This window comes from Parus major, chromosome 4 (genome assembly GCF_001522545.3).
Source record: "Parus major isolate Abel chromosome 4, Parus_major1.1, whole genome shotgun sequence".
Classification (NCBI taxonomy): Eukaryota; Metazoa; Chordata; class Aves; order Passeriformes; family Paridae; genus Parus; species Parus major.
In genome coordinates this window covers 35,701,548-35,989,905 of record NC_031771.1, presented here as the reverse complement: position 1 = coordinate 35,989,905, position 288,358 = coordinate 35,701,548, and the positions used below count along the sequence as shown (strand labels likewise).

Sequence of the window (288,358 nt, the reverse complement as noted above, 5' to 3'; positions counted from 1 at the left end):
CATTCCATAGACTGTTCAGGAACAGCAGGCACCTACAGTTCTGCTGTCCTGTGTGACCTTAGGAACTCCTAACTCACCGGAGTGGAGAATCTCAGTTCACATTTCTAAGGACACTACTGTCAAGTGAGCATCTTATTTCCATGAAAGGAGCCTTGGTTGCCTGAGCCTTCACTGCAAAATGGTTATGCTTTCTGCATATGAAATAAAAAGGGAAAAGAAAAAAGTACCTGAAAAATAATTTCAGTGTTTTCCCCATAATTATTCCTGAATACTGTGGTATTGTCAGCATAACACTGGACTCAAGTGTTTCATTCCAATTTTTTTATACATGGCTGTTATATCAATGAATTTCTCTGGTCTAGCTTTTTCATTTTTCCTTATCATGGGAATTTTTATTTTTTTTAATCTGTGGTATATATTTCTGTTTCTCCTTGAGATAAATAGCATATATAATAAAATATTTTTTTAAAAAATCAACAGAATATAAAAATTTGAGTACAAGAATGGCATTCACTTGTTTCCAAAATCATAATTTTACATGCTTGGCAGTCCTGGTAACTGCAAAACTGTTTCCTCAAATTTAGGCGAAACAGTTTCACCTTTGGCAAACAGAAGAACCTTAAAAATTCTTTATTGTAGAAGTTTGACAGTATGAACTAATTTGAAGGGGGTGATAATAAGTCCCAGTCCAAAAGTTTAAAAATTTAAACTACCTCACTTTTTACAGATCACAGTTTCGTGTAACTAAATAAAATGAATCTATCTAGGAAAATGTCCTTTTGGCTTTGATAATATCACCTCGGATAACTTTAGAAATTTAGGGAAACAGAAGTAGTGAAAGATTTTGCTTATTACTGACCTATGCTGCAGGTTAGGTTGGAATACAGTCTTCTTGTTAGCATGAGAACAACATGACCTCCAAAGTCGTGTCCCAACGTAAGAAGCTTTACTGTTCTAACAGACTCAGTAATAGGTAGGATTTTTTTTATGAAAACAGTGATCTTACTACAGCCCCTGGTTGGACTGGTGTTATCACAGTATAAATACTATTTATACTGATTTAAGTACAAACACAAGAGTGAAATCCAATAAACTTAGCTGGAACTTCCTTACAACATCCCAAATGGAATTCAGTATAAATACTGTTATGTCTACAACTTTATACTGTACATGAGCTTGATGAATATATTGAAGAACAGGAGGCTCAGTGGTGATTCTTTTTCTAGCCTCTGCTGAAATACTACATATCAACAGAAAAGGGACAACTGCCAGAGAAGATTTAATAAAACATGAGCACATTAGTGCACATATCACACACACAAACACACACACAACATATAATTGTACGTATCTGTGTATGTATGTTTATCTATATGAAAAGAAAAAGAGAGATAAACAAGCAATAGAAAGAATGTAAACATCAGTTCATATTAGGATGTTTACCCAAAAAATGAATGAGTTCACCAACCTTTTAAGTTCAACTTAAGTGCCTATAATGGTACCACTGTGATGGGTAAGATCCTTTTATGGCTATTTATCTACCTTACAGCACCTAATATCCATGTAACAGTGATGTATCAGATACAGTACAGGGACACTATATTACTATACACAATAAATAGACATTGAATCAATATAAAATTAAAACAGGACATAAAAGTATGATATAGCTAAACTTTGAGTCATTCTAACTCATATCAGTACACTTCTCCAAAGCTATCTCTAAAGCTTACAACTTTTAAGAATATTTTTGTTTCTTTTTAGTGGAAGAGGGAGTGCACTTACTGACCTGATAAAGCAGTTTAAGTCTACATATTTATAACAAATTTTGCTCTTCATTTGACCTTACAGACAATGTTTTGGATGCGATAACAAAGCCAGGGAAGAAGTGTTTTGTAATACCTCTCAACAGGGTATAGAAATGACAAATGGAATTGTTTTCCAAGCAAAATAAGCTTATATTCCTTTCCTAAGAATGTACTGAAGTTGAAACAAAATGATTAAAAACTTTACTGCCAAGGGACAATTAAATTGGTCAAGTAAATTAGGCTTAAATTATATTTGATCAAGCGTTGGAAGCATGACTTCATGTGAATCAATGATTTTGCAGATTAGTTTTTACTTTATAATCACCCAAAAACAAAGATAAAAAATTACTAAAATAATGTTATGAATTTTGAGCTATACTTTATAGTACACTCTTAAAAGAAGAATGAAATTTTCAACAGTATATTTTTTAACATTTGAGATCACAAAGTACCTCAGTTTAATAAGAATATATTTTGTATGAGGTTAATGGAGATTTAAGAGTATTTTTGATAGACTGTTACAATAACAAGCTCTATTATCTGATATCTTCAGTATTTTGGTAGTCAGAGGTTGAAGACAGGTGACATTACAAAACTTATAGTTCACAGGAAATTTAAAAAAAAACACAGTAAATTTTTTTTAGCAGAACTGTGAAACTGAAAAGTTTGGGACTATTACCTAGATGAAGAGTCAAAACAAACAGATAATAAAGCAATATATTGTTCCTTATCAACAACTAAATCTTCAAACTCTGTATAGTATGACTGCAAATGTATCCTAAACAATCATGGATGAACATCTACCACCTCTATTTACTAAGAAAATTAAGTACATATTCGCTTCCTCAGGCAGTAATTCTTACCAGAATGTGCAAATAAGAAAAAAATGTCATGAAATCTTAAACTTACCACTTATAAACACTTGTAAATCTCTGAGCTATGCTGCACCATAGAGTACGGAAAAAACCCAAAAACCTATGATTGAAATTAGTTTTTGGCATATGAAGTAGAACTGTGCCTTCAATCTACAGTAAGTGAATTTACAGCTTAGTTGAGTGAATGTAGCATTTTAACATCATTTTGCATGTTTAAGAATTGCAAGACTGGCAACCTTTTGGGTATTTTGATCACTGGCACACAAGCATGTAACATACTTTGTGTTCAAGGCGAACCTTCATCCAGGATGCAAAGCTGGTGCTGAATTATAATCACCTTCAAAAAGATTGCAAGCCTGTGGGTATTAAGCTTTGCACTCACCAAGCTGAACCAGAAAGATTTATGCAATCTGCTCTGGGACCTGACACTTATTCATACAGTAGATCTGATAAGTGCATTCTGAGACCTTGAAGTTTATTCTCATCACAAGTTTTGCATTTAAGGACTCAACCAATAGACCTTTTTTAGTGCTGATCAAAAGCACATCATTATGAGCTCAAGAAAAATCACTGTACAACCACATAAAAAAGGAAAAAAAAAGAAAGGAAAAGGGAAAAAGGAAAAGGAAAGGGAAAACCTATAAAGTTTTTGTTGTCTTTGCTCTTGTTTGTCTGGAAATACTTTGTCAGATATGTTTGCTTTCCAATCTTGGTTTATATAAATGAGAGAAGACATCTGAATCAAAAGACAATAAACCATATTTTTCTTAGCTTTATGTCATCCATTTTCATCAGAAAGCTAAATAAGCACAAACCAGAATTTGTCCAAACATAATGAAGATTTTAAAAGTAATGAATGAAAATATTTTACTGTTTATTTGCAGTTAACCAATCATCCATGCTGAACTGAATTTGAGTCAGTATTGACCCATGGGATACATCTGGGGCTCCTGGACTCCATCTAGACTTCAGTCACTGGTCACAACCCTCTGGTCTTGACCCATCACCCATTTTTAAGCTCACCTGTCTGCTCATCCAGCCCACACTTCCACAGATTCTTTATGAAAGTATTATGGGATTCAGTGTCAAAAGACTTATTGAAATCTAAATTGACAAAATCTACTCCTCCCTCTTCATCCACCAAGCCAGACACTCCATCACAGAAGGTTATCAGGCTGCTAATGTCAAACTTCTGCTTGTGAATTACTGCTGACTTGCAATGACATCAGCTGCCTCCATCAGCTTTAATGGATGCAGCCCATCACTGCTCATGGACTTATGCACATCCAGATTATTTAAGTATTCCCTGAGCTGATCCTCTTCCACTGAGGGTACATGTTTCTTGCTCCAGTTTTATCCTCTGGTTCCCAGCAGGTATTTCTGAAGGCTTTTTTAACAAGTAAAGACTGGGGCAAAGAAGGTATTCAGTACTTCAGCTTTCTCCACACTATCACCTGTGCACTGTCCCATTCATCATCAGTCTCCTGATTTCTCTTGTCTTCCTTTCGTTGCTTATGTAGCTGTAGAAGTCCTTCTTATGGTATTTGACATCTTTCACCAGATTCAACTCTAGCATAAACAATAGCTGTGATGTTTCAGGTTTCATAAATCTAAATATCATAGGAATATCTATCTAGTCTAGAATTATAGATTTCTTTTCCCCCTTGTGGTCACATCAAACAAGATGAATTCTTGTTTCCTAGATTCTAAAATTCTAGAATTGTGGACTGTTCTGACTCATCTAGCTTACACAGATGATCATACGTGCAAGTTCCCTTCTGTGCATTTTTAGACAGATCTGAAAAATATGTTCAAAAAGCAAAATAAATCTTTTGCTAAGGTATGAAATGTATCATGGGAAATTTTCACTGCTCTCAGCCATAAATTCAGAATGCTGATTTAACTGAAATCTTGAGCTTTTCCACTACCTCTTAAACTGCAATTTTTCCCAAAGCAGAAGTCATTTCTCACCGCTATCTACCGTTGCTTTTCATAAGAGAAGAAAATCTGTGAGCAATATCAGCTAATTTTTAGAGATAGAGAATAATATTTTTATGGTAACTTCCAGCAGAGTCTGCCAAGAGTGCAGGAATTCAAAACAACTACAAAATCTCTATCTTATATAACAATGCAAGTCAGTAGCCATTAAGTAAGCTCAATACTCTAATTCACTCTTCAAATATTCATTATTTTTGTCAAGTGCTTATTTTGAAAGACATGTTTTCCCCTATTTGATTTAGAGTGCTTGTATTCTGTGCTTTATTTCTTTGATGTTCACCGAAGACTGATAACTGTCATTGAAGTATGGAAGATGGTCATTTGAAGGAAGCGTGTTTTGATGAATAACCTCTTGAATTACTTCTATGTAGTAATAACTACAGATTCATACTACATATTTACATTTCTTCTAAAAAAGTCTTCATCCTTAGAAGAGTTTGGCATAGCTAAAGAAAGCAACAAAGCACCTGGTGTGTAATACCTCATTTTGCATAGAAAACTGGCAAACTGGTTTGTATGGTACTTTATTTGGAGTTATTTTGGGCACCAAAGCAAATACATGTGTTTTAGTGGAAGCCCAAATGACTGTTTTGTCACCGTGGTCTTGTATACCAGTATTAATAACAAATACCACTTAAATATATTTTTTTTCTGCTGGAAGTTGAATGATTACATGATAAACTATCTCCTTTACCATTATTCTTGATATGTGTCAGATGTATGATATGACAATTCCTTATTATTAGCAATTCCTTGAGAGTGAGATCACAGAACAGAAATTGAGTCATTTGTCACTAAATCAAAAAAAGATGCCTCCATTATAAAAATGGATGTCAAATTTTACATGCATCAGCTGCTTAACTTAAGAAAAACTATAAACTGCAGAAATCCCTAGAAGACATCAGTAGCAACCCAAAATTTAGATTAACGTAATAAAAAAGTAATCAGAACAAATGCGAAGCCAAGCAAGAACTGCCATCCCATCAAGAACTAAAAGCACACATAAAAATGCAGAAATAAACAAAAAATCCCAAAGACCTGAAGAACAGAGGAAATAGGAGGAAAATTAAGCTAAACCATCAAGGTAAAAAAAGAAAAGAAAAAAGCTCCACCAAACACGAAAGACATGAAAAACCAAACCCAGCTGCCAACAACCACTACGTAAAAAAAATAGTCTTAATTAATGTTAATTTTGGTCATATCTTTCCATTAAATGCAAATTTGAGCTGTGTGTGTTTTGGGATTGCACGTTGCATGTTTGTGCAAATAAATTCAAGGACTGCATCTCCTTCAATTTCCAGAGACTGTGTTGCATAAAAAGAACTAACATAATTTTCTAGTTCTAAGTCATTATTTGTAGCTGATGATTTCTTCTATTTGATTATTTGATTACATTACCTTGTTTGTGACAACAAGTAAGTACATCTTGATTAGTATATATTAGGGATAAATGATTTACAGGTTAGACAAAAGCTGCCTTTTGCCAGTCATCATCTTGAAGACATGATCAATTATGGAGATAAGGGAAACAAGACTTGCAGGGACAAGCAGTATTTTTATTCAGCTTAGTGAGAGCTTAGCTGCCAAAAGAAGCTGCTGAACCAATAGAACAACTCCTGGTCTTGTATTCCACCTCTTCAGTGCTGTGTTAGCATTGAGCCCCTCTGAACACAAGTAGTACTTACTAAAATGGCAGCAAAATCAACCTGGGTAATTTTCTGCCTTTTAAAATTGTTCAGTGGCTCAGAGAAGAACATAGAAATACTGTAGCTGATGAAAGGGCAGACAAGTGCAGTGCAGAAGCTGGGAAAGAAAAAGTAAATGAGGGAGCAAAGGAAGAGGAAAGGTAAATGATGTCCCCTCTTTTTGCTGAAAGAGAGAACTCATAGCTGGGAAAAAACAGAGGCACCTGCATCACATGCACCATTCTAAAGTTCTGTCACATTATTTAACTCATGTAATGAGAACAATTATATTTAAACAACATTGCATTTTCAAATAAATCCGATATTGGAACAGCCACATTTTTATAAGTAGCAGGCTACTAAGCAAGTCTCCAGAGAAAAATCTGCTGAATTTGAAGAGATACGTGCAAGATCCATTCCATATTAAAATATGTCATATTTTAAATCCAGAACTTCATGTTGATGGGGCCAAAGTAACTGTCCAAAATCAGTCACACCTTAGTGTGGCTGAATACAGCCTGAGGAACTTTAACAGTTGTTGGTATATGAGTTGAACATAAGCCCCCTAGTCCACTTTTCTAAAAACAATTTTATTTTCCTAGCTTCATTGGTTTATGCCAATCTACAGGAGCTTGAATTTGGGAGATGAGAATAATCATTTTAAACTGAGAACAGAGCACAGCCAGAAATGTAACAAATTGTCTTCGAATACAACTTTAGATCCTCAAAAACAAAACAATGATATAATTGTTTAGGAAGTTAATTTACAGTAATATCCAGTGCTATATCTTTAAAGAATCCAAGATGAGTCATTCTCTTTCCTGATGAAAATGATGAAACTCTTTAATCGAGATATTTGTCAGGAGATGAAATTCATGAAGAGGGGGAAGGTGAAGAAGTATCTTAAAGCTTCTCATTCATCTCCACTGTGTGTAAAAAGTCTTGAAAGATACTTTGATAAAATAAAATCACTGTGGCATCGAAAAGGCATACTTATGCATTCCTATGATTACCATTTCTATATAATCATAGTGATCTGTGGGGTTTTTGTCTTTGCATATTCCATATTTAATTCCTTTTGTAATTAATTTGACACAATAAAGCATTATATTCTTATAAAATGTACAAAAATTAGTAAATGTATTTTTAAGAGTAAACTAGTAAACCTACAAAAAGCCTCAAAAAGAGCTGAAATGAAAAGAAAATCAAGTTATGAAAAGAAAATGAAGTTGAAATAGATGCTTTATATTGTCTTAAGAAATCTGACAAATGGCAACACTATCATTTTTTCTGCCTCTTTTTAAAGTGCCTTCTGTATGACAAAGATCTAATAAACAATAATAGTGTATATATATATATATAGTATATACATATAAAGATAAACATATAAATTTAAAACTCTCAATGAAACTTTGAAAGTCTGAAAAATGGTTCACAAATTCAGAAATTATTCACAAATATTACAGAACACAGCTTCCCGAAATCTGTAAATTACAAACATGGCAGTGGCTCAAATAGTATGATTACACTTTTGCAGAAGTACTATGATTAAATATGATTAAATATTAAGCTGTTCATGATTAAGGTTATTTATATGTCTCAGAGCAGAGGCAATGAGATCAAGCAGCTGATCAAATCCTTTGATTGAGGACACAGCACTTAGGCAAGAATGACCAACTGCATGACAGGGATTATTTTGTTGATAATTATGTAGAAAGGAATATGGGGTTATAGAAGATCACACATTCACATAAGTCAACATACATTTTACTGCTATGAAAAAAGTAATTGGATTTGAAACTGCAATAAAAGGTAGCTTGCAATACATAGGAAATCAGTTTTCCATTCTCTCTGTCACTGGAAACACACCAGGTGCTTCTTGGGTCCAATTTTAGGAATGTAGCTTTGTGGAAGATACAACTCAGAAAATTATAGGAAGCATGGATTTAGGGGAAAAAAAAAGAGACTGCTGAAGGATACATGAATGAGGGGAAAAGAAATATTCTTTACAGTCTTGTTTAACAGGGCAAGATTTATTGAATTTAAACTGTAATAAGAAAAACTCAAATTATGCACTATCAAAAAACCTTCAAACTATGATTACAGAAAGGCATCATAAAAATTTGTCAGAGATGTCAGAGGTCTTTAGAAGCAAGTGAAAAAAATGTTTGACAGGAATGACTTAAGCAGAGCAGATTTTGCCTTTGGCAGAAGATTAAATGACCTCTTGAGATACCTTCAAGCCCTGCTTTTCTAAGATTTAAATAACACCTAGAAAGTGAATACAATTTTTTTAAGATCACCTTAGGAAAGTAAATTAAAGGAAACTAAAGACATGGAATCTTTGATAATAAGTAAAAAACAAACACCTCTCCCCCACCAAAACACTCCACAGTTAAAAAATCCAATAGAGGTATGAGAGTTACCTCGGCAGTTGTATCATTGTGCTTTCTGTGATGATGAAGTGAGTTATACTATATTACTAGAACAGACTTGAGCAGAAGAAATACAACATTAGCATGTGGAATGCAAAATTAATTAATCAGTCACAACAAATGTGGCATCTTGGAAGCAGAGTTTACTAGAATTGCTAACTCCAGCTATGGTTCTAAAACCTTATTAAAAAGTTAGACTACTTTTATAAATCAAAAATACTCTAGCATGATTGAAGCAGACATTGAACTCTGTCTTGTCAAGTAGGGGGGTGTGAGAGAGACAGAGAGAGAGAAAGAAAGTGACACAGTTTAAGTAATCTGGTTTAAGGGACGACAGAGCAAAGACAATGGAAAAAAGAAATGTGCATACTTTGGCACAGCTACTGTATAGAAAACATGGTTTTCTATTTTGCATTGCAACACTGAATTGTTTTACAATTTTCTCTTGAGATAAAAGTTCCATGGGGAGTAGTGGAGAATGTAGTCTAATTTATTTTAATGATCAGAGCAGTCAATTAAGTGCCTGCACTTACAAGAGAAGGACTTTTTATGTCTGGTCATTTTCTTCATAAAGATTTCTCTAAACATTGGATGACTGCATTTGGGAAATGTGAGTAGCCATTATTCTCTTAATGACTATGAAATTCTATACAAGTATTTCTATTATGCATCCTTCAAAATAAGATTCCTTTTTGAATCCTATGATTTTTACAAAATCCCCATGCTTTATTCCAGATTTTGCAATCTAGATAACATAAACATGTTCTTAAGTAACTACTAGCTATAGTCTGTTGAAACAGGAAAACCTATTTCTGAAGATTAAAACAAAATAACAACAACAAAAAACCCAATAAAATAAAAAAAAACCCCAAACCCAAAAAAAGCCTGAAGAAAACCTTATTTTTCATCCCCAATGCCTGGAATGGATCCCTTTTGAAAGATTTGTTCACATTTTTCCCCAATTTTTAATGGAAAGATATAATTGAGAATGGCAATGTCCTTTAAATGGCGTTCAATATAACATCAAAAAACATATAAAAATAATACCAGCTTTGGTGAAAAGAATGAGAAATGGCGCTGTTGAGAATTATGATAATGAATTTTAGAAAGAGCTATATGTAAAGCTCAATTTCAATCAATAAGATGCTGGCACTGACAGGCAGTTACCTATCACCTACTATGGCATCTGAGCAGATTAACCAAACAAACCCTTACCCTTGGAGTCCTTACAGTACCTCTTGCAGGCATGGGAGCTGCAGGATTTAAAGTAGGCAATCAAGAGAAACTGTGAGCCTTCAACTGCAACAGACTTCAGTAGAGTAGAGCAAATCCTTCTGCCTCATCAATTTTAGAAAACAGATGCTGCAAGATAAGGAATACATAGGTGTTACAGAGATGTCTCCCTCTTATTTTCTTTCTCATGCCACTTGCCTTCACACTGTTTTTTTGGTGATGCTTTGTTGTATCATGTCATATTCTGCTTCTCCCTATAGCTCTCACTATGAGGTTTGCCTCAAGGTTTTCCCTGCTTTTTTTTTTCATGCTCCTATAAATGTACCTCAGCCTTTGAAACTATTTCATCTGTTTCTTCAACATGTAAGTAAAATTAGTGGCTGGATATATAAGTAGATATGTTAGACTGGAATTAGTTATGTTAGACTAGAATTATCAAGATATATTTCAGTTCTCTTATTACCTGATTTTGTCTTTCTTCATAAAGCTACTCTGCTTTTTATCTTGCTATATATTTTCTTTTCAATCCCATAGTGTCCTATGATGCTTGTATACTATATGTTATGTCAAAAAAATAGAAACCAAATGCAAGACTCATCTAACTTCATCACAGTAATGTCAAAGCACTCACAACTACCAGTGTAAGAAAATTAAGATGAATATGTAAATTCTTATTAATGCATTTAAACTAAAATCAAATACCTTTTATATCATTTGCAATTTGGATACCTACATCATTCAGAGAATAGACTGTAGAATAGTCTATTCTACATATAGAATATGGAGTACAGTATCTTTCTCAAGTATTTATTATCTGTCTCTTGATTTAAATAGGTTGCACTAGAAAACTTGTGGCTAAAAAATTTAAAATTATCATAAATTACAAGGAAATGAAACGGAAGTAATTAAAGACACTTAACCTCAATGCTATCTGGTCTACCAATAATTAAAAACTTAACAGTAACACAGATGTGAATCTGAAACAAAGTCTCACCGTGTTTCTCTCCCTTATGACTCTTAAAAGTAGCACCCCTTACAATGAAACCACAAATATCTGGGAAATTAATGGACTTTGGCTGCAGATTTAAATATTCCTATTTTCAGATGGTGTGAAAAGCTTTGCTTTGCACAACTCCTTGATCTCAATTGCAGAATGCCTTGCTTCAATGACAGCTCTATCAAAATAAAGAAACATCTCTATTTTATAGATAGACATATATTATATATTCATATATATATGTATATATATTTATATACATAAGTCCTGTGTGTGTGTGTGTATATATATATATATATATACATTTTTTTTTTTTTTTTTTTTTGTGGGGAAAAGAATGTTTGATAACTCATGTTAAGAATAAATCTCAAAACACATATGCAAGTGCCTTGAGTCAGTATGGCAAAAAATGTGACTTCTAAATTTTTTTAGCATTGTGTCAAGTCCAAATAACTTGGTAATTTTCAGCTGACATAAATATATATAAATGTGGAATATATAATTAAAATATATTATATGGGGAAGTTATTTCCTGCTGAAGGGAAGCAGTCCAAAAGTTTTAAAGATACTTCAAATATATAGCATTATTAATATATTAATAATAAAGAAAAATTCCTTAAATTTCATTAAATTATTCTTCTAATGCACACTAAATAGTAAGTGATGTAGGAGCAATAATAATTTTAAACCTAAACATGCCTATTACAATGGCACTTAGTCTCCATAAGAGAAAAATTATACTTTAGAAAATGGATTTTAATCATCAGTGAAATTTCACTCATTAACAATTACTCTGCAAAGCAATAATAAATCAGGATGTTTGTTTTTCTTAAGGAGACATTTAAAGGAACTAAAATATTGCAAAGCAACACTTACATATTGCACCATGAAGGAGGAGGGAATTTAACTTTTTTAAACAATACAATGTTTCAGTTTTTTTTTTTTTAATTTCAGCATTCCTTATGTGAAACATTATTCAACTATATTAACAGTAATCTAATTAATTTTTAATTGGTCAGATTCTGGGTTGCCATACAATTTTAACTGGCTGAAGTCAATGGGATTCTTAGGGTATTACAATGCAGAAGTGAATTTGTTGCATATTTGGTCATAATTATTGCAGTTGTTTACAGGCAAATGTACTACTAATAAATAAAATTATAGAAAGATGACTGTTTCCATTGCCATTTAAATATGCTCATGAAAATTTAATATTTTTATGAAAAAAATTAACAGAACAGAAATTCATGGTAGTAATTTTGTCAGGTCTCTTGGACGTTGCTGAAAAATGTGCTTTATTTCATATGCACAAAGGAAACACAAAGAACAACTAGTTATGGTAGCATTGATGATGAACTTCTAGTCATAAATCATGTGCAATCTCGCTGTAAGAACTTTATAATGTGGTCTGTGTGCTGGCAGACCAATTTGAAATGGCAAAGAAATTAAAGTTAGAAAAGAAACACAGATAACCAAGGAGTATTTACATAGACCACATCCTTTAACAAAAGCCAGCTACTGTATCAAATAAGGTACAAAAGGGTGTACTCCAAAAGAAGTGCAGGGGGACTGTGCTCCATTTGGGCTGACAAAGAGCAAGAGGAGCACACTGAAAGCTAAGATGAGATAGGGAAAGTAACTCACTAAATGGAAGAAGGATTTCTGAAAAAGAGCTTTTGTTTCAGTCTCGACTGGAAATCATAATGGAAAATAGAGTCTATTAATTGTATAAAAGGAGTAATGAGACAGCTTTGGAAATGACAGTACATTAAAGACCTTTACTATTAAAAAATATTAAAAGTAGCAGAACCAATAAATTCAACCTATTGTACTAAAAAGCTTTAGCAGTATCCTAATGTTTAGCAGTTAAATGAAGTATCAGAAGAGTAAATGGTACATGAAGGGAAAAAAATGTATGTACTTCTGGGAAAAAAAAGCAAAAACTATTTAGGAATAGTGGATCTGCTTTCAATGCTTAGGAAATTTCTGGAATAATGAAATCTTTTTTATACTAACCTAGACACAAGCAAAAATATTAAATTATATGGATTTATATAAAACAGATTATACAAAACTAAAAAATATTTTTCTCAAGAAAATTTTTGGAAAAATAAATTTAAGGAGACTTAAAACTTGATGTTGATGATGCATGTAAAACAATCTTCTCTATGGTATTACATAAGACCAAAACCAGAATCATACAGCATAAGGATGTCGTGTTGCAGATCTGTCACAGAAATATGAATGTAATAAGGGATGATCTGAAAACATGGCAGGCTAAAATACAAACAGATTACAGATTAAACATTTGGTTTCTAGCTAAAAAATATGAAGTTCATGAAGCTCCCGTTGAACAGCTCTGTGTAGCCTTTGCTAGGAGATTGGTTCTTTCCAAGTGAAAGGCACACACACTACAATAACTGAATTCCTATTAAATAACTATTTCAAGCTGAAAGTGATTACAGCTTCCTAGAAGAAAATAAAGCCCAGTGCTAAGGAAAGGGCTGAAAAGCAACAAAAAAACCTTCTATAAGTAAGCATACTCCTGTTGCAATCATATCTAAAAATATGTGGTTCAGCATGTGCATTTTTTATCACTAACACATATCCAAAAGAATTGGAGTCAAAAAGTTTGTTTGATTCCACAAACTTGAATCAGATCTGACTCTTTTTATTAAATGTACAGTATAGGTGCTATGTTTTTACTGTATATCAAATAGTAAAAATTCTTTGGAGCATTTTCTTTAACCTCTACAGTGACAATATATTAAGCTTTGGCAAACTGAAGAAGTCTAGGCACCTCAAGTGGGCTGAAAATTGAAGTGTTCTTGTTCTAGAACGAGATTTTTAGTTCTAGAATGCCTGCTAAAATATCCTGAGGTGCCATGAATACACAAAAATGCCAAAATGCTACTGAATGCAAGTATTTGGTGTGCATTTTTTTCATACAGACCTAGAACGTACCCTGTCCTGAAAACGTCAGTAATTAATTTGTGACCCATCTTGATGAACTGCAGAATTTAGGTGACTCTTTAAAGACTTAAAACTAATGAATTGGTCAAAACAGAAAATATGAAAAATCTTGTGGTGTGCCACAGAGTGCTTCCATCTGTCCAACCCCACACCCCTTCCTCACATAATTTACAAAAAGCCTAGTGTAATAATCAATATATGATTATCTGGATGTTTAATTTAGAGACTAAAAATCTCAAATCTGTTTTTCCCTAGTCCTGTCACAGCCATCAAAGCTATCCACAAAGATATCTATGCTGAAGAATGGAATGGATGGGGCCAGATAGTAAAGGCAGATTCAGGAAAAAACATGATGATGTATATTAGGAGTTTGCATTGCTGCAGAAGAGAGGCTAGAGAACTTAAAATTCAGGTCTGCCTTGTAGGTTCCTAAGTACTTGATTGTATCCAGCACCTTTCATTATAATCCTGAGTCCAGTTAATGATAAAAATACATTAAATTTACAGCATCCATCAGTAAAAAACTATTGCAAGTGTTTGATTTGCTAGTACCATCAGATAAGATAGTAAATTATTTTTCACTTATTTCTTTCAACTTTCACTGTCTTTTCTTTGACAACAGCCTTGTTCCATATTTTAAATCACAAGAGTTCAATTATAATCAAAAGACAGGCCATGAAAACTCAGTATGTGGACTAAGCCATGCACAGCACAAGGCTAAGTCTGTATCATAAAGAAAGCAGCATTGCATTTTGGAGAAATATGTGCTTTGGAAAAGTAACCTAAGCACATAAGAAGGCATGACATCACAAATGCACAGTGAGCAAGGTGTGCTCTCCACAAGACTAGAGGAGTCCTCTCTGGATGAAGTAGTTTTTCTCACTCATAAATTAAACAGGAATATTTCTACATACACATGAGGCAACCTCAGAAAAGAACAAAAACCAGAACAGTAAAACAAAAGCAAGGAGATTTTGTGCACTTTACAGTAGTCTCTTAGGAGTATCTTCAGTCCTTAGTTGCAGTTTATTTCTGTATCTGAAACAGAAACCTAAATTTTCCTAGCAGTAAGTAGTACTATCTAGAGAAAATATCCATATCCTTCTACTCTTTTCATGTTTTCTCCTAAAAATACTCATATATCTCTAAATATAATATTAAACTTTATAACCTATTGTGTATATCAAAAGTAATCAAATAACATCCCTGATAACACAAAGTCCAGGAAAATAGCCAAATGCAATTTGAACAATGAAACTAAATTTTTTTGGAAAAAAGGTTTTATGCTGAAATTTGTTGTAATGACATATTCTTAGAGGGAATTTTATTCTTTAAAATACTATTTTCCCAGGATGTGACATTAGGTAAAACTGGATCTCTGGACTGAAATCTTTGTTTTAATGTACTAATGAGCAAATTCTGGCCCATCTTCTTTCCAATTCACTAGTTGCATTTTCAAAGCTGGGATGACATAGGCTGTTCAACTGCAGTTGCTATCTCTTGCTTTCTGCCTAGATATTAATTTTTGTTATCAACTACTATGGTTTCTAGGGTAAATCTAACTTAGGATCTTCTCAATGGCTGAAGCAAAAGCAGCTCTCAGTCAGGAAATTAAAAAAAAAACAAAACAGAGTGGAATACTGGCAAAAAGTTTATATGGCGGAGCTTTTTGGTAGCAAAGCCAGACCTCAGGCAAAAGTGAGTTGTCAGATTCTTGATGTTATCAAGTTCTCAGGTTCTGTTTAGTAGGAGAAATGGGAAAAAACAAAACAAACAAACAAAAAAAAACAAAACAAAAAAAAACTAAAACAAAAAAACTCCCCAAAAAACAAAAGCAAAAAAAAAGCTCATTACAAATGACTATAGCTTACTGACTATAGGTAGATTATTTTTAAATGCAATTTATTCTTTCAGTTTCAATCATAAATTTACACCAACAGCTATTTTTGTGTCTTTGTAAGGGAAACACTGTGAGACTTATTGCATAAAAACACCTAACTCCAAATGCATCTAAATATAAAGAAACCAATATCAATGAAATGAAGAAAGGAGGTATAGTAATTTGAAAAGGAAATTAGAATGCATTTGTTTACAGAAAAGCTCAAATGGCTTCATTTTACATAATCATGCTTTATAATCCTTTCCTATTTGCTAAGTCTCCAGTTGTGGCAATACACAGGGTAACAAAATCCTCCAATTGGTTCTTCTATTGTGAATTTCAATTTAAGTGCGTATTAAGTATTCCTCTCTAAAAATTAATGCAATATGAGCATACTTAAGAATTTTTCATTTCCCTTCTGAGGCTGTTTTTGCTCTTTCTGTGATTTTCTTGGTTGTAAATTTGGGGACATGAAATCTTGAACTTGAAATGAAGACCTGCAGTAAGTATCTTTCTTCACCTCTCTCCTCAGTCCCTTCTTTCTTCCATGCATTTTTACCTCATAATGGCTAATTCAAATTCAACTCCCCTTTCAGTCAGTCTCAGTGACAAAGAATTCCACCACTCTAAGGACTTGTTTTTACTTCAAGGAAATGTAAATGTGGTCATTAGTTTCGTATATAATATAAACAGAGGCAGACAGCAGAAGGAGGAAACATCACTGTCCTGCTGTTTGCCAGAGTGCATAATAAAGCCATGATTCCTCTTCCTGTGCTTCCATGTAATGAGAGAAGACAAAAGATTGGAATTCTTGGAGGGCTGCTTGTTGTGGGTATCTTTTTCCTCCTAGGCAGAGAAAGATATTGTCTGTTTCGTGCCCAAAGCCCAAAAAAGTGAACTTTACAACATGACTAGTGTAAAACCTAAATGCAGGCCACATGGCAAGCCTCTGATTATCTTCCTTGCAGCTGGGAGATGTTTAATGTTCTTAAATTGTATATGAACTCTTCCTAATAGATTTGCTCCTTCTATTACAATTTTATCTTTAGAAACAACAACTATTTAGAACAACACAGTGAAAATAAGCTTTTGATTACTCTTTTGGAACAACTCTCACACATGGCTTATCAAACTAAAATAAAACTCCTAGTATAAACAACTTTTTAAAATGTCATTGAAATGTCTTAGATAAATACAGTGATAGTGTAGACTTCAGTAATTTCAAAAAGATCCAGTCATTCCAAGGCCATCTTCTCACTATGACATGATGCATGATATTTCTGAAGCAGCAGAAAAAAAGGAAAGTATTGCCTGAGGAAGTAAAACTGAGTCACTTTTCACACAGGTATGCTATTTCATGACTGTCAGGTGGAAACTCTTCAGGATTAATGCTTTATAATTCCCTTATGGTTAATGCTTTAGAACTTCAAAGTGTAGTAGAACATTTCAAATTTTCTTCAGCCCACGAGGAAAAGCCTTTTCATTGAAAGTTGCTGTCAAGTGAAATCTTGAATTTAATACTATACAACTGTTACACATTTTACGAAGATTAAAATTATGCACATGTACAGTTATCTTGGTAAAGTGAGTTTGTTTCAGTCTAATAAACTCTCTTGTCTTAGACCTGAAAATTACAATATGTTATTCTGCACATATTTTATTATATTTCATGAGAAATCTTTACTAAGCTATTCTTAGTTTAAAACCAGTATTTACTTATGTACAAATATGTCTTCTTTTACCAATAAACAGAAATATATAATTGCTTAAAAAGATTAGTAATCTGAGAGTATTATGAAGAAAATTACATTAAAATCAATACATGGTTCCTGAGGAAGAGACTTAAGCAGTTTAAATTTGAATTCTTATAGTGGCAAGTCATGAATATAGAATTTGCCTGTCTAAAAAATAATGTGTTTGCTACAAACCCATCCCTAGTTATCTAATACTTCAAGATACAGTGCATTAGCACCCTCTCTGAATCTGTGTGAAGCTGGCTCCCTTTGGCAACTAAAAGAGCTCTTTGAACCATAGAACAGATGTAATGAAAATTGGTTCCATTAAATGCATCTGGCAAATTACAAACTGAAAAATTAATGCACCATACCAAGACTCTGGGGGCTATAATGCACCAAGGTGTGGTTGCCGGATGCTAGCAGTTTTTCTTGCCCCCCTTTTGATTCAAAATAGAAAGTACAGTATCTTATAAATATGCACTAAACCAGGAACTGAAACTGTAACTACAACACAAATACTAAAAGCAGGCCAATAAAAACAATGAGATTGGAAGCAACCTCCATGGCTACCCCTCCATAGGTGCATGGCCCAGCACAGAAAATACTAAGGACATATAATCTTACATAGGCAATGAAACAGAAGAAAAATTGATGAAGGACTAGTAAATTCAAACATACAACTTCTAGCTCTAAATTTTCCGTAATCTGTAGATTTCTGGAAGCTGGGGAAAGAAGTTCTGTTCTTTTCCTATTTTTCTAAACATCTGTGGCTGAGTGCAATAAGAACAACAGGTTAGTTTAATAGATTCCCTGAACAGACAATCCTGCCTTTGTTCAAAACCTGAATGAGCATAAAGGAAAGGGTGGGTGCTCTCAGTTGTTGCTGTTTTTGCAAAATACTGGAAAGAAATGCTGCCTCAAGAATAGAAAAACATTCATGCATCCAATCATTTTTCCTTTGTGTGTGAATATGTTCAAATAGACTTATGACACATGCTAAGAAGCCAGTGGTACAGAGATTGCAACAGAGGATTCTACTGTAAGGAAAAATGCCATTACGTACATACACGTCATACACACATGGCAGTAAAAAATCTATGAACTTGATTCTGTTGTAGTCTGAAGCATTTGTCAGTCTACCAGCACTGATATTTCCTGACGATTCCAGCCCTGCTTCAGGATTATTGCTGTATTTCAAGACTTTATAAAATGCAATGAAATTTAAATATTTTTAAATAGTACCTTACTGCAGCTGGCACATCTGCATGTCTGTGTTTGTCAGATACTGCATTACTGTATGAGCATGATAGGGTGCAAAAATGCCTCCAAAATCAAAGGTTAGTAAAAATGAAGTCCAAGGGAACCAAATTTCTAGGTGACTTTCAAAAACTAGTACATGAAAGCCAGTGGGTAGAATGATGAATTTAGGTGTAATCAGACTGAAACACCCCTTACCCAGAAGCGCACAAAGAATGCTCACAGTTTGTGGACTTTTGCAGTCCACTTGATTTCCTGATTTCTTGGTGAATTTTGTTCTTCAGTGTGCATGTGAACACAGGTACTTATTTGCTAGTGCTCATAAAGTGGTACCTCTATTTCAATGTATTTTCCATGTGCCATTGGTTTGCTTAATGATTTTTGTCTTTTCTAATAAAGCATGCATTTCAAACCATTCAGATATTACATCTGCCATGCCTAGGTACTACCTAGCCTCAGAGTGTGGCAAAATAAGTATTTTTGTAAATCATCCAACTGTTTTGTTTTTTGGTTTGTTTTTTTTTTTCATTTCCTTTCTTGATTCTTAGTGCAATTGTTTATGGTTTAATAACTCTGACTTTATTACTTGGAATTAATATTTTTTTAGGCTGTCTCATGTTTTTTATTTCCAGAGGTCACAAAGCCTTTTAAACACCAATATGTATCTTCTGTTGATAATGGCTATCTGGTCAAACAATCTGAATTCACTGCCTTGCCAAATGGTGAAGCTAATTCCTTTAAATGATGAATTTCTGGAATACAATTCCTTATAATATGCTAATCATTTCTCCCTGGAGGCCATCATATCCAGTTTCAGTCATAATGAATTACAGGTATTAATCAAAATTAGAAACATTATCAGGCATACTTGGTGAAGTGTAGATAAGTAAGAAATATATGGGTCAGTAGATGGAGACATTTAAAAGTGACAAGCATTCAGTTTAGCATGAAGTTTAACCTGTTGTTAAGTCAAATTGATATACAAAGTACAAAAGGTGAAATAAGTTTGGCAAACTAATTTTTGTATCCTCAAAAGCAGACTACAAGGCTATTTTCTGAATGAATTAGAAGTCAACATGCCCTTTAACAAGAAAAGAGGGAAATGAGCAAAGTGGATTCAAGCTGAAGGATTCCTTAAGTGACAATATTCCAAGCAAGAGAGCCCTTACTCTCAGTCTGAGATAAAAATGTGCACAAAGACTAAATTCCTGGCAACTGAATCAGGAAGGCATATCCAGCAAGTGTCTTCACAGACATGAGGACAGAAGACTCTTCAATTTACTGATCGGACAACTAGATTAATTTCAGTTTTATCTATTTTTCTATCTATCTTCTATCTATCTTCTATCTATCTATCTATCTATCTATCATCTATCTAGCATCTATTTATTATCTATCTATATATCTATCATCTATTTTGCAAAAACATTTTAATTGCAACATTCATTTGGATCACTGTAAATTAATGCACCATACACTTTGAATTTTGATTTGAAAGTAATGGCACTTATCCAAGGTTATCATAAACTTAAACCCCAAAGTTACAGCTCTCATTTGCAACAGCCTGGATCTCGAATATTCATCTCAAACTTTTCAGATGACATGGAAGCAGCATAAAGCTGTTTGCAATATGTGTGCAAGGAAGGATGTACCTGCAATCTAACTCAACAATATTAAGAGTACTGAGCAAAGAGTATTCATTCATATAAATGAAGTAAATGTCTGTAAATGTGGGAATTCCAACAGAAGGTTCCAGCTTCTCCATTACTGCCTTGTGCTGACCATCACAGAATGGCTGTGGCTGAGGGAACATCTGAAGGTCACCTTGTCTTAGTCCCTGTCTCAAGACAAGGAATGACAGAGATCAAAGACATCATTCAAATAAACTCGTAATAAACTGTGATTTGAGAAGAAAGATTCATGAAAGAAAATGTGCTTCATAAATAGTACTGAAATAGTGTTTTAGCAGTTTGCTAAAAGAACAGCTTCCACTGAATGACAATTGAGGTTATATAAATTAATGAAATCCAAACTCTCTGTGCCTTTTATTCACTCTGAATGGGTTTGATAACAGAGACTATGTAGTAAATGGAACTTCTTGAAAATGTTTCCTGGGGTTTCTTATTTGAAAAGGTAAGAAAATTACAACTTACTTAATTAATTAAAGAGAAAGAATGTTCAAAAATGCCTGAGACAAACCTGCAGCATTTGTTGGAAAGCATAAACTCACTCTAGACCTGCAGTGTAGCTGTTTTTTTTCTGCTAACTTTTCAGACTTCTAGAGAAAATTCAGCAAAAAACAACTCTTGTTCATACTGTCAAATATTAATAATATTAATAATATTAATAATATTAACAACATTAATAACAATAATGTTAATATTGTTAATAATAAGTATAAAAAGCTATGAACCTAAACAAAAAATAAATCTATGTTTCTAGAGGAAGCTATTGCTCTAATATGTAATTGTATGTCTGATTTTTGGTACACTTTTAGTCAATACTTGCATTCTTTCGTAAGTTTCAAATTGGATAGAAAGAAATCATTCATTTGCATTTTCTTAGCCTCTCTCTCTAATTTACTGCAAAAAAAATAAATTTTCCACATAGTTTTTAGAGACTGTTCTCATTCTTTCTTCTAATACACTCAAAATCAGCTTCACTGGTAACAGTAAAAGGTTTAAGCAAATTCTTCTAAAAAAATTCATGCATACTTGAGTATTTAACGAAGAATCTAAAATGATGTGACTCCCTCAACTTTCCTATTTTAAAAACATTAACTTGACAATTAACTAACTTCTTCATAAATTGCTGAAAGTATGAAATCATTCAGTATGTTTGCAAAAATCCAGTCCATAGCATTTCCTGATTCTTAAGTGAAAAAGAATGTTGTAGAAAATGGATTCAACAATTCTTCCACAAAAATAATTTAGACAATTAAGACGTTTTCTGCTAAAAAGTAAATTTAAAATAACCAGTAAGTTCATTTATGTTTGGAGTGGATGAAAATTAAAGCCATATACAAGCAGACACAAGAATATAGGACAATACTTTAGAAACAATGCACAACTGTTCCAGAAAACTGTTGAGAGCAGGGACATAAAACCAAACTAAAATAAAACAAAGTAAGAAAAAAGCCACTACTTTTAGCAGGAGAAAACTTATCCTTTGGCTCAGAAGTGCACTGAAGCCCTTTTCAATTGTTTAAGCCGCTAATTAGTTTGAAAAAATAATAATGCATTAGTACTTATAAAGTTTTCTAAAATGTAATACCAAAAGGGAACAAAGTACATGTTTTCTGGTGGTTCTATAAATGGTCTATAAATCAGCTGCTCCTTCTCAAAAAACAAGTCAATAGGAAGTACTGGATTCTAAAATACATCCACTGTCACTAAATCTGCACACTGTTTTTTGAGTAAATGACATTGACATTCTCTTTACAGAATCGATAGTCCTACTGATAACTGTTTGATGGGGAATTAATGATCTTGTAAAAAAAATTTCTAGAACCAAGGTTTAGTTACAGGTAATATGTATAAGTATAACAAGATAGTAAGTATACTGAATTTTTAGGCATCAGTTCCTATATTTATTTATTTAGTTCCTATATTCATATTCTTTAATGCCATTTATATATATTTATGCATGCAAAATTTGAAGGGATAATGAAATAAAATCGATGGAGTACGTCTACTGCTACAACCACACCAAATACAGGTTATAAAAGAAGTCCAATTTCATTGTCTTTATTCCTATCAAACCTAATGAACAGAACAATCCATTCTTCATTTTCATGTAACCCCCTGAACATGAATGCTGGGGGTTAAGGTACAGGGGAAGAAAGATAAAATAGTGATAATAGAAATTGTTTAAAAAGTAGCAACTGGGCATTGCATGAGGGAGCAAATACTTCCTTCAAGGCCGTTCATTACATTTCTTACAGGTTTTGTCTTAACAAAATGAATCCTAGAACTCTCAAAAATGAAAATAAAAAATCTCATAAGCTACAATTGCTGTGATTTGTACGGCATCATCTTTCACCATTACTTTTTATACTGGGTCATCTTTCTGCCATTATTTTGAGAACTAGGAATTAATGTGGAACCTATGCAGAAGATAGAAACCACTCTGCCTGGGTGTTGAGAATTTCAGTGCAGGTGCAGTGCAAGACTATTTTTGAGAAACAAAATCAAAAGATAGATCATTTCCTCTCAAGCTATGGATCACATGTAGAGCTGCCTTACATCTGTCTCAGCAGACAAAAAGCAGTTCTCTTAAGGGGACAGTAGGAAGATATGCAAAGCAGTGGATAATGTGTTTTCTTTTAAGCCAATCTCTTGACTTTACCACTGTTGAAATTCCAAATAAAAGTGCTCATATATCTGTAGGAGAATGGAGAGATTTACATTTAGCAGTTTCATTTTACATTGCTCCATTTCCTTTCTTTCAGTCCATAAACCAATTTAAGGACCAGAACTCTTTTAGTAAGGTTAAAGAACTCTTAAGATACAAATAAAAAATAACTGGTTAATGGATTAATGTGATCTTTCTTCACTTCAGATAACACTTTTTTGCTAAATCAGAGCACATTAGTGAAAATTATGACGGCCCATCAATTCCAGTTGTCACCTGCTTCAGGCAGTGACCTTTAACTGGTATCTCCTATGAGAAAAAGCCTAACATGTACCTACACTGCTGTACCATGATAATGGAACAGTCTCCAGAGGCAATTATTTCATATCCTGAAGCAAAATGATCAATATATCTCCCATAACTTTCACACAAACAATCTTACACAAATCAAAATATTTATATTTAATTCTTGCTGAACTACTTCTGCTTTTACCTCATGGATGGGGGCAGAAGTCTATTACTAGCAGTAAAAAGCCTATTACTTAGCAGTAAAAATTTCCTCAGATATTTTATTTATCAATGTTTTCTTCTTTTATGTACTACAGGTAAGCTAGAAAAATTGTTGAATATATTCAAATTCTAATGATGTGGCCATTAATTTACTTTCTCAGTAATGGACCAATGGATATTGGTCAAAAGCATTTTTGGGTAAAAAAGCCACAAAGTGACTAGAAAAGACAGTCAGAATTTTAATTAAAAACAATAAGACCGAATACAAGGATTTTTTTTTTTAAAGTTTTCAATGGTAGCATCTCTATTTTTGAAAAGTTCTATTGAAAAGTTATAGCTTTCTTTAAATAACTAATCCACTACTGTTTGACAGGAATTCTCTGCACAAGAACAGACAGTACTATTTAAAATTTTCCCTTCTTTTCCTTGTTTATTTTTTTCTCATAATATTATTTTGCATTCATATGTAAAATAAGAAGTATAATGTTTACTTTTTAAAATAAGATCTATGCTTTTATGACTGTTCTGTGATTTTTTGAAAGCTACCATTATAAACAGGATTGCATTGCAATGTAGAGTGATTACGTTTTAACCATTGGTGGCCTTGTGAAATATACAAACAGTAGGGTATCAATAAAGAAGCTTTCACTTCACGAACAATAATGTAATTATTAATGAGTTGAACTGATTTGCAGAAATGCGATACATTAACAAACACACATGAGAATTACTGAGGAAAAGGCAAGCTTTTAAAAAGGAATATTGAATGACAGAAGACAAGTCGGACAGATAATGACCAGAAGAAATCACCTTGAATCAAATGACAGAAAATAAAGAGTGAGTGATTTCTATTTCAGGGAGAAGATTTATGACAGTGTTGGGGTATAGTATCTGAATAGAGAACAAGAAAATCAAGAGCTCAGGGCAAATAAAGCTCTCATTAGATGTAGTATTTCTACCTTCCCATTTATAAATATTATTTTATCTTTAAATGATGCTTTATGATAAAATTTGTTATGAATCTAGTAAAAAGACTAGATTCAGCAGCCTCCAGATGACAAGCAGCCTGACAATAAGGAGAAAGGAGAGGAAATTCAAATGAAATATTGATTACCAGATATTAAGAAGAATGGTAGAAGAGAGTAAAATAATTTCAGTCACCTCCACAAAACTGGTCCCAGGTATGAAAAAATGGACAATGAGAAAACACTTTTTCCTTAGGGGAATAAAAAAACCTGGTGCACTACAGCAGCCAAAGAAGCACTTTAGTAATTTTTACCATTATATTTCCATCAGAAGAGTGGGGTGGTAAACAAGTAGATGCAGTAAAGTAGGAGGAAGAAATATCTCAGGCAAAGCATGCAAGCTTAAGTTAATAAGACATTTGAGGTTAATTAAGGTTAAAGAACAATGGCACATTGCCAGGAGTAATTTTAATCTTTTTGTGTCTGTCACCTAGAAGACTGCAGAACAGTAATAGACTTAGCAAATGTCTGAATCTAAGATACACTTCTGTGAAATTCAGAAGTAACCAAAACAGCCTCATGCGCCTCTACAGAGTTAAGATCACAAGGATGTGGACCAGCATAAGGGTTTTACAGCAACCCAGGAACCCTTGGCAGGTGGGAAATTTGCTTCTTAGGAAATACATACCTAAATTCCTAAGGTTCACAGAAAATTAATGGCATACCTACAGTTAGTAAGAAAATGTAGTATTCATATAAAGAAAAAGATATTCAAAGTTTTCAGCATCTTTACTTGAACATGAAAATGCAACAAATTAAGTAATAAGCTAAAAACACTAGGAAAAAAATCTAGTTTTTGTAACTATGATTGTAATTAAAATAGAATATTAAAGCAAGCTGTAAAACCGTTGCTTTATAACACCTTATTTCAGACACAGTATGTTTTCCTTTATCAAACAAAAGAAACATTAGGAAGTAAAACAGAAAAAAATAACCCCAAAAAGTGACAGGGAGCAACTGCAGACCACTGCCAGTGTCATATTTCTGCTCCCAGAAGGCAAGCAATGTTTACTTGGTTGGTCTAATAGACAGAATCACTAACTATGCACACGTGCACAAAGGGAGAAGAGGAAGTCAGTCACACAGAACATAACAATCCATTGGGACACAAGGTCACACCAAGTAGTGTTACAAAAAAAAATCCTTCCAATCAGGTTGTTTTGGAATAGCTTGTGCCCTAGTGGAGACTAGTGAGTTTAACAACAGTGGCCAAGTCACTAATTCAATAAAAAGAAATGAAAAATTACATTTCCAAATGTCTTTTTCTTCCTCACTGCTGCTACTCAGTGTTTATTTTCTGCAGTTGAACAAACATGACAATGGACCAAAATAAATGGGAGTACCACTTACTGCTGTCCTCATATATATCAAACATTTGTATACATTAACATGGAATTGGAAGGATGTATTACATTATGATATTTCTTGATTTTCATGTATCGTAAATATTCTTCTCTCATTTATTCCTGCATTGCTTTAAAATTTATGTAATGCTATTGTATTGATACACATACATTTTCCAGGTAGTCATATAAAGACAAAATGCAAGGCAAAATGTCAAATTTGATACAAAATTTGATACAAAATATAACTGCAGTCTTGTAAGAGAGAGGAATAACTAGAGGAATTTAATTTTTTATATTCTGTATATATTTGTGTAGATTGCTAAAAAATTAAAGAAATTAACATTTTTTCAAAAGCTCCTTTATTTTTTTTTCTACTTATCATTTGTAAACATTCCTTGATCCCAGGAATTCTCTTGAATGTATTTTATACACATATCTATATGTATATGAATGAATATGGGTATATGATTTGTCATAACCTGTGGAACAACAAGGGAGTTGCAGCTGTTGAAAGTGCTGGATTTGACAGGAAAAGCAGGAATTGTGCTGACTAGCCTATGGTCCTTTAAGACACAGAATGTAACAGATACGTGACAGTTGGTAATTTAGTTCAGTTAAGTGGAAGCCAGAACAACAACAAGACATTATCACCAACAGAATATCACCACAATCTTAAAAAAAACAAACAAAAAAACCCCAAAAAACCAATCATGCCAAAAAGAAAGTACAAGAAAACTAAGAGATGCAAATTCTTGTGATTGTAAGTCATGGAATACTTAAATCCAATACAAATAGGAGATAGGAAAGACACAATGCTGTAAACTGCCTTTAAGTAAGAAGAGCAATTAAAACTTTTTGGTCAATGAGAAATCAGTGACAGTCATTAGCACATTTCACTCATACTGCAAGTTAGTGTGGCCCAGGAAATGATAATCCTTGTAGGGTTATATCCCCTTGTAGGAGGGCTGGGGGTTTTCTTTATGGATTGGACACTGCTGCTCTGTGCACTTGGGCTGTCAGTTCTTTCATCTGTTACTAGTAGTGGGGTCTGGATTTCTCTTTTTTCTGATGCCTGTGTAATAAACAGGTAATAGAAAAATGTTCATACTATTATGAAACTGGATTGTTCTTTGCATCTGAAAGAAGTCTTAGAAATCTTTAATCACCTGATTGATTTAGCAACTTATTCTCACTTCTTGCTGTCTATATTTCCCTGTAAATCAGGGAGATTGTTTCTAGGTGCCTGTGCACAACCTACATGAGATTTGTTATGATAAAACAGTGCTTTAGGATTTAATAGAATATTATAGAAAAGCAGGCTCAGTAACTAGAACAACAATATAAAATTAACGATCCATAAATTTGTGAAAGTGCATCTGTTTTGTTGATACTATTTTAAGAGGTGTATCATTTAAGAGAAATTGCAGAACCATTATTTTGGACACAGAGTTGAAGGTCTAAATGCTGAAAGGAACAGGCAATTTCACTCCTGTACAAAAGGACTCTCTACCATCACTTGAGCTGAAATTCTCTATACAAACACACTTTCTTGAATCACACATTTTTCCCCTGGATTTTTAAAATTCTTCCTGTTTTCCTATCTATCAATATACTTTGCAAGAAAAGAGTGTTACTACCCACCTTGATGAGCAGCTATGAATATCTCTGATGAAGACCAGATAAACCTTGACAGAAGGATCTCTCTGTAGAAAAGAACATTCCTACCATTCTCTTTTGTGGGAAGAATGTGCCCAACCACTAGGTTGGGACACCCAAATTTTCTTGCATATCAGAACAACTCCGACCTCTGTGATCATATGCATGAAGTTTAAAACTAGACCACACAAAGCCTGGTAGCAAAACTGTTTTAAATTTAAATTTCTAACTGGTTACAAAAACTGTGTTGTCGTACCAGTGGAAAAATTTAGAAAGTTACTTAAGAATGGATAAACTGTGTGGTACAGCTTGTATGGTAACCAACAATGTACGGATTTAATGAGATGAAAGATTTGAAAGGGTTATTTGCAAACTGCCTAATAATAAGTAATTTTAGATGTCTCAAGGCCAGTCATAGGGAGAATGCAGTTTATAGTTTTATAATCTTTGTGACATGGTGCCCTCCAGCAAGCACAGAATGGGTCCTATTTCAGTTGTTTTAAAAGACCTGCATGTTTCAGAATAAAGTTGGTCTCAGCATGTTAAAACAGCATGAAATACATTCCCTTGCAAATTGTTTACAGAAAAAATGTGTTTATGGAAATGTATCACTGATTAAAATTACCAAAGGTAAAAGACTCTCTCTGAGTCTTTTAATTGTATTTTTTCCTAGAGAGTGGCTAGTAAGGATGCTATTCTAAACTCCCATGATGAAAAAAAAGTGTTCCTTTTCTTTGAACTACTGTTTTCCCTAACTACTCTGAAAATCTAATTTTTTAAAAAGCTAACACTCCCTTGAACAAAATCAAACTCTACTCCTGGAATTTTGGTCTTGTTAACAGGCACAGATCTTTTGTAGCTTGAAAACAGAGCTTATCAGAATTTTTTCTTTAAAAACATCTTTTTAAAACAGCTAATTTTATTCTGAATATAATTGTTTGTGCTTGTTCTCTATGGAGTCTGAACACAGAAACCCAAGTAGTGAAATCAACAGACCAGAATGAAAGGAAAAGTCATAAAGAAAGTGAATTGAGACCTCAAATATAGTTCTATTTCAGTTAGTCAAAAAATTGTCAATAATATAAAAAAAGTGTCTTTGAAACAAGAACTTTTTACAGAAAGTTAAATACTTTACTTGTAAATTTCTTTTCTTAATTTCAGCAGCCATAGATAACAAGTAGATAATGTAACACAATTACTCAGAAGTTCAAAGATTCATATTAGAATAGTGTAACTGGTCCTGTTACTTTTCTGAATTTCATCTGGGAACTGAAACACAGCGTTATTCACTGTATGTTACACACTCCATGTGTTTTTTATATTTTAATCTGTATTATCAAAGCAGTAGCAGAAGTCAGCTTTGCAACAGGTTCTCTTTAGAGTTTAGTTGAAAACAAGGCAAGGTGTGAAAAGGGGATTTGTGCCCTGTGTCACAATGCAATAACATTGCAAAGATCTTTTTGTTTGTTTGCATCCATTCAACAGTTCAGTCACATCATGGAAGAGCCATGGGGAACACCTTTCTGCAAAAACCTTCTGAGTAAAAACAGCATAAAAAAATCATTAACAAAAGTGCTCACATTGAACTGACTGAACTATTACCTTTTGTCATTATAAATATTTGACTTTCATATTTTTTAAATGAAAGCCCTATTTTCTTCAAAATAAACATTCTTTACTCCATTGGATTCCACCCAGATATAAAAACTTTGGAAAGATCTGTTTCAAATTACTTTCACTTAGTTTTCAGTTGGGAAAAAAATAGCCACAAAAGTTATTTTCACAACTGTATTCACAGATTGTCTTCTAAAGCTGTTTGTATTCTTCACACTTAGCTTTTCTTAACTGTCTGAATCTTCTGCGGAGAACATAAGGGTATGGGTATGGGGAGGTTATACAATATGGTTGTTAAAAGGAATAAAGGCTCTGCTCTGATGTAAAAAAAAAAAAAAATAATGCTGCCAGTCAGAATGCCTTAGTGTCTTCTGACAAAAACATAATCTCTCATCTGAATTTGGAGGAGCAGCATTATTGCAAACTGAAGCTAATTGATGCATCTTACATTCTCAGTACTAAGACACTTTCAAGTAAACTACTAAATATACAAGATTACAAGTTCGCTGAATCAGAAGAACCTCAGCTTTTGGTATGATTAAGTTTTAATTGTATTTTTCCTTTGGGATCACTAGTAGCTAATAAGCTCATGAAAATAGGACTTTAAATAGCAGGAGTACTAAAAGTCACTCCATGCACCATATTTTGATATGCTTGGCTGCCTAAGGCATCCTATTGCCTGCAGTTTCGAGAACTCAGTTTTCAACAAAAAATCTATTAAAAAAACCTTAAGAATTTTTTTATTTTTAAAGGACAGTTGGCTCAGTTCATCATGTACCTTTTGTGAGTCTCAGAGATGGTGGTACCATGTCTTCTTACTTTTACTGTGGTTTATTTGTTAGAAACACTTTGTGACTTACAAATTCTGAATCACACACTTCTTGAATTTAATTATATGCATCTCACTCTGGTAACAGTGATGGCAGTGATAGCAGTGAATAGGAATTGCAGCCATAAGCATTAAAAATAATATTTAACCTTATAAATACTCTTTTGCTTCATTTTTTGAGACTATTTGGTCTTTCTGCTAATGAGTACAAATTTGTTCCCACCCTTTTCTTAGCCGTATCAGGCAAGTGAACTGCAGAATGTGTTTCTCCCAGAATAATGAGCAAGGGGAGCTCCAACAGGTATCTGTTATATACCCATCTACAAAGTGTGTCAGATCAAAGATGGAGGCATCATTCTGCAAGCAAAAAAAGTGGAACACAGACAATCCCCACATCTGTGACATAAATCAGCATGACTCAAACAAAGTTAACTCCTTTCTCACAAGAATTTACTATTTTTTTTTTGCTGTCTCTAGGTGCTTCTAAATGGAGGTAGCTAAAAACCTGACAACTAAAACAGGCAGATTCTATACTGTACTGCTTGACAATTAATTACATTATTAACTGCCATTAAAACTGATTTGAGGATATTAATTTATTCCTTGTACATATCCTAACTAATGTCTCCTCTGCAAATTCAAACAGAACTTCTATAATTTATAATGTTTACTTTGTATGGTGAGAAAAAAGATGTTAGTGAATAACTTAAAATATTATAACTACATTCCTGTAACTACATTTTTGCATTGAAAGTAATCAGAAATCTTGTGCACAAAATCAAATAAAAAGAATAAATATCTTTTTCAGTATCTATGAAAAAAACCTATCAGATTGAGGAACATGGCATTAATAAATGAAGGACATCTGCAAATTCATCAAAGAGTTGAATAACAAGATTACAATACGACTCTAATTAATTCATTGACAATAGACTTTACCTTTTCAAAAATTCATCATTTTCTAAAGTTCTATCAGAAAGTTGATACTGCCTATGACAACTGAGATGCAGAGGAATGACTTACAGAACACTGATGCTAAGGATTTTTTAAGGAGAGAAAAGAATAAAGTACTAATATATTGAGCTTCAGAATGAACGGTGAAAATTCCATGGGCTTGCAGGCCCCATGACACCTTAACAGGTGCAACAATTATGTATGGCACAACTTGAGGGACATACTAGCCACTCATCTGTGAGCTCAGCAGTTTTGATGAGAGAATGAACTGTTAATTAACAAATATTAAGATCCCAACTTGTCAAGCAAAATTAAACTCCAGGGAAGAAGCATGACTGCCCATGAGACGCTAAGCTGTCAAAACTAAACCAGGTCCGAATGAGTGAATGACTCTTGGAAACCGTGAAAGGAGTATTTCTACAGTTTAATTTGGTTATTTGGTTAAATGTGGTTCAAAATACACCATGAACACTCAGTTAATTTTTTCTCTGAAGTCTCTGAGATACAGCTCATGGATATGATATTTTGCAAAAGGCCATGGATCCACATTAAGTCTGGACTTCTGTATGAGGTGTTCTTCTTTCTCTTCTCTCAAGACTCCACTGCATTTGACATCCTATTGATTTCATTGTAATAGTGATTTGAAGGACAATTCCACAGCTTGAGAAAATTACCCTTTCTGAAGAACCTCTATATGACAACTGCTGCCCTGTGCAAACACCAAGAAAGCACTTCCTTAGTCTGAAGACAAGAAAATGTGGTTTCACAGAATTTGCCTAGACCGAATGCATTTCCCTCACTCTGAAGGTCTGTGTGCCGCAGTGTGTGGAGATGCACACAATGTACACACACACACAGCAGCACAAAGATCCATCCTCCTGTATGAAGTTGCTGCACCATGTAGCACTGAAGGGAAAACTTGTAAATGAGAAAGCCAAGTTAGTCAGCTGGCTTCCACATATAGAAAGAACACTAGAGGTTCTTTTCAGCTTTCACTTCTAAAATCAGGGATTTGACAGTTTAATTTTCTGAAATAAACTCCTAGAACCTGAAAAGTCTAGGAGCCTCAGTGTCTCAGTGAGGCATTTCTTTTAATCTTTTTCTTTGGAATGAATACTGAAATGAAAATAAAGTCCAACAGACATTTTTCTCTATTTGATCTAGCCTGGATTTTCTTTTAGTTTGTAGTTAGATGGTTTTGGTTTTCCTATCTTTCAAGCTCAATATCAGAGCAAACTACTTTGATTTTTTAAGAAGCATATGCATGAAACAGGCCAGGAAAAAAACCCCAAAACAACTTCTATTAGAACACATGATGAGAAGCTATGTCCATTGGCTCATAATGAAGAAAAACCTCAGCCCTGGCATAAGCAATCAGCTGAAAAAAAAAAATGATGATTTTTATGTGCTTCCACAATGAATTGAATTGCATCTGGTCTGCATCTCTGGCCTAAGTGTTCCTTCTCAAGATAATTCAGAAGACAGAAAATGTACAAAACTGGGGTGGGGGAATAAAATGGAACATACTGGTTTTTTCTGCTTTTATTTTCTTTAATCAGTAAACTGGCAAATTCCTTTTAATATTTTTTTAAAAAGTCATAAATTTGAATCATTGTTTCTGCTGCATTAATTGTGGATGTTGATTATTTTAAGTGTTAGTTCACAGACAAAATAAGAAATTGGATTCTTTTGTGGGTTCTTCTCAATACTTGTAGAATTGTATACAACTAAAGTAGGATGTGATAAAATTAAAAATGTGTTTTTACTAAATACCTGGCTCACTGATATTTGGGAATTAAATAACACATAGTCACGCTTCCAATTTAAAATAAGCACTGAAATTTGGAGAAAATAATAATTAAAAAAAATCTACATTCGAATGTCACTCAGTCTTGTCTCTAAAATATTTCACATTGAATTACCACAGCCAAAAAGAAAATATCTTTAAAAAAATGAAGGAATGTTTAATAGATTTTAGTACAAAAATAAGTGAAAAAAACCACACCTATTGAAGACCTGTGTTTGTTCCCACATGAAGGCAATTCAGAAAACTTATGGGAATACAGAGATCACATCTAGCAGGCAGAAAACCAGGCACACATACACACATTAAATGCCAAATGCTGATGTATAACAATTTTTCATGTTTTTCAAATTACATAAACTATGTAAAGACTGGAAAACCAATATTCCATTAATTGGCAAGTTAGGTCTTATATAAAAAGCTACAAAGTAACTTCCTCATAATGCAGTGCAAATTTTGTTGCTAATACTCATCTGGAGGCAAAGCTTCTCTCTAATTTGGAGAACCAGTTCAAACCCTTCACCAGCTCAGATCTAGGTCTCTCCACAGCAGGAAGGGACAATTCTGCCAAACTGTGTTAAATGAAATATGATTATTTGGCTGCAACTCTTGCTACTAAGGCAGAAATTCATGTTGAATAATCTCTGTTTTCCTCTCTTTTTATATCCTGTGTACCATACCACCTGCAGGATCATAAAATTCCAAAATTCTTAAATTCAGTTTTCACCTTTGTGATTGGGGAGGAGGGGAATTGAGGTGAAAGGGAAGAAGTATTACCAAATGATTTACTGAACTACAGAATCCTTCTCATTCAAATGACAAGTAAATTTTTAGTCTCACATTCTTTTCAAGAAAAGCCATAAACTCTCCTTTATCTAAAATGCTTCAGACCAGGGCTTTTGGCTTTAGTCAGACATAAGGATTGCCAACTTGTTAAAAATTCTCTCTGATTTCAACTTGACTGCCTCAAAATGATCCCATGTTGCCTTTTATCTGAATGTTTATGTCTGAAAACAGCAACAGCAGAAACTCTATGTTATTTGAAGGAAATAGCTTTAAGTAAAATAGTAAGAAAAAACCACATATGACTACATTTTAATTTTCTACTCTTTTAGACATTTTCTGTACAACTCAGTCTTTGGAACAGGTTTCTGCTGTATGGATATAAATGTGCTTTATTTCAGGACAGCAAACTTCAACCTCCTTAGTTCTGAAATTTGTCAAAATTGTTCTTAAAGCATGCAGGTAAAAATACCACCTATTTCTGCTTCTATGACTCTTCCCAGAAAAAGATCTAGAGATAAACAAAATGAAAAAAAAAAAGGTGGCACAGAAGAAGGACAGTGAATGAGACAGAAAACAGGACAAAATTCTGGGGCCTCAATAAGTTACCAGATGCTACTGAAGAAAGATATTATTCCAATACCTCCTCCCCTCCCAAAACTAAACAATGATAGAACCAAATAGAATATTTGGAATGAATTAATAGATCATTGTAGAACAGAGAAAATTTAAGATGAAAGAATTATCTGTTTATGTTTTCCTGAGCAGTGGGTATGTGGCATGGAAAAGACGAACTCTTCTTTGTTCTGTTTCCTTTGTGCCCCAAACAAGATTGAGAGTGAAACATGAGACAGGCTGGTCCTATGGAAAGGAAAACTGCACATGCAATCTGTCTATCCATTGAAAACTTAGGGATAGAGATTTCCTGCTGCTGAGGAAGATGTCATCAATTCATAGGGGAAAAAATTATACAGCAGCTTTTTCATTTGCGCTAGATGAACACTGTCAGAAACTGAGCACATGAACACAGAACAGATGAGCTTCTAGGTAGCACTGAAGTGAGCAAGCTACAATATATAAAATGTATCAGCAGCAATTCCTCTAGCTCAAAATATATTATATATATACACAAATATATATAGTATATATATACATACATATAGTGTGTGTGTGTGTGTAAAATAAATAAAAAAATAGAGAGCTATAGATATATAAAATAAAAAACCAGTCAGACTGCTTAAAATACACATTAATGTCCTGGACTTAAAGTTTTACTTAGAAGTAGGTGTTGTGCATTTATATGAGCAAACTTCATTTGCTTATGGCTTTGTTCCTTCCTTTGCTGCATGTTTTGCTCTCTGGTACTTCACAAAGTACTCATCTGACCTAGGCCACCCTCCTTTCATTTTAAAGCTTAGTTTTCCTTAGCAGGGTAGCCACTTTCACAGCCTGTTATTTTACCAGGCAGCTTAGAGTAGAAAAATGTAATCTAGACTCCAGCATGTCAATAATGGAGTCAGGGAGTGCCACAGCTTTAAACACAAGAATGAAGTTTCAGCTGGTACAGGAGTAATTATGAGCCTATACAGGGAAAGGGCATTGTTTAGGTTTGTCATTCTGTTGTCTGAAAATAGGAATGGAAAATATTACGTAAATTATTTTCTATTCCCGTGAAAATAACCATGTAAGGATTTGGAGCATTTTCCCTATACATTTTTTAAAATGTTTACATTTTCATTTTAATTGGGAAGCAATGTTTGATATAGACAACACTGTCAAACTTTTGAAGGCCACCTTACAAGTCAAGAACACTTTTACTTTCTACTGAAAACCTTTCAGTGTTGCATAGCATACATATTCATTTTTGGAGACAGTTCAAAAGAAAAAAGAGTATTCTTATAGATTATTTTAGATGAAGGCTTTACATTTTTTTAAAAAATAAATTTCGGAAGCTATGGGCAATAACAGAAGTGTGCACAGTTTTGTATTTGTAAGTCATGTAGTCCAGGCTTAGGCTTTCTTAAATTGCATTTTTGAATGGATGTCATAAAAATACAGTATTAGTTTTGAAAATACATAAATCTATAGAAAGTTCAAAATATTTATACAGAAATATTCCAAAATGCAAGTCTGTTTGGAGAGCTTTTGTATTACATCTTATCTAAAACGAACTTCAGAGCTAGACTAATAAATACTCTTTAAATTGTCTAGGGGAAATGGACTTCTGTTAACAGAGGAATAATTCCCAAAGAACAACTACTGTGCTGTTAGAACTTTTCTAGGCTTGCCAGTGTGGGCATCTGTCACATGAGTTTCCCCTTGCTACCCAACAAATGGCCTGAACTTAATTCAGGAGGGAACATCCAAGCTGTCAAGTCATACAGAAGCTATTTATGATCACCAAGAAAATAAACAGATATATGCAAAAGGCTTTATATATTTTCCCAGTGAAAGCACAGTAATGTCAAAAGCTTAAGTATTAAAGGAATTTTTGCTCTTTGCATGTAAACCATGAGAGAAAAATGTTTCACTATCTTTGAATGAAAACAGTAACATGGTGAGGAAAAATAATTTAGCACTTCCTCATATTTTTGATAATCCATGCATAACTTCTGACACCAGCAGAGGTGTTATTCTTGACCAGATTTGAGTCAGAAGCAAACAAGAATTTGTAGGGGTATTTAGCAATGAACATATTAAAGCAAGGTCATCACTTTTGGCAATTCAGAGAGAAGTTTGTCATTCAGTTTTAGTATATGTGAGAAGAATAGCATCATAAACAATACCACCATTTTCCAGACTTATCATGTAGCTTCTAAAACACATAGTGTGGAGAAATTACATAAAAATATGTATGGTCATAAAGAAACATATAAAATAACCCGCACACCCACAAAACTGCAAACCAAAAATACACAATCATTACAATTAAATACAAGTTTCAAGACTTCCATTTAGTATTTGGGAATTCACACCTATGAAACCTACACAAACAAGTATAGAAGCCTGTTTAAGGCCTGTTAAGTCCTTAGACTTGTAAAATTTGACCCCATACTAATGTGCATCTTTAAAATCAAATTGTTCTGTGTCAGTAATATGTAACCACAGGTTATTTCAGGTATGGAAGACATCTGTAGAAACTGTTTTGAAGTACTGATTTAGCTATCTTTTTAATTCCTGCAAATAATTAATAGTAATTTCTATTATTAACATTTTCTCCTCCAATTTCAATGAATTCACCATTTGACACACTTTCATGAAGAATGTGGTAGTAACCACTAACTTAAAAATCAGCACATTTCTAGGTTTCAATACCCTACTTATACCTCCTTAGAAGAAAGACAACCTGGCACCAAGTAATTCTGTGTGCTTCACCCTGTTTTCATAAGAGTTGTTTTCACAACTCAATTGAAATCTAATGAATTTGTATTTTAACATAAAAAATCTTGGGAACTGAGAAGCACCATTTCTCTAAAGCTTAAAAATATTATGACAAGCAAATGCTAAATATACCAACCAGGTTATGGGTATCCTCCTGAATACAGCAGAAATCCTAATTATGTTGATAGAATGAAATTAAGCCCAGTGAAAAGCCATCTTTGTGATGTACAAACAATAATGATATATTAATCTTTACAATTAGAAGCATAACATTGGTCAAGACAGACTAATGTTTTGAAGTAGTATGGTAAATCTTATTTCTTATGATGTGTTTCTCAGTTCTTTAAACTGTTAGACTTGGGCATAGCAAAAACCTTGATTATACACAGAGTACTAACTGCTTAATTGTAGTATTTACAGCCATCAAGCTTTCTGACATGCATTATTATTAACCTGTGATATTCATGGCCATGGAAGCTTTTAGAAGAGCTACAAGAAAAGGAGATGAAAGTTAAGAATAATTTCTACGGTATATTATGTCCTCATCTGTTCATCCTATCCTACCTAGGCAACACAAAATAGAGGAGTCTCAGGCAGAAAATTTCCTTTCTTTAGGGACATTCTCACAGACTTGATGCTAATGGAGGAATTAGACCTGACTTCTATATCAGTAAACAACTGATCACTTCTGCACTAATCAGTGAAGTGCAATAGAGACTGCACTGGATCAGGCAGTGACAAGGCTCTCACATTGTGACTGGTCCCTCTGACCAGTGGCTCTAAGTTCAAGTATCTGTTTCTTTAGAAAAGAAAAATATCTTTGCCGTGCTTTACAAAGAAAATAAAATAAAATCCAAGAAACAACAAAAAATCCCCACAGAACTACTACTGCTACCAACTACTACGAACTGGAATTTGACAGAAATTTGTATCTGAGTTTAACTGGCAATCTTGGGAGACTTCCACGTTACTTTGAATGTGTATTACAAAATAGCTTGAATTAACTGGTGCTGGAAATAGAGTGAAAAGTAGACTCTTGGATTATGAGCCGTGGAGCTAACTCAGTACTTGATGTTTAAATCTGATCTGTAAGTTGGTATAAACATTAAAAAACAGTATGTGAAATATATTTACTTGTTTTGAGAACTGTTGTCAGGGGAAAAAACTTTACTCTGAAACTTTGGAGACTGCAAACTGATCTATGCATGTAAAGATGCAGGTCTAACCAAATTCTTCTACTGTAAGGGAAACTTCTATGCTTGGTCTGGCTATAAAAGAGGTGACAGGACTTTATCAATACCTTTATTAGAAGTGGATTAGGAATATATTATCTTCTTTTGTTAAAGAAGGCACATAATCTTATCATCAACTGTATAGCACTGGCACACAGGAATAATCAACAGGATAAGAAGAAAGATCATGCTGCAATCTTTAGTTAATATACATTAGTTCACACTACAATTACTAGTTGGGTACCAAAACAGCTACTTGCATTGGTAACTGCTTTAAATTTAACAGTTTACACTAAGACACTTGACCATGCCCTCTTCTATCCACATAGCAATAAATGAGGCAGACTATATTCCCAATTCTCAGTTTCTCTAAAAGGATGTACCTGAGAAGTTATAAAAGATTTTGAAATGGACAATGATGTGAAAGAGTTTTGAGTATATAGACAAGCATCTTAAAGAATAACAGTTCAGGAGACAAATAATTTTAAACTTACACAATAACAATTCCAACAATTCCTTGCAATGAGCTAGAAGAGTTCTTTACAGACTCAGTTAAGTAAAGATTCAGATACAGACTTCTCAAAGACTGTAAAATTTCTAGACACTTCACGTAGTGCATAATACCTAGTAAGTGTGAAGAAAACTCCAGGTGGCTGTATGACAAATGTTAAATATAAGAAAGTCCAGGGGAAAGCCTCTGCTTCTGTTTGAATTGCAGCCAAGTGGATCTTTCATAAGAAAAAGAGAGTTAGTGATGAAGTTCCCTTACATGCCAGACATCTTTGAGAGGAGACTGGCAGTTTCTTGAATCTTTCAGCTTCTGATGAAAAAGGACTGTTCTTGTAAGGTCATGTCCTCATTACAACATTAATTTTTGGAGATTTGTTCCAGAGACCAAGTGTGAAGTTTAAGAAAGAATAGAAGTAACTTAACTTCCTTCAGTACATGAAAGTCAGAATTCTCTTTAGGTTGAAGCTTCAGATAGATCCTACCACTTGTCCTTACGGAAAACAGTGCAAAGGAATTAACTATAAGAGTTTGAATCTCAGCTGTCCTTGTTGCAGAGGAGAGATCATAAAGGCTGTTTTCAGAGATAAATGCAGAAGACTTCATTCAAAAGATTCAAAAGGCTGTCACATAAGAAGATAAAGGACATGAATTGTTCGTCTTTGACAATAGGCCAACTATTAGTAGCCTAGCATGATTTGCAGGGATTTCTGATGTGAAAACTGAGTGATGGAACGTCCTGCAGAGTGCGAGCTGCAAAGCAATCTCCCTTGTGGAAGCAAGCAGGTTACTGAACTTCAGTTTAACTATTTAGGTTCTTATATTTTAAATAAGGACTCAGCATGAATCACTTTTTTTTTTTTTTTTCTCGTATATATAACATTGTTGTCATAAAACTCCTATTGTCTCTTAAGGGACTTGTCTCTACAGTCTCTAAATATAAGATTATATCTGGTCTGAAGTGCATATTGTGAAAGCAGTCTCTGAGAAGATGGCATGGCCAGAGGTTGGACTGTGTAGCTCTGGCCATACATGACTCTATACAAAGACTGTTTGACAGATATACTAGGCTTCCACAGACACTGGAATTTTGACTGGCAAACTAAAAACCTGCAAAACTCTATAAAGAAAACATAATGCTGGTTCCTATAAGAGGGTAGAACATAGACTTCTCTAGTGTATTTATACATTTATACATTATACATTTTTTAAATTGAAGACAGATTTTGTAGTGCTGATAGCATAGGTGCCAGGGGACTTGACACTAACCTCAGTTATTGAACATTGGGATTCTGATTGCTTTGTCTAGGCAGAATTTATATCATAAGAGCTATAGCCCATATAGATGTAATCTAAGAGAAATGATTGTTCGTGGTGAAAACGTAACAGAAAATCTTGGGGTAGAGAACGCGGCTGAACACAGACCTATTGGGTATTACATGACTTTACACAGAGTAACATGTTCTGAGGAAGTGTCTTCTCAGGGCAAGTGCTGCGACTATAGGTCACACAGTGGTGTCAAAGGCATTGACTGGTGTTGTAGAGACAAATTTACTTTAGAGTAGTACAAATTCAAGGTATCTCCTAAAAACTGTTAGGACAAGATATGAAAATAACCCATTTCAAGCAGTAACTTTTATTTTTGTATTTAGCAGACCCATTGACAACATGTAATTGAAACAAATGAAAAAGAAAAGAAAAGGAAAATTACATTAGAAAAACATCAAATTTTTTAACATCCCCTGGAGGAAACAGGTTATCTTACTTCCTATAGCAGAAGCTTACTCTAGAGAACAAAGAAAGAAAATCTCTGCATGTTCTCCTGGCTTAATCTATATTCTTGTTTAGTTATAGTGTCATAAGAAGCCAGCCTTTACAAAATGGTCAAAGCAGGATCCAGGAGAGAATTAATATCTCTCTTTGCAGACTAATGGTTTTATTTTTAAAAGAAAAAAAAGAAGTGGTAAGAAGTATCCATTATCAATTGACATGATTCTAAGAAAAGCTTAAGGAAGAATGAACTCCTCTGTTCATGTAAGCTTGTACTTTTCTTGTGTTTAGGACCTGAGTTCCAAGGGTTCTCAGTACTGACAGTGTTTCTTCATGATGTAGAAATAGAGGAAGAAAAGCTCAAGGAATGAGTCCCTCAGCTTCATTTCTACATCAGTTTATGGACAGACAATTTAGCAGCTGATGAACAAATAGCATCTTCATCAGCACTGCTAAATTTTTAGGACATGTGCACTGACAAAAATGTCTAATGTGTGCATGCATGCAGGGGCAAAAGAACTTAAATGCATTGGGATGTTCTTAGATTTCCTTTGGAGGACTTCTGTGATCTCAGAAAAATTACAACAGTTTACTGATAATAAAAGAAGGGGAATTTAACACATGATACTATAATTTTTCTTTCCACATGCCCATAACTTAACTGAGGTGCTTCATGTGGCTTTGAAGTGGCTCAGATACCAACATCTCTTCGTGTCCTGTTCTAAAGATGGCATGACAGAGTTAAGAGAATGGATCACGAGACACCACTATTTTCCCTGATTTCTTCAAAGAAACTGGAGCAGGTTTTTGGGGAGGAGGGCTTCAAAGGCTCACACAGTTTCAAAGACACATGCATGAAGCTAGGAATTTAGTTTGGTTTGAAAGCCAAGATAAGAAAAGAAATGATGGAAAAGAAGATAGATAATGCAGAATTATCAAGATGCTACAAAGAAACAGTCGACTAGAGCAGACTTCAAGAATCAGAAGAGGAAAAGCTCTGATCTGGCCATGCACTGAGGAATTAAGTTGAAAGAGAGCCTTTGTTCATTATGTGGACAGTATGCAAAAGCACATGGCTTTGAAATGTTCCCTCATGGATAGAGCTTACAAAAAAGCTCCATGACATGACTAGGACAGTGCTACCCAGAGTCCAGTATCAGCAAACATAATGTAAAATTTAGGCTATTTGTCATCACGGTTGTTTACCTCAAGAGAGGAATTCCCATGTTTTGTCTTGACTGATCATGTGTATAAAAACATCCTTCCAAATGTCTGACTTTGTTCAAGAGTCCCTTCCTTCCTTTCCTACATGTACCACATTGACAATTTGTCATAACAACACTAAGCAAGACACAATTGCAAGTTAAATTATAAAAGTACTTTCTTCATAAAATTATGCATATCTGTGTGATTCTGAAAGCATCAGGCTTTAGGAGCACATTCCAAAACAAATAAATTCTGCTGAGAAATTAGCTAACCTCTTCAATGGAAGCAAAACCAATGCTTTAATTGAGCTACCTGTAAAAAAAAAAACCAAACCAAACAACAACAACAACAAAAACTGGAAAGTAAAGGCAATACACAGAATTTAAACTACAGATGTCAAAATGCCATTATCACTTTATGGTGATTTTACAAACAGATTGTAAGAAGGCAAGTGTTTACAATTGTTTGCATGTCCTTAATTATATTTTAAAAAAATAATTGTTTAAAGTTCTATAAAAGCAATGTCTATACTACATTCAGAAATAGTAATGCAGTTCATTGAGAGAAGTCAATGAGAACTCATTTAAAATACAAAACACACAGGTGATTGGGCTGAAACAGATCTGTGCTGTAATGCACATCTGGAATTTTGGAGAGCAAGCTGATGGGTTGGCTTGTGAAAAGTATGATGGAGTTGACACAAAACCCAAGACCAGTGACAATGGTGTGACAAGGAATTAATTACATCCTTTCTTTTGCCTCAGGCTGAATTCTGAAAGCACTGGTAACAACATGGAACATCAATCAATGCATATGATAGTAAGAAAAGGGAATACATGTAATTTTTTAAAATATTGTTTTCATTAATAATATGGGATGTTCTAATAAAAATTATCGTTGTTACTACATAATAAAAAGACAATGAAACAAAGAGATTTCTTTAAGGTTGCAAGCAACTAGTAAGAAGGAAAAACAAAACTAAGAAAGAATGACTTCTAAGGAAAGTTGTAAACTACATGATACACATCACTGCAGAGCCCATTTTTAGTGGCAAGGAATTTTAAATTATTACCACTGAATTATGAAACATAAAATATTCATATATATAATATAAATATATATATGCTATATTCATATAAATAGATAATATGATATATATTATTATATATTATATACTATATATTCATATATATAGTATATAAACCATAAAATATTAATATAGGTAAGTAGCTTCTTTTTTGAAACTGTATGAAGAGTATGTATGCATGTAGGAACATGTTTAAAGAGATTTAAATAATTTAAAAGATATAAATTCAGAGCTGCTGTTTCTTTCTGAGAAGAATTATGCAGACAGTATAAGGGAAAATTGGAAAACAAAAGAGAGATATGTAACAATTGGTACTAAAAATTATGGAATGTCTTTGTTAGGCATGAAACACAGGAAAGCATATGCTATATGCAAATTTCGCTTACAGCCGTGTGAAAGCCAAGTATTTTTTTTCTGATGAATGTTAAAATGTTATGAGCATGTCTTACAATATTTGGATTTAACACTTGTTCAGACATTATTATTAAGAAGTGCAAAGTTTTTAGCAAGGTAGTTCAATTTTCTTCATTATGAAACATTTCAGGTTCTGGATTTTTTATTGACTATTTTAATTGCTGTACTGGGAAAATCACTCAATTTCTGATGCTCTTACTAGTTTACACCTCTTGTATTGCAGGGTAAAAATACAGCAATTTGGTATGTGTATTCACTGGCCTTTATTTAACAAAGTTCATTTTAGTGCATATATATATATATATATATATATAAATTTTTACAGCACTTGAAATTACCAAAGCAAACACTGTTTGTTTGGTTCTCAATATAATGTTTGTTCTAATTCTGTAGCAGCTTCATTAAAGGAGTAGTTTAAAACTTTTACTAAATTACAGTTAATATTTTTGTTGTATCCACAGAAACACCTTTTTTGTTTGTTTTGTTTTGGTTTGTTTTGGGTTTCTTTTGTTTTCTTTTATTTCCAAGGGAAGACAGACTGAACTGTAACCATGGTAAAAGAAAACACATAATCTTGAGAAACAGTTTTAAATGAAACTCTCAATGTTAACATAGTTTTCGTTTTCTTGCAGCAAAGACTCAGAAGGATTATTTCCTCTCTATAATGCTACAGAAACACTTAGGTGAAAAATTACATTCTTTTCTCTCTTTTTAATCATTGAAATAACATGAAGCTTGGTCCTTCCACATGGAGGATAAAAAAGAAACATTGCCTTTTTCTGCTCACTTTTGCAGGTGGATTGGGTAAATGAAAGAATTTAAATAATTCAAAAACATGCAACTGTGGACAGTAACTGAAACAACCAATCTCCTCTGGTAGATTTTAATTTTATTTGTTATTTCCTTTAAAACTCAAATACTCAGGATGGCACTACTAAAACGATCTTTTTGTTTCTAATAAGGTGGTTGTATTGTCTTTAGCACAAGGCCCAGTGGGTGAATTTCATTTTCACTGAGTGCTTTTTCAAGGGCTAAAAGAACCCTGTCCATAACACACATATTATCAGTACTTTTGTTGGTATTTAAAGGTATTACACGCCCACAATTTAAAAAAAAAAATATTGTAAATGTTCATAAATTAGACACAATAGTGGTATGGTGAGAAGAGACTGATTTGACACAGTCTATCTTTGATAGCTCTGGTGAATCAAGAAGAGTCCACTGTTACCTCAAGAAAAGGAGGTACCTTCTTGTATTCCATCCCTTTTTGGGATGTATGCATTGAAAGAATCAATGCATCCCAAGTGAAACTAGACAAAATAATTATCTTTGTTCCACTACATGAAGACACTGTATTTTTCTGTGGATATTCTGATGCTCAAACCTTGGAGAAGCCTCAAGTAGCTTTTCTTTTCACATTTCTGCTTTCCAAGCAACAAAAACAATAAAAAGTGGTATAAAACAATTTAGGTACTTATATTTAGCTACCATGGCTTATAGCATTGTATTCTTGAAAACACTCTTAAATCTTAAATCTCTTATATCTCTGTAATCTTAAACACATCATAAAGGAAAGTGAGTCTTGTAAAGATTATATCATTTGCAAAGTGACAGGGAAAGCTGGAACTACTTCATTCGTAAGAGCAGAGCACAACCTGCTCTTTCCTTTCCGATTTGAAGGTTAATTCAATTTTGATTAGTTTGAAATCATACTTTATCTATAAATTATGTAGGTTTCATACTCCAGAATCTTTAACATTACTCAGTGTTATTAAGATGTACTTAAGTGGCTTTTCTTCTCAATTATAAACAAAAATGGTAATTGTGTCCACAAGATTATGGTCAAGTTGTGAATGTGACAATAATGTAGTTACTGTGTGCCTCATCTCTCCCTCCCTGCTCTTTATCCAGTAATACAGTACAAAATCAAAGGAAATCATTCTGTATCTGAACGCAGCAGCAATATCCAGCTGAGTCAAAAGAAAGCTCCATTGGGCTGGTAGGCGGGTGGAGAAAGGCTGTGTGTAGGTTGTCTCCACACTGAGTCAAATTTTATTCTGACAGAGAAGAGTTGAAAAACCAAGAGACATTTTATCTTTCTTTTGTTCACCCTGAGAGCCTACAGTTCTCTGCTAAATACATTGCACTCTGTTCTTTGCTATAAATAATAAGAATGCTTTAAAAAAATTAAATTAGGCTAGAAGACCACAAGAGGATAGAAGAAAAAGAATAAATTACTTTTATTTAGAAAATTGTGAAAATAACTTGCAAAGTTAAATGTATCTGTGCTTACATGCCTCTTGCCAAGGAAGTAATTTATAGATGTAAATATGGAAAGATGTATAATTTTGTTTTCAGTCAGGAAGGAAGTTATTTTAATGAAAAGTAGGAGACATTACCTGATAACTAGGTAATAGTAGGACAAGTGACCAAACACATATTAAAAAATAACATTATTAGACTGTCTTGATAGAGATCTCAAATTATATTTCTTTCTATTGAAAGTAAATTAATGCTTGTGGTCACATGAAAAGCACTGATTATTTTACTGTTACTTTGAATGTGCATATATCTCCTGAAAGGTAATTTCTTATATCTGTATTATGAACTGGGACAGATCACTGTTTCAGAAAATCTGGCCATTAGAAGCATAGAATTGACTTTTTCCTATTATTGTAGTAGTCAGCAACTGTCAATGTTTTTAAAATAAAGTAATTTAAGACAAAGGAAAAACAGAAGTGAAGAAAGAAGAAGCAGGGAAGATAGAGAAAACAAAAAGTATTCTTCTACACAGCATGACAAGGTACTTTCTGAATTATAAGATGCAATGCATTAGATTTTCTTAATCAAGATATTTAGGTACATATACTCTGAATTTTTTACCCTTTTTATTCTCATCTCCTCTCAGCCTAAGCTGTACTAGTATCAGACCCAGAACTGTTGCAGTTTGATTAATTTGCTGCATATAGTCACAACTGCACATTTAAAAATCAGAGAGAAACATTATTAATTTTCAGTGTATGGTTTAGTTTTAACCTGTTTTAAACTCAATCAGAGGCTTCAACATCTGCAGTGAGCTCTGAAAATTTAAAAATTATCATTATTTTATGAAACAGAGAAGTCACATTTTCAAATTAAATTACTGTAATAATAATGAATAGGAATTTTCCAGCTGTGTTTTAGACAACTTTGCATATTTTACAGTATTGTTAAGAACACTAAGAAACTGTAATTTTGACATCAAGGAAAGTTCACACATTTTAAAAAGTGATTGTTGTATAAACTGTGTGTCACAAGCATCAGTAAAGGACTGCTGTGAATTTTGTGATTGATCATGGCTCTGCTATTCCAAAGGGTCTGTGTAAAACATCTAAATCCTCACACACAGTGACTACCATTAAAACATCAGTTGTGTTTGCCAAGTGTAAGTGATGTGCCAGAGTGTTCTGAGATCAGAGGGAACAGAGTATCTTCAAGTCCAGCTACCAGTACATGATGCTTCCTTCTGGCCTTAAGCCCCACTCTTCTGGACTGACATATCCTGAGCAGCTGCAGCAGCATGAGACACATTAAGCAATACTCAAACTCATGTTAGATAATCAGCAGAGATCTGTAGCACACACTGAAGAAGGATGCACCACAAAGCCTACCGCACTACCTTGAAAATGATGAATGGTAAAGACAGTTGTGACTTACTGTAAGGCAGTGAAGTACAGTTTAAGTAGAAGTAGCTGAGTGTGGTCTCTAATAGTGAATGAACATTTCCAAGCAAATTTCTCCAGATAATTCAAAAATGCCACTTCCCTTTCCTGGGAAATGGCAACTCAACAGACAAAAAGCCTGCTGCAACACTGGGAAATAAATACATCAGGAGACAAGGAAGAACTTTCAAAATATGAGAGTAGTAATATTATAATTACTATTATTATAAAAACACCTATGAAATGTAATAGAGGTTAAGATTAATAAACTGTTCAAAATCAAAGATCAGTCATATAAAAACACTGCTATTGATGTTGCTATATAAGGGTAAATATGAAGCAGTGAATTTTCACTGGGGAATTAAGCCAATGCCTCCTCCACTGCTTGCGAAGCCGTCAGTGTGTTCCCATTCAAGGAAAAGAAAATGGTGAAATTTCAGAGGTATTATGGCCAGTTTTATAATTTCATAAAGATTATGAGATATTTATAGATAGCAAACAAGGGAATCAAAACTGATGTTTTTCATTCAGTTGAAGCAACAAAACTACCCAAGACAGTTGAAAATACCCTTTTCTAACTTCTGGAAATGTAAGTTCCAAAGTTTCTGAAAGAATACCTTAGTTTAAAATTTCACAGCTGAAGAGAAGAGCATGACACAAATATAATTGGGTAATCAATGTTCCAATATAAGGTGTTCAAATTTTCAATTTATATTTTTTTTAAAAATACTATGTTCATAATTTAAAAATGGTCTTCTCCAGATTATATAACGGAAAATTTAAATAAAACAGATAATTAAGATTTTTTCCAAATAAAAAATCAGGTTTTGTAATTTCATTACATAAAATATTTGGGGTTTTTTTCAACACTAATCATGTCAGTTATGTAAAGAGCTTGAAATGCTCTTAAGCTATTTCTCCAATATATATTTTTAATGAATATACATACTTTTTGTTACAGTTTAGATTAATTTCTATTATTAGTTTTTAATCCATAATGGTAAGTAAGTGACAATATTGATTTGGTAACTGGCTATACACATTCCCAAAGATGCCATTAAAATTATGAGAAAACACTGTAAAATATTGAGGGGAACTTTGCAATAGCTATAGCTAAGCTACAACAGCTTTAGTTGTGACATGCTAAAATACAAAATCATTTAATTGGGTTGCGACAAAGATAGAGGAAAATCATTCAAGTACAATCACACGTGAGAGAGGACACTTTGAATAGAAGCCATGGACTAGCCCTGTCCTTTTTGTTGAAACTAAACTGCAGAGAACTATACTCCTAATGGTTGCCTTTTACTTGTTTCCTTTTGCAGTCACAAATTAGTAAGCAGAAGCAAATAACAGAACAAACAAGAACTGAAAATAAGGGATTGATTTACAGCAAAATAAAATGCAATAGCTAAGCAAGAGAAGAGTAGCTGCCTTCAAGCTGTAGGGTATGCCAGTGAGAAAGGGCAGCAGCTCTAGTTGTAGCTCAGAGAGACTTTCAGAAATGACACTGGCCCACCTGCTGTATGTCATTTTACAGCAATTCCACAAACATTTGAATACAATGGAATACTCATCATCCTCATGTAAAATGGATGACAAATCTCCTTCTACTTAAATTGCATAACAACATGAGCGGAAATAAGGTAGGTGGGTTTTTTTTCTACAGTTTGTATAAAAGATAAAACAGCTAGAAATCCTACACCTAAGTTACTTAACATGGTATATTTGGTAGGATTTTTGATTATTGGAGGATACAATGGAAATACAGGGAAATTTTATTTCAAAAGAAAATAAAATTACAAAAATAAAGTCAAAAAATACCTTTTAAGTGCATAACAAAAATATCCCTCTTGTGTTTATCAAGGGCATATCCTATGAGGAATATAGGCCCCCTATCAGAGGGCCTGTAAGACAAAAGCATTGAAGCTGGGAAAGGAGCATTTCTAAAAGATGAACATAAAAATGAGCTATTATGGTCATATATTACAGAATACAATCTATTACTGAATCTTAAAATGTAGATCAGATGAAAGAAAAGTCGGAACTGTGATTACAGTTAGACTTTTGGAAATCATCAAAGGCAGAATCTTAAGTCTACATGGCAAATCGTGGAAGCTATAATAAAGAAGTTTCTTGTATTCCCACAGATATACACTAGGTACAGATAGGAATTTATCATTCAGGAAAGAGGGGTCAAAGAAGATACCTTCCCACTGGGATCATGAAGGGAGGGTAAATAAACCTTTACTCAAAAAGTGTCACTACCTTATAAAAACGATTTGAGAGTAAAGCTTCCAACTCTTTGAGGAAGGATTCTGTATTCTGTGAAGAGATATAAGAAGCTTTCAATGCTCATTTTCTGTCTCTCTAAAGCCAAGTCCAGGAACTTCTAGAACACAGATCACAAAACATTCTGAGTTGTAAGGGACACATGAGAGCCATGAAATCCAACTCTTAAGTGAACGGCTCATAAAGGGATGGAACCCACTCCTGTGGTGGTACGAGGACCATGCTATGAGCAGCTGTAATATCCAAGCACAAAACAAAAGGAGAGAAACAGGTGAGTACGTACAACCGTGTGCCCCACAGAGGTACTATGTCACAAACTATCTGAAAAAAAAGTGACTGCCCTATCTTTCACCATTTAAGAAATTAAAATAATTAGGTTAAGAGAAAAAAAATTTAAAAAAAAGCTTAACAAAATTAAAATTAATAGTTCCTCCTTTCTGTATGCCTACTACACTATATCTTTAAAGCACAAAATTATTGCCATACATGTGGAATTATTATCATATGATTACAGACATGAGGAGGGAAGATCACTTCAGTTTTGATGTAGAAAGGTATCAATGCCGAATTTTCTGTTACCTTCTATATTTTATTTTTCCTATATATTCAAATAATAGTAATGCAAAAATCCACATCTCAGCTCTCTATGAGAAACAGACAAAAATCTTTCTTTAAGACAGCTTTAGATTCATTTGTTCACTTCTGTGTAACATAAAATTTTTGAATTTTTCATATTAGATTTTACTTTACAGTAAAGACTTAACCATTTTGGTATTTAAAAACAACAGAACGTAATCGGATTACTGAGAATTTAGAAGTGTTTTCATATCCCATATTTTACATGCATTTTTAATAACCATTTATTATTACTGCTCCGTAATATGGAAATCCATATTATTGTTAATATTGCACAAATTCACAGCTAATCACATTATAGCACCAAAGGAACAATTATAGTATGTGAATGTGTATAAAGATTAATATACATATCCTAATAAATCTCAGCTGACCCATTAATGCATAATGGGCCCAAAGGAGGCCTCATATCCTAGGTATATAAATGGCACATTTCATTCCCCCTCCCCTCCTTTCCTCATTTTGTTTTATATGTACAAACTGCCATAAAAAGGAAAATTAAGCCATACAAAACCACTCTGAAACATCAAGAGGCTAATCAAAAGCACAAACCACTTTCTTTTCTTATTATACTACAAGAATCACACTAATATTTGACATGCATGTACAATGAAGTGGGTTTTTTTCTCTTTCTTTGGAGAATAAGGCTTCTGAGATAGTGGACAGGCATCTATCCCACATGCACTCTGCAATGAATAGCTATTACAAGTGGGTTAAGGGAGGAACTTTCTGTTTTAATTGTAAATTATACTGGCTTGTTCTTGGTTTAGGGGTGATACCTCCAACTGTTTCAATTAAATCTCTTGTAGTTTAAAGTGAAAGGAAAAAAGAGACAAATGATCCTTTTTGTTATGTAAGATATGCCTTACAATATCACTACATAGTGACAACTCCTTGTCCTCCTGTCACATCCTGTCCCTTAGACCATGCTGCAGAAAAGCAATTTTCTGCCTCAAAAGCACTCTATTTTTTAAGTTTGTCTCTGGGCAATTTTCAGGTCTACTAGAGCTGCACAACTGTATACAGATGAGAAAGACCCAAAATAGGGCAATTTATTTGATTCCTCCTCTTCAAAACATTTAGCTGAGATTGCATATCCAACAGAGAAACCCCAACAAGAATATTCAGAGATGACCTGCAGTGACACACATCTTTTTTCCACAAAAAATTTGCATTAAACATCTTTTCCAGACTTCTCAGATAGTCTAGATTTGACTTTTGTTTAATATGACCTTTAACACAAATATTTCCCAGGATATTAGCAGCTAATTTCTTTTTTAAAGGATACAGTAAGAACTCGACAGTTAAATAAAACATTTATGGAGCTTTTCAGAGAAATATTTTTTTTGGTTGGCCTTTCTAGTATGTATATATATATATATATATATATATATATATTTAAATTGGAAAAAAAAAGTGTGCATTTATTTGAATCCAGTTTCTCTCTTGTTAGAAAGTAAAGAAACATTTGGATGGGAAAATACATCTTGCAAGTGTTGAGCTGCTGGGAACTTCACGTTTATCAATGCCTGAAGCTAGTTTGACCTCAGTATTCCCCTGGTATAGCTCTGCCCTAAAACAGTAAGGGCGCTTCTCAGTAGAGCAAAGGCGTTGCCTTTATAACCACCCTCAAATTGAAAATTATTTTGCCTGCATGGAAGTTTTTAAGGAATTAGGATGGCTTCAAGACTGGGACCTCAGTTTGCTATGAATGTAATCACTAATGTATCATCTGAGGCCAAAACTCAACAATGGTTTTGATACTTTTCATGCACTAAATGAATTTTCAAATCTGAAAACAAATAAACCATAGATTCCTCATTGTTCAAAATCATGCTCAAATTTGGTAGCTAGTTTTTAAAACTTTAAACCAGAGTTATAGCACATTTAGCCCTGAAAACATAAAATTACCTACTTAATTTCTCTATTATTGTCTTTTTAATTGGTATATATGTACACTTAAGTTCAGAATTTCATGCTGACATAGAAATCAATTAGGTATTTAAAAATTACTATTAATATTGGCATCAGAAAATAATACAGCATAAAGTATGTCTATAACCTTAGACTCCATCAACCAAAACCATGAGTTTTCTTTGCTAATATGATGAAGATCTTTAGTGTAAATGCATTTTGAATTTTTATTTACCTGGCATGTCAGTATATTTAAAAATCAATTGAGATGGAAACAGCCACTTTCTTTCTTCTTCTAAGGTATAGAAATAGGTTTGGATTGGAAGGGTCTTTAAAGATCAAACCCCGCTGCCATGAACAGGACACTTCCCACTAGACCAGGTCCCTCAGAGCCTGGCCTTGAACACCTCCAGGGATGAGGGCTCCATAACCTCTCAGGGCAACCTGTTCCAGTGCTTCACCACCCTCACAGTAAAGAGTTTCTTCCTCATATCTAATCTAAACCTAACCTCTTTAAGTTTAAAGCCATTAGCCCTTGTCCTATCACTTGGCCGTGAGGACAGAATCTGGCTCTTGTTGTGTCTGTCTGATTTTGCCTTTTATACTGGCCCACAGAGTCCGTGCGAGCACACACAAACTGAATTGCATTGGAAATAAGAGAAATCTAGCATTAGCAGAATGGAGAATTTGATTGAGGACAAATCAAATTTCCAGATATGCCTAAATTCATGCTTTAAATTACAGGGGGGGAAATTTGTTAGCACATATTGCCGTGGAAACGTAAGAGAGGAAGACCTTTATGATTTAGTCCTTTATGTCTGTAAGCGCTAATGTCGCCTTAGATTCAATTCCTCAGCTAGGACAGTAAAATGTGGTAACACAATTGTGTATAGTCTAACAGAGATTAATAAAACTGTTAACCATGTAAACCTTGCAAGTGGCTGAAGTGAGACACTAAAAGAAGAATATAATTCTTTTAAGTATCTTCATCTCTGTTGTCTGCTTTAGACTGCTTGAATATTCAGCTGTGCAAGAAACTCATTAATGTAGATGTAGGTGGCTGGCAAACCTTCCATTTGGCTGCTGGTAGCTGTCAGCTGGTCACAGCTCGCTGATGATTCAAAAGTCTAAGTGCAAACTGATGCTCCATTCATTTTTTTTAAACAGAAATGCAATGGTTATGTCAATCAGAAGTTACCAGGAATAAAAGCAACAACTTGTCCTGAAAAAAACCCAAAACTCTTTGGCCTTAAATTTTTCATTTTTGCCTAATAATTGCATTCCATTTGTTTACATATTTTTTGCTGTTTCTGTATAGATAACTACCATGTATTCAAAAAGAGAAATATCATTTACACCAAAGAGTCACAGGAATTACTTCATATCAAATCTGATTATTGCCAGACCACTTTATTAATGTACATGTAAAGTTTCTTTAACTAAGTCTTACAAAGTCAAGGGTCCAGAATATCTTTAAATCATAATTTTGTGAAGCAAACAGAAAAGCATGAATAGAAAGACTGTAAATCTGACAGAAAGAGATTGAGTATAGAAGGAAAGAAGCCCTAATTGAATGATTCATGTCCCTGACATGAATCCCTGGATTCATGTAAAGCAAAGTGCACTGTAGGATAGAAGGTATCTTTTTTCCTTACCAGTAAAGTTAAAAAAAGAAACAAACAAACAAACAAAAAAAAAACCCACAAAAAAACAAAGTTGAAAAAAGTGCATTTGCTTCCAAAGGCTTGTATCTATAACATACATAACCAAATAAAATCTTAATTCTATTTTATGTGAATTTTAGGTAACCTTTGTTAAGTCAACATTTTCTCCGTTACAAAAAGTCAATCTCTTAAATTGAAAGGTCTTTTTCTGATGACTGTTAGGTAAAAAATGCATGAGCAGTCCTTAAAACTGAGACTAGAACCTCTCCTTTCTGCTCTATGGAGACTGTACTAACCACAAGGCTGCAGTTGTGTTCCCTCTGATCCTTCTATTCCCTTTCATTTTCTAAAGTTTCTCAACATTAGTGATGAACAGAGGAGACTTCTTTAAGAATGGTGTCTAGTCTGTGTGTCTTAATGGAACTTGTTCAGAAGCTTGTTTCCCTATGATCCCCATGGTGGGACAGCCAATGCCTGCCACCAGAGATACACAGACTGACATAGCAAGGACATTCTAAGGCTACGAATGGCAGCTAAGCTAAAACTTTAGTTATTAATATGGGCACCCTTAACCTTGTGAATGTTCTCACATTTACTCTACTTCTAGTCAGCTGCAACTTCTGCTCTGAAAAAGATGCCTCTTGGTAGACCAAAATGATGAGATTTATGGCACATCTCACTTAGGGCATGAGTCCTTTTTAGCATTTTATGTTGAAACTTGTCACTTAGTTCACATCACATAATACAGAGTTGGGTGACAGTCCAAGTAGCAGATACTTGAAACTTAAGTGATGTCATCATTCTCTATGGTACTCATACACAAGTCTCTTATTAAAGTCGCCCTAAAATCATAAAATTCACAGTTTCATAAGTACAAATCTTTAGTTAAAAATGCATCTAGTCTGGACTAAAATTAAGAGTCAATTTATTTTCACATAAAATAGAAAGAAAAAGAGAAACAAACAAGAGAAATTCATGAAATATTTTCTTCCCACCTCTTGCAAAAAGATATCTGAATAACAATGACTTTATTTTGATTTTTCTGTGTAATTGTAACCAAGTAACAGGAATTTATGCATAATAACTTTGACCTGGATGTTTGAATAGCAGATCAGACAGCTACCGAATTACCTGAAAAGTATTACCACATGAATAACTTGTGCTTCTTAAATGCTGTCACTCAAAAGGCTTTTGGCATCTCTTCAGAGCCCTCTCATTTACTTCCTTTACACAGGAGTAAACTTAGATTGCATCATACTTAGAGAAAATAACAACACCATTCAGATTTTAAAGTTTTCCTTGTACTCAAACAAATCATGTAATCAAAATTATACCTACCTTAGAAAAGGAATAACTTATGTTCATGATTTTCATGTGTGCATATTTCTTCTATTTTGTCAGCAATGTGCTAAAAATATTTTTTATGACACATCTGAGGAATTGCAGATGTTATTCAAGTATTTACCAGCATTTTTGTGATTTCCTATTTATATGACTTGGAATTATTTCTTAATATCATCTCTGTTCATCTCTGAACATTTCATGCAAACAGTCACTAACAAGTCTTCTCAATTCTTATTGGTTAGTTAGACTTTCACATGAGCATTTGGAACAACCTAGATAACTAATCACTGTAAAATCTCAAGTAAACCTTACTAAATCAATTAAACATATTTTTTTTTAATTTAAAAACCTTGGAAAGGGGGAATCAATTTGGTTTAGCTGCTATTTGAACAAAGTAAATATCTAAAAAGGAATTAAGAATCATAGTATCATTCACAAAAACTTACTGTTTAATTAAAAAACCCCAAACACTTGTAGAAACATTTTTTTTAATTGATCTGTTTCTCAATCTCAATCTCAGCATGGGGACTCCAGCTATTTCTTGTATCTTTTTAAATGCCTGTATATTTTAGCCTTACCTAAGGCTAAACCTGCAGTCTGTATGCATGTCCTATGTCCCTTCACTTTGTAAATTTTTAGCTGGTTGATTGTCAAGTGTTAAGCATATTGGAGAAAAAAACCCCAAGTCTTAAAGACAATTAAGACTTTTAAAAGTTTCAAGGAGATCAAAATTAATATCCCCAGGGACAGGAGTGTGGATAGGAGCTGGCTGGTCTACTCAGCATTCAGGGAGCTGCATACTAAGCATAGCTCTTTTGTTTCTCAGGCAAAGAGGGTAATAAGGGGAATAGGAAAATCAGGGTTGCAGTTGAAATTGGTGACCTTAGAGTACAAAGAAAACAAGATTTCAAGAGGAGAGTTGGCTTTATTAGTTCTACCTCCTTAAGCACCATGTATCTGCTAGTTGGCAGACTACACAACTTTTCTGTGATCCCAGTTTTGTCAGATTCCTAAGAATTTAGATATAAGAAAAAAACAAAACAAAACACAACTAACAAAACAAAGAAAAATCATATAAATTGAAAGGAAAATGTGCATTATTTTACAGAAAAGTCATTTACTTGCAGGAGAGAAACACTATTTAAGAGTAATGCCAGTTTATATTTCTGGAAGTTAATGCACTGTGTACATTCAATGGATATTTGAACCAGGCTGCATGGAAGTGTCTTCATAAAGGTTCAGAGCTATAGGCTTCCAAGACATAAACTTGCCTCTAAAAGTTCTGTGCTAGAATTTACACTGGATTTTTTTCCAAACTCCTGATAAATGTCTGTGGTTTTAAGAAAAACCTTTAAAATACTCAGAGGTGGATTAACCTCACTCTGACACAATAGGTTAAAACCAAAATGTGTTTAATCCCACTTTCTTCACATAGAGGGAATACTTATATTTATACAATATTTAATATATTTATCACTGTATGACTCTCATTTTTTTTAATCAAGCCCCTTTACCCTTTGCAAAATGTCAAATTTGAACAAAATATCAAATATGTGCAAAATGCAATAGAGACAGCGAATTACTGAATCTAGAACCATCTGGTAGATCACACTGAAGCACATGGTCATATAAAAAAGAAATTAAAACAGGAAAATATAATATTAAAAATTATTGGCATCCTTGGTCACCTCTTTCTAACATGGACATAGTCAAAACTAAAAAAGCCACTTTTTTGGATCTAACAGATATGTTATGTACTGATAAGTGGTAATGATTATATCCTTTCTGGTAACATCCTAACTTCTAACAAGCACCTTCACTCTCTTATTGAGGATAAAGCAGTTGCTGTGCTACCAACAGAACTTATGATCACCCAATTACCTGTTATTAGTATGCCAGCTGCTCTTGTAAAATTTCAAAAAATGTCATAATAACTAAAAATAATGAGTTGTGAACTGTCTATATGAAATGCCTATACTTGGAATCTGGCATGGAAAGAAAATCAGGGTCCTTAATTGTTGGGCTGTGTATAGTTCTGTCCTGTCCATTTTAAAAGAAAACAGTTACATATGCAAAATATCATAGTATCATCAAACAGCAAGTTATTCCATAAAGCTACTGTAAATTGATAAAACATTCTCTAAATAAATGAAAAATGAGTCGACAGAGAAGTTTTAAATGGAAACAGAGTTAAAGAAGGTCTTTCTTTAAAGATGAGTGCTCTCCCACTGCTTCATGTTTTCAATGGTAAGCAACCTTACCATCATATATGACTGAACTAAATATTACAGCATGTGGGTTTGAGTACTACAATGTTACTAGATGAAAAGCTGTAGAAAGTGTATTCAAATTTTGCTTTTTCTGGAAACTTATTACAATGATTCCATCCACGACTGAAGACCTACTTCAGTTCTAAGAGATTCACACAGATCCTCAAAACAAATCCTGACACTGATACCTTTGCAACTGTACCCAAATGCAAATCTCCAAATTACTAAGTACCCACAACTCCATCACATAGTTGATACATAAAAAAAGAGAGAACACTGATAGAGCATAGACATTTATGCAATTCTACTAATTTCTTTTCTTCTTCTTTCTCTTTGTTTTGGCCTGATTATGAGTAGGCACAGAAATTAGTGACAATTCTAACACATACTTGAGGAACTTATAAATAGCCCCACTGTCTACTCTTTAAGCAGAGAGATAGATATAGTAGTTACACCAGCCTCTCCTTTTCCTGAAAATATTCCATTAATCAAAAGGCTTTATTTTATTAGGCTGATGACATAAGCTCCTATAAATATTTCTTTTGAAGATGTTCTGGTCGTTTCAATTGACATACTTCAAGTACCCATATGGTTAAGAAAAAAAAAAACAACATTACTTCTCATATGGTCATAAATGATACATCAGTGTTGTCTGAATATGAGATAATTGCAATACATAGTTAATACTGAATGACAGCTAAGTGACTTTTCTTCTCCATGTCTTAAGTTTTAATATGTGTAACCAACACTTAAATAATTTGCAGTCTTAGATCCTGCACTTATTTACAGCTTCCAAACTATTTTAAGCAAGGTTAAATATTTTTTGTATTTGTTGCTGCACTTTATATTGTTATGTTTTATGATACTGTAAATATTCCTGAGCCATGGGTGACTATTTCAATATCTACACATACAGTCTTGAGACTGAAAAAATCTCTTCATCTCAAGCAGGTTAAATCTGCTGTGATTGCCTCAAATGACCTGAAAAGTTTTTTCAGTACTGAACCATGTAACTTATCCTTATGGAACTATTACAGTTATGACATCATCCCTGGACTGCCCTGAAGGTATGAGAATTTCTGCAGTGCTGTGATTTCACTCTAGGCATACTTCCCAAACCAGAAAGATCCCAGAACAACCCCTCTAATTATCTTCTTTAATTCCTACACTTGGGAAACTTTCATCTTGACATGTATTATGATAAATTTATAGCATTCCAGACCTCTTAGCCATGAGAAAGTAACAGGAAGAGAGGAAAAAATCTTGTGTGTTCTCAGGAAATATTTCTCTCTGCAAAATAGTATTTTGAAAGGCTGGTTTCTTATAGTTTGAATAGTTAGCACATGATAGCTTTCTAAAAATGCTTATAAGTCTAGAGAAGTAAGTGATGTTAAATAACTCAAGTCATTATTTTGAGAAAGGAAAAAAAAAAAAACCACAAGCACACCTGCATATGTGGGGGGTTTTTTTTAAATTTTGAGAAAACAGAAACCCCTCAGGTCAGCACAGCTTTTTGAAACAAGTTTCTTTGCACGAAGGAACTGCTTTCCCCATGTGGTCACTCACCAATATTTATGAGGGAAGGTCACTTGGAATGCCACCAGCAGATGAAAAAACAGGAGGAAAGGAGGGGTTTTCTGTCTTCACTGAGCTGGGTGATTCTGCCAAAGTGATAGCCGACATTGACATTACACAAGGGAAAGGTTGGTGTAGTCTCACAGTCCCAGCTCTGCTGCAGAAACAAAACAAAACAAAATCAGAAATAAAAACACATGTGTATACTTTTCAAATAAGTGTAATTTCAAAACATTAAATGTCTGATCTCTGGAATATAAATGACACTTTAATATTGGCTTTGAAATAGCTATCTCAAACCTACTTTAAAAATAAAAAGACCCTTATGAAATCGAATGTTCCTCCATAAAATTAATCAATCACTTTAAGGGTTTAGTGGAAAGAAATGGCCATAAACATCTTATGTGCTCAGCTGGTGGTAGAAGGCAGACAAAAATTATCATTCTAATAAAATATGAGGAAAAGCTGAGATTTGAAGTGAAGATTGCATGCAGAATATATGGCAGGGAATGACAGGAAATTTTATAGGTGAACGTAGCCTATGGAAAACTTAAGGATAAAATGTAGGATTAATGAGAGGTCCCCATTTATTTTTTTAATTTATTTCATTTTCTTAGCATCTGTGTGAATTTTTTACCTATACGTCTTATACGTCCTAAAAGAAAAAACTGTGATGAATAAATAAACAGCTCTAGAAATCTTCAATAGGGTCCTTTACCTTGCAGGGAATATTATCACTGGCTTTTGATACAATTTCTGCTGCAGGGAAAGACTTTCAAAGCTCCGAATGCTGAAGTATTGCCAGGCGCTCAAAGACCCCCTGCTGTGCGCGTCAAACTAAGAAATCTCTCTGAACTTGTCGAATTAAAAGTCATCTCTCTCTCTCTGCAACCCCTGCATGAGCTGGGAAGCTCTGTCCTCATTTTTTTAGGCCTTCCACGATAAACAAATGGAGCCTGAAGCATCTTTATTCTTTTCAGGCACATAATTAAAATTCTTTTAAAAATGTAATTGAAGGCAATGAATTTCAAAAGGAGGTTCTAGTTAACAATAAGGCTAGAACAGTTTCAGTAGGCCATATATTTTACCATTCAATTTTCCTTCAAAGGTAAAAGCAAAACAGCTTGCTATGATTCTGGGTTTATTATATATATATATATGTATGTATGTATGTTGGGGATTTTTTTGTTAGTACATCAATAGTTTGCACCAAACCTAAACATCTCAGCAGGATTTATGCTTTTATGCTTTCTGGAATGTCACAAAACTTAATTACTGAAAAAGCACAGAAAAGTATACTATCAAAATATGAACAAAGCAGAAAGCATTCTTGGTTTCTCAAAATCATTATTTATATACCCCCTAAAAATTAAAGAATATACTTATTGAAGTGTTTGTATTTTCTTGGCAAGCCTCTTTGATTAACTGTAAATATTCACAACCTTGCAAATTTTTAAAAATCTGATAATGCATAGAATGGTAATTTTCTGTGATGACTATTACTGTAAAACATTGTAATGACTGGTTACAATATGTATGTTTGATGTTGCCAAGGAAAGAGCAAGTGCAGATATAATTAATGATTTCAAATGAATATAAAAGAAATGAAAAAACTATCTCCCTGGATTTGAATCCCAGGGATTATCATACAAAATTAACTTAAAGAAGGCAGGAGACAAGACAGTAATTCAGAAAGTCATCTCTAAGGTGACTTCCTAGGGAGCTTAAAATCTAAACCAATTTTATTTTTAATATCTCTTTCAGAGTGACTTTCAGTACCCCTCTTCGTTGAAAGCAAAAAGATTCCATTTTCACCTGTTTCCTCCATGCTGTGTTTTAAAAACTGGTACTTCTGGCTATAATGACCATATGAAATGTATTTTTTTAGAGCTTTTCCCTAGAGAAACTTGAGATGGAAATGTTTTAAGGAACATTATTTACAATTCTTGTAGCAATAAAAAAAAGCCAAAAACAGTGTAGCAAGGATGCACTGCTCGCACAACTTCTGGGTAGTACTCTGCCTCTGATAGTTATGATGCCTCTGGGAGACCTGAGACAACACAGATAACAAAGCTGCTTTTCATCCTCGGAGGGGGAAGCACAGTATGTGTTCTGCATTGGTCAACAACAGTTCTGCCTAGTAGACAGGTAGAAAAAGGACCCAGTCAGCTCAACTGGAAACGGCAATGACAAAGCAGATCTAGCAGCAGCAAACTAGGGCTTTGACTACATCTTCAAGTAACACTCTTCACGTCAGATGTTATTTCTTTCCCAGGTTTTTTGGTCTTGTCTTATGTTAAACCTGGGTGCAGCATAGGGCACAGCCCATTCCAGAGGTCATGCTAAACAGGCAATACAGAGAACAGTGGACCAAGGTTGACCCTCTCTATTTTCTGCAGTTATCTCACGTTATATCAACAGGTTTGAAACACTCACAGTCCCACATGACTTCATTTCACACCCAGAATGTGTAACATACAACTTTCACAGATTGCACAGATCCCACCCATTATGCTTCAATTGGGACAAAATTCATAATAAATAATGGTGACATCTTAGATCCAGTAAAACACCATCCTGGCACAAGAGCAGCATGACCAAAGGCTATTCATATATTTCTACCTCTGTATTGCTTACATGGGTGCAGTCTTATCATTAAAAACAATCAAAAGAATAAGGCAGCCCCTACTATGCCTTGAATCCTTATTACAGAAAAGTGAACTCTTCTTAGCCTTCTCTTCAGTAAACTAGGGAGATTTATGACAGTGTATTTATCATGTTTAATTATATGCAACATCTTAATTGCCATGCAATCAGCAGAAAGCAAAGGAGTAATCATCAAGAAAGATAAATGAACAAAAAACATTAAATAAATAAAAAAAAAGTAGCCAAATATATTTTCAAACTTCATTACTGCTGTAAAACAGAATTAATGAAAGCACCATGATTATAAAGAAGAATGCATCTTTCACCACAATTTTTTTCTGTAGAATGTGAAGGACATTGGACAAAACAACATAAGAAACAAAAACTGCAACAAAGAGACAGTATCTGATATTTAAGAAAAAAACAGTGTGATCCAGCATGAGTATTTAATGTCTGTTTGCAGAATGAGTAAAGACTCCTTTTAGTTCACTGAGCACTCACTGTAAAGTTTAGGGAAGATCAGTAGCTTAGAAAAAAGTGGCTACTGAAATATCAGTCACATTTATGAACAAAAGTGATCAAAGTCTACTTGGCTGCTAGAGTGTTTTCAGTTTATTCCACTGCAGTACACATAATACTTGATTGAAAGGTGTGTGAATATAAGGCACACAGGTCTATCTACTGTCACTGGGTCTGAAAGTCTCATTTGTTATGTCTGACTTCCTTTATTGATTTCTTTTTTTCTAAACAGAAGCTGAAATAATTTTTATAGCATTTGGGAACACAAATGTTTACACTATTTACAATACAGGAAATTTAAAATACAATAAATTCACATTAATTCCTTTCTTTCCTCCAAGTAAAAATTATTTTAAAAGCTGCGATAAGCTAAAAATTATTCAAACTTTGTTCCCACTCATATACTGCTACTATGACAGTGATGTTATACAGACATATCTTACATTCTTACATGTCTTGAAGATTTCAGACACCTTTTTCAGTGAAGAAAAAAAACCTGCTTTTCACATCATTGCCAAGTAAGAGGTTAATGCATGTAATTTATTTCTTCAAATGACACTTGTTGCTTATGAATGCCTACCTCTCATATGCTACAAAACTAATGTCTAACTTGGGCAGAAAATTAGGATACCTATAGTAAAGCTCTCCAAGATACAGTTTTGATTCAGTAGCTCAGTGTTTTGTAGACAGAACAGTTGACAGATGTTGCCTTGATACTTTGGTTTGAGGTAGTGCTATTTCAGAAGAGGGAGTAAGTGAATGTAAACCCAATTATGATATCAACAGGAAGAGCAAGCCAGACTATTTCAGCTGTTCTCTCTCTTCTCCAAAATAGCCTGATTTCCATATCCTAAGACAACTTTTAAAACACTGTAAAAAGTTATTGTGCATCAGAATTTAAAGTTTTTGGAGACTGGAATGCCCCTCTGTTTTATTCCTGTGTCTTGATTCTTTATATTAATACAGACATTTGGCTTCTTGACTGTACTGTTCAATCATACAACAGTGTGATTACAACAAAACAAGTTTATATGATAGACATAAAACAAAGATTAAAACAGAGCAGCAAGGAATTCTTTAGTAAAATTTGCTATCAAATGACAAGCTGTATAGATTTAAACAAAAAACCAAAAATACAAGCAGAACCTTATAAACAAATTAAATCTCCCACATCAATACTGATTTTAGTGTTCTATATCAGGTATTAATCACAAAAAAAAAAATAAAATCAACAAGTATTTTACTTTGCTTTTTTCTATCCCTCTTGGATGTGGGCAATATGATGGCCTCCACAAAAATCTTAAACATTAGAAATTGTCCTCAAAATTACTTGAAAATTGAAATTAGCATTTATTTGCATGATATAATAGTATATGCTAATGAGGAGAACAGATTATCAATAAAATAGACCCTAAATTAATTACTGTGCACCTAATCCAGCTACTAGGATCAAGATCTTATAAATAAGTTTAGAGTAGAAAATAGAAAAGTTACTTCTTTTCTGACAATTCTGTTTGTATATAAAATTGCAGTATTTAAAGCAACTGCTAATGATATGAAGGAAATCTCTCAGCAAAATCTTTCTGATGATTTTATAGAGGACCTATTAAGCAAGAATTTCTTCAGAAGGAGGTGCAAATACAGAGTACAGAAAATCTGGTGGTCTTGTCACAAGGGCATAGACAAAACCAATAACACTTTGCAGAAAAACCTAAGTCTGTGTCAATGTAACTCATTCCTATTCTACCTTGATGTATTTAATCTTTTCTTTTGGTTGGCATTCTCTTAAGAGTAATCCTCCCCTATCAGTTGTGTAGAAGCCCTGTGACCCTTAATTCCTGCTGCCGTACTCTACCTGGGAGCTTGAGAATGGGGTAAGAATGGACCCACTTCATTTTAACTGCAGAATTTTCAAGTCTTTGAAAAAGGCCAAATTAACACTGCTATAAGTCTGAGTCATGCATAGCTGAAATCTACTTTTGTTCTTTAAATGGTAAAAATCAATTGTAAAAGATTCCTGCACATTTAATCTCTACACTGCTATTCATTCTCATAGTCACAATACAGCAAAATGGGAAAACAACTTACAGAAGAACATACAAATACAAAAAATAATTTTTTGTATTTTTTTCCTTAGAATATATTAACAAACACTGTCGTTCTTAAAGTATATCCACAATTGCAGTATATTTTCTTCTGGATATATTCTATTGCTGCAGTTAAATTTGGAAGTTCTTTGAAACAAATTACTGTGGCAGCTTCACCTATATGCAGTTCAGAGCAAGCCACTGATGGCACAGAGTGTATCTGTCAAACTCAGTGCTTAAGAACAGAAAACTGACAGTTATGACAGGCAAACTCTTTATATCAGCAAGAACTTTATGTTGATTATTTAATACTCTTAGAATTCTTGTTACATGCTCATGTAAATAGGACCACAATAAAAATGGTGAATTCTGAAATACCTTTGCAGAAAGAATTAAGACTGGAGAAAATAATGGAGAAAATGGAACACCTTCTAAAATTATCACATTTTCTACTACAATGCTAACATTTTTATTGAAAATATGTTAGCATAAAAAAATACTGTATGTGCTAAATTAAAGCATGTAATATTTCACATTAGAACTCAGAAAGAAGTGAATTTCTTGAGTTGAAATTAATAAATTAAATATATGGTATACCTACAGTGCATTCAGCGATTATTTTTAAAGCAGTTTGTTGTAAATTCTAATTTTACAGAAGTTAGAACTCAGTTCCTAAATCCCAGCATTTTCACATATTACTGAACTATTCTAATTTCTTGAAATCCAGCCATCTTAATTTAGCAAATGACAGATGTTTGGAAACTTCTTCATGAAATCATGTAAGTTCCAGAGAATCAACAAAGAATAAAATTCAGAGGTTCAAATCTTGAACTTGCTGTATCATGCATTTATAGATATGCTTTGCTTTAAGGGCTGGATGTTTAATAGTTTTGATCTTATAAACTCACCAACTAGATGCATTGGATATATAATGTTATATCCTGTAAAATTAGACTTCTTAACAGTTATTTCTCGTATCTCTTAGGATATTTCTTTTATTTTAAATGCAAAATGTTCATATTTGAGTAAAAGATAATTTTGTGGTTTTAAATCTATTTTAAATTGTACCCAGGGAATAAACATAAAGCAGAACCACGTATCTGCTCTTAAAAATCCTGCAAGTTCATGATGTTGTTTAGGGGCTTAGGTGGTAGAACAGATTTTAATGTAAAAAAAATGCTTAGTCACTAAGTACATAAGACTGGCTGCAGTATGAGTGGACTAGTTACAAGCACAAATTGAAATCAATCACAGATCATGGTAAACATATTTTCTTTTGAGAGTATCTCCACAAAATAATTTGCTCAGATTTACATATGGTAGAGAGGCTCACTGGCATTATTTTGGCATTTATTTTGTTTTCATTTCAGTTTGCTGCTTTGTTTTAGGCATGCATATGCTTGATTATATGGCAGCATATAATTTATTGACACACTATAATGGTAATGCGCTTGTCATAACTTCATGTTATGTTACATGTGATAATTGGAAACAAACATCATATACAGTGAGGTTTTAGTCAAAACTTTCTTTGTAGGGGTTGGAGAGTTCTGTGATCCATGATGAATGGATGCATATAGAGTGGATGTTCTATAGGATTCAGTGTGCATTGCACATGGGATTAGCCTTGAGCCTCAGCTCACCCATTTGCCACACATCAAGTGGTTGGCATCCGGTTCTTATTCAAAATCCACTCCTTCAAATAATCTTTCATTAAGAAAGTGTATAAAACCTGAAATAATTTTCTAAATAAAGCATATTAAATCTAAGTACTATGTTATTATAGAGTATATATTTTTGTTTATTTTTATCTAGTGTCAACAGATGTAGTAGGGATCATGAAACACAACCATTTATAAGCTCCTTGTTTAAAGAGTAATTCAGCAGCATGGAGCTCCATAACTGTAATATATAAAGAAAACTACTATAATTTTATTTACAGTTTTGGGATGAAAGTAGAAAGAAACAAGACTTCAGCAAATATTGAAGTAAAAGACATTTAAGGACAAATGTAAAAGGAAAACAAAAAAAAGAAGCATACCAAAAGGAGATTTTTCATATTTGCCATTTGCTGTTTTCTGTGATGGCAGTATGACAGATTCTAAGTGAGCTAAATAGTTTTATTTTTAAACCAGAAACATGATAGATTTCATATTGGCTTCAGAGAAAGTTAAGGTGAAGATGGAAGTGCAGAGAATAATGATATAGAGAAGAATCTGGCTAGAGTTTGAAGGAATATTTCTAGTGGAGCTCTTTAAATGAGGTGGAACTTCTGTAAAAACCTAATGAGTCAGGTAAAATGGAATGTATCAGTGTAGGCAACTTAGAAAACTTTATTTTCAACATATATAAACCATGAAAGTTCTTACAGGAAGTGCTTTATGAGTGAGTCAACTACATTAACAGAACATAACTAAATGAAATCAAATGTAAAAATGCAAAATTCTGAGTCATGCACATATGAACTAACAAGCAGAATGTATGCATTAAGCATTGTGTTTATGAACTGAAAAGGATGAAAATAATTATTCTGTTTAGCCTTCACAAATGTAATCTGAGAAAGAATATAATCACTATCCCTAGTGTTAAACAAAAACTGGGGAAGAAACTAAATTCAAGGTGTGAGAATAAATGTATATAACTGGCAATAAATAGCACAGGTGAAAACTCAGAGGGAATGTTCTAACCACCCAAACTGACTTGTTCTGGATTATTAATGCATTCTTTAATACTGGAAATTAATCCTGACCAGTGAGATTCATTTACAGAATGTCATTTCCTAAGACAGGAGAAACTTTCTTAAGGAAGAAGATGACACCAGAAAAAAATATATATATATATTAAAGACACCCTAAAAAGACTAATTTTCAAAGGCACCAGGCATATATATTGTGAGGCATGATTTCTATTTACACTATTAGGCACCATAGATGCTTCTATATCAGGTTGCAATCCCCTAAAGAGCTTGATTTAGACTGAGATATCAACTATTATTTTTCTGAGTATTAGACTGCTCTTTATAGCTAACAGCATGTTTCTTTTAGCATTTGATTTCTTCACTCAATTCCCTTATTTTCCTTACAACTTCCTGAAGTTTATCTACATCCTGATTTTTTTCTTATTTTCATGAAGCTGATTATGTAAGAGGTAGTGTGGTACATTCTACGCCAAGAGCAGAAAAAAGTGTAATTTTAGTTTCTTCTTTGTTCTAGGGAGCAAATACTTAGCACTAGCAGGATGGTTAACTTTTTTCAGATTTATAAATCATGGCAGGGCTATTAGAATAAAATGGAATCAAAGAGGAGAGACTGGCACCCTAAGAAACCTCCTATAGATTGTCCATATTTTCTAATTTTAATTTACTTAAGCAACTAAGATTTTGTACATTAAAAGGTAAACAAACTTTGCTAGTAGTTTGTCTCTATGAACCAGAAAAAAAATGGAATATTTTACTTATTCCAAAATGACAGTATTAAACGATTGTCAAACTACTGTTTGCTCATTTTCCCTCTTCAGCTCATCATACTAAACCTTTAAATCCATATAAAGTTAGAAAAATTCTTCCTTATTCTGAACTGGAATCCGAGTTTATGATTATAGATCTGTATTATTCCTCAGTCCAGTTCTTTTTATAGGATCTGGAATTGAAATTCCAAGTTTCTTTAGGAGTAGTAATTTAAAAACAAATTTATAATCTCAATAGATTGTTGGATCATTTTCAGCAGGGATGAGTTCTCTCTCCAGATTACATTCTAGCTGAGTGCAGTAGTTGGGAAAGTTGCACTCTCCCACAATTCATTATCCCACTTCACAAAATTATTCAAGACTCAGGACCTGACCTTTGTGTATTCCAGGACACAGCAATGTATCTGTGATTTAATGTCCATTGCCCTGTGTTTCACTTTACAATATTACTTTGCTACTTGTCAAAAAGAATATGTGCTTAACTGTATTTTACCAAACCAATAGAAAATAAGGACTATAAAAACAAGTCCAGGTATACCTGAAAATCTTAAGAAAAGAGAAGTCCATAGTGTGTCCAACTGCCAAAGTCACCTCATCACCTGCATTCTCAGCATTAGAAGCGTAGAACCCTTAAGGCTGGAAAAGACCTTTATGATCATCAAGTCCAACCATCAGCCTAGAAACATTCCCACCTCCTTCACCATCAAACCATGTACCAAGCTGCAGCCACCATTTTTTGGAACACTGCCAGGGTTGACGACTCCACCACTTCCCATGGAAGTCTGAACCAATGCTTTACAACCCTACCTGTGGAAAAAAATTACCTTTAATACCCAATCCATCTTCTCTGGTGAAACTCAAGGACATTTTTCCTCATCCTGTCACTTGTTTCCTGGGAGAAGACACAGACCCTCCCAACCCCACCTCTACCTCATTTCAGTTACTTGTAGATAGTGATAAGGTCTTCCCTGAGCCTCCTTTTCTCTAGGTTAAACACAATTTAGGGCACCTAGCCCTGCTGGATCTCATACAATTGACCTTGGCCCATTGATCCAGGCTGTCCAGATCCTTTTGTAGAGCGCTTCTACCATCCAGCCGATCAACAATCCCAACCAACTGAGTGTCCGTGAAGGGGAATAACTGCTCCCTCTTAGTTAAATGTTCTCATTCAGCACAGCAATATCCATGGAAGAGGTCAATTCATGTGATACAGAGTACTGTAAAATTACAAGTTTTGAACACAATCCCAAGTTACTAATTTTCAATATCTGCATTTCTTTTAACTAGCACATGTTTGAAAACTAACATCACATTATTAAACTAAGTATAAAGAGTATTTTGAAGTAGTCTGTGCTGGTTGAAATTGTCTTTCATGAATTAGAGACAGCCAAAAGATGGCATCAGGATGGAACACTGGTGATTATTATAAGAATTTGATTTTGACACAGAATGTTATATTTTTGAAGCACCTTGGGTGCTGCTTACACATGGAAGTCTGAGAACAGTGGCAGTTTTGCATTAGCTCTATCAAGATTTTATGCATTTATTTATTTAACCAATAGAAGTATCAGAAAACCTAGTTTAAGTATTACATCCCTTGAATGTCTCAATACAGGAAATAAAAAAGTACATAGACCATTTTATGCTAGAATTCTAACATTCTAGGGGTGTTTTTTTCATTTCTTGCATTCTAGCTACTAAATATCTGATAGTCCTGTCTCCTTTTTCACAGCTGATGAAATGTCTTTCTGTGCAGTGCTGCAGAAAGAAAGTTCTCTATAAAGCAGTAAAAACTGTTTGGGTTTTGTGGAGAAAGAAAGAAAATTGGTGAACAAGTTAACAGAAAGAGACTACCAGATAGTCACATATGTCACTAAACTGCAATATGTATCTAACCATTACAATTCTAATTTTGAAAGTAGAAAAGTTTCATGTACAAACTCAGACATCCATCTATGTTAGCAGTGTTTCCTTTTGCTAAAGTTTTAGAATATGACAAGTACTTGCAAGAAAAAAAAAATTATGATGTGTGTGCATATCGTTAAAATATTTCAGGTCAGAAAAGGCAGAGATTAATCCAACTTTAATAAAGACTACAATTTTTAAGACTGTTTTACAGAATCATATACTGTATCTTTACTTAGACAGTTAAGGCCCGAAACATTGCAGTTTTTCAATTGGTCTCATTTTTATTTTATTTTTTGCTTTTCCTCACAGCTTGACTATACATCACAGCCCTCAACTGAAGAAGAAATTGGCACAGTGTACTATTTCAACCTAATGGCTAGGTTATACACGAGCAAGGTAGTGTTAAGAACAAATTACGGAAAAAAATGCTGAAAATACAAAAAGGTCCCTATGATTTATATGATTTATTACACAGAGATTGTTAAATTAAATTCCATACCATACATGAAGCTGAATTTCTCTGTGGCTAATTCACATGTACTTCTCTATACTCAGAAAAACACTGCAAGATTTATATTAACATTCTTAAACAGTTTCTTGAACTACTTTTTCTTTTAATATTTTACATAATAGCCATGAAAACGGAATCCTCATTTTAATAAAATAATACATGCATAGAAGCTTGATAATACTATCTCTTTCTTAATTCAATGGAAGGCTAGACGTGCTTGCATATGTTGAATCAGGGCAATTGAAATCCAACACACAATGAAAACTCTGTATTTTAATGACAATATAAATGGGATACAAACAAAAATTATTCGCACAAATACTTTAAATAATTAATTTGAAAAATTAGTGCATACATGATAATTCAGATCCTTTATAACATGCTGTAGATATTGCTGATGAACTTAAGAAAGATCACTAAATTCTTCAGCCAGCTACACATGCAGATTGATCACTATTTCTTGCAGGGAAAAGAACCCCAAACTGTATTTTCTAGCATATTCATAAGATAAGAACTTTCAAGCTATTTCTTGGGTTGTAATTTGTAAATATGATGGTGGATTTAATGCACACCTTTAAAGCACAGAAACACTTTTCATGACTTCATAGGGTGTTAAAAGAATAGAACTCACAGTTTATTCACTAAGAGCAGCTGTGAGTTCTTCTAGCCAAGTAAGAAACCATTTGTAACCATTGTTAGCAGACAGGGTATCAGAGTCTTTCCCCCTTGCTGATGAACTCAGATTGAAAAAAGCCATTTTTTTCCTAAAAATGGGAACTTATTTAAGATCTAGACAAACTTTCCCCTAATAATTTCCTATTAAATTATTATCAAAATTATCAAACTATTATTAAAAAATACTCTGTATCTAGCATGTGGTACATACCTCCTAAGAACAACACACACACCAACATATATTTCAAATGCATGACATTCTCCTTCATACAAAATCTTTTGACTGGTGTAATTCCATATAACACATCATATCTGCCAGTTTTCTCTTGATTTCTAACTTCTCCAGCTTACTCTTTTTACTATAGCCTGTGAGGTTTACAAGTACTCACAGCTAGAGACACAGCTGTGAGATTAGCATCACAACCCATGAACAGCAACTCAGAAGCAGTTTCTTCTGAATTGTACAGCTGCACTGAAATGGAACCAAAACACATGTACTCTTAAACTAACTTGCTTATTAACATAAATACAGACAGAAATTAAATAGCTCTAATAACTTCTACCTCGATTTTTATATATATATATATATATATATATATTAATGACTAGTAGTACTCTCATTTGCTCTGACTGCAATTTATTATATGCACTCCTAAATATTACAGAATCACAGAATGAACTAGGCTGGAAAAGACCTTTGAGATCATCAAGTCTAATCTATTAATATTTCAAATTGGAAGTACAAATATATTTCTAACAGCAAATTACATTTATCACTAAATAAATGATTACATTTAAAACTATTATCATTTAGAGGTAATGTGAAACATTGTTCTGAAAAGCATTCCAAGATCCGGGGTTGAAGTTAACTTCAACAACTCATAAAGCATGGTATTAGATGTGTTCTTCTGAGGTGGTATCAAGTTTCAAAGGCAGCACTATTAAAAAATTTACAAGGATGGCTTTTTTTACAAGTAGGTGAGAAATGGTCTTTTGTAACGTAAATGTGAATTTCTAAGGGTAATCACAAAAAGATTTAACATTCCAACTTACATATTTATATATGGATAGAAATACAAAAAAATGCATGCATGTGGATGCAAGTAAAATGCCAATACTGCTTTTGAACATAAGTGTGTATTCAATATTCTGCATATAGTTTGAGTGTTCCTTTCATAGTTTGTGATAAATACTATTATACTGCATGGAATGCTGCATCTGGCTCTGAACTCCTCAGCACACAAAAGCAGATCCAGAGGAAGACCACGAAAATGGTCCAAGGGACAGAACACTTCACCTAAGAGGTCAGGCTGAGAGAACTGGGGTCGTTCAGCCTGGCAAGGGAAGCCTCCCAGGAGACCTCCTGACAACCTTCCCGTATGTAAAGTGGGCTTATAGGACAGCTGGAGAGAGAGCCCTTCTTACAAGGGCTTGTAATGAGAGGAACAAGGTGGAAATGGCTTTAAACTGTAGAAGGGCAGATTTATATTCAATATTAGAAACAAACTCTTTCCTTTGAGGGTGGTAAGGCACTGGAACAAGTTACCCAGAGAGGTGCTAGATGCCCATCCCTAGAAGTGTTTAAGGCCAAGTTGATGGGCTTTGAGCTACCAAATCTAGCTGAAATGTCCCTGCTTGTTCCAGGGGGGGTTAGACTATGACTTTTTAAAGTCCCTTCCAACCCAAACTACTTCTATGATTTCACGGAGATTTTCAAGTTAGTTTTAATGGTCTCAGGCACTACAATAAGCTATTTCCAATTCAGATTACAGTAACTGCCTGTAACTGAAATGCATCAGAAAGACTATGTCTGCCAGAACTCGTAAGCCTAGAAATTCTAGATTTGGAATCTGCTTGATGGCTATCTAGAAATTCATGTGTGATGTGGAGAAAGTCATCTAGCAAAACTTAATTCATTGCCTTTTCTAATACAAATATTAGGGAATTTAAATGAAATTAGGGGGTCACACACTCAAAACAACAAAAAACTTAAAATCACATAAAAAATTAGACTGTGAATGAATTAGACCCATTGATAGCAAAACGGCAGTGAATTTGGAAGTGGATTCAGACACCTAGTGGAAGGAGGCATGGAGCTATTGATACATACTTGCCTGTTTCCATATTATTCTATAGGTTTTCGTAATTGATCAAACACAACATTGTTCAAGACAGAGCTTTGATCTGATCTCTGTACTGTAAGTTTTTCATGTGCTTATGCTGTACACCTCAGTTTTTCCTACAACTAAACTGCAAAGATGTATCAGGAGAGACACGGTCCTACTGCTATCCTGACAGAATGCAAGTATGTTTTTTACCAAACCACTCTGTATTTTCATCATAGCTGTATTTTCAGATGCAGCAATTGAAACATTAGATTCTTCCTAAACTGCATACTCAGAAATCAATTTTTCCATTACTTCAAAAATCAAATAATTCAGTGAAAAGTTTCCAATTGCAAGAGGGGACAGGGGTATGGTGAAAATTATACATTAACATGTCATATCTCATTATATCATTTCAGGCATTTAATTGTAAACCAGTCTGCCTCAGTATATATTTTACAATGTAAGACTTCATCAAGTATTAGGTCTAAAAGCTGTGTGATTAGATTTGTTTAACATTACGAGGAACCTTATGATTTATTAATCCTTGTTACTTTTTCCTCTACCTAAAAATATATTAATTATAAAAGATCACATTTGATTTCAAACTACCAGACTAAGCTGAATCTTAAATTGATATGTCACCTAAGGTTACACAGTATTAAAGACTAATTAAAAGCAGCAGAAAATTATATTCCAGTGTTACAGAACAACTGCAATTAATTCACAAGTGTCCATGTCAAATAAGCAAAAATACAGACACGTGTGTCCCACAGAAATAAATAATTTTGAAGAATATGCAGAGTGACAATAAACAACATACATATATCACATGTGATAATTTGTTGCTTGATCATGGTAACATATCACAAGATTTAAAACATTACACCTATGCTTATTGCTTTAAATAAAAATTATTGTTTTCCTTAGGTCTTTTGAAAACAGTCACATACACTACTTCAAATTATTTTTTTTAAAGTTTTTTAAAAATACTTGCTAGCTTGGAAGATTACAGAAATATCTAAATATTTAATTGTTGAAATAATTTAGTAATCATAAATGAATCAGAAGGAACACAATACCTCTTTAAGAATTTACTTTTGTTTGTTATTTTTTATTTGGTATTATTATTGAACTTTCTCTTCCTGGAAAATGGTATCATACGGCACTAACTCCTCACCTAATTTTTTTTCTTTTAAGTCTTTTAAGTTTTCTTCTGATGTAAAGCTATTGATGTGCATCCTACAATCCTGTTGATAACCTATGTAGCACCTCATTAGGCCATACCATTTCTTGACTCCCAAGAAGAGCAACATAAAGAGGATACACTGTTGTACAGTGCCCCTCTGAATGAGACCTTTAGTGTGAAATAAAAAAAAACACACATATTTTTCAAACTTGCCAAGTATTTGAAGGCACTGGTATGAATGAAAACACAAATGTACCGCACCTTAAGGGATTGTGGATCAAAACCCTCTTGGGGTTTGCCCTGAAGTTCTATTACCAGCCATCTCTTTTAGTTGATCTTTTCAAATATTGGAAGAATTTTTTCAACTCTCTAAAAAAATCCTGCCTTCAAACGATCTGTAAAGACAATGTTATGTCTTCAAGTAATGAAAGAAGTTTGAAATGGTTTCATCTAACAGAATGGGTACTTTTTTGTAACATTATATAAAAAAGTCTGTAACACATTCCTGGTGAGAACTCTTATAATCTTTGCTATGTACAAGATTCATAAATATCAATGCTCACATTTATAGGGACAATGCCATCACAATATGTTTAGGTGAAACTTATTTTTAGATAAAAGTGCTTTATAGCTAAAATAACAAAAAATAATCCTCTTTACCTATAAATGTGTATGTCATTCTGAACAGTGTGAATAGCAGAGATCTATAGAATGAAAAAAGAATTAAAAAAAATTCAGAACAATCTAGCTTCACAAGAAAAGAGGTGCCAGAGTGATTAACTTGTTTTGTTCATTTAGCACTGGGAATATATACAACAAACCTTACTTGAAAATGTTTACTCAATCAAAACCATCATTAGACTATACTTCCTGGGCAGCATGCAGAGTAAACTAATGCATACACCATCTGCAGGTGCTGATTGGAAATCTCTGTTTAAAATGGAAATAACACAAACATTCTTGCATCAAACCACCCCCTTTACACTCTAGAACTAATGAATTCCAGAGGGACAGAGAAATACCGAAAATTTAGCATCCATTGAAAAATACAGGCTGAAAAGCAAAGAAATGGAAAAAAATAGGCAATACCAGAGTTATAAATTTTGGATTTTGTAGCACATTATAACAATGAAGTTTCCCAAGCATTTGCAATAAGTACAAATTTAAACTAGATTTTACAGGACACTGTTTCCACATAAATACTCAGGTTTACTGCTCCAGCTATAAGCTCATTATTCCTTAATGCTGGACAAGTCCATAGACGTGGCTTGCAGAAATTTTCATGACATAGAAATCAAAACCATATTTTGTTTGGTGAAGAAAGGAAGATGTTATTAATGACAAATTATCTAAGTATAACACAGAGAACAGAATATTTCTCTCTGTCTTTGACAAGATAACCTCAATCTGCACAGAAGTGGGTATGTTGCTATCACTATTGCTTTATTGAAAGGATGGTTAAGCATTGGAACAGTATGTCCAGGCAAGTGACAGAATTACCATTCCTGCTGTAGATTTGGAAACCCAGTTTAATGGTGAAGATGGCACTGCTGAGATAATTTTGGACTTGATGATATTAAAGGTAATTTTCAACCTAAACAATTCTAAGGTTCTATGTAGCTATCACGAGAAAATTTCATACTATTTTGATCTGACATTTTCCTCTGGCTGAAAAGAAAGAAATTTGCTTTAAAAACACATTTATGATTCCGGTTCATTGACACTCCTCAGAGACTGAAAATTTAGGCTTGTGCCTTCAAAATATTGACCATAGTCCTATTACATTTAAAGTTCCATTTGCTAATTGCTTAATAGATCAGTATATTTATTAGTTTAACAGACAGGAAGGTTAAAGAGTGTCAGGAAGTTAAGTAGAAAAAAAGTCATACTGTAACCTTTATTTCTGAAAGTTTTCAAATAGCAACTATTCTGAACATTTGAAGTTATTTCTATTAGCATGCTTTACAGACACAGTTAAAGCACACAAAAACTACAGTAACCCTTCTAAACACCTTAAAATTTCAAAAATCTCAACCATATTCCTATTGCTGAACATGTGTCAGTGTGATTATTGCTAACTCATGAACTTAACAGAGAAAACCACTGTGTGCCTGGACATCTTTAGCTAAGGTTCTCATCCTTTTTTAGGGTACAGAAAACAGTCAAATCCTAGCTTTGTGGGCAGAATAATAATGTCTTTTCTACAACTCAACAAGGAAGCTAAAAGTCAAATATCTTTTTCATTAAGTAGTTTTTATCTACAGTCAGGATACTTCATGTGAAAAGGAATGTCCCCAGTAAACACAAAAGGTTTTCTAAGTTTTAATCTGATTACTTCTCCATCTTAACCTTTATGCTTTTGTATCTTCACCTCTAATAACTGCACAAAATGTATTTAGTTTGTCTAACTCTTCTATTCCAAATGGGACATATATCCAGCATTTTAGTACTGATTCATGTATCATGAAAATTTGCATGTTTTTGCTGTTGTTTAATATTGGGACAATATAACATCTGTAGCTACTGGACAGTTTTTCAGTTTTCTTCTTTGAATATGACAGAATCTAATTTTCAAATGCAGGCTGTGCCATGACTAACAATGGCTTTTAACACTTTACCATTATAGCATTAGAATTATTATAATGAATATCTAAGTAATGAAAATTTTCTTTACTATCTGAATGGTAAGCCTTTTTAGACATTTCATCTCCACTTTGGGGTCCATGTTGCTGTTTCAGCTGGCATCTGAAAATTTTCCTTGCACAGCAGAACTCTAGTTTTTGTTCTGTTTTTAACACGTATTTCTCACTTGAACACAATAAAGTCTGAATTGAGGATCAGTTTATCCAGATTTCTACATAAGACAGTGGATAACGATTGATGTATACAGAAGTATTTATACAGTTATTCTTCCCTGGTATGCCTTCAAAGCTTCTGCTAATCCCTAGCACATAAAATCCCAAAATAGAAATGATACTAATCCCTTTCTAAAGTCATCTATGGTTCTGGCCTCCATGACATCATCTGGCAATGTCTAAGAATTTAATTGTGTCATAACATTTTAACCAGAGATGCTATTTATTTGGCTTAAAATTACATTTGTTTCACTACCTGCCTGTCCCCTTTGAAAAAATGCATACAAAGTATTTCAGAGTGTGGATTTGTTTACTAAAAATCTACACTCATGTTGTGCATGGCATAATCTACACTAACCTAATGGATGTCCTTTTCTAACCTTACCCTTGCATGGTTACTGTCATGGATTACCTATGGAATGGAAATTTTAAACAAAAAATTTCAACAGAACTAAAAATCAGTTGAAGTGGTCTTACTGTACTAGAAATCAGAGCACAGATGAAGAAGTGAATCAGCCATGATTCCACTCTGGGGTTTTACTCTGAATAGGACTGAGTGTGTGTGTTCCTGAAAAGGGATAAAAAGCACTAACACTATACCCCCAATGACCAATACAAGGTTTTTCCCACTGCTGTGCTGTCTCTGGCAGTGAATGTGGCTAAAGAACCAATCCTTATTTCTTCAATATAATCTTTGTAACTGTTATTTAATATACAGAGAAATAATTACTACACTGGCTTCTGAAAGAGTCATAGAATAAGCAACATTATATAGTGCACAGAGGTATGAAAACATGTTTCCTTGCTGTGTGATACACTATGCAAAGAAAACAGAAACTCTAAATGCTGACTTGCTAACCAGAACAAACTGGTATAAAATCACTCTCTGGACTGAAAAAGAAACCTAGAATTAAACTGAGTAGTCAAAGGAATTTGTATAGGAACTTCTCCAGAAAAAAGCATCCCTGTACTTGTGCAGAAACTTAATTAAAATGAGCACAGCTGAGAAATTCTGTCTATTGACAGCTGTCTGTAGTAGTCTACAGAATCTCCTCTGAGGAGGTAGGCTCTAATATGCCTCACGTCTCACAAAGCAATTTCTCATTTAATTTTCTTTTGTTTTCATTTCAGTACTTGATGCATAAAAAGAAGAGAAATTGGCCAGGACCCTTCTAAGGGAGAAGGGTGTTTCCTAGTGATCTCTTCTGATTCTCACAAGTAGCACACAGTGATCATTGTTCCCCATAGTCTGCCACTATGGGGAATTATCTAGCTTCATTAGCATTCTTTTTACCAAACTGAAAAAAGCTGGTTGCCTCAACCTCACTTCCCAAGTCATCTCCCCTATGCTCCTCACCTGTCTTATAGAATGCATGGAAAGTCTGAGACCACCTTTTTAACTCCTTTTCAGATAAATATGATGCCCTGAACCTAAAGCTGAAAACACTGGTATTTTAAAATCTTTCATGAAATGCAGCATTATGTGGATGGGATTTCTATGAAACCCTGCTTTAAAATTGTCCTCTTGGAGATCCTTCCAAGAAGCAAAAATAACTGCAAATCAGAGGCAAAATCAGCACCTTCCTGTATCATCACTTTCTTTGTATCGAATCTTCCCTTAGCCACTTGTAAGAACAGTACTGCCCAAGGAAAACCACTGCACTTTCTTTACATTATCATTCACTCATAATATTAAAGTCAGACATATTTCATCACTTCATAAACTGTCAACAACTTAGCTTTTTTTCTTCTTGACCTTCTAACTCCCTTTATGCTGTCCTGTATCATCTCCTCTCTCATCTTACCAGATTTGACAAAGTTCTCTCGCTCTTAATTCAGGAACAGTCCTTCCACTTAAAATGAATGACTCTCTAAAAACCCACAAAAACAGGAAGTGAAAATTATGGACCAATTGACCCTTTGTCACAAATCTTTAGTTAAAATTTCAGAATAAATGCAGCTTCTACAATAATATAGTACTTCTGGTTTCAGGTGGTGGTAAGTCTTACCGGTACCACCACATTTTCTGGTGGTTTGTTTTTTTTTTTAGAGCACAGACTTTTTCTAACATTTCTCCTATCCCAAATATGCAAGCTAAAGGAAGAATGATTCTGTAGATGTATAATAACAGACAGTTATGCATTGGAGGTGGATTAAGCCTCAGGTCTGTGAGGTTATCACAGATCACTTTCACAGGTAGTTTAAGACAATACTTTTGACTGCAGTGGATTGACCTCTTTACCTGTTCTGTTTTCTTGTGGGTTTAATGCTAAGTCACCTGGAGGCAGTAAGGCTGACAATTTGGATTTTATTTTCCATTGTTCACTATAGCAGTAGTTGGGCTTGGTTAAAGAATTTTAACTTAAGTTTCTAGACTTATTAAACTAAATTTATATATATTGAATAATATGTAGGAAATGATTCTGTTCCTTGGGGAAAAGTTTTACAAATTAATTTGTTGAAATACTTTCAATTCCAAAAATCCTAGCATAATTTTTTTTTTTTCCTAACACCCTGCCCAGTGTTATTTCCTTCTTAGCTGCATAGTGTGAAAATTCAATTGTTTCAATTTTTTTTTTATCTACAAAATCTTTCTGATTTTCAAACTAAAAACTAAATTCCCCTGGATTCCCCTACTTCCAGGATCTTTGGCCAAAATTTCTGCCCATCCTACCAAATGTAAGAATAATCATCATATCAGGCTGTGTATCAATACATTGTTCCATGGCTTTTGGAAATATCACTTCACTTAATCAGTGTGTCAATTATTGTGTTCTTTTAAAACCACTTTATTTGTTTCACTCAAATATTTTACACTAGGACTACAGATTCTAAAATCTGTTGAAAATGACCCTTGTGATGAAGACTTGATAGAAAGTAGCAGTGCAATTTAAAACTACTTCTCTCTTAAGATTAACAAACATCCCTTAAGGGAAAAAAAGTTGAAAAAATACAGGATCATCCAAAGATCTGAAAGGTTTGATACTGATAGGTTTGAAAACTTATCAGAAATTCATGGAATAAAGCCTTCAAAATATAACCTTCAGCTTGGGAAATCCCTGAGCTGTGGACTGTCACATGCCAGAAAGTTTCATTTTATGCTTGATCTGTTCTTATTTTTCCTAGGCATTTTTGACTGGCCACACTATTAGAGACGGTGTATCAGACTAGGAGGTGCTTTGATCAAACTGAAAACAGCCATTTTCTCTTGTGTAAAAAAATATTTTGAGAAGATTAACAGAAAAAAAAACCACCCACTTAATTTTGCATATATTATAAACCACATCAATTTACATTAAAAATTACTAGGATAAAATTATATACCCTAATTTCCTACTAAGTTGCTTCAGTAAACAGCAGTATTTAACTGTGAGGCTTATTGTTCCATTTCCTGTGATGTCAACAGAAATCTCATCTATTACCAGGGGTCAGGATCAGGGCATAGCAGTGAAATCATAACAAGAGGCTCTTTGTTGATATTTTACCACTAGGAGTAAATCCAAAAGAAAACAGTATTGCCTTACTGTGACTGATGATAGATTGCACTTCAAAAATCAACTAGGCAAACCAAGTTTTCAAGACAGAAAGAATATTATTAGTATCTTAAAAGTTTTAATTTTCTCCCTGAGCCATATTTAGCCCTTTGGTTTTTGAAGTATTAGATGGATGAAAGTATATTTTAGTAAGGTATCACTTCCTAGGTAACTCCCATAGCCCCCTTCTCCCTCTCCCCAGACAGATGCATTTGTAAGTATAGGGTTAATTCCTAACAAATTTTCTAACATTTAATGTGCAATTTCAAGTTGTGAAATAGTTCACTTGAAAATGAAGTGTAGTATGTATACATTCTAAAATCTATACTGACTGACAAAAACAATCAAATGCAGTTGTCTTCTCCCAGTTGGAAAACAACATTCACTGCATTACAGTTTTATATATTTGGTACCTTTCAACTCCCATTCTCAATTTTTAATGTGCTGTCTCAAATCTAATGACAAATCATGGTGAAAAAACACAGGATATCTAGACTGACTTTCAGATCAGATTGCTGTTTTCAAGTCTGTTACTACTGTATCTGATGTGTTAATGGGTGGGAAGAGGAGACAAAAATATAGCAAATTTTGTTCTTGCTTGCCATTTTTAAGTGGCTTTAAAAATCTGAGTAGAAGCTAGCTTAGCTGCCAGGGAAAGCATCAATTTCTTTCCTTTGAAACATCAACTGACTAATCTTTGAGTCAGGAAGTATTTTTCAAATAAACCAATAAACACTTTTCAGTTTAGCTATAAGTCCTACCAATATCTGAGAAAGAGGATTTTCTTTTTTTTTTTTTTTCTTCCCTCTTCATAGTTGCTTATAAAGCATACAAATAGTTAACAATTTTGGTTTTGGGAAAGGGGTACATAGATACATAGGTACAGATAGCTGTAAGCTCAGAGAACAGACTGAAAAACAATGCAGTCTTTAAAACTGCCCAACTGCTCTCCTGCAATTAGCAATTTTCTCAGACTGGTCACTTTAAGAACTCTGTGCAGTTGTCCCACTTAGTCCTACTGATCAACTGTCAAATACAAGAAACAATAGACTGCATTCATGAATGCAACATTTCAGGCGTGACCCAGCTGTGGTGTTCTTCCATGCTCCCACTGGCGGGAAACGGTTCAGAACAGTGCTCCATTCCCTCACTGTCCGAGAAGAAAAGTTGGTATGCATCACACCCCTCTCATGATTCCTAACCAAATATAGTCATGCCATAAGAATTCCCTGATACTGTTTCAGTAAGATAGCTCTGTAGCTTGCTTTGTGAGACCTGATTTTATGAAACTCTTCCAATTACCTGTTTGGTAAGTTAATTTGTTGCACTACCACCAGTAGTGCAGTTGCATTTACATGGGCAAGGAACCCAAACTGAAGCTGTTAACATCCTAAGAAATTATGTAAATCCTTCTTCAAAAACCAACAATGAAGTTTTCATTAGATCACCTACCAAGGGTAATACTTGAATTCTGAATATCCACACAAGGAATTAGGACAAAGGAGTCTTCCAACAGTTACAAAGAATCCTTTTATTAAGCTTCAAGATGGGATTGCAATGCAGTGTCTACTTAATAAGATACCAGAGGGTTAATAAAACACGCTGTCACCCATTAAAACTGCAAAACAGTCCCAGCCTGATGCTGCAATTTTTAAAAATTCAGCCCTCTCATATCTTTATTTGGAAATCTGTCTCGTTTTATGTACTGGAAGCCTTGCTAACACAAATTTTCCAATGAAGTGAAATTCAGCTACAAATTCATTATCAGCAAGAGGATCTTCAGCTTGTTTTTTTTGGCAGCAAAATAAAAACAACAAAGGAGAAAGATCTAGGTTTTCAAGTTGTTAAAAATATTTTAAGTATTGTCTTTGTCTTTAAATAAAGATGCTTAATTCTTAAAGTCATACCTGTACTGCATTTTCTCCATATTGTTTTGGAATATTAGAGCTATTTATAATATAAAGGCTTAAAGAATTACTGCTGATCATGTGGCACAACAGAAATCATAAAAAAGGTTTCTAAAAATGCATCTAATATTATCACAAAGACAAGCAAGTGTTCACGTATGGGGAGTGATGCCACAGATAGATAAGGTAGACAGAAGTATAAATCACGTGTTTGGAATTGTAACATTTGAAAAAGATAAAATGAAAACCTTTAAATAATGATAAAATAAAGGTAGATGAGACTAGAAAAATTAGTCTCAAGATGGCAATAATATTTAACAATGAAAGTGCATGGGTACCAGGTAATGTGGGAAAAAAACCCCGAGAACTCTATGTTTTATAATACTCGTGTAAAAGAGAATTGGTTTGCTCAGTTTTATAAATGCCTAATACTACCTAACTACAATGACAGTCATTATGTGTAAGAAATACTGTGCTACTAAAACACAATTACATAATTATAAAGAAAAAGATCTTGTAAAATAAGTATTTTTGTATCATCAGACACGACAAAGTGCAGGCAACCCTGTAATTTTCATTTGTATCAATATTATAATACTAGAAAAATAAATCTGGCAGCATACTGGGAAGTGCTGGTATCTCCTAGCACAGTATGTGTCAGGCTTGCATACATGCTGCAGTGGTGGTGAATACTTACATTCTAAGTACAATGTGCTTTGCATGTGTAACACTCCCAGCAAACACAGAGGAACACCACAGTGAATGTGCAGAGATCTGCCATGCTGAGAATACATTAAGACCCCTGTGCTACCAACCAGGGCTGGCTGACAAGAAGTGTATACGTGCAAAGATCATTAAATATGCATAATTTGGATGTGTAACTAGTTTTAACCACTTCCAAATATTCAGGACACTAAGCAATTTATACATACAGTATTGTTAGTGACTTGTGTCTGCTATACAGCAACACACTGCTACATGCTTGAATTTTTGTGAGGAGGCCTGCTAAGTTCCACTGAGTTACTTACAGGAATTATGCTTAAAAATTTTAAAATGGAACATATATCCATGTTATTTGTTGAAACAATCATGATGTTTAAAGGCAAATTTTATACTATGTGCTGGACTCTTGTCACTTCTACAGTTAGCATATCTATGTATCTGTTGCTTCAAACTCATGTTCTTAAAATTCTAGTTTCTACAGGAACTTACATCATACCAATACAAAGTGTTCTCCCTAAAATTCAGTCTAGAAATACATTAATGCTATCAAAGTCTTTTTCAGAGAGAAACTTACTCAGGTATCAGTTTAAGAAATGCCTCTTTTAACTTAGCAAAAGATTAGCAATTGGTTTCTTAATGGGTTCTGATGTGAAAAGATTTGAAATGATTATTGCATTCCACAGAAAAATTGGTTAAAAAAAAGGAGTAAAAAACCTCCCCAAACCCATTCAAATATACACTATAAGAATGAAACAGGAACTCAAAGGACAGTATAAAAATCTTTAAGAAATTGTAAATTATTAACAAATAATAAGACTTTGCTTACTTAGTATGTATTTATAACATTCTTTGCTTTAATAAACCAGTCTTCAGCTAAGACAATCTGAGGTATTTCAGACAGTGAGAAAACTGTTCAAATAAAAAATCATTGCTTTTCCAATTTTCTTAAAATTCAGATTTTGATGACTGGTGGCTAATAAACATCACAGCAGTCAGAGGAATTTAAAGATCTCAAAAAATGGAACTCCTGTGGTTTTAATCTACTGTTTTAGAAGTTAAGATATAATTTTTTAAAAATTTAAATGTCTATTTTATGATAGAACTTTGCATTAGGTAGCATACTGTCAATAGATTTATCTGCTTTAAAATGAAAGGAATATCTTGTTGCTCACAATCCTGCAAACCCTTAAATAAACATTCAACATATACCAAAGGCATATATTGGAATGCACAGAACTGCTCATATCCTAGCATTTTGCATGCACTTAAGTATTTCCTAAAAGAGTGGCTTGCACTTTCAAATCTTTAATTTCTTCAGTGTCAATTCCAATTTATTGAAAAGTGTTTGTGAACAGTTTTTACATTATTCTGAGTAAAAACCCCCAAACCCTAACAACTATAATAGGCAAAAGGCAGCCCTCAGATTGGAACTTTAAAAAAAAACTAAGAAAAATTTAAAATATCAATAATTAGCCTTATAATATAAATAAAGAAATTAAGCACTGTCTTAATCCGGATGGCAGATGAAAAAACCCAAAAACCTCAAAACCCCCATGAAACTAGCAAATCCTGCTCACTTAAAACCACATTTCTAGCAATATGTGCTGAAGTATTACATTGAAAAAGCTGAAAGTAGCCATACAAAATAGGTTCTTGTTTGTAAGTAAAAAAGCAGAAAGTTTCAGAGCTGCTATTTTGCAAATGGTATCTAATTAGAGACACTATCTCAGTAATTTAAATGAATTTTCTTTTTTCTCAAGTATTTCTCTCAATTTTTACCAATTGCAATCTTTCAAAGAAGGACTCATTCAAAGAAATTAAGAATCTTGGAAGTTTTTACCCCAGTGCTCATATGATTTTTCCAATAAACAGTGGAAATCTAAGATTTACAAGCTAGATAGGTATTACATATATTGCTATCCTGCATATCTTATGGATTTTAATTCTGTTATTTTTGGGAAATTAAATATCTTTTCAAACTGAATGCTATCTGGGTACATCCAAAAAGTGAACACAGTCTGAAGGTGTCAATGAACATTCCTGACTTCTAATGTAAAGGAATGGTTTGTGGATTGGTGTTACAGAGAGGAGAGCGTGAATTTAAGTCATTTGGACTCTGGTAAATAGTTTTCATTTTAAATACTGAAAATCTGATTTTCGTTGGGCTGGAAGAGTACACATTCATTCTAGAAATCTTTTCCTTGTGTGAAGTACAGAGTTCATGCACAATGCCAATATGACTTTATAGGGCATTTGGTGGCAAACATCAAAGGAGGTAGCATACCACTGTGGTTGTTTCAACATGATCTCTACATAGTCCTTAGGTTTATTAAAAAAAATTGCCTCAGGTAGTTTTTTCTGACATCTGCTGACACTTTCAATCTTTAATCAATACAATTCAAACATCAATCCCTCAGATATGTTATCCAGAAATGGTCACTTGTACAAGGTAAACCATTCTAGATGCTACATAAATCTAGCTTTGAAAGAATGTATACATTCTAATGGTCCAAACAAGCATGTCATATCTGGGGGCAAACTTAACAAGTTTCATGTTATACCCAGGCCTTTGAATTTATTCCAGTGTGCTGGTTTAGCAAGGTAACTGAACTACAGATATGCCACTCTCCTTCCTCCATTCCTTTGGGTAAGGAAAGGACAGTAAATAAGAGAGTATGAACTGAAATAACAATTTACTAAAAGCACAATGACATCAGTATTAATAGCAAAAGTACACAAAATAGAAGGTGTTTTACCAGCACCTGGCACTTCCTGCTGAAAACACACCCTCAGTGATGATGTGAGTATTGTGGAATAAACACTGTGGTCACACCCACACCATGCAAAAAACTTCCACTGTCTGTCTCTTGAACCAGATTGTCCCAAATAATGGAACTTCTGAGACTGTTCCAATAGACAGAGTAATCCATAAGGCACTTACAGAACCTTAGTAATGTAGGATTTATGTACAGTTTTAGGATTACCAAAATGGCGTAAAATTAATCTTTTGCTCATACTCTGTTATAAACTGATCCCATATGTAAAAAATCCAACACGAACATAAGAAGCTAGAAAAGTGAAATAACAGAAAGAAATATCTTTTATTTTAAAGAGAAGCCATTAATTTGCAAGAGGACTGAATTCACTTTTTCATGACATGCACACTCAGTGAAATGAATGTAACATCTCCAAGCCTATTCCACCTAGAAATTAGATTATCCTATTTAAACATTTTACTCTATTAAATTATTTTATCTCAAAAAAAAAAAAAATGCAAAATCCCTCCCCAAAATGTGCTGACTCAACCAACAGTGTACCTTACAATGGCAAATTCAGACCACATCAATACTTCTGATGTGCTGACAACTATTTTCAGTCAGTTTATTTCCTAATCAGTCCATTACAGAAGTACTTATGGACTCATTCATGTGTAAAAGTGACAAAATCTGTGTTCTGGTTGGAAATCTGAAAGTTTAATATTGCTAATTTTATTAGACGGTTCATCATTCCATTGACACAGCTAATCTAGATTTTTTTTTTTTTTTATCAAGAAAAACATAACAGGCCAGATATCACTAAAAATACAACTCCTAATAAAAAAAAATGCAGTTTAACAAGGCACATACACAGATAATAGTCTTTGAAAATGTGACTTTCAATTCCACTTTTAAAGTATAAAAAGCTAAAAGAGTCTTAATGTGGAATATTTATGGAACATTTATTGGTTGGGAAGTGTATGAAAAATACTGACACAGATGAAACTACCAGTGTTCCATAAACAAAGATACTAGTTTACTGTGGATGGTTGGCATAATTATGTTGATAGGAGTGTTTCATGAGGCAAAAAGAGAACTTATATTGCATTCTACTAATTAAGAATGAAAGTATAAAAATAGTCATTCGATTAAAGATAAAATGGGTAAACTTTTAAAGCTCCTAAAAGAAAATTTCATGTGCAGGATAGACCTAAGAGTGTAGGCACAAATAAACACCATAGTTTTTGCAAACAGGATACAGTGGATTATACTTCATGTCTTCTCAGTTCTGACACACTTCTGTTATTTATAGCATAGCTGAAAAAACAAAATAATTGCAGGAATATTCAATGTGATTTGAATTTTGAGACCTTAGAGCAAGACATTTAGTAAGGATTCACCTCACAAAAATGAATAAGACTCTGTTCTTGACCAAGTTTGGATTAGTCCTGTTAGCTACCTGAGGGAATGTTTGAGAGGTAAGAGCCAAAGGCACCACAATCAAAGGAGAGAATACACAAGAAATTCCTGCTGCTGTTCCATCTTGGTGTGAGATATAGAATAGTCTCTTCTATTCTTTTTTTTTCCCCCTCTGATGAAGGGGAGATATGGCTACATATTTAGCCATTCAGAGAAAATTGCAAAATTTAAAAAAAAAAATAAAATCACTGTATTTAAAGTGGAGTAGTTCTGTTATATGTAAGGTTAAAATTTCATACCCCAGGACAAACAGCCCAAGCTGATATTTGTAAGCACTCAGTACATATTCCTGTAATTTATTGGCCTGATCAACTTCTGTAACTTCTTACATGAAGAGAGACCTCTGTAGCATCAACTACTTCCACATGCTAAGTGGGACTAAAGTATCCCTGGGAGATCTATGCAGAGTTTTAGAAAAGTGAAAACTGATTAAGGCAAGCAATCAGCAGATGCACTCTTGTCAGCTCCATTTAGCAATATCTTTCGCTGTTATTTAGCCAGCAAAACTTCCAACTCTAATTCTTAGGACAGCTTTAGGGTAGGAACACTTCTGAATGCATTGTTGCATCTGAATTGTGCTATTAAGGAACTGTCAAAAGAACACAAAAGAAGGATGCCCTGTGTACACAACAGTAAGGCTTTGAGTATGTACTATATATATTACAACATTTAGGTTCCTCCATTTTCTTTAAATATAATGTGTTAATAAAATATTTACAGAGCAAAAGAATTAAAAAAATGAGAAAAATCTTCACTTTATAACTGTCCTTTTTAGAAAGTGAGTGAAATGCGTAATTTTATGATACAAAATTGTGCAAAGATCTGAAATAAATTAATAAGTTTTGCACTCATCCTGAAGACACCTTGACCTGCTCACTAAATCAAGTAAGCAATCTCTTGCATTCAGTGACACTAAGCCTTCATAAAAGGCACATGCATATTCATCTTGGTTGTGCATATGCACAATGATAGACATAAACTATTTCAAATGAGCCATTGTTTGTGTAGTATAAATATTTTTCAGTATGGGTTCTGGAATTATGACTACAGCAATATTTAATCCTTTTCATTCTTTGTGCTACATGGCAGTGGGGACAAATTGAAGTGCCTCTTGCTAAACCTGAGTGTTGGAAAAAGTATCCCTGTGCATCAATAAGATCATCTCTTAATAGAGCTAACTGGAGCTGCAGAGAAAAATCTCTAACTTCAGCTTCCCTGCTTTTACAATCAAACTTCAGTCACCCCATTTAATGCTTCTGCCAAACTCTCACATCTATGGAGACATACAGCCTCACTGCGTTCCTCAGCCCAGCGTCAATGCAAGCTGTCAATAAAAGATAGGTTTGCCAGCTATAAAATACAGTAAAAGAGCTTCTCATCTAGCTCTCTCAACAGACCAAAATCCTCTCCTGGGGAACTCATAAAATCTTGTGGAAAGTTATAAAACTCTTAATATACCGCAGGGAAAAATCTCCTACAGACAGAAGGACTGGCAAAATGACCTTATAAGCTTTTACAATCTATGATTCCTGTGACACTTTTTTTGAAGTCAAATGCAAGCAGCTACTTCATTTTCTGCTGTTGTTTTGGAGTTCACTTACTTGAAGCAAACAGAGAAATCAAGTAATAACCAAAAGCCCTTTTCCAGTTCTACAATGAATATCTTTTTTTGCAGGTCATGGAAATTACAGTGTATTGTCCATATTTCATACCACACAACAAACATATGTGCACACAGACACCCACAATATGAAATTTCTTTTATCTGTAAATTATCATCAGAAAAAGATGAGCAGGTTTTTAGGATAATGGAAATATGTTATTTTGCTCTCTTCAAGACAGTTTTAGTTTTGTTGAGTTGAAGAAGCTCTGCACTTACCCAACTCTTGTTTAGCTAGGAGTGCAGAATACCCATTCACCAAAGAATAATAAAGATGAAAAATTACACCTTTACTTTGCAAATAAACAATGAAAGAGACAAGTTAAAAAAACAGCTTTCAAGAAACTTTGGTTTTCTGAAGGAAGAAAGAAGATTATTAATCAGGTTATTATGCACACTAATAGGTAGGTTTCTTCCAGATGCACAAGAAAACTAATTCTAAAATCAAGCCTGAATATTAAAAAGCCTGAATTACTGAATTTGCTTTTTGTTGATAAGTGTTTTGGTACTCTGTGTGTAAACAAATAAATACTGAAATATAATTTTTCAAATAAATGTTTTCATAAATATGTAATATAGTGTGCTTATTCTAGACTTTTGGGAAAAATAAAAGTTATATGATAAAGGCTCAAAATGGATGAAAAAAAGCTAAAGCCACCTTCTCTATTTAATACACAAAAGAATACTGTAAGGAAAGAGTATAAGAATACTGAATATAAAGGAAACAATTATAGACCTCACAAACGTACACAAGTACCTGAAGGGAAGTTGTCAAGAGGATGGTGCCAGACTCTACTTGGTGGTGCCAAGCAATATGACAAGAGGCAATGGGCAGAGACTGAAGTACAGAAAGTTCCACCTGAACAGAAGGAAGAACTTCTTCACTGTGCAGATGATCAAGCACTGGAATAGATTGTTCAGAGAGGCTATGGAGTCACCATCGATGGAGATTTTCAACAATTATCTGGACACAATCCTGTGCCATGTGCTCTGGGATGACCTTGCTTGAGCAGGGAGACTGGACCACATGACTCACTGTGGTCCTTTCCAGTCTGCCCCATTCTGTGATTAAAAACAGACTGCTAATATGTTGATGTTGGAAAGGTGAAAACTTTTGAACAGCTGAGTAATCTATTCTTCTTAAATCTTCTAGTCATAGTCAGTGTTGTTTCTGGGATGTATTAGCAAGAACCTCAGTAACCCCATTCCTGTGATCAGTTGTATCAGCAATAAAAATATGAAAGATAAAAAAAGAGAAATGGTCTCAGGGTAGAAAATAAGTCTTGAAAATTATTTGCTGAAATATATTTTGCCCTTTCTGTATTTTTATTAATCATAATTATTCTTTAATGCACATGTGTAACATAGAATATTGCTAATGTAAGATGCACATGTATAAAAATAAATCATTCACTTCTATAAAACTTCTTTCTTAGTGTGACTTAAGAAAATTCCCATACATTATGCCTTCTACCACAACTTAGAAACTGTATTTGAATGCCAGGTTAAATTTAGATAACACAGCATCCACTATCATATGGTATGGAATAGTGCTATGTAAATAGATGTCAAAGACCTAAGTCAAAATATAGCCATATGCAAAAAAGAGGCGTATGCTCTTTGGACATATGAAAGAGAGACTGGCCATTGAAAGAGCCATTCAGAGAGCTCTGACACGTGAAATCAATAGGATCTGTGACAAATGAGGGGAAACACTTCTCTAACTATGTATAGTAGTAACAAGCCATGTAATCAGCTAGGCATTTATCAGCCAGCAGTGCTAACTTGTTAACAATACATTTTCTGAAAGGAACATACCAATTCAAGAAAGTACTTTGGAAAGCTGAATTTCAAAACCATATCTAGAACGAAAGAGTTCCCAACAAGTTTGTTTTGTTTTAATCACCAAGGTATAGGATGTAAAAGTGAACATTGCATGGTATTCCAGGTTACAGAAAAACCCAAAGAACAAGTTTTACAGGCATAAAAAGCTGTCCAAATTATTTAGCTCTGCAATAAACTGAACTTAAATTTCAAGATACTGTGAAATATAAAAGTGGATTTATACTTCATAAAGGTTTATACAGCCATTGTGCTGCCTCCGGCAGTGGCCGGTGATCTACCTGGAGCAGAGTAGCATAAAAACACAGCACACAAAGCAAAACTTCATAGCCCTACCCTCCATGGGAAATGGCAACCTACATATTAGGAATTTCCTCTAAGTCAGACATAATATCTTTAGATTTAATACTCAGAGAAATATTCTACTATTCTTAGCTGTATTTTGAAGCTTTAAAAGCACCGCAAAAAGACAGCAGAGTTTGCATTCTGCTGATGAGCTGCCTGCATTTGTTGCACAGTGCTCTTGGTAATTCTTTGCTTGGCTTCAAAGAGCATTTGTCAAACACCAGGTTTTCTTTAAAAAGGCTTACATATAATTCATTCCAGTCTTTCAGAACTGGTATAAAATTCAAAAATATAAGACACAGACACTAAAAATGTTCCCAAAAAATAGGATTTGAAATACACTTAATGTTATTAAGGGGCAAGCAGAACTAACCAGAATCAACACTGTAAGAACCATGGTATGAGCATTTTCTGTGCATTCACATAGGCAGGGGAAAAAAAAAAAAGAATATGCCCAGCCATGAAGGTGAACAAAACTACCCTGCTATTCTTAATTGCTACTTCATCTCCCCACTTTTCAGCAAGCTAGAAGGTATTTTTCCAGTAGCAGCATGTGGTTCTATGACAGGCTCCACAGGCTGTGAGTTTTGGAGACTCCTTTATACTGGGATGGTGCTCAAAAAGCTCTTTTCAGACACTGAATTCTCAGGATCTTCTCTTCTTTATATAAATATTTATACATACACACACACACACACATATATGGAAGAATAAAGAGGGCTGTAGATTGTTCTCATGCACTGTACAAATCTAAATTTTATTTTGCTAAATAACAACTACTATGTCAGGACAGAAATTTATATTTTAATATGATTTTAAAAAATGAAGCTACTTGATTTATTTGATGCACTTCAGGTTTTGAGGTTTTTTTCTTTCCATTTTTTTGTAATCTTATTCAAATTTTAATTTCAAAATCAAACTGTGAGTCTATAAACATAGATGTATGCGTCTTTTTAAGATGAGACAAAGAAGAAATTGAAAGCACAGAAGATCAGCAGCCACTTTTCATATGTAACTTAAAATAGTAATAAAAACATAGGTCATTTGCCTGAATTTGGAATCAAAGGATCAGTATAAATATTTGGACAACTATCTAATGTACAGATATCTGTTATAGTTCTCAAATGGCTGGTGCAAAAATAATTAGATTTTACAAATCACAACACTACATTATTCCATTGAATAAAGACATCAAATGCTAAAGATATGAAAACAGAATTATCCCAATTTTCTTTAGAATAGATATATAATGTACATATAATAGATATGTAATCTAGATCATTTGCACAAAAGAGTGACGTCTGCAAAACCAGTCCTTCATTTCAGGGGTGAACCAGGGAAACACCTTAATTTAAGAACTTTATATGTTAAAAGTTTCTTTACAGCATAAAAGTACAAGCAATATTTTTCCTCTCTTACAAATACAGAAAGAAAAAAAAATATTATATAAACCAATAAACCCACAAAAATAAATATAAAAACATCCCACCACTCTGGTCAAACTGAGACCCCCTGAAGATACTGATTTTTAATGGAAATGCCTACACTGTATATAGTACTGCAAGCAGATATTGTTTTAATACATTTCATCATCTCTGCTCCTCTTTTGCATTTCCAAATTGAGCCCAAGAGGCCCAAGATCAGTCTGTTGATCACGTTTCTTGATGACCAGTATTTTCAACATGGTGTAGATTTTCAAACTGACAATATAATTTTGTGGCTCCTGTGTTTTCCTACTTCTGTTTTAATTTATCACTTGAAGTAAGTGCACTTGGTGGATACTTATCAAGTCTCTACTTCCCTGGAGGGCTACAAAATACAATTTCCATGTTTGCTGTTGATGGCCTAAATATAGTACACGTGAAAAGCAAAATGGTCTTAAGCTAGTGGGTAAGCTGTCCATAAAACAGTGTCTCTAGGGGCTGGATTAGAATAATAAACAAAATAGATTTTACCTCAGTGGATTTAGATTTCTAAAAGATTTAGTGCAAGAAACCTGAGCAGTCTAATGATAGCACTTTAGAAATATTCAGCGTCTAAATGTCTGCAAAATATTTTGCTACATGCTATACCCACTTGACAATATTCCACAGCTTTATTCCTTTTTAAGACATGCTCTTTTTATAAAATCCTTACAAGTGTTAAAAAAAAAACAACTAAAAACTTAAACCAAATAGAAAATAATGGTGTTCCTGTAGGGTTTTGCTATGAAACTTATCACTACTAAAAATGTGAAACAGCACATTCCCATGTTTTCCTGAAGACATTAATTTACTCAATTTGATGTTTTAATTTGGATTAATTAAAAAAAAATAGAGGAAAGAAACTTAAGCTTGAATTATTGACATATAGCTAAATTTTTCATTTCTTTAAATTGACATTATCGATGTCAGAATGCATTGCAGATATTCTGCAATGTCAGAATTATTTCATGATAATGAAATATTATTAATGTTTCAGAAATTTCTTTCTGAAACATAAACTTCTATTTTATTCTTGAAGTAACTTTTCTGTTTCATATTTATTTTATAATGATTCAAAATTTCTGGAAAATGTGACCAGACATCAGGTGATTGTAGACAGAACAGGAACAGTGAAATATTCTGTAAAGATTACATTGGTTTCCTACTTGCCTTTACCTCAAGGTTGAAAATCAAATAATCAATATAAAGTCTTCAACTTTATATCTTATCTCAGATCTATCTTCAACAACACTGTGACCCAAAGTCATGGGAATAGAACTAGTTCAATACTGACCCAGATGAAAGAATGGCATTTGCTGAATCATGAAGTTTAAATTCTGTACCAGCTAATTTTTTGGGAAACCTCTTTTAGACATATCCTGATGGATACTACAGATGTGAACAACCATCATAAGACATTGCCAATAGCATAAGCTGATTTAAAACATAAAAAAGTTTTGCCCTTCAGGATTTTTTTATATTCTGTCCTGCACTGCCTTTGGCATAGGAGCATCAGTGAGTACACAGCAACACCTTTGTCTGCATACAAATAAAGAAACAAAGACTTCAGAAGTGCTGGGACCCAAATATCTTCCAAAGGGTAGAAAAATAACCTGGATCTTCCTCAGTGACAGCAGCTATGCTATGTGTAAGAAGCTACTATTTCCAATAGTTTGTAGAAATCTAGAATTTTCTCTATATAATTATGAAAACAGTGAGGGGCACTGCCAGCAGCCAAGCTGTAATAATTTTTCTTAGTTCCCCTCCGAGTTCACACTCATTACTTTTCAGCACATTTGAGTAAATTCATTTTCATATTACTGTATTCATTGAAAATAATTTTCGACCACATGAATAATGAAACTACAGCAGAAATATAAGGTGAACTGACCAGTGCAATCTACTCAGTGACAATGCAAATACTTTAATTTTAGGTCACCTCTTCTGACTCAAGGATTGCACACCTATTCTGGAGATGGAATAATTCAATCACTCTGCTGAAACCCTGCTAATGCTGAGGATTTTAGGTGGTTCATTATCTTAGAGACTCTACAAAAGCAATACCCATTTTATTTCAGAAACAAGATTTGTTGAAACTGTGAGGTAACAGACTCTCAGGCTCTCTTATGACACAATCATTAATATCTCATTAAGCTTTCTTTACTATTTTTCGCTTTCTTTTGTATTTACTTGGGGTCACTAAAATAAGCAGTATCTCTGTTTATCATAATTTTTATTTTTTCTTCATTGAAAATGTAATTTTACTTAAGTAAAGAACACAATATTCTCTGAGTTGAGATATGCTGGCAGATGAAATCTGCTTATAACTGCCAAACAGAAAATTAAGCCTAAACTCAAAACTTCAGCCCTCAAACCAAAATAACTGATGTTCTCTGAGGTTTTTTTTTGAGAAAATTTGTGTGATCATTTTGACAACTTTGAGATTTCTACTACACTTTCATATTTATTTTTGATTGTTTAGAAAAATGTTTTTACATTTGTGGACAAATTATGCTCTACCTGTTCCTAATTCTGATTTTCTGATTCTGACTATACCTTGCCTCTTAAGCTGTTTGCGATTGAATCCACTCCTTGTATAAACACTGCTCATGATGACATTTTAGAACATCCTTAAAAGCTCGTGCTATATCTGTTACCTTAAATATAATTAATAATAAAAAACTGCTTAATTATGTTATGCAATTAAAAAGAAATTACTAGAAAAATAAAAAATGCTAGTCGTCTTCTCAGCTTGTTCTCTGGGATTTTTTCATTTGCTTTATGAACATTTACATGTTGTTGTTATTTGGGGAATTTTTGGTTCTTTATTATCAAGATTTGATACATGAAAGAGAAACATTTTTTAAAGAACTTTGGTGTGCTTATGAGTAATTTAAATCAGAAAGCAAATTATTTGCTATTCCTTTAACTATATTAAATAGGGGTATTTTACCAACCTTCATCCAGCCATAGCAATTTCCTGTGCAATTTTAAAAAAAAAATTAGGATTTTTTTCACACTTTTAGAAAGACGATGCCTCCTGAAATTATCATTACAGCTGTGCAGTAACAGTAAGCCACTCTCAAAAACCCCTCAATAAATCTGAATAAAATACCCCAAAATGTAGCATAACAGAAGTTGCATTGTGTACATCAAATCCTAAAGCAGAGAGTGAAAGGAATGAGGAATGCCCTGCAAAGGCTTCTATCCAAAACTCCTTTTTTTTTTTTTTTTTTTACTAGCAGACTCTGTACAGAAATTAAGACATGTCCTTTCCAGTCCTTTCTTCCTTCTTTCACTCTATGACAAACTGTTCTCTATCCTCTGATTAGAAAAAAGCTGTGATACCTCTGCAGGTTCCCTACAGCACAGCCTTACCAAAGCCCATAACTGATCCAACAGCATTTGTCATCTCTGCAGTATACTTGCTGTAATTCTCCTCCTCTGGTTTTTCTTTCAAACTAGATCACACAAAGAGTCTTTGAACAAAATAAGGAAAACAAACTACTTTAACTGAGGGAAAATGACACATAGGTATTAAGAGCTATATATAATTAATTGCTTTCCTCAGGCCATGTAAAATGTTGTTTTGCATAAACAGCCTTTGATTTTTTTTTTCTAATAAATTGTATTTCATCTGATCTTTCAACAACCAATTTTTGCTTCTTAAAAACACCAAAAATAACGTTCTTACCAAATATTTTCAAGATGGTTTTATTATGGTTTTATTAGATTTCTAGATGAATTTTTATTTGAATGATTTATTGATTCTGTTGAATTAAATTGGAGGAAAATTTTAAAATTTTCTCTGACATTGAATTCCTTATTAATAGATCTATCTTTTATGATAACACCAGCAACAATTTTGCCAGTGGCACAGAATCTAACATAGAATTTACTCTTTATTTGGGAAAGTCATAAAAATAAGAAAATTTGATTCTTGTACAAATAAGCCAACCAAATCAATCCTTAATTCTGAGATTTTAAATAGATCAATTTTGCATCTGCATATAAATCCTCCCTCTCCCATTTCTAACTCAAACATTACTTTGTGATTGTTTGCTCAATTTAAAACTTAAAGTATTTTATAGAGCTCCTTCTCTCAAGCATAATACCAACAAATTATTTGGTACACCAGCACAATATATTTAAGTAGTCATCTTTCATGGCAAGAGAAGAAAATTGCTAAAATAAAGAAGAAATTGGAGACAATTACCATGGTTTATCAAATAATAAATTCCAGTTCTAACAAATAGTGGGGAAACACTGAAAATAATGTTGTGAGCTCCCCTGGGACTTTTATCTGACTTATTTCATATATTTCCTTTGCTTTTAGATACTACTGTATTTCTTTGTACAAGCTTTTTCACAGCATAACTTGGGTGTGTGTGTGTGTGTATTTATACATGAATGATGGAAAAAGAGTGCATAAACAAGCATATTCTAAACGCCTCCTTCTCACTATAAAAACTGTCAAAATTCAGAAAGAACTGAAAAATACTCCTATCATAATTGGAAAGATGATACTACTTTTTTTTTTTTTCTTTTGCATTACCAATGCTCTTGTAAAAAGGCAAAGTGAAAGAAAACTGAAGAAATTAATAACAAATTAATACAAGAGAGAGAATTTGACTCAATTCAGCTTATTTTTCTCCATTATGAGCATTTTGGCTTTCTAGTTAATAATTTCCTGTCTCTCTAAGTTCAGGTCTCACCAGATATTATTACTGTTTCAGAGAAAAAACCTACAACCCAGGTGAACACTGCTCTATGTTGTTTTGTGTGCAGCCTGTGTTTTTTTGAGGAAGACAATTATTTGTATTCTGTAGCAGTGGGGATTACACCAGAGGGCAGAACACAAGTAATGTAATACTGGAAGTAGTCATGTGAAATATCAAGTGGACTACGGCAATTCTGAATAAAATTCAGGTTCAAAACTTTCAGAAATGTGGGATCCATCAGTTTTCTGATATCAGTATATTTAGCTGGTTATATAACTGTCTTAAAAGCAATGACATAATTTTGGAAAATGTAAAGTTAAATATTTCAACACAAATAGGATAATGATTGCTTGAAATTGCACTTAGATTAACGTGTCTATGTTGTACAAGATGATAACTCATAAATTACTGTAGGTATGTTTTGCAGAACTAGCCATGACACTTCACATAGGTACTCGTAGGAGTAGACTTCTCATAGGAGACTCTCACAGAACAAAAAAGATGAATGCAGATAGTCTTTTTTCTTGAAAGCTGCATTACTTTAAATAGGAACTTTAGATATACAGGAAAAAAACAATAAGACATTAATATGACTACCAAAAAGACAATTTAATTTCAATTTTATGTTACTAATACAATTAACACACATGTAACACCACGTAACACATGCAACACCAAGATCTTTAAGTCAATCCATCAAGCCCATTTCAATGTATAATTAAAGCACTCTTCTAATTACTTATAAAATATAACTCTTTCCTTAAGAATGGTCATGAGTATGTTTTGCATCCCATTTTTGCATCCCTGTCACAGGTCTGGCTTTAGCTGTGTGAGAAATTAGCAGTTTTTCCCCATGAATTGCCTCTTAAGACAATTCTTCAATATATGCCTGATGCCTGCCTTATAATTAAGAGTACCTGGAAATAGAAAATCTAATGCTTAATTATGACAAGCACAACCAAGTGTATTCCAGAAATTGAAAAGAAACACTATTGTAATTGCTGAGCCTCCTTTCAAATGGCAACTTTGTAATATTATTTAACTTCAGTGAAGTTATTTTACTTTAATTTCAACATCACTGCAGCTGGGAAAGAAAAAACCAAAACAACAAATTAGGAAGAAAAAAATAGAAAAAATATAAAAATTAATAAAATAAATATATATAATATATAAATAAACAAATCTAAAATATAAACAAAATACATCTAATCACTGTCTGAAAATTTTCCTCCATTAGACCTGCAGCCTTCATTTCACTTCATGAAATACAACTTTACTGACTACATATGGCTTGTAACATCAATGAAATTATTTGTATATGTAATTTTTCTTTAGAATTACATATTCTATTTTTAAACCAATTGTGAAACTATGATAGGTGGTCAGACACATTTGTAACATACTTTAAAGAGGAATTTAATTTAGTCTAAAAATAAAGAAAATAATGTCTATATTTACCAATGTAATCTATATATATATAAGACTCATTTCACCTAATGCTCCCACAGTACAAGAGTAAACGATCCCCAGTGCAGTTATGGCAAAGAATTCTAGGCTTACCTCACAGATAAGTAACAGTAACTAAACTAACCAGAAAAATCACTAACTTTTTTCAAAGCCTTAAAATATGTTTCAGCTTTAAAAGAGCCCCCAAATGTTTAAAAGCAAAGAAACTTAAAACACTGAATTAGAATTTATGAAGGAGAAATAGGAACAGGAATGCTTCTGCCTGAGGTGCAAAGACCACATCAGATGCAAAGGACTAAGAAAGAAAACTGCTGGGTTTTGAATTCCTCTAAAGAGAGAATTCTAACAAAGCAGAGGCTTTGCTCTGTTTCCCATAGGTTGTAGGTTTAGAAAAAAGTGGTAAAAGAGGGAAGAATCACTGTTCCTTATGACAGACAACAAGGACTTAATATGCCTTCTCATTATTCCATATGCCACTATGATTTTCAAATTGCTTCTCTCCAACTTTAACAGCAAATGAAATTGAGGAGTTTATGGCAACTCCAATTGTGTTCACTTAAAATATTTTCTTTCATCCAAATTTTGACCTCCCTAGATTTTAACAGACACTGTTATATCCCATCCAAGTGAAGTTTTAAACTGAAGTAAATATTTCAGAACTGAGTTTAATTTTAGTTTACAGCTCCTTAATTAAAAAAAAAAATACTACATTTTAAAAAATACTACTACTAGTATTTAAAAAAAATACTAGAGTAAGACTGTGAAGATGTATTAAGCTATATATGAACTATATGTCAATAGAGATTGCATGCATACCTGAGTTTCTGAACAGGCTTTAACACTGCTTAATTAGTTTAAAAAAACAGCTTATACAAAAAAACAGTTGTATCAGCAGGACTTATTTCACTGGTGGACTTAAAAACATAATGAATACAATGTTTTTAGAAGACAAAAAATCTTCATATGGGTCACACATTTTGCAATAAAATTTCAACTACCTCTCCTTACTTTTGGACTTCTGCATTATGACATAAGCAATACAGCAACAACAGTTTGCTTACACGCTGTATTATTATGGTCTATGCAGATTACTTCTATTTTAGTTACAAAACCAGCTGGGAGGGAACAAGAAAAGACCTGAGACTTGAGAGACATCATTTGACAGAAAGATTATATGAATTTTGGGGAAAAGTACACAAAATTCCAGTTATGAAAAAATCTACAACCAGATAATACATTAACAGAACAGAGTTAAAGTCCTCCCCAAGCTCCAATTCTCCTCATTCTTTTACTGAGGGAAAGCAACATATTTCTGGCTGTCAGCTATGAAGAAAAGGGATGGTAGCTGCACATACAAAAAAAGACAGTGGAACCTATATGAGCATTCCATCTTCCTGCCATCCGCTATTCTTTGCTACTTTGTAATGTGATGAATACAATTTCAACACCCGAAGCACACACTCCAGCAAGATTTCCCTAACAGAGAGAGAAACTTTGGAAGAAATAAAACAGTGACAGACACCTGTAAAACTGTGACAAATTTTAGGCATTTCTCTGAAGGGGATGCACTTTAAAAATGTCAGAAAAAAGGGAAACACAGTATCCATAAGAAGAGAAGAAAGGATAACCCTGGGAACTACCAAGGTGTCAACCCTACTTTGGAAAAAGTTCTTTATTTCCCCTCTAGAAAAAAAATATCTTTACTGTGAGGGTGGTGAGGCATTGGAATAGGTTTCCCAGGTAGGCTGTGGATACCCCATCCCTGGAGGTGTTCAAGGCTAGGTTGGATGGGGCCCTAAGCAACCTGCTCTAGCTGAGGGCATCCCTGCCCACAGCGGGGAGGTTGGAATTAGATCATCTTCAAAGTCCCCATCCAACATTTCTGTGATTCTGTGTCCTGAATCACACTTCTGGTAGGGTCTAAAACACCTGTTCTCATCTGTGACACGTGGTTTGTGTTTTTCCTGGCCCTAGAAGGATATGGGTCAATCAGAGATTATCTTTCTCTGTCACCTGATCCAAGAATCAAATGCACATGCACACAATCTGCAGATCAGGCCCTCTCTGGGAGGCAGTACCATGGTATATCAGACCAGACATACAAGAGGAGAAGACATTTAGCTTGACATTGAAATCCTGTCATTACCTGTACACAGGGAAATGATGATTGACTGATGAATGATTGACTTAACAGTACCTTTGAGCACAGGCCCAGATAATAAATGTGATTGTAGGATGAAGAACAGAAAAAGAGGCACAACTACTGGTAAAGGAGACTATCATATCAGTCCTTGCATGATAATCCAGTGCCAGTGGAGATCAGGATGATTCTATTTTGCATCTCATTATCTTCAGCTTAGTCAGATGAAACTGTATCAAGAGGATTGCCTCATTTCTCACAGCGACTGCACGGCCCTGGAAAGCTCCATTCTTATAGCAAGAGGTAGAGAAGGGAAAAAGAAAGCAGGTATCTACTCAGACCTGATCCTTTTCTTGCAGCTTTGATACGGCATCAGGACATGAGAGATCAATGCAATTTGGCTGCAGTAGAGCAGCTGTCTGGTTCTGAAGTCAGATGAGAGCTCTAGAGCTGATCCCCTTGCCCAAGGCTTGAACCACAGGCAGGATTTTGGACATGAGTTGCTGAGGCAGCACAAACACCCACAAAATAAACTGAAGTGGGATGATTTTTCCCAGAGAGCACAAGGTGAAAAAAACCTTTATAGAAGTCACCAAATACTATGGAGGAAGAAAAGATAGTGAAAGAAGTAGGACTGATTCTGTCTCAGCAGAGTAGGCAAACAGTGAGATAGGAGCTGAAATGATCCATTTTGCACGCCAAACCCTTAGCAAATAGAGGAGAGGTTAGAGAGACCCCTGTGGATACTGAAATAGAAATCTTCCTTCTTTGAAACTGTGAGGCATAAACATTTGCCTCTGTAGGAATGTATACATGACTTCCTGAAAGAATATGCAGTATATATCTGTACATCTGTGTTCTCACAAACATATACACATATGAGATCCAAAATATATCTTGTTCTGTTAAGTTTCTAGAAATATTAAGATATAAGATCCAACCAAGTCAAAAGACTACCCCAGATTTCACAACATATAAAAAAAATATATAATCTCTAACTACAAAGAGGAATAAGATTATTCTATGACGTGGGTTCTATTAGCATTACAAGAGAATGGTAGCTCATAAGCACATTAGCTGTGAGCAAATGTTCATTTGCCTTGTCTTGAAAGTGTTTATAAATCATGACAGAACATTTTACTACTAAATTATAGGTGCCTTAAAAGTAAAATAAAACTTCAATCAATTTACTGATTTATGCACTTAAATACCTATTTATTCATAATTTGTATACTATCAAGTTTTGTAAGATATATAATAGCACTTATGCCTCCTTGTCAAAATTAACTAAGCAGTCCTTTCTCTTTCAATTTTTAAAGAACACACATCTGTGTAGTCTCACATGAAAACTGACTGTACAGGACACAAGAGGAACTGCCACACAAAGGATGACACAACAAGGCTTCTACTATATATTTTATTTTCAGAAATAATTAGATTTCAGACTAAGCCCTAGTCCTTCACCTTTCAGGAATTTGATGAAATCTGTGCTAAAAATCACTCCTAAAATTGTTTATTTGCTACTACAATCTTTATCAAGACTAACAGACTGCCAGCATAGCTGATGAAACACAATATCAAGAACTTGAGGCACCTGAATCACCATGCCATAAAATAGAAATTGATTAAAGTAAGAATGCTGTTTTAACTACACTTTCAAAAAATGTATAATAAACCTGATTAGTCCTCAGTGGAAAAGAGTGCAATTTGTGTGCCATAGTGGGGATATTGCTAGAGCACAAGGCTTATGAGGAGTAGCTGAGGGAGCTGAGGCTGTTCAGCCTGGAGAAAAGGAGGCTGAGAGGAGATCTTATTGCTCTCTACTGCTACCCAAAAAGAAATCGTAGCAATCTGGGGGTCAGTGTCTTCTCCCAGTAATCAGGACACAAGGAAATGGCTTCAACTTGCACCAGGGGAGGTTTAGATTGGCTTTTAGGAAAAATTTGTTCACTAAAAGGGTTGTCAAGCATTGGAACAGAATGCCCAGGTGGAGTCACTGTCCCTGGAATTGCTCAGAAAACATCTAGATGTGGTGATTAGAAACACGGTTTAGTGGTGAAGATGGCAGGGCTGGGTTAACAGTTGGGCCTGATAACGTAAGAGGTTTTTTCCAACCCTGATAATTCTATGATTTTTATGATTAATTCCTAATGTTTTGGTCACTGCAAGGAAGTGCAGAGTTTATATTGGGCATACAGTAAGTTTTGGAATGTAAAGATAAACCTGTATGAACAGTTACAGGATTGTTATGGGATACAGGATAGATGGGGTGGCAATCTGGCATAGGGTTGAGACTCATAAAATTGTTTTCCCCTCCTTATGACCCTGCTCTCACTCACCTGCAAACAGCTGCCACTGTGGGCAGGGCATGGAGAACTTTCCAGAAGGGCAGGTAGAGAGGCCAGAGCAGTCACAGCCAGGTGCCAGAAGAGCTCCAGCCGGGCAGAGCACGGTATTCAGTCCCTGGCTGGTAACCGGGGGCCCCCAGAGGCCCGGCATGATGGAGGGACAGGCCACTGAGCGCTGAGGGCATCGGCCAAGGCACGACAACTGACCTCTTAAATCTTCAGTGTACCTAACAGCCTCCCACTAACACCAGGCTCAAAGAGCTTTATCTGGAGGCTTAATGGCCCACAAGTCAATTCCTTAACTTAATAAAACAGGAGAAAGCCATAGGCCTTAGACTACAGGGCAGTCCCTGTCAGGATGCTGTGAGCAGTCAGGTGGCTGGGCCCGCTGGCTGGCCGGGGTGCGCTGCCGTGTAAGCTGACAGGAAAGAAGACAGGTTGCCACTTGAAGCTCCCTACCTTTCAGAAGAAATGTATAGGAACTGACATGCCTCCTCCAAGTGTTTCATTTCTGATGAACGAGCACACGCATACCAAAGAATGACGCTTCACTGAAAGCTGACTTCCTTGAAGTGTAAAATGTCATATGGAAACAGAGATGTATCAGCTGGGCAACAATATGAATATGAAGCACGTAAAAAACTTAGAAATAATTTGAAACATTTTTTTTTTAATAGAAAAAAAATTAGGTCAGAAAGTCAGGAGACAACCTACTTTCTGACTATTATTTTTCCATTAGAAAATATAATTTGATTACTGTCCTCCCCTAACTCTTGTTTTGTGTCACGGAAACACGGAGGGGCTATTCCTATCAAGTCTAAAGTATGTGTCTGGGTTTTTTTCATGAAAGACAAGAAGAGAAGAATGTAAGGGCAAAAGCAGATTGACATTTAAACCATATTTGCAATAGTGCGTGCTAAGAAATGGAGAAGGAAAAAGTGAGCAAAAGCCAGAAATGAGATTTTTTTTTTAAGAGAAGTTCAGAAAATATAGTGGCACGTACGTTCCAATTGCTATTACATTGTTCAAACTAAGAGCAAATGCCATGAAGTAGGGCAAGTCAAGAAAAACATAACAGAGAATGAAAAATGCAATGATCATTCAGTTAAGGGCAATAAATTGCATCTCTGAAAACTTGCTTGTCTGTATCACTCCAACACAAGGTGAAATTTTACACTACAGACTTATCTTCTATGCTCCTTCGCTCTTAATCTCAGAATACCATATTTTTTGAAGGCTTGCATTTTGGTTTATGTTGGCTGAGCTAGATATGCACATGACTATTACAAATAGAAGCAAAGGGTTATTTATTTATAGTAATTTAATTCTCATGCATGTAATTTTAAATACGAATAATTCTTAAAATACCTAAACCTGGAATACCTAAGCTGAAGCCAATCTTCTAAAGCAGGGAAAACAGAGAATATGCATAACCAAGCTGAAAGTGCATCAGTATCAGTGAGATCTTTTTGGAGAGTATGTGTGTTGCTTCTATAGTGATATGATTGTTCTACTTCAAAATATTTTACAGGAATAGATGAATTTAAAAACATGATTATTTATGCAGGTAATTTTCTTTGCATTAACTGTACCAATAATTAAACAAATTTTAGAATAGAATCAGTATCTCTTTTAGCTTTAGTTCTAATATGACAAAATGACAATAGCAGAGTTTACATTCATACATCAGTAATCAAAAAAAGCCTGTTTCATGATTTCTACACAAAGTTACTTAATGTGAAATAAATTCACTTACATATTAATGAATACATAAAACTGACTGCAGAAGCATTATGACTGCACATGTTGAGTATTACACTGGCACACTCATCAGATCATTCACTCACTGAAAATGGCATATTTTCAAATATTCCTGCAGTTTGATATTCTATATGATAAGTCTATTTATCATTCATTTCTTCTGAGATATATGGCTCTAATATATATTTGACACAATAGATTTCTATACAGCCTATTTTTCTAGAATTTGTTATTTTTTTTAAATTTAAGATGGGCAAGACCAAATTTTATATTTTACCCATTTTAAATAAAATGTTTTTATGATATTTGACAAAGATGCCACAGGATGTAAAAGTGAAAAAAAACTAAAAAACAAAAAAGTAGGATTTTCCTCTGCCATGAAGCTTTCCTTTTAGTTTCCTTACTTTTTTTCCAGACTAGTTTTTACATATCAAACATGCAATATATTAGATGGAAGACATCTTTTTTTTGTATATGTTGTTTTTTTAATGTCTAAATCATTAGGACTGCACACCTATATAGATATTATTTCTATCCTTAGTTTTTTTCTCATTAATGTTTAGTTGGCATCCAAATCCAACCCGTATTGCATAAAAGCAAATTCTTTATCAAAGAGAATTAAAAAAAAAAAATCTATTCAGAATTGGGACGCCTCATCCATAATTTATTCTTGAGATTAGATAAGAAGCATCTCATAAGTTAATTGTAAACCAAACTGAAAACAAATTCTATAATCATTATTTTTCTGTGTTTTAGAAAAGGGCATTTTGGCATTCCTCTGACCAACCATATATTCTTGCTAATAAGGACAGTACAGCCTTAATGATCTGAAACTCGTTTATCTGGGAGACATAAGATTCAGTCACACAAATGAATTGTTGATAAACTAGGGTCATTGAGCAAAAGATCCTGCAGAGTCTGTAAGCTCCACAGGATGGAAACTCTCTCCTGCAGAGTCTTTCTTCTGAGAAACAAGTAAACTCTGCAGGCTCAGACGTTTCTGTACACAATATTTTATACACAATAAAACAGATGTATTGAAGCAGTCCCGACACACACCAGAGTTTGAGATAACTATGTTTGGTTATCACAGCTATACAGTCAGATGTGTGTTGTGTTTGATTTGTTGACTTTATTTCTAAATTAGTGCTGCTAGTTCATTTTTAGATTTCATTTTACATTTCTTTAAGGATCCTTCCTGGCTTTTTTCTCCATTCCTACTTATACTAGACTAAAAGACAAAAATCTAGAATAACTTCTATTATGAAATGCTTTTCTTCAAGAGGTAAATAGAGGCAAGGATCTGTTACCAAGTCAGAATTTGTCTGCATTCCCTACTGACGTCTCTGTATGTTCACAATTTTTATACAAGAGCAGCAAAAAACCACTTCACCTACAATAAGCAGAAAACAGCAGAGTCTGAAAATGGCTGAAAACGCTCTAGTAACATAAACCATATATTACATTAGGGTACAATAAAAAAAAGTTCTATCTTAATATGAATTATTTTCCTATAATTTCAAAGTATTTAGTTTTTAGAGGAAATAGAAGAATTTTCCTGCAGGGATGTCTGAAAGTAGGGACATCTACTATTCTAATACCCTATAATAACCAAGGTAAGTGAGATTTAACAACTCTGCAGGACTTAAGTTTATATCCTGCTTGGAAATTATAAAGTAGAGTTGCAGACAGCCCTGTCTTTTTCCTGCAGCTCCTGTGAAAGTGTTGTGATTTTTATTACATACTGAGCCTTTTTACCACAACACAATGCATTTCCGATTTTGTTGATCATGCATTTTGAGAATTTAGGTGTACTAAAAACATAAAGGACATATTTTGATAGATTTAAATCAGAAGCTACTCACTGAGAAGCAAGAAGAAATAACTAAGGATGTTTTGCACATGCAGATTAATTAAAAGTGGCTTTAGGTAGCAAATATTTCAATTAAAACAGAAACTGTAAATTTTAGAGTATTTCTTGGCAAAATCTCTGCTCTTTGCAGCTGACCTATTAATTCACATAAGTAGGAAAGAAAAATCTCCCATGAAATTCCAGAAATAACTGATTTTTATATTTTTTTTAACAAATTACAGTATTTTAGTGTGTCACAAAAGAAGTTAAGGTGATCTAACCTATTTTAGAACTGCCTGAGAGTAAGTTTTCTGCCCAGCTATCCAGCTGCCATTTTAGGCAGCCTGCAGAAAGCAGGTGTGGCTTTGTCCTTACTCAGTCAGACTTCTCATATTCCATTTTACAGCTGTGAAGCCTGTTACTATAGTATAGGCCATTCTCTTCATCTTTTTTACTGGACCAGTACCTCAGATTCCTCCCAGGCATTTTGCACATGAAGGGACAACAAATGGAAAAAGAAGGGTGACAACTCAGCAGACAGGCTGGTGCAGCACTCTGGCCACAAAAAATGCTGGCAGTGACAGAAGGGAGGGGGAATTCAGACGTACTTGAGGCAGACGTGAAGAGTGATGGTAGGCTGAGTAGCTGAGCTGGGTAAGGGCAGAAGTCATGTGGAGGTGGAGCAGACTATGCTGATTTGGAATTTGGGGATAGGAATAAATAACTAGGCAGATAAATAACTATGCTAGGCAAAGCACAGGAGGCTAAGGAGAAGAAAGAAGAACAAAGCAAAACTGACAGTTCTAAATGCGTTTAGATGAGTCAGCAGCACTGATTGTCACACATGCACACAAACACATCTATACTGCAGTGACATTTTTTAAAGACAGAAATTTTTTGGTCAATCTCCCGTTGGATTTTGGAACACTTCAACTGACAACATTACAGCTACTCCTCTATCAAGGAAGAGTTCTATCTGGAGCATTTTATCTGAAAATCCATAACTGTATATAGTGTATACTAGGACAAAAGTGGCCCTAGCTTTAAAACAGTTCTTAATAGTGATAAAGCTAAAGATTGGGAGAAAAGACTACTTTTACAATTCTGTAGTGTTATAATTTTTTTTTTTTAGTAAGGGGATAAAATAAAAACAATACCGAGACTCAATTCCAACTGAATTCTTAAAGGATATATAAACTGAATGTAATTTTTTTGGTAATACTTTTCCTTTAGACTATTTGCAAATACCTGAAAATGAAGAAAATAAACTACTTATTATTCAGTATATTTAAACAAATTATATTAAACAAATTTATACTACAAAATATACGAAAAAAATAGAATTACAGAAAAGCTTCACCTCTTCTAATAATGGCAGCAACACAAGGAGCTATAAAGAAACTATTCTGAGACAGTATAAACCAGTGCTGTTCCCAAGCAGCTGAGTCTTTGGGATGAAACCAGTGGGAGTTACACTGTTTACTTTAATGGAGCTATGATTTCACTCCTTTTTCATAGTAGTTGTTTTCTAAATTGCTACTTGTATTCACTTATCAATTTTCTTTAAGTAGCACAGTATTTACAACAGCAGCATGTAGTAGCATGAATTGGGTTAGCTGCACTCTTGTGCTCTGGACTGCACTTGCAGTTAACACACCAGTGCCACATAACCATATGTAATCATACGGTGGAAGAGACAGCAATTTTTAAACATGCTTGCTCCCTGAAAAGGAGTCCTCTAATGTCCTATAGACTTATGGATCTTCTGCTGGCCCAGAGTCACTGGTGGAAGAAAATAATAAATTTCTACCTCAACTGCATCCGAATCTAGTGAGAAGCAAGAGCATTTGGACAGGAAGTCATTAAAGAGTGTCTTAAAAAGACATGCTGTTAGCAGAACTTGGCTCATAGTTTTTGTTTTAAGAAGAAGGGAATACAGACACTAAGCCTTAAGAGTCCTAACTCCTAACTATAATGTATTTCATTGCTATTTGTAAAAATTGTTTACCTGAAGCCTGAGCAATTGGTCTTGAAGCAACTGAGTATATTTAAAATATCTCCCTTTCCCATCAGACCTGCTAATTACATTTTCAGTTTATGTCTTACATTTTACTGGTTTCCTCTGTATTAAAAAAAAAAAAAAAAAAAAAGTGTTTACTATGATAACAGATATGATGAGCAATTCATAGAATCATTTAGGTTGGAAAAGACTTCTAAAATCACCAAATCTAAAGACTAACCCAGCACTGCCAAGCTCATAACTAAACCATATCCCTAAGCAGCCCATCTACACATCTTTTACATACCTCCAGGGATGGTGACTCCACCACTTCCTTGGGAAGCCTGTTCCAATGGCTGAAAGCTGTTTTGATGAAAAAACTTTTCCTAGGATCCAAATTAAACTTTTCATGGGACAACTGGAGGCCATTTCTTGTTCAATCCCTTGTTGCTTGTGAGAATAGACTTACTGCACTATAATCTTTTTTCATGTAATTGAAGAGAATGATGAGGTAAACTGAGCTAAACAATCCCAGCTCCCTCAGCCACTCCTCATCACACTTGTGCTTTAAACCCTTCACAAATTTTGTGGTTGCTCTTTGGGTATGCTCTAACACATCTGAATTAGGAACTCATAGTGATCAATTTACAAGCTTCTATATTTATGCAGATTACTAATTTTTGCTTTGGATTATAAATTATTGATCAAAACTAAAAAAAAAATGTAATGTTGCAGTCTTAGGCAAAAGAGTGAAACACAAAGAAGAATGTAAACCAGGGAGTGTATTTTGTAGAAATTTGGATGTTGTCTGGATCAGAAGTGATGAACTACTAGCATCTCTGTAAAGTTTGGTAGTGGCAGAGATTTGCACTGGTGCTGACAATGCTTTATAAAATTAATTTGCTACTGCTCTCAGGAACTATTTGTTCCAAATGACCTTTACTGCTGAAGAAGAAGACAAAGAAAGGACATGGGATAAAAATGTGGAAATGAAAACCAAGGTCAAATAATACCTGCTGAGCATCACACTTTCAAGTCAGTGATAGGCTTTGTAGAGATCACTCCATGACCACATGAATATATAGGATTGGATGGGCCTTGTAATTGTTCTAGCATGTAGCCTGCAAATTTCTTAAAGCAGATGCTCAAGTAGATTTACATGCAATGAAAGTTTTACATAAAAATTCATCATCTCCCTACAGTCTTTCTATTGAAACTTAAATATATAGTATAAGATGTGAGATGATAAGAGGTTATTTCCCTTTTACCTAAATGGTTTGTGCATAAGAGGTAAAATTTCCCTTTTACCTAAATGGTTTGTGCATGCAAATTTTAAACAAATGTAAGAACACTGGCACTCATTCCTAAACAATCTTCCAGTCCATTGCAGTAAAAGCAACATAATATAGATTAAGTGCTTATTTTTTCAGATTATACCTAATAACCTATAAAGTAATTTTCAGTCACAGTTCACTAGAGTTAATTTTAAAGCATAATATTATAGTCAAGGTGTCTTCACAATTAACTAGGCATTAAATACAAATGTAGTCTGATACATATGGAGTAAAATATATGCAAGTAACCTCTTGCAGGCAAATGAGAATGGGCTTAATAAAAATTAAAAATGAACTCTCTGTGTAGGTGTACACTCAGCAATGAACAATATTACATCCCAGTTGCTATAGCAGAGCAGGTACATTTCAACAAAGTTTATGTCACTCTGAAGAATATTCAATTAGAAGGTTTTTTTTTTGAACTGGCAACATTTAAGGAATTTTTACAAATTGGTCATCTCTGGGCATAGTTTACAGTAATTTTTAATATAGTAATTTATTTTTGGAAAGATGCAGGAAAATAATTTCAGATAATAGTTGGATATTTTCTGGGAAAAAAAGGACAATGGATAGAAAGTCATCCTTTAAGCTCTTATATTTCTTTCATATCCTTTCATCACTAGTAGCTTTACTCATTAAGATTTAGATGAAGCAGTTTAATTGCTCCCTGAGGCTAAAGTAACTTAAACCCAAAGTCCACTATATATGTATTTAACTTTGTAAGAAATAAGTTTCCCATTGTATTTGTATTTTCTATTACCATTACTAAACAAAAGTGTGAACAGAATCTAGAATCATTAAAAAAGGGGAGAACCATGCAGAAAACAGTTATTTCTCCATCAGATTTATTATCCACATATTTTACATAAGTTTTAATATAACTATTATAGAAGAAATTACACTGAATTTGTCAAATTTTAGAAGGCACAGAATTTTACTTTGATGATGTGGTCAGTTATTGCTTTACTACTCTAACTAATTTTAATGATTCAATAAAATAATATTAATAACATATAACAGAAGCTCCCACATATGTTAATTCCAGTTGTTTGTTTCCTGCCTCAGAAGAAAAAGAAGTATTTCAGTAATGATCATGACATTTCTTCCATTTTCTTTTTATCTTCTTACATCTGGCTTAGAGGGCAATATAGGAAATGGTATAAGTTATTTTAATTTGTTAAGTACAAATATATGTATGTGTTTCTTAACAAATGCTCAGTTTGTCCTTAGCATATATATTTCAGGAAGAAAACTATTTTAACTATTGTAAATACAAGGCTAACTGGAAAGAGGTTTGTGGGTTTTTGTCTCTAGAAAAAATTTGTTATAAAGCCAGTAATCTTTCTTTGGAATGTTTTACTTTTCCTTTGACAGTTCTGAAAACAGACTTAGCTTGGCTAGTGAACTTCTGGGTCTAATTTAATTATGTTGTGAATTGGTGTGAAAATTTGCTAGGATATAAATGAAACTCTTTAAAGCAGTCTCAACAAGGGAAGCATGAAAGAAGGATGTCCATCAGAAATGAGTTTTCTGAGAGGTTTGCAAAGCTGACTACAAGAAGGTTTTTCGATGCTGTTCTCTTTCTACAGCAAAAATCTCATACATGCCTCTACTTAACATATGAAAGAAGGAAAAAAATATGAACTAAAGCTGGAGGATTGAAAGCAAAACAATACTGTACTGCTTTGTACCCTAGTCTGAGGCAGAAGCTGCTTGAAGACTAATAACTGCTGCAAGCTTGAAACCTCTGGGTAGTTTTACATTTTCAAATGTTCCCACAGGGTAGGCTCCACCTCACAGTACTTCTAAATGAGGGTTATGCTTGAAGACACGACTATGCATTAAGCAAGGAGTGGCAGAGTAACATCTCATGCATTGGACACCTCTGAAGTATCTGTTTTAGCTGAATCCTAATAGTTTCAGGTGCAAATGCATCACTTGAAACAGAAAACAGTAGCCAAGTATCAATCCTGCTAACCTGAGGAAGCAGGTGATATTTTCTAGGTTATATTTGAAACTGAATTTGTTTCATAGATTAAAAATCCTGGTTTATCTTTTAATTTCCAAATCACAATATTAGATGAGCTAAACAGAAGTGTAAAAAAATGCCTTTCAGATAATGGAAGCAAGCTGTAATACCAACAGGAATTTTACTGTATACATAACTCAGGATACCTTATCTCATCAAGGTAAAAGTAACAGTTGCATAATGCCCAGGGGCTTTAATTACTAATGCTGTAATAACTCAGTAATGAGGGAATTTGGTGAGTACTGTAAGAGTTTAATAATGGGGGAGTTTGATACCAAATTAAATATTTTCTCTCAGTCTCTCTTGGTGACAAACATAAATGAAAAACCAGTGAAGAACCATAGCCATTCCCAGATCAATGGAATACTTCCACCATCATGTCTATCAAAAATGTTTAGCTCAATGAACAATTATTGAAATTTCAAAATAGAAAAATTGGCAGATTTTTTAAACACTGGAAACATGGTGGTTTTGATTCACAGTTATCACAGATACAAGTACTTTATCTCACTTTTCAGTGTAACTGACTTTAGACACTGCATTGAGGAATAAAAAGATATATAGATGGTATTGGTGAAAATAGCAGAAATAATCTGTCTACTCTGACTCAAATAGTAAACCAGAAAATTTACTGTTTCTGAAAACACTGCAAAATTACAAAATTATAAAAGAGTCATGCACAAATCACTGCCTGACTAAAAAACAATTTTAAGATGAAATAAAACAGGACTTCCAAATCAGTTTTCATTCAAAGGGGAAATTAAATCTGCATCTCTTATAGTTGCAAGAACTTGAGAAATACAAATGGGTTCTAATCAATAATAATAAAAAATTACCCTACCTGCAAATATATAAGGATATTTAACTGTAACTGTCTTCTGGTGACATCTAAATATGAGAATGAACTGAAAAATTTTAATAAAAGCACATTAATACAATTGGTGGATGTAGAATAAAAGAGATCTGGAATTTTGCTTCACTCAGCTGAGTAATTTAAAGGCTTGTGTGGGAAATAGAGAAGATTTTAGAATTTTGCCCCCAAACCCCAGAAATTACTGCTAGTAAATTCTTCTTTGACCCAAATACATGACCTTTGGAACACACAAACCAAGAAGCAAAGCTATATTTCTTGTTCAATAAAGTACTATATTTCTTCTACTTTTTCCACTTTTTTCTACTCAAGATTCTACATCATGATTTTCTTTATTACAGTTACAAATTTAAATTACCATATGAAACTACTACAATGTGGGTTAATGAAATGGCAAAGGCACAAAAGAAGTGCAATTATGCATTTCAAAAATACAAAATCACATATAAAGTAAAAGAGTTAGGGTTTCAGATCTGAAAAGCTCTATTAGGATAAATTATATAAAAACTAGAGATCTAGTGTGAAAGATAACAATTTCTGTCTGACCACAGGTATGGTTAAATAATATAGTTTATCTGTATAGATACATAAATACACCTTTCTAGGAAAGAAGAAAAACAAAACAAAAAACCCAAACACTTATCATCCAGATGTTGAAATACAACAGAACATTAATATATGAGCACTTCTAATATACTAAATGTTATTGAGACGATAATGTTGTATTTTCACTTCCCCCCCTCCCCAAGAAGAATCTACTGCCAATTGTGAACACATTTTGTAAGAAATATAATTTGATTTTCTAGAATGCAAGCTTATACTAAATTTATGTCTTGCATTATATGTCTGGCAGTTTTTTGGGGGAACATTACATAGCCATTTATTAACAGCAACAAAGTCTGTTTTATTTCTTTAAAAAAGTATGACTATTTAGACAAATGTCAAGAAGGATGATAAACATTTCTATATAAGATAGACATGTGCTATCCTGTGAAAGATAATTTGGGTAGTCAGCAAATCCCTACTGGCAGAAATGTGAGGAGACACTGGCCAGAAAGATCTGTCTGGTTTTCAGAATGTGTAACACTTCTCTTAGAGAAATAAAAGGGTCTCTCACTAAAATTTTAGCTGTCACATTACTGTTAAATCAGTGCCTGCCAGCAAACATGGTGAAAGGTTGTTTAAGGTTCTCATTGTAAATACTATTTTTCTGAGAGCTTAAACAATGCTACAGAAAAGGGCTCTGGGCTGAAGTGTGGAATATTGCATATCTCTTAAAAAGTGTGTCTTTAGGCACTTATTTTTTAATTCCTTTACTGAGATAGGTCCTAATCTTAAAAGCAAAGCTTAAGTGAAAGCAATAGGACACAATCCCTAAGAATGCTCAAGCACTGAGCACACAACATGCAACTTGCAATCTGATCCCCCTTGCTGGGATCCCTGTCAGAACCTGGTTCCTGAGAATTCCTTTAAATTAAATTGATTCAAGACTACAACAGTTTAAAGACATTTTATTTGGATTAAGAGCTGAATTCATATATTTCCATGAGAAAACTCTTCATGACTATTTATGCATAGGCATTTCTCCATCTTTCTATTGTAAAAGAAGAAACAGATGTACCACTGAGAGACCAATCTCCACTGAATTAATCCCATTTCCCTCAAGGACAGTCCCAGAACAGCCACCATGAAGGTACTTAGAAAAGGAAACATCAATATCAGTCATAAAATAAAAACTGTGAATATGAACAAAGTCCTTAAAATATCACAAAAGCTGAAAGATTAATGCACCAATTGAAGAAATGCTAGAGTGACATCCAATCTGCAAATGTACAGAAAAAAGATAAGCAAATAGCATGTATCTCTTGAAAAGAAGAGCATTATTGCCTGAAAAAATACAGATTAACACATCAGATTAAAAAGAAAAACCTTCTCATTATGTATCTCACCTAGTCCATATCAGAAATGTAGGAGTGAACCTAGACTGCACTTCTATTTGTGCCACCAAATAACCAATAGTACAAACCACATAGAGAATGCCCCCAAAGTATGTGTGAAATACAGTACACTAAATTGTTCCTAAAGACTGGCATTTTTTCAACAAAAAAATTCAAATGCTGTGAATTTTGTCATTCAAACTTTTAATTTTTTTTTTGCCACCTCTCAAGATAGTCAGAAACAGAATTCATCCCTTCAAGAAAAGACAAAATAGTGTTTTAAATAGAGGACCATCTATTTAGCAAAACCAGAATAGAATGTTTAATTGTTTTAGAAGACATTGACCAGCTCTATGTGTTAGTAATGGTATATCTACAAAATTTTGAGTCAACACTTCCCTTTAATTTCAACCACTGGAGTTCAGTATCTCTGCAAACAGGGTCATAAGCCCTTAATAGTAACTTGAGCTAAATACTTTGGATCATTACTTAGTGGAAAAAAACCCAAAAAACTGTAATGCCATGTTATGGAATAACTATAAGGTAGACAAGACTACTTTTAACTAAGCATCATTACCCCGTAAGAAAGAGTTAGTAGACCTCCACAGAGCCTAAGGTCATATCTAAACAGAAAAGAGCTTGATGACACTGAAACCTGGAAAATATACAAAAATAGAAAAATAGCAAAACTAGTACTGAGAACAGGCTTATCTGGTTTACTTGAATACTTTAACATGTTAACTTAAACATTATGCATCTGGGCATAATTAGACCTGATTTGAACTATTAAAAGTTTAATGCTGCAGTCTCCTTTATACAGAAGCAAGAAGCTAACTGCTGGGTGAAAGGATTTTGCCTGAGAAAGGGATAAAGATAGTCCAACACTGGAAAGACAGAAAAGATTGCCATACAAAAAGAGGACAAAAATGTCATTAACACTTCACAAGCGGCAACTGCTGAGTTCAACAAGGGGCAGTGCTTGCAGTGACTGTGCTGGTCTGCTTTAACTAAAGATATTGAATTCCTTGTTAATACACCAGTTGAAAAAAGGTAGTTTGCAAAAACATTTGTTATAATATTTTTATTTTTCTGAAGTAATAAAAGAAATTTTAAATAAATCTAGGGTGGTTTCAAATAGTTTCTAATTCTCTCTCTCATAGGGGCAACTATTTCTTAAGTATTAACATTTGTTTTACTGATGCTACTCTATCACAAAATTTAACTAATTTTAGTGTGAAATAACAGATAAGAATACCCCAGCCTACATGTGATCTGTAAAATTCAGCAGGAAGGGGAACAATAAAGACATGCATAGGTTAAATCCAAGGTCAAACATATCAGCAGAAACAAAGTCAGAAGTTCATAGATTAGCTGAATTCTTATTAATTAGCGTGACATTGACATATTTTGTAAAACTACAGGTGAAGATTGCTTGCTGTGTAATAATGTATCCTAATAACTCTCAGTGGGAACATCCACTTGAAAGAGGAAGTGAGGAGAAAGTGAATAGTAACAAATTATTAGAAAGACAGCATTCACTAAACAGTTATAGGAAATTCACAAATGATACATCTTAATGACTAGTGAGGGTGCATTTATCTCTCACCTAACATTGCAAAGGTACTGAGACCTAGAAGATGTAAACTGCAGTGAAAAGAAATTTTAATGGAAAGCTAAAAAGAAAACTGCCTTCTGTTAGATTTAAATATACTGAAGTCCGTATTGGGTGAGTTAGTATAAACTATAATACAAAACTCAAGTTGTAAATTTGATAAATATGCTCTATTTTGGACAAGTAAAGATGGCTTTTGTAAAAGAAATTATTACTTTGTAGACCTACTGAAGCACTTTTTATCATTCAAGAGACAGGTGAATGTGGGTGATTTGGTTGTCTGGAGTTGCTCGGTGGGAGTCCACCTTGGATTTGAAGAAGATTTTTCCTAGAGTTTCTCAACAAAGATTATTATAATAAAGTAAGCAGGTAAGAAGGCAGACGTGTATAACTGAGACTTTAAAAAGCAAAGTAGTAGAGAGTCAGAAGTAAATACCCTGAAATTTAGAGACAGTGTTGCTGGACTTTTTCAGAGTTTTTCTAGGGCCTGCTCTGTTCAACATTCATAAGTAAACTAGGGAGAGGGATGAGGGCTGTTGAGAAATGTTCCTGATTGGAGCTATTTGAGTTAGCCAGGACAAGGACAGACAGCATAGAATTCCAAAAATTCTGTACTCACAAGCCTGAGTGACAAGGCAAAACAATGGCAGAAAAAATTCCCTACAAATAATTGTAAAGTGATACACAAGAGAGGGTGAGGGAAGGTGGGAAATTTAACTTAGCGGGCCTGGAGCTCAAAGTCACCATGGAGAAATGAGCTCTGAGCTGCATAACCATTCGATATTGGTATTCATTAAAAATGAAACTAAGAAAGAAAACTTAGAAGAAAAAGCTGAAGGAATTGTTTTGAAATAGTATCAACAAAGAACTTCTCACACTTTGAAAGCCATGACTAGCATGCAAAATCCAAAACAGAGCAAGAAAGACAAACTCTATACAGAGTAGGATGCTTCTCTTGAAAAGACAATCTCCAAAGGATATAGATGAGGCCCACAAATCACTGGTGGCATAAAGGAAATAGATTCTTTACAGCTTGATCAAACCCAATGCAATGTAGATTCAAATTAAGACAGAAGAAATCACATTCAAAAAAACAACAAAAAAAGTTCTTTAAGCACAAAATGAACAGGGTAGTAGACTCATGCAACTCATACCTGTTCTAAGATTTAAATAGGTTTGTGGGAATAGGTTCAGGGAACCAAAATACAAGAAAATCTTAATATTTAGAAACCACAAACAGCTGATGAAATTTCATCAGCTAAAACTGCTGGAGGCTGGAGAATCTAGTTCTAGTTCTTACTCTTCCCTTATATAATATATTTATATTATATTATATATAATAATATAATATATTTATAATCACTGCCGAGAGACAGGATGCTCAGACAATTCTTACCCTAATCCAATATGAGCATTCTTTTTTGTTATGTTTCTCCTAGTAATTACTTTTAGATCCATGCCTGAAGTGGACATGGATGCCTTTGAGGCACCTAATCCTGTTGATACGAGATACACTTGAAATACTTGCTTCCCAGTTTTGGATTATTCTTGGAGGGTAGAAGGGAAGAAGAATCATAAAATATAAGTGCAACAGGACTTCACTTATAAACTCAGGCATCTTTTATTGGATGCTGCCTAAAATGTCAGAAATTTTTCATGCTTTTAGGATAGTGCAATGAGTTTTTTGCATTATCATGTCCATGAAGTATCTTGCTTCAAATGCTAGTATCTCATATGCGAATCAGTAGACAAGTGCAAACATGGAATCTCTCTGAAAAATTAACAAGTCTCCCGAGGAGAATTGCCCTTTGCTACTGAAGAATATGTCCTGGCATCAACTGGAATACCAATGAGACTAAATGTAACTTCCTCTAAAGCTTTTCAAGTGAAACAACATGGCTTTATCATAGCAGTAAGTAGTAACACTTCATTTAATATGTACATTAATTATTGCTGAATTATAATGGATTGTCTAAAAAGTTGTGTAATATTCACATTAATACTAAATGAATTCATTATGATGAGTGTAATTACAATGAATACTAACTAAATTAATGGCAGCTAGACATGCTAGAACAAGTGTTACCCATTTACTTGACGTGTTCCAAATGGAATATATTTTGTTAATGTATTTGGAAGAGTAGTGTGAATAGTTCAAATAGTAGTGTGAAATAGAGTGTTTAGCTGAGGTTTTTTTTTTTTTAGTATCATTGAACAAATTATTTTACTTTATGTTAGGCTTCTATGCAGATATATATATATTTATGTATATATATAATGCTATCTGAATCAAATGAAAATAGTAAATCTTCAAATCAGTCTTATGCTCCTGTTTGCATTTAGCTTCACTTATACACATATATGAATAAAATTCTAGGTGCATGGTCATAAAAACAGGAAGTCAGGAAACAGACTGTATATATATGCTGATGTGCCCCAGTTTTGCACTCCAGTATTCATTCTGGTGTGCACTCTACAGATCAACCGTGTTCCAGGCAAAGCCTGATGTCAGGTGGTATGTTTAGCATGCTTCTGCATTTATATTTCTTGACCTGTTGGCCTAAGCCTTACATAAACTATTCTTGCCGATGGCAAAAGAAATCTGGCTTGGGAATTGTATCTGTAGCCACATGCCAGATGTCTCACAGGCTCTCACAGAGTATTAATTGTTCACCGGTTTTCAAGGAAGAATACAGTTTTATCCATAAGATAAAATTTTAGAGGATTTAGAAAAATAAAATGGGATACCTAATTCAACAGGGGAGACAGAGTTACTTACAATGCTCTTTTCAATCAATGGAATGCAATTTTGCTGCCATCTGTGAAAGCAAAGCAAAAGAAATATTATTTCACATAGGTCACAGAATTATAAGACAATTATGTACAAGTAAAGAGAGTATAATTAGATGTTATAGTACTAATAGGCAACTAAAACATTATCATACTTATTCTTCCTCTACTTTGATTCAACACTTTGATTCAAAGGCAACATCATTGACTGGATTCCTTGTTTCGCACTAACGTATCCAATACAGCATAAACTGGAAAAAACATTCATTGCTTTGTCCAAACAAAAGAAGAATTGGTGGATTAGTAGGCCAAACAAGAATTGAAAATGCTGCCAAACACTTGACAAAACATCAAAACACAGCTTGATCCTTTGTTCACACAACAGAAGATACAAAGGAAAAAGTATCATCCTTTAACTTTTCTTGTATTGTATTTCAGAGGAAGATGAACTGTAGCCTCGCGGCAATCGCTAATGCAGTGTTTGTATTCTGTGTTGAGATTATCCACTTGGGTGCTGCACTGGAGCTCCCTGGGCTATTCTGACACTGCATCCAGATGCTCCGATTTTGCTTCAGTGACTCAAGAGCAGAGCCAATATGCCTGAAAGCAATGTTCAAAGGGTTAGGTCTTGATGAACAATTAAGGCACTCAGAAGTGTTTCTGAACATCTCTGACTGGTGCTGAAGTGACTTCAGGGGCCTTAGTGTGACATTCAGGCAGAGAATATGTAATAGAAAGATTCAGTTCCATACTCAAGGTGTATGTGGATTTTGCCACACTTTTATAGGAAAAATAAAAAAAGTACAAGTACAAAAGAAAAATATTCATGATTTTAACTTCAGTATATGAGTTCTAGAAAGGTTGAATATTTGTGTGCTTTATATAAACCATTTTAAAAGGCCTAGTTAGAAATATTTTATTAAAGTTGCATTTGTCATATATACCCACTTTCTTGTTCGAGACGGAAATAATTTACTGTTTGAGAAAGACTTTTTTAAGTGAATGTGCATTCCTGTAGAATCATTTCATAATTTCATTGCATAATTTCACAGAAAATAAAGATCTATATACTTCAGTGTACTTCAGTAGACCAAAAATCAAAAGCTATCTAACTCAAGCACTGAGTGTTATTATTCCAACTGTTAAATAATTATGGGATTGGAGACTCATTTTGGAAAGTATCATTCATTTAATTGGAGAATAACTTAATCTATTAAATGCCACAAAACCAGAGAAAGTTGGATGAAGGCTCCATCACATCCACAGCACAGGCATAGAAGCAAAAAAGTAGAGCAAAAAACCTGATAATCTAATGCAAAGACAAGTAATAATTTTTTTCATTTCTTACTTATAAAGAACAAATAATCATACTTTCCTATGTTCTTCACACTTTTCTGGTGAATAAGGCATAATTTAAGCTATTTCATTTATTATTTAATATTTTGAATTTTCATTCTTGACATTTTTCTTGGTTTTGATAAAAAATAAGCCAGGGAATGTTCCCATGTCTGTAAGAGTTTCACTTTAGGGCTTGTTTGTTTAGGGTTTATATTTGATTTGTTTTGGTGAGGTTTTGTTTGTTTGTTTTTAAGTTCCTGAGTATCAATTTTAGACTTCTGATATGAGATTAATTAAGAACACAATGTCAGGTGGCATGTGCCATTGAAGAAAGCTTTATCTGAACAATGACAGTGCATGATTTAGGTTGGAAGACACAGATTTCATACAGATTACGAATTTACCAGGTAGGAGTTAACTGTGGGAAATCTAGAGAGACACAAGATAAGACTGAGGGATGCCCTGAAAGAAATTTTGTGGGGGTGGAAAAAAAAAAAAAAGTCACTCCAAAAATTCACTTTATGATCCCTCCAGCACCTTCCCCTCCTTTGTTTCTTTAAACTGGGCAGGACAGAAGAAACACATCTGACTTTGCCTGCCCTGCTGATTTCACAGTCAGGTGACAGGTTTCATCAAGCCCTGCATGCAGTGGAGAAGTTGTTCATGTACTAAAGCTTCATACTTTATATGAATGGAAAATAATTTTAAAGATTTTCATCTCAGATGCTTGTTTTGAATAATGCTAAATTCATTTTATATTATTTTGTGAAATCCATAAAGTATGAGAAGATTCTTAGATATGAAACAGAAAATGCATAAATATTATTATTATTTTAAAAAATTACCATTTTTTAGTATGCAGTTTAAATCTAAGAATGTGAAGGTCAGAGTAAAGAAATAAAGACTGAATATTTATATTTTGATTGTTTTCACTTCAGAAATAATTTTCAGTCTTAAAAATAAAACATTGGCTAAAATATCCTAATTTCTCCATAAAGGAAACTAGGTTTAGTCTTACAGACTAAGAAGGTCCAGCATTATCAAGAAATACAGATGATTAGTTAAAAACAGAATTCAGGATGTTCTATTAGCAATAGCTTTTGCTTGAGCAATGCACTATATCTTGTAAAAAGATCAACAAGTGACAAAGAATTAGCAAATACACCTGACTCTTTCAGAAAAAATGTTCATATGTTTGGGTGTTGTGATTAGAAGTCTTGCAGAAAAATTCATTATTTTGGGAGAACTGATACGTATTAACAACTCTGAGTTCAAGTATATCTCCTATCAGCATTTAATAAAAAAAAGCACAAGAAACACAAATCCATCAGATATTTCAAAAGTCTTCTCATTTAAAATGAGGGCATCAGGGCTGCCTAAACACCTACTATGATATAACCACTTTCTAGGACAATTCATGTACAGAGAATATTTCCTTCCCCCATGAAATGCATGGTGAATCTCTGTGAATATGTGTAATGAAAAAACGAGTTGATTTCTTTGTTATCCTGGGTAAAATTCTGAAAGGGAGAGCTGAAGAAAACTAGTCATGAAGGTTTAGAAAACTAGACGTTATTATTGGGCTTGTGTCTTGATCATTCTAGTATATGAATTCTCCATATCCCTTGGAGAAGGAAGGACACTGTGTACTTGACTGTTACTCCACAGATATATAATAAAAGCTTGGGAAAGCAAGATTAACACCAAGTGCTCTTTCTAAGTAAGGACAGCACATTACCACTCTTGTCCTTCATTACAGTTCTAAAGGAAGGAAAAATCATTCACTAAATTAAGACCTGGGAACTCTGGATTTCCCAACTGGTACCAGTAAACCTTCTGTGTGACTCTACAGATTTTCAGTCTTTGAAAACTTATTCTGTATTTGTATACTACTGCTGGGACATTTTCCTGCAAGAGATCAACAGCTGACATTTGCAGGTAAGATTTTTCTAGCTTCATTTTCCCCACCAAAAAAATTTCCTACACTTTGTTCTGGCTTTTCCTCACATCCACTGGCAATGTAAAAGGTAGAGAATTTCATAAATGGGCAGTGTTTCTTTTGTATTGATCCTTGTGTTTGAACTGAAATAAGCAGTCATTGCCAGCAAGTTCTACTACTCCTTGTTAAAAGAGGCATGCTAGTTCAGCTCAGTACAGGTTCTTGAATTAGGAAGTGGCAGGAAAAGTGGAAATATATGCAAGAGGGCTTTAGGTATTACATAAATAATTTTCAGTTAGATGTTTTAACAAAAAGGGTATTGAAAAATAAATCAGTCATCTTCTCCCTACTCTACAATACCCCTGCTATTTAACTAAAATTACACATTTAGGGACAAAGAAATCCATACTTTGATTTCATTTGGAACTGGCAGAAATATTCAGGAAATATTTGGGAACAAAAAATGTGGGGAAGAATTATTCTTCTACATTCCCAAAAATAGCATTTTTCTCCAATAATTAATTTGTATACTTGCCAGAGACATAGGCAACTCTGCAGAAGCAATTTAAGCACAAAACTAAAGAACTGGAAATGAAAGATTAGTCTTACTCACTCTTTGTAAATCATTCATGAAAGTAAAGAGAATCCCCCCTCTCTTCACTTATTCAATAGCTCTGCAGTTAGGGCCTCATCTGATATACAACGTGGGACAATCAGGTTCAAGACCTTGTCTCCACATTCTTGAACCCACATTTTCACCTTCCCAAAAGAGTTCTTAAACCAGTGAGAAATCTATAATTGGCTTCTCTCGATCCCCATGGAAAAAGCTGTTCTGCATGGATTATTTAAATACTGAGTCAAAGAGAGAGAATGACTCTTTGGTCTGATGGTTAAAGAATTCACTTGGGAGGCACACAGCTCGGTCAAAGTAGCAGTTCAGATAGCTCAGGTGAGAGCATACCACTGCAGAATATCCACTGGTTAGGTGATTTCCCTGGAAGGTAGAAAATAAAGGTTTAAATCTCGGTCAGGGGGAAGGGGTTGAAACTTAGTGTCCTATATATAGGAGTTATTGCATTAAAAAACATATGGTGAGATCTTCAACTTTGCGGGGGTAGAGGTGAGTGGGTGGAGACGGGAAGATGAAGAAGAGAAACAGTTGTTATCTCTTCACTACTAGTTTTGTGAATCTATTCCTGTTCCATAAACAAAAAATAAAACCACCACAAATTCGGTCTGAATTTTGACAGCTTTTTAAATTGTTAGCAATCAATTTATTCACTAACTTATATTCAGATAATGCAAAAAACACAGTGTCTTCCTTGCAGGCTCAGATTAGACTCCCAATTAAAGACAGGATTAAATTTTTTTGCATGTATGAAGCTGCCCTGTATATATAGTGTACATATAGACAGTAATCCTTGTGAAGTAAGAATTAACTGCTATTTAAGAACTATTCTATGAATTACATTCCAAAATTCTGCGCAATGAGATGGAAATATTATAGTAGAAGCTCACTTAACATTTCAAATTGTGCCATTTGTTAGACTTTTTATGAGAAAGGAATGATCATACTTTTTTCCTTTTTTTTCAGAGATCATATCTGAACACAAAATAATTCAGTATAATTAATCAGGAATGAGTATCTTCCTATTTCTTATATCATTGTTGTCTGCCTCCTAATTTAATGCAGTACTTTATATTTCACTTATTATATAGGGTCTCCAAATACACATTTGATTCTGTTTTATGAGAAATCATTTTACTGAAAAACAGAAAAGTAAACCCAAATTCCTGAGTACTTGCACTCAACACTGATCATTTACTTACCTGAACATTAGATAAAGATTTTTGTTGTTGTTTATATTTGAACAAAGCATTATTGACTAACAGTATTTAAATATAATTTTTCTTTCATTGTCAGTATTTCTCTCCTAAAACCTTCATGTTTTTCTGACAGCATTCAGAAGTTCCAGGGGTATCAATGACAAGTTAACTGGATGTAAATCTTTCAAACTCTAAGTGGGTTTCAACAGGAGAAAGGTTGGTGAAGTTGAAAAGTTAATCTAAAAATACCTTTATACAATTACTCTAATAATTTAATTTTCCTAAAATATAAATGTTACATATTCAGAAATATTCATACTTAGTCCACTCCTACACAGTATTTTTGCCTGCTGGCCTCTAAAAGCACACACAGTCACTATTTAATTCTTAACAAGAATGTAAGCATAGCTGCTGCTTTCACACAGAACTTTATTCCACAATATGAGTGCAGGCAAAAATAATAAAATATCTTCAAATTTTCCAGCTAACAACAAGAGTAAATGATATATTTTTTTAACTAGGTTTTTTTCCAATGAACATGATCATTTGCATAAATTTTGCTTCTTGAGGGAAGTCTAACTTTTTATGATTCCCATGTTACATTCTCCCCCCAGCAATTCCAAAAAAGTGAAACATCTTTTCCAGTTAAGAAGTTCACACATTTTTAATTAAATGTCTTGGGGGAGGGGGAATAAAGTTTAAGTGTTGGAAATTCCTAATTTTCAACTGACTCAAAAATAAAATAATGTAAGTCTGCTTTAGGAGAGTATTTTAGACCTGTAATGTAAAATGAAGAAAGGTGCTGTATGCTAATAACATTAATGTTGATTTTATCTCAGATATATAAACAGTAGGTATTCTGGGGAAAATCATCCTCTTATGACCTTGGAGCAGGAGTCAGTAATAGTGGGAATTGTTATTTGGATTTCATTGACTATTGTACCAGATTTCTTATAAATATAGAGTGGGATAAAGGTACTTTCACATAAATCATATTTCATGATACACCTGTAGAATTTTGTTGCAAATACATAACAAGTATTTTACAAAAGAAAAATATTATCAAGTGGGCTTCTAATATTTTTTAATACATTATGGATGAAACTGTAAAAAAATCATGATGTTTTTCATCATGTCATTCAGAAATACTCATAAAGTGAAAATATCTTCATGTATTCAATATGTAAGCAAACTGTAAAAGATTCAGGTTTTGCTAATTACTTCTGTAAAAAAACTCAGTTTCCAAAAGCACTGTCTGATTTTTCTATCTGCTTACTACTGAATGATAATTCACCTACATTTGCTTCAACTCCAGCATCACTGAGAGAAAAAAGCATTAATGGAAATCTCAGTGCCAGGCAAGGCAGCTTCCATCACAGAAATGAAAGTTTATGGTTGAATCCTCCATGATCAGGATTGGGAAAATATTTTATCAGAACTAAGAATACCATACATCAACACAAATTACACCTACACCACTTAGCCAGACTGTTTTTAGCATTGTATTGCTTTTGTTGTTTTTTAACTCTGAAATAGAGAAGGATGAAGTAAAAATGGACAGCTCAGTATAAAATTATGCAGACATTTTTGGTGAGAAATTAGTTTAAAAACCATATCCTTTGTGACTAACAGATAAAAAAACCTAATTAAGAAATGAAAGCTAATAAGACAGTTTGGTGGTACATTGCACCATACTCTTATCCAAAATTTTTCACTAATTTGTACGTATGAAAAAAAGAAACTCAATTATTCCTGGGTTATTGGTCTCAATCTCACATCATAATTTAGGCAGTGTACCAGTACAACTAACTTCAATTCCATTCTTCTTAATTATGTAACATTAAACTCAAATTATGCTACTTTAGTTGCTGAGAAAAAAGAGGAAGAAGCCACTGTATTTGTATTGTCATCTCATTTCCAGGCCTCCTAAGGCTCTTTTTTCTTAAAGTGAGAACCTTTCACAATCTTAAATATCAGTTTTTATTTCTTTAATTGGGTGTTTCTATCAGGACCTTTTCAGTGAACTCTTCACATTTTAATATACTTCTGCTTCACTACTCTAGCTGATTGTTTCAGAGGTTGTGCAGAACACATTCCTGATCTTCACGAAAGCCGCTTTCAAGGTCTTTCATATTCTGCCATAATCCCCTAGTAATTACAAAGGCTCTCTTTGCAACAATAAGCAAGTCTGAGAGGAGTTCTATAACCCTACATCACACATTAAATTGTTCTTGGACATTTCAGTTAAATGTGCTTCCCTTGAGCCCCCAGCTTGCACACAAAATCTGTGATATGCCAAAACACAAGAACTGAAAGGTTATGACGATGGTAACTGTCTCTATACAAAGCATTGATTAAATGAAATACAAAACACAGCTTGGATAAAAGCTTTAGTTGGGGCGCAGCTAAGTCCTCATTAGAAAAGCAAAGTTGACAGAGCTTAAAAACACTTATTTTATGGCTGATAATCATTAATTATTTTTACAGATCTTTTTCTCCTCTAGGAATTTAAAAGTGCTTTTGAATGTTCCTCTGTAAGTACTCATACTTTTACTTTTATTTTATTTTTTTAGGGAAAAACATCTCTTCCTGTCAAAGAAAAGACCCAGTCAGATTTTTGACTTAGTCGCAACCATTGCTTTCAGATATATGACCCATGAGCTATCAGAAGTCACCTTTCCAATTGCTGTACATATGTAAAGGAAAAATGTACAATAAATATCTTAAAAAATAAAAAATCCTCTTTGCCCTCTTGTGTTTTTCATTCTTTGTGTTTTCCCTATTTATTGCTTGTTCATCAAGAACATAATCATGTAAGTTTTTTATATCTTCAAAGGACTACACCAAGTTCCATCTATAACTCAACCCAAAAATTATAAGGGTCCAGAACAAAGCAAACCACTACCATACACCTGCCTTAGTCTAAAAAACTATAGAAAAAACTAAACTGCTTTATGCATTTTGCTGCCAACACAGCTGACCTAAACTATGTTAAATAACATGGGATAAGAATACTGTACCATAAAAATGATCTGACAACAGTCTCTACTATTGAAAGGTCATCCGTAATGTCAAGACCAGTTTTGTGTAAAAGCCTGTGACACTAATTTCTGATGTGGCAGTATTAAAGATGTCTTCTGTTACCTGTTACCTTAAATTTTCCAATATATGCTATGTTTTTCATTCTGTAGAGGAATATAAAAAGAACTGGGGAAGTCAATATCTATTAGCAAAAATGAGGCTAGGGAACTGTGCAAATGATTTTCCAAATTCTGTGAGTGACATCTGAAAGAAAATAAAAGGAACGTTTATTTTTCTCATTTCTTTTATTGACATGGTAAGCTTTAACACTGATACCAAATACAGAAAACAAGGAGGAAAACTATTCCAGTCAGATGTTCCTCAACAGAGTTCTTTGAACAATCAATTATATGGAAATCTTATTTTTGCATTTCAGCTTTACCTGAAGGCTATTTAACCCCTATTTTGCAGGAGCCCTCTTATTTTTATTACTATAGGCAGTTTGTTGATAAGTATGTTTCTGTCTCTCCTGATGAAATTTCTTATTACTTTTAATAAATATTCATATACTGAATGAGACAGAAAAAAAATCATTCTATTCCCTGTTTGTTGAAGCAATTTACATGGGAAACCCAAATTCTAATTACTATGCTAATGAATATTTATATATTGCATATAAAGTGGAAATACATCAACAAAGGCAATGTCTGAAGGTGTTACAATTAAAGTACTTGCAGGAAAGAAGAGAAGATGCAGGTTCAAGTGAGATTTGCCTTCCCCTTCAACATGTGATCCTGTTATTTTTTTTAAAGATTTTCATTGAATGAAATGGGCCCGATTCACTTCTTTAATTCAATTCACAAATTACTTCTGAATTTACCCATTTTGTTACTTTCATCTAACTTTGCTGCTTTTAAATTAATTTAAAAATTAAATATTTATAGTTTAGGTATTTAAGTAGACACACTGCTGCAAGTGCAAAATATAGAGTTTGGAAGAATTTCACTGTGTTTCTGGAAACAATTGTAGGTAAAAGCTATATGGAACATGCACGTTTTAATTTGATAACCTTCTCTTAGCAGGTGCAAACTTTGAGTTCTGTCTCCACTCATAGTCACTTTATATTCATTTTGAACCAAGAAATTTTCACTGCCACGAGCAGCATCCTACTCCCTAAAAGCCCGGAAACCAGTGCCTATGTGCAATTGTAGAAGGCACTTTGTAAAGTGTTACTTAATAAATAAAACAAAGACAACATGGGAATGTATAGCTGTTTCACTATAGTAGCCTCTCTAGAATGCATTATACTTCAGTAAGAGTAGGACATAATCAATCAGGGATGACAATAATAAGGCTTGTATCAGAAAAAGGCAACTTCCCCTTCCTCATAAAGCACGAATGGAAAACAATAAGAGTAGAAAGTACTCCAAATGTATAGAAACAAGGAATGTATATGACCTTCATATGAATAATTAAATGAGTGCCCATGGGCTGTGTACATCTAATAGTGATGCCTTTGCTTTCTTTAGTAAAGCAAGTATTAGGGTCTGAAACACAAGGAACAGTGGTTATTTAGCCTGGAGAAAAGACAGCTTGGGAGAGATCTTATTGGCTCTACAAATTCCAGAAAGAAGTTTATAGTGAGTTGGGGATCAGCCTCTTCTAGTGGCAACCAGTGACAGGACAAGGGCAAATGGCCTCTGGTGGTACCAGACAAGGTTCAGGTTGGATCTAAGAAACAAATTCTTCACTGAAAGAGTGTTCAAGCATTGGAATGCTCTCCCCAGGGGAGTGGTAAAGTCACCATGCCTGGAAGTGGTCAAAAAGGACTGGATGTGGTACTTTGTGATATAGTTTGGTTGGCAAGGTGATCTTGGAGGTCTTCTTCAACCTTAGTGATTCTGTTCCATGATTCTATGTGTACTGGATTCATGTAGTTAAATTATGTTAGTAGAGATTAGTTAGTATTTCCTGTAATGATGATTTTAATTTTTAGGTTTGAGAACATGATAATTATGCAGTTTTATGAAGCATGGCATTCAAAGGGAGATTAAAAAAAGGGGAGATCAAAGAAGAGGTGCCCTGTACAAACTTTCCTCTTCAGCAATGTAACCTAACACTAAGCCCCTTCTTAAACTTCAATTGCATGGAAATCACACTCTTAGGATGGAGAAAATAGCAAATATTTTACCTAAATGGCTTTTTTTGTGTTCCACACTGGAACACAGGGTATACTAAAACAAATTGCATGAAGGGATTACTACAAGAACATTGTCTGTACTTAAAAAGCTTATTCACTTTCAAGTTGTATGCCTATTCATCATAATTAATTACAGCAGCTAACTTTTTTGCCATCAGACTTATTTACAGCTAAAATACTGGCATAATACCTTGGAATGGTATTTCCTGCAGATACTTTAAATTTTCTATGGATTTAAATAGATATAACTTTCAAACACTGAGTTAGCTAAAGAAAAAAAAAAGAGAAATTATGGGACTAAAAGGTAAGAAAAAATTGTTAGCAAACCTTCACCTGCATCATGCATATAAAATTCTTCTCCACAGACATCCACAGATTTTAGACTGGATATGAAACTTAATATAATCATTAGATATTCCTTGGACACCCATGTTATATTTCATGTAAGTATCCTTTTACCCATTAAAATCCTCTACCCATTAAAAATAAATTGAAGCTTTCAGTAACTCAAATTTTATCAGGATTTCAGACATAACCTATTAGTAAGAAGAGAAATTAATCATTCTATTTAAAAGACTTAAGTAAAGAATTACATGATTTTATACAGTGCATATAATCAGCTTTGTATCTCTGTGAAATGCCAGGAAAAGTAGGTGATGGAATATAGGAACCTTACACATGGTTCCTGTAGTTTAATTTGTACTGATGCTAGAATATGGTGGTTTGTTTCTGTTCTTCTAAACTCATAAAGTGGTTGTATGGTCTCTACATCCATTTTTTGTTTGGTTGTGTTTTGCTTTTTTGTTTGTTTGTGGGTTTTTTAGTTTGTTATGTTTTTTTAACGTATTCACATATCCCAGAAAACTTCCAACTGTCTGCCACAGTGAAAAGGTAAAATCAATGAAAATCTGGTAATTTTCACCCATTATTGTCCTATTAAAATTCAGAAACTTATCACAAAATGATTAATGAATTTTAATCTTCCAACTCAAACACTTAAAATAGGAACGCCCCCAAACCAGCTTTCTAAAATTTAAAGATATTAATTTCAACTTCAACTGTACTAAGTGGTGTCTCTTGTGGTCTAGTTATTGGTAAGAGAGAAAAAGGTCATGTTCTTACAATTTAAACAGTAATGTATAAAATGAAATAACTGTGTTTATACACAAAACAGATAAACATAATCCCTACTGCAGTTATATTTACATTATACCTATACGCAGAGACTCCTTCATTTATTTGTAAAGATCTGTCTGGAAGACTTTACAAATTGCTATTTTATTTATTCCTATCACAGTGTCTGTGATGTTATTTCTAATTTTCTTTGCTCCTGTGAAGCAGCATACTGAACTCTTAAGGGAACAGAAAACATACAAATGCTATTACACTACACATTTCTAAGCAGCAGGAAGTCTGTAGTAAGTGTCAGAGATTGATCACAATTTTATTGCACATATAAACAGCCACTACCAGTTGTTCTGTGCCAAAGGGTCATGGTATGAATCATCCATGCTGTATGTTTAACTACCTCAGATTTGCAGAAAGGTAACAGCAATCTTAAATTACTGAAAACAAATGGAAATCAATGAAATATTTTTGATATATGTGAATCTCCAGAGCCAGAATAAAAACTCAAATCATACTTCTTTCAACTGGAATGAAAAGGTCAACCAAATCTATGAAAACATATTTGAATAGTGCAAACTACATGCATTTACACAAATGTTTAAGATAGACACACGTGCAACTCTAACTGGATTCATAAAGTAAATGCATGTATGCCACAGATTTCAGACATGCACTATAGAGTTCAAGGGCATGGTTTTAACCATTAAAATGTATGAGCAGTTTGCTATCAAGCACTCTGTAAAAGTACTTCATTCACAGACTGTGAAAATTGCATGAAAACTGAAAAATTTCACAATTTATACTGCAGTGATACTATATATTTTGATTATTTTTATTCATTACAGAGATTATTTTATTAATAAAAACTTAAGAATGAAAGCATTGAATTCATACAAATGAGATACACTTCCAAGTTATTATAATAAATTCCTTACTCTAGAATATCACCATTTCTGAGATCAGCTAGGATTCTCGAACCAAAAAAAAAGGCCACTGCATGGTGCCAGGCTTTTATGAAGTCATTTCTTTGTGCAAAGGAGCTTTACTGCAGAAAATAAGGAATTTAAAGTAATTATAGTATCCTATTAAGATAGTGTGAATTGAAAGTATGTGGATATAGCAATTCTATTACATTTTCAACAAAACAAAGTCCTTTGAGTCATAGTTTTCTTATCCCTCAACTTATCTAAACATCTAAGTGCATTTGAAAGCAGTATCACATGTGCATTGGCTGTTACAAACACATACTTCTGAGACTGTCTCACAAACCATGTGAGAATTTCTCTTTCTTATAGAGTGGTTTTCAGTGACAATTACCTTGATTCCTATCCAATATTTAGCATACCACTAAAAAAACCCCACTTTAATTATGAAAATATTATATAGTTATCTTTTCTCAAACATTATCAAAGCTCTAAAGTATTTCTTAAAATATTCACAAGTGAATTCAGAGATAAGGATATTTACAAAAGAGTTAAATTCAAAAGAAACATTACCTTCCAAAAAATAATTTTCCCTCCTGTAGTAAAAAGACAACATAAATTTAACTAAACCAAACATTCAATAGACAGGTTTTAAAAATTATAGTCTGCTCTGCTTGAAGCATGTTCCTAACCCCATTAATATGAATGAAAGTTAACCATGCACAGGGGAAAAGGAACACATTTACTGTATGTATACTTGCTCTTTGGAATCTTTGAATATTTCATTTCAATAAATATATTTTAGAAAGATGTCTGGTTTATCAGAACAAAGGCTTTGGTTTCTGTTTTAAAATTACTGAGGCGCAAGATAAGACCAGAAAAGTTCACCCGGCCATGTATATTTTACTGCAAACATGTCATTTTAGACATCTTTCAAAGATGTATCTGGATCTGAAAAGCAATCCTATCGAGGCATTCTTTTTTCCAGTGCTCATTGACATATTCATGTAATGTAAAATCAATCAAACCCAAAAGCTCTTAAATAAAAAACCAAAACTGAACTAAAAAAAACAACAAAACCCAGAAACTACCTACTTGATATGAAAATGTGAGGTCGCTTTATTTTGTTTTCCTGAATCTTCTCTGTTAAGAAAGTTCAGCCACCAAATTTATAATAAAAAAACCCAAAAATCTACAACAGTATCAATGTAAAGATTTATCTCATTAATTTAGGGGCTATTTGGTTTGGATAGAGGAGCAAGTGAAGCCATTAATAACCAGTAGCTGTTGATAGGAGCAAGGATGTAGGGCCAATTTGAGGATTCAAGTTTCAGTTTCCTGGGGTGTGACATGGAAGAGATTTGCTCTTCCACAAAAGGGGTGACTTTCAAGTCTCTAAATACCTTTCAAATCCTAAGGATTGCATAAGCCTCCAATTTTCAAAATTATACTCGTATTTGATAACTTTAAAAAACTTATATATTACATAAACAGCTGTTTTATCAAAATGGAAATGAGAGAGTGATAAAATACTAGAGGCTGAAGAGAAGAGCCAAGTCTGGAGGTCATCAAACAGAACCTACACAGAGCAGAGACAGCTTAGGTCTGGTTTGCTTAAGACATTTTGTGAACAAACAGGGTTCTGAGCATCTCCATGGATAAAAAATCACTAGCATCTCTCAACAGCCTACTGCAATTTTTAACCATCCTCACAATGAAACTGCTTTCTCTTCAACTTTGGTAGAAATATGCCTTCTTGAAATCTGCAGTCCATCCTTTTATAATTCAGAAGATACTTTGAGAACAACATGGGTCCATCCAGTTTATATGTGTTTATTAGATGGAGCGAGCAGTACAAATCTCCATGTAGCATGATCATGCCGTGTAAATGAAAACTGTGAGTCAAAATGAACTTATTATTTTATTATATGTACCCTATTTGTTGTCTAAAATAAGCACTCAGATATTCTTACATCAAAATCTTTGCTCTAATATATTTTGAACACAAAGTCTCCCACATCAGCATTTAAAATTACAAGCAGCATTGGTAAAATATATATCAGTTGTAATTTTTATGTTAGACAAGGAGGATGATATTTTAAAAAAAAATGTTACAATTAGGAAAAAAATGCATATGAAAGTGGCAAAGCAGTAAATAACTCAGAACATTTGCAGTGGGGGAGCACCTGAAACTTTGCAGCTATCATATCAAAGTTGTATATACATTTTTATGTTGTTACTTTCTTTAAACATTGCTAGCTGATCAAATTCAACAATATTTTGGCAGCCTAAAATTACACTCTTCTGACCTTGACATTAGTATTCAACAGCACTGATGAGAGAATGACAGCTTCTCCATCCTACTGGGTGATCTTGCAAGCTTTTACCTTGATGACTATGGAGTTTCTGTCAAATATGCTTACAGCTGAATGATCACATTCTCTTGAATTATGAAGTGGCTGAAAACTGTGCTAATTGGGTCCATATTGATGTCACTCAAAGATTAAGTAGCCTTAATACTTTTTGAAGTTAGATAAATACTTGTAATTTTACTGCACATTAGCTGTAACATATATTTGCCCTGAATGAATCATTTACACTACCTACAGAACACACACAGAGTATTTCTGGAAAATGTTTAGAAGTTTTAATGTATTATAATTAGAATAATAACATTTCGAAAAGCGAGGAAAAAGCCCAATTAAGTACAAATAAAAAAAAAAAAAATTGCAGTAATAAGTAAAAACATCTGTAAGAACTTGTGTGTAGTGCCATGGAATCCAGTTGAATTAGAAATTAGAAAGACGAAAAAAATGAACTGTAAAGCAGAGTTTCCTTATGTGTAACCTGGGCTCTGGAAAAGAATTATGCTGTTCTTGAGTACACTGAAGAATTACCCTGTGATACTCTCATTTAGGCCATCTCTCTTACCTTTAGTGAGTCACATTCACAAATTTTAGAATAAAGATCAATGAAATTCAATAGAAGAGCATCGAGTTGTGCCATGGATATCTTTAGTCCTTCAAGGCACAGCCATCTGCTTCAACTACTCAGAACCTGAATTACAAGTATTGCCAAATCTATAGGAACAGTTATATAACCAGTTTTTCTCTTACAAGCTTGGATTACATAATCTTAGATAATAAAATAAAATTTCAAAAGTACAAAAATGAGCAAATGCATTTCTTAGCTGTAAGAAGTAGCAGCTCAGCCATTCTGTAGCTTGCCCCTGTAATTTATCCAACTTCTGACATAGCCTGAAGATTTTTTAAAAACACTATTTCCCTGCTTCAGTTAAGTGATGTTAGCCATTTAGACCGAATACTTTCAACATCTTGTTCCTTTTATACATTAAATGGATTTTCCTGTTTTCCTATCCCCCTCTTTATGTACAGTCCTGAGCTAGGAACTGGTATTTCCCATGGTATAAATGACATCTGTGCCATTTCCTTCTCCCGTTACCTTTAAACCTACACATGAATTCTATTACAGAGCTTAACACAGCTCTGATTACAGATTTCTGCCTTTTTTTCTTTAATGACATGACATATATATCCTGGGATTTTAAGAAGTATAACACATACATGATTTATTTTTCCATACTGTATCTGAAACCGATTTAATTTCTGCTGTTGGTGGAGACTGAAAGACCTACCGTGCTCATTAAAGTGCATGAATTTGTAGAGCAAATACACAGCTTTAGTCAATGCTGCTTATCAAACCAATAAATCTTGCTCTAAAACACTCAAGTTTAACCTGGCTTTTGTTGTCCGTTTGTGTTTTTGTGTTCCTCTATGACTTTTTCTGTATGCAATGCAACAATTTCTAATTTTTTGACCACTTTGATTTGCATGTCGAAAGTTATTTGGGCCTACACTAGTCCTACACACACTTTAGACTAGTGGGAAAATGTTAAAAAAAAATTCCAAGCATCTGATGTTGCTTCATATCTCTCACATTGTATAAAGAACATGTAAGATTTTTACCATTTTTTTTTTTTTACCATTTTTTTCATAATTTGTGAGATCATTTTGCATTCCTTTGCAGTTTATACCCTAGAAGGCGAAGAAAAGGTGCATCTTCTTATATAAAAATAGGCAGCCTGTTTCAGTCTGGACCAAAATATTAGTGCTTTGTTAATTTATTAGTAGCATAAATAGTCTGCTGTCCAAAAAAATTAGGACTTTACATATTTCTGAAAAAGAGAGCAAAGAAGTGATAAAAATTAAATATCAAAATTTCCTGTATCTTGCAGGGATGTTCTCCTGTATTTAAATAGTTATCAGCATCTCAACTCAACAGCAGCTCACGTATAAAATGAGACTGAAAGTTTTGTTGATTTTTTTTTTAAAAAATGGAAAAAATGCAGAAGAAAAAGCAGAAATGAATGAATTAAAGTCAGCCTGGCTCTTCTAGGTTATTTCTGGCATAGTAAATACAAAAGTGATTACATTTTTTCACTTTCTTTAAAAAAACTTATTAATATTTAATAACTACATTGGGAAACAGATTCAACAGCAAAATTAGGGGTGTAATCCAAAATTTAGAATAGGTTTTTCTGTTCACTTGGAAGCAGGAAAGATGAACACTTTTGGACAGAATAAAAGAGAACATCATGCAGAGCAAAGAGGATAAAAACTACTTGAAGAGCCATTGAGGACGGTCCTGAAGATCATTTTAGGGGCAGAGACCATCTGTGACTCTTTAAACTTAACAAGAGTTATTCAGGATTTTAGGGAGACATATTTAAGCACTTGGGACCTAATCTCTCCAGAGTTAGCATACATGTAGTTTCCTCTTTTAAAGAACTGAACAGGCCTTATTTTCCTAATTTACAATGTGGGTACTTATAGTTGAGGTGTTGACCTTTAGAAGAGCAGCTGAAACATTACTCAAAGAGAAAATCTTTGCCGTACCTCAAAGGCTTAAATCCAGATGCTATCTCCTTGGAGAGCATCCAATCCAGGTTTTCAGATGGTTAGGGACTGATTTATGGATAACTGAGAAATTAGATGAAAATACCTATTGGAATCTCAGTCAAAATGTGCCATTGGGTGACACTCTTCCTCCAAGACAACCAGAATTCCAAAGTCCTTCAAGAGTCATCATACCAGCAAAGATGAAAATCCCCAACCCAGTTCATGATCCACTGGGCATATAAAATCCCAGCATGGAGTCTGAGCGCTGTTTATTGTAAGACAGCTCAGAATCTCCAGCTCCACAGATGGCAATTGATTGTTCAATATAAAATAATATCAGAATCACGGAATGGGTAAGGTTGGAAGGGGACACAGTGGGTCATCTGGTCCAACCTTCCTGCTCAAGCAGGGTTCTCCTAGAGCACATGGCACAGGGTTGTGTCCGGACAGTTCTTGAATGTCCCCAGTGAGGGAGACTCCACAATCTCTCTGGGAAATCAAAGAAATCAAAGAAATCAAAGGAATTTTTCCACATGTTCATAAGGAACTTCCTGTACATCAGTTTCTATAAGAGTAATTGTCAGGCAATAGCAATCCAGGGGTTTACAATACCTTCATGCTAAATTTGGATTCCTGCAGTCTACCTAAACTCTTGTTTAGGTAACAAAATAGCATCCTTATTTCTTGCTTTTAAAATTTATTATTAAATTAAGTATTTGACTCCCAGCACCACTAAAGCTCTAAAGGTTAAGTCTGTATAGCTCACTTTAATTAATAACATGTTCTTGCTATCACAGACACATCTCTTTTTCTGTACAATCAGCAGCTTTCTGGGTTTTTTTCTGTATTATCTCTATAAGACAGCTTGATAACTTGATAATTTGTTAATGACATAATTGCTTCTTATAAAATCTATCAAGTCTACTAACCTCTAATTGTTGCTCTCTGCAGCTGATTTTGAAATTGAACTCAAGAGATTATATTGGTTATTGGAAAAGAGCCAGATGTTCCCATTGAAACTGAAGGTAGAAAAATTCACTGATGAAAACTTGTCTAAAAAGATATCGGTAGATTATTTCATAAAAGATTTTTTGAACAGGAAGTCTAAAAGCAAATTTCCACCAAAATTTAAAAAGCTAAACATACTAAAATATTAGTAGATGTGTCATAGGCCTGAAGTTAATTATTTTTGTGGCTTTATTGTTATTTTTTTATTTTAAGCTAAACACATAATTAAGAAAACAGCAAAAATACCCACTGAACATTTTATAAACCTCTTGAAACTGACTTGACATGTCAAAATAAATTCAGTACTAGGTTTCCTTTGCTTGTGTTTATATTTCTCATTTTGCTAATAGGCTGCAGTGTATCTGTGTGCCTCACTCCAGTTAATGTCACATACACTACTGTGCAGCAGTGAGGTGAAGTCCTGACACAGTAGGACTTGTTGTTATGAACCACAGCTAAAGGATGAGTTCCCTTACAATCCTTTCTCCTTTTCAGTAGTCTAAATTATTAGTTCAAAATCTTACTACTTTAGAATAAAGACACATAAGAATTACTGCTGCATTCAATGGTTTGATTTTTTTTAAAAAAAGCTAAAAGAAACCCAAAGGCAAAGGAAAGCAAACCACTTTGCCTTGCCAAAAAGAACCAAAACACAAAACACAAACAAACAAAACTCCAAAACCAAAGCAAATCAACCTCCCCCACAACAAAAAAAAACCAAAAGCAATAAAACCCCACCACATTGCAGGTATTTACAGGTAGCAGCAAATTCATTTTGAAGAAAAATAACAGATGCTGACGAAGTTTCATAATACAAAGTTGAGTGATGATAGAACTGCAATAATTTTGTAGCAAGAGCCTCTAGAGTGGATCCACCAGAATCCGTGTAACCAGAAAGAAATCCTAGGTTTCATTTTAAAACATTTTAACTCAACTTGCTTTTGTTCAAAGCAGGTGTATTGCTAAAATAGAGACTATAAACCTGCTTGGCAATGTAGTTTTGTCTCCATATAAGTAATCTAAAATTTTGTTCACAAATATTTAAAGGAGTTTGATTCTGAACAGTATCTTGGCAAAGAAAAGTTTTTAAGTGCTTTCAGGTGCACCGACCTGTTCTTTAGACAAACATAAGTTTGCTATTCACACCAAGTTACTATAAAGGCACCATTGTGGAACAAAACCTAATATGATCCAGAAAGAACTTGATATATCCTAATTCTCATTGGTATCTTGTTAGAGAAAACTTTTAATTTTAAATATTTTTGTCACTTATTGGAATGTATAGTTACAAGGCTGTGTTAGGTGTTGATTATGAATGCTATCTGGACAACAAAAAAGTGGCAAAATAGAGGAATAAGAACTTAGGATGTATTCATGTCAAAAGTAACTTTGAACTGTGATACAGCCTCCAAGTCAAAGCATTTCCTACTCACTAGATCTTAAAGGCTCTTTACTTAACCTGGAGATGTTTCATCCTCTTAACTTCTAAGTTTTTCTAGAACAAATCTAGATTCCTAATCCTGCACTTGGATAGTAAAAAGTGTATAATCTCAGCTACTGCAGGACCTACTTAAACATTTATTGGATGTGTCCTTCATGTTTTAAAAGAAACTCCAATATTCTTAATGCCTGAATATTGCAAAGCTTTTCAAAAAGTTTAGACTACAAAATCATCCAGAATTTGAAACTGATTTTTTTTATCTAAAGGCAAAAAACCCCCTTAATTTTATTTTACGAATCTAAAAAGTGTTAAGGACTTCAAGCACAAACTGTGGAATTTACTCTGAGCTTCCTGCAATAATACCATGCCTTTTAAGAAAATTAAAATGAGTACTGGTACCAGGACTCCTTGCTGGTTTTACCATATTTCTTGATAATCTGCTAGAGCAGATCTATCTTCAAAACAACATTACATTTCTCAACATGACTGGTCAAATTAATATATTTTGTCCATGAACCAAAAGCATTACATCAAAAATTGATCTTCAGGCCATTAGTTCTTGCTGACACTGGGGTTTTCCTATGCAATGACTTCAACATATTGTCCTTCTATCCTATATGTATCTTTTTACCTTGGTTATACCTCATTCTTAATAACAACCATCTTTCTCTCAAATTTTAATAAAGACAATGATACAGTGAAATTTTGCTGCTCTAATGAGCTCTGAACTGTGACTTAGTCTTGTCAAGCAGCAGCTGCTGCTGTCCTTAATATACCAGCATTTGACATCTCCTCAAAAAATCTTTACTGTTACAGAGAATATGAGCCAAATACTTCTAGCACAAAATTTCTTACAGCTCAATGGCATTTGGAGTTGGTTCTACTGGGTTTTATAAAACTGCAACAAAAACTACCACCCATTTACACTCCAAGATTAACAGAATAAACTGAATTTTATATCTACATGAAAGACAGAATGGCATTTCTGGATGGGTTGAACAACAACAAAAAATTATAAATATTAATCTTTATTTCAATCAAGTACACAAACACATAACTCACAAATCCTGTGCTGTCATCCTCTTGACTTCTATTGTAGGAATCTTGAGCATTTATTTGTGCTCTTATAGCAATATAACTCAAGCATTACTAAAATAAGTGGTTTTATCTCTTAGCTGATTATGAGACTCCCGAGGGGAAAAAAAGATAAAAATAAACTAAGCTTGGGAGGGGGTTGTTTTTGTTGGTTTGTTTGGGGGCTTTGAGTAGTTTTTTTTGTTTGTTGGTTAGGTTTTTTTCTGTTCATAAAATCAGAATATAACTATATATAACTAAATATAACTAACTTGTACTACAGATACTACTACAAAATTTTTGAATTAAACTGAAGGAAGACTTCCTGAGTCCCCAAGCCAAGTGTCTAAATCACAGAATATCAATAAAATTTAATGTTTTAGAGGAGGAAGAGTTTTTTTCATTAGCAAGCAGTCTTTCAGACCTTGATATTCCAACAGGTCTGTGAACAGTAGAAAGAACAGGGGGTTCCCTGCAGGAACACGAAGAAATTAGGTTTGTGTTTCACCTGCACTCAAGGGATTCTTCATTTCAGTCATTCCTTCCTGACTCCAGCTACTTCCAGAGTCTGCTAGATTCTTCTTAAGATAATGAGCATCGTAAGTCCAGCTTTGCTTTGCAAAACATCTACTATTTCACTTCATCCCAGCAAAAGGTCTAGAAAAATCAACCTATTAGCAACTATTAGTTTGCTTTCTGGTATTGTTTAAATGCTTGAAATTTCTTGGCTCTACCCCAAGTTAATTAGTGCCCCAATGTCTTCATAAGCGAAAGTTGCCAATGATATGAAATGAGGTGAGTAGTGATCTGTTAATTCAGCAACACTTCAAAATGACTGAACATGAATGAAATGGTAAATTGCAATTACATTCCTAAGAGAGTACATATGAAATCCATATTAATACCACATTAGTTCATCATGACTAACATTATTATAGCTAATACTAAATGATAAAATAATGACTACCTACTTATAGAATTAGCATTTCTAATCTTCCTCCTAAAAGGAATATAATTATACTTCTCTAGAAAGAATGCAAAGATTTGCCTACTTAAGTGATTATTTAGGCACAAAATATGGGTTTCAGCTGACTCAGCATGCATAGCCTCACGTAGGGTTTCCTGAGGTAAACAGCACAGTGAAATATTTAGGAGTCAACTTATTGAAATTTTGAGGGAAAAATTGTGGTTTATGTTTTTAATTCAGAAAGAGGTATTTGTATTCCATTCTAATATTCAGGAATCAATATTGAAGATAGGAAAAATTGCATAGATATGCTTTATCCTTTAAGTAAACTAAATTAAGCATTTTCCATGGACTTCATTTCACCTATCTACAATAGGATGTAGAACAACAACTTTGTCCTATAAGTGTGTACAAACCTCAAAGAAACTGAAAAAGAGTTAAGACAGAAATTAAACACGTGAACAACAGAGGCTAACAGACACACTTGGGGACACTGGCCTTCCACATACTGAAAGTTTTAGTTTGGTTTCAGAATTACTTTTGCAAAAGGATGAAAGTGCAGGATTTTTTTCCTTAAGGCCAACGTTTCATCATTACATTTGCTTTCTATAATGTTTGTGTCTTACATCACAGAATTGAATCTTATGTGAGTGATGGCTTTAGCAAGGAAATTTTTGTATTAATAACCCGTGACTAAAATTAAACTGTGTAAAAGAGAAGGGGGAATGTAAAAAAGTTATATGACTTTCCTTCAAGTGGGATACTGCAGCAAAGCTCTGGGCACATTTAAAAGGCTGACTCAGAGGAGGCTTTCATAGAAGCATCTGTGAGGCTATAATTTTGTGTAATTTATGAGGGACTTAACAGAGCGACTAAGAAGAGAGAAAACATGAAAGTAAAAGGTAAATTTAAAGGCACAACTTTTGTCTGAGAAAATTGTTTATCTACAAATTAAAAATGACAAAGGTGTAACAACCAATCCATCAATATGACAACCTGCCGTTTTAGGTTGTTTCTTTCCCATACTTAAGTAGAGATATCATTAAATTGTTAAAAGGAAAAATTATCTGAGCCTCACAAGCCAGTTAATGATTGTGATTTGCTATGTCTTTATATGATGTATTTGTTATCATGACATATTTGGGTCAGAAACACTGAGGAACACAGGCTGCTGTTTGGTAAACAATTTAAACTAAAGCAGTCTTTAAAGTTCTACAGGGTTTACAATATTTGAGAGAGCAATTAACAGCATGTTGAACCATTCTCAAACAATCATACCCTTTCAAGCTGACTGTCAATATACAGGCAGTTTAGGCATGGATCTGCTGTGAGCAGCCTCTGTGGCTCTGTCTGTGCAGTGTGAGGAGCAAAGCTGGGGGTGGCATGTGAGTTGGGCACTGCATCAGAAGTCAAAGGAAGCTTCAGGCTGCATGACAAGAGCCTTGTGTTTCTTACAAGGTCCTCACATTTGAACTGCAGAACTATTTATTCATTTGTTTTGAACACTGTTAAACAAAGGAGTGTTAAAAGCTTTCTACTAAACCTCCTGAGAAAAGGCCCACTGTACAAGACAAAAGTGCAACTAATTGCTTTCATATTAACATAGATTTATACCTATGTATATATGTCTTAAGATGCATTTTCAAAATGACAGGATATGGTAATTAGTCAAAGCTAGTTCCTGTTGAAACAATACAGGAAATCAATTAAATACTAAAACACATAAGTAATGATTTTAATAGTTTTTGTACTTAATAATTTTGTACTTCTTGGAAAAATGTAATACAGCAGAAAAAACTGGACTAAAAATGAGATGGCATTTATATATCTGTACAAAAACAGGACTTTGCACAAAGAGATGCTCTAAAGGTAATAAGTAATTTAAAGCTCTTGACACATTTTCACTCTTGTGAACAGTGACAGTCTCACTTGGAGAAAACATAGGATTTTTTTCCTCAGGTTGCCTTGACTCTGCTAGTTTACTTTAATCACCATCTAAATGAAATACCCCAGCAAGCTCTTTTGGAGAGCATAAACAATAACAACTGTTGTCAAGAATTCCAGCAGATAGACGAGGAACAGGAATGAACCTTCCCACCCATGTAAGCATAGAAAAGTCACACTCAATTGTTAATTAGAAGCTGCAAACAGAAAGGTTTCCTCTGCTTCCTCCGCAAGAGTAAATACCAGCTCGCTAGGAGGTGAGGACCCTGAAAGGGTAACCCACTCCTCTGTCACACTGCCAGACTGCTGCTGGGGACTCAGCACCTGTGTCAGCCTTACTGAGGTCTGGTGAGTTAACCTGTAGAGTATTCTGCCTTGCAGAAGCTGTAAATACCACTAATTTCATCCAAGCTTTTCTAAGAAAATCAAACGGCCTTGAGAACTGTTGTGCTCTCAAACAAGAGAGAGTCACAGCATGTACTTTATAGTGAATCTCTGCTGTATCAACAATTTATTTGTACTTTCACATTATTTTAATAACTATAAAACCCCAAGACGTAAATAAGATAATCAAAGTGACCGCAACATTTAATTACTTGAAATACAGGTGCTAAAATTATTTTAGAAAACAAAAGCATAGACCCCAATCTTTATATTGCTAATTTTTCTATTCCATCTGCTTTCACAGTTAATCACTTGTGAACCAAAAAGGATTACAGGCCACAGTGTAAAATATAGAAAGCTTTTGGACTCTTACTTTTAGCTATTTTCATCCATCTTAAGAATAAATTAATGATCCTTTAACCTTTTCTCACCTGCAATTAAGTCAGAAGTTTTACTGATTCTGAATAGGCTTCTCAATAAATGTAGAAGTTAAATATAATAAATATAATAAATGTAAAAGTTTAATACAATAAACTCAGTCAGAGCTATCAGTTTTGTACCACAGATATCTGAGATTTCAGAATGAGGGTCTCAAGTGATTGCAGGGCTGCTCAAAGCCTGTATAAACACATACAGCCTTTGTGAATCCAGTTGCCAAGTAAACTTTGCATATACTTCTACTAGACATGATAGTAAAGACAGATGCCCAAAAGAAGTGGAAAAAAGATGAAAGAAAGCACAAATACACAGAGCTAAAATGGTCAAAAGCAAATGGGAAGTCAGTTTGTGCAGAGCATGGGATAATAAATGAAAGAAACCAATTTTTGAGCTGTTAAAATGTTGAAAGGAGGCTGTAATGAAGCAATTTAACAGTACCAGTGGGAAAACTTTAATTCTACCTTTGTACAGTACTGTGGAATTAGAAGACAGAATAAGCAGTACTAAAGAGACGAATTCTGATGAAATTAATTTACTCACAGTCCATATTGCTCTCTCATCCACAAAAGTGCCCAAGTACAGACTCATTAAGGATTAGCAAAAATGGTTGTGGGGAAAAAAAAAAAAATAGAAGAGACCCTCAAACTTACATTCATGGTAATCAAAGTACATATATAAAATCTTTCCCTCCCACTACCAAGACAAAAGGAATTACAAAGCCTCAGAATAACAAACATTAGCCAGACTAATGGGACTCTTAACAAGAAAGAACAAGTGATAGGTACTTTCGATTGCCATGGAAAAACCAGGTAGCATTATACATATAATGGATATTTGTAGTATATTCACAATGGATTACAACAATATTAAAGTGCCATTTTATTCTCCATTTCTTATCAATTTATTGATAGGTAGATAAGCATTTAGTCAATTCTGTTTGTCAGTTACTCAGTGGAAATATATTGAAAATAAAGAAAGCAAAATGAATGAGTATTTCACTTTAGTTAAGAGCAGAAGGGATTTTTCCATGCAAAACAAATTACTTATAAAATGTAATACTTATTAAATGTACCTGTAGATCCAGTGAATACACAGACAATTTGGTAATAAAGGTAAAAAACTGCATATGGGATACACCTATTTACACCAATGAAAGTGTTCCAACTGTAGAAAAAAATCTAGCAAATAATTCTATTCTTTCTAATTGGCTGAACCATATATCTATAAAATGGACCACCACTGAACTTGGACTCAGATCCTCAAACATATGTGTGTAGGAGTTGGGTGACTAAATACCTTGCAGGAGCAGGCAGCCTCCATGTGCAATATCTAAATAAAAGTAGAAGGGTAAGGTTGATTTGTTTTTCACAGATCTGTCATCACTTTACTCCCAACCGTCTGCATAACGAAGTATATGAGACTCCCTTATTCACAGACCCTTCAAGTTTATTCAAATAGGATGATTACTGCTCTATCAGCTGTCAGAAAGTAAAATATCTAGGAGAGACCTGTTTGCTCTTTAAAAATAGTTTTTCTTCCAGAAGTATGTACAAATTGTGTTTTACAACCATAAGATTAGAAGCAATGAACAAAAAAAGAGAGCATACTGTATTTTAAATGCATTACTACTGTTACTAGCTGGCCAAGAGCAATGCCTGCAGTAAAAGTAAGGTAATTTGTGCTTTTGGTGTATTTTGTGTTGATCATTTAAGTTGAAATAAAGGAAAAGGCACAACATAAAATAAAATTTAAATTTAAAAAAAAAAAAAAAACACAAAAAAAGCCAGCCACCAAGCAACATAACAGCTAAAAGAAAGAAACGGTGGAAGGAAAAAAACTTTCATTCCAGATTTGCTTTTTGCCATTTTGATGGTCAGGAACAAAACAACCACAACAGCAAAGCTTGCAGTGTTAATTATTGACTCTTCTTCAGAGGTAGTCACAGTGAACTTTAAATTATAAATGGTCTGTATAATTTGAAGGAGGAGATGAATAAGGGGTTTGCAGAGGATGTTAGAAAAAAAGATGCAGCACTTTGGCAAGCAAAACAGCTAAGGATGCTCTATTTGATCAAAGTGAGAAAACCACTTATGCCAAACTGTCTGCTTTGTTTATAGTCATTGCCATTCTCTCACATCATCTGCCTTCTTGTATTATCGTACTGTCTACATTTTTTATTTACTGTTGAATGATCAGTGAATCAGCACCCAGCGTATTTTTCTAAGACAGATTTACTTAAATCTATTGAGTTCACTAACAGTTTTCTTAGGGCAACTACTGCAGTATCTTTATGAATACTAGTTCCTTTACTCATAACCAGAAGTGGACTGCATATAAAGAATAACCAGAGTATGAGATATGAAAAGGATTATGAGAATTCCCTGTCAAAATGAACACAATCCCCTCGTATTATGCCATAAAAAAATAATGGTATTTCTATCTTTTGGGCAAGGAGAAATAACTTTTACACCACAAAATAAATTCATTAGCCTTCCTGACCTCATCATTGCCACCTTAAGTTAGATATAGCATCAAAGAGGAGAACATCTGACAGCCATATTTTCAAATTCAGCTTGTTACTGGTCCATTATCAGTTTAAAATTTATTGCTTGAGCACCACCTCGTGGAAATCGTTATAATTGCGAAATTTTTCTCAAATTTACCCATATGCATATATGTATATGTATGACCAAAATAGGCAACAGTCATATGTAAGCAGACAGAAAAGTGTTTGACATTATTGTAATTAATAATTGTTATTAATATTAAATAACATTGGTATAATCAATATGAATGTAAATATTTAGTTATATAGAATTATTCCTCTGAATCTGTTTCAAGACACAGTAATACATTTTAAGTAATTTCATGAAAAATTTTGTTCTCTAAAGGACCACATTATTTACTAATTTTTCTAGATAATATGAATTACTATAGCCAAATAGGTTTTGCTGATTTATTTAATGTTGCTATGTTGATTGCACATGTCAATATACCTGGTATTTTTATTACACATAAAACTCAGTCTTCTCTAGTTATTTTGACAATAGCCCCTGAACATTAAAATAAAGACATCTGACAAACTATACTAACAATAAGTAATATATTTCAGGTGGGTTTTAAGTTTTTATTTATTAATTTTACAAATTGTTTAAAATATTTGGACGTCAAACGGTCCAGAATTTACAACTGAAATAACTGGGTCACCATTCACAGCATACTAAGATAACTGCCCATCTGAGATAAAGCACTTTTTAAAGCTCAGGATAAAACAAAATGGAGCCAAAAATAAAACACTTGGAAGAGGAGTACTGTAGTGATACAGAGAGTGATCTCTTTCAGGATTTTTTTTTTTTTTCTAAAAAGAAAGAAAAAATATTCTGACTTGAATCAATATTTTAAAAAAATATTCAAAGAAATCAAATTTCAAACAAAGAATTAAGAGAAAGAGATCAACATCTTACTTTACTGAATTGCAATACAGTCATGCTTTTCTTACAAGCTAGTCAGCAGTTATACATTTTTCAGGAAAACCCCGAAACATTTCTTCTGTCTAAAGAACAAAGGTAGCTGATAAATTTTATTGTAAGATTTTTGCATTTACTTTCAAACACTGTATATCATCTAAACCCAAAATGTGACTGCAGCCAGTCCTTCTGAAAGGACTGGTCCTAGGCAGCACAAACAGCTGAACATCTGGAAAGCTTTTTTTGGTCAAAGACCTTAAGACAGCTTTTGCTATACATCTATACCCATTTTGGCTAGGACAAGGTAAAATTTCTTCACAGACGCTGGCAAAGAGCTGTGTGTTGGATCTGTGCTGCAAACAGTGTTGATAACACAGAGATATTTTTATTATTGCTGAGCAGCACAGAATCAAGGCCTTTCCTGCCTCACACTCCACTCTACCAGTGCGGGGGCTGAGAGTGCACAAGGAGCTGGGAGGAGAAACAGCCAGGACAGCTGATCCCACTGACCAAAGGATATTTATATTCCCTTCTATTCTATATGGCATCATGCTCAGCGTACAAAGCTGGAGGGAAGGTCAGTGGGGGAGACAAGGGTGGATGGGGACTGGCTGCTATCAGTCAGGTCGTGGTGACCAATAGTTTTTGTCTGTATCACTTGTTTTCTTGGCGTTTATTTTACTCTTTTTTTTTTTTTTCTCACAACTTTAAATTATTTTTGCTATTATTTATTTTTAATTAATTTAATTACTGTTTTTTATCTCAACTCATGAGTTTACTCACTTTTACCCTTCTCATTGTCTTCCACCCAGCTGGGCAGGGAGTGAGAGAGCAGCTGTGGAGGACTTGCTTGCCTGCTGGGGTTAAACTACAATAATATTTCTAAGATGCTGCCTGTATGTGCAATAAAGCAGCCATAAAAATAATATGTTAAATATGGAATATATATTGCTCAAGAACATGCACAGAGTATAAAGTGTTTGCAATGTAGCAGATTTTCTTTCCTAGTTGTCAATAATGAACTCTTACATATCTATTCAGCTAGGTTTAAAGCAAAACCACCTTGTTCTGTGTCTGGATATACTACAAGAAAAATACATGAAATACAATAGTCTTTCTATCAATGCAAATCAATATAAATATCAAGCATTTAGAACAAATCCATTAAACTTTCCCATCTAATTAAATTAAACAGTTGTATACCAGCCCATCAAAATAATCTTTAAGTGGTTATATTACTTTCCACATGATAAAATAAACTAGAAAAGCAGCCCTACTAAATATTCAAGACAGATAATCAAATAGATAATACCACAATTGGTAGGTTTTGTAACTTCTGCTGCCTGTTGTACCACCATATTCCAGTTGTCTTTCCATTAAAAATTTATCTAGGGGTCTGACCACCCTCAGTTCCCCTATCTTCACTAACAATAATTCTAGCTCCTCCTGAAATCATCTAAGTACCAAATCTACAAAAACTCTGGAAAAGAATGCTTAAAAACACTTTGATATCCCAGGTCATGTGAATACAGATGCAACTGTTTAATGTTTCTCTCAAATAAGTGTTTAATTCTCCATAGTTAATATTTCTGCTACCAACATTCCAACAGTAAGTCTATCAGTACATAAAAAGTAGTGGAATTATAACAGCAATGTACATCAGTAACCTAAAATATGCAATTTGTAAAATATGCATTACTCTGTAAAATCATCACTGCCATTGTTTAGATTTAGGAGCCCACAAAAAGCTGTACAGGTGTGGCAGGTTGTGTCCTCCCCCTCTCTGCCACACATAGCTGGTGCATAAAGAAAGGCTCAACAAGGAATCATCTCTAGTGCCAAAAGAGCTCTGGCCTCAGCTGAGAATCAACATCTTAGTCTGGAGAGCAGATGTGCAAAGAGATAAAAAAATATTCTTGACTGAAAAACACTGTTTTACAAACTATAAAACCACACTCAATTATCACAGAGGCAGAAGCCTCTTACACCCTGAAGCGTTCAAGATTTCTCCCCAGAGCTTGGACGCAAATTCTGTGGTTAGTTTCCTGGGAATTTAGGGAAAGGATTTTGATGTGTGCCCCACCAACCGTTGGATGGTAAGATACATTGAATCCTAAGTTATATTATTTCTTTGCTAGCTGTAAAATTAATAGGTATCTTTAACCCCACACTATATATACATACTAGTAGTCCCTTTTTGTCTTTATTCCTGTGTAGTATATAGTTTGTTTAATGTCTCATGTCTGTTAGCTTTGTGTCTGTTAAATAAATAATTCATTCTATAATAGACCAAATCAGACATTATTAAAGAGCTTGCAAACGAGAGTCGGTTTTGGGGTACTGTCCACCTCAATAAAATTACTGTCTGCTGCCAGAGGCCTGGGCAAAAGGCAGGGACTTACCTAAATGCCCACATCTAGTTGTAACAACAGGTAACTGCTTTACTACCGGGTTAGTATTTAAAAATACACACACAAGTTTCTGTTAAAAGCAATAGGTTATGATACATTCTATACATAAAAATCCCAAATATCCTGACTTGTCTAGATGTGCATAGGTGTCTGCATCTGATGGTAAAAAAAGGCAAAGTCATCATTAAAGTACTTTGGAATCGATTTATAAAAGAAGGAATCAACAGGACAGGTAAATATAATTTTACAGCACTGTTAATGAAGTCTTAAGGAAAGATGGTGACACAATTACTGGCTTCACAGCTGTTCCACACACTGATCAAAGTTGAATGTCAGAGGAATTCTAACCACCAGATCAAGGATTCATTAACAGAGGTTTTTGAATAAAGCGCTTTCAAAAATCTTCCAACTTCCAAAAAATGTTGTTATAGGGAATAAACAATACATTTGCACTCTTAAATTAGTTCCATGAGCAACAGCTTAAGTGCAAAGTTATGATAATGTAGTTTGCATTTTAGGTTTATGCCACCTAATTTTCAGGGCTTTATTCCATGTGGATGGATTATATCTTCTGTAAAACATTTCCTTAAGCCATTTAGGCTTTAAAACAAACCAAGTCATAAAACTGCTGGTCAGCAAGTTCCTTTCAAAGCTAGTTTCAAATACTTTTAAAGCATAAACTGTGCTTGGGGAAATGAGGGAAAAACTACTAGAAACTGTTTTGCCTGTGTCCACAACTATAGAGTGTTGTCATACATTAAATTCAAAATCTTCCAATTTAGCTTCTTTCTCAGCAAAGGCCAAAACTACTGACTCCTTACAGGTTAGGCAGCACCCATTAAAGGGTACCAGAGGAAGTGCAAAGTGACCTAGAATCAGTGGTATCAGTGACCTTTCTTGAACATGTAGGGAATGGGTTTTTTTCCCTTTATTCTGAAAGGACAAACACACTTACAGTCACTTTCAGCAGATTTTCAGTTCTTCTGGCTGAGTGGACATGCCTTTTGATTCCACACTGCACCTCGTGTGAGGAGATTGCCCCTGCATGATAACAGGTAGGCTCAGAGTTGCGCTAAGGATTTTGAGATTTGATTTCATAGCCTTTTCCTGAACTTGCACAGATGGTGTCTGCCTTTTGATCCACCGGCAAATGGCCATTTGAGTTGAGTATTCAAAGCTAGCTTCATGAGACACCTGTCATAGCACTTTGTTTGATAGCACTTGCTAGGGAAATTGTTTCTGATCAGCCTAGCTGCTCTATGACTTTGCAGGTCATATTTGCTCAGGACAAGGCTACACTAGAATTTTGTGAACTTTTGAAGCAAAGTTGCCACTTCACGTTCAAGTATATTTTAAGTATGAGAGAAAAGGATATTTTTTGGGTCTCATCACTTGCAAGAAATGTAGAAATGTATTCTTGCATGCAGGAGCACACTGCACTCCAGCTATGTTTTTGCTACAAACAGCTTAAGCATCACCCAGCTTTACAGAAAAGAATATTTTACCCATCACCATCTAATAAGGATCCCCCAGTGTTGCAATAAACTTGCTATGCATTGCATCTATCAGAACACACATAGTGTTCTAACAGCTAGATATAGATAATTTAATTAGCAGAATTTCAAAGTTATCTCTCATAGTTTGTTTTCTGCTAGAGAAGAAAGGCTTTTCTAGATTATTATAAACTATTGCCTTGTGATGAGGTATGGTCAGCTATAAATATTCAAGGGCTAGTATCTTTTTCATTTTACTCTTCTTCACTTTACAGAGAGGTTTGGAGGAATGTCCCTAAGCAAGTGTCCTTTCTAACTTTAGCAATCTTTAATTCTGCTGTTGTACCAAATACCTGAAACTGAATGATGCTCACTGTTATTAAAGACAATCTTTACACATGAAGTAAGGAGTAGTTATAGCTGATATAGCACTGGCTCCTGCTGGATTAAACTCTCATAAAATGTTTTGTCATCCATGACATTTTGAATTCATCGAGAGTGAAAAATGTGGATCCAGATCACTGCTACAGAGATGATTAGCAAACCAATAATTAAGTGCAGCTTCTCTTGGTAACTCAGAATTACTGAGTACCAAATGGGCATGTAAATTTTAGTGTTTCTAATCAAGTAGTGTTGGGATTGCACAAGAAAGTTATAAAGTCCTAATATTAAGTCATCTATATGACTTTTAAAGGTTCTACTTTCCAGTTTTACAAGCAATTAATTCACTCAAATGGCAATGTAGAATAAGATCATATTAGTTTTACGTCTTCAGACCTCAGCTGAGAAAAGCATGTGGCACCAGTGCAAAAAGAAAATTTTCAAAATCCAAACAGGTAAAATAAAAGAGAAAGCTGCTGATTCCTCTTTCAATGCTTGATGAATTAAAAGAAAAAAAAAAAAAAAAAAAAAAAAAGTAAAAAAAAAAAGAACTTTGGTTGCTTTAGAGTTTCAATCTATTATTCTCTTTAAGTTTTCAATTTGGAATCAAACAGTTACATAAAATGCCCTTACATGCTTACTGTTGCAGATATTTTAATAGGCTTCCTCACTTTCTTTTTTTCTTGGTCCAATACAGATTTTCCCAAAGTAACGATTAGACATGTATTCCCATCATGCTAAAAAATCATTTAGCTCACTGTGTTAGACATTAGGGAAGTTTTATTGCTATAATGTCTTTATGCAGCTCATATCCTCCTGCTCACATTTGAATGAGCTTGCAAGTTTAACCATCTGGGAATGCCACTCCAAGTAAATTATGTTAGTAAAGACAATCTTAGACCTTTTTCAGTCTTTGATTATCCTTATGTGTTTGAGAAAGAGCCCAGTATTCTCTTCTTCTACAAAAAAGAAGGTGAAAGACTGGCTACATGTATTTGCATCCAATTCCCCTGTCTTCACACTTTGTGCAAGACTGTCTGACTAGACTTTGCTGGCATATAGGTGCCTCATCTTGATGCTTGCAATTGTTAAATGGCAGTATTTTCTTTCCAATGTCCATGTCATGTATAACAGCAATTCTTTGCTAGAAGTAATAAATAAACTGTATTATTTTCACCGGTCTTAGGCTGAGAAAAGTCAGAAAACAGTGCTTTAAAATTGTGATGTGAAAACATACTATGTGCCATTTTGATAAGGCTAATAAAGGTCAAGAGGACAAAGTCAGAGAAAGTCAGCCACAGAGTGACACTATTTAATACTTTTCTTTCCTTAGCATGATATATGAACTACTCTTACAAAAGGAACACTATGTCTTAGAGGCTCCCTTAAACATTTCACTTTCCTTAGTAGGCTGAAGTCTTTTTCTGCACAAGTACTAATATAGTAAGCTGAAATATAAGATGATCCTTTTCAGTATAGCTGATAACCATTTTTAACTTTGTGGAATCATCTTATTATAAATAAGCATATTCTAGTTGCAAATGCATTATGATTTATCAAAAATTGTATTGAGATGGTACAAACTGACTTTTTTACAGTCTATTGAGTGCCCTAATGTCAGGATTTGGGCAGATAAGCAAAAAAAGGTTCTATAGTGCAGTGTTTTACATTTCACTGTATAAGACTTCATGTATCTTGCAAACTTACAATGCTAATAAGAAATTAAAGCACTGGGACAACACTGAGATGAACAAAACTTCTTCCCAGAACACCTAAAAATAAAAAGGCTAGGGCATGAGAGATAATGTGAACCAAAATCAGGCTTCATTGTATGTGTAAAGAACTTGCACTCACAGGAATCTTCTCAAAATCTACCGCATATTTAAAAAGGAGATATTTTTTTTCCAGTCAATTAATTACCAGAGTTAAATTGAACTGTCCCAATGTGAGCATCAGACTGAACTCCAAGTACATTTACAATATGGTGCTGAGGTAAACTGAACAAAATCACTTATTTTCTAAAATTAAGTGCCTGAATTTTGTTAATGACATACATACACATACCATACCAAGCAACATCTTTACAATTAAGTCTTTCCTTTTAAAAAAAAAAAAATGTTGCATTTTCAAGATAACTGATAACCTGTCTTAATATGAATAAGAATTGAATTTCATTATTCTTAGCTAGAAACTATCTACATTTGAAATTTGCAAAGCCAGACACTTCTCCTGGAGGCATATATACTCCATATAATGGAAAAGTATGCCAAGTATTTAGATGCAATAGAATGAAAAAGTGCAAAATGGAATTCCTAGGGTGTATTTCAAGAGCGCTCCATCTATACATAAGAAATTAATTAGTAGTGTACCAGAAAATAGTGCTTATGTGTACGTATATATTCCATATTTATTGTAGTAATATTGCGTATCACCAAGGGAAATTACACAGTGCTGAACACCTGTTTTACACAGGGAGCCACTAAGATCTGCATTTATATGTCTCAAGTTTATTCTCAGGAAAAAAAAATACCTGAAGAGACAATACCTTAACCCCTTATAGTAAGCTTCATGTAAAAGGACTCATTTAAATGTTTTTAGCAGACTCACAGAACTTCCTTGCAAGCTACACTCAAAGAAGAAAGTAAGAGAGGAGAAACAGAGAATCTTACTGGTACTCATGTTTAGTGGCCAGCAGTAAGTACAGGCTGGAAGGAAACTTCAACTTTGTGAAAAAGCCTTCTGAAATAAAGGTTTAGAAAAGTCTTAATGCTTGACAAAATTGATTTACTTTCATTTATTAGGAAAAATTAAGGTAAGATAAGCATTATATTCAAATTGATTTTTTTTCTTTAATTCTGCTTTCATTTTTCAGAAATGTTGGCAGAGAAAATTAGAATAATTTTAAATATGGTAATTTTAATACATTAATAAATGATAAATTTAAAATTGCATCCATATCACTTCCACATCTAACAGTGTACAACTGGAATATCTAAAAACTAAAAAGGTCTCAGAATAATAGCAGATAATGACCAATGATCTTTTACTTCAGCAGCTTAATTTTTAATAACTTTGAATTCAAAAATACATATTTTGGGGATTTTTACCTATTTCCAATACAACTAAAAATGAAGGATAGCTTTGAGAAAAATTCAGATGTGAAATAGATAAATAGCAAATTTCTTTTACACAAATCGAAGACAATTCATAACAAGCTAAAGGTCAACTACACTCTTTCTTGGCCATAATATATATATAATTACTCATAAAGTATCCAAAAGTACACATTTTCCCTCTCCACAGTAGTTTTTCTTCTCCTACCTAGACAGTGGGTTTTATTAGAAATCAGACCATCAAGTAATCTAAAAGCACATATTGAATTTAGGCTCTATAAATTAATAACAAAGAAGATTTTCTTTGTCTAGCCATTCTGACAAACTATATTCCTTTGTCAAGTACTGAAGTTAATAGTTAATGAAAACACACTTTGCCTTTAAATTAGCAGAGGTTTTGGGGTGGAGCTGCTCTGTTTTTTATGCTGGTTTATACAAATGCAATAGAGGACTATAGTGTTTTCTGCAAGATGTCAAAGTGTGAAAATTGCACTAGATACTTGTCCTATTAAATAAATACTTGGATATAGTTTAGGCTTTCTTTACATCTTATATAGATATAGAAGCTTCACTGTTGCCAGAAATTAATCAACTGATAAATCATGTATGTGTACATTGTCAGTAGATTGTTAGTTCTTTCACTGTGTACATTACAAAAAGAGTTAGAAACATGTGGATGCTTTCCAGAAGGATTGGCCTAACACAAAGTGATGTGTTAAGATAAAGGAGCCAGAGCATTTCAAATAAACTGGAACCAGCACAGCACCCATCACCAACCCTGGTCAGGTCAATGGGCATTGCAAATACAGCTTTGCCCTCAGCTCCTATAATGATTAAAAATGGTAAGTGACAGTGTCATTGATGAAAACCATGATACATTTGGTCTTGTTTCTTCACATTGCAACCCCCCAATCACATAAAACCCATTAAAAGGAGAGGCACGCTTCTAGACTGACAAACAAAATATCCATGTCAGAATAACCTGCCAGGAAATGTCCATATGTTAGTATCACTCTGTCTCTGATAGCCAACCAAATCTAAAATTCATGGGGAAAACAAAATCATCCTGCCCCATTTCAAAGCTGCTGCATGATGGTTTTTCAAAAAATATAATACTTTAATAAAAATATTTTAAAATTATCTAGATGATTAATATGAATGCAGAGCGCCTTTCTTTGTAACAACAATGTAGGAATCTGACTAAATATTTTTGTGTAATTTTAAATAAATACTTATGACTCTTTTTGCAGTGCTTACAGAATGTTCAAGATAATAATAAGACTATATAACTAATTATTATGTTACCTAAATATGAAGTCAGAGAAGACTTAAAGGAAGGATGAAAAGAGGTGATCCAGACTGCCTAGCACTATGGAAATTAAAGATAGAAATAAGAAAGGGGGATACAAATAGAATTGCTTCTATTTGTAAAAGAAAAAGATTTAGAAAAATATGAACAGTATCTTGCTAGGATGACTAAAGTTCAAAAATTTGCTAACATATTCTTTTTGTTTGCAGTAATGTCCTCCTCTTAAGGCATCTATTTCAAATTAACAAAATAATTTTGAAGCTTGATTAAACTGTAATTATATCCTTTTGTAAATGTAATAAAAGAAGATACAATTCCAGTTTTTCAGTTTCCCTGTAAGTTTTGATAATATTTACAGATGCAGATATTAAAATTCCAGTAGAAGGGCTCACAGTATTTTCTAAAAGGTTAAAGAAAAAAACAAATTATTTGATATATTTCCACAGCTTCTTGTTGCTACCTACAGTTTGCAAACTATTAAGTCAAACTAATTGTTTCTAAAAGCTGGGTTGATCAGTAGTGATATGCAACCAATTTAGAAAATAATGACCAAGATTTTACAGGAATCTGATGCATTTACATAAAACTTAAGGAAACAGCAGTGTTACATTTTAATTTAGGAAAACGTGTTATGATGAAAACAGAGAACACTGTTGTGTTCTCATTATCTCAGTGTGCTTGTGTTTCTGAGACAAAAAGAAGTATTTCCATAGACTATCACAAAACTTTAATCTCTGGAAATGTAGCCCAGTATTAATACCCCCTTTCCGTAACACTTTAGATAACAAGAAGTCCCTAACTTCTGATATTTCGTGAAGATGGTACATGAATTTGAATCTTGTTTGGTTTTGGGGTTTTTTCATTTGTTTGTTTAAACTATAACACACAGCATTTTACCCGTCTCCTTGTTGTCTAAGGCCTGAAAGATGCTTCTGTTTACTTTCTTGCTAGAAGCAGTCCATAACTACATGTTCTAAGTGAGAGGGATCTCTGCAGGAACAGCAGCTGGGGTTAAGGCAGTTTCTCAACAGTGGTAATGCCTCCTACATATTGAAACAGTAATACCAAATATTAATCACTGTTAACATATAAGGTAGCAGGCTCATAATTTTCCCAGCAATACCCCATGCTGTTAGCAGGTGCTTTTCCTGCTGAGAAGAGGTTAAGTGGATACTGCTGATTCAGTGAGGCAGGTGGATTGCTACCTCTGTTGCATGAAAGGGAGAAGGAGTGGCTCCCTAGGGAAAGACAGGATTTTAAGATTAGAACAACCATTCCTACCAGAGATGTGTAGGTGCAGCCTAGCCTGGGGACAGTCTTCAGATGCATTCTGTTGATAATCTGTTAATAATGACTAATCTCCAGGAAGAGAATTTACACTACAAGCTCTGTTCATTTTGCTTTTAAGTCTGCTCACACAGTCTATTAGGTGATAATAGCAATTGGGAAAATAAATACATCTCACTAAAAACAACGGAAAAAATAAACTTACAGGATGCAAAATTAACATCTAGACCTTTCAGTTTCACAGTTCTATACATTTTCAGCTGTTAGGTGCTTGAAAAATAACTAGAACCATGAATGCTAAGACTGATGTAATTACTTACAGTACTCAAGCTCTAATGATGTGTCATGGCATGGATAAGCACAGATAGACAGGTGAGAACAGAAATCAAGGCAAATGCCTCAAGCTCATCTCTGTGAGACTGAGCAGGTATGACTCCAGGTAGGCAGGCATAAAATCTGGCTTCTTTCTGGTTAGCTTCATGGCAAAGGCTGAAAAAAATCACCAGCACGAGATAACAACATACTGTCCTGGTGAGGATGCTCAGTATTGAAAAACAGATGGACCTTGTGGTGTATGCGATGTTGCATGCATTAACTACCACAATGGTAGCTTGGTTATGCCCACTTATGCTACAGCAGCCCAGAAAATGTATGCAGATAGATGTTTGGTGGGAAGCCTATGGGAAAAAGTGAGAGAAACCAGGAAAGCAGCAAGTCTTGTAGCACCCACTACAACTCTGACAAAATAAATATAATACATGCATCACACTTCAACTACTGTAAACATGCCTTTGGCACGCTTAAATGTCACATGAACTATGCAAAAACTAAAATCCCCTTCTTAAAATGGTGTGTGGTTACAGACAGCAATTCTCCCAATTAAACTGTTATAACCATTACATTTATATATTGCTGTTGATTTAGGAAGGCCAGCCTACACTTCAGGAAAAGACAATCACATTATGAATGGGCAAACTCAAGAGGTCAAAAAATCACATGCTTTATAAAATACATTAAGTAATAATTTGTCCTACATTTAATTACTTTAGTGGTATAGTGACAATGTATAGGCAAAGACTGGAAAACTAATTATGAGACAGAAATTCTTTATTATTATTCCAGCCATCATCTCTGCTAACTTTCTTTTAAACTTTGCATAGGTGCTACTTTTTTTTTTCTTTTTGCCATTCACCTGTTTTTCATAAACAGCATAAAAGAAAGCACTGTACAATAAATGTTCAGTAGCTCCTAGCCTTGAACAGCTAATTTACCTAATTGTGTATCCCTTGTGGATTTTTCATCATAATTTACAGATCTAATTTAAATACCTGAACAGATTCATGAAATACAATTTGAGACACATCTATTCAGCTTACTTTAAAAACTTCTAATGAATTCTCTCAATATGTAATTCTATCTTGAGCATCTTGATTTGAATTAAATATCATTGAACAAGGTGTTCATATTGAATATAAACTATAATTAGATGAACAGTAACCTTTAGCATGATAACGGGTTTATTCCCTTTTCTTTGGAAGTTTTAATTCTTTTCTGTTCTTTATTTCCTACCTTTTTCTGCAAATCTGCCCTAAATGTGAGCATTAAGATCCATCAGTCCCAACTATACAAAGGCTGGAACTATTACATCTTCCCTTTAAACACTAAATATACCCTCCCACTATTGTGCCACCAATCAGCAGCACAAAGTTGTCTAATTTACTAAAAGCAGTGAAATATACACAAATACTGTGATGGGACCAGGCTTTTCACAGCCATCCCAGATTCACTCTGGCAGTCACACTCTCAACACCCAACTGAGGTCCCTTCACAGCTGCACTCGCTGTCTCCTTAGGGCTTGACCCCAGGTTCCCATAGCAGAGCCTCAGACGTCCAGATCCTTAAAACAATTTCATCTTGAGGCAATAATTAAATAAGAGAATGACAGCTCGATCTGGTGTTTCTGGGATGGAGCCCTGAACAAAGGAACCTCTGGGATTTTATACCTGGTCACACCACAGGTCCCTGGGCCCTTGTTGTGCCAGGGGTCAGCAGTTCACAGCTCGTGCTTGGGCTCTCAGCCCCAGGACTGAACCCACAGCTCGCACTGCAGCTGCACCCCAAGCTACCTGCACCAAAGCATAACTCAGCAGTCACCAAGACAGAGCCATTTTTCTGAGCCTGCACACAACAAAACTTGTCTAGCAAGCCTCTGAAGCTAGAGACAATAGGTCTTGTGTACACACTGCTAAAAACGCTAATGCCACCTAAAACCGGAGATCCTGTGCTGAAAGGAAACTTAATGTAAATGTTTAAACCAAACTGAGAATGGGAATGTGGAGTCTATGATATGGATAAGATCAATCTAGTCCCAGTAAGCAGGTTTTACGGGTTTTTTCAGTGGTGTTGACAAAGATTAACAACAAAAATAAAGACTATGCACAACTCAAGTACAGTACAAGGCTGGATTACATCCCAAGTGAGGATCTGCCATTGGGTTGTTGAGAAGTTAACAGAGGTGGCATGCTTACTACTCTCTCTCTTTCATGCATTTGAAAGGACTCCTTGCAAAGCACAAGATTTATTTTCTTTATTTCTTTCTTTAGTGGGAATGAAAGGAGAGAAGCAGATTTCAAATCCCAGAAATACTCCCTGCTCAAGTCTGTCTCAGGAACAGTGCAAAAAAATATGTTCTTTGGACAAAAGTCTGTAAGCTTAGCTGAAAGCAAGCAGTGCTGTTCTGAACAGTCATGTCAAGAAAGAAGAATAAAATAAAAGAATATTCATAAATTATTGTGATTATAACTTTTGTTATAATCCTTCTAGTTAATCCTCTTATTTACCAGGTTGGAATAAACTTTTATCTGTAACTTCTTTTATGATGAATCAGAAGCATTAGGAAGTATAATCGTATGAATATTATAATAATTACATTTTCTTTCTATACCTACAAATATCAATTCACAGAATTGCAGCTCTATATGACCCTTTTTTGTCATAGGAATACTGTTATATTGTATTGATTCCATAATATTCTGCATGAATTTTTTCTGTGTCCAACTGTACAAATTCAACCACTAAAGAAACATAGTTTCTTGATAAAGCAAATGAATTAGAAACTTTTAATCTGTTGAAGGAATAAGAAATTATTCCTGTAATTTCCTATCAGTGGTCTGTATAATTATGTCCTTCAGGTAAAAATTATTAATGGAAAATAATCTTTTAAAAATTATTCTGATTCTTCCTTTGTATTTGACAAGTGACCATTTTTCACTTACTCTTTCCTGCACCATGAGCTCTGCATATTTTAAACACTGTAATAGAGATATATTATGGAAAAATATTAAGCATGATTACTCATAACTGAGTCACAGGAACAGAAGCTGCAACATGCTGTTTTAAATTAACACGCTATGCCCGTAAGGTCAAAAGAATTATAAACTTTACAGTAAACCGTGACTTTGCAACCTTACCCACAGTGAAATTCTTCCCAAAGCAGAGCTCCATGGAGGACACTACTTTGAATGAAAATAAAATGTTCAGTGCTCTTAAAACATCTACTACACTTTGAGTAAGCCCAAGCAAAAGCTCAGAATCAGGCACTAGAGTTCACAAACACTCATTTACTTCAGCTACTTCCCACTAATAGCTAAGTTTGAAAATGAGTCAAACAGAAAAGGAAAGCTGAACAATTAAGATTCTCCCCATAAGCCCATCTCTATCATTTTATTAAAGGCAACTGGGAAAACCCATACTGAATAACTAATTCAAAATTATATTTGTAGAAAACAAATTAATGTAATAATTTTCTTTCTGAAATTAATTTAAATCTCTGTGGATGTTCCTGCAAATTTACTCTTTACTATGCATACAAAAAGTTATGAAAAGCCTTACTGTGCTGCTTTAGGCACAGATTCATTGCTTCATTGTTGACTGTAATGGCTATTCCCATCCAGCAGGCTTGCTTTAAAGCAAACACATTTTTGTTCCTATGTTTATATCAGAAATTCTGGATATTGCTCAGCTGTCTCACTAGACTATAAAATGAGATAATTTCTAAGCCTCATTAACGAGGACGAGTAAATCATACATTAAGTTCCAGTTTTTCTGTCTTTTACAATCTTATTTCAATTTCCCCCAATCACATGGCTGGAACATTTTTTACTTTATTCTGTATTTTCAGGAATAACATTTTTAACTATTTTTAAGATGAAAAAGAAGATATATTAGTTTTAGTAATAAATAAACCAAGCTGGGAAACGTATTACCTAAATCACAAACTAAATATACAACATATTCCATACAATAAATATTTAAAGACAAAGTAGTCTTCAGCTCAGCTCTATATTTACTTCTGCTATATCAGAAGGCACTGATCAGGATGCTGTTTTCTGCTTATGAACATTTCCTTGCTACCAATAGGGTTTGGGCTGGTTTAGTTTTTTATTTTTTTAACCTAACTTCTCATTTAGTATTTAATACTCTACATATTTGCAGGCGAGGAGTTATTTATGTTTTTCCTGAATTTCTTATTGAAAGGTCTCAGTATTATTATGCAAATTGAATCAAAAGAACTTAAACCTTTTCTTCTTAGGAAAAGCATATATTTACTGAGACTTAAGTAGATAATGGAATTTACTTGCTTTATGCAATTCTACCTCTAAAGTAAAATATAGAACTTTAAAAGAATTGTCTTACCACACCCAAGCAAGGAGAGGAAATGCATTTTTTCTCTAGTTACTGTGAGTTGAACCTGAGAAAACTGGGAGTAGGTTTAGATTAGACAACAATAAGAAATTCTTTAATATGAGGGTGATGAGGCATGGAAACAGGTTTCCCAGGGAAGCCCAGGATGCCCCATCCGTGGAAGTGTCCAAGGCCAAACTGGATGGGGCTTTGAGCAACCTGATCTAGTGGAAGGTTTCCCTGCCCATGGCAAAGGTACTGTAACTTCCAACACAAATGATTCTATCATTCTATTATACAAAATCAAGAATCATAATGAAGCAAAGGTATATACTTCAAGACACCAAAGTTCTGGGGGAAAAAAAAATATAATAGATTCATTACAGTGCTAGTTCTGGCTGGGGTAGAGCCAGTGTCCCTCACAGTGGGTGATATGGAGGTGGGTTTTGGGTCTGTACAGAATACAGGGTTGACAACATAGAGATGTTTTTGTTATTGCTGAGCAAGGCTCCCACACATTTAAGGCTTTTTTGTACTGCCATGCTGGAGAGCAGCCTGGGGGTGATGGGAGACTGGGAGGAGACACAGCCAGGACCGGTGACCCCAACTGACCAAAGGGATATTCCAGACCATGTGACATCATGCTCAGGATGTAAAGTGGTTTGGAGCGATGGCTTTGTCCTCCCAAGTCACTGTTACTGTGATGGGTCCTGTGCTCCTGGGGATGGCTGAACACCTGTCGGCCCATGGGAAGCAGGGAATTCATTCTTTGTTTCACTTTGTTTGTGTGTGTGGCTTTTGAGTTAAACTACCTTTATCTCAAGCAATGACTTCTCTGCGGTTTACCCTTTCAAATTCTCTCCCTGATCCCGCTGGTGTGGGAGAGGCTGTGTGGGATTTGGCTGCTGACTGGGGTGAAACAATGACAATTATCTGCCAACATTCAGATTTACATTACTAAATACTATTTATCTGTGTAAACACAAGTATTCATCAATTCCTCTGGAATTATGAGGTAACGTACTATGACCATCTGAAGAAAAACACGCATCTTTCTTGGCCAGACTGGGGGCTGATCCCAATTACTGAAAAAGAACTTTCCAGATCATTAATATTTTGAAATTAGCACAACATACTTATGTATTATTTGTTATAAAACTACTAGTGTGGATGACAGGTCATGATTATTTATCATCAACTTGAATCTTTTAAACATATGACTTTTAAAAATGGTTCTAAATCTAAACTACCGTCTCAAATTAAAGGCTCAGTTTGAATAGTCAAATGCAGTTGGAAAGAAATCAGTGTTTATATGATTAATCTGAACACTTAAAATTCTGCTGGGATTACAGTTAATATAAAAAGTAACTTTCAAGTTAGCTTAAAGGTGGTAAAGTCAGATTCCTTTGTTAAAAACAGTAGCTTGTTTTTTAAATTATTCAAACCAAGCCTACATGCTGATCTTCATTCAGATGGAAAGACTGATAATATAAAAATAGAAAGCTCAAATAAGAAATAATCACCCTTTGAAGGTGGAGAGCAGTCTCTTTGAGGTGTGCGAGACTTACTTCAGCTTGTAATCATTAGAATGTTGATAAAGGTGAAAATCAATAAAGAGACCTACACTGTCCCCTCTAAGATACTTCTATTAATTAGATTCCTGGGGGTATTTAAGAAGAAATAATATTTCTGATAGTAATCACTTTCTACGTTACTGCTAAATATGAACTACACCAGCTTGCAATGCTGCTTTCAGCTATTATGTGTCTATTTACATTGGATAAAAAGTGAATCAGAATCAACCATATTCATTTTTACTTTCAATAAACTAATCACATTATGCCACTTTATTAGGCAACAATCCAGGAATCTAACCCATCCCATCTTCCCCTCCCCATTCTTTGGTTTCAATAAATGGAACAATTTAAACTAAAATATGTTGAGTGTTTGTGGATAGACCCATTACTGCAATTGTAGGGATTAATCTATGCAAAGAATACAAAGGAAAACGATTTAAAGACAAAAGTAGTAAATATAGCAAAATATTTTAATAAAAGTTTCCTAGCACTATTTTTCACCATTGATTGATTTGGACTTAAGTAGAACTAAAACTACAGATACAAACTTCTTGCTGACTCATGACTTTTGAAAGCTCTGCATTTGATAAATGTCATGTATTTTTGGGTTTAAAATGTTAAGAACCATCATGATGAACAACCACAAGTTTTCCTCCTATTATCTCCTATATGAGAAGATAACACTGTATGCACTCTTCTTGCTGTAGTCACTGTATGTTCCTTTCACTGCTACATCTCTCAGAGACTGAAATTATGTGGAAAACAGGGAATAATATCATCCTTTTATCTACGAGGAAGACAAAGTGCTTTACATCACTTAGAAAGGACTTTATTTAAATAGTCCATTCCAATCTGTAATTTGAAACAAATATTAACTCTACACAAAAACTGCTAAATTATTAGAAAGATGAAAATAGGAGATTTAGTCAATTTGTCTGAGGTTTTACTGAGATACTCATAATTCGCATCTATCCAAATTTCTGAGATTTTATAGAAAACACTATCAGGCATTCAGCTGGTATTTCTATTTACTACAATGTACAGTGGTAAAGGTTTCTTATTTTGTTACCTAGAGGAAGATTTTCTATTTTTCTGCTTTCTACTGGGAGTTTTGCTTTCCTTCTGTAAGTCCAGCAGTGAACCACTAGGATGATTATGTGGCTGGAGCACGGTGTACAAAGAGAGGCTGACAGAACTGGGTTTGTTTCGCCTTAGGGAAAGAAAGATAAGGAGGAATCTTATTTGGTCTTGAACTACCCAACAGGACAGTATAAAAAAAAGACAAAATGCACAGTGAAGAGCACTGAGGAAAGGGCATATAGGCCTCAGGTACAGCATTATTTATTTTTTCCCCCCCAGGGTACAGCTATGTTACTCATTTTAAGATGATATTGAGTACCATGCACTATTTATTGTCTGTAAGGGCAGACTTCTAATTTCTTAGCAGGACTAAGAGACCTCAAACATGCAGTGCATGTGTAGTGCCCGCCCCTTTATATCCTGTTTCTCACTGTAAGGTCAACCCCTAAGGAGGTTCAATCCCTAAGGAGACAACCCTAGTTGGTAGGAACAGAGAAAAATATACCTTATTTACCTTTTTTTTCTGCTCACACTAAGAAAGGAGAGAATTTGATGCACTGCCCTGAAAATCAAAAGGCTTCAATATGACTCTCAAAGCAAGCTTTATATTGTTATGTTGTATGCATAAGCTTAATTTTTGGACATGAAAATCAACAATGAGGTCAAAAGAACTCAAAATTGCAAAATGATGCTCTGCCTGCACAGCTGGATACCACATCTTCTTCTTTTTCTATTTTTCACGAGTTCTAACACCCAAGAAATATAAGTTTAATGAAAATGCCACAGCAGAAAGCAAAGGCAGCTGTGTGACATTAAAAAAAAAAAATTCCTTATGATATCTGTCCCAGTAAAATCAGGTTCACTTATCACACAGATTTACAGCTACCTTTCACAGACTTCATCGTTTAGTAGGGAAAGAAGTCCTTAAGTAGGTTTCAGAGTTGTAATGATAAAGGAACTATAAGCAAATGAAACTTTTGCTGTTTTGCCATAATAACAAGGGCAGAAGACATTGGAAATCATTAGAAATGAAAGTAAGCTTATATATTATGTTGATAAAATCTTTTAGTTAGAGTACAATGTTCTTCATGTTAGAATTGGCACTATATATATTCATTTTTGTAGACTATTTTTCATTCATATCATAGTTTTCATAAGAGCAGAACAGACTTAATTATTTAGCTAAAATGCAACAATATGCTCAGAATACTTTATCACAGGAAAGATAATATTTTTTTCATTATTGTGTAATACATAACAAATTTCTCAGGCCTGAAGCTCTCTATTAAGAAGTTGTCCTTATGCATTATATAAGAAGAGTACAAAAATATTTTTTTTAACCTTTGAGGATTAGAGACTCCTAAGAAAATATTTTCTTGCCTTACAGTGCATTTCACCGGGGAAAAAAGACAGCCTGTTAATCCATCGAAATTTGTGCTCCAGCAGAACACAGCTTCAGTTTCTGTGAAATCACCATATTTGCACCACAGTTTTACAACAGTTTCCTAGATACCTGAAACCATCTTCCATGAACATGTGAACATGTGAACAGATGAAACCATCAGAATATGTGCTTCATATTATTTATTAGGCTTCCATACAGCAAACTTCCTCACTTCACACAAACACCCCTGGTACACCTATTACCAGCAGCCTAAATAGCTCACAAAGGCTTTGTAAATTTTTAATTAAGGTAAAAGAACATACTTAGAATAGCAGTTCATTCAGGCATTTCAGAATTCTGCTCTTAAGCAGTTTGATTTGTACAACCTATGCAAGTTTAGCCCAGCCTACTGTAAGGACTTAAAGAGCTCAGCTGCCTGTCTCAAACAGGCTGTGGCTGAGGCCACAGAGAGCCTCTTCCATGAGATGAGCAGAGAAAGGAGAGACAGGGCAGCACTGACTCCGGGCCTGGCAGAGGTGAGAGCTGGCTGCCACCACCAATGACCACTGAAGTGCCCCCCACCCCAAATATGAACTGAAACTTGGACTGAAAGCTAAGCCACTGCAGTGGGAACTTGAGACAAGATAAAGGTGGTTCTGTCCTCCAGGTGTTATCTCAGACCTGGGGAGAAGTTAACAAAGCTGGGGGAAAAGACAGCATCACTGATAATAGACACAAAAACATGGAGTTTATGGGCCACAAGGAAAGCCAGCTCAGCAACTGTGCTAATACTACTCCAAGTACAAAGTGCCTTTAAATACAGGAAACTAAGTGTATAATGAATAGTGCTTATTGTCAAGAATCAAACACCATTTATAAGCAGAGGGATTTCCTGATGAAAAGGATGTGAGGTTGTTTTCTGATTCTAGACCCCTGCATGGACTGTATGCACAGCTTCAAGGTCCACTCCTCTCAAAAAAAGCAGTGCTACTTTTTAACCGATAGAAATTAAATATATTACACTCCCAAGGCATATGACTGGTGTTGGTTAAGAGCATCAAATATATCAATAGATTACACAGACTTCAAGATATATGTTTTTTTATTTGATTCAGCTGGCATTCAGAAGTGTTTTTACTTTTCAGTGAAAAAAGGAGCAATAACAGAGGAATAATCTAAAAGTACTTATAAAGGTGAGTTGATTTAAAATTATATATAAAATTTTAAATAAAAATATATGTGTAATATTATAACTCACATATTTAGAGATATTTCAATTTGAACTGCTTTTAGGATGCAATTCCACAATCTCACAGGTCATTAAAGAGCCACTGACATTTTGCTTACAGATTTAGTCATAGCCTTTTAATTTGAAAACTCAACACTGAAAAATCCTCATCAATTTTTGTTCACTAATGACACAAAGCTAGCAATAAAGGAATATTTTCCATGATTGAAAGTCTTTAGAGTTAATTCTTATGTTTGATTTAAAGATTTCAAATAAAAGTAATCATGTCAGAAATAAACAAAAATTGTAAAAGTAATTAGATTACCTATTTCAAAAATGTTGGGAAAACATGTAGTACTACATTAAAATGTGTCCTAAATATTTTATTCCATGTGAGAATCACATAATTGGTTTCTGGATCCTTATTTCTGGAACAGAAAATTATCATTAAAAACATGTTTCAACTGTTTTGAGGGGAATTGGAAACAATAAAAAAAGGTGTGAGAATTCTTTGTATAAAACTTTGGAACCAAATAGGTAAAAATGTTAAGAAATTGATAAAGAAAGTAGTGATTACTAAGGATAAGAGCCTACCGCTTACACGGTTACTAGGTACACTGCTCTTTTAGAAACAGCTCGTGGGACTTCACTTCTGGAGTCAGAAGCACAAATCATCAAACAGCTGATTGAATTATGCAGAGTTCCACCAGCTCAGGCTAAGGAAGACTGTAACTGGACAAATGAATTTCAAGTGAAACAGATTTGTAAAACAAGCCCATGTGTGTCACTTGTTCTATTAAATCCCCATAAACAAACTTCAACCATAGTGGAAAGTGCATTTCAGCCACAAGAGAGAGCTTGAACACCTGTGTGAGGAAGGTTCAAAAGGTTATTTAGTGGAATCCTGGCCTCCAGTGTTTGGAATAGATAATCAAAAATCTAATACTTCCTTCTTACTCTAAGCAGCTGAACCTCTTTGTGAAGAAGTCTGAAACCTAGCATGGGGAAATTAAACATTGCTGCACTTTTAGATTTATTTTTAATGTTTCCCAGGCAAGTGAGAAGACGTCAAAAGGTGCAGCATGCCAGCCAGGACATTACACAGATTATTTAAGAGCAAGTTATTTACTGTTTTTTACACTTATATATATCATGGTCAGGATTACAGTCTACAAGGACATATATATATATATATATATATATATATATATATGCATACACACATATAAAATGATATGTGATGATAAATGAAATAAATTACCAATTTTCTCAATAAAAATAAATACAATGCAATGCATGACTTTCCTAGTCTAATTCCAAAAATAACACCTCATTAAAAAAGTCTGATGAAAATCTTGGTGAATAGAAAAGTAGTAAGATTTGCTGCTAGGTCTTCTGGTTTGTTTTTTCCCTTGAATTTAGTGTTGTTTGACCTATCTTTCCACAGAGCACACCTTACAGAGAAAACTCTACTCTGCAATAACAGTCAGTGAACCTAATTACAGCACAGTTGGGAGGTGAAGGGAAGTTACAATTTTATTAAGTATAGTTAGATTTAATTTTAGAACTGGAAAGAAAATTTAACTTTCCATTCTGTTGAGCTACCTGAGAATACTGGAATATCTTCAGTCATTTAAATATGTCTTTATAGGGTTTTGTTTGTATTTCAAATGTCATCACTGTGTAACAGAACTATACACACACAGAAAATTGGAACAGAAGGGATTATAAAAAGTCCATCTGGTAACCTACATCCCTTCTAAGAGCAGATACAATCTAACTAGAAGGCAGGTACTATCTAACCTTTCTGAAAACACCTTTTTTCCCAAAGAGCTTTGCACTTACCTTGGTTTTATCTAAACTACCATCTCCTGGCTTTCTTATAGGAATCCCACCTGAGACAGTATCAGCTGCTTTAATAAATTTAATATACGTGAGATCCAGCACCATGTTTGAACCTAGAAAGCTCATTATTCTGTAACAAATTCAACCTCATATGGTTTGGTCTGAATTATTCTTGATAAAGCTATTTTAGCTGTTGCTCATTTCCCTGTAAAAATGTAAAACAGCTGAGGGTTTTTTCCCAATTATTTACTTCATTAAAACTGACCAATGTGTAATTGCATTTTTTTTCACTTTTAAAACCCTCAGTTCTGTTACTTTCAAAACTACCATCCATCTTCTCTAATTTACAGATAACTAACATTTCCCTCACATGTATTACCTTTTAATTTAAAAGAGGTTTCTTTCCACACGAGACCATTTTTAAACTCATCTATTTATCATGAATTTTGAAAGAAAAAAATTGGTTTAGTAAGAATAAATCATTTGAGGGTACTTTGGGTCTTTTACATTGTTTGAGAGGTAGACTAAAAATCCATTATTTGCACAGCTTGAGTCATGCATCTTTGTATTATTTAGATACATATGTGTATACAAAATGCAGCAAATAAAAATATTGCTATGACTTATAATACAGAAGAAAGAATCATAATTGGTGGCATTTGTCTCAGAAAAATATTTGAATTTGTAACTTCCTTTCAGACAATCTCTCTAAAAGGGTTTTTAAAACAATAGCAGCAGTGCAGAGGGATGCAGCTATTATGGACCTGAATTTAGAAGTGTTAAACATGCACAGAATTATAAGAATCATTTATGTTAGATACAAAGTCCACAGAAGCTTTAGATGAGAATGATTTCTGAAAAAAACCCAGACACAGGACCATTTTTGCACTATTATTTAGGACAAAGCCTTGACTAATAAAATCAACTTTATTTGGGGAAAGGAATATGATTAGGAAAGCAGGATGAGAACAAAATGTATTTCTTTCTAGAATACCAGAAATGTGCTGTTCTGTGCTGGTTTTTTTCATTTAAAAATGTAAATAAAGAATTCATTGCCCCTTGACCACAATTTTCCATAGATTACCTTTCCGTTTACAGATGTTAACTTTACCTACTGTGATCCTTAATGCTGAAATTAAACTGAGATTCTGATGAAATGCTATAGTTGGATTTCAGACTGAAATCTCTGCAGTTGTTTTTATGTCCTGTTTACCCTGACTTAGCAGGGAATCCAGTATTACCAACATACAGGAGATCATTTATAAGATTTCTTGTACTCTTATGAAATCTTTTGCTGTGATACCAAATAGCACTCAAGGTTTGTGTTATACAACCCCATGCACCATTTACTTGGAATGAAACAAAATCCTTTGCCTGAAGACTTAGTAATTAATGGAAGACAATTCAGGATCTTTCTGGGCATATCAGTGTTATAGCGCTTAGTGATAAAGGCAAAATATATTTCCTTTTCCAAGGAAACAGAAATGGAGAATAAATGTGCATTAAGCATTGTAAATGTAGACCTGGAGTGTGCTGTCAACTCAAGTCACTATCTAGTAAAAGAAGTGAGTCCATTAAAAAAAGCACTGGAAAATGAACTGAATTTAAATCTGATCTTTTTCCCAAGTGTATCTACATGTGCCTGCTGCAGCCAGCATCGGGGCTATGCTGTAAGCATAATACAATTAAAACAATCTAAAATATAATTCATATGATGGTTGTCCTGATACATACAAGCTGTGACTCAAAAAGCAAGCTCAGTGGACTGTTCCCATGTGCTCCCCTCCTCTGCATCAGCACCAGATCTTTCCTGAACTGAGACCAGTTTGGGAATGTACAACAATTAAAACTATTCCTTCTCCCCTTCTTTCTCCCTTTTTTCTATTTTTCTTTCACTCTCTTTTGTCTTGATGGGACTCACTCATTTGGCTAAAATGGATGCAGCCTAAGTCAGTCTAAGAAAAGCATGAAGTTGCAGGCAGGAGTGGCATGGCCATGAAACACGTTTTAGTAGCTGTTAGCAATTTAATAAGCTTATGGGTATGTCAGTTCTTCAGTTTGCACTTCCAAGTTCGAGTCAACAACATAATTAAACAGACTCGAGATGGACTAGCTATCCAAATATGTACTGTTTCTTAGCTGGATTTTACAGCTTATGATGAATTTTGTAATTCTGTAGCGAGGAGATGCCTGTAAATAATTTTTAATTAACCACATTGTCATTCCAATAATGAGTTTACTATGGTTAAGCAATGTGCAGATACCTTAGCCTCACATCGTGCAACTTGAAAGCAAAGTAGAGGGGGATGGGATTTTTTTGTTGTTCTGGCTTTTGATGTCCTTTATTTTGGCTACTTTAGAATGTCTCTGTTTTAACATCAAATAGTTTAGATTAAAAAAAAAAAATGTCCAAAACTATGCTTCAGATACTAAGATCAGCCTGTTGGTCATTAGTGTAAGTGAACAAAATATTTATCTACTGCCTCTGTCATTCAATCGGTGTTAAAACAAGTGCCACTCCAAATTGCCATTATTGTCTCGATTACAAATACTTTCACTGATGATGACTGATTCACATGCTCAGCTCTTGGAACCTGAAGTTCAAGATCAATCCCCTTAGCACTTAAAAAAATCTTCAGATCTGCCAAGACATGCAGTACCATTGCTCCCCATAACTTCATGCCTGACATAGCACAGGATCCTTCAAAGCCAGCCTTGAAGGGGAATAATGGAAAAACAAACAGGGTGTTTGCCCAAGGCACCAAAATTTGGGAAATCTGCAGTGTTTTATTCAGCCAGCTACAGGTCTTTCTGCTGTGTTCTAGGAAGCCTCAAGGCTTCACACTTTGAAGCTGCATCATGGTACCATGACATGGGTAGGAATCAGGATGCCTCAGGGTAGCCTTGAAGCAGAGCAAAGGCTCTTGTGGTAAATAAGTATAGTGGACACAAATTTATAACTATTGAGTGGTGGCCTGAAGAAAGCAAGGTGATTTTTAATGGTACCAGAAATAAAACTTGTCTTTAAAATTCAGACTTTACACTTGCTTGAAGAAATGTCTAATTTGAGGGTATCCTCATCCTGACTGCTGTAACATTTCACTTCTGAAGTCCAGTGTTTAAATCAATTTTACCTTTCAATCTGCTACTGAATGCTGAATTTTTCCATCTCAAGGCACTGAGAGAACTTCAAATTGAGGTTATGCTAGAAGTTGTTTTGCTCAGTTCACTAAATTCAGTTAATGAAATCCTAGAAGGTTCTTGGCTGAACTATTCAAAGCAGCCTCCTGAAAGCATCACTCCCTAGACTGCTTGCCTTTTTCTTGAGAGCCAAATTACCCATGCCCACCAGTTGTACAATGTCTCCTCATACTTGTGTGGCTTTGGACCCAGATGTCCCCCTCCCTATGGAAAAAGGGTTAATTCTATCTAATTCTCTGCACAATTTAATTCTCTACACAGAACCTGCTGACATTTCTGACAACACAATAGAATTATATTGGCAGAACAATTACAGGCTTTGCACCAGTCAGAGAAACAAAAATCATTGAAATTAACTAACTTCAAGGTAGTCCAGATAAACAGAACTATTGAAAGGATAGAGTGCTAATGAATAGTGCTGCTATAGAATTTAATACAGTATATCAAACCATTGGTGGGTAAGCTTTCTTGCTAAAGCACTGATGTACATTTGCTGTTTTCTTTAATTAACACACTGTATACATGCACAAATTCAGAAGTGGAAAAATTACTTCATAAATACTGGGGAAAAATAAAAAGATAAGTAATAATATTTCAAGAATTCCTTAGTCTACCTTAAGAAAATAAGTGAACAGTAAAGAGCAAATACTAAAGTAACACTGCTATCATTCAATGAAGCAAAGCAGTGGCTATAGCAGCTAAGCATGGTAGGAAAGAGACCAGAGGAAATTTCTCATATGTCAGATGAGCCCCAAGGTACCATCATATAGCTGACAATCACTGTCTGCTGAGTGAGTTTGTATGGTTCATGGAACATCTTTGTCTCCATTGCAGCAAGTGGCTTTAGTTCTGACACCACAATTGGATCCGGGGAGAAGTGCCTTCCCCTGAAGAAACTCTCTGGTAAATTAGAGACACCAGAAGCTGTGACTAATGGGATGCACCAAATGCAGTGTCTTGTGATTTGAGATGCAATTTGAGCAGTTATTGCCATGTCCTGTTTTCCAAGAGAAAGGCAGTCTGTCAGACTTCTCACAAAAAGATTTTGCACAAGGGACAGTGGAGTGCAGGAGACAGGCAGTGCCCATATCCCCAGATCTTTAAGGAGCTCATGGCAAGATCAGGGCATATGAAGTTCTCTTTACAGGTGCTGTGACTTTTATGTCACTGGTAGGAAAGAGAGGCTTTGTCCAGTTCTAGTCACTACATCTTGAAGTGACTCTTTCTTGTCATAAGCACATGGATGTAAGCAAGTCTGGTGCCATCCAGGCTCCAGCCCCAGAAACAGTATGGGAGGAAGTACCAACTGCAAAAACTCAGGCATAAGAAAGAGTCAATTCTTGTTACTGTGGGAAGACTCCAATGAATACAGAAAAAGAAACAGAGAAAAAAACCTAAATGTGGGGACAAAATTATGTAAATATAATGTTTCAGAATTTATACTTTTTAATTCGGTGCCACCATTAATATACAGGTGACTGTTTAAAAATTATATTTGAGGACTGGATGAAGCTATTCTGAAGGTGTGCAACTCATCTAGCATGGAATGGAGAAGAGAAATAAACACAACTGCAGGTAAGAGAAATAAAAAGAGGAAAGACAATTATGGCATGAGAGTGGCTTGTAGTAAGGCCAAGACAAAAGTCACAACTTTAATAGAATTGTCTAAATAAGCATCTCTCAAATTCTTTACCCATATATTGGAAGAACCGAATTTAAGATTTAAAGCATTTTTATAGAAAGCATGGCACTACAAAAGGCAAACTCAAACTTATAATCAGAACCTCCAAGAGAGCTGACACTCTGTGTAAGATACTTCATCCCTTAACACACTAGATACGCTGGGAAATAAAATAATAAATTCAATTAACACCACTATCTACACTGAAAAAAAAAAATACAGTACATGCAAGAATACCCAGAAATACATGCAAAGCTGTAGATACTAGGATAAAAGGCTGAAACAAACACATTTATTACAACAGCATGTTAACTGCATGTGAAAATACATCTGGGATGCAGTATCTATCTACCCACAGATATATATATATACACGTGCACATTCTCTTCTTAGGTTTCACACACAGAATGATCACATTCAAGATGGTTGTTTCTACTTGTGTGTCTACAGCATTACTTGGAAAAAATCCTGTTCCTGCCAAAATCATGATTTACAAATACAATTTAAAAAATGGTATTACTTTTTAATGTGTACAAGTAGCTAGACCAAAATTACATTTTTATGATTATGAAAAAACATCAAGTTTTTTATGCACCTATAGTTGCACACAATAGAGTAATGCAGACATGTAAATGTAAATATGTCCGATTTCTGTATGCTCTCAGTACCCATTTTGAATTTTTTTAGCTGTAAGCTCTTCCAGACAGGGACTTTTGCCTTCCCAGCTGTTTGCCAAGAGCAATCCATACTGTTTGCATAACGTTAAGTAGTAATATCAATTAGTAATTGAGGCTGCTATTTTAGTAACTTACATCTGTAGATGAAACACAACACGTTTTGGCCAAAAATGTATACAGACAATGATAACAGAAAATCTACTCCACCAGCTGGAAATAACCAGTGTAAGTAATCAGAAATCAATGAACACTGATTACAGATTAATAATTTGGGTTGTGGTTTGTTTGGTTTTGGTTTGGGGTTTTTTTCCTCCCAAATTTTTGGCTTTGGGTTTTGGTTTTTGATTTTATTTTTTTTAAGAAAAACAGTGCATCAACTACACTCCAAAAAGTTACAAAACTAAACTAGAAATCACACTTTGTAGAAAACAATATTCAAATACAAAACTCAAAAAAAAGTTCAAAAACCAAAATCATGTAAAAAGGATCTTCTCAATTTACATTTAAAAAAAAATATCAATTGTGGCAAGTTTGTATTGCTATCTGCAAGGAACAGAATAGCTACCGAATGCTAATGCTCACAAAGTATGCTAGAAAAGAAACCCTTCATACTAGAGATTTCATCCCAAATCTGGAGAAATTAACAAGGTATTCTCTGTACAGACCAATGTTTTTTGGCATTGAACATCCCTATTCATGACGACAACTTTATCTACATCTACATTATTTACATCACTAAATATAGCGAAGTAAATGCATATTTACATCCCTAAGCATAGTAAAACACAACGACTTAGATGAATGAAATCGAGGCATGATTAGGCTGATAGGCTGAGAGTTCCCTCATGGTGTTTGCCTGCAGGGATTTGACCACAAATATCTATTATAATGCAGTATTATTCACAGCAGCAAAACAAGCACAAAAACATCAACAGGAAAAATATCTTTATCTGTTGGGAACTACTAAAGCCTATCCACATCTCCCAAGGTGGAAAAACCACAGCTTTATCTTCTTCTTTCAAACCTATTCTAGATTTAAGTGCCATCGTGGTGTTAAGGGGGTTTGTTAGCTACTATGGAGGTGAAAGCAATTTATTCAACATATTTGTTATGATTGTACTTTAAATAAAACTGCCCCCTAAGACTGCAAAAGAAGTAGCTATTTTCCTACACGAAGGAATTTTTTATTCAAAGACCAATTTGCATTTTTTCCTCTGAAATCATGATCTCCCACCAATTATTTACTGTATTATTGTCAATAAGGAAAGGAACAAAACCAGATAGGAAACTTGGATTTCTCATGAATTAAAGAATATGATATCACAGAATTTTTCACAAAATCACAGAATACTCTGAATTGGAAGAGACCCAGGAGGATCACTGAGTCCAGATCTTAAGTGAATGGCCCATACAGGGATCCAACCCATGACCTTGGTGTTAGCAACATCTTACTCTAAAAGGTTTCTAAGAACAATACAACTATTTTCAGTGTAATGGGCTTGAAAACCCATATCTTCTAAAAATATTTATTTCTATTTTCTCCCAGTCAGCTTTGAAAAGCAACATAATACACAGAACTTCCTGGAACATTTTCTTTTCCTCTAGCCAGGATTAAACATCTTTGTAAGAAGACTACCAAATGTTTATAGGTATATATACACACATATATACGTATGTATAATCTTCAATTGAATTAATACAATGGGCTGTTGAGTACCAACCCTCATAGTTCAGCCGATGCTTTTTGGTCCCCTTCTTTTCTTACAGAAATACTGTATTATTCATTAATGATTCCTGCATGACAAAACAATCTATTGAATCGATTATGTTTTTCATTTATTCCCTAGAATCAAGATAAGCTTTAGAAAGACAGATCTAACACAGAAAGACAACCTTAATAACATAGAAAGACGCAACCTCTAAAAACAGGGGGTCAAAATACATACTTGATAGTTAAATTTGAAGTTTGAACTACATGCTATAAAACGGATGAAAACCAGTGAAATTAAAAGAAAATTCTGAAGGAAATACCATTTTCAGACTGAAATCTATTCTATGCACTGACCAGAAAGTTTGCCAGAAAATAGACTTGTAAAATATATTTGATCAACTTGTCTGTATTAGATGGGTTAGGGAGCCACAGATTGTAACAAGAGTGGAAAAAAGTGTCACAAATACTTCATTAATTTCTTGTATGAAAATACACAAGACATACATAAATACAGCAGTTTTGTGTTTTACACTAGGAGTACTTCATTAAACAAGATAAAAGTAGTATCTTTTTAGAACTGAAACTGCACAACTGTTTTCCTAATATAGTCCAACGATCTCCTGACATTTTGGCCTAAGACCCAAGCAGCATTATCTAACAATTCACATAGCCTCAAAAGACCATCTTTTGCAATTAAATAATTTAAAAATGCAATACTTATCTAGATTCAATAGAAGATCTTGTCATTACTCCTAAATCCTTGTTAAATCTGGTGGACCATTAGGAGTATACTGAGGCAAACCCCAGGCACTGACAATCACAGATTGCTTCTTTCATCTAAAAAGCAGCTATAAAATTCTTGTGACCTCTCATAACAATAGCACAACTTTTAAAATGCTGAACATGATCAATTTGGAGGAATGTTTGCTTCCAAACACAAAGGAAATCTAAGACTTTCCAAGGATTTTTAAAATAACAGAACCAGTATGTGTATGACATACACATATGAAAGACAAAATCTGCATGCTGCTCATATTATTCATACAAAAGTTCTGTTTGCTCTCTAGTACCCAAATGCATATTCCAAATCCCTGTCCCTTATGAATGTCCCATTAAAGGTAGGATCATTAACAGGCTGGCTTACTCAGAGGGTTAACAGGAAGAAAAACCACAACACCCTACAGAAGAAAGCCTCAGAACTGGTGCTTGCCATTTGATATGAGCAATCTAACAAACCTCCACGGTGCTGCTGACGTGTCTCTGGCACAGATCAGCAGCACCATGACACCTCAGAACCAGGGCATGATTGTAACTCTAGCACTGCCTCCCCCGCTCCTGTGCTTCTTTTCAAGAGCAGCATCAGTTTATAGATTGAGCTGTTCTTCACAAACTTACAAGTCAGACTACAGAAACGATTCCAGCAAAGAGGTAACAGACTTATCACATTTGGTAAGGATGACTTCCTCCTGGCACACAACACATCCAAGCTGCCCACAGTTTTCCCAACATTTTGTGAAGGTGAGAGGAAAAAAAAACCCAAAACAACCCAAACAAAAAAGAAAGAAACAAAAAAAGAAAATCAAAACAGAGCACCAAAACCAAACAAACCCCCACAAAAAAACCCCACAAAACAACAATGCAAAGCAACCACCCCCCAAACCTCAACAAACACAAACCAAAAAAACAGTCCTGTAAAAGCCAGCGTTATTTATCCTCAGTCTTATCATGTTTTATTTAAAGATGTTTCATCAAAATACAATTACATTTTTAAAAGAGAAAATGTCAAAAACGAAAAGATGGAAAAAACCAACTTAATTTTGTAACTTAAAACCAACTTAAATTTGTAAACTGAACTAAATTTGTCAAATCAATAAGAAATAGGAATGAAGACTGTGAAACACCTGATGAAACAAAACTAGAAAAAGAACCAGATTCCCTAAAGCAGACAACATTCTAAAATTTGAAATAATCTTCCTGTGCTTACTGAAAATAACCTTTCACAACAGAAATATGATGGTGAAGTCAACAGAAGAAACATAAACCAAATACCACATCTTAATGAAGAAACAAACAGAAGACAAAACCAATTTTATTAAGCTCTAAATTTCAGATAAAGCTTACATTTTCATTTAAATGCCTTTACAGACATTAGAGTTCCGTTTTAGAGACATACAAGAAAGAATTTTATGGATTAAATACTAAAAATAATGTTAATTTCTGTGGTTGCTCCTGAATTACTTGTAATAATCAATTTTTATTTGTAGTTTTGCATTCCTTTATGTGCTGTTTCACTGAACTGCATATGGAGTTTTCTGACAAAATTATTTCCTATAAGTTTTCTGCTTCTGTTTTAACCTTCAGTCACACATGCTGCCATACCTTGTCACTCCTTTTTGACAATGGACAGGTTTCTATTTAATTAAAGAGATTGAAGGTATTATATAAAATTGCTGCTAAGAAACAATATTCTTTATGGTTTTTTTATTTCTTTATATTGCATAAAAGATACTGTCTGGTGAATTTGTGCATTTTAATATGAAATATTGGATAAATAAAAATTAATAACATTAAACTAGCTTTCAAACAGCTAAGCAGCAAATGGCTTCTTACTAAGTAATAATGATTTTATAATAAGAGACTTTTATAACTTTGTTATAGTTCTATTTTAACATTTGAAAGTTATACATTTTGAAACTAAGCTTTGGCATTAGCTAAATCCTGTATTGGAAAAGCCCACCTGATAAGATGAAGAGACGTGTCCATATTTCTTTCCAGGGGAAAAAGTTTGGTTCAGAGTGTCCCTCATTAAGTAATGAGACAAATATGATAAATCTTGGTCATACTCTACTGAAAGTAGTAAATTATGCTTTGAAATAGTTGCACAGAATTTGATAGTATACGTGTCTGGTAAAAAAAAAAATAAAAATCAAAAAGCCTACTTTATGCTTAAAAATTGTAGATCATTTTAAATGAATATAAACAGTACTTTACATAGTTGCTTCCACAAGGAAAAATACCTGTAAAGTCTGAAACTGGGCAGTTTGATGCCAGACATTAAGGAGTTTCTCTGTCTAGGATTTTTGAGTGCTTCCTTGGCCCTTAATTCCATATTTGTCAGATTTTAGCCTGACTTTTTTTCCCTCTATATTATGAGGCTTTTCTTTACAAGGTACAGTTGTGCTGTATCAACTGTCTAATTCAATCTTTTCCTGTCTAAAGCTAAATACATAATTCTGACACTTGGGATCCTACCCTTTCCCATTATAAAATGTCCCTTTTTGGTTAATAACTATGAAATATTAAAAAACATTGGATAAACAATGTTTCTTTGCACAGGATAAATGATGGACTATCAGATGTCTTTTTTTGTGGCAAAATAGATAATATTGACTTAGATGAAACTTAAGAAAGAAGGGTGAAATAATTTGCATCAGAAATTGCTAAGAAAAAACTTCTTTCTGGAAAAAACCCAACTTTTCTCTCTGAAAAACTAAGGTTTGACAAAAATATACAATGTTTTTATTATTCTGCGTAACTATCAACTGGGATGTGCATTTTTGAGTTAGTGCTATTTCTGCAATCTCTACAAAAAACATGTTTTTACGGAAAAAAATATTAGTAGAAGTTACACTGGAGCATCCCTTGAGATGGGAGAAAATACCTTCTCTAAAAGTAATCTTAGGAATGAGGATTAAAAAGATAACTTAAAGCTTCATTTCTTTTATCTTATCATATCTGGGCTCCCTCATAGGCAACGAAGCGATAACTACTGTCGGAAAGAAAAACACACTGCACCCTTCTTCCAGGCTGCACCCTTTTAGATCAGCTGATGGAGATCCAGAAAGGAGGAAACACATTTTCTCCTTTTTAACTACCACAATTCCCACAGCAAAATGTTTGTAAATCTACAGGATTAGAATGTAAAACTTTGTGCAGAATCCTACAGGAAAGGGCACTGAGTGTTGGTGAGATGTATGCACAGAACACAGAAGAGATCAGAAGGTGAGGCTGAAACTGGAGAACTGAAGACCAAAAACATTTTTTTGACTGCTGCTCAAAGAACATGTGAAAAATTACATGGTACTTGTCAATACTGGGCTGTGACCCAGAGGTATGTCAGAGAAGGTGGTCCTGGGACACTTGTAAAACAAACTGTGAAGAGTAACGTTCACTTTATTGAATTTTATTCAGTGTTTGGCAACTGTTTCTAAAGAACGAATTGATAATATTCTTGTATATCTCATTTCAAAACAGCCACATTATGTTGTGGATTAGTTATCCACCATAACACATTCTCAATTGTCTTTTCTGTCAACAATTTTGTCACTGTCATACACCTGGAAGTGTACTTGGGTCGTGCCCTATTAGCCTCTTCACACTGAACAGCAGATCAGTAGAACGCAATTATCTGTTAAGTGTTTATCAATATGAGCTAGAATTCCACACACCAATGTTTTATGTAATCTGCTCAATTTTTATGGTAGTTGTATCTACTCTTTCTGCTCTGGGAACTGTTCTAAAATATTAATAAGCACTGTTTTGATATCTTGCCGAAAAGACACAGTACTATATTTAATATTTTTTTAAAAAATATATTAATCCATATGAAAGAAAACCTGAACTTTGCATAATATCTGACACAATAAGCTAGTTAGCATTTCATTACAGAACCAGAAATACTGTAAAGACAAAATACAACAGCATGGGGTCATGAATCCCAAAAGATACAATTTGGCAGGTTTAAACTAATTCCAAATTTTTATTTTTTTTTTCCTAAGAAAAATTTCTGTTAAGTCTTAACTGCACTTCAGGAAAAATATCTAGGAAAAAAAAGTTCACTTAAAGTTGTAGATACATATTGTTGGGCCCCCTGGACAGGTTAAACATGAACCAGCAATGTGCCCTTGTCTAAAAGAAGGTAAATAAGATCCTGGGCTGCATGAAGCAAGGTACCGCCAAGAGGTCAAGGGAAGTGAGCTTTCCTCTCTATTCAGACCACTTCCCAAATGCTGGGTCCACTTCTAGGCTCCAGATCACAAAAAAGGTGTGGAGCTACTGGCATAGTACAGCAAAGGGCAATTGAGATTATTGAGAGACTTTCACAGACCTCTAAAGATGATTCAGGAAAGCTGAGAGAGTTGCTTCTGTCTGAAAAATGAAGGGTCAGTGGTATCACATCAGTCTGTATAAATACTTGAAGAAATGTTGTAAAGAGAACAGAGCCAAGGTCTTTTTAGTCATGCCCAGTGACAGGACCAGATGCAACTGGGTCAAACTGAAACACTGGAGGGTCCCTCTGAATATAGAGGTAGGTTTTATCATCCTGAGTACTGGAACACAGCCCTCAGCAAAAGACTTGTGGATTCTCCATCACTGGAGTTATTCAAAGGCCATCTGGACATGATCCTGAGCAACCTGCCCTAGATTGCCCTGCCTGAGAGGTATAGAAACAGAAAACCTCCAGACAGCCCTGCCAACCTCAACCATTCCGTGATTCTGTAATACTGTCTTTACAAATGAAAAAAAAAAAAAAAAAAGGAGTTTGTTTGTCTGAGAACTGAAAAGATCGTTAACTTAATTATTAGTGGGTTGTAAACCTGTCAAGAGGAACCTTATCTACCTTGGAAGCTAGGATTTAATTAGTTATCAGCATAGACTTACAATTATTTTAGGGGAGGAAATATTTTAACATATACTCTAAAGAAAAAATTTAGTTTATCTTTATTAATAATATACTTTTTTCCCTTTATGCACCTACTCTTCCAACACATCACAAGAAGAATCTGTATAATTTAGTAAGCTAGTTGGCATAATAATGAATTCATATGAGCTAGGTATTTGACAAGTTTGTAGTTGTCATTAAGCAAACAGAAGTAACAAAAAGCAACTAGGAATAGTAACATAAAAACAAACAGTAAAAAAAAGGCCACAGCAACATCTTTACAGCTTGCAAGACTTGTTAAGAACTTACACAGATGACTGAAGATTGTTTTCACAAATATTTTCTTAACAAGCTTCTCTTAGTAGAAGGATTCTGATTCTCAAAAGAATTGATTTCTTAGTTTAAAGCATAGGAATAACCCTTCTAAAATCTAAGTAACCAAACTAAGAATATATGCATACACACATGCATTAGGCATATGGACAGAGATATGGGGAGATGTTACATTTCTTTGATGACTCAGACCCATATTTTTCACTATGAACTACTAAAATCAGTCAACTTATATTAAACATTTAATTTCTTTTTGCACCTTCTAATACTGCTATTCCTCCCATAAATGCACATGACACTTGAAGAATGATCAGGGCAAATAAGTGTTTTCTTTTAGGATAAAATGTATGCATTTACTCCAAAGCACCTATTTGAAACCCTGTCTCAAATTATAAATTCTATCATTTAAATGTTACACATAATTACAATTTATGTACACAAAACCCCTTGCAGTCATTTTATGAGAGAATTTTTAGAAGTAATTTTAATAGTTTTCCTTTTGTCATTAGCAGTAGAGTCTGTGTGTATACATAGCATTTATAATTTGATAAGAAATTATTTTTTTTCATCAGCTTTCAAAATTAAATCTTTTGTGGCTGGGTCTGCTTCTTAAAAAACAAAAACAACAACGAAACAAACCAAACAAAGCAACCCCAAAAAATATCCCCACCAATGCAAAAAGAATGCAACAAGCCAAAATGATGCTCGCCTGACCAGCAGGATTTTCCGGTCTCATACCGCTTTAAGTTTGAAATATATATCTTTCTCTTAAAAAACATAACCAACAACCACCACCACCCCAAACAAAAAAGCACTTTTACAGAGATATAATATACAAACAGATTGAGAAAGAAATGAAGGATGTGCATTAGAGCAAGGAAAATATAACTAAATTAAATTCTTCTGACTGTAAAATGACATCTTTTCTCTAAATATTAAGCACTATACCAGGGATCCTAAATTATATCAAAGGCAAAAAATATCAAAGACAAACACACACAGTACTTATTTTTCTGTCTTCTTTTAGGCATATGATTATTTACCACCCAACAGGTAATTATCCACTTTTCCTTTATTCTAAGCATCTATTCACTCCTCTCGAGTATGTGATTTGCATAAAGATGATCTCCTGGGAGTTTTGGCTCTATCTTAAAAATCGCTATCAATTTCTGTGTAATCCAGCTGGATATGAAGCGAGATATGGCACATAGACGAATGGAAATGTAAGAAGCACCAAAGCGTGAAAGAAAGTCACCTTGAAGGGATGATACTGCAGCATATTTTGCCTAAGGTTTCATAGCTACATTACACATGCATGTTCAAAATATAAACTGCCTAAGCATAAACTCTATGAACAATCACCTAACAGAGCAGCTAAACATTACCAGAATGTACATCCTAGCAAGGTTAACGTGTAAGTAAATTATGTCTTACTGATAATTTGGGGCTTTTTTCCACTAATTAAGTTGAAAAATAAACTCCTGGAGATCACTGAGATAAATCTGGAAAAAAATTGGGTTTTTTTCTGCAAAGGGCATCTGCATCTAATTTGACATATAAAGGCTACAGCATTTTGACTATCTTCCTGAACCACAAAGAAAAAGTATAAGGTTATCACTTTTGATTAGTAGTTTTAAACCTCATCCTGATGTTATCCTAGAATGTAAATTTCTCCGATTTTGGTTGTAAATGTTATCTCAGAACTTCACTTAGTCTCTTCTGCCCCCTTCTGACCCAAAGACAGGTAGGTCAGCCCCTTCTGCAAGTAATGCTAGGTGATTTGTTTAAAATAGATTTCTCAGAAAAAATTCAGTACAGAATTCCCCACATAAAGCACCAAAGTCCAGATTTTGATTTAATGTAAAAGAACAAAAACTCCAAGGAACTGAGTTCTACACACTCCCAAGCAGAAAAAATGCCTTTCTATATTTATGAACAGAACATTTCAGAACCTTATTCAGTTCTCGGGGAACTAACTTCAAGTACTTAAAAGAAGCCATTCCTCCAACAGGGAGGAAGAAGAGGTTGAAATCTTAATATAAATCTTGTTACTGAGACAGTAATTCATACCTAAAGATGGAAAACTTATGGATTTTAAAAATGAAATTATGAAACTCCCAGTGTCTAAAGAAAAACCCAAATCTTTCTAATGATTAACCATGGTATAATTTGTCTTAATACAAATTCAATGGCTTCAACAGATTTTAGTCTTCTTATAAAGGGCACATTGATGACATTGAAAATACAGACAGATACAACTGCATCAAATAAAAAAAGCAAAGCTGAAATACTTAATTTTCTTTTCATATGTTATCCTTCATCATGTAAATGTTTAATGAGAAACATATTACAGATACCGTGGTTATTTAATTGCTTTGTAAATAAGATAACTGCATAATGGTATATAAAACTGTGCCAAAAATCTTATTGTTTAGCAAAATGAATTATTCATTCTCTACAGAAACTAGAAATAATTAAGAAAAAATTAAAAATAGTAAAAGTCACTTAGCTCAATATAATTGTAATAATTCTGAGACCTAACTTAGAAATCAGGGATTTATTTTTTTAAAGATATATTGATTGTAAAACTCAAAAAAAGAAAATTGCAGTGTGTAAGATAGATGTCTAAGTGTTTCTTTTACAAGTGCATAAAATACTAGAAAAGGTATTATAAATATTTAGGCAAGACCTGAGGGTAATGTTTATACTTTCCATCACTAGACAAATGACCACATTACAATATAGCTTTATTAAAACTTTTATCCAGGTGAACATAAATATGTATACCACAGTACATATGTCATACAATATGGCTTATTTTATTTTAGAACTTGAAAGTATAAGAGGTTTAATGGTAGTTATTGTCTTACTGTAACATATGGAGCAAGTAGTCTATTGCCTCAGACATGTGCCACAGGTCCACAGTTTTTCCACTTGTAATTTTACTCCAGAAAATTGTGAACTTCCCAGGTAAAGGAAATACAAGCCTATCCATAGGCTTTAAACAAACAAACAAACATATCCCAAAACAAAACACCCCAGAAATTTTCAAACTTACATGCTGGAGAGTTAGCTTTTCAACACAGCCCTGTACATAAACATACAGACCTTTTGTTCTCTCCTTCCTTCACAGAAAAATTGTCTCAGAGAGCTGAGCCAATGTGAAACTTATTCAAGAATATTGTACTAAGAATGCCACAAAACCAAAAACTGAGCATGTTGGAACTACAGCTTTCTTCAGCACTGAACATCAACCCAAATGGGAAATAATACACTGCTAGCAATTCAGCCAGCGGTATTAGCAGAATAAAGGAACAGAATTTGAAAGATTACTGTTGAATGAGATAAAATATGAAATTTTAAAGCTCTTTAAATAGTGAGTTTCTTGCTGTTAAAATTTGCTACAGCTAGATAGCAAAACAATTACTTTGTGACAGATTGTGGGGAAAATAGCAACTTTATTTAAAGGCTAGACAAATTTAATACAGTTATTTGTCTCTTTATTTCCTCCTTTGTATTGTCACACTTTGTGTGAGTGGCTGTCAGGGACTTCTATGGACAATAACACAGTAACAAAGGACTACAAAACATGGTGTTTCTATAAGTGAACTACCAGTGGACATGCACAATGCTTCTGCTTCTTTTATAAAATTCCTGTTAAGAGTTGGTCCGGAAATAATATTTTGCCTTTTGAAAAGAAATAAAAATCACCAATGATTCTGCTCCTCTTGTAAGCTGCCGTTTTAGGGCACATCAGCCTCTTTTCTTGAACTCTGCAACAGCAGCTAGAGATTTGTGTATTCTCGGAAACACCAGTCAACATTTTATAAAAAATCCTCACTTAACTGAAAAGTTAGGTAAAGGCAGTGTGATGGATTTAATAATATAAGTGGTAAATAATGTGTCCTATTTCTAGGAATTAAATTCATTATTCGCCCAAATATCTTGCAACAGTTGTCTGTGTAAATTTTCTTTCCTGCTGAAACTACAGACATTTCCAGCATGTTTTCTGCACAACATGAAAAGTTTTCTGTGTTTTTTGAGTAATAATTTTTCTTTTTGGTGCATTCTTTTTTTTTATTCAATTGGAAACCTCAGATGATGTTCCTGTGAGCATGAGTTATGTTCCTCTCTTATAGGTGCTTTCCTCAAAAAGAGCATGAAGGTATGCCACAGCTGTCAATCCTAAACACAATTTAAAAAGCATTTTTATGGAAGGAATGAGGAGTTCTAAAGGGGGAAATCAGAAGAACAATGCAAAGAAGAACTATGCAAACAGCACAGATGGAACAGTGTTTCAGTGAAGAGCCAAAATGGACTGGGAAGGAGTATTCAGCTGTGCAGCTTGAGAGAGTTTCACCAGGCTCTGGAACCTGAGCTTGCATTAAGCCAAAAGCTCTTCTGATCCCTTTCTTGTGACAGAAAATTCTCAGCTGCACAGAAACACCCATTCACTAGAGAATGGAGAACTACTCAGCAACAAAACTATGCATAAACCCCTCCCAAACTTTAGGGCCTTTCTTTTTGCATTTACTCCCTGGAAATACACCTACAGTAAAACTAGAAACGCTTGAAGTCAAGCTGAATCATTGCTGAGTTGATGACCCAAAACAGTATGTGATCTTGCACATGCATGAAGTATGAATGGCAGAAATGACAGACTGATAATTAAAAACAAAGAATTATATAAGTATGAAGACTTCTGTACCTCAGGGGAGGAACACAAGTACAAAAAGAATAAGCCAGTTAGGAGTCTTATGCAAAATAAGGTGTGTAAGGTGAAGGACATGATCAGATTTAATAGATTTAGTAAAGGAAACCCTACTTTGTTAGGCTTCTGTAAATATCAGAGACATTTCATTAAATTGTAAAGTGGCAAATTGTAGTTTACTATAGAAAAAACAAAGAGTGGACTGTTCATTACTATTTTTAAAAAAACCTCTAAATATACTGATTTAGAACTTTTTCTAGATCTGTCTCTTCATATTTTAGTTTTTAAAAATCATAATTCACATGCACTAAAAATGGAAGTTCTGGTTTTATCATAGACAATTTTCAGTTAATTTTGATCAAATGTGGGACAGCATTTGTCTAGAAGTCCCCCTATAAATGCAAATAATTCTAATATTTTTTACAGTGGCTAAATGTGATAACTGCTTTTGGAGGTGATGAGGGTTTTGGCAGTTTTTTATTTCTTTATTCTGAAAGTGAATGATACATTTAATGAACAAAACCACAGACACAAACACTTAATCATGCTTATGGGGAAGATTTAGAGATATGAAGGAGATGAGAGAATTCTTTTTATCTAAAGTACTACTTAGACACTTTTCTTTAGAATATAATTTTATAAAAATTGAAAAAAATTTTTAGAAAACAATTTTAAATACAGCTGCAAGATTCACATCCAGAGCACTTAGCAGATAGTGTCTTCAAGGAAAAAATGTCAGTACAGTGGGGTAATGTCCAATCTCCAAAAACCTAGCCATACTATTCAAGAATTTTTCACACACTAAAATCTACAAGACTCATTGGACCTAATACCTGTTTCTTGAGCCTTTATGGTCAAGAGGATGCAGCCATAAAACAGATCACACCTTCAGTGTATGATCTTTAACAAAATTCTGTTAAGCCCACCACACCATAAAAAAACATTAAATACAAATGTCAGTTGAAAATCAAAAAAAGAAAGAACTATGCAGTTAGCACCTTCCTTTACCTCCATTGAAATACATCAGATCAAAAGAAAGCATGCACTTTTGAAGTCCATTTGTTTCTATTCTTTGAGACTACATGCAACATTTTTACTCAGACCTTTAAAGAACATTGAGCTACAGCTGTTTTGCATGAGCAACACTTTAAATAAATGATTCCACTTTTTTATGTATTACTCCATACTTTGAATGGGCCATGTATTTCACACTTCTTGCCTTGTTTTTAATTCTCCATCTCTAAGTGGCTTTATCTGTGAGCTGTAGAAGCTCCTGCATTCACGTTTTATGGTTCAACCCATTTTCTTTTCCACCTTTCACTAATGTTTCTTACACTATCTAGAACTGTATATACACTTTTCCTGTATATAGTTTTACACTAAGTACCAGGTTATTCTACAGAATTGTATCTAAAATTTAATGGGCAATTCAAGCAAATCAGATGGGCAGGATGACTAAATTTCTCCTTGTTGCACAGTAAGAACGGACTGAGCATAACGCTAAGGGATCCTTAATAAAACAATAAACATTATAAATATCAGTACTAACACTGGAGAACACACCATACCTTTAGCACCCATTTAGACAGGTGGTTTACCATAACTTCCCATATAGTCAATAGGTAAAATATACACTTCCTCCAAAACAAAGATGCATGGAGCTGTTCCCAAATGTTCTTTGTAGCAATTTTATTCTGTCAACAAACACAATCCCTTGAAGCAATTAGACACTCTAACTGACTCTGCTGCAGTTTAGGATGTGTAGTTCTTGGATCAGATTAGAAAGAGGAGGCGATCTCCTTCATAACCAAGAGCTATAGGTTTTATGAGACACACACCTAACAACTACCATCTTTCTTCAAGCATCCCAGAAGCAAGTTTTGAAAGGCAATTAAAAAACAATAGAGCACCTGAGGATATTTACAGAAAACTCCTTCCAAGTATCCATGTTCAGTGAGAAAATGCCTTAAAGGAAAACGAAGAAACGTAACAAGTAGACCATGGAACAATCAGATGTGTGTACTGGTGCCATGATGTGAATAATGATGGGAGGTTAGCTGCAAGTAGAAGCCAGCTGATGAGCCAGAGATGTAAAGTGAGAAACAGCTGGCTGGAAGAACAAAGCATTGCAAAGCGCTACATGCAGGGCAAAAATCACATTTGTCATTCCCATCAGAAATGGAAACAGCAGTGTTTGGGAGGATGGATTATCATGAGTGATTAACTACACTGCTAGAAAGGACACTATTTAGAAAAAGTAATTGGGAGTAGGATACATTTTAGATAGAGGAACTCAGAGCAATCATAATTATTTGGCACAGGAACAGGCTGGATAGTAATATTGCAAGTAGTAACTGAGGGGAAATTATGGCAACAACCCCTGCAAGGTGTACCTGCCAATTTCTCAATATTAGTCACCTATAAATACTGAGCAATACTTATATATTGATTGAAATCTTTTATTGGTCATCTCAAATCCAATTTGACTTATTAGGTAACAAATTTAAACTATACTTTTAAAAAGGCTTTTGAAGTTCTTGGATAATTCAATTCATAGTGGACAATTCAAAAGAATGTTGACAAATACCAAAACACTGACCAAAGTAATCGAGAACTCTTGTATTAAAAGTAAGACACAAAACTAAGTTCAGTGGCTGGAAGTTGAATATAAAAGTATATTCTATAATGAAACTTTCTAATCTTTCTAACCAGTCTCATTACGTGTCTTGAATTGCTTGGAAGTCATTTTAAATCTGTACCAGATAACTTTTCAAACAACCTTCTCCCACAGAAGTCCTGATCTTACCAAGACAGCACTTATTGCAATTTATTGGTCTTTATTAAATAATGTTTATAGCACAAGAGTGGTTCTTGCTTTATGTGGTTAATTCAAACAATGATTTTGTTGTTAGTTGTGGGTTTTGTGTTTGTTTGTTTTTTAAATATGCGCACTCTCTAATTGCTCATTATTAAGCGTGTATTTATGACCAGTTTTGGAGTCTCCAGTGCTAAGACAGAGAAAATGGAGGAAATCGAACTGAAAGCTACCAAAACAGCCAAGGACAAAGAAGCCAAGAGAAACAAAGTTGTTCAAACTTCTCCAAGGGGAAAGCCTGTTGATGTTTACAACTACATAGTGAAGATGAAATGAAACACCTCTCGAATGCATAGCAGAAGTGTGAGAGGCAACAGACACATATTAGAATATGGTAAATAGCTTATTCACAGGGAGGGAAGTTATACATGGAACAGGAGCTAAAAGATAACTGTGCAACATCCATCCTAGGAGACATTCAAAAATCCAATTGTGCAAAGCCTTGAACAACTTGACCCAACTGGCCCCACTATGAGCATGAGGTTGCCTGTGTGAGCTGACACGGGCATGCAGCCAGAAAAACCCCAAACCACTGCTAAAATGCAAACAGTAAATTTCATTACCTCACTGCCCAGGGGATCCTGGAGCAACACCCAAGTGGAGACACACAGGCAGGAACAGAGGCCCTGTCAGGCTCAGTCCATCCCGGCACACGGCGGGGCTTCTGTCTGCACCCATTTATTGAGGGTCCACACACACGTGCTTTAGCTCTGTGCTGTGACCTCCTTGTGCTTTCATGAGCCCTGAGCTCTGGTCTCTCTCTCAAGACAGGGAACTCAAGCACATCTGTGAGAGTGCCTGCAAGTCTCTGCAAGCACCTGTGTTATCTCCAGACAGAGATTCCACTTCTCAAAACACAGAGGATAAACAACAGTAGGCATAATATGAGTTTTCCTTCACTCTTATTCTCAAGGCCTCAGCACGTCCAGCTGTAAGGCCACTTAATACAATCCATCATCCTCCTGCTTTTAATCCTTTTTTCCAAATAATAACCATAGGTCCCTTTCAATCTATATAATTTTTATGATTATAAGGTTCTATTTGGACTCACTGAAAAGGCTGCCACTAACTGGGCTTATTGAAAATATTGCTATTCAATGTAAGAGTTCAAGTTGTAAACCTCATATAAGAAAATTTTAAAGAAAGCAGTAATAAGAGCTTTTAAATATGTTAAAAGTCTAAATATGAATCACCTCAGTGAAAGTTTTGCTATTGTTTATGTTCTATTTTTTAAAGGCTGAGACATCTTCTTCAAATTTTTTCAAAACCTTAAAAACAATTAATCACAAAGATGATTAAGTTGGCAGAGCATGAAAAAGAAATACACATTTTTTGTTTTTTTAGGAAAAGGCTCATATATGTACCATCCAAGTAAACAGAAGAATAATTTTCAATGAAATCATTGGTAATGCAGAGCTTTTTCAATATATGTTAAGTAGTAAAATATTTCAGTTATTTTTATTTTCATTAACTCTTCTCTTTAATTTATGTAGCAGTAAAGATAAGGAAACTTGTATTTACCAGATAAAATAGTCTGACTTTAGAAGCTGATTCAAATTGAGTTTAAAGCTTTTTATATCTTCGTTTACTATTCATGCATCAAGGCAAGAGTTCAGCAAGCAATCAACATATAAAATATAAAGGGAAAGTACTAGAAGTAAATCATTTAAAGACTACTTAAGACAGCAAAAGCATCTTAGGAAGAAACTGGGAGTACCTCTGAAAATCTCAAAAATTACTTCTTAAAAGCTAGAAAATTACCATATGATAAGGTCAAGAGTGCTAAAGTAGATAACACGTGTTTCATGAGAAGTGTGGTTAATGTGCAGCTGGGTTTTTAACAATTCTTTAAAGTATAAGCTATGGGGTAAGAATTGGTGTATTTAACTCCTCTCAAAATATGACATAGTAATTGATATAATAGTTGAAAGGTGATGCACAGTCATTCAAGTACTTACTGAGTAAAAAAAAAGCTTGCATATAACAATTTTTTTTTTGCTAAAGAACTAAAATTTAGCAAGCATCCTTAAAAGTGTACATTATTTTATTTTCATTATAGATGTCCAAAACTTCTTTATCTTCACTTAATAGCTTCATCATCGTCACATCTCTTCAAAAAAATGTTTTGATTTCTACATAGACATTTACATCAGACTGTCCACAGCACCCTCAAGTGTCCAGGAAAAATATTTGGAAAACAACATATTTTTGTATTATTTGTGTCTCCAGTGGTTTGTGAGCTCACATGTGCTCACAAATAACAGAAGATTTCTTAGCAAAACAAGTGACATGAAGTGTTGGCCTGTGACCATCTATAGGTATCCAACAGCATTTTGGCCAGCTGCTGACTTTTGCTAAAAGTCTGTAAAAATTCCACAAGAAATCTATATCAGAAGAAATTAAAAGAGGGGAAATATTAAGTATTACTAAAAATTATTGATTTTAAATTATATTTCATCCCAGGGAAGCAGAACATGTAATTCTCTCCAGTGGGAGAAAATGAACTGCATGTAAGAATGGTTCCTTCACTGGGCTGTACAAACTCTTGTCTTCATTTCTGGAGAACTCCTCTCCTCCTGGAAAGTGTTGGCAATTTGATGGCTGTTAGCTGACAGACTCCAAGAATTAGTATCTGAGACAGCGTGACTGAGGCTAAAACTGCTGACATGGTGAACTAGGATTATTTGCTGGGCCAATGTAGACCTATTCAAATTACAGAACACAAAATTCACCTCTTAATTCTCAGTAAATCCCACTTCTTGTCTTCTATGCTTTGAGACTTTCACCATTTGAAAAACAGGAGATAAAAGTAGGTACCCATGTGCACTGTCAGGCTTGATGTGATGAGTGAGCAAGCCACAGTCTCCACAAGAAATATACCTCCCTTGTAAGCAATGCACTTCAAGCAAATAAAGCACAGAAACAACTATAGCAAAATACAGTGAATTTCAGCATAAAGAAAGAAATTTACTTTTTCAGGTATTAATTTATGGCAATCATAAATTAGGGTTTTGTATTACCTAGGACAATAAATCTCATTGCTGCATTTATAATTTTACCAGAAAAAAAAACCCCAAACAACCAAACACTAATGATACTAAGGATACTATACGTATCCTGCCATTAAACCTTAGATACCACTCAACTCTCACCTCTGTGTTCAAATTCCCCAAGCTCACACTTGACACTGAATTCCCATGCAATACCACTGATCTTAAAAAAAAAAGAGGGAAGACTTTACCTATTTTTCTCCTGTTTGATTAATTTCCATTAACCTCATACAAAGTTTGAAGGGGGTGGGACCACAGCTGGGGTTTCCACTTAAGGTTTACAAAAGAGCAGAAGTAAAAAGGTATATTTTTATAAAATAGGAAAATTAATATTTCTCAATTGTATAATTAAGAGTTATACCAACAGGGTCCCAAAATCCACCTCCCCTACTTAATGACTTCCTGAGATGCCTCTGGCCAAAAAAAAGAGAGAAAATAAAGACAAGATTTAGAAGAAACTAAGTGCTTCATCCTTTCCTAAATGGAACAGAAGCTTTCCAGCATATATCATTTCAAAGCAGCACATAAGGCAGGAGTGTTACTTATTGGCAAAACGACTTTAAAAGCATTGCTCATTTTTCACATGCTGCCCACACCCAGAGGAAGAATAGTGACAGAGCACTAAGAAAATTAATCCCTAGATGGCAGCGCTACTCTGTTGTTTTTGCTGTGTAAATCCTTCCTTAGTCTAGGAAGGAATTGTGGTGCTGGTTTTCCTGTACAATTTCTAAATGGATTTGTTGCAAGCATCACAGGAATGAGTTCACTATCCCTATTACTTGTACTATTCTGCTCATAAACACATATACCACTCTAATATTTCACCAAGATTGCCTGCATATTGTTTATTTTCATATTTGTCACAAAACCATTGCATCTGTGACAATTTGCATTTTACAGAAATACATTAGTCATGAGCTGCAAAAAGCAAATGAACAATTTTCTAATAAAATAGAAATAAAACTATTTTTATAACCTAACCTAAAGATGCACGGAAGAACAAAGCCTCGTACAGCACAAGCAAAGCAGATTCTTTACAAGGACTATCTTTTCCTTTCGTTTGTGACTTTCTCCCGGCTCCTACCCTGCCTTCCATCGCCACCTGCTGACACGCACGAAAACAGAAACAGTGCAAGCCAATGTCAGGAAACTGTACTTGCCATTTCTGCCTGCTGTGTGTTTTCCTGTTGGCGAGCCATAGAGGAATATTTATAATTTTTCCCCCGGCCAGTGTTTAAAAGGTTTGATTTAGACGAAAAGCATATGCAGCTGGTTGGTAGTACCTCTAGCATGGCAGCTCTCCGTTTATATGAGAGTGTCTCATTGGAATCACTTAGCTTCTGGACACAGCACAATGCAGACACCAACTCCAAAGTTGAAATTTAAAGTAAAATGGATAAGTGAAGATGAGGAAATGTATGGTAATTATGACTGAGAATAAAACAAAACTTTTTTATAATGACAGCTATTGAGATGTTTGAGCACTTGGTAATTCTAAAGATCATCATATAAAATAAATACTTACTTTGCTGAATAGCAGCATTAATACCAAAACACCTAACAGTGAATTGAAGGGGAGCACTAGGCACTAGCCACTGTGTCAGTGTAACATGTACAACAGGACTGTTCCTTAGCAATTGTACATCAAGTTATAACCTCTCAGGGGCTACCTTTTATTAACATTTGTCAGAAACAGGAAAGAAGAAAAACATGTAAAATGAAGACAATCCAAAGCCCATTGTCATAGAGTAACTTCACACGATGAAGCTGGGAATTACTGTAATACTTTGAATGCTGTATTTATTCTCAAACCTAGTCAGATAATCTTCCAATCACGAATCTAAATTTCTCATTATGTCTCTTGCAATTTTATATTTGAAAACAAGGTTGAAATTCAAAATACATAACTCAGAGCTTTTATATTTTTATTTAAGCATTATATGCATTAGTATTGCTTACCTAAATGTACCACTTCATAAACATTATATATTGAGGATGTGGGTGTATGTTTGGTTGTAGGTTTTGATGAGGGTTTTGTTTGCTTTTTCAGGCTTTCCTCTGCATATTTCTTCTCACCTCCCATAAACTTTGCTACTCAGAGTAGTTTAAAACTAAATGGAGCTTCTAGAAAACTCAATCTGCATGACATACACAAACCCCATAATTTCTAAACTACAAAAACCCCACTAAATGTAATTTATGTCTACACTTAATATCTAATATTTGCCTGATACTTTTATGCCTTGGAGTTCATCAAGTCAGAAGCTGCTATATAATATTTAAAACATTAAGGGGAAGCATTTCTTCTACCAATAACCAGCAGTAATTGTACATGGCTTAATATCCGCAACTGATTTGCATCTATCACCTAACTTCATATTAGAGAGAATCATCATATTGTATTTAAATAGGAAAAAAAATATTTATACATTGCAGAACTAGAACACAAAATTTTTCAGGCGCTACTGTTCAAAATATAGATATACACTTGCTTTGTATATTTTCAAAAAGTGCACAAATAGATTTTCACCAAATTGGTACTTCAACAATAAATACAGGGTCTTCCCCTCTTCCCCTAATTTTCCAAGTTACATCATGTCTTTTTGAAAAGAATAAATTAACATAATTTCTTATGGTTACATGTCCAAAGAAATAGGTGACACACGAGATCACTCTTTGAATAAATATTTACAATGCTTTGAAGAATTCCCAAAAGGAAAAGCAATTGCAAAGTCAGCTACAGTAATAAATGAGAGGAATGCTTCCCATATTGTACTTATGGTGTGCTTGTGCTCCGTCAAGCAAACTGAAATAGCTGAAGATCAAAACAGAATATAAATCTAAGTGGTTGAAGACCACATATGCAGACATTTACTGTATAAAGAAAAGGGGTTTGATCTTAAGTGCTCATTACTATGCCTCAGTGGACAAGAAGGTCTAGACATTACTCTTCTAATTTAAGAATTAAATTTCAAGGAATGGAGGATTAGCTAGCAATTCTAAGTATTCATCCTAAATCAATTAAGAAAATGTGGATTATTTTTTAATCTGAAACTCTCCAAAAATAAATTGCAAATTCAAATATTTAACAAGTTTTCGTAGAGTAACAGTACACATATTTTCCTCCTCCAAACTGATCAGGGATAAGTTATATTTATCTGGGTAATTTTCTGATTAATCTCTTATTTTCTGAGGATTAGACAATAACTTTGTTTGCCAGATCAACTACTTGAACAAATTTGCAGACTTGAAATTAATTGCCTTTTTTTGCTAGGCTTTATTTACCATTTGTCAACTTGTCACATGCTGTATTGAGTTTACAAGCTGCCATTTTAATTTAGATTCCTTTATGCATAGAAAATTGAGTTAGTGTATACATTGACTTACACTTGTATTAATCTTGCCATGTCACAACTATACAAATGCAAAAAATGAGCACAGCAAGCAACACATAACCACATATTTTCTGTTGTTTTTAAAGCCCTTTAAATAATTACTGGTCTTGCTTTAAGGGAAAATAAAAGACAGAAAATATGAAAGGGACAGTGAAAGAAAGAGGCATTTTAAAATGCAGAACTACATAGGCAACACTAGAAAAACATGATGTCTTCTTCGTCAAGCTTCTGAGATTCAACTTCAACTAATTAGACATTCAGTCTCAGTATATATTACGGTAAACACTATTTGATATAGAATACTGATCAAATTAAAAAATAACACCTTCATCCATCAGCCACAGTACCAAACATTCAGAATAAAAGACAAAGAAATCAAGGATAAAGGAAGGACAGATACAAAAATGCCTCAACAAGTCAGCGAGAGACATATAAATGCTTCCCCAACCCCTCCTTCTGCACAAAGCTGGACAGCCAGCTCAATGATTTTGGGACATGTTGGGCCTCATGCCAGAGCAATGCATTTTCTCACAGCTCAATTTAGAAACGCTTTCCTGCTCCTAGAGTAAGCCATTGTCATGATTACAGAGAAAGGGGGTTGAGCACTGTCTATTTGATACCATCCCCACCATGGCTGGGGATATGGGGTCGGAAGGAAGAAGCCACAGTTGGAAATGAAGTTTGCCATTCTGCCTGCCTGGCTTCTGGCAGGGAATATGTGGAACCAGGAGTCAGGGCTGTGTTGAAGAGAGCCCCGCTGTGCCACCGCCCCCAAGAGACAGCCCTGGCACCAGGATCACCACAGTTGGCATTTTGGCAGCACAACCCCTTGCTAAAATAAATGAGCTTCCATGTTTTTGTTATATCCCTGCTTTCCATTGTTTTTTTCCTTCCAGGCTGGGAAGTGAGGGAAAAAGCTAAGCTGTGCAAGTTCTGTTGTCACACCAGTTTGTGTCTTTGCTGGCAACCACATCAAGGGCTGCCTGGGTGTACCTTTAGTAGTGAATCCCTCATTTGCAGGTAGAAAAGTTTATCTCTCTGTTGTACACTCCTTTTTATTAATTTCAGTGTGGCTATTGCTATTTCCAGTAAATTGTTATTCTCACTTCTAATCCCTGCTAGTGTTTCCTCCATTATCGGAAGGGGGTGCTGGAAATGGAGCAGCCTGAGTGGGCTTGATTTTCCAGCTGGGTTTTAAACCACCATAGTCATATAGACCCAATGGCTTGGAGAGATTAGACACAGTCATTTTCAGTAGGTTTGCATAGTGTAGTGAACCAACAGTCTACTTCTCTACACTGGACAACAACATGAGGCAGGTAACTGCATTTCTTACAACACCTGAAGGTTTCCACTACTCTAACAGAGGCTGTACTGCAACTTGTAGAGGCTGTTCTATAACGGATAGATTCAGAAAGAATTTTTACTTTGGCAGCACTGTACAACATGATATTGTTAACATCACATTTCCCAAGCTTTTATCTGTATTCTCTTCCTACAACAGCTATGAAAGCATATCCCTGTTTGTCATTAGTGTAGGCAGAGGGCTGTTCTGACATTGCTATTCAGTTTTGGTGCAGGAAGACAGCGGATGTCTTAAACACTTTGCATGCTGCTTCTACCACTTAGCCACACACACAATGTTAACTTGCTTCATATTAATTCTGCTCTCACAGGAAATCCTACACCATGCTATTCTGTAAATCAGAAGATTATTGTTTGGCTGCTGCTGGAGTTCAGAGTCAAGGGGTGTTGTAAGAAAATGAAGATTTTTCCTTCAGAAGTTCCCACCATGCAGAAGATCTAAGATAGAGAACGCTTCCCAGGATCAAGTTAAAAATCTAATTCAAGAGTTATGAAAGGAGGAAGGTGTGTTATCTCTCTGTATATTATCCCAAGAAAATAAAAGATGATGAAATTTAAATAAATTCTAGCAGAGATCTTCCTAGGGAAACGGAGACATAAATATGGTTACTAATTTGATGCCACGCGGCATTGGTAAAACCATTTTGCATGGATCCAACCAACACACCAGTTTTGGTCCAGAGACCTGGGAGCTCTGCAGGTGCTTTTCAGGCTTCCCTGGGCTATCTGTGACTCACACCATCCATTGTGAACAATGTGGTATTAAAAAACCCCAAGTGCAGCAATACTCTTTGGGATTATTAAAACAACTGGCAATGTAAAAAAGCACCTAGCTACTGATCATGGAAAATAATGAAGTCGTATCAAGTTGTCTGCATTAAAAAGGCTGGATTTTTGTTCTAGATTTTGCAGCACTTTGGAAGATGACTTATAATTCTCAATGTATATGCTGCCACCATGTCTGTAGACACTTTCATTTCAGGAACTAGCATATAACTCATCTGATCCTTTAAAATCCCTGTAATACCTCTCCATTTGGTCTGCACCTCTTCTCCTCTCTTGGTAATATAACTTTCTTTTTGCCACCACGGAAGCACATTTTGTCAATAATACAGGAATTGGAAAAGTAATATACAACACAGCAATGAAAGTAAGTGCAAATAATTAGAACCACCTCCATCACAGAAAATAATCTACTTGGTACCACTGAGCATTTGTACTTCATTCTCATTCAAATATATTTTTCTGAGAGACTAATCTCTTAATCAGGCAAATCACCACTGCTGTGAAATACAGCTAGTGGAAAAGAAGCTAATAAATATTTTATGTATTTTTACTGATACTCTATTTGAGCAACTTAAAATAGATGCAAAATGCACGGTCATTAAAGATCTGTTATGATATAACTTAGATTTAGCTCTGTCCTTAAATAATATTTCAGAAGTGTAGTAAAAGCAAAACCAAATCAAACATCTTCTTGAAAGCTTAGAAAAGAAAGAGAGAGACATGCTTGGATACAAGGGGAAAAAACCTAACCAAATGCCATACAAAAGCACTGCTGTGCTGGAGGAACAAACTAATATTTGCTAAACATTTATTTATTTAGATTACCAGGAAAAAGATAGTACATTGGGCTATCTATCCTCTGTATAGTCTTTTCACTACACAGGAAAACCAAACAAGGGTTTGAATGTTTTATTTAACTCACTACCTATGCTCTATGTTTATTAAAATCCCTCTGCACCACTTCTTTCAGCACATACAGACAACTATAGAAGCAAACCCAAAGTTTCAGTACATCCCCATGAGACAACTAATTTAATGTGCAATAAACCCATGTTGTTTCAATGTAACTCAATGTTTCACTCGCTGAATTCAGCAACAAAGTTGTCTTCCTTTTTCTCTCACCCTAACCCCCCAGCTCTGTGTGTTCTGAGGAGTTACCCCCTGGCTACAGAGGACTGACAAATGCAACTTCCTGCACAGGATATTCTCATTGTCTTGAGCCAAATAAAAAAATCAGGATTGACTGAGATTCAGTGCAGCTTAAGCATCAGTTTAAGTAAATCAAGTTTTGCTTCTGTTCCCTCGTTATAACAAAACAGCTGAATTTATGTACAATTTATTTTAGAAAATAGTCTTTAGAAGTACCCTTTCATTCCTAATCTTTACCAGAAGGGGTGACAGAGAAAGAATATTGGAGTAAAGAGAGACATGAAAGGAAGGAAAGAAAGAAAAAAGAAAACATATCATTAAATACAGTTGAACTTCAGGATTTTATTATACAATTGTTATTACCGTTAAAACCACTGTTTAAATTAGATCCATATTTTTCAAATGAGTAGTCAGTGTCAGGCTAATATTTTAGGATGATGCTCATTAGATGTTTAAAATTAGTCCCTCACCACTAGCAATATTTTATACTTTTATCTTGTACAAATAAACCTGGACAGCATATTAAATTTTATCTGTGAATATTGTTCTGATATCCATAAAACTTTAAAATCCTTCAATGTTAAATGAAGCCTCTAAGGTCTCAGAAATATTCAGAATCTATAGTTCCACATAAAATCAAGAAATTGGATAAAAATCAAGAAAACTACTCAGCTTTCACTACACGTTTGCCTGGGGGAATGAACAGGGTGGAAAATTTGTGATGACCTCTTTTTCATTTAATATCATTGATTCACAATAAATAATATATACTTCAGTGTTTTGTCCTCTTATTTCCCTTCTAGATTCCACAAGGTGGAATAGATTAGATTTCTGTCAACCAATACTTTAAGTTAATTTTTAAAAAGTTGTTCTTGCTTAACTCTATAGCAAAAATACTTTCCTGATTCTATTTTACAGCCAAACCTACTTACATTCAGTGAAATCAGAAAGCAGTTTCACCAATGTTGAGAGTCATTAAAACTGAAGATTGATACCTATGATTCAGTAAGGAAAGCCAAGACTTCAGTTTTTAGCTAAGACTTAATTTTACATAAATCCTTTAAAATACTGCTACACAAAGTAAAACTTATTTCCTTAAGGAGGAACTGAAGGTTTATGTAGAATTCTCTCCCCCACCCAGCCCAGTAAGAGGCCTTGGAACTAAGTGAGAACATAAGTGATGAATGGCCACGTTGGAGGATCAGTATGGCAAAAATCTGATTCCTTGCTTAGCATTCATGAACAAGAAAAACTTACAAAAGTAATTATTTATTACTACACAGATACAACCACCTATTACCAAGCTTTTTTTTTGGTGTCAAGTTGTATTTATTAGGACAAGCAATCTGGACAGTGAAGTGCATAAAGCCAGTATAGTTAGACAATATATGTGTTATCACAGACATACAGAAAATAATTTTTCAAATTGTTAGAACACTTACTGATAAATGATTAATAACTTTGACTAGTTTTCAAAGAAGAGAAGGTAGAAGGCTATTTGAGTTTTGTTCTTTTGGTTTGTTTGGATTTTTTTATGGTTTTAAAAATATGGGGCATATAGGCATCTCTAAAATATTCATTGGGTTCAGGGGTTTGTTTTTTTCAACATTTGAAAATCAAGGAGTTGCAAAGACTATGTGGTAAGCAATGTAATGGAATAGGCCAATCTAGAAGGTACAGGAGATTGTCTTGTAAAGACATTGCTCTCAAACTATGATTGAAACATGCTTTTGCCCAATTATTAGTTCCCCAAAGTGGATAATTTGTCAGAATTGTTTTTAATATTTTAATAACTGAGTTGCAGTACATGATTGCTATCAGAGATATTAAGGCTCTGCATAATTTTTGAGAATTCAAGTATGCATACTGAAGTTGCATTAGTTCTTGCTTCAGGACATTTCATTTATGAACAAAAATACTTATAAGGATGACAACCCAACCACAGTTGTGAAAAACAAAGGAATCATCAAGTATTTCATTTAAATAAAATATATAAGAATTGCATGCACAAATCTGACCTGAGCTATTTACCCAATTCAGCATTTTCTAAAACATTCTGTGCCAGTTCTGAGAAAAGAACAAAGTTCAAAGATACCAACCTTTTCAGGGCCAAATAACAGGTATTCTCATTTTTGCAACCATATGTAGAGCACATATTGAGAGGTCAACTATGCCATCTCCTAAGTTAGGATAAACACAATTCAATCATTTCTGTTTACTTCTTTGCATGACAGCAATCTCCAGGACAGAAACCTCTTTGGGCTTCCTGTTTTCTTATTTGTCTTCCCCAATTAGAATGGTTAACTGCTTCCTAATATTTGGTACCCCAGCATGCCATTAACCCTATTTTTTCCCCACTATATTTTAGTGTCTTAAAAATATTTTACCCACATTTCAGCTATTAAACTTCTGTGTGAAACACTTCATGCTCCACATGTATTTACAGATTAGTGTATTTTCTAGACTAATATTTTGAAAATTAATTTATTAATTTGGAAATTAATTTTTTTTTCCTCCTTTTTTTTTTTCAAATTGTTTTAAATATCATGCATTATCTAGAGTGATGCTCCCTCCTTGATACTCGGAAATTACTATTCTTGGGAATGTATTTTGAGATCAGATTTTCTGTATTTCAGAATCTCTGCTCAAATAATTGATTTATCATAATAGGTCAAATAGAAAGGTTCAGCTGCTAGATGCAGTGTATCAATTCAGGCTCTCTATTAGGCCTATTTATACTTATTTTATTTGGGTTTATTTCTCTCTGCTTACTTAGGAGGACAGAATATCAGAATTTAAATTGGGTCTTCTGATTTTTTTTTTTAGCATATATAAATCAGTAAAATACATCTAAATTGTAGGGGCTTTTTCAATATAATTTCCAGGTGCTATTAAAAAAAATTGGACAAGTACTAGATTAAAAATTTTCCAATTTGCAGTTCAGGACTCTCTAATATGTTTTTGCTTATTGCATCTGCGCAGAAGCAATTTCTATTTTTGCATTGCATAATGTCTCTAGTTAAACCTCCTTGAAACTTTTGCTTAGTCAGTAACTGTAGAAATTAAGTTTTAAATAAGTTGCATCTAACTGTAATGGTCTGTGTATAATTTGGTCCTGTGTGGCTGGGTAGAAACTTGGAGCAATCAGTATCTTTTATATCAGCGACTGAGCTCACTTAAGTCACGTGTAAATATGGTTGTAGAAACACTCAACCACAGAAAAAAGATAAACATTTAAATATCAAATATTTTTATGATACAATTTTCTATTTTAAATGTGTATTCTTACTGTTTCACAAAACACAAGTTCAAAGGAGCACTAACAAACTCGAATTCAAATGTATGCTGGCAAGGACCAAAGTATAAAGTGAGATCAGCTCACAGTTTTTGAAAGAACAGGAGGAATATTACGAAAACTGAGTTCCTTGCCAATCATTTACAGACACTATATTACAGTCCTGTCATTCAATCATTTGTTTGTGCTGAATGTGGAATTTCAAGACTTAAAAATTATCTGACTCCTATCTTTTCCCATGGTCATTGCAGTGCAATTTGCAACAAATTTTGCAATAAATCACTCATCTGGATTAGCCACCAAAACAAACCATTCCAAACCAACTTCACATCTTTCCAATCATGTTGTCTTTTAACTCTTGCATGAAGCAATTCAAATTCTTCATTTTGGCAAGGGCTAAAAAAGCTACTGAGATCTTGAGAAACTGAGATTCAGAATGAGTTATTACTTTTACTTTTTGAGCATGTCCTGCATAAACCCACTGTAATAAATTCTAACTGAACACAATGTGGATTAGGCTTTTTTTTTCAAGGAAAAACAGGTTTTGGGTTAGCACACACTCTGACAGACCACATGCCATATTAGAATGGAAGAGTTCATGCACAAACTACTGAGCAATAAGATTTACAAGTACTTTTAGCTACAAGAACTTTTCTGTCTCATTGCTGTCCCAGAGACGTACCAACAGAAGATGTTGAAACTATGATTTCCTTTACCAAGTCTTATAGCAATAAAATGGCAAGAGACACATTGGGCACAAATCCCAGCACTGTGCTGACTTTGAAATACCTACTAAATAACAATGACTATAGGCAGTCAGAAAGAAAGTGTCATCAGATTTTTCAAATGTGTAAAGTCAGCAGTCTTTTTTAGCTATATTCTCAAAATGATTAAGCTGTTCCTCTCTGTTAACACAAACAAGACAAAAATCAACCTCACCCTGACACAAAACAGACCAACTATACTAAAATAAACTTTAAGATCTAAGTTGCTACCTGAGAAGTCTTCAAGATCCAACTTACAGCTGTAACAATTCTAACGTTCATAGAAAGGAACATTGAATCTCAAATATCTTATCAGACATGAAGTATCTTTAAATTATTGAAGTCCAAGAAAGATACACAAGCTCTAATACATGTTATAATTTAAAGTGACATTCTTTCAATATTTGGCAGTAACTTTCTTACTAAGGTTTAAAATGGGACATAATTTATATGTTAAGTGGTGTGTCAGAGGATTTATCTACATGAACTATTTTAAAGAGAAATGATGAAAATAAAAGATAATCAAGAAAAATCATGCCATGCATCATGTAGTTGTTAAAAGTATTTTTTTAAGGCACAATGATTCTGAACAGGATTTCAGTAAAGGATAAAGTCAATGTAGCCTTATGTAATGACCAAAGAGGTTGAAATTCTACACACAACACTGAGTGTATTCAGCAGTACCAAAAATCATAAGTGAACTAAATCATCTACACAAAAAATAATACCCTATCAGGATATTTTTGCTTCCTTATATAGAACAAATTACTTTATTAAAAACAAACCAACAAACCTTATATTATGATTTCTTTTATTTTTTTACTCTGTCAAAAGTACTCTGCCCATTATGACAAAAAGGAATCTTGCATATTCTTATCAAAGTAAGTCTTAGAAAACTCCATGAAAACATCATACCAGCCTTGAAAATAGATTTTAGAAAGCAAAATATGTTGGGGTTTTTATATTATGTGTTATATATTATGCGTATATTATGTTTATATACTGCTGTGCATACTGATCAAGCTATAAAAGGATAAGAAAAAAATAAATTTCTTTATTAAAGCATTGTAAATTCAGGTTTGTTGTTAATAAATTACCATTATATATATATATATTTATATATATATTTATATGGAACACACACTACTTGAATCCAGCACTGTGCTTTAAGCCTGATAAGGAATGAAGTTGTGTTCTGCGTTTCCCCTGCTGGGGGCAATATGACTCCACTTGTGCACAATGAATGATCAGAAATTGCATAGAAGTGGAAAAACTCAGAGCATTTTAAAATACTACACTAAGTCCCTGAAGAACTACAGGGGCATTGGGACCAAAAATGTCTTAATGAGGCTTATCAGGAACTGTAAATGTAAAGAGTCACTTCAAGTGGCTGGAAAAGGCTGGGTAGAAATACTTCAGTGTTTTTTTATTTTTACTTGTGTCACAGAAGGAATAAAAATAAAACAAAAACCCCACCACTCTAACTAGTAAAACAGTCAAAGATTGTGCATATCAGCTATGATTTATCTACAATTTCGATACCATAGCCTCACAAAATAACAATAATATGTGTCCTCCAAATCTGTTGCAAAACTGGTATTTTTGTGAAATTCTTGTGAAATTACATTGACAAAAGCAAAAATATTGAGGTGGGATAGGAAGAGATGAAAACTAATGTGAGCAGGTATATGTCAGATGAAAAACAGGTATTGGAAAACTATCCAGTTACACCGGTGATTGACAGTTTATTAGTACTTTTTGCTTAAATACTTTGTTGTCAAATCTAGGCTTACTTATTCAAATACATAAAAAAATGTCCCATTTTACGTAGTAAAGAAATTGCAGTTTATGACAGGCCCTACTGAAAGCTACATCTAAACACATAATTAAATTCAGTTACTGCTATTTAGATATAAATTTTAATTTAGTAATCTGATTGTTATTTTCTGGTTTATTGTGAACTACAGCTATGTGCCTACATGTAACTCCTAGAAAGATTTTGATACCATTTCATTTATCTTTTATTGTCTCCTTTAAGACTGGGCATATTTGGGTTTTAACTTTTTTTGTTTCTCCTCCAGATTCTTTATAAACTCTTCTAAACTTAATTTTGAAGTTTTTTATGCAACTATCAGCCTTCATACATTCCTGAACAAAATAAAGATGCTCCAGTGCATTTCCAGGAATATTTAGCTGTGGGGAGGAGAGTTATTATTCAAATATATTAATTAAACAACATTTTAAAAGACTGTGGAATGTCTGCTTGTTTCAGAGTCAGACAGATTTGCTGAACTCCACAGAAAACTAAATGAAAAAACCAAGTCCATCTTCCCTTGAAGCATCCCCTTCCCCCCAAAAACCACTCACGTTTCACATACAGAGGTCCAATGGTTAATCACGTCTCAAATATTTTGTATTAGCTAAGCTTTCTGTTACTTAGGCACAAATACTATGTAAAATGGTTGGTACTTTACCCATGTTCCAAACATTTCGTGAGTTGAGAGGAGGATGAAGATCAAGATATGCAGCATATGAAACTGAACTAATTTTTAGATCTACTTACTTTTAAACTTGTATCCTAATCTTATAAAAAAAAATAATTTAATCCTCCTTTCACCAAACACAACAGACCACCCTCACATTTGTTGTCTTTACAAGGCTGAGGAATTAATAGTATGTTCAGAATCACAGAACATGGGTTAGGGTAGGAGGGACCTTTAAATATCATCTCGTCCACCCTCCCCACCCCAAAAGCAGGGATATCTTCAACCATGTTTTCATCACAACATCATATTACCATATTTAATTTGGATGATGGACAAAAATCTTGAAGGTGGCAGCATTAGGATAACAGCCTCAAGGAGAATATGTCCTGCAATGTTTTAGACGAGCTAAATCATTGATCCTTAGTAAACTAGTTTTTTGAGGAAAAATTAGGATAAAATAGTTCTCTGGAAAAAACGCAAAAGGAAGCAGATACTTTATTTTCTTTCCAAATTCAGACTTTGGCCTTTTTGAAAGGTTTGCTTTGGATTAAATGTGCATAACTTACATAATAACTGCTCCATTATTAATTTTTTTCTTAAATTTTTTTTTTGGTAAAACCAAGTGATACAACTCAAGAATTTTAAGGCAAATCTGTTGCAGTCTTTTTGATGAGGAGAGCAAGATGAGGATAAGAAGACAAATGACATCATAACAGTAGCACCTCAATTACCTCATCTCTTCTTTGCAGCACACAAATCTGCTTTGTGATATTTCTACTACATAAGTACTAGAACCTTCCTTTGTTTGACTTTAGCTCCCTGGAAGTTACTAAACACATACATGCAACTTAATAGTAAAAAAAAAAAAAAAAAAAAAAAGAGTCCATTTTCCCTCCTCCTTTGAGTCCCATTCTGCTATTCATTTCCTACTTCTTTGCCATACCTAACCTTGTTCTATTCCTTCCTAGTACTAACTGGATCTCTTCAAAAAGATGATTTCACTAAGTAGAATAGCTCAGAATTTCCCCAAACTACAATGAATTAATGTGGTGCTAATGAGTTATTTTATTATTTTCTGAAGGTATCCTTTTTTTTATTGGGAGGGGGAGTAGAGAGGCAATTACTTGAAGATTTCTGAAAGCATTTTCCAGCTCGAATTAACACAGAAAAATACAACTTCACAAGTGATTATTTCAGCTGAGGTGGAGATGACAGCTTAAGGACCAATGGGAGTGTATAAAAAACATTGGCATCCTCTCTCCTTGCACAGACCAACATTTCTTGCTGAAGGCTCTTAACTGAACAGAAACAACTTCTCCATAACAAATACCTCAGGCCACCCTATTATACATTCCAGTGATTTTCTATGAGAAAACCTGCAGATTTGGGGTTCACTGCCTTCCTCCTACTGACAGAGAGACAGCAACATAAAAACAGGTGTCTTCATGAAGATGTATAGGAATGAGATAAATGTCAGCCGAGACCTTGAAGATTTCAGTCTTCAGAATACTCTGACACATTATAAACATTAAATACTCAGGTCCACTGGAGAGTTAAATTAACTAACCTAACTCAGTCATTTGTTTCTATGCAACAAGCTTTTTATTGTCTTCTCTCCTACCTCCCCCAAAATGCCAAAACTTTTAGAAGGTTACTTTTAAAATAATATTAAAAATCACTATTTTTTTCATTTTAATGAAATAAATATTACTCAATGTTGTCTTTTTTATGATTATTTTTGACAAAGAATGCAGCGTTTTCTCTATTAAAACAAAAAAAGACAAACAGGCTGAAAGCCTATAAGAAGACTGAAAACAAGGAGCTTATTCTCAAAGGCCTCTTCGATAGTTGGAAGCATCCTTTCAGTTGTCTTACTTACTACAACTTCATATAAAAGAAAGTTTTAAAGTGACCAAATAGGGCTAAGTAAAAAAAATGGCTAGAGCTAATTAAATTATTATTTAAATAAGTTGCAAGTTAGAAAAAAGAAAATCTGTAAAGGTAGACAGACAGAAGTATATAAAACCAAGACCAAAAGATGACTTGGGCCTCTGCACACTTCCTCACCTACCTTTGCTGTTATCCTTTTTAGTTCTGTCTGTTCCCTGATGTAGCAGGGATGTCAGCATAAAGAGCATGTCAAAAGATCATCCAGAACTGCCTATCAGCTCATTTGCCCAAAAATTATAATACTAGAGAAGTCCATAGCCCATGATGTCAGATTAAATATCAACCAGGAAACTAAGGTTTTAAGGAAGTGTTTCTAAAAATATCAAATGATAATTAATATTTGTACTTGTAGAAACAAAGAAAAAATAACTTATTAGAAGTAAAAGCCAGTCAAAGACAGAAATCACTGACAGTGTCATACTTAGACTCTCCTTTCCCTCAGGCACTGGGACAACAGCCAGCAGAAGGAGTGACAACATGGGGTGCTCCAAAATACAGGTGAATTCATCACGCCCTTGTCTGCATATGAGAAGGTTTGGGTGCTTCCTCACCAGCATGTGCATTGTAGGGGCAACTCCAGCACTCAAATTGCATTCACCTCCAACACGAGGTACCTGTAAATGGGAAATCTCAGCTTTGGAAGAGGAGGTGTGTTTGTGTTCCACATGTCCTGTGAGGGAAGGAGACATCTGCCATGTGGGAGCTCAGGGTGATGGGGAGTTGTACCTTCATAGGCTTATGAACTATTTGAATCCCAGTTTGACGGTACATGTATGAATTGCTACACTTTGGCTTTTGGGGGAAAGAGTCAGTGGGGCTGGGTTTGGTTTTGTCGTATGTTTTATTCTACAACATTCCACCTGACAGAGAAAGACAAATCCAGACCTGTAAATGAATTTCACACATAAAACTTGGACCAAGCTGCAGTCCCACTACAGCCTGACAGTGAGCTGGTAGCAGCCAGCATCCCATCTTTTCTTTCATACATTCTACTTCAGAGCTGGTGCCAATCTGCAATGTCCCAGTGAAACACTGCTGGAATTATTTCAGTGGCAGAGATTAAACCAACCACTGTTGAGCGTCCAGGTACTTAAGTGGGCCTGAACACACAGACAGAACTAACAGAGGTGATGCAGTCCCTGGTTCATGTGAATCAATATCATCCAATCCTCCAGGATTTGGATGGCAGGTCTGCTATGCCACAAAGTTTTAATAGAAGCTGAACCCTCCAACATTCCTTCAAGAATGAAGCAGCTACCAGTTTCTTTTAAACCCACTGCTAATAAATACATGCTACCTTATTTTAATGATTATGTTCTATGATAATATTCATGCAACACTTCTGATTCCTCACCACTGTTAAAATTTAAGACCCCTTTGTAATGACAAAAATGCTTGAGATTAATTTTAGGACAGGTAGTCATGTGAGAAAAATACTGATTAGAGTGCACTGAAAACTCCTTTCAAAGCTCTTCACTGCTCTTCTGAAGTGAAACCTTGTCTCTAAATCATATACATGATGCAACTTGGTGTTTGCTGTAGTGGTGGACTAAAATGTGTGTGTGTATATAATATAGCCACACTTAGGCCCTACCTAGTATTATAAAGACTGAGTTGAAAAAATATGGGCTTTATTATATGCTATTTTAGAGTTGGAATTTTTAACCTGTGAAACTGAAGCTTCTAAAATGACTCTATCTGAACTTCTCCACAGCTGTTTAAAACATTTCACCTCATTTTTAATAAATACTGAATATTTATGATATTGAATTTCCCCCATCACCAGTTAAACAGGAAGCCTCAACTGAGGAACAGCTTGAGAGTTAGCTCTGGTGCTTAGGTTGCCAGTCAGCTTGCAGGATCCCTAAGGAGCTTCAGAATATGTTTTCCCTCACCTACCTGGCTGAGGAGTGGTAAGGGAATTAGCTAAACATGCTGTCAGGAATTTAGAAAGTGCAGGGGTAGGACACTGACGGTGCTGTGAAAATATTTCTAAGGAGTTTTAGAGATGTGGATAGGATCTGGACTTACTGCAGCATATGTTACTGCCTGTAACTAAAGGGAAAGAGCAGTCTTCAATAATAAAGTAATTTAATAATTTCAAAATGGATATTGAAGGCAAAATTGTTCCCTGAAGTCATCAGACAACCAGAACACATTTAAAATGCCACACATTCCTAGCTCTGCTTCCAAGAACTCCTGGTCCACATTTATTTTTTTCCCCAAGCTGCTCTAGAGGAGAACACACCCAGAAAGTGAAGAAAAATGATCACATCAGCTCTTATACCTTAGAGTTTGCAGTGTCTCTGTTCAGAGAGTCTGGTCCTCACAGCAAAGACAATGCTTTAGAAATCTTGAAGATTCTGTGCTAAAAAAAGCTCATGTAAAGAATAACCAAGTAGTTTCCTTTTAGATAATGCCTACTGAGGAACCTTCTCTAGTGATTACTTTATAGTTTGCAGTAAATAATTACTGCATTTTTGGTTCGATGAGAAATAATTTTAGAGAATTTCTTCATAAAGGGAATTAATCAGGCAGTTTAAAATGTTTTTAATAAGTAATTAAACTACCTTTGTTATTTAAAATCTGAAATAATACACACTGGGCAGTACTTAAGAGGGATCAGAACCTCTGCTACTTTCTCACATTAGGAATCATGCTAAGCTGCTGAAGTGTGTGGGTGAAAGTGCACTGCCCTATGTCTCTAGTGTATGAATCTTGCCTTGGAATAAAAATAAAAAATTACAAATGGTATTTGCTTATGGGGGAAAAAAAGAAGCTCCTTAACCAAAAAATATTCAGGAATTTTCTTGCAAGTTGATTTGAATAAATTGTTTTATGAGCATTGTACAAACACTGTTTCTATTCAACAAGTACAGAAGAGCTGAAAAATATATTATTGTGAAATTTAAAGCTAAAAAAAGAATTTTAAAAAATCACATTTTCTTGAAATTATGTTAAGCATCTACATAATGACTCTCAGCATAGCTACTCAGGAACCAAATTGAAAGAGATAAGTTTGAATACAATACTGTAATTCCTACACATTAGATAAATGCAGCTGCATTGCATAAAAAATAAATTTTCTAATTTTGAAGATGCCAAAAAATTGGTCAATGATAGAAGGAACTGGGAGAGCACACAAGTACCACCTGAACAACCCATGACAATATTCCTTTGGAGATGTTAGAGAGCACAATTCCTAGCATTTTTGGGTGACCAGGGGTCTGCAGGATATCAAGTTCTATCCATGAAAACTTACTTAGGAATATAAGCGCTGCACATGCTTGGGAGCTTAGGACTCTTTTCCAGCTGTGTTTTCAGGATTTTTCAAGTAACTGGCACAAGCACAGCAATTGCAAATCCATTCTTCATGTGAATTATCAAATGAAGAGCATATGATGAAAGAACAAGGACTGAAAACAGTGTCCCCCTGCACAAAGTTCCTAGATCACCATATGACAGCAATCATGCTCTTTTCTAGGACTATGAACGCCAGGCAGAGGCCAATAGGATGAGGGTCAATACGGCGAGACGCTGGGCCGTGACCACATGTAGGGATCAAACACTGAGTAGGTTTGTCAAGTATGATGGAAAACAAAGCCTCACTGAGAACTGCCAAGTCCATCATGCCAAGACATCTTCTTTGTCTTCCTTTTCAAAAGAAAGGGGGAACCAGTTTTTGTAAAATATTTTGGCTTTCAGATACTGGAAACCAATCTGCAATGCTGCAGTGTTCTCTCATCTGCTACAGCTATATATGAGTTTTATTATCCAGCTTACAACAGATTCAAATAAAAACAAACCAACAAAAACCCTGAGCTTGGTGTTTTGGACCAGATCACTGTTCAATGTTAGAACACAGTGCTGAACACAAGGTGTGGTTCTATGGCAGTCTAAGACAGTGCAACAGCTGCAGCAGTTCTGCCCTGCTGTCTTTCTTCCTTTGCATTAAGCCTTGTGGACTCATAAGGACGTAATATCTCAGCACAGCTATTATAGACAGGAATAATAAAATAAATAATTTATCTGAAAATATGCTTAGCATGGTTTTTGAGGTACCTGCCAACTCAGTGCCATAAAGCAACTAAGCACAGGAGTAGAAAAGCATTTACAGATGACACACGCAACTCCCATTCATCTCTGGTAAAAAGACCAAAGGCAGACAGCAGACACAAGGATTCCTGGAACAGCACTTACACAAAGGAACTACAGATTCATTGCTAATACAGAAGGACAGGTATGAGTTTGAGTAAAATAGAATGAAACATTTGGGGGGAGGATTTTTCTAACTAACTTCACCACTAACCTCACCACCATGCCCCACCTCCCACCCTCTCAAAAAAAAAATAAATAAATAAATAAAAAAGAGAAAATGTGTTAGACCACAGTTTACAATCAAAGCATAAAAACTGATGGTGAAGCAGAAACAAGTAGAAACAATTTAAAGTCCATAACTTTTGAAGTGGACATAATTAATCGTGGTAGCTAGAAATGTTCTCATACACGTCTTTTCAAACTGAAGAAATTGAAGGCAAAAACAGTAAAAGCAGTTGAAAGATGACAGGAAACACAGATATTTGCTAGCATTGCAGCAATCCATTTTTGTGGTAAACATTTTTGAGGACAAGTTCACATGTTGTACCTAACTGCTAGAAATGAACAAACAGAAGGTTAGCATTAGTAGGAAGAGCAGAAGATCAGACAGGACTTGAGAAATGAAGGATTTTAAGAATTTGGGCTACCTAGGTTTATATGCTGATTGTAGCTGGGGTGAATTTAATTTTCCTACTAATAGCTAGGATAGATCTATATTTTGGACTTGACCTAAAACCACTGCTAATAAAAAAAAATATATTATTACTGAGAGGTGTACAGTGTCAAAAATATTTTCTGATTTTTTAATCACCCCATCAGTGAGAAGACTGAAGGTACACAAGAAGCTGGGAGAAGAATGAACCAGTACAACTGACTTCCCTGACCAATGGGATATTTTATACCCTCTGGCCTCCTGCTCAGCATATAAAGGTCCAGAAGAAGGAGCAAAGTGGGACATTTGGAATGATGCCATTTGCCTTCCCAAGTCAATGCTATGCATGGTGAAGCCCTGCTTTCCTGGGGAGGGCTGAACACCTGCCTGCCAATGGGAAGGATGGAATGAAAGCTCTGCTCTGCTTTGCTTGTGTGTGCAGATTTTGCTTTCCCTATTAAACTGTCTTTATCTCAACCCACAGCTCATCACTCTTACTCTTCCAATCCTACTTCAATTCCCCCTCCCATCATGGTGAGGAAGAGCAATGGGCAAGCAGATGGGTGGTGCTCTGTTGCCAGCTGGGATTAAACCAGAACTGTCTGGTTTGGATCGTAAGACACATTTCAGCTAAGGTCTCTCCATGAGGTAATGCTGAGGGCAGATGAATGAGAATTCAATGTGCACAATGCAGAAAACAGGGGGTTTTTGTTTTCTTTTTTTTTTCCTCAAGCCATTTTCCACTTTTTGTGGTGCATTTTTAAGTCAATATTCAAATACCTTCCAGCTTGAAGGAAGATTTGTCTCAGTAAGAATTAGAATCTTTAGATCTGAGATATTACTCCATAGGGCAAGAGGTAAAAAACAAAAAATTGTTGTAGGATATGCCGTACAACTTCAGTAAAGTAGGGGTTAGATTAAAAAAAACTTCAAAAAATCCTGAAAAATATTTTCCAGTTGAATGGAATCAAAGTGCATTATGAAACATACATGAATAAAGCAAGCTTTAGAAAGTTCTAGAGTGACTTCTATACTCAGTTTGAACTAACTAGGAAGGGAGAAAAGAATTCAGAGAAGTAGGGAATTCAATGCTTCATTTTGTGGTTATAGACTTTGGAACAAGCTAAACATTCAACTCTTCTCTAAAAACAAGCTTTTCTGCTTTTCATATGGGTTGCACTGACAGCTGGGGTAAAAAGAGTTGTTTTAATTAAAACTCCACTCTAGGGAAGATCTTGTAGAACCAGCATCTGTACCTGGCCTGATGAATCTCCAGTAAACAAACAGACGGGGGTTTAGCACAAGCATCAGTATTTTAGAGGATTACAAAAAGCAATTTTGCTGGTATTTCTGAACACTCTGAATATAAAGCAGATGTAGCTTTGTTAGAAATAGCACTAAAATGCAACTGTTCCAGGAGAAACAACTGCAACTGAAGTAGAAGCTGCCTTATCTGTGTATTTGTTAAGAACATCTCAAAGTGCATGGATATAGCACATTAATCTCTATCTCACAATACACTTTGCACTAATCTGACTGACACTAGCATCAAGTTTAATATAAGCAATAATATAAAAACAAATCTAAAGACATTTTCCTAAGGGTAAAAGAATAATTAGGAAACAATTGTACTTTTTGTCAGCTAGGAGTACTTCTATGTAAGAGTCAGCATTTATTCAAAAACCTTCCAATTAGGCAACAAAAGATAGCTGCATTAAAGCAGAAAAAAGTCCAAAACACAACAACAAAAACCGCAATCTTCCCTGCCCCCCCAAAAAACCAAACAAAAACAAAACCCAAACAAACAAAAAACCAGAACATACACATGTATTTAAACACATACTTAAAAGATGTATTTGAAAGAAAATCTGGGAAAATGATGGTCTAAGAGTAACAGATTTTACTACTAGTATCAGATAACTTCATACATTACACGTTTAATGACTGTAATTGAGACGTTCAAGTATTTACCTATTTTTCTATTCTGTTTTGAGCTACTGATAGTCTTAAAACTTCTCATTTTTAATACGGTTCAGATCACAATTCTCACACCTGGAAATTATCTGAGGCTGGACTTCTAGTCAATATTTACAGCACTCTGCATTGTCACAATGGTGGATTTTTCTTAAGAAAAAACAACCTATAACAAAATATCTTTCAACATTAAGAATTACAGACCTCAGGACCTTGATAACACACTGACCAATAAGGATAAACAGCAATATCACACAAAATGCTTCTCTCACAAGACCCGAGGCTTTTTGAATCAAGTCCAGTTACAGGATCTGAGTTTGACTACAGAAAAACATTGCAGAGTAGTATTTTCAGGTTCCAAATGAGAAACTATCTGGCATAAAATGCAGAGTAGAAGGCAGAACACTCTAATAGTACAGAAATGTCAGAGTACATTTAGTATCCAAACAAAATCTTGTTTGTTTTAAATTTAAAAGCACAATCTGTCAAGATAGCATTATTAGTAAATAACCAAAGGTAAGAGTAAATACTAAAATAGTAGTTTAGTTTGAACATGCATTATTTCAAATACCACCCCTGTTCATTCAACACCAGAAAAATAAAAAAAAATAAATCATAGCACAACATACAAGAAAAATATTTGATTAAAATACTATATATATGTTCACTCTGCTACTTATACAGGGCTCAGCAGGAATACTGTTTTCAACAATAATGTTCCTAGCAATATAGCCTATATTAGGCTAAAGCACAATGTAAATAATATCATGTGCTTAAAATTCCACACAAAAGTATCAAAAGATTAGGGATGCTCAAGTTCTGAAATTACAGAAAGCATATATTTGAGAAGAAAACCTATTGATGTAAATTTGCAGTGTCTTCAAACACCACATCTAAACATGGTTACAGTTTAAAACTCAGCTAAAAATGCTGGCATCTGTCTACTGTACAAATGAATTATACATGTACATGCAAAATATATTTTTATCTTGGTTATATTAGAACTTGTTTGAAACAGGTACAATAGGATAAGACTATAAAGGTTGCTGGTAGATGGATGCAGATATGCTTGCAATATATCAAAGCCTTCCTATTTTCCCCACTGATTAATGTTGAAAAAGATGAAGCAAATAGCTTCATTATGTTGAATACCATTGAACCTCAAAGTTCAGAGTAAATACTGTTGGAACCAGGAAGCAAGATTCATTGATACATGCTGCTTTGTCATATATTTCATTTCTCCCAATATTACTTTCTTTCATTAATGCAAACATGAGACATTCATGTTTGCTTGCTCTAATGATATACAACAAAAAATGGACAAAAATCCTTTTTACTGTTATTTTCAGTGGAAGCCTTTTTCCTCTTTTAATAATGCATTTTCCTCCTGTTTCCCGCTAAGAATATTATCTATTTTTCAAAGTACTCAAGATTACTTATTGAAGGGTATAGTTAAGTACCAATTTACCACAAACATATTTCTTGATAGCTGTCAAACTAAGTTTTCTCTACTCTGGTTTTGGAATGGAATGGAGACATTGCCAAGAAAAATGTCATCCTATACTTCTATACATGGAACTTTGCTAGACAGTGTTTTTGTTAATATATAAAAACCCACCCACCACTGAAATTGTACCTTCACAGTGGGTGTCTGAAAATAAATTCCTGTTTCATTCACAGTTTGCCACTAAAAAAGCAACTACTCATAACATGAAGTAAAAACTGAAAAGAAAAAGAATATTTAAGTTTACTTAATAATAATACTTATTATATATATTATAATTGTTATAATATATATAATTATATATATATTATAACACTTAATAATACTTCAATAAGAATATTAAAGTTATATTCAACTTTACAGCACAGTTTTTGGAAGCTCCCATACTTCATGATGAAACCTTAACACCACCAATTTTAAAGATGACTCTTGCTTTGATCCTGAGATGAGCTCAGTTAGTCAGAGCATGGTGCTAATAATGCCCAGGCTATGTGGAGTCAAACCTTGCACAGGCCATTCACTTGAGTTGGACTCAATGGGCCCCTTCCAACCAAGAACAGTCTGTAATTTGGTGTAATTTGCACTTCACTATATACACTAGGGAAATCAGAAATACATGTACTAGTCTGGCACCTTTCAGTCAAAATAAAACAGTTTCTATTCCAAATACATAGAAGGGATACAGCTATCTTTCCAATTTTTAACAGACTGCAAATAGCTAGACCTGTCACATAAAAGTATGAACTGTTTTCTTTTTCTGCCAATACACTGTTATGCATAATATATTAATTTTGGTTAAAATTTACAAGCAGAATGCAGCTGGTATTTACTATAAATAAGAACTAAATAAATTTAGGTTGTGTGAGAAAAAAAGAAGTTCAGTGGTTTTACAATTTGCATGATTACCAGTGCTAAAGCACATGCATGATGATAGCAATGGAGTCCCAAACAAGGGAGGAAAATAAATTTATATATACAGATGTGTGTAGGGGTATTTACATGCACCATGCACATGCATGCAAGTGCATTTTACGCCTGCTTATCATTTTATAGTATTTAGATGTGTTGTTCCTGTTTCAGTCTAGGAGAATTCAAGGCAAGAAACCAAGTTAATGGAAATGACTGCTGGAAGCCTGCAGAAATCCATCTCTATAATTTCCACTGGCCATTCAGGAGGTGTCATAACTGTTCAATTCCCCATTTGCTGCCATTCTTCTTACATCCCTGTCCCCTAAGTTAGAATAAAGTGAACCGTGGGAAGAAAAAGATTAAACTGCAAATAAACCATGGTTATGCACAGAGGAAAGGAAAAAGTGGAAAAATTACATCAGAGACCAGATTTGAAAAAAATAAAAAGGGAGGGGGGGTGGGTCATGGGATATTATGCTGTTAAAGCTGAAAGCTTGTCTGATGTCTCAGAGGTTCAGAATTGCTAGGGAGAGATGGCTGCTCTTCATCATCTACAAAATCTGGACATCACTGCCTACAGTGATGTGGTACTCCAGAGAAATTATAAATATAAACTATAAATTAAGATTTTAATAGCATTTTCCATAGAACATTTCTAAAGAATGCTAAACTCATGGCCTTACCACACATATTTACTTCAACAAATCCTCTTTACAGGATTTAGTCAGTCACACTATTACATCCTTTGTATACAGTCTGAAGCAGAAGTCTTCATCATTCAGTAACTTACATTGCACTGTAAATTTCATCACTACCTGAGAAAAACTAGGCAGTTTATGTTTTGCTCAATTTGATATTTTAAAAATTTCTCAGCCTGACATATTATACAGGCATGTATCACTTCAGACAGAAAACACAACACTGCATTACAGCTGTAATGTTGTCTGCAACACAAGCAGAATTAAATTGAGTGTAAACAGAAGGGAAAGCACACTGTCTTTCAGATCAAGCATAATAAGTCACAGCCAAAGGTAAGAATTTCCTGTGTGCTGATTTTCATGATATTATCCAAGTATTTTCATGCTACATTGATATAAAAAATATTCTGCAACATAAAAGTTGCTTTTTCTTAATAGTTCATTAGTAACAGAGGATTCCAACAGTTTCAGAATATTAATTCCTAAACTCTAAAGAAATAACCATATTTTCATTCTTATGTTTACCCATCTTTGTGACTTTATGCATATGACATGTATGTTAAGTGGTATGATGAATACAGAAAGAGGACAGGTTAAAAGACAATTAATTATAATGAACCCAAGGCAGCACTCAACTCACTCTGTCCCACTCAGATTTCCACAAGGTTGTGTTATCCCCATGCTTTCATATCATGTACATATGCATGTGTCTGAAGTGCTGAAGATCTTCTGCAAAGATATATGTTCATCCTACTCCTAGCCAGGAGACAGCAGTCCAAAAAGTGTGTTCTCAAGCTATAGTTCCATAACCATTGATACTGGAGCTGTGCACTGCAATACAGATTTGATTTGTATCAGACGTGAGAACACAACCACATTTTCCCCTCAAATTAGATGGTGCAGACAATATAGTGTCTGTGATAGCTTTATGCTCTGCCCTGGTTACATGAAGCTATAGTAGAGCAGATAATAGTCAATCTGGCATAAAGCCTAACAATAATGTTGACTTGTCAAAATTCCCAGAAAACTGTTGAGGTAGCAGAATATGTTTGTACCGGATCATTGCTTACCATCATGTAGCTGCAACATTCCTGATTAGAAGCGGGAGCCCTAAAGCCAGATTCAGTCTGCTGTTGAACTGTGGCCTTGGAACAGCTTATCCCACCCAGCTGGAGGACAGTGCTGAGCTCTGGCTTGCTCAGGTGAGCCATTTCCTTCCGCCTGCCATCCGCAGAGACCAAATCTCATAGAAAGCCAAGGCTTAAATATGAGCAATAAGCTCAAATTGCAATTGCAATAAGCAACAAGCCACTTCTTGTGGCTCTTAATTTGTGCTAACAGAAAGCACGCTACAGGCAATTTCACAGGTAAAGAGTTTACTGCTTGGTTTTCCTGAGTTACAACAATATGTCTAATTTACCCTGATAATTTAGCTGTGCAGAAATTAAGGCTAACAAAGTGGTAAACAAACGAACACTTATTACACCTCACAAAACAGCTGTTTTTCCCTACACGAAATACTGGTGTGCTTTATCAAAAAGGAAAATATCTCTTCCTTTTTGGATGTCACAGACCCTACAGCTAGCCCTGAGAAGTCTTGCTAAAGTTCCACAGATTCACATATAAAGCTGCGAATAAGCTTATCTTGCATGCACTAGAAAGAAATGCTTACACTTTATGGCACTTAATTTCAAAAGTTCAAATTCTCTCAAAGGGAGCAGAGATCACGTGAATAATTTGATTGTATTAACAGTAATACAATACTGGTGGGCTTTAAATCAGTACCAAAAAAGAGACTAAACCAAGTCTCAGCCATCCCAAGGCCTTACTTCAGTCTATGTTCCTACTCTTAAAATGAACCATAAGTCACCTGAGAACCATGGGTTAGGGGAATAATGAGTAATATCACAATGAGAAACTAAATTTGGTCTTTTCTAGGTGTAAAATTATGTGTCTATTTTTTTGGGAGTGGAGTTTTGCAGCAAAACAGGATTATATTTCCCCAAAGAGACTTAAAAATTGAATTTAGAATAGGCACATTTTTGCACATATGTTTGTGCACACACTTGGTGAGGGAACCCTGGACAAGGCAACATAAAGCAAGAGCAGTTTCTAAATGCAATAAATTTTCTATATGAAAAAAACCTTTTGCACATGATCCCAATTTGGAATCTGACCATTTTTTTCCCAAACATACTTATAGGCTCCCATTTAACTTGCTGCCATTATTTAACATATCTGTTACTACTACTACTACTAATAATAATAATAAGCTGTTCTGGTGGCTGAAACAGTACCCAAAATCACATTTTCTTAGCGAGCAATTACTAGTATCCCCTGTGATACTAACACCATGCTAGTTCCCAGAATAATTAATTCCCCCTGAGGCAAAGTCCCTGCTTGCTATTGTATCAAAAAAAACCAAAACAAAAACCTTTCCTTGCAATTTGAGAACTTCAGGTTGAATCCAGGTATTGCCATGCAGCGCTTTCTACAAGCAACTCTTGGGAACATCCCAAATCTCCCTAAAAGAGCAGGCTGCATATAACAAAGCAGGGTAAGGGGAGTTTCATAACAAAAACTCCAAACAGAGATTGAAGGTTCATAGAAAACCTTGTATTGCCTCAAACTCACCGGAGTTCAAAGGAAGTAGTGAGCAGTGTATTTTACAGAGCCAAACAAACACAGAACGGAAGTGATTTGCCTGAAGCAAGATTGATAACAAAGCACAAGAATGGAATCAAACACCATTAGTTTTACAGCATAACAAGAACTGCGTGAGTTCAAACTTATCAGACATTTCTGACCAAATGTATTCTGAAAATCACTTTTCTGTCCAACAGAAACCTCTCTCAGCCACATCCACAACATCTACTACAGCAGGCTAAGTGCTGCAGCTCATTTGGCTATTACTGTCTGACCGTGTCTCTGCATCCACAGTGGTACATATAGATACAAGCCTCTAAAACCAGATTACTATTATATACTTATTTATAAGGTGAATCAATATTTATTATATTTGGCTAGAAAAAGTGAAGAACTGGGGAGGAGAAAAAAAAAATGTAAAAGCCTTTACACAACTGCATTTGAAATACTTCAAACACCAAGGCCAGCAGTTACAAGAATGACAGTTTTAGGAAATAATGTTGCATGTCTAGATCATTCCACATTAGGTGGAAATACTCATCACCACAGACATTGAGGCAGACCTCTTGTTTAGCATAACTTCAGATAATTTCAATTATTTTTTTTTTCAATTTGATGAAGATTTCTCCCTGTCCCCCCTCCCCTCCGTTGATGATACATGGTACAGAAGGGCTTTATATTACAGTAATAAAATTGGCCCTATTTTCTCATTAGCAGAAGTCTGAAGCAACTTGCATGAACAAGTATACATCACCAGCCACCCTCCTATATGAAAATATTTTCTGTGCTTGTGTCACTTCACTCAAATTCTTTATTTTAGATTCAGTCTTCACATTGAGAAAATCCTTAAGTATAAAAGCTGCCCTGCAGAAAGTCTGGCACAATAGCTCTAAGATGGAAAGAGCTGCATTCAACTCTGTGTAGTGAGCCTATTTTACCTACATAAAGACTTGTCAGCATTATTAACTATTATAAGAACTATTGTTCTTCATCAAAAAGAACAATCAACGAGGTATTTACAAGTTTTATTTTGCAAAAAATTATGCTTTTACATATTGCAGTAATATTAAGAATTATATCCATGCAGATTAATGACTAATGAAATTAGGAATAACTGAATATATGAAAAGCATGAAAATGGTCTTTAACAGATGTTTCTACAGAACTTATTCTATTGTCAGAAAAAGAGAATCAGCCTCATGCACTTTCTGCAAAGATAAGTTCCAAAAATGAGGTCTTATTTTTCCCTTAATTTTGAAAAGTAATGAGCCCTGTTTGATAATGCAGTCTGTGTCTTTTTTAACAATCTGCATGTGAATCACTTAAAAATATTCAGCTTCATTTAACATGACAGCTCAATAATTTAGATACTGACTGTTCTCACTTTGAATACTTGGAATTTAGTAACACCTCCATGGTTATACTTACCTGTTCTTACTTTAATGAGCTTAGCACAAAACATATTTTAGTCAAACTTAGTGGTTTTTAAGTCCATTTAAATTTTAATGAAGTGATCTGAAAATCTGTACCATCTATTCAGTGAATCACATAAGGAGAGCCTTTCAATGAAGGAAAACTCCCAAGTTTACCTTGGCTTCCAAAGCATCACACATTCTAAGATACAATACAGTCCTGCAAGCTTTGTATATAATTCCAAAAACTATTCTTGATTGTGTAATAGTTGACTTCTAGTATGTTGAGCCTGCTTTGATGTCAGAAGAGAGAACCTCTGAAAATCCTAATTATTGTATAGGAAACACTGAATATTTTCATATCCCCTTTTTTTTTTCTTTCTGTGCAATTTCTCTAACAGGGAAGATTATCCTTCTGTAAATCCCAGAGGCTCTCAAGCAACAGGGCTGCTGCATAGCTGAAATATTTAAGTGGAAGAGGAAACCTCTGGTTTGGGTTGAGATACCTGCCATAAGTCTTGGAGTAATATTCCCCAAGTAGCAATCTGTAGTAGTATCATCTGAAGTCCCCTCACGACCATAAAAGTGAACTGGATAAACCAAAGTCATAAAAAGGAAGAGAGAATGAATGCAAGAAAGAGAAAACTAAGATACTATACAAAGTCATAAATTCTAATACCTTTTTTTTTTGTCATGCAAGCTTGGAACCTTTGAGACAATCAGAAAAAAAGTTGAAATCTTATCTGAAATGAGCAGAAATATAAAGGAAAAGTCTAATTGATCTATACCTATAAATCTTTCCATAGAAAGGATCATTTCAACATTAGAATTATGAAGACCAATACAACCCCTTGGGGAATTTTTGTAAAATAATTTAAAACTGTGACAATTATTTATGAAAGTGTGCATCATTGTTCCTTGAATAATTTCTACTGGTGTATACAGTTAACCTCAGATTCCCAGAACACTTCAACTGATTTAGAAAAAAACTCCACTCCCACGAGAAACAACACTGCACTATATTATACCACTTCGTTTTCTCATCTAAATGTAGTTCTGAATTGCTCTGGAAAGCATTTCTTCTCATGCCTGTTTGAATATGCTACATTGCAAGACATGCTTCAAAGTACAGTCAAGTGAAATGATTGTTGAAAATCCTTGAATCTGTCAAACAATATGACAAAAGGATGCACTTATTTAATCTTGTGTAATAAACATGAACATGGGAATGCACAAGCACAGAATACAGATGATTTTTAAAGCTTAAATGTTTTCCTGATTTTAAAGGGCAATACTCTAATTCAAGCTGATTCATAATCTAGAAGAGAATATAAATTTAAAAAAAAATACTTAAAGTACAAAACATCTGGAAAAAATTTACATTGTATTTCTACTAGTAACCTTTGTAATACTTGTGTTACAGTATAACAGGTTAAAACATTTATCTCTTTTGTTAGAGGTACAGGTACCTGATTTGCAACCTGTCTCCCACTGAAGAATATCCATATATCCTATTTTCGTTTCCTTCAGGTACTAGAACCCCAGGCAACCTAGATAACTGAAATGATTTTAAAGAACCTCAATTCAGATTTCAGTCACTGTTATATTCAGACTCAATTTTAAGGAAAAGCTACATACAGACAGGAGAAACAAATAACTTCTGTAGTTTTTTGGTGTTGAGTAAATTAGAAGTCTATATACATGTAAGAAAAAATGAATTTGTTGTTTTGGGGAATTAGCCTTTGTTCATGCCTTCTACAAAAACCTAACTAATTAAATCAAATGTATATAAATACTGACATTTCTTTCATCACAAATCTATGAATTAATCCACTAAACTTCACATAAGTCTGAATCTAGTGCTTTTGTGGTGTCCAATACAGCAAATCTGGAAGCAGGGAGATAGACCCAGGAACATTTCAGCAGGGGTTCAAGTCACCATTGAAGCCATTTAAGCACAATTTTTTTGGTTGAGCCTCCCTTACCATATAAGCTGATGTTATAACTAGTCATGGGCAACAGCAGCTATAATAGAATAGTTATAATAGAATAACTATATTTATAAGAATAAATATGAAAATTATGATAATTCACAGTTAGGAAACAATAACTGATAACAGGAATGGCTCCTACAGACTATACTATTATCTTGAGATGATCTCGGTCTGTTTAAAGCCACTGCCCTGCCAAACCATAATGCTAACTTGTTTACAATAAGGACCAAGAAACAGATTGCTTTATACATCTCTTGAAAGCCTAGATGTGCCCACTTAAAGTGGAAAAATCACATTCACAATATTTTCTTGACAACTTTGAAAAAAGGTCTTCATTTTCTGTATTGTAAACATCACTCTCTGCCTAAATAGGGTTTAGATCAGAGATGTACAAATGATAAATTTTCCTGTTCAGCACACCCATTGACCAATAAGATAGATGAAACAAAGATACCTCCAGTGGAAGTGTAACGGAACTTGTAAGAGTTCAATTATCAAATACCCACATATTACTTTTCACTTATCTGAAAATGACACATTTAATTCTACAATATGTGAGTATGTTTGTTTGGAATTTTTTTCCAGTAAGCCCTTAAATCTTTTAAACTGGATGACAAATTTCAAGTTAACATTGCATTCAGCATAAAATCAGAAGACTGTCAAAATTAGACATTTTCTCAATATTTGCAAAAAAAAAAATCTAGTTCTTTGTTAATCTGTTCCCCTCCCTGTATACCTTAGCTGCACAGAAAAAAAATCACTGTGTGACTTGGACCTCATTTTCAGTAGGCCTCATATTTAGCTTAGCTTATTATGGAAAGAACATAGGGTATATTTTTGTTCATTAATTGCATCACTGGAACTTTGTTAATTTTGGACATTACAACTGATTATGATCCTCAGACAGCAGAGAAATCCTTTGTAAAGAAATCTTTCCAATTTAATGTTTCGGTAAGCAGGGAAACTGCTAACAGTGCCTCAATTATCAGCTTTTCACATAAACCCTCCACTGAATTCCATACTTGGGTGAAAATCCTACCTTTAGTAATATCTTTGTCTCCTGAAACCTTTACCCCTTTACTTGACAAGTAGCTTTTCCCTCCCTGAAGCTGCGTTATTTTCCTGGTAACTCCTGGTCTTTTGCACTGGGAGTTGGTTTTTCCACTGGTATAGTATTTTAAATTTATTTGGTCAACATGGATCTCCATCACCTCAGAAAGAGCTTATTAGACAACATAAAAAATATTGAAACTCATGGATCTAAACAACTGTACTATAAAATCATATAATAGGCAGTGCACTGATGATCTCTCACTTCCACACTAGAAGCACTCATTATGCAAAAGTTGCAGAAGTTAAATATTTGTGTTCCAACACTGCCAAAAGACAACTCAGATTATTATAAGTAGACCATTTTACAGTGAGTTCAGTTTCGTTTACCATAATTACAGTAAGGGTAAGTGTCAGAAATACTGGAAAAAACCCCACAACTTGATGTTCATTGAAAATTGCTGTTCCTCTACAACTGTTTCAGAAGACTGTCAGCATTCTGTATTCTACTTTCCTAATATTTGTCTTAAGACACAATTCTTAGCTCTAAAGACAAAATGCAAAGAAACAAAAGCATTTGGAGATTATTTGTTTCAATAAATACTGTATTTCAAATATAACCTAATATCTAGTGTGCCTCTAAGGAAGTTTTCAAGTAAATTATATTAAACTAGACGCATCCTGCTGCAGTGTATCCTCAAACACTGTATTAACTGATAGAGAAGGTAGATTGCCTGGTGCAAACCACTGTCAATATAAAAACATACCAGTAATTAAGGAATATTCTAGAAATAATTTTTAGTTTGCTAAAAACTTTAATAGTAATAAGAAAAAAAAGACTTCTTAAATTAGCTCAGCTAAAACTGTAATGCTTTTAGAAAATATAAGGCATACTTGGTTTGCAATTTACACTCACGTGTAGGTATTCACATTAACTTTCATTGATATCTGTGTGCACAAGCTGTTGATAAGCAGCATCTTATGAAAAACTCCATTACTTGTGGACAATATCCAGTACAGCTCACCAGCTCGGTAATGCAAGGTCATTCTAATTACCTCCTCCAAACTTTATTCTCCCCTCTGTGGCACTAGTAATCATGAGGACACTTTGAAATGCTGATGCAGCATTGTAATGATTTATTTTGAAATATGCTATATTTAATGCTAATCATTGGAACTGCATATTGGATATTTGCTGAGGTTACCTTTAAAATGACATACTATGAAAAAGAAAGCCCCCTACACCTGAAGGCTTCATAAGCAGTCCTGTAACTAACACTGGAGAGAACTGCAAATCGTTTCTAAAAATCTAGCTATTGGGCTAGTTTTTCAAATCAGTCAATCAATCAATCAGTAACTAGTGACTACTTGTTCTTCCTATTGAAGTAAAGGCCCTCGGTGCAGACCAAGTGCAGGCAAAAAACACTGTTTTGTACTTTGCATATCATGTTTTGTACTACACATCATCAAAAACCAACTATCTTTTCTGATCCCCTGACTTCACACACTTCTCCATCCATTTGACATGTGCTAAAAGGTAAAATGCACTCCACCAGATTAAGGTCACAAAAGTATTCCTGACTCTGAAAAAGGCTCAAAAAGTGTAGACTGTTTTACATACAACTCCTGGGATGCTTTAGGGAAAGCACTGTCAGATGATCTGAAGAGATCAAAATCTCATTATCTAACTCAACATTGTGGCTAGTAGCCGAGCATTAGAAATGACAACTAACACACTGTAGCATGATTCCCAAAATAGTCACTTGATAACAAAGGGCTTCCAGAAGGGAAACAGCATTTTTTATGCATTTTTACTACAGCAATCTGAAATAATGTTTTTTTGTTTGTTTTTCCTGTGGTAATAGTCATGTGCAGGGAATCAAAGGTCTGCCTTGCCCAGCAAATTATCTTCTCCCCCTCCATGCAATTTGGCCTAAAGTAGATGCCTGGCAAGTATATATCAGAAAATATATATCATTCTTGCCTCAGTGCTTTCCCAACAGTCATTTTCATTTAGAGCCTTTTCTGATTTGGAAATGTTCTCTGGGTTTGAATTTTGTGTTAATTACCTCACAGCTCTTAGGGCAAAGTTTCTTTTATGCTAATCAGCACATGGTAATGGAAGCAGAAACTGATATTAATTTCAAATTTTATAGCTAATATTTTGAATGCAATACATTTGTGTCCCATTGAATTTTGCAGCCAGCAGGGGCTTTGTTGGTACAACATGTTGCCCTTTCCAAAACAATGTCTATTGAAAATTTCCAATGATTTATATGTTTCAGTCTTCCTTTCTGTGACAAGGGGAAGCAAACCAGAATGAGTTGATTTGTAACAGTAAATTGCTTTTAGGTATAAAATTATCAGTTAATAACATTCAAAGTATGACTTCATTATTTACATACTTTATTTAGTGACCAGTGCTCTTTCGTCCTGCTTACAACTCTAAGTCACCGATCAAAATTTCTTTTACTGCTATATATAAACTTTTTAGTAGCTTAATTCCATTTTATTTGAAGACAAAAAAGCCAAATTATTATATTTCACTTCAGTATATTTGCCACATATTTCCCTGTGTCAGAACATCGCATTTCCTTAATTAGGAAAAGATTCCCTTGTTAGTAGAGTGACTGACTGCTCAGCTTTAGCTAAGACCTAGACACAGAGACCCCTAGGGGCACATGCAAACTTCAAGCCTGAGCCTTCATCTCTTATGTGACCAGGTCAGCTGTAACAACCAAAGCTTATTTTGTTACTTACAGAGTAAATTGTCCTCTTACATAGGGCATTTCTCCCTAACAAAGGGGCTGGAAGCTAGCCCAAGTCACATGCAGAAAGCAGCTGCATCACTAGTTAAACATGTGTATCATCAGAACACCAAGAGGTACAAAGAGTTTACACGGTGGACTATTGTGCTGGTAGAGTGGACCTCCTTTCAGTCAAATGAAAAGTGAAAAAGGCTTACAGAAGAACAAGCTGCAAGGACAATTAATCTCATTCACTCCCTATTTGAAAGAAGTTCAGTTTTAAAGCAAAGAAGTAAAAAGACAGAATGGGCAACAAATCTGATTCAGTCTTCAGGACATACATGGTCACTATGTAATCTAGAAGCACCTATATCTGAAAAATTTTAAGTTAGCAATCATACAAGAATTTATGTTGTGAATGATCTGCAAAAATACACTCTCAGTAGACAGGAAGATATCTCATTTTCTGCAGCTATCATATGTCTTATCTATCTGCCTCTAGATGGACAGATAGGTTCACCCAAGTATGTTTTATACATTCCAGATGCAGTCCTCATGTGATTTACTTTGTTCAGCTAACTCTAGAAAAGTACAAGACAACCGGCTAAAAATTTTATTCCCATTAGAACATGAACTCAGTTCTCCTAAGACTGCTAACACTTTGCTCTCTATCCCATTAAAGTTGCAGCAAATGAGCAGCTTTTTGAAGGAAACTATGCCAGCAGCTAAAATAATCAAGGTATACATGAAAGTGATAAACCAGAAGAGAATAAGACAGAAAGACATTACTACAATTCTGATATTTAGACCAACTGATCTTCTAAGAGTATCTTTTATGCTGGTATTTTCTTTGATCTACCAACAAGATTTTTGTTTGTTCTTCCAGCTTAATGTGTTCTGGGCTAGATGAAGAGCTTTTACTTATGACTCATTTGTGGAAGTAACCCTTGAAAGCATGTTTCCCAGACAGTCATTATCATTTTGATTACATGCCAACAATGCTTCCTTATGCAAAAAAGGGCTAAACTCACCAAATCCAAAAGCATCACACTCTTATCTCAAAGCTCAAAGGTTGAATAGCATTACAGAACCTTTTTCAGTTACTGTTTTACAAAACCTTCATCTATGTGAATTAGAGTACACCAATTACTTTATATCTGAAAGTTAAATAAAAAAATGGTCTCAAAAATTACTCAAAATTTACTGCAACTGAGGAATGTTTATTTAAATGTAGTGGCATTCTAATTAAGGACTCAGGTTGCTGTACTCTGGGTCTACCTGTATCAGGTAGGCTTTTGTACGAGCACAATACATGGGTTACTCTGGCAGATAGAGGAAAAAAACACTCTGGAAACATCTAATGAATTATTCAGTTTCCTAATATTTTTGAGATGTAAGAAGCACATTCATGTCAACACCATGACTTTCATATTAGTAGATCTTCATCCTTGAAGTAATCTTTATAATTTCTTATTGGTAAACAAATCAGTACTTTTAAAAACACAAACAAAAAAATCCTACTCAAGTTATTTCCCCATCCTCTGACTCAGGATGAGCAAACAAAACAAAAAAAAAAAACAAAAAAAACTTGACAAATAGAACTGAGAAGTGGACAAAAATATTAAAAAAGGGGAAATAATAACAGTTATTAGAATTATCAGAATGGACAGAACTTCAAAACACAGGAGATGCAAGATTAAATAAAAAGGATTAATTAATTCTACTAACTTATTGAAGTAATGATAGATTATATCCTTTCAAATGATGTATCTATCCAAATTCTGAAATTTAATGTTTCCCTTTCCCGGGACTATAGTTATTTTTCTTATTAAATTTCTTTGGTTTTTTTAGGTCTTTTACTGATCGAACTTCCAAGAAGGCACTTAACCTGATTTTAGAGACTTAGATTACATCATAGGCTACTGCTTTCCCTTCATATTTAAAAGTAAGGCTACTACTTCAATCAAAACTAACTATTTAGTTTTGTGTAATGCATTGGAAATACAATATCCCATCTAACAATAAGCCTTCTCCAGTGGAACAATGATTATGCATAAGAATGGTCATCTATAGAGATGCCCAGTTAATGGGCTGCCTGCTGTTCTTTCTCTCCTTCAAGCCATAGGGTATTTCTACAAGAAAAATAGCTGGACACAGAAAACACAAATAAAAGTATACCCTTAATCTGTGGAGCAATTCTCTAAAGGGCTTTTTAAACAACATGTGTTAGAATAGCTGTTTTCAGGACAAAGTACACATGGGCCTCCAGGTGTAATCAGAACTGGTAAAAGAAGTAGACAGAATAGCTTCACTATTTATTCACCACTTATTATTTTGCACTATGTGTCAAACATTGGAATATATTCCTGAAAAGACACCAAAAATATTAAAGCATAACAGGATAAATTAATTCTTTACTGGTAGTAAAACAAACATTTCAGTATTGTATTTGTGATAGCAATGGAGTCCTCTCTTTTTTAGCCAATTGACAGAAGTTCAAGTGATTAAGCAGAAAATAGATCTTTCTTTGCAAGATCAAATACTGTCTCTTAAGCAACTACTGTGAAGGTTTAAAATTTGTTTGCCCCTCTGCTGGAACAAAATATCATGTGTACTTCTAGCTGATACTACCTTCTTTGACATTTCTTCACTACTTAGTTGAGAAACAAATGATATGTGTTGGCTCAATAATATCACAGCATGTGGGGACAAACAGATTGACCAGTTAAAAATAAAAGCAGATATTGAGCAAAAATAAAACCAAATCAACAAAGCAGTTTGCCACAAAGCTTTAAAATGAAAGCCTAATTTTTCCCTCTTAACTTGTCTAGAAATCAAATCCCAAGTTTTCTTTGGAAGACACTTAACTGTTCCTCCACCTCCAGTCTCATTTCAATTTAAAAAACATCAAAACCAAAAACCCCAAACCTGAGCACCCCCAGCATACTTCAAAAAATAGCATCATGTGATGTAGATTTTTCTCCACAGAGAAGACTGTCATCAGAAAAAAAATTAAACAATTTTATGATGATCAGGAGATATGCAGTTTTCCTTTATGTAAATATTTATACAGAATCCTTCAAAAGTTCTGCTGCTTTCAAATGTATCAGACCACTAACAGTAAATAAAAAGCTCTAAAAAACAAGCCCTATAAAAAGAAATTGACCAAGGAAAAGTTATAAAGTGTTTCCTAAAATGCTGCATCCTACCCTGCCCAAGATCTTCATATTGCAAATTAAAGCTGATTCTCCTTTTAAGATCACCAACTCTCCGCCTTTACTTAAAAGAATAGTGAAAAATTATTCAACATGTGTTTCAACTTGTACATACACAAAAAAATCACTGGAGGTAAGTTGATTTAAGAATACTCAGTATATTTCTTTGTTAAAGGATTTAATTAGGTCTCAGTTTGTTGTACCACAGCTTGTAGAGGTGTAAGACTGTTTTATTGTTATTGAGAACTCACAGGAAGAGATGAATTTAGGAAAAGAGGTGGGGACTTAATACTACATTCAGAAACAACCAAAACTACTCTTAACAAAGCTTTGTAATGACACTGATTGTTACAGACCCCTGGAAATACTACAGGGCTTATTCCTCTGATCTTGATCAGACATTGCCCGAAGCAATGATCTCCTGAGGTCAGAGAAGCCCTCTAGCAGCAGCACACTCTGCTTCTGAGTGCAAGACTGCCTGTCTCCCTCCAACAATCCTTACTCGGTACCTAATGAAAACTGAAGGCAAACTGGAAGCTAATAAAAGATATAACCTTCCCAAATCAATCCCTTGGCACTAAACACAACAACTGATATAAATTTACTTTTATATTCCATCTTACAACAGGTATGCGTTCAAAATTCATTTACGAAGGACATAAAGCCTTAATGTGGACAGCAATTTCCAATTGTGTTGTTTTGCATGGAGACTGTTAAAAGCTATTAAGAAGAGCAGTGCCTTTATGAAAGACAATGAAGTATTTTTTTTAAATTATTGTTGATGGCATACAGTCGCTTATTTTTAACCCTGGCTGCAAAAACCCAAAGCAATAACCTAAAAATAGCGTATTGTGAACTACTTTTGTACCTTTCAGAACACTGACTTGTTCTCTGTCTAAACATTAATTTTCTGCTTTTCTGGTCTCCTGTAATCCATTTGAATATAATATATAATAATGTATAATATATATATAAAATATAATAAAATTCTCTTTAAAGGAATAGTAACTCTTCCACTTCAGTTTCTAATAATTTTAATAGCATGAAAAAAAAATATTTCATAAACAAAATTATGCCCATGCATAACACTGAGAACTATAGCCAACTGAAAAAGTAGCCTTTACTCCAGTTGGGCTTTCCTTCTTGTGAAAGATAACTAAATATTCTAAGGAAACGCCATCTGATCCACTGAGAGAACCTACTTGCATATTTCAGAATAGGCAATATAGTGGGTGGCAATAATGGCTTCCTGGAACACATTTAAGGTAAACATCAAACACTTAAAAGGAGAATTTCTTCATTAAAAAGAAATTATAACACCTAAGTACTTACTATTACTTCCTGGCAGTAGAATCTATGTTCTCAACGAAAGCATGAAGCTATAGTTCGAAGTTATTGCCTGTTAAGAAGTCAAAACAACAAAAATATATTAATTTAATATAGAATAAACTTTGAATTGCAAAAGCTAATAAGAATCTTTTCATACTATAAATAAGAAATATACCCACAATAAGGTCTATGTCTCTCCACCCTCTCCTCCCCACACTAATTAAGACTCACAAACACGGGACAAGTGGAATTTATGTCTTTATGGAGACACTGTCACAGAATGAGCTAACAAATTCTGCCTTGGGACCATAGAAAAATATTCAGAACATGCACAAACCAAACATAATGGAATGAAAAATATGCCCTTATACATTCTAATACTCCAGCAGCAGACACAAATTATTACAATATGGACACTTCCACTTATAACTGGCAAAATAAATAGGAGCAGATACTAAAAACAGGCATTAGATATAACTTTGCTGACTTTTTAATACATTGAAACCAATATTATGGTATCTCCAGATTATCACTTATTCCACTGGATTTACCAAATGTATCAGATCTGAGAAAAATTTAAATCTGATCACATTGACAATGCTCATTCTCATATCAGCTACAGCAAGTGATTAAATAGCATAAAAATAGTTTCCTACACTGATATATTCTAATTTTGACATAAAAAAGGTGTTTGCAACAGTTGGAACAAATAAACAGAAAGCCAAATCAAAAAACATTTTTTCTATGATTTGTTCAATCTTACAGGTAATCCTACTTGTATTTTCCCTTCCATTCCAAATACCAATTTCAAGTGAAATAACAAAAAACATCAGTTGTATTACATATGGACAATATCAGGTCTTTAGGATTCATGAAAGTAGTTAAGTCCACAGATGCTTTCTAAATTAGAAGTTCTCTGAATTCTTAATGTGACTCCTTACATGCCAAAGTAGAATGAATAAAACATGTCCATGTGCCCTTAGCTATTGAGATCCTGCAACTGTAGGAGCAATATAAAGATAAAAAGTTGTCACTCCAGATTATGATACTTCAAAGTAAATACCTATTTTCACTCATAAAAAATCATAGTTTCAACTATTGTTCCATTTCCCAATTCTCCATAGGAAAATTCTATGATTCTTTAAGAAGAATGATTTGTTCTAAATCCTACAAGCATTTTACATATTTCATATTACATAAAAGCTGAGATTTAATACTAAAGGTGAGACACAGATATCCTGCAACAGAAATCTTATTTGCAGGTTTATCAAGAAATTATTTAAGGCAGAACTGCAGGTTTCACTTCATGTGGCCTCCAGATCAAAACAGGGAAAAAGGAAATTATACCATGAGACCTTTGAATAAAAGACAGCAACCAAGTTTGGAGCAGCAGAACTTTGGGCAAGTGTCAGGAAAATTGCATGATAAGATTAAATAAAAGTTAGAAATTGTTCAGCAATGAAATAAAACTCTTCTATTTTCTTATATTTTTCACTACAAGAAAAGCTAGAAACAAATTCCAAAGTGAAATCACATTTTGTATATTTTAAATGCTAATATTATGCAAAAGTAGTCTTCTTAAACATAGAAGACATGAAGTCATCTTTTATTTTTTTGTACAGGTTGAAAAACACATAATATGTAACAAATCACATCATACACGTCACATGTTTGGTTTTTTTTTCCCCCCCAACATTACTCAGTAGTTTTCATTTACAACATAAAACTTGGACAATTTAAAGATCCCTGTTTCCAGATTCATTAGGTCATTAAAACAGGGGATGTTCTGGAACATGTTGATATGCCAGAATGCAAGATAAACTGTTTCTGTCTCAAAGCTTGGTTCTGTTTGTTTGTTTTTAATATTCTCACTTAAAAGAGTTAACCACAGCTGTGAATCAAGATGTAATTCAATGTATGAGTTAAGAAAGGATAGCCTTAATTCTCCATGATATTAGTAATACCTGCAACAGAATTCTTTAATTCCGCTCATTTCCTACTTCCATTAAATAATGGCAAAATTAAAATACTAATTAAAATATTAAATTGTGTATATATATATGTACTTATGAGGGCCTGATACATAATATAGATGGTAAAGTAGGATAATGGTTAAACTAGGATTAGGAAACTAGAATGTGTGTCACACTGGCTTATTCCATTACAGTCTAATAAAAAGCCTAGATGATCTATAAAATAACAAAAAATTACACAGAAGTGCTAGAGGAACGTCAGCTATCAGTGGCAATTAGGATTTTCTTGAAGGTAAGCTTGAATTCGGTCTCACTATCAACATGTGACAGCCACTCAAATTCTGCAGTTCAGATAATCACATGGGCTGTTTTGTCATTTATGTAACACAACTATGCTGAAGAGTGACAATTCTGTGTAGAGCTGTAAAATGAAAGCCTCAAACCCCACAGCTCCTAACCTGTAATTCACTATTGTTTAAACTTTGCAAAATTAATAGTACTAGTACATTTCCAGCTTGCCTTCTTTCCCCTGCCAAACCCTTTGATTAAGGCATGGAAGTTGCAGTTTGCTCTCTGTGGCTATCAAAGACTATTTGTTTGCACCTCTGAAAATATATATATATACATGCATATATATATATATACACACACATATACATATATACACACACATACACACACCCCAATTTCTCTGAAACCACATCTGGACTCCCATTTTCCCTCTCATGTAAAAAAAATTGTGTTCTACACGGCAGTATTAATTGAAGTTCAAATGTTAAAGACAATCATAACATTACTAACCAGAGGCACAAATTCAGTATCTGTAGGTGACTGAACTAATCATTAAGCAATCAGAGGGACAAAACTAAGCTTAGCTACAACAACTTCCTGAGTAAATATCAGGATTTGTACATAATGATTTGTACATAGATTTTGGAATTGCAGGTGGAATTATCTTTTTTTACATTACATCTAAGGGCTTATATAATGATGAATATAATTTTTATAATCTCCAAATACATTGGAGGGTAAAAGCCCCATGATCACTCATTTAAGCTAAATTTTCTAAGCTGCTATGTTTAAAAGATAGGTAGGTCATATGGCTGTACATTATTTTCTTTTTTACCATGCAGCAATTGTTATTTATCCACTATGCTGACTCTAAATACTACATTTTTCCTTTCCCCTTTAAGAAAAAAAAAAACAAACCAAAACCAAACATAATGATAAACTCACTGAAAAGTGTCTTGATAAGTTGAGGATATCTGATCAAAAACAATCAAAAGTGCTCTATTTACTTCATTTTTAAATTATTTTTCATAAATTTTATAGAACTTTCTGTTTAAAGAGAAAAGGTAGTGATCAGCGTATTTTGTTCCTTAGGTGTTTTCTTCCCTTTTGTTGTTTTCTTAAATTAAATAAGCAGATTTGGATGGCTGTTTCTAGTCAGGTGGAAGGCAAGGTAAAAGCATAACCAAAAAATAACTTTTAAGAACAAAATCAAATATATAACTTCAAAGCAGGAATTTACTTTTCAATACTATGTAAAATTCTACAGCAGATCTGTATATTTGATCGCTGTAACTTACTAGTGATAAAAACAAAGAAAAAAAACCAATGAAAACTACTCTAAAAAAAATAAAATTGGTCAGTTTCCTCCAAACAGAAAATAACATTTCATCAAGTAAGAAATACAAACCAAACTATGGGAAATTACAGGCTGAACTGTAAGAATTTACTCTTATTTTTTAAATCTATGTCCTCCAAAATAATTGCTTTTCACGACTAATGACAATGTGTAACAGAAACTGTGTGACTATTGGAGGTCTGCCTGCTTTGAAGAGCGAAGAGATCAGGTGTCAGGAATTATTTATTAGCATATCCAGTCAAGTAATGAGCTACATTTTATTCTTTTTGAACAGTCATATCACAAATTGCTCACATACCACATCATGTGTAATGCCAAGTGCAATGTAAGACCTGCAACGTGCTGGTACAGATGCAGTAAGTAGTCACTGACTGGCAAGGCCAATGGAAATGATGCATTGCTCTCATAGACAGATACATACATTTTGCAACATACTGAAACAATGCTTATTATAATTAAAAGGCCAGACTATTTCCAGGATAGAAACCAACATAAAGAAAAAAGTTAAAGTGAAAAATCAGAACATTTCTATGAGATTTGGGCAAACTGAAGAGGAAAATTGATTGACACTTGACTGAGGAAGAGTGAGATGAGAAGGAACTTTCAAAAGAACCTCATGCTGACTATACCAAAACTATTTATCGATTTTTACATTTTATTTAACTAACTTGGCCATTTGGAATCTAATTTTAAAAAATCTCATTGTATCGTATTTTAACGGCCTGAATCCCACACCGACCACATGAACAGCAAGACACTTCTCACCTAGGGAAGATGCAAATCTTCAGATTACAGCGAGTGAGCACACTGAGAAACATCCTACCTGCCAACTACACCTTCCACTTTAGCTTAAATGTAGTGGTGCTACAAAACGCCTCAGTTTCAGCTCACTGTTTTAGGTAGAGCTGGCACAAGAGAAACAGGAGCAGGAATAAGTGTCTGCCAGTGACTGGTAATTATAAAGGGCTGACAAGGCTTGAGATACCAAAGTGCACACAGCACTCTGCTCTGACAGCCCTGAAACATACTGTAAAAGACAAGAATTAACCACAGAATAATCAGTTCCTTTCTTCATGTCTGCTACTGGCAGTACCTCTTGGCCAGCAACCTATTTGTGAGCATAACTTGCTATAAAAACATACACACCAAATCATGCAGAATAAGCATAAGTACATTCATATCAATTGAAAGCTGTTAATCAATGGTATGTTAATTCACATTTAGTCTGAAGAGATATTTAATACTGTTGGGAGATCCTTTTCCATAACAATTGTATGAGTACACTTCAGAACAAAAGCAAAAAAAAAATACTGCTTTAAGGAACATTTAAGGATGAACTATATCTAAAAAGCAGTAGTAAAAGCAGATAAGAGTCATTGAAAGAGTTCTATGGAAGTCTGTTTTTATAGAGTGAATCATAATGAGGTGAAATTTTTTTTTATTATTCATAGGCAATTTATCATATTTATATCAGCAACAGTACATTCCTATGTGATAGGAACTGAAAGGAAAACTTCACTCTATTTCTGACTCAATACAAGCCTTGTGCTTCAACCATATTTTACATCTACTCATTTAATACAGTCCCTCAACCACAGTTCATTCACAAAAGCTCAAAGACAGGGACAGCAAGAACCTGAAATGATCGGGCAAACTCTTGTGTATTTCTGAAAACATACACATTGGTAAATGGGAGCAACTAAAACTGAACAAAGAAAATCAAGTAAACTGGACAGAAAACCATAACTTTTTAAACAAACCATTATCTAGAAAAAGGCTTGGAACAGCAAGCACATCCCTCGTACAATACAGAAAACTGCAGAGAAGTGCGGTCCTGAAGGTCATTAACTCCCAAGTCATATATTAGCACAAAAATCTCACTACAGAACTGTACCTGGCCCAACAAATCCTGCACTTCAGGGACAAAGCTTACATTACTGTATGCCCATCACATCACTAAGGCAGATGTATTATCATTTTGCAATATCATCCCATCATGCTGCACTGCACAGAATCATCAAGATGCAGGAACTGAAACCAGCAGTGGCATGCACACCCACTAGTATTGATATTATCACCTTGTTTTGAGCCTTTTGTTTGGAGTCTTTTCATTTTTTGGAGGGAGGACAGCTTGTCTTTGGGTAGGTTTTTTTGTCTTTAGTCAGAATGTGGTACAAATAAAATCTAGAAGTCACCTACACCAGTAAACACACCATAATATACCACAACACAGTGCACCCCCTTCCTTTTTTCTCCCCCTCACTCTCCCCTAAACCACCATCTACTTTGTATTCCTCTGCTATGGAGAGTGTATGAACTACAGTAAGGACCAAGTTTATTGCTTGCTTTTTTCCTGGGGTTGAACCTTTAAACCAGTAATACATTCCCAGAAGGAGAAAGACTCTTCAGAGAACCAGACTTCAAAGACTGTAAATTAAAAGAACCTGTTCAGTCCTAAAGTCAGGAGCCATTAAAGTGCTCATGGTGGGTTGACACTGGCTGGGTGCCAGGTGCCCACCACAGCTGCTCTATCACTTCCTTCTTCGGCTGGACAGGAAAAAGAAAACAGAATGAAATTCTCATGGGACAAGATAAGGTCACATATTGTCTCTCTCACTGCTTTCTCCTCAGGGGGAGGACTCCTCACACTCTTCCCTCAATCCATTGTGGGGACCCTCCCACAGGAGACAATCCTCTATGAACTACTCCAACATGAATTCTCCCCACAGGCTGCAGTTCCTCAGGAACTGCTCCAGCATAGATCTCTTCCATGGAGTGCAGTCCTTCAGAAAGAAGCATCCAAGATAAGCCCCCAGCATGTCACAAGTCCTGCCAGAAGCCTGCTCCAATGGGGGTTCTCTCCATGGATTGAAAGGTTTGTCAAGAGTCTGCTCCAGCATGGGTTTCCCACAGAGAACCCGTCAGGCATCCCCTGCTCTGGTGGGGGTTCCACCACAGGCTACAAGAGGATGTCTGCTCCAGTCTTGACCTCTGTGTGCTGCAGAGGCACAGCTGTTTCACCGTGGTCTTGACCGCAGGCTGCAGGGGAATCTCTGCTCTGCTACCTGCAGCACCTCCCGTCCCTCCTTCTGCACAGCTCCTTCTTGCTTATATTCTCACTCCTCCCTCAGCAGATCCATCCTGGAGCTGATTAGTATTGGCTCCTTGAGATTCAGGGGCAGCTTCTCACAGAAACCATCACTGTAGCCTTCTCCCTTCCCCCACTTGTTTAAAAAAAAGCAAAAAAACAAAGCAGCCCACCACTACATTAAAAGAAAGCTTTCAAGTATTGACAATTAAATAATACTTCTGAAAAAAAAAAAAAAAATCTACCGTGTAGGTTAGAAATCTATAGTATGTTATTTAAAACAGGGTTACAAGAAGCAGTGGTATGGTTAGCAATAATTAGTGGAAAAATAGGAGTCCGAAGAAGAGAGTTCATCTTTTAAAAGCATCAAAAAAGAACATATAAAGAAATTTCTCTTTCACTTCTCGTCTATCTGACACCTACAGAAGAGTTCCTATGCCTTTGGAAAGTGGATTTTTCTTTTTAAAGTGCCTGAAACAAAATTTCTTACAGGAAGACTAATTGGTGTGACCCAGCTTTCTGTGCCCACCACTTGTTTTTAATAACTTCCATAGTCATAGACATCAATATTAATTGGTATTTAATTTTATCGCTTAAGCTGCCTTTTAAAAAACACCCAATTTTACAGTTAGCTTTCTAATTCAGTGTCTCAGGTTTTTCTCCTCCCTTCTCCCACCAGGCAAATATTTGTTGGCCAAGTGGCTTTTCCCAGACTAAGACATCTGCTTATTCTGAAGTTTCCATAGGAATACCTGCAGTTGGAAATTCTGCCCACCAAAACCATCACTTCCTGTTAAAAATAAGAATTCTTGCAAGCTTTCAAACAGATTTCTTTGCTTAGGTTTGACTATATCATAAACTAGTCTAACATTTCATACAAAAGTGAATTGCAAGTGAGTCACAGGAGAAAGCATGGTTTAGTAATTTGTTTCAGCAAGTACAACTGGTTTGCTAGTAATTAGAGGACCTTTAAGAAGGGAACTGGCAAAGCGTGTCATTCTTTTTCTTCTCACCTTAACAAACTCTCACTGAGAGATACATAATAAGAATAGAATGAGGTAAGACAAGAAGATGAGATATGGGAAAATGGGAGTAGAAGGGAAATTAAACAGATGGAATTGGAAGGAGAGGCAGAAGCAGAAATAAACAGTAAGAGAAAGTGCTCAGAGAAAAAGACACCAAAATTAATGAAAAACTAAAAAATATAGGAGAATTAAAGAGTTAAGCAACAACAGAAAAAAATGGGCTAGAGTAGGTTTCAGCTGGAAAGAAGGATGAATGTTACAGGGCACAGCTTAATGCAGTGCAAGTATAAAAGAAAGCATGGTAAGAATAGCAGTTGAAGAATCAACAGCAGCAAGGCTCCCTATGCTTCATCTACTCATAAAGGCTCAGAGCTGGCTAATCCAGGAGAAGGGAACTGTTCCATAGAGCTGCCCAGCTGGGGAAAGGCTCTCCTCACACCACTAATTCATATCTACATTTATGATTTTAAGAATATTGCACAGAATAGCCCAGCACAAGTTGCAGAAACATCAACTTTAGCTTCTGTAGCTCACCTAGCAGCACATCTGCCTGTGCTGCTTCTCATTTACAGTTATTTGCTATTCCTAAAACATTTGTTTGCTTAACAGAACAAGCTTGCAAACAGTTACTCACTATGGCAGAAAGCACAACTTTAGAGCACCTTACCTTTCTCCTTACAATGACTTCCCCTCTTTGCCATGCCCAACACTTCAGTGCAAATCTCCATCAGCAGCCTCAGACTGCACAAAGCCAAGAATGTGTTCAGAATGCTCCTGTCTTGAGCCATTTGTACTTGGCACTCCTTACTTGCCAGCATACTTTTTTGTCAAGATCTTCTGCAGTTTGGAAAAGCAGTATCGTCCCCTCTGCCAGGACTAGTACAGGAAGACAGGGTAAAATGAGGGAGGATGCAAACCTCCCTCTAAGATTATCCAGAATTTGTATTACTAAGCTTAATAAATCACATGGATTTATCAGCCAGGCCCACACCTCTCTAGCTCCAGAATCACAGAGGTTTTCTTGAGTCTTCTGCTGCTCTACACCTTGGAAATACTTTGATTCTAAAAGGACATCTTCTGCTAGGCCACAAGGTGTGTAGCCCTGGTGTTTTTAGCTGACTTTACATGAGGGAACATGAAGGCTTATCGAGGGTTTGGGGTTTTTTCCTGTTTGGTCACATACACCTATTCTTACAGTTCTTCAATGAGCAGAATCTGGTGCATATGTCTTCCAATTCCTTTTCTAAATTTCTCTTTTCTTCTCTGCTAGTTGAGATTCCCCTCTATTTTACAGCCATCTCCACAGAACACTGATGATCTGTAACTATATTGTCTGCCTGTTTTCCTAAAAAATGCTACTACTTTGCTTCATTTGTTTTCAGAATGTAGTAGACCTCATCTAAAAAAATTAAACAAAACCCCAAGCTCTCCACAGTAGCTCAAACATCCTCCAACTAAGCGAGCAAACCCCCAAAGTGACCTGCTGGCCTCAGGGCTGTCCTGAGCTGTGCTGGGAACTGCCCTTCCTAGGTGTGCTCAATCATCCCTGATTAGCACCTGCTAATCACCCTCTTTCTCTCCCTCTGTCCTGCCTTTGCTCCAAACTCACCAACCTGTCCCTTAATGCCTGTTGGATCTCTCTCCTCTTGGCTCTGCTCAGCTGAAATCCTTCTGAGGCTTCCTGCACAAAAAAAAACCCCCAAAAAAACCCAAAAACCAACCAACCAAACAAAAAAAGGCACCCCACAAATAAATAAATGTGAGACTTTATGCTAGATGGGCTTTGCAATGGCTTAGTATTGAAAAGATGTTGGTAGTGGTGTAATAAACATTTTAGTATTTTAAGCCTGTTTCTGTAGCAGAGTAACAGTTTTCCCAGTCTTTTGGGAAAAGTACTCTTGTAGAAATCAGCTGCAGAGTGCAACCAGCAGCAGCAGCTGCAGAGATTGCTTTGCAGTTACCAGGATATTATGAGACAATGATTTTTCCTTTGATATTGCACTAACTCTAAATTTTGAACAATGATCTGGAACAGCCTTTCTGTCCAAACCTCCATTTTTTTCTCCTTTTTTTTTCCTCTCACATCTTTTCATTACTTTCTAAATTCTATTTTCATCATGCTTTTTCTAGTTGGCTTTTTTTTTTCCTGTATGTATTACTGAATATCAAACAATTTATAAAATAAAAAAGGAAAAATAAAAGTATATTTATTAAGTCCTTACTCTATTCATGATTCTTTTAGTAACTTTTTTGTCACCTGGGTATTTACACTGTCAAGTTCTTTTTTGTTGTTATATAGCAGACAGGAGTGCAATAGCAGCAGAACTATAATAATAAACAGTTATGTGTTATTGTTTTTCTGCAGTTATTTAACACAATAATTACCAAAGTAATAACATTAATGGCTATCTCCAGATGCTTTGCTGAGAAAATTGAGACAATAATGAGAAGTATGGCTTAAAATTAAACACAGTGAAAGTCATTGTTGGGAAAGACTTACAATAATGGCAGGGAAAGTTGTAGCATTGCTCATCACATTCATTTCTTTTGATTTGGATGTAGGAAGGCTGTGGTTTTAGATGTCACTGGAGCTACCAATAGGGGAATTAGCACAAGCTTGATGCATAGACAACACTAAGGAACTGCATTCAGCAATGTGGAAAGCTTCTTATGATGATAATTTTGATATAGCCATTGACTTATTTTAGATTAGCCACACACTTAACTTCGTCCACAAATAGATCTTTGTTCATTTACATATACTTTACTCTTGTAAGTTAAAGAAACAGACTGACTTTTATTTGTATTTGCACCCCCCACCAGAAAAAAAGAGAAGAAAAAAAAAAGCTGAGGTTTTGCTTCCCTGTCAATATCACTTACACAACAGTGTTTAACTTTCCTTTTCCTGAAGTATTCAGAGAAATTGGATTACTACATTATGCATTTTCTAGGAAATTGATCTTATCTCACTTGCTGATATCCCATTACAATCAGAAAATTTAATAAAGATTGCTCTCCCAGTCAGATTTAATGAAAAAAACACAAACTAAAAAAACCCAAACCAATAAACCCCTGTGTATGTTTCCTAAAGTAGTTTATATAAATGTTACTTAATATCAGTTCCAGTGAATGTTCCTTTATTTTAAAAAATATGCGATATTGCATACTCTGTCCATTGACAGAGAAGGATTTATGTTTTTAACATTTATCTTTTTACGCATTTTAAGTGTTTTCTAGGATTTTTATTAAAATTCTTATATACACTACTCCAAACAGACTTATTTCAAAATCTTTGTGGTTGCAAAAATTGCCTGTATTTACCTTCAAAAATTAAACACTGCTGGTAAAATGGTTCAATGATGTTTCCATTCAAAGAATAAAGGATACTGATGATTATTTTTTAACGCTTGAGATAAGATTAGTGATTGCATCTATAGTAACACAAGTTCCTACATCTATCTTGCAAATCTCCCGTTACATTGAATGTCGATGAAATGAATAGAAGTTTACAAGCTAAATAAACACCACCACTAAACTGTTAATATGCATGCAAAAATGTGATACTCTCAATATTTTCTGAGATTGGATAGGGCTTTTATAATGCCTCGGTTGTCCACTGTAGCCATTAATACCCACTATGCAATCATACTCTGACTGGACACGAAATAATATTAGTTGAAGGCTTTGCTTACAGAGGAAAGTGAAGAATCAGTTCTAGGGACTTTGTTGTTATTATATGGAAATACTCTATTTGCATTCTTATCAACTTCTCTTACATATAGTAAAAGAAATAATTTTGCTTTAAAAAAAACAGTATGTAGTTTGTGTATTAGAGAGAGAGACTGAAGAGGGAGAAAATGGAAAAAAAATACTCGGGTTAGTAAATTAACAATTCATGAAGTGATTATTGTAATGAGAAAGTTTCAAGACATATGCACAATTTTAGTAAATAAAGATATGCCAAAGATGTTAGTCCTAGCACCTGAAATTTAGAAAAGTACTTTGCAATTTTTGTCCATTTAACATGATTTGAAATTATATTGTATGCTTTAGAGGTGCTTTGGAGATAATTAGTGAAGTAAGTAATGCAAAGGTAATTTTCCTGAACATTGTATTTGCATTTATCCAAAGCGTAAACAATTCTTTTTAAATTCTGCAAATTACACTGGCTTTGACAAAGGCTTTTCTGCAAAAAATATCTTTTTTCACACTCAAAAGAATTTTTATCATAAATTAAGAATTCCTTCTGCTCTCTCATTTTTTCCCCTCATATTTTTCTTTCTCTAATTTCTACAAAAATATTAGCAAATCTTGGGAGAAAAACATGAATTATTATTGCCACTGTCTTTTAATAGGTAAAATATTTATTAAGTTTTAGAAGTATTATTTTATAAAAGGAAATACATAAACATAGTCTCTAACTTTTGGTCTATGTTCTCAGTGTAATTCTGGCTGAGTGTTACCTTGCATGAATTCCTCCTCTAAACCAGATGGCACTATTTTACTTCACACTCATAACCTTTTGAATTCAGCAGCTTTATTCAAGGCACTCTTATTTGGCATACTTAGAAAATATGAAAAGCTAGATCAAATACATTCTGCTTCTTTATTTTTAAATGCCTTAATTATTAACTTGAAAGCAACTTTTATGTTCAAAGAATGAAAGTTTTTAAGGAGCTTTTCTAGTGAACATCAGCTTCTTAAAAACAGAGGTCATGTCTGGAGATTAATTCAATTTAGGTTTCTAATCCTGGACTCAGTTACAAGACGTCAACCAACTGCTTTCACATCAGTAGGTTAGGAGGTAACTGCCCCATCAGTTTTGTCAAAGAACAGAAAGGATTGTGGTAAGCTAAAAAAAATTGTTCTGCTGCACATCACATGCACTGAAACAGTGACGTTCAGAAGCACGGATTTTGATCAAGATGTAGCAGCAGTGGATTAATTCAGCAAATGGCAGGTTACAGCTCCTGACTGTATCCTATCTGAACTATACTGATTAGTTGTTTCAGTGTCCTCTCTGAGCATTGCACTGAAATGAACAGTGTGCACTCCTTGTCAGGTGCACCCCAAAAGGTGTCCTTACCAGATTTCATACATATTAATGGTTATTCAATCTCATGGTTTGACTGTGGCTACACCTCTTCAGGAGATTTAGCCTGTGAATCCTTAGGGATTAGGGAATCAGACATATGAATGCTGTGCAAGTGTGATCACTAATAAGCTTAGAACCTTACTAGAAAGCACTGCATTTATGCTCACTGAATTTTTTTCTTTAGGAATATATCAAATTATTACATGATTTCCAGGTAAATCTTCAAAATACCCAGATCTTTCAAATTAATCAGAGTAACCAGAGTCCATGTATGTTTTCTCTTTTTTAAATGTGAAGGGCCTACTTAAGATACCTATCAAGAAGACAGATGCACGATCAGGTGAGCAACATCATCTAACAGAAGATGATCTTTACAAGATCTCGTCCAACCAAACCAACCTTCCAACCCAGGCCATTCTATGGTGTCAAAAAATGGTAATTCTTCTAAACTTCCTGAGTGTGAAAATTGAAAATAAATAAATCCTATATCCTCCCAGTGCTGTTCTTAAAATAAAAATAAAAATTAAAAAAAAATAAATTCTATTATGCTTAAAGAATTTCTATCTGTCACTGTCCAAATTGAATGCAGGGGAGGCCATTTTCAAAAAAACAACTCCAGAAACATCAGAAGCAGGGTGAGTTCATCTGTTTGGTAAAAAGTCTAGCATTCTCATAAGTCTGCTTTCTCTATTAAGACTTTCTCCTAAGCAGTATAGTTTAGAATCATTTATATTCAGTGTCTTAACAAAAGCAAACCAACATCAGTCTTGTATTCTGCTTTACTCCTTCTCAGTGCATGATAAAGCAATGTAAAAAAGTCTGCTAACGTGGCTCAACAAAGAAAACAGAAAATTGCTTTTGATTTAGTACAATTAAGCAAAATTGTTTCCTGTCCAGAAGTGCCTATGCACAGCCATGAAAGCCCCATTAATATCTTACATTTGTTTCTAAAAGAATAATAAATTCCAGCCATTTCCTAGAACTTCTTCAGAACATTCCTGTGCTGACAGTAGGATCCAGAGCCTTTCTCAGGACCTGGTAAATACAGGTTGCATATACAGTGCTCTGCATTTGCCTGAGTTGAGTGAACAGCTTTGCCCCCACCCATATTGTTAAAGGTTAGCAAAGCAGCCTGGTGCACCCACAAAATGACCAAGCTGTGGTGGTAGCGGTGGCCCTGCACACACTCCGTGGTGCACTACGGACCTGAGAAAATAATCACCCTTTTGTGTTCACCTTTTCAGCTCAGTATGCCCACAGAATGTAATGGCAGCAAACTCCTTCAGTCTTATTTCTGTAACATTAACCATAGGGCAGAATACAGAGACAGGGTCTGTGGTGGCCTCCTTGCAACACGTCAGCTAAACTATCTTGGAATATTTAAGCCATGCTGAATCCTCTCTCATGTATAGGTACCTAAGCTCCCTGACTTGATATCGTGTTTCTAAGCACACCCACCTCAATGAGTGAATGCTTTCTCAGCAGGGAATGTTATCTGTATTTTCAGGATTCAGGCCTCTTATGGGCTACAATTGATATAATTACGTGTTCAATCACAGACATTTGTGAACACACAGATGCTCCTTAACACGTTTGGTTTTGCTTGTTTGAAGTTTTTTTCCATTGCTTGGGTGGGGGTTTTATACATGTGTTTAGTTTGTTTTGTTTGGTTTTGTTTTTAGTTTTCTGAAAGTGCCTATCTTTTTATCTCAAACACTAAGGGAACAAGCAACTAAGGGAAGAATGTCTCCTATCCAAGCTATATGAACTAATATCCACGAATGCAGCAAAATATGTCCTGTTTGTCTCTGTGGCTCAGCCTTTTCCACTCAATTGGGTGGTAGATTTTTCTGTCAAACCTAGTTCACTTTGGATTGGGATAGAGCATTTCAGTTCAAACACATCTATCAGTCTCAAGGATGAGGTATAAAATAAAATAGTAAATAAAATGATGTATAAAATAAAGTAGCAAAATAAAAACAAAGTGAACAAAAATACCACAGTTATCTCTCAAAAAGAAATCAAGGAGGAAAGTGGTATCTAACTAACTTGTTTAATAAATAAATAAATAAATGAATGAACAAATATATCAATAAACATTTCTACATCTTCTAAACCAAGAATATGGATATTCTCTGCATTCTGAATATGACCTTTGCTCTGTGGCAATAAGCACTTTTGGAAAAAAATTAAGAAATCCTAGTTTTCCTGATACGTCAGCAAACTCTCAGATTTGAAATTCCTGATAGAAAGGGCTCAGAATGCTCAAATATTTTCATTACCTTTCTTCTTTAAGAAAAGCTGATGGGGAATTACAAACTCGTACATCCACAAATCGACCAACACATTTATTTCCTATCCTCTTGGATATCTAAACTTGAAGTAGTTTAGGTATTTCTTTCCCTTGTCAAAAGCAATATACAAATAGTAGTGCATGTGTTTATACATGCATTTAGAAACTATAAACATAACACACACACACACACCCCCCTTTGAGTGTTTCTACTTTATTAACTTTCCAAGCACAGAGGGCCACACAGAAATATAAAGCCACCTTTCCATCTCATAATTATGTCTGTGACTTTTGTTCTTATATGAAACACCACATGATAACAAATAGGAAATGTATGCAAAAATAGAAAGAAAAAAAAACACAACAAAAGAGACATAAACAGCATAAAATTAAAACATGATGGTGGTAAGGAAAAGAACAAACATAAGAGAAGAAGAAGAAGAAACAGAAGTAAAAGATTTTAATGGACAGATCATAAGAATTTAACTGATTGAGACTGAAGCATCTCTTTTCCTCTTCTCACTGTCTCTCCTCACTACCCAATTAATTTGTTTCTCTAAAACTGTATCTTTGACATTCAGATAATAAGATGGGAAATGACGTAAAAAGTCATAGAATCAACTAGAAGGTTTTAAGAATGGATTAAACAATACAAAATATGGCAATGAAATAAAAATCTAAAAACAGGAATCCTGAGTTGCAGGAGAAATTAGAAATTACCCTAAGAGAAATTAGAACCAAATCTGAAATTAGAATATACTCGTACTCCTGAAGTAAGTTTAGAAGATGTAAAATCAGGGCAACTTCACTGCAGCTGATCTTGGAAATAACTGGTGGAAATGTTTGGTGTTTCAACCCCTAGCATTCAGTTATTCACCTTTGATAGTTTCCCACAAATTGAACAGATGACACAGTATATCAAAAGCCAATAAAGTACTATATAGCCAGAAATTAAGTCTCTTAACTAGTTCAGGATATGCTGAAGCAATTATGATAATGACTCATCATTAAAATTATTCTTCCTTTTTGAAGTGGCCATAGCTACAAACAGCTTATGATTATCTGAAAGTACCCAGCCTTCAAAAGAAAGGGCAAAAGTATTATTGTTTAAGAAGTCAATTGAATGCTCATTGTGCCTTTTATCATCACCCTTTCCCCACCTCAGAAGGGTTATTTCCTCCTTTGTAACCTCATTATTATTCCATAGTGCGAGGTTCATTGATTACAATCAGAAATGAAACTTACAATGAAGTAAATTATTAGTTTTTATTCACAGAAGTGTCTAGACTTGCAATAAAAGTTGCAAATAATATGCCTAGGCTTCTGAGATACAGGATGGCAGAAAATTGCTTCATATTGCTTAATTTGGAAACATTAACATAATGGAAGACAATCAATATGTTCTAATAATTACAGTAAAACCACACAATTCCCCCAAGTAAAACATGTGCTTTGTGTGGTATACAAATAGCTATCCTATCAAATTCATGCTTACAATCTCTGTAAAGCAACTCATCAGAAAACACAACTATCTTGTTATGCTTTTGAGGGTACTTCAAAACTTCATTCTGCAATACCAGCAGTTATTATAGAATTGTTTGTCTAAGAGCAAACAATTGCAAGCAGGAGCTGAGATCATTCCCTCTTCAAGTACCTGAATACACTGAATGAACTTCACAGGAACAAAACTCCTAAACTTTGTACCATGTGTAAAGAACAGAGAAAGAAAAATATGTTCTACAGGGAATGCCTGGACTTTGCAATGGCTGGAACTCCCACTCCTCAGTGCTGATGGATGGCTTGTGGACACATCTCCCAAAGAAAGGGAAGATGGTTTCTCATGCCATTAAAAACCACAGAAATATCTAGATAATACCTTTCTGGGAACAAGTTTACAGTGTCAGAGATGAATAACAAATTATCCAGTCTTTTTCTCTCAATGCAAAAACTTTGCATCTCCCATATTCTTCTCACAGGTACCAAGGACATTTAGTGGTTTTATATACTATGAACTATTACTTTATTATAAAAATACTGCTGGAACAGTCTAGTGATAAAAAGACTCACCGAAGTACCCCTAATTTTGATGAACTGCAGTTCATCAGAAGTTACAAAGTAGCTAAAAATAGAACACTGTGTTTTATCGTTTATATGTGAGCTGAATGCTGAAGCACTTCTCAAATGCACAAGCCTGACTAGCTTCAGGGCACATTAAGAGAAGAGACACAGAAAAAGAATTAGGATTTTGGCTTACAAGTGCATACCACATAAATGTTTCTTCCAGGCCTGCATAAAGCTTTCTAAATGTGTGAGACTATTCACAAATAAGTATTTTCATGTAAGCAGGAGTCATATATCTAAGCTGAAGGCTGTCTCTCAATTTGCAACTGTTTTTGAGTTTGATCTGTTTGATTTAGTCAGTCATTTGCCTTACTGGCAGAACTCCTGTGTGGTCTATACACTGTCAGCTATCACAACATAAATGGATTTAAAGATGCTAAATAGTTCTTTAAATACAGATAAATTAAACTACCAACAGATATGTAATACACCTGATTTAGGAAAGCAAATCTGAGGCTGAAAGTGGCAACAGCTTTCCAATATTACAAATTAGCACAGTTTTGCTTTGGTCACTTTCCTGCTACAGTTTTCTACAGTTTGCAGTCATTTGATCTGAAAACAACTTGGTTCAGGATTCCTCTATCCACGCTATTCTAATCACTGTCTTGATCTCCACTAACATATGCATGTGGATGACCCAAACCCCTTCACATTCTCAGCTTTGCAAGAGTAAAATCAAATAAAAATAAAGTGCTTATTAATGAATCAAAATAAAAAAAGGGAAAAGCCCTAGAACTGTAACCTTTTGGCTATACTGAACCCTTACTGATTATAAAGAAATGAACATTTAGATTTTGATCCCTATCTGCTGCTATTTGAACTAACATATTAACACTGCAAAGAAGTTTTGGGCTTGTTTTTTTGTTGTTGGTTGGTTTTGGTTTTTTGTGGTTTGGTTGGTTTTTGGGATTTTTGGTTTGGTTTGGTTTTTTTTTTTAAATGTGAAGCAATCACTACTGGCAGAGGGGACATAATTATAACAAAAACTATTAATCTAGTGGGGACCCTGAATTTGGCTCCTACATAAAGAATGGTCCTTAAGAGTTACAGGCTCTATTTCATGTTAACTTACTTGTTAACAAACTTTATGCTCATTGAAGTCCAGCTAAATGGGGCAGCATATTCCAGTACAATCATGATAATAAGAGAAGATGAGAATCTGGAAGGCAGACAGTAATTGTCATTTGATAAATGGGTGAGAAAAAACAAACTACCTTCCAGTGTTTATAGAGTGCTTACCCTGTTCTATTTTAGTGCACTCCATTTAAGATTTCACAGAGGTTGGACATGGACTGATGTATGCCTAATCTTATGTTTGTGTGTCTTTTCACAGGATTTTAATGGACACATCACACGAATTTAACTGATTGTGACTGAAGCATCTCTTCCTCTTCTCACTGTCTCTCCTCACTACCCAATTAACTTATTTCTCTAAAACTATACCTTCAACAAACACCCATAATAATTTGCTTTTACACACCCTGCTGTTCGTAATGGGGTGAAATTCCATTTGAACTCAATGGAAGTTTTGTCTGAGCAAGAACTGTAAGATTCTCTCCCTGATTTATAAAGAACAATTTGCCCAATCATTGAGATGTTATTTTGAAAAAAATAAAAATAGATTTTACAAAGCTACTCACAATTAATGGTATTTAACAGGCTATTATTGTCACTAAGATTATATTGTTAATCTTAGAGCTGATGGCAGCAGGAGCATTTGATTTCTCAATTTTTATGATTAACTTCAGTCGGGAATATTTTGCCTTTTTTCCTGTCTATGTCTATTTTGCAGACTCCTCACAAGTTAACAAGACCGTTTCTGAAGAGTGATCTCTACAGGTTTGGTCTTCAAAGCACAGTAAAACTTAATTTAATCACAGCTTCAAAATATCATACAATAAAACTAATTTAATTACATTTAGCAATGGCCACTGGTCTCATTAAAATGCTAATGAGGCTTATAATTATTAAATTCCTTAATGATTGTTAATAGAAATAAATGAAAAAATAAAGCTTAAGCAGAAAAGCAGAATGCCCTCAGGTAATTTTTCTTAGTGACAGTTTCTGAGGATATAGTTTCTTTGCAGCATTCAGAAAAAGGCGGATTAAAGTTTGAGGTGAGAGGATATAAAAGAATACAGTTATAGAATGCACTTGTAGCCAATCCAGTGGCTCCACTTTATATATTTAAATATAGTTGATATAAATTCTCCTCATCTGGAATACTTTAGAGTATTTGTTTTCATGTCATGTGCCAAACACAGAAAAACTAAATGTATATCTAAAACTGACAAAGAAATACTAATCAGAATAAATATTTTTCTGACCTTATTTGTAAAGTACTGTCACAATATTGGCATCTATATGAAAAGAATCATAACAGAGAATAAAAATGGGACCTGTAAATACTCAGAGACAGGGGTAAAGATTGCTCTGCATTCTGTTTAAGAAATGAGAGCTATTTGACTTAAATCAAAAACAGTATTGCATATACAGTTAGCAACGAGTTCAAAAGGCACTGTTCACGTCTGCTAAAACATGAGCACATTCCAAAACCTCAAGAAGCAGTTGTCATTTGGCCCAGTGTGAAGCAGTCTCCCCTATCCCCATGCTTTGAGTGCTATTCTTTGCTGCAGGGGTGTCAGGCAGACAGCAATGTGAGCAGCTCCAGCTCATAAACACTGAGCAGCACTGAGCTCAGCCGCAGTAGCTCACTGTGTGCTCACTGCCTGAGCGGTGAGGAATTCCCTGAGCTCTTATTATGGGACTTTCAGAGCCAGCAGGCAGCCAGGGAACTCCTCCCAGAGGCTTATGAATAGTGACAAGGAAAGAAAACAAAAGACCAAAGCAAATGAAAACCAAGCCATGAATACTCATTTTAGAGTCCTCTAAGGTGACTATGCTGATAAAAATGCCCATTGAATGGCTTTTCTAATCTTACAGTACATTTGGGCCCTCAGGACATAATGATAGGCTATAGCAGATTCCACACATTCTCATTATTTATAACCAAAAAGGAAAGTGAAAGGCACAGCTTTACCAGACAGAAGCAACCATTGGCACTGGAATGGCTGACACTTGACTTTTCCAATGATCAGGCATCATTAAAAACCAAAACCCAAACCCTTTCACAGCTTCAGAAAATAAGTCTCCCTCCTCATAACCATCTTTTATAAGATGCATGCATATATTATTATTTCTTCATTCCCACAAAGCACTGTTTCTTGCTGAAGTACTCTCAGTCATCATTCTAATCAAGAGAACATTGTCACACATCAACACCTTGAGAAAGCGGAGAAAAAAGTTATAAAATCAAAGTCTCTGTACCGGTAGAAAATTGACTAAAAGTCATACACATTAATTTAGCAGTCTAAATCAGCAGCTATTAAAAAAAAAAAATAAATCACTATGGGAGATCAATGGACTTTGAATTCACAATTCTTAATTGTTCTACCCTCACCTCCAAACTGTTAATTTTTCTTAATCAACCCTAACACTTCCTATGTCAAAGTTCACTTGACATCAAAATGTAACACTGATTGTAATTTTCATCTCAGAGGTGTGTTTAGTCACTTTACATACATCTTGTCATATGTCTTTCTCGTATTACATTTTTGAAATACTGAAAAATAAATGGGCTTGGGTATGTGCCTAGTCAGGAACTACCAGAATCCATTTTGATTATGCTACACTCCAAACAGAGTTTAAGTTATTCTACTGGAGAAAAGCATTAGTTAATGAAGAATTTTCCAGGATATCCTACTGGACTGTGAATAATTCAGTCACTAACTTTATTCATTTATAGCAGACATCAACTGGAATTGCTGTGCTTTCCTTTAGCAATTCATATGCAGAGAAAATTCATAAAAATAGATTTATTCATTTGGTTAGAAGTTATCAGTAGCTTTCAGATATTTTGACTTTAACTTCTCAAGGCAAATGCTAAGAAATCATTTGGGGCACATCCCGAATGACATATTGCAGTAAAATTAAACATGCATGCTTTTGCCAATCATATTTAGGCAGCTGCCCAAATAAAAACTAAAGCTTTAAGTAATAATTTATGTCTTGTTCACAGCAGAATTAAGGAATTAAACAAGATGTAGGGTTTCCCTTCCATTAAATTTCTAAAGTTAATGAACGCATTAATTTCATATAGTTTCTGAAATTGGAAAAAGGAAAAGAAGAAAATGTGTTTTCCCAGTCAGTTGAAAGGAAAAAAAAAAAGAGAGAGACACATGGCCATGTTGAAATAATGTGGGAAGATTGAGAAAATCTATGGGAAGGAGGAAGATGAATCAGAGTGAAGACAGACTGTGGTAAAAATTTTGTATGAGATACAGTGGAGGAATAAGAATGTTGATACCTAAGATGTCCTCAGCTGTGGAGAATCTAAGTTGATCAAACAAATGCAAGTGTTGATAGCGAGGAAAATTTTGCTCTTGTGGGCTAATATACCAACTGCTACACAGAAGTAAACAGAAACTTTCCATAGATTAAGAAAAAGGGAAGTGAGGATGAAAACATGAAATATTTTGAAAATTCAATTAGCTCAAATTAAAGACAAAAAATTTAGAAACTGATGTTCATTTTAGATGTTAAGAACGTGAATAGGTTACTCCACAAGAATTAAAAAAGAAGCCTGATGTGAGAACACAGATGGCCCATCTCATAGCCAAGGGCTTCCCCTACTTAGAGCCAATATAAGGTTCTTCCTGCTCCATCATTCTGGCATGTTGATTTCTAAGAAATCTTCTCCTAGAGACAACATTTAATCCAGTGATACATCTTTCATTTATCAAAATATGAAATTGCTTGGGATTTCTTAAAACATAATTAATGTATAAAATCACCTCAATTATTGTACTACCTGTCTCTTGGACAATTTATCTTGCTTTAGAGGTCTTGTACAAGAGTGCTGTCTTCTGTAGTTCAGTGACATAGAGATCCTAGCATAGGATCCATGTGGTGAGAGGAAAAGCACACATAATGATTTAATTCCAAAAATAGATTCAGCAAAGCTGAGCAGTAATAGATTGGCAAGTAATTACATTCTCAGTAAATATATCCAGCTAAATCACATTCATTTATGTGCAGAAAGCTCGTATTGTAATTATGACTCCTCTGAAAACCTGTTTAAATCATTTGTTTCAAATCTTAGATGAGGCACATGCCTTTGCATTGCCCAAGTGCAGCCCTTAACAAAGGATTCAATTCCATTCTAGGAGTTTATATCCTAAGAAAATGAACAAAAAATAAGCTGTTGCATGTACTGTCATGAAGTAAATAAAATTAAGTTCTATTGAGGCATTTTCAGGGGATATATATAGAGATATTATATAATGATACTTTGAAATTAAGAGCTTAAAACACACTATGTATTTATCAGCAACCATCCACACAGAAGAGTATAAGATTATTGGAAGATACTGATTCCAAGATTTAGTTCCTTACTATGAGGTTTTTGTTGTTACATGTGATTTAAATTGCTAAAATAAGATTAGATATTAGAAAAAAAAATCTTTAAAAAAAAATCTGCAAGTGTTGTAACTGAAAGATACAGAATGTAGCCTTGCTTGTAGGAAAACAAGTGGTAAATATTTTGATTTCTACTGAAAAAAAAGTAAATAGTTAAGAAAAAGTAAGAAAAACGGGAAAAGGGAGAAATTACAAAAACTCTAGGATTTTTTTGCCCTCTGACCAACATACTTCTTAGAATAACCAGTCTTTTTCTAGAAAACTGGAAGTTATGAAAGAGCATTCCATTTACATTCTGCACTAGGAAATATTCTGTAGCAAAGATTAGAAAGTATTAAACTGAAGACTAACTTCAGAACCTTTAAAACACATCTGCATGTTTTTGAGTGCTTTTTACCCAGTAGCAAACACTTTAGATTTGAAGTCATGGATCAAAACCTTATTTTTGAAAGCACTAGACCAATACAGAGCAAAAAATATCTGTCTTGAAAGCATATGACAAGGCAAGTAAAAGTGCAAAGGAAGAATGGAAATCTGAGGGAAAAAAACCCCTGCTATTAATATACATTATGTTACATCAGCAGCCTAATTATTGTCAAGTAAATATAGTGTGGATATTTATAGAAAAGTTCCCCCATGCAAAAAAACATGGAATTGATCTTTTGAAAATGTAACAAGAAGGCTATAGAAGTTGGCATCGTAACTTGGCAATTATTTTTGTACTCATACAAGTGTCTGTCTGAGATCCTTCAGTTCTCACTGGCCTAGTTAGCACAGCATCACACAGCTTCAGTCTGGAAGCAGCATGCCTGCACTGCTCTGTTTGAGCTTATGAGCCCTCTTTTCCCCTTGTGTACGTGAATGTCTTCACTTTCAATCTAAATTGTTGCTGCCTGAAAGCTGTGCCTATCCACTCACAGCTCTCCTCATTGCTTCCAGCACTGTTTCCAGTTCACTTGAAACTTACTTGTACCAAATATCCACAAGATCCATTTGCTGCAATTGTAAACCTGTCTCCCAGTTTCCTTGTAACTTTTACTTACTCAAGTCTTTGTCAGAGCACTCTTGACATGCTGACTCAGAATGACTTTTAGTCAGTGTCTGACTGAGAACCAGGGATGAAGGTGTTAGACACTGATAGCAGTTCTCTAACTGCAGCTGGGCAAGGAAATATATCTATAACATGGGGTTACTGTGGAACAAGAGGAGGGGAAAGAAAGAGAGAAGGCATCTCCTCAGACAACCCTGAGACAAAATTTTACCATAGGTGTAAATAGATTTTTGCATTTTCACATCCACTATTAAAAAACTTGTTCAGACTTTCACATCTGTTAATACCAACAGTTATATTCAAGAGAGTGTTATAAAAAGTGCTTGGTCATTTTGTCATTTATCTTAGAAATATTTTGTCTGCAGTTTATTGTTTTGGGTTTTTTTTCATAGCTAAAAGTGGCATGATGGCCTGGCAGTGTTTAATATACACATTTTCCATTTCTTTATTTATTTGTATATGTTGAAAATCTATTTCACTGTAAAAATTCTGCATTTATGTCCCTCGATAGATGAGGGTGCAATCTAAACTACAAACTGTCTTGTCACATACATTAGTCCAACTCTTCAGCTCATTCTTTCACCCTGTATAACATTTTAATCTTGTTCCTTATTAAGGAATATCTTGAAATTTGTGCTGTTATAAAACATTACAAGCTTGCTTCTACCTCTTGTATAATCCTCCATGAAAATATTAATCATCCATCAAAGTCTTTGGATAGTCTGCTTGTTAGCTCCTCTTCAGTGTAAGACAAAAATCCAGAGTGAGCTCTCACTCTTTCTTTAGCTCAAATTCTTTTCTATATTAAGTTGCTTTAACTTGCATGTTTACTAATTTTCTATCAGCAGATACTTTCATTGTGTTCAGTGAGGCATAACTACAATAAATGTTTTGTTGAAAACTGCATTGACAAAATCTATCTGCTTTTTCCCATCTAGAAATTGTTTCAAATAAATGCTGTGTATACAGATGTGCGCATAAACTCATTTTATTGCAGTTTACTGATGGGTCTCCAGGTCTAAACCCAGATATAGCTGAAAGCATTATTCTTTTTCATTTTAAAACAGTATGTCACATGTCTGTCATTTCAGTGGTTTTATGACAGAACATAAACCAAAACAAATGGCAAGTATCACAGAATTCAGGTATGAAAAACATGCAAGTGCAATTTCATGCATCTATGTGTGTATATATACACTTATTTTATGATTCATATTTTGAAATTTATGGATCTTTTAGGATATCCAAAGAGGCAACACTTATTTTGAGAGTTGCTACAATATGTAAAAATCCCTGCTCTAGTACTAACATACAGAAATTATGATGGAGGGAGAAAAGATGAGATTTGGTCGTCTAGCTTAAAACAAGTATCCAAAAAAATGTATCCATAGAAAAATAGGACTCAGAAATGTAGGCTTCTGTAAAACAACATGCAGATCATAATGCAAAAATCCCATATTAAATATGATTTCAATATGATTATGCCCAAATTCTCAACCTCTTATGAATAGTTTTGGGGGGGGGTGTTTTTTGGGAGGTGTTTGTCTTGTCTTCTTGCACTCAGCACAAGAGTATATGAAAAGCTTTAATTTGATTTAAAGTTTGAAGCTATTTCCTAACACTTGTGAACATTCTAATTTTTGCCAGGGTATCTTGAAGATGCCTCAGTCAAACACAGCAATGATATTCAAAAAAGACAGAATCATAGAATCATCATGGTTGGAAGAAACCTCTAAGATCATCGAGTCCAACGGTTAACCCAGCACTGCCAATTGCACCTCTAAACTGTGTCCCTAAGCAAAGCATCTATGCGTTCTTTGAACATTTTCAGGATGGTGAAACTTACATTTCCCTAGGAAGACTACTCTAATGCTTGACAACTCTTTCAGTGAATATGCGAATAAATTCTATAATATCCAGCCTAAACTTTCCCTGTCCTCGTGTTCTACCACTTGTTACCTGGAGGAAGAGGCCGACTGCCACCTGGCTACAGCCTTCTTCAAGTAAAGCATTTTAAACTTTAGATCTCCTAATGTTGCTTCTGTTTAAACACTTCACTCAGTAAGTGAACAGACATCAGCTCAGATAAAGAAGATAAATTAAAATGTATTATGTAATAGTTGGAGAAAACACAATAGCAATAACCCACTTACTATATTTTTTTATGCTTCTATAGAGACTAAAGAACAATATTTTTTATTTTTAAACTCTTTTATCTTTTGCCTTTTCTAAATTTGAGCTCGGCTTTATGGCACAGCATAAATGAAAAACAGCACTGTGTTCCTCATTCATCAAAGTATTGAACACGGATTTATGTCAGCAGTTTCATTCAAGTCTATGGCTTTAAGACAATGTTTTAAAAGAAATATATATACACATGTGTATAAGTCAGCATCTTCTGCCAATTAACATATGAAAACTTTGCTAAGAATTGCTCCTATTATAAACAAAATAAAATTGTTCAGGTTTGCTATTTTTTTTTTCAGGGAAAGGGGGCATGGGAGGAGATCTCAGCTTCGCTCTAGTATATGTGACTCCATGCATATGATCATTTTCTTGATATCTCTGTACCAGTTTTAGAACCAACTGAGAAGAGTAAAAAAGTACTTTATACATAGGCATGAAACAAGTGCCTACAAACTCATTCTTCCAGAAGGAAACTTTCATTTCTACTTTTTAGTTCCTGGTTATAGTTGTTTGGGGAGGGGGTTGTCCATTTATTTATATACTTCTTAGACATTGTAAATTAGACACGGTATATAAAATGTCGTAGATTGAAAAACTAAATTTTCTGAAGTTTGGTGTTTCTTTGCACATTTAATGTGAAACAACACATGAACAGCCCAAGACTAACTTAGTAGGAGGGATTTTTTAGTACTGTCCTTCAATGCCAGGGATAGAAGTCATCAATTCTAGCCCATCCTGCTAAAGAAATAAATTTTCTAATAGTTATTTAGAAAATTAGATGAAAAGAGAGAATTATCTCAGTTTAAGCTCCTAAAGGCAAGGAACAAGCAAAAGCAAAGCTCTTACTTACAAACAGACTTAGTGAATAGACAGGTCAGAATAAAGATGAAAATTAAAACACAAGAATGTTCTTATAAGTGAACCTTGAAAAACTGGAAGACAATATTGAGAGTATGGAAACTTGTACCACCAATTCTTTTACCATGTTTATAGACACAGATTTGAAAGTGGGAATGTTTCAGTAGATCAATGACAGCCATGTCAGACACTGAAGACAGGTAATACCATAAGGCACAGTTTAATACCTGCCTTCTATCCTGAGTGGTTCACTAACATTGGTTTGTTTTAAGGGTCACAAACCAGACCTCAGAACACAGCTTACGAGATGCAGACAAAATAGGGGAGTTATTAAAGAGCAGCCCAAGGATACTTTCAGATACCATGTGAGAAGTAACTAATGTTAATATGATGCTTTAGCTTTCCTCATGCCTGAAATAATCCTAGAAATAATTATAAGAGAAGAGATTTAAATAACCATTTCCCTCCCACACTTTCTATTCTCTTTTGACTGAGAACCTCTTTACAGACTTGAGTGCTCTCTGATTGGACAAAATCTATCTGACTTTAGTAACATTTTTAAGACAAACGATGTATTACAAATTTGTCATTTGTAATACAAACAGTTGGAATTGTATACATTACAATATTTTATTGGAATATAAACAGCAATATTCTAAATTACTTTTTCATAGTGTATCATAGTGCTGGTTAACTTATCAACTCTCTACACTTTTACCTTTACCAAAATACAGGAATTTAAGTAAGGTGGTATTGCAAAAAAAAAAAAAAAAAAAAAAATTCCCAGGTACAGCAGCAGTATGCACTCTTAAAACAACGACAACTCTTTTGGTTGAAAGTAGTATTTTTTAACAGAAATCTTGTAATGAAAATCTACACTCCAGTGACATGAAATAGTCCAGAGTTTATAAGCTATAGAAAAGGCCAAGTGTTAAGGCCTTTTTATCTATGTGGGAAAGAGAAGTTTATTTATTATGCAAGAATTATATTTCTTTTAGAAGTATAGTATTGTTACAGTATTGTTCTAAGAGATAATTCAGTACTTACCCTGTGGTCCTATACTTCAGCCACTTGGAAATCAGATTAACTTCATGCAAACTGTATGTTACTGATCTTGCATAAAAAGACTTTCCCTCCCCCCAACAATTTTTTACATCATAACTGAACTCTGATGATCAACATGAGATAATAAAAAATCCTTTGATTTACAATTCCATCCTCTGACTTTTAGTCTTTTCTCAGCTTGAAGTGCATTTTTGGCATTTAGATGATGCTAAATCATCTTCCACAAGTTCCCAGTTACAGTAACATCTGTCAGGATTTTGTTGGATAGTCAAAATTGTCACAGCAGCATGTACTGCTTCAAGCACTAAAAGCATCAGACAAGTCTTTTACTGGACTAGTAGAAAGTGCTGGCTTCATTGACAAACTCTCCACAAACTGTGGGATGTCATAATAGCAAATAATGGTCTCTTCCAAAAGGTTCCATCCTTTGGTTCTTCCCATGTGGGAACTTGATCATGAGTGCATCATCACAGGTATGTCATGAGGCTGTAAGACAGCTTTTATGATAAGCTTCATATTCCTAATCATATTTAAAATACTAAAAAGACCTAACAGTAATGCACTAACCTACAAAAAGGGGTGATAGGATGATATAGGAGAGGAACTAATTTTTCAGACTTAGAATATTGCCACTTGTGCTAATTTCCCTTGTGCTAATTGATGTTATGCAATAATGAATTTTCTAATACAATAAATCAAGTAGACAAGCATTGGCTGACATGGATAAAGTACATATCTTTTTGGTGAACATCTGTCTTGTTATGTACTAGATAAAAATAATTTCAAAAATTAATAATCAGTAAATATTTCAGTAAGATATTTTAAATTTTAAGATTTATTATAAAATAAAGTATCTTTATGAATTAATAACACAACATAATAACTTAAAGGCTCAGCAGTTTATTGTTCTGTGTTTGCACAAAACAAAGTGTTTTCTGTTGCTCAGGGAAAAGTTTCCCTGAGCTACAGAACAACATTCAAAGTATCTTACTAATATCAGTTTCCCGCACTCCTTGTCTCCAGAAACACTGATTTCTACAGATTGCTTGTTCCAGACAAGTTCAGCAAATTTTAAACAGGGAAAAAAACCAAAAAAAAACAAAACAAAAAAAACACCTGTCAAAAATGTAGGCTGCAAAAAGTGTATATTTAGTCTCAAATGTTATATTTAATAAATGAAAACTTCAAATGGGACTCTGGGGACAATTTTGAAAAAAAAAGAAGAAACAAAACTGTCCTTGTAAAACTGTAAGAATACTCTTCCCAGTGAATTGTGGTGATTAGTTCAGACCTCTGGATTGAAAACATAACTTAATCCCTCTGGTAGTACCTTAAGAAATGTGATTACTTTTTTCTGTAAAGGAATTAAATATAATTACTATTTATAAAAAAAGGTAAACCAACTGAATACTCAGCTGCAATATCAGCTGACCTAAATTTTATCCTTGTTATAACTGGCTTTCTTGAGTTAATCTCAGTCAGAAGGTCACTCTTGAGCTAGGTAACTCTCAATATCATACTGGGTCCCAAGTGTGTTTTATGAGAGCTAAGCATTAGCCTCAAGGATTGAAAGGATCTTCAGTTTAGGTGAATTAAAAACTGTAGTCCAAAATGTGGATATAAGATCAATTTAGGCTACCCCAAAGCTACGTGAGACACAGGATTTATGGGTTGCTTTTGGTTTTAGCTGTCCAAATTTCACCTAATCTGTGAAGTAGTTACTGCAGCCCTTCCCCAGAGTTTTCTGTTGAAACGTGCTTTGATGGAGCAGTGCTCTGCTCTTCATCCATTAAACATTTCATCTTCAAAACTACATCAGCATCTAGTCCTTGGGTTACAGGAAATCCCAAGCGTATCTACAAATATATCTACATACATATAACAGTATGCAAATGATACACTTTTCATTAAAGAATGGCCTTTTTTTTTTTTTTTTTCCAACAATATCAGTTTATCTTTTTTTACATTCATGTATCAGCTCAGAATTTAAAAAGTAAATGCTGAGGATTCCCCATGGCCACAGCTCTCCTTCCCTCTGTGGAAATCTGTTTCTAAAATAACTCACATTCAATTACACAGGTCACTTGTGATAGTGGCTTTTCTTGGTGTGCCTGAAGAAAAGTCTGCAGTATTTGAACCATAAAAAATTATGCACCGTGTTTCATTTTAAAGATGTGCCAGATTAACAGAAGGTAATTGGGGTAGACTGAGAATGGTACCAGCTGCTTATTTGCAAATGCTATAGACACCATTTATTTTTGCTTAGAATTTCTATTAAATACTTTCCTAACAACTATTATAGCTCATTTTTCGCTGTGGCATCCCCAATTCAGTAGTCCTCATTTTTTTGCTTTTTCTTGCACCAGTTAAACTCATCCCTTCTACTACTACATTTAATAATGTAACTCTTCTCCTACCATTTTATGTAAGGAGAAACATGAAACATTGAGGGAAGGTTTAAGATGACTTTTCTCTTTGTAATATTCTCCCAGATTTGAAACCAGCACAATTCCAGTATTATTAAGTTTATCTAGGTTGACTATTAACAAAACTACATGATATAAATGAGTAAGAAGCTTATATTGAGTAGTGTTTTGGAGGGAGGACACCACAGGCAGGCCCTCCTCCTAACCAACACACATCATTGATTATATTTGCACAGCTCCCTTGAAGTTACAGTTTTAGTATTAGTTTGGGGGTTAGAAACTAGCACATGACCAGAATGATAATGTAAGGCATTATACTTTCCTTATAGCTACATGCACAAAAGATGAAAACTGGGTCATTTTTGAAACCTCCTCAGGAAATGATATAGTTTTACACACAGTGAATTTTCTTGACTCAAATTAGATGTATTAATAATAAAAGATTCTATTTGACTTGAAGGTTCTACAATCTTGACTACATCTAACAATACACACCACATCAACAAAAGCTGTTGAATAGCAGCATCTTTTAGGTAAAAAGAAAAAAATAATCACCATCAGAAAATTTTCTCACTTCTCATTTGTATTGAAACTATTTGAAACATATCATCTGAGCAGATTCTCAAAACTCTAAATTATGGATCTTACTTGATTATCTCAAAGATTTTTATTTAATATAAATTTAAGCCAGAGGAAATAAGATGCCCTCTTATATTGTATCAAATATGCAATTTGCAACGGCATTCCTTTATTAAAAATGCCAATTATAATTCCACATAAAATTTAATTGAGGTCATTACCCTCTTGACAAGTTGTTTCTAAATTCTTTCATCTAATAAGATTTGTTATTTTAACATTTTCCACATCAACGCTTCTTTCACATCTATATGCTTCTTATGTATTTGTAAGGGTAATAGAAATTACCCATCATTTGACTGTATCATTGTGCTATTAATAAGAAAGCTATCTATTTAACTGCTTATCAGGGAGATGATATTATCCTTTATGTGTAAAGTTGCAAATATGATCCTCTTAAAACCATAATTCATTACATCATAATTATATATGTTAAAATATTAGCAAGGAAAAATTACATCAAATTATGAATGAATTCTTAGGATTGTTTTATTTTGCAGACTTGATTAAAATGCTCAGGAAATGTATCATCTCCAAAAAAATTCTTACATTGGGCTCACTGCATTATTGCCGTGTACCTCACCAAGTTAAATATGTCTTGCCAATTCCTTATGAAGGCACATGAAGGAGTTAATACTATTCACTAAAAGACCTTAACTACTTGTTCCTATTTTATTCAGAAATAGTATATTGGTCAGGACAACTAAGATTATTACCTTGGCTGTTTCCTAAGCCTCATGGGATGCTTTGCTTCATGTAAATGCATGTAGTGGAGGGTACCTTGTCTGAAGGGCATAAGAGTTTCCTTTTTAACAATAAACTTGCCTTAGGTATGTTTGCCACTGACAAGCAAGTAGTCAGATATTCAAGGCAAAATTAATTTTGTTTTCAGTCCTTCAAATGTTTAATACATTTGGGAAGGTCATTTATGCTGAAGTTTAGTATAAACCAATATCTAGACTGAAAAAAAAAAAAATTTCTAACTTCAATCAACCTAATCTAAATATATTAATTCATATTACATTATTATGCATTTAAACCCCAGGGAAATTAAAAAGAGGGAGGGTTTTTTTACTGTATTTTACTAACCATAGGCAAATAAAAATAGGCAACAATGAAAAATTTGGTGCCAGTAAATAACATTCTGTCCTGTACAGTTATTGTACTGTGAGCAAGTCACACCTTAGTGTACACTCATCTAGTGGAAACCAGTGTTATAGCGTAAAAAGAGTATGAGATCACAGAGCAGTGTTTCATGTTGAGTACTTCCACTTCCAACACAGAACAAAGTGCTGCCACCGTTACACTCTCCATGATAAAACAGGCTGAGTCTTCCCCATTGCCTCACAGAAAACTAGGACAGTACACTTGTTTCTTCAACACAGGACAACCTAATTTTATCCTCACGATGGGGATAACTGAGTGAACAAAGTAATGGGGTCTTAAGTGGACCAAGTGGAGCATATAATTGAAATTAACATCCCTTCAGAAATTTTCTCTTACCTATAATTAAGATCTTAGTATGCAAATAGCAGCTTATGACCTAATATTCCCTATGTGTCACTTTCCTGATTTCTATTATAAAAGAGAACTATTTCATCTTCTAGAAGAGACCAAACAAATAAACGATTCTGTCTTGTTAGGATCTCAAAAAGTAGGATGGATGTACAGAACTGTAGCTTGCTAAAGCTTGCAACTCACCTGGCTTGGACTGGATTAGCTTATTCCCTAGCTAGCTATCACCCCAAAACACAATGCCAATGTAAGGTATCAAAAAATCAGGAACATTTTTATGAAAAAGAAACACACTAATCTGTGATAAACAAAATAATTACACCATGACCTATTTTATTTGCATAAACTTCCCTCTGGAAAAATCTAGTCTAAGCTCACTTACTAGGTTCAAGGTTCTTCCTCCTCTGATCCAGTGATACCACTCTACCTCTTCTGAGGATAGGAGTTCTAAGAAAAATAAAATAAAAGTAAAGTCGATGAGTATGTTTATTGAAAACATACCTTAGAGCCTTCAGGTTTCAGAATATTAGTCAAAATGGGTAGTAACATGCAATAGTAACATTTGAAGGCACCATACCTTCCAGTGTGAGAACCAAATGCACTGAGGATGATTTTTTGCATCATGTGACTTGGTTTTTTAATATCTTTCTGAATTTCCACAAGTGTTTCCTCTACTATTTAAACATATCTAGCTTTTGTAACACTCATCATTCTGTATTCTTAAAATGGGAACCAGTCCCCTTAATAATCTATTGACTTTCAGATGCATCACAGTGAAGAAAAATACCTCATCATTTGTCAACTGTCAGAACTTGATCAAGCATACCTCAACTGATAATGTCAGAAACTTGCATGATCTGTTAGGTATGGAACATAAAACTTATGTTCATTTCAACTACTCTGTGAAGCCTCATAAAATTTTGAGAGAGTTACACTAAGCTAATAATATATTGCTGCATCAATTGAGCCAAAAACATCCATGAAAGTGCTCCTTTTACATGGTCTAAAGCCTCCTGAAGGGAGAGGAGGGAGAGAGAAGGAGAACTGTGTTTTTCAGTGTACCTTAAGTAATGAGATCCGAAGGGCTTTGTGCAAACACTAGTATTTGCCTCCTTCTGAGGAGACAATTTGCTTACTGGGAATGTATGAAACTAGAAAGCTTGAGTGTCACAATAACTGACTTGAAAACACCCAAAACTTGAATATAAGGAGTTTTCCTTACTCCATTATGTGATTTTTAAAACATGTTTCAATATTGTATAGTTTCACTTCCACAGGGTTATAAGGAACAAGTGAGTGAGGAAGGTCACATTGTATCTCCCCTAGATTGCCAGAGTGGTTACCACCTATATATAGAAGGTAGTATTTTAACAGAGAATATAATAAAGCAAAGAAATATATAATTTATCTACGAAAATAAATATATTTTTTCATCTAGTTGAAGGGACAATTCATTTTTACTAGAAAGTATTTTCATGCTATCAAATCTGTATTGTCTTTTACAGAAATTAACAGAAAATATATTCAAAACACACAAAATTTTACAAACTCAATTACAAACATCAGTTTATAAAATCCTTAATATTCACTGAATTTGGGAGGCTCATTCCACAGTTCTCCCAGGGAAGCAAGTAAAAAGATGCAAGCTAAATAACTTGCCTATCCAGCCCTGGTGTTCAGATCACTGACTTCTGCTTCATTCACAAACTCCAAATGAACAGTGCTGAGGTAGTTCTTGGCACAATCATTGAATTCTATCCTAAATCACTGTGTTCAGAACATAGGAGACTTATCTGTGCTGAATTTTCTGTGCTGTATGCTACCAAACAGTATTCCTAGAAAATTTGTGTAGAAAAACTCCTCATGATTGTATCCTGTTGTCTAGTCCTCATATTTTCTAAAACCCACATAAGTTTCAAACACAATGTGGACTCCTCAGCTGCCTATATTCCTTCTCCAATGAATCTGGGACATAATTTCTGATTGTGATTTAGTGAGTTCTGGCATTTTCAACACAGAGTTGAGGCACAGTGAATTATCACTGGCGTCACAGTTTTACGCCCAGCTGGAGATGAAACACCATTGCTCAATTGCCCACTATTCCTTCCGCCCCATCCTGGTGGAATGGGGAGGAGAACTGAAATAAAACTTGCCATTTTAGATATTAACACTTTAATAATTGAAAATGCAATAATGGCTAATAAAAAGAATAATTATAATAATGATAATAAGAAGGGGAAAGAGCCTAAATGTTGCACAATTTCTCACTGCTGACTGACCGATACCAGACTCCCCTTTCAGAACCCAGACTGACCACCTTGCAGGCAATACCCCTCAGTTTATATAGTGGGCATCACATCCTCTGATGTGGAATACCCCTTTGGTCAGTTTGGGTCACCTGTCCCAGCTATGCTTCCTCCCAGTTTCTTTTGTGTACTTCTACTGGGGAAGAATGAGACAAGGAAAAAAAATGTCCTTGATTTATGATAAACATTAATTAGCAAAAAACCCAAAAGATCAGTGTGTTATCAACACCATTATCATTTTGAATCTGAAGCACTGTAACAGCTACTGAGAAGAAATTAACTCTATCCCAGCTGAAACCAGGACAGCTAGCCAGCTGAGAATGCTTGCCTATGTCCCTCTAAATTAACCTGGGGCTTGTCTCTCAGAACTTTTTATTCAGTATTGTACAGCTCCCAGGACTGATAATATCATTGAAACAGGTTCTTATGTGTAAAAATGCAGGAGGCTGATGATGACCATAGTATTACAGCAATTCTGCATTAAAAAAGCCTGATGGTCCCACAGCTGAGACACAGTGATGGCCAGTGACTACTCAAGTTCTGTAGCTTGCTGGCTCAGATTTAAGCCAGGGTGTTACTGGGGACAGGTCACATAAGCCTCAAAAATTACGAGGTGGCTTTAGGTTGATCCTGTGAAAAGTCAACCATGTGTTGGCTATTGCCAGAGCCCAGTATTCAATTTGAAACCCTCTCATAAATATCAGCTAGCATGTCCAAGTTCATCTCCTTGTATCTCTCCACCAGGTAGAGGTCAGCTGCTGGTGGGGCCCTGATGATGGCTGTTCCCTGCTATCAAAGATGTGTTATCAAAGGAGTACACAAGGGCAAGGCAGGGCTGTGTGCTCTTGAGGTTTTTTGATACTTAGCTAACAGAAAGGTAAACTTGAAGTTTTGGACTCAGCCTCCTGGTAAATGCTACATTACACTACCATTGAACTAAACAGCTACACACAAAAACAAACCCAAAAGAACTACAGATATGTGTTCTCTTTCCAGCTGAGTTAGGTAAGAATCAGGATTTAAATTGCTTGTTCTCCTCCTGACTTTTAAATTTGTTTGCCTGCCTCACCTTCAGCAAGAGGACAGAAATACTTTTAACCAGAACACTCCTTGGTGTTCCCTTGCTATTTGGATTCAGTCTGCTCTGGGCTATGAAACATTCAGAGCTCAGGTCCCAATGCCAGGTTATTCTCCTAGCTCCAGCTGCTAGGTTAGTATGAAAATGAAGTGAACAAAATGCCTGTCTCAGTCCCAGGGGATGTCTAAATGGAGACAGAAAAGAGAGTGGCAACTCCTTTTACCTCCATCTACTTTCAGCGGAAGACACCTTAGCAGTGTATCACTTAAGTGTAAATTAGAGAAGGAAAGCATTTGGGTAGACTTAATTCCTCTGCTAACCTCAGGTTTTCAGGGTCTGTTCTCTCCACCATTAACTAGATGAGAAGTTTAAGTGCATTGCACACTGTGCAGTGGCTGTGTGTAGTGCCTATATACCGTATGTCAGGAACACCTGACCCTGGTCCTGATACTTCAGTCAAGCACTGCCTCACTTACAGGGAAAGTATTTCATGGGAAAGTATTTCAACCATGAGCACTGGAAGTATGCACAAGCCTGGAATACCACTTGCACTGAAGCTTCCACTGATTGCAAAAAAAAGTAGACATTTTAAGAAAATTATACTCATGACCTATTGAGATCTGTGTTGGCTTTTATTCTCAACTTGCAATCAATCTCACCCTGAAGTCTGCATAATGCTTTTCCATATTTTTATCTAATCCATTAACATATTGGTGCAGCGATGAGAGGGGGAAAATGCACATTTTTTATTGAACTCTTAGAAAATATTTTCTCCAAGTTTGCTTTCTTGTTTGGAGATGCAGCCTACTTTGGAGAAACCGTGAATGGAGAGAAAATCTTTTCATTTTTACCTCTCAAAGGAGTTTAACCACAAAAAAGTGTCTGTGCCTGACAGACACTTGCTTTAAAATAGGAATAATTCTTCAGGATAAAGGGGGACAGCTGAGCTTAAAAACCATCCACACAAAACAAGAAACATATTACAAGAGCTTGTTTCTTTCCTGCTTCAAATGTTATGACAAGTCACTTTATCTCTCTTGTGCTTGTCTCTATATATGTGAATAATATTTTGCTACTTCACAGACATTTTTAGAAGTTGAATTAATGCGGTCACTGAATTGGAGTAGCCTGTCATTGTTTAAGTTTGTTACATTGCTTCAGAGAAGAAAAAAAAGAAGAATCAGCAGCAACTGCACCAGCAACAACATTTACAGCATATATAATAGATGTAAAAGCACAAAAAGTAATTAAACAAATTCTGGAAGTAATTTTTAAGGAGTAAGTGCCAGTCTGAAGTACTTAATATGTTTTCCGCTTTGATGGAAATGAGAATCTCAACTGAGGGAATAACTGGAGCAGGCAAGAGCCATCTGACAAATAAAGGAATACAACCAGGCTTGCTGAACTTTGGAGGAAGCACAGACAGAGTTGCAGGGGGAGGCAAACAGCTGTCTGCCTTCTATGGGTGACTTCCAGATTTTCAATAGCTAAGAGGAAACATGGCTATCTCAGAAGTACTATCAAGGAGACAGATGCCTTCCCACTCAGCCAGCCCAGGATGTGGGGGGTATGGAAATCTGAAAGAGCTGTATCTGAACATGAAACATTCATACAAGAACATCCTGCTTACAGTATAGATCTCTACAATTCAACAATATAATTGAATGGATGACTCCTAAATAGCAATGTTTTGTCCTTCTAATAACCAAAAATTTCACTTGTCTCCATAATTACATTGTAACCAATCTTTTATTTATAATTCCATTTTAGTCAAGTCTAATTTCATATTAAAATAAAATCCCTGATCCAGGAAATTCCTCCTCCATATTTAAGAAAGATTTTCCTATTTAAAAATATAATCACAAATAGATCTTTATTCATATTAATAAATGAGAAAATATTGATATGACAATAACTGGAAGCTAAACTACATATTTAATAAAATTATTAAAAGGAATGTGCTGTAAGTCAAATATTTGTTCTACAGAGATATTCACCGTATTACTCTGGAGGTAGATACTAGTTAACAGTGAGGTAGAAAGAAGTGAAATTATTTCAAAATTAGGTATAGATCACTTTTTTATCTCAAAAACTAGAAGGGGGCAGAATTATTTTTTTTTTCCTTTTCAAAAGACTGTACTTATTCTATTAAAAAAAAATAAAAGGAGATCCACTAGGAGCACAGGCCTCTTTTCATTCCTCATGGGAGAAGAAAAGAGAGAAAGAAGGTAGGCTGCTGGTACATAAAAGTAAAGATCAGATAAGAAAATCCTAGTCAATATATTTTTTCCTTCAGTCAAGCTATTTTTAATACATACAGCCCTGTCTCTTTCTAGGAGACATATGTTATTGGAAAGATTAGTTTTGCTGTACCTATTGCTTCTGCCAGCCTGCATCAAAGTAAATTTAGAGATGTGCTGACAGCCTAATACTTGCTATCAGGTTCTACCTGTAGATAAGAGTTGAAAAAAAGTCTGTTGAATTTTTTCACAATAGTCAAATGCTAGTATGAGGGATATTAAAAAATAAAAATAATAATTAAAAAAAACCCTTCTGATTTCAATGTACACAGTGATAACGTCTGAAGTTATTTCCCATTAGTTTTAAAATTAATTACCTTGAAACACAATGTAAAATAAAAGTATCTGAGCTGTTGTCCAAAATTAATGAAATGCATTTGCATAAACCTGATTCAGAAGATTTTCATCCATAAAGGTGTCTGGATGGAAAGTAGCAAACATTAGCTGGACAAGAAAAACAAAGGATGAATATGCAGAACCCTCACCATCTCAGATGTGCCCAGTTCTGACTTTTCCTTGCAAAAACAAAGGAACAAAACCCTTTTCTCTCTTCCTCTTCAATTTTAAACCAAACAAACCTAACCAAAAATACTGAAACTTCTCCAATTTTAGTTCTTTGGAGAAAATGAACATGCCATATTTTTTCCTGTTTCTCAAAACAAATCTGGTAAGACTCCCATGCAATATGAGGGCATGCACAACTCCTCTCCTTCCAGAGCAAAAGTTATCTTTCTCCAAAGGAATTTAAGGCAATGATCCAAAGGATGTGGCATAGTTAAGGGACAAAGTTTCTCCAGTTCATAAAAGTATACCAGGTATTGTAGGGTGTGTCTGTATCAAGACCAATAATGAGCTAAGGAGAACAGGAAGACTTTTAAGGACTCCTGTGAAATCTGTAATGAATTAAAATACAGTTTCAGCAGTGACTCAGGTGTTTGAAGGACAGCTGATGAATTTTCAGCATAGACAGAGAAACCATATTGAAATTTCTGTCACAAAATTAATGAACTCATGTTTTGTTTTTTATATGGAAGCTCTAACCCATGAGAAATACCTAACTTTGCACAGACTCCCTCTCTTCAAACTGGTCAAGAGGCTAGGAGGGTCAAGGTAGTAAAAACTGTTGCAGAAAGTTCTCATCCAGAGAATTCTACAACTCTGATCTGAGCCCTAGAAAGTTTTTTTTTAACTCATCTTTTATTGAACAGAAGTGTAGGCAGTAGGAACGTCAGCTTGGTAAAATTCCTTTAATTTTTTATTGTAGATACTTACCTCATCAGTCACTTCTGTAGAGTTTCAACACAGTACAGTTTAATCACTGAAGACTGTAAATAATCTTCATTAAGTATCTCATAATTAAGTTTTATTTGTGTAAGACTAGAATAGAGACTTCATACTTGCAGGGAATTTGATACTCTGGTCATAGTCCTTAATATTTTTTTTCCTTCTTTAACTTTCCTATACAAGTATTTCTGGTTTTATTATTTATTGTTAATTATGCATAGATTCTAAAAATAAGAAATGGATTTTTCCAAAATGCTAGTGTTTTCATCAGGGCAATAGGATATATACTTTTTTAATGTGTTTGGCCAAAATCAGTGTAGTTCTAAAACCAATACATCCCATTCCTTAACCTACCCTTAGATTGACTTGCATGAGCTGTAGTCTAAATCCTTGCTTTCTCCAGTAAGAGGGATTCAGAACATTAGACAGATCATGCAATATTGTGCGTATTGTATAATCTTTTCCCCAGTGGTTAGTGTGCTGTGGATTGTGGAAGCTAGATGCCTTAAATGCTACAAATTCAGACGAAGAAAATCTTCACATTTTACTTTAATCTCTCAGAGTGTCTCTGGCTTCTTTTGGCAACATAGTTGAATCTCTCGTATTTTTAAAGCTCAGTGTTTTTGCAGTTGTCCAGGCATTATTCTTGTGACAAGACAAACTGGTGTGGGTAGTCTTCTAAAAAGTCAGCTTATCTCCCCTGCCTAGGAATATTCTTGTCTGTACCACCTCAGGTGGTATGGAAAACTCAGGACCCACTGATTCTAACTAGAATGTCAAAAATTATCAAGAAAAGTGGAAAACCCATTTCTAAGATAACTAGTGTCTGTTACAGAAATAGTCCAGATCTACAAAGTATTGCTGATACCAATTTACAACCCTTTAAGGCTCAGCCTTGGCCAAAAATATTTCTGATAAGTAAACAAACCAGTAAAAACAAAACAAGAACTACAAATGTCTGGATCATGAACAGAATATTCTCATTGATTCTTCTTAATTTTCCTGTGCATGAATTGTATGTTTCACAGCTAGATATAGATGTCCGTTATTTCTCTCAGAACTCATTTCTGTCTGATATACAGGTTACTTGTCTATAGACAACAATTAATAGAATAGACTGCAATAATGTAACACTTGTGTGATTTTTTTAATATGTATTTTTTTCCCTCACAAATTTGCATGCCCTTGCTCTCTGAATTTATTTTATCATCAGTGTAAAAACAGCCACTCTTCCGTTACACAAAGGTTGAAGGTTCTCACAGTTACAATTTGAAAGAACAGGATTAGCGAGAATAGCCCAAAATAATACAGAATATTTCTTAGTTTCAATCAATAATGTTAAATAACATCTGGAAAGTACAGGATAATAACTGAGAAGCAAATACTGCAGAAATACAGCTTGTAATAAAAAGTAGTCTGAGTTTCATGAGATTTGAAAAGCAACTCTCATCACCTTTATTTAAAATTCAGGGAAAAAACTTCAGAGTAATACCTAGAAGTCCAATTTCTGCATTTCAAGAAAAAAGGAAAATATGACTAGGAAAAAAGGAAACAAAACATATCCATAAAGGTTCCTAAGCATGGAATGAACAGGGTATCCGAGAGGCTTTGCCACATCCACTCTTGGATACAATCAAACTTTCTGGGAAGCCCTTGAGCTACTTGGCCAAATATTGCCATTAGCCCCGCTTTGAATAGTGTCTCAAAGTCCCCTTCTGGCCTTAATTATCCTAGCTTTCTGTGATTCTATTGTGGAGGAAGAGGTGGGTTTAAGTGCTGTGCTATGGGTATAATGTAAGCACCAACAAAGTGAGCTGCATAAAGAACCTACTTGCTGTTTAAGTAGCTAGGGCTATCAGAGGTCCTACAGACTAGCAACCCTCTGAATGAGTTACTGAAAGGTTCCCTCTCCTTATTTTCTACTTCCTTAGGAAAGGTCAAATCACTTGAAAGATGAGTGACCTTCAAAGCCTATGCAAGGTCACGACCTCCATCAGAATCCGAGAGGAAATTTGAATCTTGCCATCCTCCCTTTAATGAATTATGTGAACTATGATTTATTAATCAAACAGAAGATACACTACATATTTTTCAACATACAGAAAAAATAACTGATTTATTTACAGCATTTGCACTGATCCAGCATCACCTAGGGAAGTGACTCAAAACAGTTTTAGCAGTTCAGAAGAAAAACCCTAGGAAATAATGTGTATTTTTCAGTATACCTGGATAGCTGTGAAGACAGATAGTCTTTCACTGACAGTTTTCTTGTGGCATACGGTCTTAAATACACAATTCGTGATACCTCACACAGTTAATGGTATCTTAAATTATATTTTTATATTAGTTGTACTTGTGTGATTACTCCTGAAAGAAACAGAATGCTCCTTAAAACATCAAGGTTTAGAAAGGAGATGGAGTTGCTTTATCTACAAAACAGACACACAGATATAATGTAAGCTTACATATACAACCCTAATGAGCTACAAGCTGTATTTTGGATATTTAGTATTTTATCTCAATTTAGTCTACTACAAAAATACCTCACACACACCTCACATCAATGGAGGCATTTCTCAAGAAGATAAAAAGGTTGGCCACTGACTCATCTGACAGATATAAGACTAGAATTGTTTAACGGTATTTTAGTTGAAATCATCATTAGACAGCTAATAGACTCAGTGAAAATCTCCATATATGAAGAGAAAATCTGTTCCATTTATAAATGAAACAGCTATAGATGATATATACAGACACATGAAGCTAGTCGATTTCACACTCTAGGCCTAAATTAAGTTAATGAATCATCTTTCAATGTTATACATTAATGTTATACATTGTTTTATAGGTGTGACACTATTTACTCTGAAATGTACAGAAGACAGAAAAATCAGTATTTTTAGAAGTGAAGTCTGCTATTAATATTTATTTTAGAAATGTTTTCCCATTTTCCTTAAAATAATGAAAAGAACTTTCTTAACTTTCAAATGAGATTGAAATGAGGTTTGCAAAGGGGAAGTAAACAAGCTGAGTTCATTAGACATAAAAGTTTTCTTTGAGGACAGTAATGTCTAGCTATGAATAAATTAAAATGATTTCAAATGTGCTATCATAATTATTATGACTATTATACATCAGCAATGTGGAATGACCAAAAGCATGCATAGAAATAAAACTTAGTAGCTTTCTCTTTTCTTGGTAGAAACTGAAGTGACAAAATATTCACTGAAGGCTGCAGTTACCTTACTGTGGATGGAATTATTCTTGTGTAAGTAGGATCTTGATCAGCTCTAAGAAGTAAAAATATAAGCCAGGAAATTCAAGCTTACTATAAATCGTAACAAAAGCACAATTGATTTGTGAAGACCTACATCTACATTACAAATCACCCACATCTGGATAAGAATTCCAGTAACATTGAGCATATCCAACTTTAAGACAATACCTCCAAAAAGCTGAAAAAAGAGTGGCAATAAAGAGATATAAAATGTATTTCAGAGAAAATGTAGTCTTGGGACCATAACATAGAAAACAAACAAAAAACATCTGTTTTGTTTTGTGTTATTTCTTTTCTTTTAAATTACTTCTAAAGCCTTTCCTGTAAATTGCTATGTGACTTTTTCTTACAATTAATTCTGGAGTCAAAGTTAAAAATAATTCATGCACAAATACGTTATCTAATTGGAACATGCAGTTACAATGTCTGACCTTGAAACATTTTGGTAGAAATAATCAGAAATGTAGGTGGTTTGACAGAACAAGATACAAGATACAAGTGACTCATTATCATACACTTTCTCAGTGTTTTATACTTACTTTTTGTTGAGTTCAAACAGGGATTTGAATATAAAAAAGTGGGGATGTGTCCTATCTATTTGTGTTGATTAAGTTTCAAGATTTTCATAATACATTTTTATATGAGCAAACATTATTTGGAACAAACACAATAATTACTTTCTCTTGTAAGTCATGATTCCCAAAGCCTTTGAAATAATTTTATAGGACTTACAAACTTTGGAATTATTTTTGTGCATCACCTGTAAACCTTTTAATCTCATTTTCACTAAGTTCCAGAGTTAAGCACATACTCCACAAAAATATGTGTCTGCCTCTCCTGTATACAGTATTGTACACTATACATGCAGGTGTGCATATGGATAGGTGTGTATAGAAAATGTATGTACTTTGCAGTGCCAGTACCTACATCTTACCTACAATTCCACCAGTTAAACTTTAAAAAGAAGTACCTCTCATTTTTAACATAAAATACTCTTTTGAAATTGAATATGAAATCGGAGAAATAAATAGGAATGTGAGAGTCCAAAAAAGAAAAACAGTAAAAGCATATTTCACATTATTATGACAAAAGCTGCAATTTTAAAAAACAGTGTTATTTAATCTTCTAACTTGTAAGAATACAGGGAGCCATCAATCAATACGAATAGGAGTTTACTAGTACGTTATAAATAGTATATTATGGTCTTTCAGTCCTTACAATGGCTGATTGATTAATAAAATGCATATTGTCTGAAAGATGAACAAGACATTTGGTAAAAAACTCACTTTGGCAGTGTAGTTTCACTGAAATGGATGGCTTTGCCCTGCTTTATAGCAGTGAAAAAAATCTAGACACTCTATCTTTTTTAACTACTTAGAGTACATAGAAAAATGTGGTTTATGTGTACCTTCTCTCACTAAAATTTATTTCTTGTTTTGAAAACATAAGGCAACCTAAAGCTGTAAGAGTCTCTTTCTTTTTCTTTTTTTTTTTCTGCTAAATTACTCTGCAATGAAAGCACAGTGTTACCATATGCATGCTGAAAAGCTTTTCCAGGTGATTTGATCATAAATGAGAGTGTTTAGGGATGGGGGTGGGGAGAACAGATGGGAGATACCGATACTGAGAGTTTTCTTATTGCCTAAATTCTGTGCCAACATGGTGCCAACATGAAAGGATTTATTCTATCGGACCTTTTTGTTCAGCTATGCACTTCCTGTTAACTGGATCAATACCTGTGTCTACTAGGAACTGGCTTAATATTCTTAATGAAGGTTCATTTAAGGTTCATTCTGGTTACAAGGTAGTTCTTTTCTCATATTTTATAGAACTTCTTTTACACCCTGTATTCATTTGTAGGTTGTATGTGATCTTCATTTAAGATTTGTGTTTGAAATCTGGAGTTGCACCACTAAGCAATGAACACAATGAATTAAAAATAGTAATAATGCTCAAAGAAATTTTATTTTTCTTTTATCCCCTTTAGATGCATGTGCACTTTCATTTCCTTCCAGCACTGCCACTTACCAGTGGCAAGTCCATTTTCTGAACTTGCATGGAAATACATCTAATGTTACAGCAAATCATTCTCTCTAAAAACATATCCCTTTCTTTGATTTTAAATGGAAAATCTTTCTCTGTTATACATCTGAGCAAGGGAAAAGTATGTTTTAACTGGAAAGTAGGACAAGGCACCTGAAAACATCCATACATTTAAACACTTAACTATCAGCAAAGAGGACTAGGGATATCTGGTTCACCAGTTGCAATTAATTGTCTGCAAAGTTTGAGGGAGCTGAAATTTTTCATAAATCAATCTTGTATTAAAAAGTTAACCACAGTCTTGGTTCTGGCATATACAGTTGAAACTTGTCTATTTTGTATTTAGTACCCTCTCCAGTCAGACTATTGTTCAAAAGATAAAAAAATAGGATTCAGTTTTTAGGCCTTAAACATACAGCTGACATTATTTATCACAGATCAAAGAAAACTAGTACAAAAAGTACATCTCCAAAGTAGCTTTTCTAACAGAACAGAAATCTGAATGCATAATGGTTTTGTTTTACTGTCTGTCATTATAAACTAACATGATGTCCTTTGAAGCTGAATAAAATCCATCAAAATACTTCTTGTGAAGAGATCAGTTAAACTGTCAATTTAAGGGCTGATCTTTGGATGATTAATATCAATTCTGATGTTATCTTGGGTAAATGTTCTAAATTGAGTAGATATTATGTACTATATATACACTATTAGAGGAACAGAAATAGCCTGAAGTTTCACAATTCTAGCCGCATCATACAGGGAAAAAAGGAAAAAAAGTGCAGAAAATACACCACCTAAAAATGCATTTTGGAGGATGGAGGCATCCACAACTTATATTGACTATTTTTTTTCACTTTGTTTAGCAGGTAATAAGGCTTGAGAACCATGACTTTGACTTTTGATTTCTATGGGATTTTCTGGCTCTTTACAAGAAGGAACAGACGGCAGCAGCATAATTTTTGTAATATTTTCAGTCTATATCTCCTTATTTGATAAGCATTAGTTTAACTAGTCACAGAAATTTGTAATAAGTGAATTCCTGTCTGTTGAGAGAGAAGGCTTCATGATTTCATATAATTTTCATGATTTTTGGACATTAAACATGCGTTGTGGAAGTCCCTGACTTGAATTCATCAAATCTTGGTGTCCAACAGCTTGATCCCTCAAGAAAAAATAAAAAATACCATCTTATTAAAATCCCTAAATTTTTATATTTATTTATACAGAGAGAAGAAAAAAAAATATCTTCAGACAGCTGGATAGGAAAGCACACATACACTTTTGCTGTTAGTTACTCAAAGTAATAAAATATTTTTCACAATGCTGAATGTGTTCCTGGCATGTATCAGCTAACAGGAGAACTACCCACATTTTTCAGTCAATATAAAGTATTCAAGACTCAAAAGGCAAAGAAAATGTTTTACCTAATCTACCTAATGTTTTTCGGTTTTGAAGTTTTTGTAATCCTTTCTGTTGTTTACAGCAAGATCTTTTATTTTATTCTATGTACAATTCCCAGAGTACAAACGTAAAGATGTAAGTATAACATGTTTCACATAAAATAAAATATGGCTTAAAACATGCCAAACATGACACTCCCTGTACTGATATCATTTATCCAGAAAGCAAACAAGAGAAAGTAGCAATTTAAATGCCACTTCATTAAGAGAAAATAAATCTACCCTGAACATCCTACCTTCTACAAAATTCAACTTCACAGTATGAACTGAAGTACACTGATGATAATAACCTCAAATGCATAATGTTGGGGTTTTTTCAATGATATTTCCACTCCCTTCTGAAGGATAAAATAAGGCTGTGTAAATAAGTCTTTGCTTGCAGAACAAAGATAGAGTGTAATAATTTTAGTACTTTCAGACTGGAAGAGATAAATGTATTTGCAGCACTTCAGCAAAGTGCTCTAACTTCATAGCAAATACAAGCCCTAGAAAATGTATTGTTTTCCCACCTTGATTCCATAATACCCAAGAAATTCCTATGAAAAGAGTAAAAATTTAATATTTTTCGACCATGAAATGACACAGTTACTCTTTTCTACATTACTTCTAACAGCATTAGAATTCTCTCTTGCCTCCGCATTCTAACATTAAAAGGATTCATACGTAAAACATATGTAATATATTACTTGCTCTTCGTACTTCATGGCTTTTAGACTACTAGCTAGTTCTAAAAAAAAAACGTGGCTGGAAATAAATATAATGGGATGTTTGGAAAAAAACATTTACAGTGTAAATGGATTGCAAAGTTAGCTGCCCACTTACATGGACCATGTCTTTTTCTTTCTAGCTACCATATTTAATCCCATCTTTTACACAGAATATTAAATTTTGTAATTCTCTAAGAATTTAGGAGAAGAATTTAGCTTTTCTCTATTGTGGCACTTTACTCAAAAAAAGAAATCTAAACACTTCCAAAACTTAGTTTTCTTTATCTGATATTCATGCAATTATTTTTAAGAAAACCTTGCCTCAAGACCAAAAATCAAAACCTAAAAAATATTGGGCAGTGTTTAACTTACTATATTGGATAACATCCATTTATTACTTGAGTTTAATTTAGAATTTAATTTCATTTTAATTAAATTCTTCCTACATGTTGAAGAGACACATATCTAACCTCATTCAACTTCACAAATGACTTTGTGTTAACAACCAATTTATCAACTTTCTCCATAAGGATTATATATAAAGAATGAATACACAAAAACAAAAGGTGAAAGAAAGACAAAAGCCATTCAGCAATACTATGACATGCAAAGGGGGAAAAACAATTGTCTCCTCAATTCACCTAATCTAAATTAAAAGAATTGATGACATCTGTTTATACAGAAGATACTGTTTATTATTATTTAACCATACTGTTGAAATAATGGTGGATAATAAAATCAAAAGCCACAGAATAATGACCTTTTATATTTATTACATTTAACTTTATTAATTAACATCATTGGTCCTTAAAACTTTGTTTTGGGGTACACTCCAAAGAAAACTCCCTATTATAAAAACATGAGAGACAGTATCACAGTGCAGTTGAACAAATAAATCATGTATGGCAGCCAAAGAAGAGAAAATGTTAAACAACATTAAGGTGCATGTTTTTCTTAGATCACCAGCAATTCTTCTCACAACATGCCAACTGCCATCATAGTGTTACAAGTTGTTGTATAAACATTGGAAGAAACAGTCTGAAGTTTATAAAATTATAATCATCATGCTCCAAGCTTTTATCACAATTTATCTTTTAAATCTCTCAAACATTGTGATGGAAAAAGTTCAGAAAAGTGTGATCCAGATTTAGAATGCATAAATTCCACACCTATCATTCTGTTTAGACTTTTTTCTTTGCTTTTTCTCACAATCATACATTTGGCCTAGATTATTAAGTATTTACCATATGTATTTACCTAAATCTGGACTTTATGACAGGAAGATGAAACAACTGAGAACTACATCAAAAAAGATGAAAAACTGTTGATAAACTTGCAGTAAGGAAAAGGTCCCAGCAGTACAGATGACCCTAACCCTAAAGAGGTTTATGAAGTAAAAGCTTGAAATATTTAATATCTGAGAAGATGGATGGGATGTTGTTAAAACTACTAAAGGTTTTTCATGTCAACGGTATCTAACTTTAGCAACTGTGAATTTTGAAATGCTTCTGCAGCAGAAGCCCAAGGCCAGACATGATAAAAGGAATTTTAAATGTCATGAATTGGATAATTTTAACAACTGGATCCTACACTCCTTTATTTACTTACTCTCTTCATACCTTCATCTCTTGGCTTTTAGCATTTTTGCAATCATTTCTAGAAGATAAAAAAAGGCATAAAACTAGGTTCAAAAGCAGTCATTTTCTCACTTCTCTTTCATGAACACAAATATAACATGCCAATTTACACTCTGGTTTTGTTCAAATGTCTTTATGTGCCTGAGAAGTAAAAGAAGTTTCAGAAGTATATTTTAGGCAGTCTGAAAGAATATCTCTTGCTTTCTTTTCCAGACGCCTTCATCACAGTCTCACCTGAGGCTCTGGGTACTTCTGCAAAGAAGGTGAGCAAAGCCCTAGAACTGAATGGATCAGCAAAAAGAGGGAAAGAAGTTGACAATACTGCAAGTTCAGCTGTGGGAAGACCAAAGGGACAAAATGTTAAAGTGAAAGGTAACAAATTACCTCAGCTACAAGACAAATAAAGCAACCACCCTCCCTCCTATATCAAGGAAAAGAAACACAGACACAATAGTAGGAATAAAGGAATCTTTCGAAAGCACTGTGAAAAAGTCCCATTTCCAAACCAGGAGCTGTTGTCTTGTGACATGGAAATGTCTTTCTAGTGGAATAGGAAATGGTGGCAGGTTTTTCTCAAATGTTACCATGTGTGCCTTCTAGAAAGGAAAGCCTTGCTGAGCTGGGCAACCCATGGGAAAGGAGGTAGCTGGTTACAAGGGTGAATAATTCTGCTCTTCCATTTCTAGGTTAGTTTGTAATCTCTCAAAGAAAGGCACAGTGACATGGCTGTGAGTACAAAAGAAGAGGACTACACAATGTGTCTAAACGTGTTTCCAGAAAATCACGGAGTCATGGTCCATGGTTCTGCATTACAGAAAAAATAAACCAGAAGCTACAGAAGCAAAACTGGGTCAAGCTGCTTAGAAAGCTAAAAAGAGGCTCCCTATGCTAGGATTCCTGAAACTTCTCCCAGAATGCAGAAAACAAGACAAGACAGACATGTTATTGAGGATGAAAAGCAGAAATGTATTTTTGATTAATACAGTGAAAAAAGAACTATAAAGATTATCAGAAAGGATAAAGGAATGGAAGTGAAGGAAGGGAGGAAGCACATGCAGGAAGGTCAGGCTTCCCTTCAACTATTATGAAATCCAAGTTGCTGCATTTTCATATCAAGAGGGTTAATCAAGATTTTAAAGTTAAAAAATAGAAACACCAGTGTATATTTTAGAAGGTCGTCAACCAAGATATGCTGAAATTTGTTGTACTCATGATGTACTCAGCTACCACAAAGTCAAAATATTCTGTATCCTAAAACAAAGGTTAGGACATGTTGAAAATATTCAACCAAGAAGCAACAGATAATTGTCAGAATACACTGACAGTGAAATAGAGGAGAATGAAGCAATGATACATGTGAAGTTTAAGAAATAAAAAAAACAGAACTATATTATGAGATTATCTTTTCTTAAACAAGACTGTTGATAAAATAATCAGATCAGAGGCTGGAGGAAAGGATGACAATCATTGGGACATTAGTACTAGGAGGTATGGTGTACAGGTAAGACAAAAGAGGATGTTATTATTGAACAGATGCTCTTTATCAGTAATCATGATGCACACACTTCAATATATCCTTGCAGGAACAAAACCAAAATAAATAGCAACAATAATAAAATCATTATGGTTATACTTGATTTAAAAAAAGGACACTATAGTAAAATGTGAGGACTTATTCAGAAGGAAAAAAATACAAGTTAAAAGCTGAATTTTTAAAGGTGTTGTAGAAAATACACAAGAATAAATTTCTCAAGATTCAGAATAACTGCAGAAGTGCCACAAAGAAATAAGGAATGTCCAAAATGAAACTAATATGGCTATAAATTAAGGATAAAAATGACAGTGAGAAATCAGAAGAAAAAGTGAAGCTGTGTCTGGGTTAGGAAAGGACAATAAGTTCTTACACTTTCAGTGAAGAAATGCAAATGAGACAGGCCATTAAAAAGTTTGCAGAAAAAGTATAAAAGCACAACCCCCAGAAATAAATCCTTTTTAAAGCACATCAGAAGCAGAAAGTTCATCACAATGCCTTTAAGGTCAACAAAGGATTAAGGTATAAAACAAGCACAAACAGCCAAATAGATGTTTTGCATCTCAGGTGACCCAGAGGCTGGGGAGCTGCATATATGCCAAATCTTTTTAGAGAGAACTTGGAAAGGAGAAAAGTGAAGGTAAGGGTCAATGGAAGAGATCACAGAATAAATACATGAATCAGTAGTAACAAATCACTTACCTTGGACAGTATTTATTTAAGTTCTAAAGGAACCCAAGGATGAAAGACCTTAACGATTAATGATAGTGTGTTAACTTTCACTTAACACTGTTTCCATACCAGAGGCTTTGAGAACAATCAACCAGGTGAGAATTTTTAGCAGAACTCCAAGGAAGACCTGGAAAACTGCAGACCATGAAGATGACATTTGTACCAAACAAACTAGTGCAAATTACTATGAAGAAAAGTATTAAAAGGCACCCAGATAAAATAAAATGTTATGGACAAGAGCTAGCTTTTGAAAGGCAAGGAATGCCCCCTAGATTGACAGGAACATTTTAAGGAATGAACAAACCACAGGATCCATCCCATTGGGTTTACTTAGGCTTCTATATGATGTGTAATTTCCTCAGCCACAACTCATCAAAGAAAAACCAGGATCAGGCTGTTGTTTAGAGAAAAAAGTCTCATGTGGAACAGTAATTTTGTGAAAGTATGGCAAGAGAAAGTATGGAGTAATGATGAACTATCACAGAGGAGAGTATTACTAATTGAGTTGCACAAGAGTAAGGAGTAAGGCCTACGCTGTTCAAGAGATTCACATCACAAATCACCCAGGAAGTGACTTTCCCCAAGCAAACAAAATCTTCTCTGAAACTTCTTTTGTTAAGAAAATGCCTGAAAACATGTTTGTTCAAGACACTCTGTAAATGAGCTGGGAATCTAGAGATCTTGATGAAGCAGCTTTCATCTAGAAACAAGATGGTGGGGGATATTCCCTAATACGGAAAACAGAAGTTCAGACTTAGTTAGAACAAATGATCAGGTTTTTTGCTTTCTATTGCCCTCTTCTGTGCCTGAAGGTGGCAGCATCAAGATGCTACAAATTTAGCAGTTATAATCAAACAAAGTATCAGTTAGTCCTAAAATTAAATTTGATATGCAATTTAAAATTAATAGTTCAACTAACACATCCTAAAAGGGATACATACATGGATTAAGTGCAATAGGCTATACTAAATAATTTAAAATAATGTCTTGGTTATTTACTTGGAATCATGCAAAATAGTTTCTCAGCAATAGTTTTTAAATAATAAATGCAAGTTACTATGCTTTAGATGATAGATTCCCTTAAAAACATATTCATAAAGTAAAACTTAAAAACTTAATATTGTCTTGTATTTATTACATCTGCTCATATCCTGTTGCATGCCAGCATGCAGAGAGCATCACCTGTTCATTTAATTTATCACTTTTAAGATCTATATGCAATGCAAATATTGCTTCATCTCTTCAAGGTCTTCAACTGAAGCGTAACTGGCATATTTCATGTGGTAGGAGATGTGACACTAAATTTTGGGAAATCAGACACACGGCTCAGCACAGCTCACATATTAGAGGTCTGCAAGCAAATGAGGCAGGGGTGGAAGCAAACACAGAGTCACTTTGGCCATATTTTCTGCTCTAAAGTGGATATATCAAGACTAAGCAGAGAAGTGAAAATGGAAAAGAACTTGAGCACTTAAGTCTTTAGTTTTTTTATGAAAACAGAAAATACTGCTTCCATTCAAAATCCCCTTCCTAGAACAGACCACTCTTGAATATGAGCTTGCAACAAGATTTTGAAATTATGTTAAATTGTACCACTTAATATCACATTAAAGAGGGATAACAATAAAGTAATTTTACAGATGTTTGTATATAAATCTAGAAGGTAATACCACAACATTAGTGTACAACTATATAATCATGGATCATTATAATTAACATAAAAATGGCTTTGTAATGGAAAGATTAGATCATCCTTACTTGCTTATTATCAGACCACTTAAGTCTCACAAAATCCTGGTAGCTGAAAGTTGTTAACAAGTGTGAAATTTTAAGGCAAATGATACCATTTATATTTGCTATTTCTGACTTGCAAGCCTACAAACGTCATGGGAATCAGAATTCTGAATTGAAAATACAAGTCTGAGTGTTCCACACTCTCAGGTACCCTCTAACACAGTCAAAAAGATAGCTATGCACTAAAAATGTGACCCAAGTGCCAAAGACCACTGCATGCAGTTGAGCTCAAAGAATGTGACTTATTTCAGCTGATGGAGGTAGATAAAAAGTACTATAAAAAAGTATACACAGTCTGAATGGTACATCACTGTCTGTATGGGAAGTGTACTTTGGCAAAAGCATTTTGTAAGAAAAAAAAAACTTAGTTCTTTAAGCAATGGGGTTATATTTTAGAAAATGACCTGCTGAACTCCAGCTTAAGAATCAGCATGACTCATGATGTGGTGTTGGCAAACTGAACAACTTCCGTAGTATTTTTCAGTATTCATTACTGTAAAAGTAAACAAACCCAGAATTACCACCTGACATTAAAATCACACAATTCCCTTTAGTAAGGCTGTCAGTTCAATTCCCTCAAGCTTTACTATCATAATTCATTCTGTATGAAAATATCATATAGCCAGGCTTTTTTTTAAGCTAAAACTTCTGGAAATAATTAGTCATGAAGGCTTGCAAATTTTCCCAAAGAAAAATGAGGTACAAAACATTGTGCCTATTCTAAAAATGTTATTTAATTTAATAACTCTAAGCTTTGAATCAAGGACTTTAACTCAGCAGATAATTTCTGTGCTAAGGTTTTTCATGTGAACTAATTTATATTTAAGCTGTCTGTCCTGCAAAATTTTTACAGAATTTACCTATGTCCCATGATTTTAAAAAAATAATGTTCATAGATAGGAATATTTCATTTAACATCTCAAAAGATTAAAACATTATTGTTGTGCTTTCAGACCTTTCAAAAATCCTTCCACACCCAACAAGTACAAATACAGAATTCCCCACAGCTAGAAGGAATCCTGTAGCCCATAGGAATGACACTTCCCATGATCATCTTTCAGCTACACCCTCTGAGGGAGGAGCCATATACTGGAAACTTCTGGTACTAGCAGACTGTGACTCTTGAGTTTACCACAAAGTTGATGAATATCATAAAGAAAAATTTATAAAGAAAAAATATTCCTTTTTTTGAGTTTTTGGGCCTTTTATAGTTTGCCTTTCTTCACACATCCTCAAGTCAAGGAATGAATACAAAGAAATGAGCAGTAACTGATATCATTGAAATCATAAAGTCAAGCACTCAGGATGAGTTTTTGGTTGCCAGCACAAAATTAACTAATCTACATTGCTAAGACAGAATATCTTAACTACAAGACCACATACACTGTTTCTTAAATTATTAAATTTTTCCAGGACACTGATTAGATCTTCCATAGAATCAAAGCACAGTAATGCAGGAAGTTGTTTGCTGTAGGACCTCTGTCTGACTTGTTATAGAAATGGAAACAATATAATATATAAAATACAACAGAATGAATAAAAAAAACACAAAAAAAGAAGAAAAGGATGGCTTCCTGGCTCACACTCCTGAATTCTATCTTATGGAAACAGTTTCTTTTCCTGACTTCAGCAATTGAGAAGAGCAGATTTCTCATGCTTAATTATTAAAAGAGACTGCAGTCTCTTTTATTTTTCATTACTATTACCTGATGTAGTGAAGTGAACCCACTAGCTTCTCTCTTACAGAGGAAAAATGGAAATGAATAGACATTTTCCATAAAGAAAGCCTTATGTAACACTCAGGACTCAGAAACTAAGCAGTAAATGTTACCCACATTATGGACGTCTGTGACCTTTCACTCTCAGTAATTCTGTTTCCTTTCTACAAATTGGGGTTAATTCCACCCCTCCTCCAGAAGGATGTAATGAAGATTAATTAGTGTTTGTGAAAAATTCAGATAGTATATTGATGCACACTGCAGAAGAACACTTGAGGAAATGAATCATTTCTTCTTTACAGCAGGAACTGAATAGACCAGAGTAAATAATATATGGGACAATGCAATGAACAATTAGGACAAGAGAAAATATTGAAAAGATGCTTATTATCCAAGCAGTATTTACTGTGCATATTCAATAAGAAAGGGATCCTGTAACTGAAGATTGTTCTAATCCAAATTCAAAAGGTACAAACTAAGAGTAAGCAATAATACTGATTCCTCCCCTTCCTGATTTCCAAGTTCTTTACCAACATAATAATGTTCTCTTATATTTCAATATAGTAACGATTATACTATAATGCTATTTTTATTTTAACAGATTGAAATTTCTGAACCATTTTTAGATCCAATAATTGAAGATAGAATGAAATATCTAATTACTATGTTAAGAAGCCATATTGACTCCACAGAAAGAGATAGTGGCTAATTCACTGTCAGACGTGGAATAAGAGCCAATAAAACCCCACTCTTCTATGCTGATGACTGATTATTATCTCTCACCATCCATGAGTGATAACATTGCAGAATGGAAAATACGCAAACTCTATTCTTTGCTTCAGCAGACCACAAGGGAATATAAATTATATTTAAACTGGAATATAAAAATAAGCATGTAATTAGTACAGCATTTAAAATAAAGTATTTTTAATTACTGTAGTCAAAAGGTGAGACTTATCTACAATCATAGGGAGCACAATTTTTTTCCTGGAGTCCTGTTGTTATGGACTAGAATACATTATCTGGTAATCTTCAATGCTTACAAGCTGGTAGTATTTAGCAACACACAGAGCTGTTAAAAATGTTTTTAAATAATCTTCAGTAAATGCAAGTTTCAACTTTTGCTCCAATTTTCAGCTTTCTAATAATAGAGCATTTGAGCCTTATAAATCTTAGAAATCTAATTAGACAATGTTAAGTTCTCTCTAGCTGAAGTCACAGATGTTTCATACTGGGAAAATCAGCAAGCCCCAGGGTTTGTTTGGTCTAGTATAGTGTCAAATTTTCATGGATAATTTAATAGCTAATAACTCTAATTCTTTCCCGTAAACCAAGAGATGATAAATAGTAATTGCTCTAAAGCCATAAAATCAACCCTCCAGGCAAAAAAAAAAAATAAAAAAATTCAAAAAACATTGAGGAGATTAATTTCTGGTACTTAATGTTTCTTTATTACTAATTGTCCCTGAGTTGTATATATCTTACAATGTGAAAGAAAATGCAAATAAATCCACTGGATTCATACAGCTGAGATAGAAATTACATCAAGGGTGCTGTATGTATCTTTGATCTATTACATACACTGACTAGATGGTAGTGAAATAATTTTATTTCTGCTTCTTCTCAGGC

At 34.4% G+C, this 288,358-nt stretch overlaps 1 long non-coding RNA gene across 1 annotated transcript; it reads right to left on the bottom strand.

Moving 5' to 3' along the window:
- Window positions 1-119,230: 119,230 nt before the first annotated feature.
- Window positions 119,231-240,814, bottom strand: LOC117244281. Its single transcript, XR_004497042.1, has 3 exons — window positions 240,802-240,814; window positions 232,404-232,470; window positions 119,231-119,301 (listed from the first exon to the last, which is right to left on the bottom strand). It is a non-coding gene; the product is annotated as an uncharacterized LOC117244281 (long non-coding RNA).
- Between the last annotated feature and the right edge of the window lie 47,544 nt (window positions 240,815-288,358).